At 38.7% G+C, this 288,358-nt stretch overlaps 4 protein-coding genes across 13 annotated transcripts in view; 2 read left to right on the top strand and 2 right to left on the bottom strand.

Moving 5' to 3' along the window:
- CCNL1 (cyclin L1) overlaps window positions 1–12,551 on the bottom strand; it is a 15,959-nt gene extending 3,408 nt beyond the window's left edge. Inside the window, exons 1-8 of the mRNA XM_081956344.1 lie at window positions 12,172–12,551; window positions 11,670–11,744; window positions 11,416–11,525; window positions 5,762–5,882; window positions 5,399–5,463; window positions 3,825–3,924; window positions 2,879–2,983; window positions 1,759–1,900 (exon numbers count right to left, since the gene is read on the bottom strand). Of these exons, the coding sequence (XP_081812470.1) occupies window positions 1,759–1,900; window positions 2,879–2,983; window positions 3,825–3,924; window positions 5,399–5,463; window positions 5,762–5,882; window positions 11,416–11,525; window positions 11,670–11,744; window positions 12,172–12,468 (1,015 nt within the window). The 5' untranslated portion in view covers window positions 12,469–12,551. The remainder of the gene's footprint in view (window positions 1–1,758; window positions 1,901–2,878; window positions 2,984–3,824; window positions 3,925–5,398; window positions 5,464–5,761; window positions 5,883–11,415; window positions 11,526–11,669; window positions 11,745–12,171) is intronic.
- A 44,047-nt stretch (window positions 12,552–56,598) lies between these two features.
- On the bottom strand, window positions 56,599–210,400 carry VEPH1 (ventricular zone expressed PH domain containing 1). 6 transcript variants are annotated; one of them, XM_081956335.1, is made up of 13 exons: window positions 210,161–210,394; window positions 197,822–198,098; window positions 187,050–187,265; window positions 182,754–182,928; window positions 163,862–164,028; window positions 156,804–157,013; window positions 139,343–139,563; window positions 127,777–128,171; window positions 89,167–89,306; window positions 84,818–84,952; window positions 73,851–73,968; window positions 62,218–62,354; window positions 56,599–58,043 (listed from the first exon to the last, which is right to left on the bottom strand). In XM_081956335.1, the coding sequence occupies exons 2-13, from the start codon at window positions 197,957–197,959 to the stop codon at window positions 57,807–57,809; spliced, it is 2,289 nt and encodes a 762-aa protein (XP_081812461.1). In that variant the 5' UTR covers window positions 197,960–198,098; window positions 210,161–210,394; the 3' UTR covers window positions 56,599–57,806. The 6 variants fall into 6 exon arrangements, with proteins under 6 accessions (XP_081812461.1, XP_081812463.1, XP_081812462.1 ...); XM_081956337.1 differs by lacking the exon at window positions 210,161–210,394 and adding an exon at window positions 207,596–207,636; XM_081956336.1 differs by lacking the exon at window positions 210,161–210,394 and adding an exon at window positions 202,949–203,084.
- On the top strand, window positions 171,185–180,636 carry PTX3 (pentraxin 3). Its single transcript, XM_081956345.1, has 3 exons — window positions 171,185–171,753; window positions 172,058–172,597; window positions 177,342–180,636. Exons 1-3 carry the CDS (start codon window positions 171,621–171,623, stop codon window positions 177,959–177,961), a joined length of 1,293 nt encoding a protein of 430 aa, XP_081812471.1. The 5' UTR covers window positions 171,185–171,620; the 3' UTR covers window positions 177,962–180,636.
- Window positions 210,401–217,641: 7,241 nt separating the features above from the next.
- Window positions 217,642–232,833, top strand: LOC309392381 (lysosomal amino acid transporter 1 homolog). 5 transcript variants are annotated; one of them, XM_081953559.1, is made up of 9 exons: window positions 217,642–217,892; window positions 219,393–219,492; window positions 223,778–224,103; window positions 225,069–225,198; window positions 225,403–225,493; window positions 227,948–228,072; window positions 228,549–228,644; window positions 229,523–229,708; window positions 232,098–232,833. In XM_081953559.1, exons 3-9 carry the CDS (start codon window positions 223,922–223,924, stop codon window positions 232,191–232,193), a joined length of 906 nt encoding a protein of 301 aa, XP_081809685.1. In that variant the 5' UTR covers window positions 217,642–217,892; window positions 219,393–219,492; window positions 223,778–223,921; the 3' UTR covers window positions 232,194–232,833. The 5 variants fall into 5 exon arrangements, with proteins under 5 accessions (XP_081809685.1, XP_081809683.1, XP_081809682.1 ...); XM_081953557.1 differs by having other exon boundaries at window positions 217,642–217,917; XM_081953556.1 differs by having other exon boundaries at window positions 217,642–217,952.
- Window positions 232,834–288,358: the final 55,525 nt, after the last annotated feature.

Here is a 288,358-nt window from a genome sequence, read left to right as displayed (position 1 = left end):
TGTGAGGCAGATTGTCTTCAAATTCAAAACCATTGTTAACTTCCCAAGGAATGGTTGACTAACCAAGAGTACCACAAAAGCAAGGCATGTAATAGCCCAGATCTCAAAAGAATTCTAGACTAACAGTCAGCATATTGCTCCCAACAATTTGGGTCCTCATTTTACCCACCTTGGAAGGATGGAAGGTTGAGTCAACCTTGAGCCTAGTGAGATTTGAACTGCCAAATTGCAGGTAGCTGGCAGTCAGCAGAAGTAGTCTGCAATACTGCACTCTAACCACTGTGCTACCGTGGCTCATAAGAACCTTATCACATTTGGGAAACATGGTCAAAGCACATCAGTCGTACGACTAAAGAATGGTTAGACTAAAGAATGGTTAAAGTACAAGAAAGTTAATGTTTTAGAATAGGCAAATCAATTTCCCTGATTTCAATTCTATAGAAATGTGTGAAGGATTAGAAGTTGGCAGCTCATGTGATGAAGCCCACCAATGTCGAGTTGACACTGCTCTGTAAGGAGGATTGAGATAAAATTCCTGCAAGCCAATTTGCAGGACTGAGCAACAGTAATATATTTAGTTGCTGTTACTCTGATCAAGGGCAGCAGAACACAGCAATTACTGATAGCAAAGATTCACATACTTTTGCCAAACAAATATGGGTCATTTTCAAGTTTGATTTTGGCCGATTTATTTAACTGAGTTCTCTTCATCTTGCTTTAGCACTTGTGCAGAGCAGAGATCATATTTCAGGTTTCATTTACACAGAAATATTGAAAGTTCAAAAAGATTCACAAATTTTTAAGCATTACCATATGCTAACTTGCATATTGTAAGGACCATTTGGCAGATTCTTTTTTCACATCCATGCTTTCCAAAATGCTTAACCTGTTTCCCTGAAAATAAGACCTCCCTGGATAATAAATCCAATCGGGATTTTGAATGCATGCGCTAAAATAAGCTCTCTCCCGAAAATAAGCCCTCCCTGAAAATATTGCAACACAGCAGCAGCCATGATGCCTCCCACACCTCAAAAATAATAAGCGCTTATTTCAGGGGGCAAAGGAAAATAAGACCTTGTCGTATTTTTGGGGAAACACGGTACATATTAAGATAACTTGCATTCCCCAAGCTGGCCATTCATAAAGGAGTTGCTAAATATTAGGAATATGACAAATAATTCATGCACGAACAATTTCAAAACATGCATGCTTGCTCCAAATACAGAATAAGATAGAATAGGAAAAAGGAGTCAAGGATATAATGAAGCAGCTAAGAAGGAGCAGGGAAGGAGGACAACTTGAGTAAACCACTAGGGAACATGGTGAATTATGTTATGCTGCAAAACTGAACAAGAAAATTGGAGGGCCTGGCAGGCTGGTAAGGTATGCTATGCTGAGCTATTGGAGGAGGATTGACTAATTAATTATAAAATGGATGGTAGAGCTTCCAGGACACAACGCACCTGTTGAGTTTGAAGCAAAACAGGGTTTTAGCAGTTTTTTTAAAAAAAACCTGTGCATACCTTTGTCAAGTATACAATGGCTACAACATTTGGACAGCAAGGATTCAGAGGCTTAATGAGTTCTATTATCATATTCAATAGGTTTCAGAACATAGATACTTAACTACCAAATCAGATCCTGTGACAAAATCATTACAGTAGCTTTTGAAGCAATATATAATTAAAAAGCATAAAATCTAGAGCTGATTGTGGCTGCACATAGTCAAAATGGCAACGATTAGTAAATAAAACTTACATGGCTTGGAAGCTGGCGAAAAGCCTCCCAATGTTGAAAGCGCTGGCGTTCCATCTGGATTTAATCCTTTGGCTTTTAATTTAGCTTCCTGTAGAGCCATTTTTCTTTTTTCTACTTCCTTATCAAGCAATTCATAATTAGGCTGTAAAAACATGAGTCCAAAAGTCAGTTCATACCAAAATGGATACATAGATCAGCTTGTTGTACTTTCTAACAGTGAAATTTAGGTGGTTGAACTTTTTTTTAAAAAATGGCTTCTACATTGTCAGAAGGTGCTCTCAGGTACATATGTGCAGAAACACATTTGTGAATTAAAATGATCCATAAATCAGGAAACTATATAAAAAGTTAGCTTAAGTTAGATGAGATAGAAAGAAGCTGACCACAAGAGGCCCCTGACATTAAAAATGTTGACTCGCTCTTTCTGTGTTGGAGATGGAATAAATGTGAAGGTTGTCATCCAGATGTCATATGGACGTCCACTTATAACTCATTATTAGTTAGACATTATTATGGTGACCTAGTTCTTCGATGGCAGCTAAGAGTTCCGATTGTTAAGATTTTATTATATTATATTCCCCAAATCTAAAATATTTTAATCTATAAAGACCTTTTATATCTAGTTTGTTCTGTTGAGAAAGAAAAGACCATATACTCATGGAAGAATGCATGTGTTCCAGATTCCAATTGTTGGCTTAACATCTGTCAACTCCCAGCCTTTGAATCATGTGTGCATTAGACAGGTAAGGCTAGACATTATGATTCCGTATGGACTAGGTATAATTTATATTATTTTCTGTTAATTTTGTTGCTGTTTCTTAAATAATTATTTTTTTCTTTTTTGTTTTTTCTTCTTCTCCAGGTGATTTAGTACATTTTTACTTTGTTTCAGTATAAAGCTTTTCAACATAGTAAATTAGGTTTTTTTTTTAAACTATGTCTTTTCTACAATAGTAGATTCACTATTACTATTTTACTTTTCTTGAAATTATCCCCAAGTATCCATACACGCTGACTGGAGCTACCAAAACTACCAAATAAACAACTGGAATGCATACAGTAAGGGAAATAGCTACACTGTAATATTTGTAATGCCATTTATATAGATACAGAACATTACCTTTTTCCTAGTGTAAAGCTTAAGTGTTGCTAAACATATCTCCTGAATGTCTTCTTCAGTAGCTCCAAAAAGCAAAAACCAATGAGGACGGTTAGGTAAAGGAATCTAGAAGACAAAATGTTAACAAAAAAGTTACAAATCTATTTTTTCCAAGATTCCATAGATCTGAAGAGTCTGAAAGGACCCAACAGACTTCTCAAAATGTAGGCCCTTTTAAAAAGGTATCTCTTGTTGACATTAACTCCCAGGCAAGTTCATACTGAAAATCTATACATGTAATATTTTCATTATTTATTTTTAATTTATTAAATAAATTTATACGGCTGCCCAACTTAAGTCCTGGTGACTCTGAGCAGTTTATAAGATTAAAACCTCAAATACAAAATCCAATCCACCCTACATTCAACGACATTTAAACAAGCCACTCCATATCAACTGGCAAAATTACATCTTCAGGGCCTTTCGGAGGAGTATCAAAATGGAGGGGTGTCTTATCTCCGCTGGGGAAAAAGACCTTCTACTTGATCTCACTAGGAGGATTTCCTTGATAGATGAGATCCATAAAATACCCATTGTTGCTAATCTCATAGGTCGAGTAATATAACTGGGAAAAAGCAGTCCTTCAAATAACCTGGTCTCAAACCATGTAGGACTTTAAAGGCAGTAATTAGTGCCTTAAATTGAACTAGGGAGCAAATCAGCAACCAATGCAGCTTCCGCAAGAGAAGTGACACATGCAAATCTAGATTTACACATAATCATGCAGACTGCAGTATTTTGAACTGACGTTTCTAGATACGTTTCACAGGCAATCTCATTTGTATGGGATTCCAACTCCTTTGGGATTGGATTTCTGTCGGTTAGTCCCCATTATGATTCATAGAATCAATATAAAAAATTGAAAATATACAAAAGCTATGAGCAAAGAAGAAAGAAAAATACTTACTTGAAGAGCTCTAGCAGCAAGATAGATGCAAGCACAAGCTATAGTTTCTGCTTGAAATCGAACAAATACATTGGTTCGAAGAGTGTCATTCATGTAATTCCTGAAAAATATAAACCTCAATGTGTTTCCAGTTTAAGGGATACCATAAAATCAAGCAAAGAAAGTTGGAGACTCAATCTACTTTATTATTTTTTCTTTTATTTCAGTAATATAGGTTCCCATTTGTCAAAGAATCTGCCATAAAGACAAAATGCCTCAAATGCCCCTGGACCACTGTAACACACAGGCTCTTTTTATCTCTCTAGAACCCCATGAAAGTACAAGCTGAGTTTTGAGTTCAGTCTTTACTATTACAATGCAGTGCACCTCAACACAAAAGACTTAACAAAAGTTAATGCATTTTTAAAGTATTTTTGGAAGTGTCCATCAACTAAACTTTACCTCCAAAATTATTAATTCACGTGACCAATTTCTTTTAAAAATCACTGAATTGTTATTGATCTGTTAAATTCATACAGATTAACATAATCTACAGCAAATTTGTAGCCATCAAAAATTAAACATATTACACTAAAAAAATATTTTACATCCCATTATATTGAAGGGATTGATATAAGCATATGCTTTAGTCTCTTAGGGATATCAACCAGATTTGATTTAGCATTCTGTATTTTAAAAAATAATTAAAATATTTACAATTACTTTTAGATCATCTGTGAGACCAGAGAGAGATGTGAATGACAACTGTACACATATTTCTATAGGTACAATATAAAATTGCAGGGTAACAATTTAAACATTTCTTACAATGCAATAGTCATTGCTAATCTAAAACTAAGTAATGAAGTATTTCTCTAAACCTAGCAGGTAACTTCCAAACATACCTACAGCCCTATTGTGAATTTTCTGTGTGGAAACCTTCACTCATCAATATGCCTATAAATGAGACATGTGCTAGCTTTTGGCATGCACAGAGGAAAATAATCCCCCAGTTAGGCAACCCTCCCAAATAAATAGATGCTTGGAGGATAGAATTAAATCTTATATGATTTACCTTAATAGGTAATGTCATAACCCCTTTAACTAGGACAACAAGTATACATTTCATGATTATGTATATTGAATAGGTAGTTCTAGAATCAAATATACAAATCCTTTTGACACCCCGACAGAACTAGAAGATGCTGCCCGCTGGATATGGACCACTTCAGTAAATCTTGGCTGAGAGCTTGCACTGGATTGACTGGAGAGAGAGGCAGCCAATCAGGCCATCCTCAGATCATGAGCTGTGGTGCAGAGGGCAGAGTTCTATGACTTACCATCAGGGACTACCCTTTAATTAAAGAGTAGAAAAAAGAAAAAAGTTAAATTGAGTTCTCCAAGGAAATGCATTATTGAAAGCCATGAAAATAGTAAGCAGAAAACAAGCAGCAGCACACTCCACAAGAATTTGCTTTGTTTTTTTGGTTTTTTAACTTACAGTTCATTACTTGGTATTTGGACATCGAGCTTGTTTTTTTTTCTGCTACTATTTTTCTGGCTAAGAAATGTTAAAAAAGAAGGAAATAACTTACCAGGCTGTCTGGACGAGAGTTTGACTACGTTCACATTCTAAGACTTGCAAGTACATAACAATGATCTGAGGGATGAAATAAAAAGCAACATGTATTAAATCAGTTATTGAAAAAATTAACACATTTTATTCCAATCTCACTTTGAGCATAAATCAATCATAATTAGATTTAAAGTTTTCTAGCAGCTTCTGAAAAATCAAAACCACTCTTTCTACTGGTTCCAAGTGTTATCTTTTCTGAAGAAGGCACTTATACTTATGCTATAGTAGTGCAAATGCAAAAAAAACCCTCTTTACCTTCTCCATCATTATGGAAATACATATATAGTTTAATACTGGAAAGCAAACACTTTAGAAGACTCACCTTATGTGGATGCTTGACATGAACACAAAAACCCAATTCCTTCAGCACCCTCCTTTCTGCTTTGATTACTTGATTTTTGGTGTTTATGTAGTTCTGATCAAGTATCAATGGGCTTGGAGTCCTACAGTTTGTAAGAGATAGAGTCAAAACGCTTTTCTATATCGAAGACAGCAGCTTCTCTGTTTTCCCTTTCCAACCAACTAATGGCAACAGAAACCAGATTTTGAACTCCTGCAAACAAGTTTAAGCTTTAATCTTGTGCTGTCCAAGTTAACTAAAAAGTCATTACCTAAAATTTTATTTACCTGTAAATATTTGCAATGAGACATTTGAAAGATACTTCATTAAAAAGACAATTGAGCTACAAGACAAGAGTGTCCCGGCAGTTTCTCAGGGAAAGTTTTCATTAGCTGAAAAGGAACTTACTGGTATATACAACATTTCAATTTCCGCTTGACAGTTTCAACTCTGTAAAATAAATCTGTTATGCATGGGTAAGTAAATGAAAGCCTTTAATATTTTTTCCCTGCTATTCAGTGAGAAAATAGGTGCATGTGTCTATGTGTATGTAAAGAAAGTCAGAGAGACAGGCACACAATTTCTTCCATTATAAAATCATAAAAAAGTGAAAGAATATCTTGGACATGTGATGTGACACCCAGAAAAATATGGCATATTTCACTTAATCCTCCAAGGAAAGATTGAAGGCAAACAAGGTCCAGGCAGGAGAAGAACATCATGGCTTCAAAATCTAAGGGACTGTTTTGGACAAAACTCAGCAACACTTTTTTGTGCGGCTATATAGGATCGCCAACATGATTGTCAAGGTCCGATGTTGGATATGGCACAAAAAGTTTAAAAAGCAATGACAAACAAGAAATCATATTAATTTCTGTATTTCTACATTTTGTGGATAGTCTATGATTTTGGGTAATTCTCACTTTTTAACAAATATAAAAAATAAATTAAAAAAATTATTTAATTTATTTAATGCCCAAAACAAAATGTTAAAAATGTTATGCAGTCTTGCATATTACTACAATTTTTCCCACTGTTTCCCTATTTGACATTTAGATGGACAGAGAAATGTACTTTCATACCTTAGAACGCTAGGCATTCTACTTTACTCTGAATTCTAGAACATTTCATATTTAACAAAAAGCTTGGGGAAAATATATTTTTCCAAAAATATATTTTTCCAAATATATATCCCCCCAAAATAAGCACTATGGACTCAGAAAATGTGTCAATCTCTTACCTTTGTTATCTGTTAGTAGTGTAATATTCTGAATGTTACCCATTTTTAACTGGACAGAGAAAAGCAAATCACATTCCTACTTTAATTAGTTATGCAGAGCGCCAAATGACATCATATCTATCAGATTACATTCCTATAACTACTGTTTGATTCAAATGCCATTCAAGTTAGTTTAGAGCTACAGGACATCTGAGAAATAAAAAAATATAGAGAAGTATACATCTCTATGATGTTCCAATTATCTGTTGGTCTGCAACTTAAACAGGTAAATGTTACTTATGTAGTCATTTGTCCTAGGAAATTTTTTAGCAAAATCTTTCTCCAAATTCACACTATTGTTTTGAGGTATGAACAAGCAAATCTCATCTTCAATTCTATACTAATTTAACTCCTGAAAATGCATGTGTTTTCCCAATTTTATTGAACTGCTTCTTACACAAACATGCATTTTTATAACCTCAATTAAATTTCAAACTCTATTTTGACCTAAAATTATGCCGTTTGTCTTTAAGGCAAACAATAAAGCTTTCCCAAAACCATAGAAATATCAACAAACTTATCTGTATTAAGATTTAAAATATTTATCTGGGTAGCTCTTGGCAATTGACCATATTACTTAAGCAAAATCCATAAGTGAATTCCACTTATAAAATAAGCAGTTTGCAATTATTATGAGAAAGTTTTGATAAGGAGCACAAACTAATGTGCAACAACTGAACAACTCCAGAATGTTCCACTCATCCTTTGAAATATGCCAAACTGAATAACCTTAGCATGGTATGGAGGGAGATAGAATATTCTACAGGTTTTTGGATAAATGTAAACATTGGAAGGTGTTTGCTATTTGGATCTGGAATGTATTTCAAGATTAAAAGGCTCAATATTTTATTTAATACTGTACTACCTAGAAATTTTAACAGAAATATGTTTTATATTTGCTTTCTCTGAAATAGATTAATTCACCAGAGTATAAAAGGCAAGATAATTTTTACATATTTATATCTGAAAAATATGTTAATTGAACAATGACAGTTAAAGCCCTCCTTGTAGAGGCATATATGAGATGAAACAATTGCTCAACTGCTTCCAATATTATTCCGCCATTGGAATAAAAGTGATGTACCCAAGTGTAATATATTTAGCCATATTAGAAGATAAATTAAATACATTTCACTGGAAGCAAATTGTAAAGCTGGACTATCTTGTAAGTAAATACAAATGACAGTCTGCAAGTCTGTTAAGTATCTAATTATCTGTGTAAAACTCTAAACCATTACAATTTGAAATATTGTCCTGAACCCACAACCAGGGGTCAAATCATTAACTCAGTATCTTTCTCAATCTAAATTTATGTGCCATATTTAATTTTAAATTTGCATGTGTCTGTATACATACACGCACATACATGTCCAAAGGCACACTTTTCCTTGCCTGCATTTGTCGCAACTGATCCTTAAGAAAAACACTTTTTAATTAAATTTTTATACCATCCATCTCCCCCATAAGACTTTGCTGCAATTTTAACTCAGCACTTGAGTGCTCTGGCAAGAACTGTGTAACTGCTTACAGCCAGAATATGTAGCAATAGAATTTAGGTTTATATACCACCCATAGTGCTTTACATCACTCTCTGGGCAGCTTGCAATCTAGAAGCATTATTTGCATATTGCCCCAACAATCCAGGTCATTTTACCAACCTCGGAAGGATGGAAGGCTGAGTCAACCGTAAGCCCTGTCAGGATTGAACTCCAGGCTGTTGGCAGAGTTTACCCACAAAATTCCACTTTAACCACTGCACCACCTGGGTTTTGTTTATATTTATAGAAATAAACCCTAAGGTCTGTGAGGGGCATTTAGGACCAAAATATATGAAGACAAGTACTTAGCTTTGCTATCTATTTGTCTGTTAACAAGTAACATTGTCTTCCATTCTTGATATAAGTCTGAATATCTATTTTATATTTCTCCCTGCTAAGTACCACCTATATACATGTGTACACGGATTTAGCATCTCTAGGATTTTGGCTTCTCACATCTTAACCTTCTTTATGTCCCATTTTGTGTATTGTTGATAAAGCACAGAAAAGAAAGTGGAATAATCAATATACTATAAATTTCAGGAAAGTCACATTCTTAAATCAGAAATGTCTTATTTGGAATAGTTCTGGTTTGATTAAAAAACGTGGAACTTCTAATACATACATTTTCTGTGAATTCCTCACTAAATTTGTTAGAATGAATGCAAATATTGAAATTATCTAACAGACCCATATTTTATTCTATTCAGGCAATACCTCAAAGTGATGTGACTGGACCTTCACAAGCAAAACATTGATTTTTTTGTCAATTGCTAAGCATGCGTATTTACTTTTACTTTACAAATCCACCTGCTTTTATTCTTCCAAAATCAACAAGAATCTTATTCCAAATGAAACAAAGTACACATTTCCTACTATCACTGAAAACGTATGCTAATTATATTCTTAAAGATTAATTTGCATATTCAATTGATTTGGGTTTTATAAAGGAAAATACTTGAGTTTTAAAACAATCTGTAGAAAAATATCATTCAATAAAATGTTACACATTGAGAGTAGTCATTTGTACATAGATAGGAACACTGTTGTAAAGGTGAAATATTCACCTTGGACCCTCAAATTCAGCAGAATAAATTATTATGAAATAAAGTTATTCAGCAAAACACAGATAAGATTTGTATTTAAAATTCACACATATACACACACATTTTACTAGTTTCCAAAAACCTGGACAGCAAAGATAAAAGCTTAACCCAAGATACAGGAGTTCCTCCAAATTGTTCACCAATGCCCAACCTGTCAGTCCCCGGTTCCAGTGACCTATTCTGAGAGCACTGGCTTCTCCTTGGGGATTTTCCATACGTCACTCACTGTTGCCATGACGACAGCTTCATCTCTATGAACCACTCCACATCACCCAGGCTTTGGTAAATGTAGCTGGTCGCTGTATAGTCGGTTGCAAGGGAAAAAAGAGCTAAAGTTAATAACGTGTACAACTGATTTGTTTGTAAAATTGTAACACGCACAGAAATATACTTACATCCTGTTAAAAAAAAAAGAACCTGCATGCCAAATTTTAAGTTTCCATAACCAGATTTGTTGCAGAATTTTCAGAGAATATTTAAATTAGATTAATTAGAAACATAAATGAAACATAGTTCCCCAATACAACACTGACACCTAAAGCAGAATGCCAATGTTTGGAATGTTAGTTTATAAGCTTTAAAAAATAATTAAAATATATACAAGTAGTTAAATCAGAACCTAGATAATGATGTCTTAGACTCACTGGCCATGATATATTTGCTTCACTTGGAATCAAAGTATAGCTAAAAGTGCCCTTTCTGCATTTACATTCAAAATAAAATGCATATTTTAAGAAAATGCTTGAAAAGCAAATAAGCAACATTAAGCCATATGTATTTTGCCAAAATAGGCAATGAATATTTTTTATTCAGCATAAATACCTAAATATATCCAAAACACTTATCGTGTTAGAATGGCCCACTATCCTATAAGACACAACTTCTTGGGAACTTCACTAAATTTCCAGGAATCACCGAAATCATCTTTATCACTACTAAATTCACTCAGATAAAATGAATGGATTAAAACAAGGAAACAATCTAGAAACTATAGTGTTTCTTTAAAGATTTCCTAACTTTCAATTTATTTTTAAAAAGTTCCCTAGTTTTATATTAAAAGCTTAGCACAATTCCACAACAAAACAGTTCTAAGTCACTAAAGCACGCAAAAGCATGATGAACAACAAGTTTGGTTCATGTTCTTAGGTTCAGGTGGCTTTCAGGCTTCATTTGCTTATGTCACTGAGGATACTATTAAAAACAGGTATCTGCTGTAAATCAAATTGCTGTCAACTGTCCAAACCAATAATACTACCGTCAACTTGAAAATTAAATGTAGATATTCCAAAGTACTATCTTAGATAAAATCTACTTGCTTCTACACCAATGACTGTATCAATACATTAACTGTAGTTCAGATTTAATAAGTCACCATAGCAAAGTCTGATGCAACATAAAATAAACAACAAGTACCAACTTAACGCCTTAGACTTCCATCAATTTTTGATCAATTAGTTATTAAACACATTAGACCTCTAACCTTACTTACAGGAGTAAACCAGCTACGTAAATAAATGACTATAATCTGCAGACCATTTTCAAAAACCTACATTAACAGACCTGCACAGAAACAATTCAAAGACCCCTCAACCTACTGAAGTAACCCTGTGCAACTGAAACCTCCACAAGTTTGAGACTACATTGTGTGAGTATACGATTAAACAAAATACACAGGTATGTTTCAGGTAATTAAAAAAATGGAGTTGGCCTTACCTTTTTATTCTTAGTTGGCGTAAGTGATGGAAAACATTGATCACATCTCTTATCCGACGGGGAGCTTCTTCAATTTTGGAAGCAAGATTAATGCAGGCCATAGCCACAATCTGGGAGGGGAAAAAAGCCAATTTTTCTGTGAAAACGGCCTTTGAACCCGACCCTCATTTATTATTATAATACACAAAAACATTCCAACACCCCCCCCCCCAAGTCCACCCAGCTTCCCTTTCCCTGATGGCCCTAGAACTCACCTCGAAACTGTGCTTGACGAAGGACTTGGAGTAAAAGAAACGATGGAACAGCACCTGCCCGGTCGCCATCGCCACCTGCGAATCCAATCCCCAGACGGGGAGGAGACAAAGATCAGCCATCTCAGGCACCCGTAGAAAGGCGCATGCGCAGGAGCGGCAGCGCTTCAACCCCCCCCCCCTCGCTTCTTCCCGGAAGCGGCGACAGAGCTGGGCCTGTCAAGCAGGCCGAGGTCGCGAAGCCGCCGCCATTTTGCATCAAGCGCCCGTTTCCTTTCCCCACTCCCTCTTTTTCCTTCTCCTGCGTCTCCACCACAGTGGGCCTTTCTAACGCCCCGACTTTTCTAACCCTCCGTTCTCTCCCGTTGGAAAATTGGAAGGGCCGGGATTTCGGTTAGGTCCAGACCAGGCCTTCCCGTCCGTTAGTTTCCACCCCCCCCGCCGCCCCCAACCCACCACCGCTTTTCTTCTTTTCCCTCATATGTTCGGCTCCGGTTGCGCTGACCTGTGGCAGACGGAGGAGAATGCCCGCGGCCTGGATGAGCTCGCAGCCCAAGATCCGGAGGTCGGTTTCACTCTGCAAGTCCAGTCCGTCCTGCAAGGAAGGCGTCGGAGAGAGCCGCTCCTCGGGGATGAGCGAGTGGTCGATAGTCAGCGACACCTCCGAGTACAACCGGTCGCCGATCAGAATCCCGGCAGGGAGAGCAGGAGGAGGAGGAGGAGGAGGAGGAGGAGGCGGCGGCGCTGAGGAGAGCGGGGCGCCCGCGACGGCGGGAGAAACGTGACTCCCAGCAGAGGCCATGACGAAGAATCGCGGAACTGAACGCACGTCGACCGCACCCGGAGCCGGCCACGCAGTGACTAGCCCTTTTGCGCCCGGGCGTCGATGACGCAGCACAGAGCGGTGCACGCCGGGAAAAGAACCCTCGCCTCGCGACCGTGTCTGAAAAGCCAGCGCCGCCCTCCCTCCCCTTGACGTCATTGGTGGTTAAGCGAAGAGGGGTGGGGGAGCGTCTCCGTGCTATTAATAGCTCAGTTCTAAGCAGGGAGGCAGCGGCGGCATGAGGGTCTTGTTGCCTCGGTGGGAAAGTCATAAAATGATACAATAATACAATAATACAATAGTAGAGTTGGAAGGGACCTTGGAAGTCTTCTAGTCCAACCCCCTGCCTAGGCAGGAAACCCTATATGATGGGAGTTGAAGTTCATACGTCTTAAGTTAACGAAGCTAGAGAACCAGGTTTGAAGTCCTAAAGCCGTTGGTGAATAGAAGAGAAGAGAATAAGAATAGAATAGAATAGAATAGAATACTTTATTGGCCAGGTGTGATTGGCCACACGAGGAATTTGTCTTTGGTGCATATGCTCTCAGTGTACATAAAAAGACAAGGTACATTCGTCAAGAATCATAAGGTACAGCACTTAATGATAGTCATAGGGTACAAATAAGCAATCAGGAAACCATCAATATCAATATAAATTGTAAGGATACAAGCCACAAAGTTACAGTCATAAAGTGATAAGGGGGAGGAGATGGGTGATAGGAAGGATGAGAAGATTAATAGTAATAGTAATGTAGCCTTAGTGAATAGTTTGGCAGTGGTGAGGGAATTATTTGCTTAGCAGAGTGATCATCGCATTCAGGGGAAAAAACTGTCCTTGTGTCTAGTTGTCTTGGTGTGCAGTGCTCTATAGCAGTGATGACAAATCTTTTCGGCAAAAGTTTTCGGCAAAGCCCAAACGAACGTGTGTGCGTGCATGTGCATGCGCCAGAGCACTGGAAACCCGAAGACCAGCTGGCTGGCACACGCATGCCTAGTTTTTGGCTGTTTTCAGGCTATTTCCCAGGCCTTTTTACAGCTGCTTTTTGGCCCAAAAGTGGCCTGAAAATGGCCCGGAAAAACAGCCTGAAAACGCCCCAAAAATGGCCAGGGTTTTGGACGTTTTTCAGTGCCTCTTAAAGGAATGATTGGAATTGTCCCTGAAGGATTTCCTGGCCTGACATCTCAGGTTATTTCTGCCTGACCTATTCAAAAAGGAAGGTCCCTGTCTGAGTGGAGCCTGACGTTGCGGATGGGAGTTAGAGGAACCCCTGTCCTGTCCTCGAAAGGGCTGCCTACGATAGAAGGATTGAAGCCTTCCTGCTTTTTAGTGGCCGGTTGCAGAACCTGAATGTCGAGAGCAACCTATTAGAGCAGGGGTGTCCAAACTTGAGAACTTTAAGACTTGTGGACTTCAACTCTCAGAATTCCCCAGCCGGCTGGCTGGGGAATTCTGAGAGTTGAAGTCCACAAGTCTTAAAGTTCTCAAGTTTGGACACCCCCGTATTAGAGCACAGCAGTCTACTTATCTCCTTCGTCAAAGAAGCGGGAGGACTCTCCTCAGAGGCTATGATGTCAAATCAGTAGTCTCAGTCCTATTGGTTACCGGCTGAGTTAACCCATGCATGACTGCTGTCTCCACCTGCCCAGAAAAGGGGTGTATCAGGTAAGAACCAACGGCCCATTTTCTGGCACCCTGGCGCCTGCGAAGACTAGCTGGCCAGCATGCATGTGTGTGCTGGAAACCAGAAGAGCAGCTGGCAACGGTGCGGGGGCCCACAGGGCTCTGTGTGCCACCTCTGGCACACATGCCATAGGTTTGCCGACATGGCTTTATAGCGTCGTTTTGAGGGTGTTGAAACAATTTATGTCCAGAATGCGAGGGGTCTGTAAATATTTTCACAGCCCTCTTTTTGACTCGTGCAGTGTATGTTGTGTATCTAATTAGATAATGGAAGTGGGACTTCCATTCCCCTTAGCCTCCTCCCTTCTCCTCAGTCTATTGGTGACAGGAAAGGTCTGGGGCATCTGGGTTTCCTCGGTTTTTGTATACAACCTGCAAGGAGTTCCAAAGGTGCTTTTTCAAGAGGCAACTGGAACTTTCTTGTTTTTTTCTTTAAAGACATTTTGCATCTCATCCAAGAAGCTTCTTCAGTTCTGACAGGATGATGAAGAATTGAAGGATTTATATTCCTTGCAGGCAGCTGGTCATTTACATCCTTTCAGAGGGTTATTGAAGCACTTGGAGGTGTCCTCAGGGTCACCCGAGTAGTGCTAATGGTTCCAGTAGTCTGCTTTTTTCTTCTTCCTGGAAATCCGTTCGTACCTGCAAGGAGTTTCCATGATGGACAAAAGTCTACAATCACATAAAAGTGAGATGGACACTTATAAAAACCAATCAGCCAATCAAATAAAAAATCTGTCCCCATTTCAGTTAGTCCTTGACTTACGGCCACAGTTCAGCCCCAAATTTATGTTGCCAAATGAGAAATTTGATAAGAGTTTTGTCCCATTTTGCAACTTTTCTTGCCGTATTTGTTAAGTAAATGACTGCAGTTGTTAAATTAGTAATACAGTTGTTAAGTGACTCTGCCTTTTCCATTGACTTTGCTTGTCAGAAGGTTGCAAAAGACGATAAATGACTCTGGGGCACTGCAACTGTCATTAATATGAACCAGTTGTCAAGCATCTCCGAATGTAAATCGCGTGGTCATGGGGATGCTGTAATGGTCATAAATGTGAAAAATGGTCATAAGTCACTTTTCAGTGCCATTGTAACTTTGAATAGTCACTAAATGAACTATCGTAAGCGAGGACTATCTCTACTTGCTGTCCCTGTTTTCTACTTGCAAGGACTGGTTGTGCTATAAATGCTAAAAACTGTTCTAGTTTCTAACACAATAAATTATTTCACTACCTTTATCTCAAAAAGTTTGTCAGCTGAGTATAAATAAACCACTGACAAATATCACCTTTCTTTTCCGGTTCTCTGGTTTTTAATTTAAACTCTCTTTTAGAAAATGTCAGTAAGTCAGCATAAGTTATCTTAGTGTGTAACTATCATTTCTCTTCTAAAGAAATGAATTTTAGTCTTTATAAGATGTTCTACAGATGGCATCTCCCCCCAGCACGGCTTTCCAAAATGTTCAAAAATCTGGCCCCAAACTGATGGAAGTGTAAAAAAACACCAGGCACTTTTGTATCATATGTGGTGGACGTGCAATGAGGCAAAAAAAATATTGGAAAATGATTCAATCATGGTTAGAACAAATGGTGGGAGAACAAATTATGTTTAAACCAGAAACTTTTCTCCTAGGCATAATACCGGAGGGGTTTAAGAAAGATATACTTTATCTAATTATACATATACTAACTGCAGCGTGCATAACCTATGCACAGTATTGGAAAAAAGAAAATGCACCATCAGAGCTAGATATAATCAGAAAAGTGTTGGCCTGTGCAGAAGCAGATAGGCTCACTCTTGAACTTAAAAATAAAGGGGAATCAGAATATTTTGAAGTATGGAACAGATTTTATGATTGGTATAAGACAAGATGACAAGACTGGAACAAATGTATATATTGTGATTGGACAGAAGGATAGACAATGTATTAAGTAGATTAATTGTTAATGGTTGAAACTAGCTGTATATAATGTGAATGTATGGTCACTTCGACTCCGCAGTATTGCATTGTTTTAAATGTAAAAATAATAATAATTTAAAAAAAAAGAAATGAATTTTAGGAGTTAAAACTTGCATATTTACAGTATATCTGTTGCAAACCCTCATCATGTCTAAGAAAATATTTTTGAAAAACTGTATTAAGCTTAACTTTGCCATACCATAAATAGCTATGCCACCCAACTCTCAAAGCATATCTTTCCTGCTCCAGTAACCTCCTCTACCTTAGTGTTACCCAATCTTTTATCCAGGCTAGACTATACAAGCAGGAATTTTAAATCAGGTAATCTTGCCCACCTCTTTCTTTGGCATCTTGCCATTTCTTGATGACAGAAATATCTTTTTGCTATTGTTTAAATGGCACATCAGCTGTCAATATTGGTATTGTTTGAAATAGAAATAATATCCCCAAGCATTCATCTTACTCAGTGAAATTCTACCCAACAATGACAGTTGTAGTTTGTCCCATATTAATAAGTTTGTTTTTAATATCATTCCATACCTTACCTTAACATAAATATTTAACCTTTTCAATTTTAAAACCTGCCTTTTTTTCGCAGCCTCTTGGTCTGGTGTACTCATATTTTTAACCAACATCTTCATTTTTTAAATTTATTTTATATCATGATAATGTACTAAAATCCTTCAAGCCAACAACTAAGTTCAGAGAGTCCAAGAATTCCACAATACAATACTGAGGTACAGAATTTATTCATTTTTGAAGCTATCAGCTACTTGGAGCAATGCATCAGTATTTATTTATCATGTTTATATGGCTGCCCATATCCTTGTAAAGACATTCTAGGTGGCTTAAAATAAGTACGATGTAAAAAGTAGGATGATGAATGATAAATGACTACTGTTCAACTCTTTGACTACTGTTATCATATGCCAAGTTGCTCGTGAGCCTGTCTGCCTAAAAAAAAACTTGATCCTGGCTGGGGACGGGGGGGGGGGAGAATCTCATTTTAATGTGTTTAGAATCTCTAGCCATTCAGACTACTGAAAGTGCACCCATAATTGAATTTTTAAAATTACACATTTTAAGCAGATGTTAGCATTTAACCTTTTGAAGTTTAGATGTATCAGAATTATCTAGCCACTGTGTTTAGGGGTCAAACAGGCAGATTCTGCATGTGGGGAAAACTGATTTTTATATCTCAGTGAAGCTGAGATATAAAATATCTCAATTTCCCAATAAAATATAATCGTTCTGTGTGGCCGTTCATGGGAGCAGCTTCCAAAACTGACATTTGGGCCTAAAAAAAGCCATGACTGTTTGACTTGGAAAAAATGTGCTGTACACAAACCCATGTATATAACAAGTGACTTCTTTCAAAGGATTTATACAGCCCTGTCATTAGTCAGGACTAGCTAAATTTACCTCCCATCTTTCATGGGGTTTTCTCTTCATTTTATGCTGAAAACAGTACCCCTCTGAAGTGGCTTTAGCCGAGAAAAACTGGCTCAAAAGTCACCCAGTGAGTTTTCTTAGTTTGAGGGTGGACAATTTGACAATCCTACACCATAACCCCTAAAACATACTAGTTGGCTGACCTAATGGGTAACAAGACCACAATTTAGCCTGACTGTTTATCTAGTGCTTTCTGGTTTTTCAGAGTATTAATACTACCATGCTTCATTGTTCCCATTCTTGTACAGCCAAGAATCTCTGGTAAGAAACAGACTGGGGACTAATAGCCTTTGCATTTTTAAAGACAGAGACGGAGGCTATTTGATGTATCCTTGAACGCCAGGTTGCCATTAATTGCAGATGCTTCCAACAACTGTGTTCTGTCTCCAACTGCCATCTCGTACCGCCTTTGGGCATCTGATTTCACAACTGTAACATTTGGCTTAGTTTTTAAACTTGTTTCCTTCTTCCCCATCTCCTGTTTTTAATTATCGTACGCGGAGGCTTTGGGGAACTGGAAAGATTGCCTTCCATTTTGTTGGTTCCCCCAATAAACTAAATTAGGGTGGTGGTGTTCCCCTCATGCATTGACGTACTTGCTTTTCTATGTAACACCTTTTTTTAAAAAAGGAGATGAAACAGTAATCAATGTTACAGAATCCCATATACAGATGGAATATTATACTTAAAAGAAACATCAGAGAGAGGTTCTATCATTAAAGAGGTGACTTTGACCAGATAAAGAAATGTAATTCAGTCTTTTGGGACATGGAAAAGGTTTTCTGTCCCATTTGAGAATATCACATTCTCTTTTACATCTGCCCTGTGGGTGTGGGAAGTATCTCAGAAATGGAAGGGAGATGGGATGGGGAGTCGGGGGGGCGAACATCACTTCAGAACCTGCTTCAGCCTCCTTCCTTGTAAATAACCATCTGTCGCCATCTGCTCTGTAAGAAGGATCCCGGCAAGTCATTGTCTTTGTGTGTTTTGTATTGTAGTTTTAGGGTCACGGTGGCTAAGATGCTGAACTTGTCGATCAGTAAGGTTGGCAGTTTGTCGGTTCGAATCCCTAGTGCCGCGTAATGGAGTGAGCTCCCGTTATTCGTCCCAGCTTCTGCCAACCTAGCAGTTCAAAGCATGTGAAAATGCAAGTAGAAAAATAGGAACCACCTTTGGTGGGAAGGTAACAGTATTCTGTGAGCCTTCGGCATTTAGTCATGCCAGCCACATGACCACAGATATGTTTTTGGACAAGTAACATTCGGCTTTGAAACGGAGATGAGCACTGTCCCCTAGAGTCAGGAACGACTAGAACATATGTGCAAGGGGAACCTTTATTGTGGTTTTATTCATTGCCGATGTTACTTGGAAACCACCTTGGAAAAGCATACATCCTATAAAAAAGCTCATTTAAAGAACAACAATATATAAAAATATTTACAGAGACACCACTATAAGTCTCTCTCTAGTTTACTTAGGAGAAGCACTTTCCAATGTTATAGAATAAAAGATGTGACACTTCTGCTTTGCAAGCTGCATTGGCTAACAGTATGCTCTTAGGTACAATTGAAGGTATTGGCGGCTTGGGTTCAGGTAATTTATGGGCCCATCTCCCTCCACTGGTATGTATCCATCTTGTTAAATCTGGGAGAGGACCACGCTCCAGGTCCCATCAACAAGAGAGTTCCATCTGGCAGGAAGACCACCTTTTCTGTTGTGTCATCCAGAAATATGCCTAACTGTTTGCAGATCTTCATAACATAATTAAGAAGAAAAACTTTGAATAGACACTTGTGGATTGTGTAATCATTGGACATCACTGCTATATGTTGTTGCTTGGCTGCTATTTTAATGTTATTTATAGTTTTGCTTATGGTTTTTGTTTCCAAAATAATTTATTTTGTTTTCAATTATTAGCTTATAATGTCAAGCTTTTGAGATCGGTGGCCATACAAATTTAATAAATAATAAAAACTGAGCAAACATCCCTGTCTTCTGGCTGTTCCCAGGTGGAGGCATCCTTCCGGGTTCCCAGTTGAAGAACTGCATTCAGAGAAAAATATGAAGGGATGTTTTGAAATGGAAAGGGCAGGTCAGGTTTACACAAGGACACTTGATAGGCACACCTCTGCCTCCCTTACAGAAACTGGAATTTCCTGTTGAGTTGTAGAACCTGAATTGGAACAAATCATTTTTTAATTTGTTTAAAATTAAATTTATATTCTATCCATTGTCTTGTATAAGGTGACTCTGGTTGGCTTACAGATGATAAATTAATCACAATTTTGGAGAATGAAATTTCTGTTAAGATTAAAAAAATATGTTTGTCATACAACCAAAATTAGATTGTATATAAAATCAATTTTGATATACAATAGTTTCCCTCTCTCCTTCCTTCCTTCCTTCCTTCCTTCCTTCCTTCCTTCCTTCCTTCCTTCCTTCCTTCCTTCCTTCCTTCCTTCCTTCCCTCCCTCCCTCCCTCCCTCCCTCCCTCCCTCCCTCCCTCCCTCTCTCTTTGATAGAAGAGAAATAGTCTGCAAGGTGGGGGGCAGAAAGAGGGAACAGTTTGAAGCTTTGTTTTATAATATTTTTCCACAACATATAGGCAATACTATCTCAGCAATGGTCCCTGTGTTTTGGAGATACCTCCGGAGATATGGCTAACTATCTACAAATTGGTCTTCCATAAAACAGTCACAACGATATATTTTGAACAGTCATTTATGGATTGATTGATCAATGAGTGAGGTCTTGGTGCGTTAGAATTATATCTATTTCATTCATTATTATCTGCTTGAACAGGGGTTTGGACTAGATTAGAAGGCACCAAAGATATTCTATTCTATTCCTTTATTCCTATTCCTACCCTACTCTGATCTATTCCTACTATATGTTGTTATGTGTTATGTACAATTATGTCTTTAATTTTCCTAAATTGCCAGCTGGGCAATAAACAAACAAGCAAATAATTTTTCTAATCTCCTGTACTCTTGTCTCTGCAGGGTCTGAGAAGTTAATAGATAAAATGTTGTTTTCCTTTTATGCCAGGGATTTTGATCAACACAGAAGTTAGAACAGCCTTCTATAAATTAATATGCTCCAGATATATTTTCAGTTCCCATAATTTGCCAGAGATTATGGGAGATGTCAGATGCAACTGTAGGGCTCCAAATTTAAACAGGAAAAAGACCTGCAATACATATGAAATGTTATATGAGGCAGCCTGTATTTGGTGTGTAATCAGTGCTTATGTCTTGTTTTCAAACAAGACGAGAAGGTTCAGGCTATTGCTAATATGGAATCAGATCCCTTGTTACAAGCTTATTTACACAATTTTTAAGATGGGCCTATATAGGAGTTTGTGAGTATTCTTTGTTCCATAGGATCTCTGGCTTCCCCAGAAAATAATCCTAGCATTCATGAGTGAAATGGAGTCTTAAAATTCTCCTTCGATTGACAGTGAAATAGGCATAGAATATTTGTTTTGTGCTTGTCAAATAGAAAAATAGCAGGGATTGTAATCTAGTTTTGGCATCACTTATGTATGTATGATTTTATGTTTTCATTCTTCCAGGTTTGTGTTTTTCCTTTTCCTTAATTTTGCATCAAACATTTTCAGCCAACTCTAATAATGTAATCTTTAATTAATATTTTTCCTAGTTATTTAATTGGTCCTGTTTTTTCAGTATTTAAATATAATGATTGCTATAGTGAAAAAATATCCAATTTTTCATCTTTTAATTGAAATAGAAGCCTTTCAGCATTTTCGTTTATATCCAGAAGGTGTCAGCATTCCATCATAGGAAGGGTCTTCAGTACCCATAAAAATACTGCAAATAATTTAGGTCACTTCTGAGTAAATGATAATTATGATGTATAATACGTGTACCATTTAACATCTTCATCCTATATACAAGTATTATACAATATATGGATTTGAAAGCACTGACCAGCCTACCTGCAATTTAATTTGTAGTTTCCCTACAGTTAAGGTTCATTAGACACAATTGGACTTGCTTCCTAATCAATATAATAGATTTGGATTGTGATGACAGAGAAATGTATCTGAGCCTGACATCAGATTTGACTTTCAGGTTTCTTAAAATGGTGCCTCAAAGTATAGAAACATTTTCAAGAATCCTGTAGAATAGGGAAGGACACTTTAAAGCTAGGATTACACTTTAGTGTCACTGCATGTGGAGGAATATATACGTATCGGAGATGATTGCATAGCTGTTGTATTTATATATCTGTGAATGTTAACCTGGCTAGGCAGTGCTCAAAGAACAAAGCATGGAATTGGATCAACAAATCAGCATGCAGGGTGCGCATTTCCACACAACACATAGTTCAAATTGGGGAGGTGTGCATGTTGGCCTGTGTTCTGACCTAGGATTCCCCAGCAGCATGAAGCGGAGTCCTCGTACATTTATCTTCAGCAAAATCGTGGGCCACAGTCTTTCAAGATAGTTCATAATTACCGACCTTTATCAGGCTTGGAGAGAGGCCAGGCTGATATCTTTCAGGCTCCGCAATACTCGGCAAGAATGCAGGAATGAACTAATTGTCTCCTGCAAACACCCCTCCCCTTTTGCTCCTCTTTTATACTCTATGGAAGGGGCCATTCACCGTCCACCTGTGGCCTTACTCCCAAGTTGACCCTTCTTCCTTAGCTGTTCCCTTCCTCTGGCAACTCTGCACATGTGCAACAGGCTCCACCTTGTCTGCCTCACTGATCTCTGACTCCAAAGGCAGCTGATATCTGTCAGACGGCCCTGGGCCTATCTCTGCCTCTGATGCAGTGCACTCATCAGAGCCTTCCCCAGACTTCAGGACTGGCCCATGTTCCTCCCCAACCTCCTCACGGTCCAAATCTGCTGCCAGCTCCACAGGCCGGTGGCAGACCACAACATGTAGGAGGTGGGGCTTGAAACTCTTTTCATCACAACAGCCTGTTTGCAACCACCTGCAACCTACACATACCCATCAATTCTTTCTCAGCATAAGTATGCATCGATGCCTATGTGCAGTTGCAGACAAGTCTAAATCAAGCTTAAAGCCATATGAGGAGTGTCAGATTATCTATCCCTATTCTATGGGGTTCTTGAAGGTCCCTTCCAACTCAGTTATTCTGTACGGCCATATAGAGAAATATGGCCTCTCAATCCTTTTTGGGTGCATGCTGCTGTTTCTTTTTTAATTAAAATGTTTTTTAAAAAGAAAGAATCTTGGTTGTAAATGTATCATTTAAAAAAAAAGATTATGTGCCATCAAGTTGTTGTTAACTCTTAGCAACCGCAGAGATAGATTTTCGCCATTAACCTCATCTTTCAGGTCTTCCCACTTGACTATTTTGGATTATTCCTCCATCTTTGCCTCCTCCATAAGAATGATAAGTGCAGTTCTTGCCCACCAAAACTTTCCTAATTTACTAAGTATGTTTCCTGGTACTCCCCCCCCCCCCTATAATATAGGTTACAAATGCGAAGAAAGTTAAGCAGTTAATGTGTCCTCCTTTAACCTTGTTCCTATTCCAATTGCCCATGTCCTCCTTTGCCTCACTCAGGTATTTGGGGAGTGTTCAGGTTATTTTATTCATCTCTGATGTATTATTTTTGGACACATGACAGGAGTAAACTACAGCATATGCTACTATGGTCACTGGCTACTGTCCCACAACTGTGCTGCTGGTCCCAGACTACTCCATGCTATCCTGATCCTACATTAGATTAATGTTTAAGAAAGCATTCCTTCGTTCTTAACTAGAAGAGTGGGAGCAGGAAGTTTACACATAGTTTTATTCACACTGCAAGTACCGGTAATTATTATGTGGCATAAATATTTAAATCAAGGTTTTCAAGTACTGTAATACATAGCTCACAAGGACATGGTTTAGCAAGGCCAAGAATTCATATTACAGGCTGTAATGTATGCAAATGATTGAAGATGTCATAAAATAAAAGTATACAGTATGCAGACAACCCTCTCCTCTTGCTGTGTATTTGATTTCTTTTCCTAAATAAAGAAGTTGCATTCTTCCTGTTAATTGTCTGTTTCTTATTTTTAGTTGGTTTCACTAAAGTTTTGAAATTAATTTTACTCTGAGATATTAACCCTCTCCCTGTTGTGCAAACTGTAGATTTGATAAACATCCCTTCTATATTTTCATCCTTGCCATAAATAAAAATGAAAATATCAAAGCCAGCACCATCCCATCGGCACCTAATTTAATTTATAAGGGATAATTGAATTGATATTTTTGTACAGCACATTCAAATCCAGCCAGACCATTTGATACATGAAGCAGAAAATCTACAACTTCTTTTCACATTCTGGCAATAAAAATAAATAGTTAAAATACTAAATAATTGCTAATTTGTTAGCATTTCATGGTAATCAAAATCTGTTGCTTAAAGAAATGACCTCATTGGCTAATGGTTGACTTGAATCTGTATCTGTACAGTGTATTTTCCCAAAAAAAAATAAAAAATGAGAATTTTTTATTTTTGAATAAACACAGACAAACAAAACACAAAAAACACCACAAAACCATCTTCCATTACAGATTGTAGAAAGTGTGTCAATTGGTTTCAAAAAACTTTTGTGCATCTTTTCCACAGTCATCACCTATAATTCATATCAAGTTATATATTTTAAATCAAATATATTTATATATATTACTATCATCATACCTCAAACTTCATTTGACTATAATTGTTTTAACATCCTTTTATATAAAATATCCCAAAATTTAAAGAAAAACCACATAATGGCATTCCGTTAACTGTTTCCATTATCATCCGGTAACTTTACATCTTTATGACATGTTCTAAATAAAAAATTGATTATATTTAATAACAAAGTTTCTAGACCTCATTTCTTAATCACTGTTTACAATTTATATCCAATTTCCTTTTATCAAACCAGTACATATATATACATTATTTTAACTAAATTTGGCTTTTTTATTATAAGCTTTCATACTTAACAGAATTTCTAAACTTTCTTTAGTAGTCACCATTTGCAATTTATATCAAATTGGCTCTTATCAAACCAATACATATGTATACATTGTTATCATTATCAATTATTTATCTAACTTTGTCCATTATCACTTCATTTTTTACATAATGCTCTAAATTTAACTAAATTTGACTAATTTTTTATTATAAGCTTTCATATATCAACCTGTGTCTTTCCAGTATTAGTGCAGTCTTATGTCTTTTGCCATTTGTGGGAATAGTCTTCTGGATGTTTCCTTAATAAGATTTGTATGGACTTCTCTTCACAACTTGTTGCTTCATGCATATCTTATATAATCTCGAAACCCTCTATTTGCTTCTTTAATCAGCTTATCTTTAGTTATCAATAGTGCTTCTGACAAAATTTCTCTCTTTCCATTTCCAACCACGCTCAGTTCACTGTTGGTATCAACAATTATCTTGTCTCTGTTCATTTTTTCCTTCAATTTTTAGGACTCTAGCCTCCACTTTTTCCATTTGATGAACATCTTCAATTTTTCCATCAGACGTTAGTGTTTTACAATCTATGTTTTCCAATCTTTTCTCAATTTTCTCTGTTACTTCTAATAATTTTTGAATTTCAAACATAATCTTTTGCAATGTTAAGGTTTCTTTTTGATGTTGTGCCATTCTTCCAACTGGTAAACACTGCCACTCTAGCTTTCAAAACTTTTATTAGATTTGACACAAGTTCATTTATAATCTTTCAAAACAAGGCTTTGTTTTCACTTCTCTCCAGCTGCCAATGAAGCTCCCAAAGTGCACCTGTATAAACAACCCATGCTCTTCTCCTTATCACTCTCTATAAACAAGCTGAAGAACCTTGAAGTGCAAAGTCAAAATGATCAAAGCGAGAAAAAAAAGGGCAATGTTTCCAGGACTCAAGCCTCCAGCCTCCAAGTAGCAATGCTACTTCCTTTCCCTCTGATATTACAACCCTCTTTGTATTCCTTTTATATCTTCTTTATATTCCAGGCTGAAAAGAAACAAATTCTTAAGTGAAGCAAAATAGGAAAAAAAAACCCATCCAAACCAGTATTATAAAAATAAAGAAAAAGATTTTAATCCATAGGTAAAAAAAAAGTAGAAGAAAAACTAATCCATTCACTTTAAAAAGCAGGAAATATTTGCAAAAAATCCATCCATAAAAGAAAATTAAAAAAGGATAACACACTGTCCAATGTAGCTTAATTTCAATGCTTATTTTCTTCTGTTTCCAAATTTAATTTAGCTTTATTTTTGAGGGGGGCAGTCTCTTTTATAACAATAAGATTTCCTCACCAGATGACACACTTTCTCTTTCCGCTTTCCTCCCATTCCGGAGCTGTCCCAGCTTCAGAAGCTTTTGGCTGCGCTTGTGTCGCCAGCAAGAAGAGATTCTCTTGGATCAATCTCGGATCTCTTGGATCGATCTAGGAGCTCCCAGATCGCACATCGTGTCATTGCGACGTCAGCTCCCAGCCTAAATTTTGTACCTACAATATTTGCAGTGAGTGGAAGCCATGGGCAACAGCTAGAACGCAGATGAGGAAAAACTCGTACTGAATCTGATCAAATTTAAATAAGCATTTATTTATTAATCAATTTGCTTTATAGCAATGATGAAGGGGGGGGGGGGGAAGCAGGCAGATCCTTATTGGATCCAGAAGGTTGAAATCCTTTTCTAGGACAAGGTTCTTGCATTTGTGATCTAGAAACTCATGGATGAAAATTGATCCATTTATTTCAGGGTTCAGGGTTATTTGAGTCCTGGATTTTGGCTATGCCTTGCTCACCCAGCTGGGAGAGAGACAATGGGACTGCAGTGTTTTTGATTCTCTTGGGTCTCTCACTATCATTCCTTCTGGTGAAGTTGTCTAAGTTGAAATGATTTAAGCAGTTCCATTTAGACCTGGATCACTGTCTCCAGAAGATAGTGCTAGGGGATTTCTGCTCGACTTCAGGTCACTTATGTGGAATTAACAACAAATTATTGTTTTTAAGGGACATGCTGAGCACTTGCCCAGGTCACCCATTAGGAGAAGTCCCAGTTCCCATGACAACATCCAGCCAGCAGCATCAGATGAGCAATATGTGGAATAGCAGAAGGTTCACATGAGCACCAGTACAGGAAACAATGTCCTTGTTTGCTGTTCATTACAGGTGGGGCTCCCATAACTGGGCTGCTAACATTCAATCACAGCATAGAGTTGAACTAGTTCCTTTCTTTCAGTACTAGCTCCATTCTACTGGGCTGTGATTTCAGTGATTCAGGAGGATTTAAGTTTGCAAGGGAAATAGATAATATCTGGACATTTTTTCTCTGCATTTACCATTGCTTTGATGGTGAGGGAGGTGAGAACCCTGTCTTCAGCAGTAGTGTTAATTCATTGCACTTAAAGTGTATATAATGCCCTCCATCTCCATATGCACAATAGAACCCCTTTCTCAAACTCCAGCTCTTTAACAATATATTTCCAGCTATGAATTTGGGCTACATAAATCAGGCAATTACTATATGGCAACCTGTAGATACAAAAAAAAAAAAAGGCAGATAGGTTGATTAACAGACACTCTAAGACAGGATTTATTGTAGATGTATTGGAGCAAAACTTAACATATTTTTCTCATACACCAAACCCTAAGAACAAAATCAATGCTTGATACTATTATAGTCAAAGGAGACAATCTCTTCTGCCCTCTAATGCTCATTAGGTCAATAACTCACGGGGGGGGGGGGAAGTGTGTGTGTGTGTAGTGTGTGTGTGTGTAGAGAGGGAGAGAGATTAAGAAAGAAGGAAAACTCTGAACTTTTTGTGTAGTGATTGATGGCAGCTTGTCTATAGTTGGCTATCATTCCAATTTCAGCCAGGGGAAATAATCAAGCATTGCCCTACACTGTTGGATGAACCAGGAAGAAAGAATAACAACGGTGAGTGTGTGGTCTTCTGCCTTCTCTCTCCCTGGATGGCTATATGTGAGACATCCAGATAGTCAGTTAATATGTGAGCCATTCAGATAGTCAGTGTAATATGACTACACTACATTCAGTTCTGGTCGCCACGATGTAAAAAAGATGTGGAGACTCTAGAAAGAGTGCAGAGAAGAGCAACAAAGATGATTAGGGGACTGGAGACTAAAACATATGAAGAACGGTTGCAGGAACTGGGTATGTTTAACTTAAGAGAAAGAAGGACTAGGGGAGACATGATAGCAGTGTTCCAATATCTCAGGAGTTGCCACAAAGAAGAGGGAGTCAAACTATTCTCCAAGGCACCTGAGGGTAGAACAAGAAGCAATGAGTGGAAACTAATCAAGGAGAGAAGCAACCTAGAACTGAGGAGAAATTTCATGACAGCTAGAACAATTAATCAGTGGAACAGCTTGCCTCCAGAAGTTGGGAATGCCCCAACACTGGAAGTCTTTAAGAAGATGTTGGATAGCCATTTGTCTGAAACGGTATAGGGTTTCCTGCCTAGGCAGGGGGTTGGACTAGAAGGCCTCCAAGGTCCCTTCCAACTCTACTATTGTATTGTATTGTATTGTATTGTATTGTATTGTATTGTATTGTATTGTATTGTAGGTAGTCCTTGACTTACAACCATAATTGGGACCACAATTTCTGCTGCCAAGCAAGGCAATTGTTAAGTAAGTCAAGTTTTACAATCTCTTTTTTCCTGCCACGGTTGTTAAGTAAATCATGGAAGTTGTTAAGTGACTCATATGGCTTCTCCCATTGACTTTGCTTGCTGGAAGCTGGCTAGAAAGGTCTTAAATGGTGATCATGTGATAATGAGACGGCGCAACCGTCATAAATATTTATAGTTGCCAAGCACCTGAATTTTGATCGCGTCACTTTTTTGTGTGAAAACTCTTGTAACTTTGATGGTCTGTAAACAAATTGCAAAGTGAGGATTGTTTTATTGTTTCAGTTCCTATCAATTCAATTGCCGAGCACAGATATTTTAGATAAAATTATAAAAAAGGAGATCCCAAACGTAAATCAGGAGTGGGGTCTTCCTGATTAATGGGCAGAAAAAAATGGAATCCTCAGTTTCACACTTGCAAAGGAATTCTTGGCAATTTACACAACTCAAAGCCTATATGTAAATATCTACCCTAAGAGGAATACGCAAATTTTAAATACACTTGTGAGAAAAATACACATATAATTGTGTCTTTGAGAACAACCTTCGATTACTCTAATTCAGACAAAAGAACGATACAAAAATGATACAAGCCAGTGACAGATTCACCTTCTTTATAAACACCTACAATATTGTGCAATATGATAGCTAAAAGAGACAACTCTGCCTTAAATGGGTATTTGAATACAGTAGTTGCCCTTATACAGTAGATAAAGAATTGTTAATTTACTTAAATGCTGTTTTTCATTATTGGCAGTAATTACTACATTTATGAGCAAATAATTAAAAGACAGGATTTTGTAGAAAATAGATAAAGCATCTTATCGTCTTTTAGAATGTTGACTATATAGTCTTTAATAATACTCTAGTCTTTCCGAATAAGACCTGCAAAAATTGCTCTGTTGGGAGCCATCTTAAGATGTTACTGAAGGGGTGGAAACATTATCTCAGCACATTACTATGCTGCAAGGGACAAGATATAAAAACACTAACACTAGAATTATGGGGCTTGTACCAATGAAAGCCAAAAGAAAATCCAGCTCATTCCAACTTTAAAAACAGGCAAACAAAACAAATTCAGTTAGAAGAAAATTTATGGACCTATGAACCTTTTCCTTGAATTGCCCAACGTTTTGCTCTTCTTGAACAAAAGACTATTGTGGAAAAATATTTGATTACATAATGTTTTTAGTGATCAGAACACATGAATCCTAAGAAATCTAAGTAGGTGGTGTAGAATAAGACCAGTAAGATTCAAAGCTATGCCTTCACCCACTTGATTCCTTCAGTAAACAAATAACTGATATTTGTTCACTGAAATACCAGTAAAAATTAAGAAAAAATGTATCTTAAATTAGCTATTTGGTGAAGGTTGTCAATCTGCTTTGCTAATTTTTCAATCCCCTTCATTTTGTATCAGTATTATTTTATTTTCCCCCTGTTTTCCCATCCTTTCTTAGTGATATTTGCCTGTTGTTCTGTGATATAAAAAGGGGTCTATGTTCCTTTTAAAGTTACCAGATTAATTAGTCTTTTTGTGACATTACTGGGGAAATGCTTGTTCCAGAATTCCAAGATCTTTAAACAGTGTGGCTTTAAATTTATCTCATGAAACAAGAGCTGAGCAGTTCTGAGAACTTTCTGCCAGAAACGAATCAACTACTAGGGATACAAGCTACAGTGCACAAGGTGTTGATAAAATTAAGAACTAGAATAACCCAGGAAACAAGTGGAGAGGAAGTATAACTAAAGAATTTGCTGGGGAGGAAATGGATGAATGAATAATGATTTCAATTAAGGATTTCAGTAAATATATATTTATAAATTAATTTATATATTATAAATTAAATGTATACGTTTATAAATAAACTTATGAAGAACGGTTGCAGGATTTGGGTATGTCTAATCTAGTGAAAGAAGGACTAGGGGAGACATGAGAGCAATGTTCCAATATTTAAGGGGCTCCCACAAAGAAGGGAGAGGGTCAACCTATTCTGCAAAGTATCTGAAGGCAGGACAAGAAACAATGGATGGAAACTAATCAAGGAGAGAAGCAACCTAGAACTAAGGAGAAATTTCCCGACAGAGAACAATTAACCAGTGGAATGCCTTGCCCTCAGAAGTTGTGGGTGCCCCATCGCTGGAGGCTTTTAAGGGGAGACGGGACAGCCACCTGTTTGAAATGGTATAACATCTCCTTCTCAAGCAGGGGTTTGGACTAGATTATCTCCAAGGTCCCTTCCAACTGTTTTATTCTATGTTAAATCCAAGGAAAGAATTATTTGCCTTGATGAACTGAATTTACCGGGTGCGCTTCAAGGTGTTAATCACCATCTTTAAAGCGCTCCATGGCACAGGATCTAGTTATTTGCGGGATCGTATCCTGCCCCATACATCCCTGCGACCAATCCGCTCTCACAGAGAGGGACTCCTCTGGGTGCTGTCCACTAGGCAGTGCCAGAGGGCGGCGCCCAGGAGTAAGGCCTTCTCTGTGATGGGCCCAGCCCTCTGGAACGACCTCCCCCCAAATATTAGGACAACAGCTGATCTCCCCTCCTTCCGCACGAAACTCAAGACCCACCTGTTCCAACTAGCCAGCCTGGCTTAATTAGAACTCTCTAACCTCCCTGGCAATTTTCAACTGTAAATTTAAATTTTTTGGGTATTTTAACTGTTTTAATTGTTGTAATTTTACTGTTATTTATCTTAACTTTGTGGCTTTTATTTCTATTTGAATTGTTAAATGTTGATGTATTTACCTCCTCCATGCCACACGCCTATATATTTGATTGTACGTCGCCCCGTGTCCCTTCACGGAGAGGGCGCGACTGATAAATCGAATAAAATAAATAAATAAATAAATAATTTATGTTCCTGATTTCTTTATTTGGTCACAGCGATGAAATTACAGCTGGTCTGGAAGTGAGGGCAAATGACTGCTTGGGGTTGTCCAAATGACAATGCAAGGGTTGCAGATGATGGGAACAGGCCAGGTCAATTCCTGAGCTGAAATTCGCATTTGAGGAGAGAGTGGAATGGATGCTGCTTGTCAGTACAACTTTTTCTTACTTTTCAATTCTTTTTTTAAATAGCTGTTAATTAATTTTAAAAACATAAGATATTATCTTGTCCTCCCTCCTTCTTTCATAAAATAATGTTTATTAAAGCCTGTGACCCAAAGTGAGCTCATTGAGAAGTCCATTATGTTTAGGTTCTAAAAATAACTTGGACAGAGGACTTTTCATTCTACTTCATTTTCAAACCATATACAGGTAGTCCTTGATTTGGGACCACAGTTGAGCTCTATGTTTCTATTGCTAAGCGAGACAGTTGTTAAGGCTTTCTTATCACAGTTGTTATGTGAATCACACAGTTGTTATGTGAATCACACAGTTGTTAAGTGAATCAGGCTTCCCCATTGACTTTATGTGTCAGAAGGTTGCAAAAGCTGATCACATGACCTCAGGACACCACAACTGTCATAAATGTGAACCAGTTGCCAAGCATCTGAATATTTTTTAAATTTTCAAAACAACTCATCCTTCTTTACATACTGTAGAAAGTGTATCAGTTGGTTACAAAAAGGCTTTCGTGCATCTCTTCCACAGTCAACATACATAATTCATATTAACTCAAGTATTTTAACTCAGATATTTATACAAGTTACTATCATCATACCTCCATTTTCATTTGACTATAATTGTTTAAACGTCCTTCATCATAAAATATTCCAAGATTGAATACATAACCACATACTGGCATTTCATGTACTATTTCTAAAATCCTCCAATAACACTGAATCCTTATGTCCTAGCTAAACGTCCATAATATTTAATAACAAATGTTTTCTAATCCTCCTTTCCAAATCACTGTTAAAATTTACATCCAATTTCCTTATGTTGTACCCATACATATATATACATTGTCATCATTATCCCCCCTTTACTTGACTATATCCTGTATCATAACATTTCCCCCCTAATAATCAAGACTTAACTGCATCTAACTTAGTTCTTTTTTATTAACCTTTATATATAATCCAAAAGGATTTATAATCTTCCTTTCATGGGTACCATTCAATATTCATATCCAATTATTACTTATCATAACAATACACATTGTATACATTATTATCATTATCAATTATTTATTTAACTATATCTATTGCCACTAAGTTTAACTAGTTTTAAATTATACTCTTCCATCTATCAACCTGTATCTTTCCATTAGCAAAACAGTCTCATGTCTTCTGCCATTTGTGGTGTCAGTCTTCTAATCATCTCCTTAATCAACTTTGTATGGACTCCTCTTAGCAATTCCTTGCTTATAAAATCTTTCATGTAATTTCGATGCCCTTCTTCTGTTTCCTTAATCAGTTTATCTGTGATTGTCGGTAGTGTTATCAATGATATTGCTAATAAAATTTATCTCTTTAAATCCATAAATTCTTTTGTTTTTTTTCTTCTGTATCTTGCCATCTGGGGTAGATTTCCACTCCATTTAATTCCTCTTTCAGTATTCCACTCTTTCCATTTTCAGGGACAAACCAATCACCATAAATATCAGCAATTTTAATTTCTTTATATTCCTTTTCCTTTTCGATTTTTAGGATTTTAACCACCACTTTTTCCACTTGAACAACATCTCCAAATTCTTCATCATATTTTGCTGTTAGATGCTCTAAGTCTTCCAACTTCTCTATCCTCTCATATGTGTTTGATAATTCCTGTATTTCTGAGAATATCTTTTGCAGACTTAAAATTTCTTTCTGCTGTTGAAATTGTGCCATTATCTCCAGCTAACAAACACTGCTGCTCTAGCTTGGAAGGTTTTAACAAGGTTAAGCATAGATTTACAATAACGTTTTATTTTCACCTTTCTCTGGTTAAAGATATATTTCAAAGGGACATCTGTATGCTTTTCTTCTTATCACTCTCTATAAACAAGCAGTGAGACTTTGGAGTGCCAAGCCAGGATAATCAGTGAGAAAAGTAAGAGTGTTTCATTTCCAATACACAAACCTCTAGCCTCCGAGTAGCAATGTTATTGTTGCAATTTTCTTTGTTTCTTTTTGTTTCTTTTTTGTATTTCAAGTTTAAAAAATAGTCCGATTCTTGAATGAGTTAGAAAAACACCCACAGTAATGAAAGAGGAGAATTTTAGTCCATAGGTTACAAAGAATAATAAAAGAAAAAAAATAGAAGAAGAAAACTTAATCCATTCATTTTAAAAGGCTTGCATAAATTCCATCCATGAACATAGCATTTAAAAAGTAAAATAACCCACTGTCCAAAACCATTCCAAATTTAATTCCGCCACTTATTTCTTCTGTTCTCCAATTTAAATTAATTTTAAGTTTTTTATAGGCAGTCTCTTTTAAAACGGTAAAAAATCCTTACCAGCTGGAAACACTTTCTCTTTCTGTATCCTTCCATTTTGGAGCCGCCCCGACTTCATCAGCCTAATGGCTGGATTTTTTGTCACCGGCTTGAAGAACTTCTCTTGGATCAATCAGGGACTTTGCGATGTCCCTGAGATCAGCAAGACATATTCTTCCTGTTCACCATCTCTGTGGGACGGTTTAGGTCCATTTGGACCACCCAGCGGCAAAAGTATCGACGGCAATCTCAGAGCATTGAGATCACACGTCGTCTCGTCACGACATTGGCTCCTCCTCTCCCCAAGCATCTGAATTTTGATCATGTGACCATGGGGATATTGCAATGGTCATAAGTGTGAAGAATGGTCATAGGTCACTGTTTTCAGTGGCCATTGTAACTTTGAACAGTCACTAAATGAACTATTGTAAGTCGAGGCTACTTGTATTGACAGAAGAGGAGGAATAGGTGTAAACAAGCATAGACAAATTTAGGGTTTGGACTTGTTTTGTTTACCTTTTTGATACAACATTATTCCAATTCAGCGTAAGTGGTGTACAAGGAGTCAGGCGCAACACTGTTTAAGAAACACTTCTTTTTCTACTATAATTAGTTCAACTTCATGGCAGAAATCCAACCCCACAAATTAGGTTTGGAAGTACAGGGATATTCCCCAAGCTGACTGGCTCTATCTTTTCCCTTCCTTGCTCCTATTTCTCAGTCTTCTGTCATCACAATTGGCAACGGCATTCAGGTGAAAAAAATGTGGATATATTGTCATGTTGATAGCTATGAACTGAAGGCATGCTCCGAGGTTTGCAAAGCACAGTTTGGAAGCACAGCTAACCTTGGCAAAGTTTCATTAGAACATGTCAGGAAGCCCACATGTGAAGGCATTTGGGAAGTTAGGATAGAAATTATATCTTCTAAACTGGGTGAGCCCTGCACTTTCGGTCCAGGGAGAATTCCTGTCTATCAAGAATGTTTACTTTCACCTGTACAAAAGACCCATATGCACTGTAAATAACTCTTGTGTGTGGATGAATTAATGTCTTTGCTGATTTACAACATCCAACCTAGGAGGCTCAGCATATTTTGCCAAACTGGCTACAACGAGACTGCTTGAACACATTCGCCAGGAGAGAACTCTCAACAACTCAAGATGAACTCACCAGAACACATTTTTTTCATCTCTCTCCCCCCTCCCCTCCCTTACATCTCATTGATAATCTAATGGAGATGGGTTAGCAAAACCGAAAATGGCCTCTTAGCTGGAAAATGGAAACTATCTTTTGCCTGCTTTTCACCAATTATTGCCAATTCACTGGTAGATTGGTTTATTTATTAAGCAAATTTATATGGCCGCCCAGAAGACTTGGGGAGGCATGGTAGATCAGCAGTTAAAATGCTGGGCTTGGAAAAACCACAGCCGAGGTTCGAGACCCAAGCACCACATGATGGGATGAGCTCCTGTACACCCCTCAACTCCTGCCAACCAGCAATTTGAAAGCATGCATATGTGAGTAAATAAATAGGTATCACTTTGGTGGGAAAGCAATAGTGCTCTGTGATGTCATGCTGGCCACATGACTGCGGAAATGTCTTCTGACAACGCTGACTCAATGGCCTTGAAATGGAGAGGAGCACTGCCCTCTCGAGATGGCAACGACCAGCAGACTAAAATCTACAGAGACTTCTTTTGTTTATCAGGAAGCTCAAATAAATAAAACGACACCCAATAAACCCCCATTCTTCAGGCAACAACATTCTAAAAAACCTGTGGTGGGTTCCGGATCCCGTTGCAACCAGTACGCTGCAATGGGACCGGGCGTCCACCATGTGCACGAGCACAGCACACGCATGCATATTTACCACCCGCAATGCTCCAGCTGCTCGGCAGAGCGTCGCACAGGCGCTGTATGCTCTGTGCCCATGCATGAAAGCCCCAATTGGCTCAAATACAGGTAAGGAGGGAGGATGGGGGGGCTTCCGGAGCACCGTACCGGAATGGTACCTGATTCTCCCAGCAGACACCGGTACACCCGTACCGGGGCATACTGGTGGTATCCCACCACTGTAACAAACCCCCTTGATCGTCTCTGTATCATTCTAGAGGCCCAGGCCCACGGTCAAACCAAGTCTTTAGAGCCCATTGACAGAGTATTAAGGTGAGGGATATTTAGTATCAAAACTGAAAATAGGCTGTTTTAAGGTAATTCACGCCTTCATGGATTACTGCCTTGTCATGGCGAAGGGGCTTGCATAGCTCAATGAAGCTATGAGCTATGCCGTGCAGGGCCACCCAAGATGGACAGGTCATACCAAAGAGCTCTGACAAAACATGATCCTCTGGAGAAGGAAATGGCAACCCACTCCAGTATCTTTGCCGTGGACAGTACCAAAAGGCAAAAAGGCCTGGAGGAACTTTGTCCATGGGGTCACAATAGGTCGGACACAACTTTGCAACTAACAGCAACAACAACAGCAATAACAAGGGTAATTCAACAATCAAACAATTGTACATTCTGCAGGATAAGTGATTGGATTTATTCAGCCTGGTTTGAACTTTCCTGAGCCATGACTAAGTAAGGGAATGCATAATTTAACTTTCATTATGCTCCAATATGTTCCACCAAACTAGGGCATTGTGAGAAATTTAAATGTTAGCTTTCTGTTCTGATCCAGAAAGTCCAGTTTTTACGGGAAGAGAGGAACCCAGAATAGGAAAACCTCACAAACCATCATTTTCATAAGAATGGATTTGTCTCTATTTCCCAGTCATGTGTATAAATCTACATGCTTTGTTTAGTAACCCATATTATAAGCATGATTGCTATGTTAACTATGCATTTAATTTAATTCAATACTTCAGTTAATCTGTACTGCAACCTTTGGGTTTTAAGACAAATTTTGACAACAGAAGTGATACTAGAGTTACAACAGGGGAAGGGTGATGATGCAAAAATAATCAAATGAATATTTGCAACATGGGCAAAGTACACAGTTTCTCTTGCTTGCTGTCTTGCCCTTTCCCTATAAACAGGTAGAAATGTATATTTGCATATCCCTTAGTAGAACAAATGCACAAGTTCTGGTTCTTGTCAGGACAAATGCACTTGGATAAATCTTTAATCCTCCTTAGGTCTCTTTCTTTTTTCAGAAAATTTATCTCCACCCTCTTCTCCCCTTTACATTTTAATCCATTAGTGCCCCTGAGGTCTTAAAGAATAAATCCAAGCATGTTCAGAGAATTAATTTCCTTCTGCATAATAGAGCTGGAAGGGAGAACTAAATTCCCTACCTTTCATATGGTGTTCTTAATTTGAACCATCCTATGCTTACTGTAATGTGAGGTTAGATAACCAATGGCCCCAGGATGGTACGTGAACCTAAACAATGTTTAGAAAATTGCAGAAAACGTATCATTCAATTTCCCACAATAAGGAAACTTTGACATTGTTATAATCCATAAAAATAAGTTTAGAATAGAATAGAATAAAGAGGTGGAAGGGACCTTGGAGGTCTTCTAGTCCAACCCCTTGCTTATTCAGGAAACTCTATACCACTTCAGGCAAATGGTTATCCAACATCATCTTAAAAAACTTCCAGTGTTGGAGTATTCACAACTTCTGGAGGCAAATTGTTCCACTGATTAATTGTTCTAACTGTTGGGAAATTTCTCCTCAGTTCTAAGTTGCTTCATTAGTTTCCGCCCATTGCTTCTTGTCCTACGCTCAAGTTATTTGGAGAATAGTTTGACTCTCTTTTTTTTTTTGTGGCAACCCCTGAGATATCGGAACACTGCTATCGCAGTTTAAAAAGCAAAGAAACCTCGCACTCCTTAAAATGAAAAGCAACTTCCCCCAAATCCCAGCAGCGTTGAGATGCCTGACAATGTGATGCCTATTTTGAACTATTTTCCCATCCCCAACTTATTGGTTCTATTCTCCCTATTCTCTCCAGGTCCATAAACAAAACCAAGTTTTAAAAGAAGGCCAATAATGTTGGGGCGCATCTTATCCTGGGAGGAATGATGTTTCAAAGGGTGGGGGCCACAGCACAAAAGGGTCTCCTCCTGCTGTTAATTCCTCTAACCCCCATACCTTTTACCTTAAGCCAAGGATGTCCAAACTTTTTGCAAGGAGGACCAGATTTGGTGAGGTGAAAATGTGTGGGGCCGACCATTCTTTGAACCATTAACATTAAATGCAAATGAACTATTTTATGAAAGACTAAACAAATAACTAGCGGGGAGAAGAGGCTGCAGGATGCTCAATATTTGAAAACGGGCCACAATTGGCCCCCCGGGCCGGACTTTGGACATTCCTGCCTTAAGCTTTCTACTGTGGATCTTACGCATTTCTTAAGAGGTCCCAAAGGGGGCGTGCATAAGCGCACCAGCGTGCCTATCGTCCCTCTCCTACCGTCCCATTTATATGTACTCTTTTTATGTGTTTATCGCTATGCTTTGCTTATTTATATCCATTTATTTGTGCCATTTTTTCATGGGTTTTCATACTTGTTTCCTTGTTGACAAATAAAAATAAATAAAATAACTAACTAAATAAACAAACAAACAAACAAACAAAGCTCTTTAGCCAATGGAGATTGCAACATGCCCCTTCTGCCAGATCTGATGGAACATGTAAATGAAGATGGAACTTTCTAGTTTAGTATTTGCCATGCTGGATGTTCCCACATTGGAGCAATAGTTTGCCATCACTGATGCAATTGTTCACCTGTTTTCTTGCTGCCTTTTTTGTTTACTTCAGTATTCTGTTGAATCGACCTATAAATGTTTTACGGAGGGAGGTTATTTCAGCCATACTTTTGCTTAGATTTTCCTAAATAACTATCCTGGCCTTCAAATCAACTCACCTTCTCCCAAAACTATTTTTTTTAAGATTCTGTTAAGAAAAGTGTTTTTGGTTTTTGCTTTATGTGATGAATTGGCAAATTGAAATATGCCTATGGTAGTAGTCCTCATTTAACACCCACCATTGCACTCAGCTGTAAAGCGAAATGGTCACTAAATGAAACCATGACTGTGCTTATGATCTTAATTCATATTTCCTTTGCTTTATAGACCTGCAAAGTTGTAAATGTAAGGACTGGTCATCAAGTTACTTTTTCAACACTGTTCTAACTATGAACAATGGCTAAGCAAGATGATCAGTAGAACCAATCTGAGTTGGACACCAGGTTCAGAAGTTTATTTTTCCAAGCTTTTGGACTCCTGCTGGAGCCCATCTCTCTCTCTCCAGAAGATGTGCACCAAGGGGCCCTACGCATAGTATTTATGTGACGCCTGGTTGTGTGTGGCTTTTAATTGTTAATTGCGGTGTTGATGGTCAGCTATTGAGTTACTGATTGTTGTTTCCCTTTACTGCCATGCTGTCAGCTCCTAAGTACTTGATAAACTGGTGGTAAATCAGCACTTCTGTTGACTGGCAAGGGGCCTGTTTCTCAGGCCTTAAATATTTCTCTGACTATTTTTTCTGACTAATTATTTTTCTGGCTATTTTAAATAGCCAGAGAAATTATTGAATATTATTTATTATTATATTGAATATATTTATTGAATATTATATTATATCCATATTATATCCATTTGAAGGCTTGGTAATCCAATTTGGGGACCCCAAAGGAAAGTGGAATTATCAAGTGGTTGGTTTGATTGTGTTTTGCTGCTGCCACAGGGGTGGAGATTATAGATTTTATGTCATGGATTTTAACATCGTAAACTGCCCAGAATCACCTGCATGTGAGTTGGGCATCCATATAAAGTTATTTAATAATTTAAAAAAGAAACCCCTAAACTATAGATGCTAAACTATAAGTTTTGATTTAGTTTACTGTCTTGTGAGAGCTAGAAATTAAGAGGAAGAGGGAAAATCCATTTACTTTGCATTTGAATATGAACATTCGCCATGTTTAATCCAACACACAACCATAAATGTTCACAATACATTAAATTCAACACTACAGTTTGCAGACAATAAAGAAGCACACTAGGGGAAAAAAACCCTGTAAATAGGCACATACCTATGAAAATAATATACATCATTATGTTAGAGAAATTATTTGCACATTGCACAAAATTGCAAACCGCATAGAATACGTTTGCAAAAATGTACATTGATATAAATGTGAACGTGTGTGTGGAGTGTGTATTTTATGCACTAAACTGAAGTTTGAATAGTTAAGCTGAAAATGTGTAAAAATGAGAAACTGAAAGAAACGGAAATCGACAGATTTGTTCAACTTTAATGTAGTTATTCTAATTCGTAAAGTTTGAATTGTGGTTTGTGGTTCAATCTCATATGTAATACACTGTAAGTTAACTCTAGCTTTTTCAACAAGCAATCACAGCATTAGTATTCATCATGTTATTCTAACCTGAAATATTTAACACACATCACAGGGCAGTTTCCTTCTAATTATAAATAATGTACACTGTTTTGCTTTTTGCAAGAGAATTAATAGGTAAAGAAAGAGATCACAAATATGGAAGATTTAGCAAAGTCCATCGTCAGCCATACATATGGGGTATATGAATGCAAACATAATGCAAGGCTGTTATATGTAAATGTCATCCAAGATGAGAAAATGAGAGACAGCTTGGAAGATATCAATATAAAGGCAGAACATCCAAATGAAACTTGTGTACTTATTTTTTTATGCTCCATGCAAGACTTTGACAGCAAAGCTGCAAAAACATTTATTATTTGATGAATAATTCAGAGTATTTCAGGGAGCTGTAAGGAACACTCTGCTGGCATCCCAAGAGCTTGTAGAGATTAATCGTATCAGTAGTGACCAGCCAGACAGTCTGTGAACTCTGACCTCTAAAGAGTTTTTTAAAACCAGTTCATTAAGGTGAAACAGGAGGTGACAATCCAGAGGAATTCCAAAGATGAATTACTCTTATAACTCTCAGCAACTGCTGCTTGGGGGAAAAAAAGTTGGGAAGAGCATGCCAGGGATATGAAACAACTTCAGCAGAGTGATGGCAAAACATGGAGAGGTTTTGTATATGGGCAACTTTTAGAGCAGAAATTCAGCAGAGTTGCCTGCCCAACCAAGGACCAGATGGAGACGATGCTTTAAAAAAAAAGATAGATCCTTGAAAGGGGCCCAAAGTAGCAATAATGTGTGAGTTTAATTACCCCCAGCATCTGTTGGAATATGGATTTTTTTTTATCTACAGTGGTTCCAAAAAGATGTTTCTGACTAGCCTCACTAAACTTCTTCTCATTGAGAAAATGGAGGGTAGTACAGGAAGATCTTTGAAAGTGCTAGTTAATAAGAAAATGTTTGCTGAACAGGAGAAGTAACAGGAATTTTGGAAGGGAGGGAAATTTTGTAATGTTGTTGACTTTAGGTAAAGGTAAAGTGTCCCCACAGATGCGTGCTAGTCATTTCTGGTTCTAGGGGGCAGTGCTCATCTCCGTTTCTAAGCCAAAGAGCCAGCGCTGTCTGAAGACATCTCCATGGTCATGTGGCGAGCATGACTAAACACCAAAGGTGCACGGAACGCTGTTACCATCCCACCAAAGGTGGCCCCTATTTTTCTACTTGCATTTTTATGTGCTTTCGAACTGCTAGGTTGGCAGAAGCTGGGACAAATAACGGGAGCTCAATCCATTACGCGGCGCTAGGGAGTCAAACCGCTGAACTGCTAACCTTTCTGATCAACAAGCTCAGTTTCTTAGCCACTGTACCACCGTGTCCCTTTTTGATTTTACAAGAAACTAAAATTGAGTGTTGTTGAATAGATCTAATAGACTTCAAGAAGGAAATGTTTAAATATACTCAGAACAATGATAAGTAGATTTCCACATTGAGAAATGCAATGGAAATAGAAGCTATTGGAGGTTCCAATAAGGGAGATACTAAAAACACAATTGTAAACAATCCCCCCCCCCAAACAAGATTTCATAACAAGGAAATGTATTTTCACCGAGCATTTCATGAAGACATGAACATAAAAAAAGTATAGAAATAGAAGCTGGAATGATACAGAAGAAAAAGAAAGCTACAGTAGAGGATTTATTTATAGTCTCAGATCAAAAAAACACTATAATACAAAATCAAAAATACGAAACAGCAATAAAACACAAATAAAAAATTTAAACTACAGAGAAAAGGAATTTACAAATTTACAATAGAGCACATGGTAAAGATACTACAGAAACTATAAAATTACAGAGATAGTAACCAAGAGGCTAAAAGTAAAATGAGTTAAGGTTGGCAAAACAAAGCTAAGAATAGCCAAAAGGGAACCTTCAGTACTGTTCTAAATAAAAAGGAGGGGAAAATAATTGGATTATCAGTTGCTAAATGCAGATGGAAAAAAAAAATCTAGCAGGCATTTATTTAGTTGTATTCTTCTTGTTTATGGAACATTCCAGATGGCTTCCAGCAGAACAATTTGGCTGAGTGTCCTTGAATAAGAAGGTAGGAGTTCCACCAGGCAATCGGAAAGAACAAAATGAGGAAGCCGGATTGAAATGTAAGATGAATGGAAACACGGGCAGAGAATACATTTAAATTGATCTTGAGTGAGTTTAATTTCTTAGACCACCATATGACTAGTATTGTGCTAAATGACTTTGTTGTTGGGTGCTGCCAAACATTTACTATCTGAGAAATTCTAGAAACCAGGAAGCATCAGACAACTGGTACAGTTTGTATGTCCCCCCCCCCCTCTGCAGTAGATCTATAGCTACATATATATATCTGCATCTGCAGCTATATCTATCATCTATTGTAGCTATATCTGTAATGATAGCTATACCTGTATTTATGTATCTGTACCTGTACCATATTTTATATTTTTATAAATAACTCAAGATGGCAAACATACCTAATAGTCCTTCCTCCTCCTATTTTCTCCGCTACAACAATCCTCTAAAGCAGGAGTAGAACTCTCAGTTTCCTGGTTTCTACTCCTTTTTTTAATAATAAAAAAGATGGAAAGGAGGATCTTTTGAAATGATCTTAAAGTCCAGCATAAACTGAAAGGAAACATTTATTAGGAAGCACTTTAATTCATATCATCATAAAATAAGGTCAAGAAGACATATTAGTTTTTAAAAAATCATGCTAACTTTTGACAAGTTGTATATTGTTCAACTTGTCAAAAGTTAGCATGATTTTTAAAAAAATAATATGTCTTGTTGACTTTATTTTATGATGACGTGAATTAGTAGATTGTGGGCATGCTAATGACCCTGACTTTAGCAAAACATTTGACTACCTCATGAAATTCTGAGTAGTGAGCTAGTTAAATATGGATTAGATAACTCAAAAATTAATGCAGCTGGCTCAGTTACTATGTTAAAAAAACTACTGTGAGAAGTTTGATATCAAAATATATTTGATTCTTTATACTGTTTCCATCTTCCCTACACATTAACAGAATCCACAATGGTCTGAGAATCAGCATCTCAACTAGATACTATAATTGACAGTCAAGTTGAAAGTAAATTATTCAAGTAAAAATAGCAAACGGGAAAATATTTTACCCAAACTTCCTCAAACTCACAAATAAGTTACCCTGACCTAATCCACATATGAAAGGATAAGTTCTTCAAACATAAATAGAGTTAATTAAATTAGGTTTCCCAGCAGAAATGCAATTCACAAGAATAAACACCATAGAGATACCTACACGCACGCACGCACACACACACAGACATTTCCACATCAGGACAAGCTTTCTTATAAAAGTCTGTTGGTGTACCCCATTTTTCTACAGCTGCCCCTAAAGGCAAACCGTTTGCTTTTTAGAATACATGTTTCTTCTCTCCTCGCAGCTGTCTGAATCTCATTTTTATTTATTCTTGTGCAACCCCGGCTCGAGATGGAAACCTAAATTATTATTCTGATGCTACTTATCAATGATATTTTTTTTTACCAAAGATGGAGAACCAGAAGTTTTGGTCTTTGGCTTATAAGTCAACATTTTTACTAATTATTTGGATGAAAAGATGATGCTTATCAAATTTTCAGATGACATAAAGAACAGTATCTGTAGTGATAATCACTGGTTTCATAATGATAGGTTGACCATCAAAGCACTCTCATATCTAATATATATTATGGATATAAAATGGGTGGGGATTTATTAATCTAATCATGCCTGCCATTTTGAAGCCAGATGCCCCTGTTAAATACCCTAAAAGACTGATATAAAATTAAAACGTGCTCAAGATCACCAAATTATCTTTATTACAGATGCATGCAAAGGTGGTTTTTTAAAATGTAAGATGACTTCTATTCAAATTCAATTCCTTGTGTCTTCATTGCCATCTGATTTTGGCAACAACATAGAAGTAGCTATTATCTTTGACTTGTTTCTTGACTCTCCAATGTGATCTTGAAATTGTCTGGTGAACTCCCATCCGATACCAGCCAGATGCACTCTTATCTTGCTTTATGAGATCAGCCAAGATTTTCTAGATGCCACATATAGCACTGGGTATTCTTCACTTAGAACACAAAAAAACAAAATGTGTAGAAATGAATGGAGAAATCCCTGCCTTGTAACAGCATTTGCTGAATAGACCTTGAAACAGTAGTTTATTACAAACTAGAGATGGACCATTGCTGTGATTGTCTGCAAAAGAAAGAAAAAGAAAGAAACAGTTAACACCATTTTAGACTGTGTCAGTGAAAGTCTAATTTTCAAATCTTGGAACATAATACTTTTATATTCTGCATTGCTTCAGACAGATCCCCCCTCTTCCGAGTTGTGTATCTACATATATCACATTTTAGAGAAATTAGGATGTCAAAAAACGAATTGAGATAAGAAATTAAGTCATTTGAAGAAATTTTGAAGAATATGGGAACAGACTGGACAAGAAAGGACTGAGGCAGGATATGATCTCTTCAAATACCTGTGATGATGTCATCCAGAAGAAAACTTAGGTATTGTTCCGAAGTATAAGCAGCGGTGGGATTCAGCCAGTTCGCACAGGTTTGGTAGAACCAATAGCTATCTTTTTATGTAGTTCGGCGGACTGGTTGAATAGCGTGCTTCCCTATGCCCAGCCCCACCTTGCCCTTCCTCTCCCAGCCACTCCTCACCTCACTGCCCAGCTGCTCACATGGCCATTCAGCCACTCATCCGGCTGGGCAGCAGGGCCAGTAGCTGGGCGTGATAGGGAGTGGCTGGGAGGGGAGGGATGAGGCATGGCTGGGCATAGTGAGGAGAGGCAGGGCAAGGCGAGGTGTCCCTTGATGTGAGTGATGTCAAGTTGGTCACACTCACCCAGTCACATGGCTACCCAGACACACCTACCCAGCTGGTCATTAGGGCAGAGAACCGGTTGTTTAATTATTTGAATCCCACCACTGAGTATAAGCCATGGTATAATAGATTCACATTACCGAAAGGAAGATTTCTAACTTCCTAACAGGAAAAACAGTCTGACAGTGGAACCCAGAGAGGTAAACTCCCATTCACTGAATGTCTTCAAGCAGAGACTGGGCAACCATTGGTTAGGAACGTGTTAATTTAGATTCCTGCCCTAAGAAGTGATACAGATACGATGGATAAAAGTGGTTTCCTATAGCTCTATAATTCTATGATTCTATGTCTTGCTTGTGGGCTTCCCAAAAGCGTCTAGTTGGCGCTTGTGGGAAACAAGTTGTTGGATTAAGAAAAGACTTTTGGTCTAACTCAGCAGGGTTTTTCTTGTGCTTTCATCGGCTGTAATTGAAACCAAGGCACTTGTGCTACTCTAAGTTAAGGCGATGCTGAAGAATTAAGTACATGAGTGGACAGACCTTTGGCTCTGCAGGTTTGAAATGGTCTTTTGGAGAGGCAGATATCAGAATTCCATGTAAAACCTGAAAGTATTACCATCTACACAGATTAGAAGTCTGACAAAGATGGAGAAGTCTGACATTAATAATTGTCATGGAACATTTCAAAACATTCTCTGAGCTCTGTGATCTGAGCAGAACATCCTTCCCTAACTAGGCAACTGGGAGATGTATGATGTAATAGAGTCCATTAAACATTTTCTCTAATTTGACATCCAATTCATCAAAGCCTGGTGCCTCCATAGGTGTAATTTAAATGCATTTTTTAAACTGATGTACAGCTTTTTCGTATTAGCAGTACATTTAGTAATATATCCATCACAACCTACCCTTTTTAAGTTATACAGTAAAATAGGTTTGAGATAAATTCTAATAATGTTCCAATAGATTAAGAGTGATTTGGATTATTTTTTATGCATTTGTTTTTCCTGGATAGCACTCACCCAGCTTCACATAATAGTTGTTTAAAGTACAGGACAATTGCTTAGCCAAACTTATTTAAGCTAAGATTAGACAGTGCTTTGGTGGTTGATGTCCAAACCAAAATTTTGAGTGGGATGCCAAGAGCTACAATGGGTGATTTAATTCTGGTACAAAAAGAACAGAGGTGATTATGTGTTACATATGGTGGGAACAAAGATTTTCAGGATAAGTGTTCCTATATTTTTTTGAAGGAATGGGAAATTTTCCTTGTTCGTTTTAAAGGAAGTTAAGCCTTTTGTGGACTTATAATACTGTTTTCATATATAGCTCGTCCTTGACTTACAACTATTTGTTTAGCAGCTATTTGAATCCACTCACTGAATTCCACACCTTTTGCTTCATTCCCTTAACTTACATATGGAATGGGGAAAATAACATGCCTTTTCAGCAACTAACACATTTAATTCCCTTTCCATTGAAACCAGTGGGAGGGAAAATCTAGAAATAACACAGAAAGGAAAAGGAAACATGAAGTCTTGTTTCAATTCTGGCTGTGTAGGAGGCTTTGGATGTGTCAGGATATATTGTATACATTCTCCCCCATCCTTATTTGATCCTTGAGAACAATGCATCATACAATATCTATACATATGGTTTTTAGGAGTACATTTCAATTTAGCAAGAAGGCAACTCATTACTAGATTACATGATGCTGATGTCATGCTGTCTGCATATCTTCCATGTCTTCATATGCTCATCTCCATCTGTGGAGTTTGTTTGTTTAAATTTCTAGGCTGCCCAACTCCAGATGATTCTGGATGGCTTCACAAAGTCAAAAGAAGCACAATCCCACAAAATCAACAAACATCCATACAATGACTGTTCAAGGGAACAAGCTATCCTTTCACACACCCCTGCAGTTCAGACAGGCCTGCACGTTCATTTAACTACAAATCTGAGAGAAAAGCCAGATTTTTAAGGAAGACGGGCCAAATGTAGCCTGTATGTAACCTTCTGGAGAAAGGAGGGAGTCACTCCAAAAAGCAGATACAGTAACAGAGAAGGTCCACCAGAGAACATTGGTTAATTGATGGGACTCAACGTTAACCAACTCTATACACAAGATGGAGCACACAAGATGGAGAGACAATATAGGAGAGAGGTGGTCCCTCAGATTGCTAGGCCCTACACCATGCATGGCTATTTTTATATGTATTTCTTTTAAAAACCTACTTTTTATTAGTTTTACAAATAATTCAAGGTGGTAACGTTGGAAGAAATATCCTTCTGGGTTCCGTTCCAAGTGGGGAAAAAGACACTGGATTCATGGAAGTTGCTTGGGAAGAAGGTTTATTGATGAACAGGATCACATGGCTTGAGATGCTGGACAAAAAAAGGGGGGGAAGAGATGCTGAGAGTGCCTGGGTTTTATGCCCTCTCTGGGCTTTTGAATTTGAGCTTGTATTCTGATTGGTTGTCAGACTCCCATGGGACCATGCAGGGGCAACTCTGTAGGTTGTCCTGAGTCCCAAGTTTGGTTGAGCCTTGCTGGGTGATGCTGTGATAAAAGGGCTTTGGGGTTCCTATTATGGCTCTGCCTGAAGGCGGTAGATCTTTATTATGTAGAATAGACTGGCCCAGGCCTTAATGACCCATTGACAAAGGGGGGGGGGGAGTTTTTGCCTTCCTTTTAGGGAAAATATTCTGCCCTTTTAATATTTCCTAAAAATATTTCATTTTTCTAGGAGAGGGGTGGGTGCTAACTTCCTACAGCAAATATATCCAACACAACATCTTCCTCCTATTTTCCCCACAATAACCACCCTGTGAGTGTGGGGGTTGGGCTGAGAGAGAATGATTGGCCCAAAGTCATCCAGCTGGCTGTCATGGCTGAAGCAAGACTTGAGCTTACAGTCTCCAACATTCTGGCATGGTGCCTTAACCACTACACCTTGAATTGTGCCTGGAATCCAACAGATAATCAGTGCATTTCAGGCTATATAGCATGTGGGCTAGATGAGCATAGCAAGGCTTGATACATGTGCTGCCACATTATGGAGCAGCTATAGCTTCTGAGTAATCTTGAAAGGCAGCTCCATATAGAGTTCATTGTAATAATCAACCTTGAAGGTGACCCAAGGCATAAGTGACCATCAATCTGGGAATGGGTCATACAAGCTGCACATGTTCAAAGACATTCTTGATCAGAACAGCCACTTGCTCCTAATTTTCAACATGTTTTAGAAATGTTTATTATATGAAGTATTTACCTCTCCAAATGGAGGAATACTTGGAATACAAAGAAAATAGTTTAGGGTGATTAGGGTTGATTAACTTGGAGTCAGCCGTATCTGTTCCAAATAAGTTATTTTTTTCATATGGATTTCCATAAACTTGGTTCTTGGACATTGGTTACAGGGCTTCTAAAAAGATTGGATAAACCAATTAAGTCAACTATAGGAATAAACTAAATTTGACTGCAATACTTAAATGCAACCTTTTAGCTTCGAAGCAATATGGATGAATATAGATGCTAATACTCCTGATATTTGGAGTTATAAGTCTCATCACTTTTAGCCACCATTACTAATGGTCAGAAATGAAGAAAATTTTACTTTAGCAATATCTGCAAAGCCTCAAATCAGAGATATATCAGATAATTGGGTCCATAAAGTGTGAGTTTCCATAGTGGTGTTATTTCTGAACTACTTGGAACAAAATGCCTCGCTGGAGAGACCATGACTTAATCCACAAATTCTTATTTTGATGTGTTTGATGCAAAAGCAAAGATGGCTGACTACCAGGGCTACCTTGACTTTGTAAATCTAAAATCCCAAGTGAAAAAGAAGACATTTCCACCCATTCCTTCTCCGAGCACACAGTGTTGGATTACATGACTCTTCAAGCACTTTTAAAATACATTTCAGATGCATCAAAACTGACTGGGATGGTATGATTTCCTTCCCACCTCCCGGCTACTTTATTTTCTCCTCCTGTGTTGGGAAATAAGCCTAAAACTTTGTTAATTTGCTGGCTCAATTCTGTTGGCTAATTGACACACATGTGTCTTTCTTCCCTCTCCGTGTCTGAATTAAGTATCTCATGTGAAAAGGGTTACTGAATGTTCCCCAAAGGAGTGACACAGTAGACAGCAAAACATACCTGAGTCACAAGGTCCTGGATGAGCCTTATGTTTAAATGTTTCCTGGAATTTCGGCCTGCCAATGAGTCTGTTGCAATATTTTGACTCTTGCTGTGGGATTTCTTCTCTCTCTTTTCAAACTAGCCTATTTCTGCCATAGTTATGGGGGGTTTGTGACCTAGAGGCATCTCATGGGATTATGTTCCATCCATGCTGTAGTCCATTTGCCAGGGTAAGGGAGGAATCTAAAGAGCTGAGTGAGCCAGTGCAAGTCCTGCCAGACCTCTCATATGTTTCCGTTTTGTTCTCACTGCAACAAGTTAGCTTGGCCAGATGGGATTGTCACTCCCATTTATCACTTGAGAGAGAAAGAAGGATCAGAAAAACATGTGCTTTAGTAGAAGAAAGAAAAATGCTGATGGCACCTTAGTGGGATTTGATTTGCACATTCTCCACAGACATGAACATGAGTTGCTTAAAGCATTTGAGTGCAAACAACACTCAGGAATTTCTGGATGATCTATTTTCTGGGGGGAAAAGAGGGATGAAATGGGATAAGCCTATTGTAATTGGATGGGCTTTTAATTGCCTAGTCTATGACCCACAACTCCTCCTCTTAGCACAGTTGAAATATTCAGTTTTGAATGCAAATCTAAGAAGCCAATTCTTCAGACAATGCTATTTTGTGTTCTAGGTTTCCCGTAAGCTGTGTTTTTGGAAGGTTGACCAAACAGATGAGAAAAGGAACTAGCTAACAGGGCATTGAGTTTGAACTGAAAAACCTAGATGTGCTTTGGATGGTTGTGGATCAGTTTGACATCCCAGTATACATTACAGAAACATTATTGTGGGAATTCACTTAGGAAGAAATAAGCTGGCCTGCCTTGAGTTCCTTATTTGTTTGTTTATTATGCAAATTTATATGGCCTCCCATCTTAATCAAATAACTTTGGGTAGCTATCAAGCATAAAATCGGGAACATATTTATGAAAACAATAGAAAAACTCAGCAAAAATGCTGGGTAAAAAATGTCTTTATCAACCAAAGTAAAAAAAAAACCAGCCACATTACAGGTTCCATTAACATTCTGGCCTTCTGAAAGGCCACCGGGGTTTAGGATATCCAAAATCAAGGGGAGGGGAAGACATGCCATCATGACAAAGAAAGCATGCCTGCTAAATTGCATGAGATGAGAGTTTTATCCAAGGGACCTTGAGCATGCTCATCCTGCGGGATCTGATAGGATGGGTGGAAATCCTCAGAGGCAGGTAGTCTCATATATCCTAGGCTGTATGCTGTGTGAGGCTTTATAGATGATAACTAGCACCTTGAATTGCATCCACAACTGCTGCCCAAAATGGATTTGTGCAAAGATACTCTTGATCATAGCTCCAACCTCCAACCTGCTCCTTGAGCAGGAGACAGGAGTCCAGAAGGACTTCCAGATTGCACACCAACTCTCCAGATCCAGGAAGCTCTGAAACCCACTTGTCTTGCTAAGATTGAGTCAGAGTTTATTCCTTGACATCCAAATCTTCCCAGTCTCTAGACATTTGTGAGCATCGACAGCATCATTTGGCAGCCCAAGTTAAGGTGTATAACTGAGTATTGTCAGCATGACAACTGGTGACTTTGCCTGTTAAATAGGAATGAGAAAAGGGTTGTACCTTGAAGCACGCCAACAATCACATCCAACCCTACTAATGCTGACTTGAAGAAAGAAGGAGACAGAGAGCCACTAAAAATGTGGTCTCCAAGTTCCAACCTCTGGAGCTGGTACAAAGGGCTACCATTGTTGATGATATTGAAAGCCACTGAGAAATCAAGAGGAGGGTGGTATCTTTTTGACAGTTTTTGTATACAGTATGGCATCTTGAATTGATAGCGTTAAGGCCCAGTGAGTTCCTGATGCATATTGATGGAGTCAGTCATTTCTTTTTCTTAGAGGAAATGTCATGAAAAGTAAGATTTTGTTCAGCATAAGAAAACCAAATGTCATGCTTGAGCTACATATATTCTTTTGAAGATCGAATGCTTCAGAAGTCTGACAGAAAAGCTGATAGCCTTGATTTCTTGACTTCCCAGTGATTTTGTTCTGGGAAAACTGTAGGCATTTTATAGATGTCTGCAAATTCATTTTGTGTTGTTGAGGGAGGAGTGGGGAGTAGGTAGAGGGGCTGATACCACAAACTGATCCTTATTCTTTTAAAAAGAGAGAAATGTTTTAAATGAAAATAATAATCCTCCATTTCATTTTGCATTAAAATAATTGCATATGTAATTTTGTTGAAAAGTTAAATTGCATTGTTCCTTTTCAATTCTAAGTTGTGCAATCTAGCTGAGGAATGCTTTCCTGGAATAGAAGAACATTGCTTTTGTATAGCCAAAAAAACCCAGGGGGTCCGATCCCAGACTACGAAATGGTTGCTAGCATCAGTGTGAGCTAGGCGGGGACCAATAATGGAGGAGGAAAAAAAGAAAAGAAAAGTCAACATATAACATAAGTCTTCATAAAAACTGTTCCAGTCCAGTGAACTTGGAGGCTGTACTTTCTCACAGCTTTGTCCATTACATATCCCGGAACTGGTCTTCTGCTTGGGAGGCAGACACAATAAATTTAAAATGTGGAACATTAAATGTGCATTCCTCCTCCTCCTCCTCCTCCTCACAATTTGCCAGTGTGACCTTTATTTTAATTATTTTTTTTCTCCAAATAATTCTTACTAAAAGATATTGCACGTCCAGCACGGCTAATCAAGGGATTAATGGCCACCCCTTCTCTGGCATAGAAGAAAAGCCATTCTTCTTACTTCCTTACTTACAAAAGGTCTGGTTCTATGACCCTGATAGTGGGAGGTCAAACCTGGAATGTTTATGGCAGTGCCTTCGCCTAGGTTGACACCATGAATCTGAAAATGATTACAGAGTGGCAGATGTTAGGACCACATGAATGAAGAACGTGAATTCCTAGACTGAACTGGCCATGCCAGAATCCTGTTCAATTATCTTTTCTTACTTAAAAGTATACACATAATTACACTTATTTTATTTTATGTTGAAATGCATCACTCTTTTGTATGATAAATTATCTTTATTCCTATATGGTATATTACACAATTTAAATAGATTAGCCCACCATTGTCCAAAAGAATAATTAAGTCCAAGTCTCTAAAATTACAAAGCTGTCAATACAGGAGAATATTTGTAGCTCAGGGTTGAAATGAGGGGTCCTTGGTACTCTGAGCTTGGTTGTTTTCTTGAAGACATTTCATTACCCAAACCATCAGTGCTAGTAAGGAGTGAGGTTTGTTCTCAGTTTATATTCCAATGGCTTGCCCTGTCAGTGTTGGTGGGGGTAATCCTAGAGCAGGGGTGTTCAAACTTGGCAACTTTAAGACTTGTGGACTTCAACTCCCAGAATTCCCCAGCAGAGCTGGCTGGGGAATTCTGGGAGTTGAAGTCCACAAGTCTTAAAGTTGCCAAGTTTGAACACCCCTGTCCTAGAGGTTCTAAGAGGTTGGGCTGTTTACTGTTGGCTTTTTTTGGGCAGTTCCTTGATTGGGGTATTGTTTACTGCACTGTTGGTCTGATGTTAATCTTGGCATTAATCTATGCTCATCTGGATGCCTGCGGGGAGGTGTTTTGGTCTTTTTGTTCCCTTTTTGACTTGTTGATTGTCTCTTTTGCACAGTATGTAGATGCTGTTTATGTCTATATGTCTATTGATGGCTAATTTGTCAGAGTGCCAGGCTTCTAGTAATTCCCCAGCATTTTTAGCCTTGGCTTGGTTTAGGTTGGTTATACTGTAGTTTCTCAGTTGAAACTATGGTTACATCAGTCCACCAGTGACGTGCTGTGAGCTTTACGGCTGGTGAGGCTGGTGATGTCATCAGCGTGAGCCACGGTCCCCTTCATGTTGACTCAGGAGTCAGGAAGGAGGGGAATTCCCCTCCTTCCTGACTCCTGAGTCAACATGAAGGGGACGCTCCACGGGACCGCGGCTCACGCTCCGCGATCCCTCCAGCCTCCCTCCTGCACACGTCCCATTCCCCACCTTCCTAAGTCAACATGAAGGGAGCGTGCTCCGCGGGACCGTGGCTCACGCTGCGTGATCCCTTCTCCACGATCCCTCCAGCCTCCCTCCTGCGCACTTCCCATTCCCCGCCTTCCTAAGTCAACATGAAGGGGACCACGGAGCGTGCGCGGCTCACGCGGTCCCCTTCATGTTGACTTAGGAAGGTGAGGAATGGGGCGGGCGCAGGAGGGAGGCTGAGGCTAGAGGAGCCTCCTGCACACGTGGTCCCATTCCCCTCCTTCCTGACTCCTGAGTCAATATGAAGGGGACCACGGAGCGCTCCCATTCCCTACCACGTGTGCAGAAGGCTCCTCAGCGCCTTTTCCCTTTTTTTTATTTTCATGATGAGAGCGGTGCAACTCTGCCTCCCCTGCCTCCCCTGACCGCACGTCCCTGCTGTCCACATGTTGTGAAATTAAAGAGCTTTCATTATGTCTTCCGATTATTAGTTGGTGTTCATGGATGTGTTCTGCCAGTCTTCTGCCTGTTTGTTCCACGTAGTGGCTGTTGCAGTCATTACACATGTTGTAAATGACTCCTGGGTCCCCCCCCCCCCCCGACTGCTGAGTCTAATGGTTTGGTTGAAGTGCTTTTTAGATGGCTTGTGTGCTATGATGATTCCAGGTGGTAGTAATAGTCTGTTAGTGGTTTCTGAGATGTTCTTAATGTATGGCGGTATTGTTCTTTTTAGGACTTGTGTGTGTTGTGCTGTATTGGGTTGAGTGGTCAGGCACTTTTTGATAAAGTTGTGCAGATATTCATTTTGTTGGAAGATGTTGTATACAGATGTTCTGTTTCCTTTTTCTGCTATTCATGTTCGCTACAGTGCATTTGTGGTCACCTAAATGAAGTTCTTAGGCAGCTTTTCTTGTGACACGGTTGTTGCTACACCAAGGGAAAATCCATTGCATCATTCATACTACATCACTATATCCAAACCACCAAAGCAGGAAGAAAGGAGTACTCAATAATATACAAAAATATGCAGAAGTGAAATCAGGAAGGCTAAGGCTTAGATGAATTAAGGCTTTCTAGAAATGCAAAAAAAAGAAGGTTATTTTGATATGTCTGGAACTAGAGGAAAGTCAAGGAAATGGTTGGTTCATTAGTTGGAAAATACGGAAAGATGGTAAAGATTAACAGGAAGAAAGTTGAAATGCTTAATTTCTATCTTGCACCTGCTACTTCTCAAAAGGAAAAAGTATTTGGACAGATCAGAAGCAAAAATGAGAAACAAAAAATGCAGATCAAAATAGTAAGGAATTGGTAAGAGGAACCTTGGTTGTCTGAAACAATTTAATCTTCTGGGCCAGATGGATTACATTCCAGTATTAAAAAGAAATGGTGAATGTCTTCTTAGAGCCAGTGATTGAAAAGTTTAAGAAATCCTGGAGTACAGTAGAAACACCAAAAGAGAGTAAACATTTTAATATTTTAAAAAGCGGAGAACTGCACCCAATTACAAATCTATCAGATAGGCATTAATACCTGGGAAAAACCCTAGAAAAATAATCAAGAAATGGGTTTGCAAGCATTTAGAGACAAATAGGGTGATTACCAGAAGCTAGCATGGTTTGTTGAATACAGATCATGCCAGACAAATCTTCCCGCTTTCTTTGACAATGTAGCTAGATTGATGGACAAAGGATATGTAGATGTAGCAAACTGATTTTAGAAAGGCCTTTGATAAAAATTGTCCACAGCATCCTTCTTGATAAACTAGGACATATGTGATGAATGGTCCCATCCCAGAGAGTTTCCCAGTTAGCTAAACAATATTAGCCAAGACAGGTGTCCCTTCCAGTGATTCTGATTCAAGAAGTAGTAGAATTAATTCCTTTTCTTTGGAAGCAATATCAAGAGGCAGGGGGGAAAAAACCACAGCAAGCCCTTCGTTGATGTAAGCCACCAGTTTTCAGGAAATGCCATTAGCTCCATTACGGACTTGTATAGTTTATCAGTAATATCTCTAGATCTCTCTATGTAATTATAGGGCAATGTATTTTCAGGTTTTAATATTGTTTAATATGCCTTATACCAGATCAGATCTGATCCATTTTATTTCTGCTAAGTGGCAATAATTCTTAGTCAAAAGTCTCCCCATTATCTGCTTTACATTCCAGTGATTGAAGAAGTTGAGGACTGAACCTCGATGCATGTATGCAAACAATACATGCTGCCAAGGAATTAAAATGCTATGTAAATTCAGGTTAATCCCACCTATCATCCTTTTGGGCAAATCTTCAGAAGTGAACTGGGCCCTCTAATGTTCTCCTGCTGAATAAAATAAGCGATTGGCAACATGTAAATCTTTTTGACTGAATAGCGCAATGGACATAAAATTTTACCACAATTGCGCTCATTAGAGCCAAAAAAAAAAAAAAAAGGAATGGAGTGGGTTGGCAATATCATCCAGATCTTTAGTTTAAAAAAAACAATGAACATTTTATTCCAGACTAAACACTTATGGAAGCAACGAAAGTAAGCGAATACATCCTGCATTACAACAACCATATGAGCTCCACAGCTTTTAGCTAAATGCAGACATTACTCTGAGTGTCACAGTGAAAAACAAAACCTATAAAGTTTATTTGGCAGCTGAAGAAAAAGAAAACCTGCAGCGATGGGATATAGATATTTTTGACTCCTTCCCCTGTATTCTGATTGATGGCTTTTGCTTTGCTTAAGTTTTTTTTTTCTAGAAGGGCAACTGGAAAGCTTGATGGCAGTGAGGTTCCTTTTATAGTATTCCAAAGTATAATCATCTACAGGGGGACCAAACCTAGGCTGATTTTATGCAATTAGGTTTGGCTCCAACCCCAGAGGTGTCTTCAGTTTCACAGTGTTATATTCCACATTGTTTCAATAGTTCTTAAAGTGAAAAGGAGGATCTAAGATGGCTGGTGATAACTTAAGTAAAATAATGTCTTAAGCTATATGATTTCAGACACATTCTAGTGAAGCAAAAGAAAATAATGATTGTATTACACAGGTCAAAACATTGCCATGTAGGAAATAAAATGTAAGCACTAATATCCCTCGCTTACATTACTGTTGTGGTAATCCTCAATCCTTAGACTTATGACAAAGGATCCTTTTCTTTATGTGGAAGAATTCATGCTTGCCTCAACTCCATACGCAAATGAACTGGGATTCAAAGTGGCTCAATTTATGTGATAATTCTGTTTTTCATTTAGAGAAAAGAATTAATTTGAATTGGAAACCCACAATATCAGACAAGGCCAGTGGTGTGTAGCTTCAGATCAGAAGGCATTCATTGACATTCAACAATAACTTCTGAATAATTTATTCATTTTCATTTACATGCACGATCACTCATCTGATTTTGAATTTTTTTTTAAAGTGAAGTATAACAGGATTTTTTTAAAAAAAATATTGAGTCACAAATTAATGATTAATGATTTGTTTTATATTCCTCCAGATAAATGATGGTAGGGAAGCTATAGAGATGGGAGAAAGAAGGACATCTCAAAAGTACAAAAAACCCCAAATTTGTTAGATCATTCATTTTAATATATATATCTTAAGGGGATTGATAATGAACATTTATATAACATAATATGATCAGAACATTTGTTTGATTAAAATAAATGTTTCTCTGGACTGTGAAGAGTTTCTCCAGATAAGGCCATCTGTGTATGAGCCTATATTATCAATGCTTTTTCTTTTACTGATTTCCTTATCTAAATGCCACAGGAACTAACTCCAGACATAACATTTCTGAGATCATGCAGACTAACAAAGACTTGGATTCATAATTCATAAAGTCAAAGCTGATAAGATTTGTAAGTATGTTCAATGAACATGAGGCTGTGCAGTCATTACTGATGGCAGCAATTTTTTCAACTCATGCCTCCCTCCAGAAATGGTTAATTTGCAACTAGACAACTAGATTATAGCACATGGGAACAGATTCAAGAAACCATATACTTCAGTTGTCACGTATGAATTACACTGATTTGAATGGATTCATATATCTGCTAAGTGGCAGGTGGAATAGCAAAAAGTATAAACTAGTCAAGTTTGATTTCTTTCATAATCTCAAACAAATATCTTTACCTCTGATGAAAATGTACTCATGACTAGCACTAAATCACTGAACCTTTAACCTACAAACGATGGCCTATTATCTCAGAGGGAAGGGAAGTTTCTTTTAAACTTTGTCCCATCCAATGGTGGCCAGCCAACTGCCTTGATCTGGGGTTCAGTGAAAGTACTATACAACGGCAGATTTGGATACTCAAAAAATGGGAGTCAGTCAGGACAAAATAGAGCAGCTGTCATATCTGGAATTCATGTATGTGACTCCAAAGAAATGTGATATAAGCATGCACTAAAAGTACAGCCAAGATGAACTGAAAGCAACTTGCTAATCAGTCCTAAGTTGCTTCTCAATAACTGCAATTATTTACATATTTATGTACGCATCTTCCTTCTCTTCAGCAGGGCACCAGCCCCTGGACAGGGATTTCTGGTTGTGATGGTCCCAGGTCTATGAACACACAGAACTAGTCTACGTGATATCCAAAGATCATGACGATGGAATATCGTGGAAAAGATCTCAGTGGTGTCATTTCTCAGTGCAAAACACATTACACAGCCCGTATAATATCTTTTGCAATTCAAAGATCGAGATACTCCACATAGTTATCTATGACTGAAAACGATCTTCAGGAAAACATAAACAAATCCATAGTTGCTACAAATATGTGGTTGCTTCTCTGCTTTCTCGTTCTTTAGCTTGTGCCACTGCCACATTAATGCACTGTAGCCACTCCTCGGCATTTTTTTCATCTTTGGCCTTGAAGACATACGTCTTATTGTCCGTGAAGATTTCAAAGGCCCGAGGAAGACTGCGATCTCGGCGTTTCTTGGCTACCACTTTGACACTCTGGACTTTACTCAGTTCAATGGGACAATCATCTGGATCATCTTTCTGAAAGAGCAATGGAGAAGGAAACAGAGGTTAATATCTCTTCAGAAAAATTGCATTGTTAATAGTTATTAATCCTTTTGTTCAGTCTAACTGCTGTCATCCCAGCTTCATGTAGATAAGAAGCTAGTTCAATACAATACAATACAATAGCAGAGTTGGAAGGGACCTTGGAGGTCTTCTAGTCCAACCCCCTGCCTAGGCAGGAAACCCTATACCGTTTCAGACAGATGACTATCCAACATCTTCTTAAAGACTTCCAGTGTTGGGGCATTCACAACTTCTGGAGGCAAGCTGTTCCACTGATTAATTGTTCTAACTGTCAGGAAGTTTCTCCTCAGTTCTAAGTTGCTTCTCTCCTTGATTAGTTTCCACCCATTTCTTCTTGTTCTACCCTCAGGTACCTTGGAGAATAGTTTGACTCCCTCTTCTTGGTGGCAACCCCTGAGATATTGGAACAATGCTATCATGTCTCCCCTAGTCCTTCTTTCCCTTAAGCTAAACATACCCAGTTCCTGCAACCGTTCTTCATATGTTTTAGTCTCCAGTCCCCTAATCATCTTTGTTGCTCTTCTCTGCACTCTTTCTAGAGTCTCCACATCTTTTTTACATCGTGGTGACCAAAACTGGATGCAGTATTCCAAGTGTGACCTTACCAAGGCATTATAAAGTGGTATTAATGTTACTGTGAAAGACAGAAATTGGTGAATGTCGACATTCACCGGTGAATGTCGACATTCACATAGTCGCTTGGTGTATGTCCGAAATATTTGCTAAATACCCTTATTTATGACTTACACTAAATACCTAACCCTAACCCTAACCCTAACCCTACGTATTTGGTATGTGTTGACATTCACCGGTGAATGTCGACATTCACCAATTTCTGTCTTTCACAGTAACATTAACACTTCACGTGATCTTGATTCTATCCCTCTGTTGATGCAGCCTAGAACTGTGTTGGCTTTTTGGGCAGCTGCTGCACACTGCTGGCTCATATTTAAATGGTTGTCCACTAGGACTCCAAGATCCCTTTCACAGTTACTACTGTTCAACTGCCATTCATGCTCTGAGATATCCACAGCAACAGATTATGCTAAAATAATCACTCATGTTCAGTGTTGCCATGATTGAAATTCCACCAGAGTGCGCTTACTTCCTGATCTCTGATGCAAATATATGTACTTTTCAGTATTTGCGCTATGGTGTCATGGCCTGTTATACGCCAGCCCCTCCAGCAGCCGAATCAGATGAGGAGAAGGCATGGGAGTCAGGGCCACCTCATCAAGGCAACCTGAGAGCTCCAAGGGGGAAGAGGGAATGGAGCTGTCAGAGATAGAGACAGAGGCAGAGCCTGGCTTGTCCATCAGCCCTCAGATGGAGAGTCAACAGCCCCCAGGTCTGGAGGTGGCTGATGAGGAAGAAAAGGAAGAGCTGGGTCCAGTGCCTGACGTGCAGATGTGCAGAAGGCAGAGGAGAGGAAAGCAGTGGAAATCTATGGGCCAATCCTTGGGACGGAAGAGCCACTGCTTCTAGCCAACCCTAGCTCAGGGGATAAAAGGCAGGGGGGGAAGATGAATAGGTATCACAGACAACTATTCATCTTCCTTCTGGACAGACAGTAGCCTACTGTGAGAGGGAGTTTTTGACGGGGTTGCTAGCGCTCCTAATAAAGGAATCATTTATTTAACTATAGAGGGTTTGTCGTGTTTGGGAGCCCGGTCAGCCGGGTCAGAACACACGACATCACAATGCACAATTAATAATTTGTCCCCCGCCTCATCTTGTCCTTACTTGTCCTCACTATCTATGCTCCAAGATGCTTAGGTGAAATATGAAACAGCAATTCCAGTATTCGTATTAAACATTAGCTAATATTAGTTTCTGCAATGCTCTTTATACTTCTACATGAGCAAGAACAAAGAGAAAGCAATGTACTGTGGTACCGGGACTGTTGTGAGTATCAGGTTGAGGTTGACCTTCATCTCTGGAATTTAACTAGGCTGATTTAGGAGTGGTCATTGCCTGTCTCTGAAAGTAAAAATGCTCTCTGTGTAGCTTTGAGTTGCTAGAATAAAAAGTGCAGTTTAGATCTAATGAATACATAAAATAATGGTACTACTGTATAGGCTCAACTTACCATGTATGAAAAAAATCTCTGAAACACTTAATTTCTTTCACTGGAGCTGGGTTTTTTTTTAGGAATTGGTGCTTACTAAGATATCAATATGTATGGTTCCCCCCCTCTTTCAGTATTAGTGCACATGTTACAATACTCCTCTAAATGAAGCCAGAGATGTTGGATTTGGCCAATTTTCTCACTAGGTTTTAAATACTTTTAATGCATGTGAAAGATGCCCATCTGATAATCCTGAACTAAGAAGTGTTCTGTTTGTTCTCATAGTCAGTCTGGCACAGAAACATATTCAGCTGGCTCTAATTCCAGCCACCTGTCATGGGCTCATTCCTCATTGCCATTTAACGCTGTTAAAATAAATAGCAATAACACTAACAATAGCCCTTGGACTTACATACCACTTCATAGTGCTTTACGGCACTCCCTAAGCGGTCAGCGTATTGTCCCCAACAATCTGGGTCCTCATTTTATGACCTCAGAAGGACGGAAAGCTGAATCAACCTTGAGCCAGCCAGGATCGAACTCCAGACTCTGGGCAGAGTGAGCCTGCACAGAGTCAGCCTGCACCATTGCATTCTAACCATTGTGCCACCACAGCTCCATATTTTACCAAATAAATGTTGGTAGAGAGGAAAGCAGGGAGAAGAACTGAGATCCAGTGTTAATTTACCAATGTCTTAATGCTCCACACAATGAATTTTACGTAAGATGGGCATCCTACTTTTTCCTCCTCTATGGATGTTCCTGCTATTTTACCCATAGTTCTTGTTCATACACTCTCCAGAAAACCCTCCTTGTCAGTCATGCTTGCTAGTGCACAAACATTTGGGTCAAAAGCTGCAGTTTCAAGAAAAACAAAGTCATTGTCTTTTAGGTCTGCCTGGAGCCTCATTAGCTTTTTCACTACAGCAACACTGACAAGATTTCATTACACTGGCAACATATTTTCCTTTAACCAGTGGTTGTATAAAAGAAAAAAAGGAGGAGAAAGAGGGAATGAAATTGGCAGTGTTCCAAGTTCCAATTTAGACAGAATGCATAGAGCAGGGGTGTCCAAACTTGGCAACTTTAAGACTTGTGAACTTCAACTCCCAGAATTCCCCAGAAGTCCACAAGTCTTAAAGTTGCCAAGTTTGGACATCCCTGGCGTAGAGCCTCACTTGCTACTCCTCTAGCTGTAGCTTATTTTCCTTAGTCTTTTATGCCAATTCGTTCAGAAGACTCCCAGCAACTTAAAATAGTGAACCCAGCAGTGGTGGGATTCAAATTTTTTTACTAGCGGTTCTGTGGGTGTGGCATGACTTGGTGGCCGTGGCTTGGTGGACGTAGCAGGGGAAGGATACTGTAAAATCTCCATTCTCACCCCACTTCAGGGAAGAGTTACTGCAAAATTCCCATTTCCTCCCAATCAACTTGGACTCGGGAGGCAGAGAATAGATGGGGGCGGGGACAGTCAGAGGTGGTATTTACTGGTTCTCTGAACTCAACATTTCCACTACCAGTTCTCCAGAACTGGTCAGAACCTGTTGAATACCACTTCTGGTACCCACCAATCAGATTAAGTAATATAAGCCAAGGATACGTCAATTGTTCCTATTCCATCACACCAATGTGCCGAGCAACCATATGTTAACTTGCAAGCTAGACTCCCGGTTAGAAATCTACCGTGGCTAGAAAAAAAAAAGAGTACTGTACATTTGGATTAAGATCAGGTTTTGCTTGTAACATTTTGCCCTAAATGTGCCAAAACTGAACAGTTCTGCCCTTATCATACATGATGGAGCTACTGCTAAGATTGGTAACCCAGATTATCTTTACTCTTTTTTAAAAATGGCTTTGGAAAACAAAGCAGTATAATTTTTTAAGGACCAATTGGATCCACAGCTGTGAAACAATACTGATGGATGGATGGATTTCATTTAGGAAATATTATTATGTCTTACATTTGTAGTGCATGCTAAAGAGTCATCACCATTTTTCAGAGTTGGGGAATGTCCAAAGTTTTTAAAAAGTGGTGGTTTTTTTCCCTCTTCAACTTACAGATTTTCCTTTGTGAAAGAGAAGTTGATTGCCAGCAAGTGTAAAATAGCGAGTCTTCCATTTTTTAATGAATTTCCATCGGATCTGCTTTTCTTTCAACCTGCCTTCAATCAGTGGCTGGCCATCTTGGTTCACAACTGTGAATATTTAAAAATATTACCGAACACCCTATTTTAGAAATAAGTTGTCCCCCACGCCACCCCCATGGCATCTTTGTAAGACACAGATTCAATTTCCCCTTAATAAATTGGAATCACAAAAAAAAAAACCTGTTACTCCTTCTAAAAAAAAAAATCAAGTCAGGAGTACGTATTCATCATTTTTTTATAAAGTTTATTGCAACTCTGGAGACAAGTTGTAATAAATTCCACTCGTGTTTACATTTACTGATTGCCATTCATCTCTCAATAGGAGAATAGAGAAGAAATACTGAGAATTGGTTTGGACACGTAGATATGTACATTTACTCTAGTATTTCTTTTTACATTGAAAAGAAATAATTCTAAGAAATGGGTAAAATTCCTACTTTTATTTTCTTTAGTTTGGCAAAAGCTGATTGTTTCCAGCCAATCTTGTGCAAGAACAGATAGAGGAGGAGATTTGCAGCAGGACATACTGTTAAATTTAGTCAGAGCTTTGAAAAGAGGTTCATTGTAATGAAGTCCAAGTGCATTTTCTTGAATAATACTTACTATTCTTCTGCAAACCGTTAGTATATCACAAAGAACTGATGAAGCCCCAGAGTTCTAATTTTTTTTAAAAAACTTTCAGGGTGCATAGTTAGGTAAATACAAGGTTGAGTAGTGATGCTGACTTCAAAAGCTAGATAAGATGCCAGAAAGTATGTGGCACTGATTAAAATGGAAAAGTTTAAAGGTCACAAACACAATACTATGAGTATTCCAAATATTTCTTTCTGAAGGAATTCTTATTTTCTTTGCAATTAAGCTGTCTAAACATGTAGTTTCGTACAGTAACCCTGTAACCTCTCTGTTGTAGAACTTCATTTCTTAAATAGAAGCAGCCTCTTTTTTTTTTACAGGATTTCAGACACCAAGTGAAGACTTTGGTTCAGAGCTATTAGTGTGCTTCCTATCCGAAGATTAAAGTTACTGGCACTACATTTCATTACGCAGATAAAAGCAAAAATGATTTCCAGATATGTTCATTCAGCAAAGTATTGCATTGTCAATAGGGATGCAAAAGCTTCTGACTATGCAAAAAGTTATGTACTTTAAATGCATTATGTAAAAACAAATCAATTTAACAATGTCACTCACTTTGAATTGTTAGGTCCGTTATGACAGCGAGCCTTAATGAGGCATCAAGATATTTTAGCTATGTCAGAATTTATTATTTATTTGATGGCCAGGGCAATTTTTGTCACCTGGAAAATTCCATGCAGTAATGTCAAATAAGTGTATAGTTATTATATCTATATATAAGGTAAAGGTAAAGGTTTCCCTCGCACATATGTGCTAGTCATTCCCGACTCTAGGGGGCGATGCTCATCTCCAATTCAAAGCCGAAGATCCAGTGCTGTCCAAAGACGTCTCCGTGGTTATGTGGCCAGCATGACTAAACACCGAAGGCACACAGAATGCTGTTACCTTCCCACCAAAGGTGGTTCCTATTTTTCTAGGAACATTTTTATGTGCTTTCGAACTGCTAGGTTGGCAGAATCTGGGAGAAGTAATGGGAGCTCACCTCGTTACGCAGTGCTAGGGATTCAAACTGCTGAACTGCCGACCTTCCTGATCAACAAGCTCAGCGTCTTAGCCACTGAGCCACCGCGTCCCTTCAATCTATATAGTATACATATCCTTATCAAACTGCAATAGAAACTGCAATATCAGATCAACAAAAAGAAAAAAAAAATCTTGAATCACACTTTGCTCTGGAACATCATCCTGCAATTTTCTTGGCAAAAGAAAATTGTACTTGGCACAAGTGTAGTGGTGGTTTACTACTTCCAATAGTTTGCCAGGATTTCTTTTTCTTTTTTAAAATTTCCCAGCCTAACAGACAGTTCTGAGATTTCCTAGTAGTGTCTTATCCAAATAATAAACAGACTTAATTCTGTTTAGCTTGTAAGTACAGTGAAGGCTGGCCAGATTACATCCCTGTTGTGTCTTAGCAACAGTACGGAAGTGCTGTCACTGCTTGCTTTGGGATATTTTTCAACTTCCTGATTTAACTTAGAATACAGGGATGTCCTGAAAGTCTCCATCCAGGTCCAGCACTGCTGCTTAGCTGGATCAAGAACAGCCAGGCTTCCCAACCCTTGTTTGCTCAAGCAAGAGGAGTCTTCAGATTGTGTAGGTTCTGGAGCAGCAGTCTTTAAAAGTGCTAATATCGGACCTTGGAGATGACTGGGCCGTGGGACTGTCATAAGATTTAGCCAATTTTACTTTTCTAAATTTTAATTTTGGATTCTGTAATGCCTATAATTACTGTATTGCCAACCCTGGGATAGTTTCTGGTTATGTTTATTTCATACCAGTGGAGGATTTCCACCTCGGTAGGGATGGGAAGGCCTGGAAAAAAACAGAAAAAAAACCTGTTCCCCCCCCCCCCAATTTTTTGGTTTTCTTCCCAGGCCTTCCCATCTTTGCTCCTGGGCCAATTACAATGTGGAGGATATTTTAATTGAGGCTGTACCAAAAACAGGGGTGTCCATAAGCTGTTACGGGCATCAAAAAAGCCAATATGTGATTATAATTGTGCAGTGGACGCCCTATTTCCAAGATGCGCCTAGGAAAGGAGTGGGGCAACTCTTCAATCACAGCTGCCAGGTTGATTTTTTTTAATCCCTTTCTCTTTTGGATACCCATGAGCAGAAAGGAAGAATTAATCACACTCATGAGCTGGAGTTTCCATTGTACTGGCCCTTTTAGCAGCCATTATTTAGGAAAATGTACAGGTAGTCCTTGACTTAGAACAGTTCATTTAGTGACTGTACAAAATGTCAATGGCACTGAAAAAAGTGACATGACCATTTCCACACTTACGACCATTGTGCCGTTGTCATGGTCACACGATCAACATTCAGACACTTGGCAACTGACTCATATTTATGACGGTCATAATGCTCATATTTATTATGACCAGGATGCCCAAATACCAGGGGTTGTAACACAAATACATACCCATTTCCCTGGCTCAGCTGATAAGGAGGAGAGCCTGTGGCTTAGTGGCTAATATAACTGCCTAATATGTAATACAGCCCAGGTTCAAATCCCAGTAAGGGTATGGCTAGCTGTTGAGAGCTAAATAGCTTGAAATAGATCTATACTAGTCTCCCTTTATTTATTTATCAGCACAAATACAACACAAACATAGCAAAGGCAACATTAAAAATAAAAAAAATATGGTTTTCTGCCTGGATGGTCTTCTGTAATGAACCGAAGGACAGAAAGGGGGAGTAGTGAGCTCCCTCCCATATTTGGGCATACCAGGGGTTGTAACACAAATACATATACATATACGTGTGCGCGCGCGCACACACACACACACACACATATATATATATGCTGGTCTTGTTGTATTCGGGTCTTTTCCCATGTAAGATTGAGATTGTCTTGGCAACATTTCCGCGAGGTCTCACTTGCCATCTTCAGGCTGGGTTTTGGGATACACACACACACACACACACACACACACACACACACCCTAAACTCATGTTTATGTGGAAAGGATTAAGGAGAGTAAATGTTTAAGTATTTGTCTAACTGGACAGTAAACATTTCCCCCACATACATTACTTTTGGGGAAATCTTTCTGCAATATCAGAAATGTCAACAAAAATAGAAATAAATATAGTGACTTTTCATGTACCACACCCTTGCCAAAGGTCCTTCATTCATCAGGATTTGGGTATATAAAGCACAGAAAATTAAGACTCTTGTGATGAAAAGCTGACATGGCAGAATGTACTATACCATTTCAGACTGCAAATGAATCCAGATTTGAGAAATTTTTAAATGTTCTTCAACTGAAATCGATACAAACTGAAGCAAGCATATGAGGAAAGAAATTTTCATCTCTTCAACATTTATATGTAAGGATTTTTAAAATTATGAAAAGCTTTTATAAATTATATCTGTAATCTTAAAAGGTGTCTTGATCAGACACATCAACCTAAAGTTTCCACAATAATATAATGGTATCTTTTAAACTCTCAGCAATAATGGAGAAATCTGGCTTAAATGTTGAATCAGGACAACAAAATTGGATTTAAGTATGTATGTATGTATGTATGTATGTATGTATGTATGTATGTATGTATGTATGTATGTATGTATGTATGTATTTAGCCTAAAGTTGAGTTGCTGTCTACAAACACAAATCTGAAACAATAGGCAGAACATAATGCATTGTCTTTTAGTTTTAGAGGTTACTGTAGGCCAGCCTGAAATTATGATATAACAATAAACTTAAGTTTGTATAACAGGACTATTAGTTTCCAAGCTAGTGTTTTAAAAAAAAATATGACACAAATTGTGGGAGATGTTGAAACATTCAAAACTTTTACAAAGTATTTATACTTTTAAATGGATAGAGAAAGAAGTGAGTTCTACTCTACTCTTATAGGACTGATTCCAGATATTATTATGAGCTGCATGAACCATTGTATTCATAGCAGACCTATTAAAACAAAGTCCAGATGATCAGAATCGTTGACAATTTTAATTCTTTTCTTCACTTAGTGGTTATCTGGACTTTTGTAGTTGAGATCTGATAGTCCTCATTTGTACGGGAAGAAAATTATAGAGAACAGGGAATATCTTTTTGACCATCTTAAAATACCTTTTGTATCTTCTCCAAAATGCAGGAGACATTGAGCAAGGAGCCCAGCATTTCAAAAGGTGCCTGAAGAAATGATCAAGGAAACAGAATGTCCTGAAACATTTTTTAATCAGCTCTGTAATCCTTGACACCATTCCCATAAAGCCTCCAGCTTCACAATTTCACTGAACCAATTCTTTCCCTTTAAGCTTTTGCAAATTAGGTAGAATAGCATCAGTGGATTTATTGGAAGGTCGAACTAGCATTAATGAAAGCAATATCAGTTCTTAGCTGCCTGTGCTTTGATCCCATGACAGATATATCCATAAGGCTATTTCAGAAAATAGACTTGCAGAAAACTCTACCATGACTCATGCATTGCTGTCTACACAACAAATGGATGAAAGATGGGGGGAAAAATCCATTACCCCTGCAAATACGTTCTGTGATTATTGACTCTGCTCTCTTGGAGCCATCATTCCTTTCTTTAGGCCTGATTGTAAGATAAAGATAAAATCTCCTTCAAGTTCATCCTGGCTCTTGTACTGTAGCTATGTTCATGTAGTTTTCTTGGCAACAATATAGAAAGAGCTTCCTTTTGCTGCCTTCTGGTGGTTTTTTTAAAAAATTTTTTCCCTCAGAACAGGTTATAGCCGTAACATTTCTGCATGGTCTTCCATCCAATGCTAATTTTGTCCAACTTTCCTTTGCTTCTTGAAATCAATCAATTTTGTCACATCATGACACGTCCTTGATTTGAACTCACTGCAAATTAAAGCATTCTGTACGATGAGATTATGGAGTCCTTAATGTTAAGCTTGGTGATTTGTTTGCAGATGTTTCCTTACCTGACTAACTTAGAAAGCACCAAAGACTCAACAGTTCAACACCTGAGCTACATAAACTCTCTTCGAATGATAAGATTACACAAGAAGAGGTTTAAAGAATAAAAAATTGCTGCTTAAAATATTACAAATCATGTTTGGGCAGTCCACTGTTCAAAGCTACTTCAGTCCCGGAAAGCATGTTTTGTAGTTTAAAAAAACCCAGTAAAGTTGTCTTAGAATGAGTCTTGGCTCATGGTCACTAGCCAGATATCCAGGCAGCATTCCTGGTAAAAATATGGAAGAATTTTGCCATAGTCTTCATCAAGGATGACCCTGTTTCACTTCTCAATCTAGAGCATGATCTTGATGTTTCTGGTGGACTCTCCTCTTGTTCTGAACCTGCTTAGATTATTTTTTTGATGAAACGAAGGACTAGGGGAGACATGCTAGCAGTGTTCCAATATCTCAGGGGCTGCCACAAAGAGGGAGTCAAACTATTCTCCAAGGCACCTGGGGGTAGAACAAGAAGCAATGGGTGGACACTAATCAAGGAGAGAAGCCTGGACTCGCCTGGACTACTGCAACGCTCTCTACATGGGGCTGCCCTTGAAGAGCACCTGGAGGCTTCAGCTGGTCCAGAATGCGGCCGCGTGGGTTGTCATGGGGGTACCTAGGTGCTCCCATGTTACACCTCTTTTAGGCGGCCTGCACTGGTTGCCAGTTGTTTTCCGGGTGCGATTCAAGGTATTAATTATGACCTTTAAAGCGCTCCATGGCTTAGGCCCAGGGTTCCTGCGAGACCACCTACTGCCACCAGTAGCCTCCCACCGTCCAGTACGATCCCACAGAGTTGGCCTCCTCAGGGTGCTGTCAGCCAGACAGTGTCGGCTGGTGACCCCCAGGGAAGAGCCTTCTCTGTGGGAGTGCCTTCCCTCTGAAATGAGCTGCCCCCGGAGCTTCGCATAATCCCTGACCTCCGGTCCTTCCGACGCACCCTAAAAAGTTGGCTTTTCCAGCAAGCCGGCCTGGCCTGTTAATTTTAACTTATTTTAAATGTATTGTCTTATAAATTCGGTTTGGTTTTTTTGGATATGTATTTAACTTCTTTTTAACTTTTGGGATGTGTGTTTTTTAATGTTGTACGCCGCCCTGAGTTCTTTGGGAGAAGGGCGGCATATAAATCCAATCAAAACAAAACAAACAAAACAAGAAGCAACCTAGAACTCATGGGAACTTTCCTGACAATTAGGACAATTAATCAGTGGAACAACTTGCCTCCAGAAGTTGTGAATGCTCCAACATTGGAAGTTTTAAAGAAGAGATTAGAGAACCATTTGTCTGAAGTGGTCTGGGTTTCCTGCCCAAGCAGGGGGTTGAACTAGAAGGCCTCCAAGGTCCCTTCCAACTATTCTATTCTATTCTATTCTATTCTATTCTATTCTATTCTATTCTATTCTATTCTATTCTATTCCATTCCATTCCATTCCATTCCATTCTTCTGTTTCCCCCAAGCCCAACTTTGGATCGAACTGTATAATTAATTTAGATCACATAGTTTTTACTTATTTTCACATTTACAATATGTTCACTAAGCCATTATATATTAGCTTGGTGCCCTCTGAGCTTAGTTGTTTTTTTTTTGCAGATGTTTCATTACCCAACAAGGCAACACCACCAATGTTAGTCTAACACTGATGATATTACCTAGTTTGAGTAATGAAACGTCTGCAAGAAAACAATCAAGCTCAGAGAGCACCAAGGACCCCTCATTTCAACCCTGAGCTACAAATATTAGCCTTCATTGGTACCACTATATCAGGAGTGTCCAAACTTGGGAACTTTAAGACTTGTGGACTTCAACTCCCAGAATTCCCCAGCCAGGCTGGCTGGGGAATTCTGGGAGTTGAAGTCCACAAGTCTTAAAGTTCCCAAGTTTGGACACTCCTGCACTATATAGTATAGGTTTAGGTAAAAAAATGCTGAAATGTAAATTGTTGCAAGGTTCAACCCAAACTCACATTAGACAGAAATTACATTGTTGTATTTTCTAAAAGTATTTCCCGGTCAACTATAAAGTCCCCACCCCCCCCAGTATTCATTAGAAAACCCTAATTAATTCTTTCAGTTGTATGAGGGAAAATGTAGGGTTGGGAGGAAAAGCAGAGAAGGCACCGTGATCTTCTTAATCCTTATAAATAATGGGAAATCTGTGTTTCTGATTGAGGAAAAGGAATATGAATGGAATGTGTATTTAATGCATAAATGAGTAAGTATGGTATGAATGAGTCTATATGGTTTGAATGGAACTGTATGTGTAAATGGCATTTGTGCATGTCCAAATTGTCTTTAGGTTATCTCACGATTAAACTGATGAAACAGGATGTAAGATTCTAGTGGTGTGTGTGTGTGTGTGTGTGTTTTATTAAAAAAAACTTCTTTTAAATAGATATTAAAAGAAACTGTCACCAGGAATGGAATCTCATGTTCTCTCCTTCTTATCCTTGCTCTAATATCCATAGCAAAAGATACATAACTAAATAGATAAGCTATTTTTAAACAGATATTACATAGCATTTTTGTACTTATGAGAATGAGATATGTAGTATAAACAAATAAAAGATATGCTGGTGGTGTAAGTTGAAAAGTAAACTATTAGCTGAAGATCAAAGTCCTATCAGGCCCTTCCAGATGTCCTTGCTAGGAATAATGGGAATTGTAGTACAACATATCCAGAAAGACTCATGTTGACGAATATACATGGTCTCTAAAATATATTTTAAGAGCACGGATTCTAGTTGTCTGCAAAAAAAAAAAAAAACACTCTCCATATAGAAGATGACTATTCAGAAAATAAATCTATTTCATTTTTGGCTATGACAGCAGGAAATGAGTAAAGAAAGCCCCTGATATAGTCTGTTTTCTTATATCAAACATTTGATTCAGTATGTTCTACATTAGAGTGTTTTGCGCTCTCTCTATCTCTCATTGGTTACTTTTAAATAACAGAGGGAGACAGGTATTGATAAAACTATATACATTTAGAGCTCTTAAATGGCTTTTTAGCTGAACTTTGTTCCTAAGAACTATTAAAAGCAGCCACCACATGCTCTTTAGGAAATTCATGATGTCGACAACCTACTAAGAAGTTAAGAATCCAGATCTGCAAAAGCAATATTCAGACTTTAATATACAATCAATATATTAAGGTATTTGAACTGCAGTAAAAAGAATATGTTGCTTATCACTGACTATCCTTCTCCATTCATTTGTGCTTGTCTCCATGTGGGGCATTCCTGTATCTTCGTGGTCACCATCAGATTATCTAAGGCTGAATAGTTTTGGGAAAAATAGGGGAGACCACCTTTTTTACCCCAAGAATAATTACCTAAACAGGGATGGTTTTTCTGATCACATTCAAAGAACCACAGTGGCTGAGAAGCAGTTGATCAATTACCAATAGAACAGAATACTTGTAACTCAGGGTTGAATTGTGTGGTCCTTGATGCTCTCTGATTTTGATGGTTTTCTTGCAGATATTTCATTACTTAGGTCAGTGCTAAAAGTGAGTGGGTTTGCTCTTATTTTTATAAACTAGTGGCTGGCCCTGTCAGTGTTTGTGGAAGTACCGTATTCCTTGACTCCAAACCACACTGCTTTCTCCCACTGTTCATGCTACTTAGTTTGGTAATGAAACATCCACAAGAAAACCATCCAGGTCAGAGAGCACCAAAGACATCACAGTTAATATTTCCTATGAGCATGTTCAAAGCATACTATGTCGCTTCCATGGACTGCCAAAAGCGATTAGCTACAGAACATTTCAAAAAAGCCGGTACAGTTGAATGGAAACCCAAATTTGTAATGCATAGAAACAACAGGGGGCATAAATAAAATTGGTGTACCTGTGAATATTGTCGGCAGTTATGTCAACAAACATTTCACTGATCAATGAAGCAGAACTTAATTAAGCATGTAGGACCAATACTGTACAGACCAGTTTTCTACTGCTTTCTACATGTATTTTTAGCTATTACTTCTACTCTGGGTAAAATAACAGCAGAAGAATAAAATATAAAGGAATAAAATAAATCTGTAAGCATACATATATTTAGAATTGGGATGTACCATGTAGAATTGGGGGGCAGAGAGAAAAGAAATAGAAGGAAAAATATTTAAAGTGAATTTGATTGTGCAGACTCTTAAGAACTATTAGTATACATCGTAAAGAAACGGCACTAGGATCAAAATATGCCACAATATTATCAAGTTTGAACTTGTATTATATGTTTCAGAACAAAAGAATGACATCGCTACTTTTACTGTAACTCTTTATATTCTTATTAATCTTATTAATATCAATAATACATTCTTCTGGTTGGTGTGGTTATGATTTCAGTTTTAATTTACTTTGTTTAGGCGTTGCAAAAAACAACACTTTAACCAAATAATAACTCTGTCTAGATCATACTCTTAAACAGATGTGCTACTGAGGGAAATGAATACATTTGCCTTTGGAAATGTCATATAATAAATTCTGAAGCAAAACTGAGCCAGTTGAAATACAATAAAAAGCACTTAACGGATACAAGGCTGTATGACATTAGTGGAATTTTAAAAAAGTTTTCATCTCTGCATGATAGCCAACAGTCAGCATTAAAGAGTTGTCCAAACTCCTTAATTGCCAGCTGTTTCCATCCTGCTGAATCATTTCAATGGCTTCACATCTTCTAATGGCAAGTCATTTTAACTGGCAACTGTTTTACTTCTCATAACTCCATCTGCCCAAAACAGTGAATTGTTTCCAGCACAAACATACTGGCCCCAAAGAATAATTAGTACAATTCCACTTTACTGAGGTCTTACCCAGAAGACACAGAAATTGACAAGGAAACTAATCGCTTAAAAAAAAACAGAACGAAACAAAAATGCTTGATTTGCTTGGCAAAATTTTATTAAGTTTATTAAGTTTATGTAAACAATATGCTAACTATCAATATTAAAAAAGTAAAATAGCAGCATCAAGAGTGTTCAACTAAACATGTATTATATGTTTATAAGACAAGGGCTTTTATTGCATTTCTTCCAGTATGGTGGAATTGCCTCAGGCATCAAATTTATCAAATATGGAATCTCAAATTTTAGATTCGATGTTTGAATGTGGCCATTATATTTTCACACTCTGCAAATCCTGAAATTATATTAGTATTCAATACAGAATTCTATTATATTGTGTATTGAATACTATGACAGAACTTCTCTCTTTACAATAATACCCTCCACCCTAATCTGTTCTTATGGAGGCATTGAAAAGGCTATGGGAGGGAAAGAGAATTGCACTCTTCTGATTCTGCTTGTAGAAACTGTTCTTTTCTGTCATTAAGAGAAGTGAATTGGACAGAATCCCAAAATAACCAACCATCTCTAATTCTGTTCAATTGGCAATAATGAAGCATTCTAATTTATATGTTTCATTTATTCAACCGCATGGCATACCCTTTACTGATCTGTAAAGTAACAAAACTTGTCAATAATTGAAATCTGCCCTATGGAAATGATCAAACTTCACTATTGAAAACACATATAAACGTGCAAGTTTAGAAGTGATCTGGCAGACTGCGAATATTAAGAGACTATCCAAAAAGATTTCATTTTCAATGTCACATTTAATTTGTTCTTTTTTTTTCTGATGATGATGATAATGACCTAACCTTGCTTAGGTCAAGTACAACCATGTTTTCCAAGCAAGACAAAGGAACAGAATAGGATAGGATAGGATAAGATAGGACAGGACAGAATAACAGAGTTGGAAGGGATCTTGGAGCTCTTCTAGTCTAAGCCCTGCTCAGGCAGGAAATATACCATTTCAGACAAAAAGGTAAACCTTAATTGCTATACCAAAGAGGCTCACTGTTAATAACATGATTGCATAATTCATATATTTTATGCAGAACGCCCTTCATTAGATTCTGAATCTGTATTATTTATATCACTCAGTTCTTATGCAGAAAAATCTCTTACCTGTTGCCTTGTCAGGATTGTTACACATGAAACATTGCCAAGCCCCCACTTCTTCATTGTAACTGAATAAATCAAAGAACCTCACTTCTTCCAGGTGTAATTGTACGTGGTCCAGATCCTAAGCAAGTTTTTTTTTTAAAAAAATGGGGGGAAATAAGAATGGAGTTGACTGTCATGCAACTGATGCCTGCATAAGTAAAGCAATAAAGTTAAATTCCTTACAGTGATTGGAATGTGAACTAAACATTTATAAGCACCGGATTCATCCTTTTATCTCTATATAAGATGTATGGTGAAACTCTTCTGATGGTGTTTTGCAAACATCTTTAGTTCTAGCTAAAAATATTAAATATACGATAATATAATATTTGAACTAACTTGAGAATTTTGGTGGGTGTTTTCTACTGTTTCAGGCAAAAGTCTTTTTCTCCCAGACTCTATGCAATTTTTCACCCAGTTGTATGTATGTATCATTTGTATGGAATCAAAATCCACCCCACCTCTAGTGAGGTTTGTATCCAAAAAAGGCATTCTCTGGGCTTTGTGACACCCCCCCCCCAATTCACCCTTTCTGTTGCATTTTCTTAATGGACAAGTGATATTATTATTTGAGAGGAGTGTACATGCATAAGGGGGAGTAAAAGAACTATCATTCAGTATTCCAAAGCACCAAAGGACAGGAGAAGAAATAATGAGTGGAAACTAATCAAGGAGAGAAGCAACCTGGAATTAAGGAGAAACTTCCTAGCAGTGACAACAATTAACCAGTGGAACAGCTTGCCTTCAGACATTGTGGGTGCTCCATCACTGGAGGTTTTAAAGAAAAGACTGGACAGTCATTTGTATAAAATGGTAGGGTCTCCTGCTTGAGCAGTGAGTTGTTAGATAGGGCAATGAGAAGGCAGACTCAGGTTTAACGCAACAACAGCTCTTTATTACAACAGTCAAGTCTGTACAATCCAGCAGCAGTTAGGTCTGACAGCTCTCCTTTTATAGGGAGCTATCAGACCTCTCGACCAATCAGATTGAACCTCTGTTCCCGCCTAAACAGAGGACTGGCGTGGAAACCATAGTAGCCTGTGTTAATATCTAACAGGGTACAAGACCTCCAAGATCTCTTCCAGCTCTGTTCCGTTCTGTTCTGTTCTGCTCTGCTCTGCTCTGCTCTATTCTATGAATCTGTAGGTGAGGTGAGAACTTCTGTAATCAGAGACATCTGCAACATTGGAGGCTTTCATTAAAAGGATAGAAACAGTATTAAGCATCATGCAAGTTCTGCCCTTTTTGTATTTGTGTGCAAGCTGAGTGCAAAAGGGTGGAAATTCATTGTGACAGCATAATGTGGCTTTCCTTCTCTGTTCATCTTACTCTAATTCCACATCCCTTCTCTTACGCTATGACTTCCCATTTGTTTCCCATGTTCTATGCATATTTAGTATAATATGGCATGAACATGTAACCATGCAGTCTTAATAATGGTAGGAAAATGAAAAATATCATGGCTTCCCTCTGCTTCTAAGTAGCAAACAATATCTCCATGGTGTAATCTTATAGTGGGTATCTGCTGGATACTGCTGGGCTTCAAGATTTAGTGACTGTGGTTCAGATAACAGATTTTATGATGATTGGCTGGCAACTGTGGCTGGCATCCTATGCTACCCTGAGGATGCAGACACAGTTGCTGGCAAAATATCAGGAAATCTGTTGTGTAGATCACAGTCACTAAATCCTGAAGCCCAACACTGCCCAAAGTAACAGTAACAGAGTTGAAAGGGTCCAATCCCCTGCTCACATAGGAGATCTGTATTAGACCTGAATTGCCAAACTGCTGACCTTTTTGATCGTATTAAAAAAAATATTACATACTAAAAATATATTCCATACTAAAAAAAAAGCATACCAAAGAGTGATCTCTCTTTAATAACCAATGTGATACTTCAACCATCATGAGAGATAGGCAAAATGATGGCAAAATGTGTTAGTAAGTTAAGGCTTTGTATCCCTGTTTAGATTCTTCACACATCCAAAGTCATATGAAATCACAGCACTTATTTTCAAGTGATTATGGCACAAGGTACTCAGTTTAGCCAAAGAAAATAATAATAATAATAATAATAATAATAATAATAATAATAATAATAATAATAATAATAATAATAATAATAATAATAATAAAAAAGCAGCCTTCCCACAGCAAATCTTTCTTAGAGAGATTCTTCTTATGCATCAGTCTAAAATATTAATTGTGGAGAAACTGTCATAAAAGCCTAGAGAAATTTGTTTCATTAATAGATTAAGAAGCTGAAGAATACTATGACATCACAATGGTATGAATATCTGTACATGTTATCAGCTTTCCAAGTCATTTCTAATTAAAATGATAAAACATAAACCACCTGCAAATTATTGAGTGCAATTGTAGACGCGGTAAAAAATGGAGAAGAAAAATCATGTTCTCGTCAACATGTTGGAATCTGGATTTATATGGGTTTTAATGGTAATACCCCACTGGAGCGATCACAGCTCAGGGAGTCCATTGTGGCAGTCAAAGCTAAAATAAGGCCATCCATTTTTTCTTTATGGTCCATCCATTATTTTGTTGAAGAAAAGACTGCTGTTCCAGTCTTGATAACAGCAATAGGAACTGTAAACAAAGGATGACTTCATCCTATCCAGAAATCCTGTTCCCAGATCATTTGTACTTCTTTGTATCCACTATATGGATCTACGGTAGAGTGGAAGCACCATAGTTTTTTTGTCTATTTGTATGAAGAAGGTTCTGTCCTCTTCCAAGCAGAAAAAGACTTGAAACTCTGCATAATTCCAACTGTAATAAGTCATCTCCATGATTCTATGAAGAAAATTTCACCCTTTGACATCACATGTTTGATTGTGCATGTAGATATTGTCCCTCATTTGACAATATCTACAGAACCTGGAGGCAAAGTCAATGTCCAGCTTTGTTCTCTAATAAAGACATCACTATATTTTTGTGGAAATCTCCTATTTTCTTGTTCACAGAAGTTTTCTCTTTCTATTTGTTTTGCATGTCCTTTTAAGATGTCCTATAATGAACTGTGGCACTGTTCTACTGAAAATCCCCCCTCCCTCTGCTGAATGATAAATGTGAATGATAAAAGTAGCTGCCCTACTTAGCTTTTGTGGATCTCCCAAAGTACAGGAATGAGTAATTTCTCCCTGACAAGTGACATTATAAGCCAATACAAATGATTTTGCAATGGATTGAGAAAATGTTGCAATGTTTGTTCTAAAAGCAACATAGCTGCCGTCCTTTGAAAATATCCATGAAGCAATTGACCGGAAATCTGTAAGGATATAAATACATCTGGAAACAATTTATGCACCAACAAATTTGAATTACACTATAAAAATATTTTCTGTGACATGTACATAACTGAAAATTAAAACACAATCCTTTGTGCAAGTTTATTTTAAAAAAGACATACAGACCGTTTTGATTGACATACATGGATTTGGTCATATGCAGCAGTCAATAATAATTACATACTTAAATCATTGAAATAATTTACACAAATTTGCTTATGGGATAAATTTAAAATTATACCAGTGGAAGGTAAACACACCATGTTTTAGCAACAATTTTAACAATTAGTATTAATAGTTTAGTATTAAAATATTAATAACTCACACAATTATATGCACAATGCTCAACTTTGCGCAAGTGCATTTAGAAAGAAATTCCATTAAATTCAGTGGAAGTTAAGGAAGCATTCACAGGATTGCACAGAAGGAACACATTTTTTTTATGATGATAACAGATTCTACTTCTGAGTGACTCAGACATAACAGATAACAGAATAACAGAGTTGGAAGGGACCTTGGGTGTCTTCTAGTCCAACCCCCTGCTAAAGGGGTTGAACCTGGATGGTTCTGTCAATTTGATTTGCATTTAATATCTCATCTTATAAGAGAATGTTGAATTCTGATATTTGGCAGATAAGTGGATTGATACTTATTCACATATTTATGTGACTTTCCTATAAGTATATCTATTTTTCTAGGCAATTTTCCCAGTATCCATAACTTTTGCAAGCCATTTTTCTACCATCATCTGTTAGGTTCAAGACAGCTTGCCACAGCTGACTTGCCACTTATTCTGCTGTAAGATAAGTTGACCCACCGCAGTCAACTCCCCATGGGACAATTCAATGTGGGATATCTCAAGAGAGAGAGACAAATGAATTGCACAGGCCTTGTCTTGCTTTAAGTTTGTACAAGGGGTGAAATCCAGCAGGTTCTGACAGGTTCTGGAGAACCAGTAGCGGAAATTTTGAGTAGTTCGGAGGACCAGTAATGGAAGTTTTGAATAGTTCGGAGAACCAGTAAATGCCACCTCTGGTTGGCCCCACCCCCATCTATTCTCTGCCTTCTGAGTCCCAGCTTATCGGGAGGGAATGGGGATTTTACAGTATCCTTCTCCTGCCACGCCCACCAAGTCACGCCCACCAAGCCACACCATAACCACCAAGCCATGCTCACAGAACTGGTAGTAAAAAAAAATTGAATTTCACCACTGGTTTGAATCTTCTCACGTTAGAAGTCCTTGAAGCTGGAGACAGAGCAGAGCGTGAAGTCCCAGTTGCCTATCAGCCAAGGTGTGTGCTCCATCAGCCATGGAGCAAGTGCAGCACACCCAGGTAGTCCTTGTGCTGATCCAGGCCGAGGCTGTGGTGCACGTGTGAGAGTAAGCCTGTTGCCACTGTTGTGTGTTCCTTGCATGCCCACTGTGAGGGCCAGCTGCTCTGCTGACATCTAGGGACTGGCCTCTGGACTCACCAAATGTGCAGGGCTGGAAGAGGAAGTGAAGGGTTTGGAGTTCTTCAGCAGCTTCATTTTAAAAGAGGTCCCAGATTTCTCAGGGGCTATTTCCTCAGCCAGAAATAATTCTTTCAGTTCAATTGGTCCAGGGGCATTTCCCCAGCTGATCAATGAAGGATTCCTTGGGGATTCACGGGATCAGGCCATTTGTTCCCATTCCACCACAGGGAGCTAAACGTGGAAATATGGGTTGTCAGCAGCAGCCTTCAGGTTGAATGCCTGCCATATGTGCCACCCCTTAAAAGCGTCCTTTTTGTCTTAAAAACACAGAGAGAAAGCACGCCAGAGCTGGAATAAACCTCTGTCAGCCCCTAAACTCATTTTTGTGCGCAAATTGACCACTCAACTGCGATACCTTGACCAATCTAAGGTTTTTCCAATCAAGCAACATATCCAACTTCAATCTGCTTAGTTCCACCATATAAACAAAATTAAGAAACAGTAAAATGGTGGCGAATCAGCTGGTGAGATTTTGAGGCTAATTTTGTATGCCTACTTCCGGGGTGAGCAATAACTTTACTTAAAAGTTGACTCCCCAGTAGAAATGGTTAGGAGCATGGTTGAGCTTGTTCCTTTTCTCATCTTCCTCAGCACGTCTGCTTTTTCTTTCCCCAATGCCTCCCTTCTCCCCTCTCTCGGTCTCAGCTCCAAATCTGTCCTTTTCCTTTCCATGCAAGCAAACCTTAAGTCAGGGGTGTCCAAACTTGGGAACTTTAAGACTTGTGGACTGCAACTCCCAGAATTCTGCCAGCATAGAATTCTGGGAGTTGAAGTTCACAAGTCTTAAAGCATAGCTGGCTGGGGAATTCTGGGAGTTGAAGTCCACAAGTCTTAAAGTTCTCAAGTTTGGACACCCCTGCCTTAAGTGAACTTAACCCCAAGCCAACCACTTCCCCTTCCATCCCTTTGCATTTGGGGAAGCCGGAGGTGGAGAACCAGTATCTGAATCAGCAGAGCAGCTGGCCCTTGCAGCTGGCATGCCAGGAAGAAGTGGTGGTGGTGGGCAACCTCTCGCAAATGCACCCATGCCCTCGACCTGGCTCTATGCAGGGAGTATCTGGGCATGCTACGCTTGCTCCATTGCTTGGACTCCATGCTCTGGTTCACTGCAGCCTCGAGGATCTTTAACTTCAGAAGGTTCAAACCCAAAGCAAGGCGATTCACTGCTGCGATTCACTTGTCCCTCTCTTGAATTATCCCACATTGAATTTTCCTGCGGCGAGTTGACCCATGTTGAGTTGATCACAGTGAGTTAGTTAGGGTGAGTCAGCTGTGGTTAGTTGTCCCATTCCACATCTATTGCTAGATATTGAACTATGGTGCAAAATCCTGGAAAGTATCTGTTTGGTTAAACATCTGCATGTTGGGTATTTTTTGTATATCTGTCAGAATCAAAACTGGTAGGTTTAAAAATTGTGAAGGGGTCATTTTTTTTCTGTCACTGCACCGAAGATATGCAAGTGGACACTCTAGCACAGTAATTCACCATCTTGGCATCTTGAAGATATGTGGCCTTCAACCCCCAGAATTCCCTAGCCAGCATGCTTACTGTGGGATTTTGGGAGTTGAAATCCACGTATCTTCAACATGCCAAGGTTGATAGACACTGCTGTAGGATATAATGGTAACTACATGAAAATGCCTGACAGCAATTTCTACAAAGCACAATACAATATAATCAAATATATTCATGGTCTCCAGCAAAGACTGACATTTATCCAGGTTGAGGAAATCATGCCAGATAGTGAAGGATAAGGTTTTCCTATCCCCCACTTCCTGAGTAATTATGACAAATGTTTAAAAGAGCTATTTCAATCAACTAGGGAAAAAAAGGAAATATTTAAAACATTTTTTAAAAGAATCCCCAGTGAAGAGTTTTTAGCGATGTTCAGAATGCCAGGCATTTCAAAATTATTTGACTGATATAAAACATCTGGCTCTTTCTGATTAAGTGATATAGTTGCCGTGCTTTATTATGTTAAAATTGACCAGCTGTAAATTAAAACAACACCCCATCCCACCCCAATCAGATTTATTTAGCTTTTCCTTGCTGTTCATCAATTTACCTCTTCACGGTCACTTTTCTGTTAGAAGTATTTTCTCAGGGAAAATTGTTTAAGCTAGATCTTTGACTGTAAAGGGAGATTCTTGTCTTGAAACCAGTGGAGTCTGACAGATTTATGTCGCAGGGCAGTTTAAGTGGCCTGCTGCCAAAGGAAGCTATATGGCCTGTTAAAATGTGTTTACATCAGCAATTGAGGCTAATAGGTTTCCAGCTTTACAAAGGAAGCAAAAATAATGTGGTATGGAATAACTTCATACTCACAGCAATAATAGTTACATGTGGATTGAAAATGTCAAACTAGTTCTATGCTTGCCCTCATGCTTGCAATGCATGCAGTCAAGCATGCTGATGGAATTCATATCTGAAGGGAATGGATACAGATCTTGTTGGATACAATCCAGATGTGTTGCCATAGAGCTGAAAGTAAAATTGCAATTCTTCTCTTCATCATGCTGGGATTCAGCAGGATAGCTATCATAGTTGTATGTACAAAAAGCCAATGCCAAATAGAGTCCCTTAATTTTAGAATTAAATAAGTTTAAGGCACAATCAGAAACTTACTTTCTTGGAAGTGAGTGCAATGTTTCCAGATTGACTTTGTAGCCTTCCTTCGAGAAACTCATCTAATGCTACCAAGGTAGGGGGGAAAAATCTTGGGCTACTCCACTATTTTCTCATCTATTCCTTTTTTTTTCTTGATAAGAAAATGAAAGAAGTAGCGGAAAATGAAGATTGCATATAGGCAAAGATTATGTATGGGAATCTGGAAAATTCTGTGAACCAGGTGGATATGAGGACAGGGATGATAACAGACCTTTCACATTATAACTGTATGTACTAAGATAGTATCAATAAAGGACAGTATTTGTAGCTCAGGGTTGAAATGAGGTGCTTTGGTGCTCTCTGAGCATGGTTGTTTTCTTGTAGATATTTCATTATCCTAATTAGGTAACATAAGCGCTAGTAAGGAATGGATTTGCTCTACGTTTATATTTTAATGGATTGCCTGTCAGTGTTAGTGGGGGTAATCTTACAGGTTCTTTGATGGGTTGCTTACTGTTGCCTTGATTGGCAGTTCCTTGATAGCACTTAGTACTTAAGACTTATATACGGCATTACAGTGCTTTACAGCCCTCTGTAAGTGCTTTACAGAGTCAGCATATTGCCACCAACAAACTTGGTCCTCATTTTACCCTCCTTGGAAGGATGGAAGGCTGAGTCAACTTTGAGCCTGGTGAGATTTGAACTGCCAAATTGCAGTCAGCTGGCAGTCAGCAGACGTAGCCTGCAGTACTGCACTGTAATCACTGCACCAATAAACCGATTGTAGTATTGTTTACTTAATTGTTGGTCTGATGTTAATCTTGGCGTTAATCTATACTCATCTGGGTGTTGATTGCTGGTGAGAAGGTGTTTTGGTTTTTAGATTCCCTTTTTGGCTTGTTGATGGTCTCTTGCACAATAGGTAGATGTTACTTATGTCTATGTGTCTATTGATGGCCAATTTATCAGAGTGCCAGGCTTCCAGGAATTCTCTAGTGTTTTTGCAAGATGGGTGGCAAACAAATAAAACCGAGGAGCCTTTTAAAAGTATTTGATGATTTGCTGTGGGTTACCTTTGGTAATCAAAGCAGGAAATGATAACATTCCTTGATGAAGTGTGATCATTTGGTTTTTTTTTACATGACCGAAGTAGCATTTTTCTAGTCTAAAAGTTTTCTAGATTTTTTTTTTAAGCGAGGCATCACTGAAGGATTGAGAAAGAATTTCTCATTGCTTGGTTTCAATTATGCAATTTAAAGTTAGGGTTGCAAATATATTTTTTCTTGTTATAAAAAGAAAAATTGTGGGCAGTCAAGACTTACCTCAAATATGTTTTTGTTTTAAACAGATTCCATGCTGGAGATTCAATTGAACCCAATTAAAGATTAATAGATTTGACCAGAAATTCCTTGCTGACTTTGAAACAGTATTATTTACAATCTTTGAAAATGCAATTGCTTTGAAACAGTAATCTTTTCAAAGGGCAAAGGTTGACACGACAGAGCCTGCGCAAATAATTACTCTTCTGGAGTCCTTGCCATAACCCACAACTATGTGACTTTGCAAAAGGGAACTAAACAATTCATTATGATAGTTTCTCTGCTATTTGAAATGAGTTTCCTCCTTTCTCTTTGTAAATAAGAAAAAAAGCTTATTTGCATTTTCCGTTCATATATCAACAGCATGTGGAAGAGATTAGTGAGAAAACTCAGACATTTCTACAAACAGATGGCGTAAATGGAAACATTGCAAAGATCAGAACTTGAATTCCTCTGCATTGCTTTGCCACTGTGCTCTAGTCATGAAAGACAATGAATGTTACCTGTGGCAGGTTGGTAGGATTTTCAGAGACCGTATATTTCTGAATAACAGTTGCTGAAGAGCTACAACGGGAGAAGGGAATTAGCACTTCCTGAAGGTATCTGGCAGATGGTTTCTGAATAAGATGGTTCCAAATGTCATCCAACAGACTATTCTTAAATTTTTTTGAAGAATTATAGGCCAAGGTCAGTCTGCTTCAACTTCAGACCCAGCCTAGAATTAAGGAGAACTTTCCTGGCAGTGAGAATTAAAATGGCTTTCCTCCAGAAGCAGTGGGTGCTTCATTGGTGGAGAAAAGATTGGGCAGCCATTTGTCTGAAATGGTATATAGGGTCTCCTGCTTGAAAAGACCTCCACAGTTCCTTCTGTTATTCTGTGTTCTATGATCATATATTTTAGTGTTGCCATACAGCAATCACATGTAGAAATGCTGCATCATGGGAAAAAAATTAAAGGGTATTGTTCTTTTGTTCCTGATCTTCAGAGACAAAATATGCTTATTTTATTAATACAGTGACATTTCTAACCCATCTCAGTAGGGCTAGGCTGGGCTACTAATACTAATCAGTGTTATTTATGACTAGGAATTGGGTGGGAGACCACAAGAGAATTTCAGGGCCGTAGACCAGACTGGGCAATAGATAAAAAGGCAACAGAAAGCAGTCCAGACTGTAGCCAAGAAACAGTATGATTATTGTCAGGATAACAACAAGAATTGAGCAGAAGATTTCCTTATACTTACTGATTGAACACAGAGTGAGATACAATAAATTAAAACAATGTATATAAAAGAAAGGGATTAAAAAGATATCGGATATTACAACAAGCTTAAAATTTTCGAGGCCACGGCACTCAAAACCTTACTAATCAGAAAGTACAATATTATAAATTATTCATATAATTGGCCAGCTATGTATGATTATCATACATGTCTATGGAGATGTTCAGTCATTCAGGTCATGGTTGTCCCTAAGGTGCTTTTTTCAAGAGGCAACTGAACTTTCTGCTTTTCCTTTGTTTGAAGACGTTTTGCTTCTCATCCAAGAAGCTTCTACACCTCTGACTGGATGGTGGGGAATGGGAGGATTTATACTCCTTGCAGACAGCTGGTCATTTGTATTCTTTTAGCAGGTTGTTAAGGTCACCTAAAGGTTTATCGGTGTCATCAGGGTTACCTGAGTGGAGCCTTCTTGGAACTATTGAAAAGATTGTGTTGTAGATGGGAGATAGATGTTGTCATATCCCTCCCCCTCTGTTGAAAGACGGCTGTTCAATTTTGATATAGATTTTGAAGACGACACAGTTCTTTCAATAGTTCCAACAAGCAAGGAGTATAAATCCTTCCATTCCTCACCATCCAGTCAGAATTGAAGAAGCTTCTTGGATGAGAAGCAAAGAAAACCAGAAAGTCCAGCTGCCTCTTGAAAAAAACACCTTTGGGATTATCATACATATAACAAAGATAATTGAGATGGAGATAACCCTCTGTAACCATTTTCTATCATTTTTCATTTGAAGGCTTCACATATCAAACAATAAACATCACCTTAAAAATTCCAACTATTCAACTGCTTTCATCTCTAGGCAGATTCAGAGATATGGTTGTGATTTTTCTTGCAGTAAATAAGGACAACACATACAAACCCCACTCCTTTGAAGGCTCATAAGAAAAAAATACCTTCTTATGTGGAAATGTAGATTGCACCATTGCAGTTTCAAAACTATGTGTTCCCTTAAGCTGGGTTTTTTCCCACAAGATCTTCAGGACTTGCAAATAATTATTCTGCATGGACAATGGTTCTGGGAACAAGCCCTAATAGACAAAAAGAAAAACAATACTAATTGAAAAGAATATTTGTATCTCAAGTTTGTGAGGTCCTTGGTGCTTTCTGAGCTTGGAGGTTTTCTTGCAGAAAAATTTCATTATCAAACTAGGTAACAAACTGCAAGAAAACCACCAAGCTCAGAAAGCACCAAAGAGCTAATAAAAACATACCGTTTTGGGTATTATTTTTCCATTTGCAAGAATCATATACTGTATCAGGTTAAATGCCTGTGCATCTCTAGATGAAATTGGGCATTACAAGAAAACATGTTTTTGCAATTGATAATTAATTGAGTGTTCTAAAAATATTGGGAAAACTTAAGAAATATGCCACAAATTAGCATTTGGTAGAGTAGCCATGAAGGCCTTGGAAATAATATTAAATTGCTGTGATGATGCACAACCTCAGAATTATGCAATATTTGGAATTTCCTGTGACACTCTATGGAAGTGAAAGCTAGGCTTTGAAAAAGCAGGATAGGAAATGTATTCATGTTTTTTTTTTCAATTTTTATGTTAGAGAAGACACCTGAGAAGAAATCCAAGGTTCCTTCTAATTGTTATTCTGTTATACACCATGGCCAGCCAAGAAAACTATTAAAGGTATCATCAAACAAATCAACTCAGAGCTGTCACTAAAGGCAAAACTTTGGACCTAGCTGTCTGGATAGGTTGGAAAGTTTGTCTAATGTTGGGAAAGTAGGGGAGAAAAAGAGATTGACCAGCAGAAAAGAGGATGGATTCAGTTACTGCACTGATGAGTGCTCCTTTATAAGATGTAAAAGACTAGATTAGAAGTAGATCATCATGGAGAAAATCTATTATGTGGTCATTAAGAGTTAACAACAAGTTGATGGTACATAATCAATAACCAATGGACAAACAATGATTTGGGCATGATATTTTTAAACTATATTTTAACTGTGTGAGATATTGATAGTAACTAAGTTCAGAGTACAATATTTGAAGTGAATGTGAGACAGAATATCCAGAAAGTTGTTCTCAAATGAAGTTGGTACTGTTTTGCTTCAATAGTGACATAGCTTCTTTGGAAGATTATGTAATTATTAACATAAACTTGACTAACATACAGATATTTGGATAAAATGCTTACATTAGAACAAAACTATCAACATACTTTTGGTGTTTAAATAAATTTAAAGATTGTCATGATTTTGACAAATCCATCTTTGAGCATTAGTGCAAGGTAATGCAAATCATGGTGTAATTGTGGTCATGCAATTTTATAGGCTGTGTTTATAAAAGATCTTATCAACACTATAAGCAGCTTTTCAGCAAAACACAACCCAAGCATCTATCATAGCACAACACATTAACTCATCTATAAATTAAAATCTAATTCTCAGAGCCACGATCAAATTGATTCAGCACGATTTTTTTCTTTCCTATTTTTGTCATACTCAAACTTATGTTTAAATGGTATTTACAAATATCTTCATTGAAACTCCATAGACAATATTTACAAAGATTTGAAACTATTAAAACGAGCAAAGAGAAAAAGTTTGGGACTGACTCCCTTCTTTCAAATTACAGCAGTCTCAGAGAAAAAAAATCATTGATATCCAGCTGACATATTATGCTTGACATTATAATTTTTTTTTTAGTTTTCCTGATTTACTTCCAATTATGTATTTTCAAATTAAACTGATCAACAATATAAGCTGACACATGTTTGTTAATAGGTAAAGTTCATTGTATTAAGAGATAACCACTCCTAGATGGGTATGTTCAGCTCAACTATATGGAAATTATCAGCATCTTAATTTAAATGCCAGTCCATAATAAAATGGTGTGTTTGTGTGTAATTACAGTATAATGAAAATAACAAAAACTTAATTTGCCCAGACTCTAGGATTCTCTAGAATGATCATCCAATGAAAGCATAACAGTAATCAGAGCAAAACATTATTTGATGTATGTACAGAGGTTTCCTCATGAACTAAGGAGAAAAGGAGAATTACATTTTTAAAAATGAAAATTATTATAGCATTCCCCAGTTCCCAGAAATTTCCACCTAGCTCCATCAGCAGAAGGGGAAGCTCGTTAAAAGGGAACAGTTGTGGACTAGAGTAACTGCTTGTGGCTGAATGCAAATAAATATTCTCTTTAAATCTAATTAAGTTTAATTTACTACCATACACATTGTTACCAGCAGAGACCAAAAAATAATCAGGCTTACACACCAGTAAATTTGGAACACACTGTGAGTTTACTGAAAATGCAGAGGGGCAGCAGGGCAATAAGATTGATCCAAAATGTGTGATTATAATATCAAACCATATTCATTAATATTGGAACTCATCACAGGAAAGTGACTCTCCCATACTGTGAATGGGACCTGAAGCTATGGCCAAAACCTGAAGCTTCTATTCTCTGCCAGAAGTTCATGTTAAAAGGCTGCTACACAGGATACCCCAAACTTGTTTCCATTTCCTTATTTGCTTGCTAATTGGCAGCACCTTCAATTGAAATGAAACACAATTTTCAATGAGTGTGTATACTACTTTTTTTAAGGAACAAAGAGCAGAGTATTCAAGTTAATTTGGCTTCCCTATGGGAGGTGGCAGGAAAGTTGTATCAGGCAAGGACCATAGCTGTATCATGCAAGGACCATAGCTGACCAATGGATGCAGAGCCACCAATAAGCAGCATTACCACTTAATAGCCAAGGAGGGGCAAGATGGATGAGACCGCAATATTAATTAAAAAGATCTTTCTCCAGAGAATGGTTATGACAATGGGGTCATCATGGTTATAGGAATAGCAGCCTCAGTATATACACCCTTAGGGTAACAGAGCATTCATTTGCCTGGGTACCAGTTTGGACACCAATGGAATGGGAACTGGTTAGTGGTCTTGTGTGACAGCCAGCCAAGTTAATGAGGCTGTCATGGAGCATACTCAGTAGTCATCTCGTTCCTTACATGTTTCAGCAAGGCTTGGAGGATTTGGGAAGCCAGATCCTGAACTGCTTTTCCTACTGTTTTTTTTGTCAGTGGTTCCACAATATGATTTTGCTTTGAATCTACTTTTCGCATCACAAATATATTTTATCCACACCTATATTGTAACAAAGAATGATCGATACTAATAAGATAGGTCATAGAATTATTATCAACATGAATTCATGCTTCACCAATTGATTGAACTCCACATTAATTAGCTCTTCTGGACCTCATTTCTCAAACGACAGTATATGTTGATATAGGTGAGCATATTAGATATGGATCAAATACATTTCATATGGATCAAAATCTATGAACCCATTAGTTCCAATTTACCTTTTATTCAAGGAAGTAGGATCCTAAATTAATCTGATCCCTTTATTTTCTAAGGAATTTTTTTTCAAATACTCAGAAAAAAATTGGGATAACTATCCAGACTTTTAACACCTTTATATTAATTGTAAGAAATATTAAGCTCTGCTATCACCTTAATTAAATGATCTGAGGAATTTGTTGCAGTGTTGCTTGGTAGTTGAACATTTCCCTTTCCTCTATGAAATAAATAAATATATAACACTTAACAATATAAACATCACAATCCTGATGCTTTGTGACTTATGGTTTGATAATAGAGAGATATATTACAGAAAGAAAGGAATTATGATGAAATCTTGGAGAGAGATCTGATCAATATTACCGTATATGTATAACTGCCAAGAGGAAAATTGGAAGATCTATCTATTTATCTATCTCCATCCATCCATCTATCTACCCATCCATCCATCCAATCTCATATTTTCTGTTCTTTTATTTTCTTCCTTTTTCTATCGTTTTCTCTGTTTTTTCTTTTTCCTTTTCTACATTTACCTCACTATATATTTTTCTCTTTTTCTTTGAATGTATTTTTAATTACTTATGTAAAAAAAACTCTTACAACCCTGTAGTCCTTTTTATTGGGTGGATTTGAGCTCACAGAATGGAGCTGAACATTTACTGGATGGGTGCCCTTCCTGATGCCTATGTGGACCTCGTAGTAGATATTTTCTCTTTGCACCCTGATAGAGAAACCTCTTTTGCTGCCTAGGATTGACCTCTCAAACCTTCCGAGTGGGAGGCGAGTATCTTCGAACAACATTGATTTAGATCAATACATGTCAAGGGATTACAGCTAACACTGATTTTAATTGACAGCTACTTTAATGATTATTTTGATATTTATATTCATATTGCACACACCTGGTGAAAGAGAAACATGATATGGATCCAAAGTTGAGGCTGGTGACTGATGAGAGTAAAACCGGATTTACTGTACAGGCAGTAGTGACCTTTCAGAGGACAGCTGAAGGACAACTTTGCTTCACAACTTTTAACTGTATCTAGGAACAAATATACACATTATTAATATCAACAATAAATAAAGATACACTATAAGTCTGACTAAACATTACAATTTTAATAGTTGTATTTTACTGCAACATAACGCATAACAGAAAGGAACCAAAGTAAAATTCATCTAATCATAAACCAGTGGGTGATTTGCAGCATTTCTGGGTTTCTTGTTTTAAACTATAGTCATGGTCTAAAACTCTAAATTATGAAGAACACTTCAGATAACCAGGAAGTGATTGTTGGATGAAACGACAATGAGGGTCATTCAGTTTTAATATTCAAAACAAATTCCTGACCTCAGAGTGGTTTTAATCCTGAGGAAGTAGCGTAACTCAAGGTTCTAATCAAAAGGATAATTTCTTACAAGCTAGTATAAGCCAACAAAAGTAAAAAAAAATTTTTTAAATGTACTTCCACTTTTTAAGCTGCAGCCTCATATTTGGAGATCAATGGTGAAACTCAACTTTTTTTTTACTACCGGTTCTGTGGGCGTGGCTTGGTGGGTGTGGCGTGGCTTGGTGGGCATGGCAGGGGAAGGATACTGCAAAATCTCCATTCCCACCCCACTCCGGGGCCATCCAGAGGTGACATTTCTCCAGAGCCTGACAGAACCTGCTGGATTTCACCCCTGATGGAGATGTAGTGTAAGTGGTACACAGCAGAAGACTATGACATTTTCAAATGTGGGATCCACCTTATTGCTTATAGAATGCCTGGTGTCTCCAGCAATCCGACAGTGATATTGACATGGCCTCTTCACTTCCCTCTTCTTTCTGTTAGGTACTTTGCAAATGGAAAATTTCTCTTGCAATAAAAATGAGCAGCAACTTTTTTTTCCTCCTGTGTTTTTCTCCATTGGGTTATATGGGGCATCTGACTTAACCTGCCTTTCAACGTATTCAGGTAGTCCTCGATTTAAAACAGTCCGTTCAGTAACTGTTCAAAGTTAGACCAGCACTGCTTTTTTTAGATTTTGGACTGTTGCAGCATCCCTGTGATCACTTGTTCAAAATTCAGGCGCTGACTCATATTTATGACGGTTGCAGCATCTGGGGGCATGTGATCATCTCTTGCGACCCACTGACAAGCAAAATCAATTGGGAAGTCAGATTCACTTAACAACCGTGTTACGGTACTAATTTCATAACTGCAGTGATTCACTTAACAACTATGGCAAGGAAGGTGGTAAAATGGGACAAAATTCACTTAACAACATCTTGCTAAGCAATAGAAATTTTGGGCTCAATTGGGGTCGTAAGTTGAAGACTATCTCCAGTTTCTAAACATAATGGCCAGTCAGCAGAATTAAGTAAATGGGCCAAAATACAGAACAATCATGCTAGGACTTTGATACCACAGTGAGAAAATGAGATGTTTTCCATTTCCTTTCTTTTTCTTTTTGGAGTGGGAAGAAGAATTTATTTATTCAGCTATTCTCCCATCGCAGTAGCTGTTCTATGCTGAATGCCAGATAATATGTCTGTGGTTGATGGAACACAGCATGCTTTTTAAATTGCCATTGTGCCAGGGAATGCACATCCAACATCAACTACATTTTAAGATTAGAGTTGTGTGTGAAGATAAGGTCTCATCCCCATATTGCACTAAAGCAGGGGTGTCCAAACTTGGGAACTTTAAGACTTGTGGACTTCAACTCCCAGAATTCCCCAGCCAGCTGGCTGGGGAATTCTGGGAGTTGAAGTCCACAAGTCTTAAAGTTCCCAAGTTTGGACACCCCTGCACTAAAGTATAGATCTTACATTTCAATGATTTTGAGACTCTAGAAAGAGTGCAGAGAAGAGCAACAAAGATGATTAGGGGACTGGAGGCTAAAACATATGAAGAATGGTTGCTGGAACTGGTATGTCTAGTTTAATGAAAATAAGAACTAGGGGTGACATGATAGCAGTAATCCAATATCTCAGGGACTGCCACAAAGAAGAGGGAGTAAAGTTATTCTCCAAAGCACCTGAGGGTAGGACAAGAAGCAATGGGTGGAAACTAATCAAGAAAAACAACAACCTAGAACTAAGGAGAAATTTCCTGACAGTTAGAACAATTAATCAGTGGAACAACTTGCTTTCAGAAGTTGTAAATGCTGCAATACTAGAAGTTTTAAAGAAGAGATTGTATAACCAATTGTCTGAAATGGTATAGGGCAGGGGTCCTCAAACGTTTTAAACAGGGGCCCAATTCACGGTCCCTCATACGGTTGAGGGCATGGACCGGCTGGGTGGGCATGGCTAGGTCATGTGACTAGGTGGGCAAGGCCAATTTAACAGTCTATTGAGCAATGCACACAAATTAAATTTTAATTTGTTTTGCTCCTGAGGGTGTTTTCTTTGCTTTTGTTGCATGTTGCTCTTTTGATTGCCTTTTCTTTTCGCTAGATTATTTTTTCAGTTGCTTAGGAGTCTAGGGGCCACTTCAGTTTTGCAGCAATTTTACTCACCCCAAGGAGCTTAAGAAATCTCTCTCCCTCTGTCGCTCTCTCTTTCTGTCTCTGTCTCGCCCTCTCTTTGTCTTTCTCTCTCTCTCTCTCTTTCTGTCTTTCTCTCTCTCCCTCTGTTTATTTATCTCTCTTTATCTATCTTCTGGAGGTGGGAGAGGTGAAAAATGGGCCATTTTTGCCCATTTTCTGGCCTCCTGGGATTTCTATGTACCCCACTTTTCACACACACACACCTCCAGAATTGTTGGCCTTACCTTTCAGTTTCAGCCCACCGGGCTCATGAAGTTAAGTCCTGCACTCAGCTGAAGAGTGGGTGGGGTGATGTGGGAGGGGCAGCCTTGTGGTCCTGCGCGGGCTGGATTAATGGCTTCGGCAGGCCACATGAGCCCGCCGACCATAGTTTGAGGAACCATGTTATAGGGTTTCCTGCCTAAGCAGGGTGTTGGACTAGAAGATCTCCAGGGTCCCTTCCAATTCTATTATTCTATTCTAATGACCAGTGTTGTCAATAAAAACCATCTTTATCCTTAGAAACTTTTGGGTGACTCATCTCATTTTTGATCAAATAAATTATATCATTGAAAATTTAGTTTTTACTGTAGTCTTATCTAAACTGGTTATTTCCAGATATGTAATTTTAATTCCCAGAATTCTAAGCAGTGGCCATAGTGGCTGGGGGAATTCTGGGCAATGAAATATGTATTTCTGGAAGGCTAGAAGGTGACTCCTTTTAAAGTTTTCCATCTGTTGTTTGTTAAAATATTTTAATATGTTCAGTTTATTTTCACATTTTTATTAAGGCTATATTACCGCTTGTTACTGGTTGTAATTAACTGGTGTATTCTGTAAGTAAAAAGCTTTCTAAATTATGCTAATTGAATGGACTTTTATGGTGTAAAATATATTATTTGATTCAAACATAATATACTGCCATTATTAGGAACTGAAGTTTTATTTGTGCATTTAGTAACGGTGAAATAAACCATTACTCGCTGATAGGAAAAATCTATTTAGAATATATAAACAAAAGTATAATGAGATGCTCATTACATAAAAGTGTACAGACATAAAAGATAGGAATGATCATGTTTTAATGATCAAAGTATTAATTACATTATTAATAAAAGACCCTAATTGATCACATAAGAAGACCCAGGACCTATGAACCAGAATTATTCACATTTCAATTAAACTTTAGAGAGAAATCTCAATATTATTATTTCAATAACAAACACAGCAAAAAAAATTGTCATTTGTGTTTGTAGTGATGTGTCCAGTACCAGCTGGAAGTATTATGAACATTATCACAGAATATTTTAGGATCAATGGAAGCCACATCTATTTGTTTAATAATAAGTGGAACATAAAATAATGGAAGCCATATGGCTAGTGATGAATCCTTATGATAAACCATATATTAAGCAGTAGGAACTATACACATAATAAAAGACCCCATCATGCTCTGAAATATTTTTTTAAATCAACAACATATGGTAGGCTTTTTAAATATCACTTTGAAGTGTTGCAGGTTGCAGGGATATTATTTGGTCATGTGGACACTTGAATATCGAAATAACATTCAATGTTAGAAAGAAAGAACATTATATGGGAAAAAGTGAGAACAGGGATTATGAGGGGAATATAATATACAATGATGACATATTTCTTTTTAATACACTGTCAGTACTTTTATGCTGCTGCTACATATTGCTGACATATTCACTTATTTATTTCTCATGTGTTTAATTGGGCCTGCAATCTTCCTCCATTTTAATTCTTTGGGGCTTGACCAGAATCTCAGTTCTAACTGTGTCCAGATTGCATTTAATATTTACTTTATATGTAATATTCAAAAGCACAATATTTTGTATAAAGAACAGGACTCAGGATTTTAAAAAAAAAATGGGTTGAAGGATATACCATTCACACGAGAAATGCATCATCATGTTTACACATATACACGGATAGATTTGATGTTGCTTGACTCCAAACTCTGGGCAGCTCACAATACATAAAAACAATAATTAAAAAAAACCCAGTAGAACTGAGAAAAACAAACAATAAAACCAAACTAGACAAAGAAAAGCAAAACTGTTGAAGCCAGAAAACCCTCAAACATTCCATCAACAACTGACAACCAGCTACTCCAGCCCAAGTCTTGGGAGAACAGCCAGTTCCCTATGGTTTTTCAGAATGCCAACAAGGAGGGAAAAACCAGGATTTCAGGGGGGATCTCATTCCAGAGAACGAGCACTGGGATAAGAGAAGGGAAACTTCCTGTGTCTTGATAGACAGCATTTTTATTCGAAGGATCCTCAAAGGTGCCTACTTGGTCAATTTGCATTGCCTGGGATAGATACCACAGGAGATAGGCAGTCTCTCAAATTGGATCCTGATACCATGAAGAGCTTTAGAGGTTAGAACCAGCATCTGGAATCATACTGGAAGCAAACTGGCAACCGGTGCAGCTACTGGGGAAAAGATATCACATGGTCACAGCAAAGCATATCCATAGCTTTCCACAGCACTGTATTCTGGATCTGTTGAAGTTTCCAAGTGGTCTATGTAGATCGCTTTGCAGTAGTGGAGCCATGAAGTGACAAGTACATGAGGGACTGAGAGGCTTCCCAATCCAGGAAAGGGTGCTACTGAAGCATCAGATGAAACTATGGCAAAGTCTTCCTGGCCTTACCCTGCCAACTCACTGAGCAGGAGTTGTGAGTTCGGGAAGGTCCCAGATTGCCCACCACCCAGGGGTGAGATTCAGCAGGTTCTGACAGGTTCTGGAGAACTGAAAGCGCAAATTATGAGTAGTTCAGAGAAGCAGCAAATACCATCTCTGGCTGGCCCCAGAGTGGGGTGGGAATGAAGATTTTGCAATATCTTCTCCCAGGAGTGGGAGGGAATGGGAATTTTGTAGTATCTTTTGTTAGATATTAACATATATCGGAGGAAGTCTCCTCTCTGGTCTGCTGCTACAGCGGGAAACAGGTATCGCTCTGATTGGTCGAGAGGCGTACCCGAGTACTATAAAAGGGGAACCCTCCGGCCACAGGGCAAGCTGGATCATTACTACTACTAATAAAGAGCTGTTAAGTCACTTCGTGTCCGCAGTCTGTTCTCTCGTTGCCCAGATCGAACAGTGGCGACGAAGGTGGGATCGAGAGACAGATAGGACGAAGAACGCTACCTCCAGAATCTCCGGATTTGATCCAGCCTAGGAATTCGGCAGAAATTCCGGCAGCCATCTCAGGTCACCACAGCGCGGCAAATTCAAGCGAGAGAAGATGGCGATGCACACTCCCCCCGCTCCATTCGACCCAGAAAACGACGAATGGGAAGCCTTCATGATTCGTTTCGACTGTTTTCTCGAAGCGAATGAATACACGGGGATCACCGACGCCCAGAAGAAAAACATCTTCCTCGGCTACTGCAGAAAAGAAGTCTTCAACACGGCCAGAGACCTCACCGCGCCTACTCCGATACAGGCAGTATCATGGGCGGCGTTGCAACAAGCCCTACAGACTCATTACGCGCCAAAACCTTCCCGCCATGTTTGCCGCCAAGCATTCAACACGAGGAACCAGAAGGCGGGAGAATCTATCAACCAGTACATTGCAGCCCTACGAAAAGCAGCCACACATTGTGGATTCCGAGACCTGGATGAGCAGATTATGGATCGACTCGTTAGCGGGCTGAGAGACATTTCCCTACAAAAACGGCTGTTAGCCAAAACCAATATAAGCCTACAGATTGTACTCGACGAGGCAAGAGCTTCAGAAGCAGCAGACAGATCAGCGGAGACCATTCAACGCGGATTCAACACAGGCCAGCCAGCGCCAAGACACACCAGAGTCCACTACGAGGACACCATTCCAGATTTCAGGGATCCCGAGCTCGAGGAAAGTCACCTGATGCGGAGCAGTCATGTGAGACCTGGGGGGAGACCCGGATCCCGTTTGCCGCCCTGCGCAAGCTGCGGAGGGAATCACCCCCGGTCTACCTGTCAGTTCAGGAACGTTGTTTGTTCGCACTGCGACAAACTGGGGCACATCGCACGAGTGTGCCGGAGCGAAGCCCCTGCCTCAAGGCAACCACCCATGTACCGCCAACAGAAGCCCAACCCAGGGGCTTGGCGAAATCAAAAAGGGCGCCCAGAGAGAAATCCACAAGTGTTTACCCAGAGAGAAAATTCCCAAAGAGCTGAGCGAGCGTATCCCCAGAGAGATTACACACAAAGAGCTGAGAGAGCGTTCTATCAAGATGCTCAACGAGAGTATTTTCAGGATACAGATGGTGAGATAGAGTTGACCCAGAGAGAGGAATTGCGAACGTATCTCACCACAATAAGCCAGGTCCGCACCAAGCGGCCTAAAAAGCTGAAAGTCACAGTCCTCTTGGAGGGCTCACCTTGCGAGCTGGAAGTTGACACAGGATCGTCCCTGACGATCATTTCATGGGCATCCATGAAACAGGCTATCCCTAGCCTCAAAAAGAGCCAACTACGCGTTCCAGACATCCTGCTACGAGACTACCAGGGGAACCGAGTCCCCATCGTAGGCCAAGGCACGTTCCAGATCCGTTTCAAGGACATCGTAGCCCAGCTGCCCATGACCATCGCCAGCGCACCATTACAAAACCTCCTAGGACTGGATTGGTTTGAATCCTTGGGGCTAGAAGTCACCGGAATCAACGCCGTGGAAAACAGCAGCGCTGAGCAGATTTTTAAGGAGTTCGAGGATGTGTTCAGCCCCGGTCTTGGTAAGTATGTGGGTAAACCGATTTCATTCAATTTAGACCCCAAAGTGGCGCCAATCCGACTTAAACCGAGACGAGTGCCTTTTGCACTCCGCCCAAAAATAGATAAGGAAATAGATAAGTTAGTGGAGCAAGGAATCCTTGAGCCGGTGGATCACGCGCGCTGGGAAACGCCCATCGTGACCCCAGTCAAACCAGACGGATCAGTCCGCATCTGCGCGGACTATAAATGCACAATTAATGTCGCGCTACAACAAAGCGCATATCCTGTGCCTGTAGTACAGCACTTATTGCACTCGTTGGGGCCAGGAAAGGTATTTGCAAAATTAGACATGGCACAAGCTTACCAGCAGCTGCCCGTTGATAGCGCCACAGCGGAGGCCCAAACTATAGTGACGCATAGAGGAGCATTCAAATGCAACCGGCTACAATTCGGTGTGAGTATTGCTCCAGGATTGTTCCAGAGCGTCATGGAACGACTTTTGCAAGGGATACCGGGAGTCGTCCCCTATTTTGACGACATCTTGGTGTCCGCTGCAAACGAGGAGCAATTAAATAAAAGAGTCAGAACTGTTTTGGCCAGAATCAGAGAAAAGGGTCTCCGCCTCAAAAAGGAAAAATGCCAAATTAACGTGCCTAGCGTAGAATTCCTGGGTTATAGAATCGATGGTCAGGGAATACACCCCACTTCAAAGAAAATTAAGGCGATCCAGGACGCCCCCACACCACGAAATCAGACCGAGTTGCAGGCCTTCCTCGGACTACTTAACTTCTACAGCGTTTTTCTGAGACAGAAGGCGACCGTTGCTGAGCCACTACACCGTCTACTCCAGAGGAACACACCATGGAAATGGGGATGATCCGAAGCAGCAGCTTTTGCCGGAGTAAAGCGCCTGCTCACCACCGACTCACTGTTAGTCCAATACAGCCAGACACTACCGCTGGTATTGACCTGCGACGCATCACCTTTTGGAGTCGGCGCAGTCCTCAGCCACCGGATGCCCGATGGAAAAGAAGCACCCATCGCCTTCTACTCCAGGACTCTTTCATCGGCCGAGAGGAATTACAGCCAGATGGACAGGGAAGCGCTAGCTGCTGTAGCTGGAGTAAAACGTTTCCACGAATACCTCTACGGCCGCGATTTTGAACTGATCACAGATCACAAACCGCTGTTGGGACTTTTGGCGGGAAACCGCCCCACTCCAGTCTCCCTTTCTCCACGCATGACCAGGTGGACTGTTTTCCTGGCTTCGTACTTATACAAATTAATTCATCGACCGGGTTCCACTCTAGGACACGCAGACGCACTCAGCCATTGCCCACTACCAGACCTTTTGCCAGACCCCAGTCCCGAAGTACCGGTGCTGCTTATTGATTGTTTGGACTCAGGACCGGTTTCTTCCTACGATGTTGCAAGGTTTTCTTCTAAAGACATGTTAATAAAGCAAGTTCAAACTTGGGTTTGGAGGGGGTGGCCGAAGGGAAACGTGGGCCCGGAATTCAAAGTGTTTTGGTCAAAACGGGACGAACTATCAGTGTTACAAGGTTGCTTATTGTGGGGGATCGAGTTGTTATTCCGTTTGCTTTACGTAGGAATGTATTAGATGCTTTACATGTGGGTCATCCGGGGATTGTTAGGATGAAGGCGTTAGCAAGAAGTTACGTTTGGTGGCCAAACATGGACAAAGAAATAGAGGAATGGGTGGCCACTTGCGACCCATGCCAGGAATCGAGACCAGCACCCCCGGAAGCGCCCGCCACAGAATGGGAGAAGCCTAAAGCACCCTGGTCGCGAATACACATCGACTTCGCAGGGCCATTCCAAGGTCAGACTTTCCTTATAGTTGTGGATGCATACTCGAAATGGCTAGAAGTAGTCCTAATGACTTCAACCACGGCAGAGGCAGTCATTAAGGTTCTACGGCGACTTTTCACCACTCATGGCCTGCCCGACCTCCTGGTCTCCGATAACGGGCCCCAGTTCACGGCCATGCAATTTGAAACATATCTAGCAGGTCAGGGAATTCGGCACGCCCTCGTCGCGCCATTCCATCCGGCGTCAAATGGACAGGCGGAGAGGATGGTGCGATTCGCAAAAGAGGCCCTCGCTAGGATGGGTCCAGGTGATTGGCAAACACGCATTGACCATTACCTCCTAATTCAGCATATTACCCCAAGCGCAACGACGGGTAGGAGCCCCGCTAAACTACTCATGGGCCGCCGTCTACGGTCTCACCTGGACCGTCTTCACCCAAATTACTCTGCCACAGCACCCCCAGACTCCACAAGCAAAATTCGGACCTTTAGCATAGGGGATTCAGTATACGCCCACAACTATGCAGGGGGAACATTGTGGATGCCGGCAAAGGTCATTGGCATCACGGGTCCACGATCGTATCTGTTGGAACTGGAAGATGGGCGGAACTGGAAAAGGCACATCGATCAACTTCGCGGTCGCCTAGCACACTCAGACCTTCGAACCGAGGACGAGAGCGACCTACCAACGCAAAGTCAGCCACTCGAGAGCCCCAATACAGAGAACTACGACACCTGCGAGCCCAGGTCTGAACAAGAGATCGAGCACGAAGCAGAGCAACCCCCAAGCAACGTAACCGAGCAGACTCCGGAACGCCCTAGCAACGAAGGCACGAAACCACCCGAACGAGAAACAGAAAAAGCATCCGATCCTGCAACCACTTCTAATCAACCCGAACTGCGACGTTCCTCCCGAGTAAGGCAAACTCCAACATACCTAAAAGACTATGTTACTAACCGCAACGTTCCGTCTAGGAGGGGAGGGGTGTTAGATATTAACATATATCGGAGGAAGTCTCCTCTCTGGTCCGCTGCTACAGCGGGAAACAGGTATCGCTCTGATTGGTCGAGAGGCGTATCCGAGTACTATAAAAGGGGAACCCTCCGGCCACAGGGCAAGCTGGATCACTACTACTACTAATAAAGAGCTGTTAAGTCACTTCCTGTCCGCAGTCTGTTCTCTCGTTGCCCAGATCGAACATCTTTCCCCTAGACTGGGGTGGGAATGGAGGTTTTGCAATACCTTCCCCCAGGAGTGGGAGGGAAAGGGAATTTTGTAGTATCCTTCCCCTGGAGTGGAGTGGGAATGGAGATTTTGCAGTATCTTTCCCCCAGGAGTGGGAGGGAATGGGAATTTTGTAGTATCCTCCCCCTAGAGTGGGGTGGGAATGGAGATTTTGCAGTAGGGAATGCAGATTTTGCAGTGTCCTTCACCCAGGAGTTGGAGGGAATGGGAATTTTGTAGTATCCTCTCCCTAGAGTGAGGTGGGAATGGACATTTTGCAATATCCTTCCCCCAGGAGTGGGAGGGAATGGGAATTTTGTACTATCCTTCCCCTAGAGTGGGGTGGAAATGGAGATTTTGCAGTATCCTTCCCCCAGGAGTGGGAGGGAATGGGAATTTTGCAGTATCCTTCCCCTGGAGTGGGAGGGAATGGGAATTTTGCAGTATCCTTCCCCTGGAGTGGGCTTGGGAAGGAGATTTTGCAGTATCCTTCCCCCAGGAGTGGGAGGGAATGGGAATTTTGCAGTATCCTTCCCCTGGAGTGGGCTTGGGGAGGAGATTTTGCAGTATCCTTCCCCTGCCACGCCCACCAAGTCACACCCACATAACCAGTAGTAAAAAAATTGAATTTCACCACTGCCACCACCCTTAAAAGGGGAAATACAACCCTACTCAAAGTCAAAAGTGAACTAGTCTTGGAACCAGGTGATCCCAAAACCCACAACCATTCGGTCTGCTAATCTTACTGTACATACTTTACAACTAACTGCTCTGAAGTTTACAATAAACAAGTTTCATTTTGGCATAGAATCCAACTAAAAGTCACAGTTTAAAGGTATGTTGGTGCGTGATGGGAAAGAAGAAAAGAAACTGACTTGTAAAATTTAAGACTAAATAGGGCTTAATTCCATCTAATTTGTTCTTTGGATTTGGCATATTGATCCTAATGGTGGTGTCATGGATGCAGGAAGAGTTTATGGCACTTGCATAGCAACAGCCTTCCGAGAACACTCCAAATAGTGATGTCCAAGAAAAAAAATGGGTTTAACACAGTAGTTGTGTTTAACTCCACTCTGAGCCATGAAACCTGACTGGGTGACTCATTCTCTCCCCTTAAATGATCTAACAGGATTGATATGGGAATAGTTGGAAAAGAGGGCACTATGCATGTGATCTTATATTCCTCAAAAAGAGATGGGATTAACATTTAATAAAAATAATATTGTCCAGGGAAATTAGAGTAAAAATAACACATTCAACTTCTAGAGCATGAATCAATTAGTATAACGTCGAATGAAAAGCATGCCAAACAAAGCCCACACAGAGCATATTGATAACCCACAGTGTATATAAAAACATCTGAGTTAAATCAGCTAACTGCTAGATTAAAAATAAGGTCAAAATATAGACTGCTTGCTTTCTCAAAGAATGTTAGTAACAAATTATAAAGGCAAAATTTTCAAGAGAGAAAATGTCCTAATGTTTTCCTGGGATGTAGAAAAGAATCTTTTGTGGTTGCTCATTTACAAGACAGTTTTTACAGAGCATAGTCTGAGTAGCCAATATAAATGAAATGTAATTCTAACTTGCTGCAATCAATAATTCTACTGTAGCACGTTGGGCTAATTGAATTTTTTATATGCAATACTCTAGAATAGGGATGTCAAACTCGCGTCATCATATTGTAATCATGTGATGTATCACAACTTTTCCCATTCGCTAAAATGCGGGTGGGCATGGCCAGCATGTGACGCATCCGACCTGCGGGCCGCGAGTTTGACGCCCCTGCTCTAAAAGGAGAATTTTGATTGATTGGAACTAGCACCTGGTCACATCATGTACAATACAGGGTTTTTTAAAAAAAATTCAGAGGAAGGTCAGAACTGACTTCCCTGCTACCGTGTTTCCCCGAAAATGAGACAGGGTCTTATTTTCTTTTGCCCCACGAAATATGGCCTTGGGCTTATTATAGGGGAGGGCTTATTATTTTCTGGGTCAGGTAAGAAGTGAGGCACGCCTTTTAGCTTTCTAGCTCCATTGCATTCTTTGCCATTGTGCTCAGGGAAGCAGCTGGTAAAAAAAAAACCCTTCTCACGAGTTCAATCAAACATCTTCAAATCGCGAGAAGGTTTTTTTTTTTTAACCAGGGGCTTCCCTGAACACAATGGCGAGGAATGTGATGGAGCTAAAAAGGTAAGAGGTGCGCCTCGCGGCCCAACACCACCCACCTCGCCACAATGGTAAAGGTAGCCTGCCTAGTTCCTTTCCCCACCGAGGGATGGCAGGTGGGGAGGGGAGAAGCGAGGCGCGCCTCTTACCTTTCCAGCTCCGTCGCGTTCCTCGCTCTTTCGCCCATTGAATCCCCTTGTAAAAAAAACCTCTTGAGTTCAACTCTCAAGTTTTTTTTACAAGGGGATTCAATGGGCGAAAAGGTGAGGAATGCGACGTAGCTGGAAAGGTAAGAGGCGCACCTCGCAGCCCAACACTGCCCACCTCGCCCCAATGGTAAAGGCAGCCTGCCTGGTTCCCTTCCCCGCTGTTCCTTTAGCGAGGGATGGCAGGTGGGGAGGGGAGAAAGCGAGGTGCACCTCTTACCTTTCCAGCTCCGCTACGTTCCTCACCCTTTCGCCCATTGAATCCTTGTAAAAAGACCTCATGAATTCAACTCGTGAGGTTTTTTTTTACAAGGGGATTCAATGGGCGAAAGGGTGAGGAATGTAGCAGAGCTGTCAGTCTCTGGTAGTGCTAGGACGCACGTCTCGCTTCTCCCCCAACACCTGCCACCCCTCGCTAAAGGGACGGCGGGGAAGGGAGCCAGGCAGGCTGCCTTTACCATTGGGGTGGGCGGTGTTTTTTTGCACAAGAAGCAACAGGCGGGAGGGGGTGATCGCATTGCTGGCCTGCCGCTGTTTTTGCAGCAGGCTCTTTTTGCATGGGAGGGAAGGGCGGGAGTTGGAAGCACTTTGCTTCGCCTGTTGCTGTTTTTGTGGTGAGCCCTCTTTTTGCCCCGCAAGCTGTACCGTTAGGTGGTACAGTGGTAATGATGGGGACCGGTTGTGCATGTGCTTAAATAGTTGGGGGCGGGCTTATTTTCAGGGGAGGGCTTATTATGGCGCATGCTCTGAAAAGCCCGATTGTGCTTATTAGCAGGGCATTTCTTATTTTCAGGGAAACACAGTAATACGATTCCCATGAAGTCCTATCAACAGTTGCCACTATCCTCACCAAAACATACTTACTTATGTAACTGCTCAAAAACAAATTAGTATTTTGATAAGGATAGGAGTACCTAAACACACACATTTGTGTGAGTACACAATTTTGTTGAAATATTATTGGAGATGTTCTGATATGGAGATAACTGTGTCCATATATTAAGTAACAGATTAGTATGGCTTCCCCCCTAATGTCATTCAGGAAACCTACTGAAGACCTGCTTGTTCTCTTGGGCAGTAGGATAAGGGTAATTGCAGAGCCCCTGTCTTGTTTTGTTATGATCTGATTGACTTTGGGTTTTTTAGGGGTGGTGGTGGCTATTTTGCTCTTTGGTTGATTACATTCTTTCTATGTTGATTTTTTATTTGTAGCCTCCAAGAATTGTTTGGGAGTCAAGGAGCCTATAAAATTGACAAAAAATTATTTTAAGGAAATACACATATTTTTTTTCAGGATGGAAATATCACTAGCTTTGGCCAATATTCCTGTTGCAGCCCTACTTCGGGTGAGAGAAGTTGCTGCAGTGACTCATGTTCTCATCACCAACTGATTTGGATACTGCAAAGTACTTCATATGGGATTGTTTTTAAAGACTATACAAAAGCCACAATTGGTTCCAAGTGGAGCAGCTTGTGTGTTAGCTGTTACACCTGTGCTACAAAGCCTGCACCAGTTACCTCTTGGCTTAGGGCAGGGGAGTCAACATCAAACTTGTGATGACATGTTGTCGTCACATGATGGAGCACAACTTTTTCTCCTTAGCTAAAATGGGAGTGGGAATGGCTAGCATGTGACGCATCTGGCCTACGGGCCGTGAGTTTGACACCCCTGGCTTAGGGGACCGTATGAAAGTGGTGTTTTCAACTTTTAAAGTCTTCTATGACTTAGCACTAAGTTATCTTTAGGACCCGTTTTCCTGCTAACCTTGTCCTGACCAATTTGATATTTTCAGTAGGTGCATCAATCGTCTGGAATGGCCTTCCATAATGAATTAGATGGGGCCCCACTTTGAGTGCTTTCTGAAAAAAAATTGAAAACAATGTTCTTCTGAAAGGCATTTGGATATAATGCTGTGTTATACATGGAGGGTTACTGAACTATTGGCTCTTGTTGGAAATTTTATATTGTTTTACGTTTTTGTGTTAATTACTGATGTTTATCTTATGGATTTGTGAGCTGCTGGGTTCTTTTAGTTTGCAGTGGGATCAGAGGTCGGTTCCTACCTATCCGGTCCAATTCAGCCGAATAGGTAGTAACTCCGGCGGACATGCGACCGTACCGGTACTATGATTGGCGGTGCCATCTTGATTTTCTTTTCTGCACATGCGCAGAACAATCTTCATTAAAAATGTAATTTTTACTCATTTTTAAATATTGTGCGCATGCACAGATTGTTTTAAATGAAAATGCGCATGTGCACAGAGCAAATTTTTTAACTATTGAATTGGTAGTAATGGCGGCCGGAACCCACCCCTGAGTGGGATATAAATATAACAATTAATATAATTTTTTTAGAAAATTTATACGTCCACTGATCTCATCAAAGTGACTCTAGTGGCATGCAAAAATCTTTTTAAAAGCCAAGAAATAGTTATACTATAATACTTTTTAATCTTTTTCAAATGGTTTCCTAATCGTTTTCCATTTTATGCTTTTTTTTAAAAAAAAAATCTTTACCACATTAAAATAAACGGTATTTAGAGTGCTAAACTCCAATGGGAGGTTGTTTGTAGGAGAACAAATTCTCATGGATGCCCTATTGCCCCAACTAAGGAGCTGTGATTCAGGGTTAAATAATTTATTTTCTCTTTATTAAAAATTGTCTCTTTGCTCCTAGTCTCTGAATTTAGCTAGTTGGATAGCAGATCAATCTTCCCCTTGATTATACTGATTTTGGTTCTTAAAATCCTATCGCAAAAGTCAACTTGCAAGTGTGCATCTATGTCAGCCTGTGACTTTCTACAATATGGGAACGAAATTCGGGGTATGGAACTTAACATCAAATATAATAGAAAACCAGGGGTTGGGGTTTTATTTTTGGTTGGTTGATGTTTTGAAATTGGCACAATGAAAATACAACAGCTCTTCAGAAACGCTGCTCTGTGTCTCTGCGAGTTTGTGGTTATATGGAGCTAGTCAAATACCATCTGTCTTCAATCAGGCTTTGGCTCATGCCATGCTTAAATTTATCAAAGGTTCCAGAAGCAAGCATTGCAGGGGAGCGGTGATCTTTTCCATCTATTTCATTCATATGGTAACAATTATCTCACAGTACAGCACAAAACATAACACCAGACAATCTCAGCAGATCCGGGACAGCACTGCCCTGATTTTTAAAGCGATTTAGGTCATACGATCAATATTTTGGTTTGTTTAAAATCATTTTATCTTATAGAATGAAGAAGCTTAAGACAAGCTTTAACGATCAAGGTTCTTTTCTCAATGTAATCTCGACAGTGTGTATAATTATCTGTTAATATCACTTATGAAAAGCCCACTGCTGATACGAAATTTGAATGTCCCCATGTTTGAATGGGCTGTGATCACTCTGAGGCAACTAATGGAAATTTGGTTTATGCTCCTCTGTTTAACTGTTTCCCAATTTTCATTTATATATTCAACTGCCCCTCATCCATATGTGACCTGGCTCAAAGACACATCACAAAATTGCTACTGTACAAGTGAGAAGCCTCTTAGGAAAGAAACTATGACGTGTAAACTACATCTGTAGCAATAACTTTTCACTTGCCCCTTGCTCGTTTTAAAAGATTACTACAGGTAGTCCTCGACTTACAACAGTTCATTAGTGATGATTCAAAGTTACAATATCACTGAAAAAAGTGACATGACCATTTTTCACACTTACAACTGTTGCAGCATCCCCCATTGTCGCGCGATCGAAATTCAGGCACTGGGCAACTGACTCACATTTATGTTGATTAGAATGTCCCAGGATCATGTGAACAGCTTTTTCAACTTTCTGACAAGTAAAGTCAATGGGTAAACCAGATTCGTATAACAACGGTGTGACTAACTTAACAACTATAATAATAATAATAATAATAATAATAATAATAATAATAATAATAATAATAATAATAATAATAATAATAATAATAATAATAATAATAATAATAATTTATTAAATTTCTAGACCGCCCCCTCTCCCCGAAGGGACTCGGGGACAACTACAATGATTCACTTAACAACTGTGTCAAGAAAAATCGTAAAATGAGGCAAAACTCACTTAACAAATATCTTGCTGAACCACATACATTTTGGGCTCAACTGTGGTCATAAGTTGAGGACTACCTGTAAACTGACCGATTCCCTAGATTTCCTGTACATTTAAAGAATCAGAGTTTTTTCAAGATAAATAACCGATTTTTGCAACATTATGTAGTAATAATAGAAAACCAATAATGTTCGATCAGATATATTCAGAAAAAGAACAAGCTAGAAATTTAGCTGACAGTTCAATTAAACACATTTTTAGAAACTGGGAAATCACAAAATCTACCATATAGTGCAATATAAAGTCTTGAAAAAGTATAAGTCACGTAGTAAAAATATTCTTTTTTGAAAGGTGATATTTTTCCAGCAATGTAGTCATAGTTCATTTCCAAGGACAGAATTGAACTTCAAGTTATAGTGCCCAGTTTTAGAATGTACACATTCTACAGAACTTTATTTCCAATTTAACATGCATGGATTTGCCAATATACGTAAATAAATATCAGAGAACCGAATGGTTGTGGAATTTATTTTTCAAAATAAACAACATTTCAGAAGAAACAAACTTTAGCCTTTGCCAATATAAATGAAAACAATTTCATTTTGCTGCAAAATAATTGAAAAAATTGCTTCTTGGCCTTTGGGCTAAGATCAAGTGTAATAAAGCTGAAAAAAAATCTGTTACAGATTTTTAAAGCAAGTTTGTGGTTCCTTTTCCTGACGTCATTCTATTTTTACCATAATTTCTTTTCCTTTCCTTGCTTTTCTTTCATGTCCATTTTTTCCAAGCTGGCACTACTAGATAATAAATATATGCAGGGGGGCAGTGCAATGGCTCAGTGGTTAAGACACTGGGCTTGTTGGCTAGAAAGCCTGCACCCCAGGTTTGAGACCTGAGTAAAGGGGTGAGCTGAGCTCTCATACCTTGCCCCAGCTCCTGCTAACCTAGCAGTTTGAAAGCATGCAAATGCTAGTAGATAAATAGGCGCCACTTCAGTGGGAGGTGTTAGATATTAACATATATCGGGATAAGTCTTCCCTCTGGTCCGCTCCTACAGCGGGAAACAGGTATCCCTGTAATTGGTCGAGGGGCGTGCCCAATCCCTATAAAAGGGGAACCCTCCGACTACAGAACAAGCTGGATCACTATTACTACTAATAAAGAGCTGTTAAGTCACTTCGTGTCCGCAGTCTGTCTCTCGTTGCCCAGATCTAACATTGGCGACGAGGATGGGATCGAGAGACAGATAGGACGAAGAACGCTACCTCCAGAATCTCCGGATTTGATCCAGCCCAGGAATTCGGCAGCAATTCCGACAGCCATCTCAGATCACCGCAGCGCGGCAAATTCAAACAGAGAAGATGGCGATGCATGCTCCCCCCGCTCCTTTCGACCCAGCAAACGACGAATGGGAAGCCTTCATGATTCGTTTCGAGTGTTTCCTCGAAGCGAACGAATACACGGGGATCACCGATGCGAGGAAGAAAAACATCTTCCTCGGCTACTGCGGAAAAGAAGTCTTCAATACGGCCAGAGACCTCACCGCGCCTACTCCAATACAAGCAGTATCGTGGACAACGTTGCAACAGACTCTGCAAACTCACTACGCGCCAAAACCTTCCCGCCATGTCTGCCGCAAAGAATTCAACATGAGGACTCAGAAGGCGGGAGAATCCATTAATCAATATGTTGCAGCCCTACGAAAAGCAGCAGCTCACTGCGAATACAGGGATCTGGAAGAACACATCTTAGAGCAACTCATCTGTGGGTTAAGAGACATTTCGCTGCAAAAGAAGCTGTTGGCAAACCCGAATTTAACCCTACAGACAGCGTTAAACGAAGCAAGAGCGTCAGAATCAGCGGAGAAATCATCTGTAACCATACAACGAGGGGCCAGCATAAACCAGCCAGCAGCAAGGCAAACCAGAGTGCACTACGAGGACGCAAGCCCTGACTACGAGAATCCCGAGTTCGAGGACAGTCACCTGATGCAGAGCAGTCACTTGAGGCCTGGGGGGAGGCCCGGATCCCGGTTGCCGCCCTGCGCAAGTTGCGGAGGGAATCACCCCAGGTCTACGTGTAGGTTCAGGAACGTTGTTTGTTCGCATTGCAACAAACTTGGGCACATCGCACGAGTGTGCCGGAGCGGAGTCCCTGCCTCACGGCAGCCACCCATGTACCGCCAACAGAAGCCCAACCCAGGGGCTTGGCGAAATCAAAAAGGGCGCCCAGAGAGAAATCCACAAGTGTTTACCCAGAGAGAACATTTCCAAAGAGCTGAACGAGCGTATCCCCAGAGAGATTACTCACAAGGAGTTGAGCGAGCGTATCCCCAGAGAGAATACACACAAAGAGCTGAACGAGCGTTCTATCAAGACGCTCAACGAGAGTATTTTCAGGATGTAGACGATGAGATAGAGTTGACCCAGAGAGAGGAGTTGCGAACGTATCTCACCACAATACATCAAGTCCGCCCTAAGCGGCCCAAAAGGCTGAGAGTCACAGTCCTCTTGGAGGGCTCACCCTGCGAGCTAGAAGTCGACACAGGATCGACCCTGACGATCATTTCATGGGCATCCATGAAACAGGCTATCCCTAGCCTCAGAAAGAGCCAACTACACGCTCCAGACGTCCTGCTACGAGACTACCAGGGGAACCAAGTCCCCATCGTGGGCCAAGGCACATTCCACATCCGTTTCAAGGACATCGAAGCCCAGCTGCCCGTGACCATCGCCAGCGCGCCATTGCAGAACCTTCTGGGGCTTGATTGGTTTGAAGCCCTGGGGTTAGAAGTCACCGGGATCAACGCCGTAAGAAACAGCAGCGCTGAACAGATTTTTAAGGAATTCGAGGATGTGTTCAGCCCCGGTCTTGGTAAGTATGTGGGTAAACCAATATCATTCAATTTAGACCCTAAAGTGGCGCCAATCCGACTTAAACCGAGACGAGTGCCTTTTGCACTCCGCCCTAAAATAGACAAAGAGATAGATAAGTTAGTGGAGCAAGGAATCCTTGAGCCGGTAGATCACGCGCGCTGGGAAACGCCCATCGTGACCCCAGTCAAGCCAGACGGATCAGTCCGCATCTGCGCGGACTATAAGTGCACAATTAATGTCGCGCTACAACAGAGCGCATATCCTGTGCCAGTAGTACAGCACTTATTGCACTCGTTGGGGCCAGGAAAGGTATTTGCAAAGTTAGACATGGCACAAGCTTACCAGCAACTGCCAGTTGATAGTGCCACAGCGGAGGCCCAAACGATAGTGACGCATAGAGGAGCATTCAAATGCAACCGGCTACAATTCGGCGTTAGCATTGCCCCAGGATTGTTCCAGAGCGTCATGGAACGACTGTTGCAAGGGATACCAGGAGTCGTCCCCTATTTTGACGACATCTTGGTGTCAGCTGCAAACGAGGAGCAATTAAACAAAAGAGTCAGATCTGTTTTGGCCAGAATCAGAGAAAAGGGTCTCCGCCTTAAAAAAGAAAAATGCCAAATTAACGTGCCTAGCGTAGAATTCCTGGGTTATAGAATCGATGGTCAGGGAATACACCCCACTTCAAAGAAAATTAAGGCGATCCAGGACGCCCCCACACCACGAAATCAGACCGAATTGCAGGCCTTCCTCGGATTACTTAACTTCTACAGCGTTTTTCTGAGGCAGAAGGCGACCGTCGCTGAGCCACTACACCGTCTACTCCAGAGGAACGCACCATGGAAATGGGGACGATCCGAAGCTGCCGCTTTCGCCGGGGTAAAGCGCCTGCTCACCACCGACTCACTGCTTGTTCAATACAACCAGACCCTACCGCTGGTATTGACCTGCGACGCATCACCTTTCGGAGTTGGAGCAGTCCTCAGCCACAGGATGCCCGACGGAAAAGAAGCACCCATTGCGTTCTACTCCAGAACTCTTTCATCGGCCGAGAGGAATTACAGCCAAATGGACAGGGAAGCGCTGGCTGCCGTAGCGGGAGTAAAGCGTTTCCACGAATACCTCTACGGCCGCGATTTTGAACTGATCACAGATCACAAACCGCTGTTGGGACTTTTGGCGGGAAACCGCCCCACTCCGGTCTCCCTTTCTCCTCGCATGACCAGGTGGACTGTTTTCCTGGCTGCGTATTCATACAAATTGATACATCGACCGGGCTCCACTCTTGGACATGCAGACGCACTCAGCCGTTGCCCATTACCTGACATTCTGCCAGACCCCACTCCAGAAGTACCGGTATTGCTCATTGACTGTTTGGATTCGGGACCGGTTTCTTCCTACGATGTTGCAAGGTTCTCCTCTAAAGACAATTTAATAAAACAAGTTCAAACTTGGGTTTGGAGGGGGTGGCCAAAGGGAAATGTGGGCCCGGAATTCAAAATGTTTTGGTCGAAACGGGACGAGCTCTCAGTACTACAAGGATGTTTGTTGTGGGGGGATCGAGTTGTTATTCCGTATGCTTTACGTAAAAATGTATTAGATGCTTTACATATGGGTCATCCGGGGATTGTTAGAATGAAGGCGTTAGCAAGAAGTTACGTATGGTGGCCAAACATGGACAAAGAAATAGAGGAGTGGGTGGCCACTTGTGACCCATGCCAGGAATCGAGACCAGCACCCCCGGAAGCGCCCGCCACAGAATGGGAGAAACCCAAAGCACCCTGGTCGCGAATACACATCGACTTCGCAGGGCCATTCCAAGGTCAGACTTTCCTTATAGTCGTGGATGCATACTCAAAATGGCTAGATGTAGTCCTAATGACTTCAACCACGGCAGAGGCCGTCATAAAGGTTCTACGGCGACTCTTCGCCACCCATGGCCTGCCAGATCTCCGCGTATCCGATAACGGGCCCCAATTCACGGCCACGCACTTGGAAACATTTTTAGCAGGGTTGGGAATTCGACATGCCCTCATCGCGCCGTTCCATCCAGCATCAAACGGACAGGCGGAGAGAATGGTACGATTCGCAAAAGAGGCCCTCGCCAGGATGGGTCCAGGTGATTGGCAAACACGCATTGACCATTACCTCCTCATTCAACACATTACCCCGAGCGCAACGACGGGTAGGAGCCCCGCTGAACTACTCATGGGCCGTCGCCTACGATCTCACCTAGACCGGCTCCACCCGAATTACTCTACCACGGCTCCCCCAGACTCTACAAGTAAGATCCGGTCATTCAGAGTAGGGGATTCAGTATACGCTCACAACTACACAGGGGGGACATTGTGGATGCCGGCAAAGGTCATTGGCATCACGGGTCCACGATCGTATTTGCTAGAGCTAGAAGATGGGCGGAATTGGAAAAGGCACATCGATCAACTTCGGGGTCGCCTAGCACACTCCAACCTTCGAAATGAAGACGAAAGTTTCCTGTCTACGGAAAGTCAGCCACAAGAAAACCCCATTATAGGAAACAACGACGCCGGCGAGCCAAACGGGGAACAAGACTACACGCACGTAGCAGAGCAGCCCCCAGACAACGCAGCCGAACAAACTCCTGAACGCCCGAGCAACGAAGGCACAAGACCTCCAGAACGGGAAATAGAAAAAGCACCCGATCCTGCAACTACTTCGAACCAACCCACACCCAGTCCTGCAACCACTTCAAACCAACCCGAACTACGACGTTCCTCCCGAGCAAGACAAACACCCACCTACCTAAAAGATTATGTTACCTACCGAAACGTCCCATCTAGGAGGGGAGGGGTGTTAGATATTAACATATATCGGGATAAGTCTTCCCTCTGGTCCGCTCCTACAGCGGGAAACAGGTATCCCTGTAATTGGTCGAGGGGCGTGCCCAATCCCTATAAAAGGGGAACCCTCCGACTACAGAACAAGCTGGATCACTATTACTACTAATAAAGAGCTGTTAAGTCACTTCGTGTCCGCAGTCTGTCTCTCGTTGCCCAGATCTAACAGGAAGTAACGGTGCACTGTGATGTCATGCAGGCCACATGACTCTGGAAATGTCTTTGGATAAGGCTGGCTCAATTGCCTTGAAACAGAGATGAGCATCGCCCCCTAGAGTCGTCAATGACTAGTGGAATAAAATCCGCAGGGACTCCTTTTACCATATTCAGAAACTCTTATCTGCTTTCTGTTTGTTTGTTTGTTTTATTGGATTTATATGCTGCCCTTCTCCCAAAGGACTCAGGGCGGCGTACAACATTAAAAAACACACATCCCAAAAGTTAAAAAGAAATTAAATACATATCCAAAAAGCAAACCCAATTTATAGGACAATACATTAAAAAAATGAGATAAAATTAACAGGCCAGGCCGGCTTGCTGGAAAAGCCAACTTTTTAGGGCGCGTCGGAAGGACCGGAGGTCAGGGATTATGCGAAGCTCCGGGGGCAGCTCATTCCAGAGGGAAGGCGCTCCCACAGAGAAGGCTCTCCCCCTGGGGGTCACCAGCCGACACTCTCTGGCCGACGGCAACCTGAGGAGGCCAACTCTGTGGGATCGTACTGGACGGTGGGAGGCTACTGGTGGCAGTAGGTGGTCTCGCAGGTACCCTGGGCCTAAGCCATGGAGCGCTTTAGTTGCATTCAATCTTTTCTTCAGAACCTTATAGAAATAATTTTACTAGGACTGTCTGACAATAACTGCTGGAGTCATTGTAAGCTCACGCTTGAGACATTAGTGAAAAACCTTTAACTTTGCCTAATGTCAGCCTCTCATCCAATTGCCTTTAGTTTTTCCAAATATCAAGCTTTCTTCAGTTACTCTTGCCAATGGATTGTGGGTCTGTTGTTCAGATTATATCTGAGCACTCTTTTGTTAGAATGATGGCTATCCCATTTTTTTCTAGTCTTTTTCTTGTAGTAGAAGATTTTACTTCTGGTCACATGGATGCCTAAACATACAATCACAAAAAACTATGACCATAATTTCAGGCTCAATTCCAGATGTTAGTCAAGGGTTACTGCATAAACTCTATGTTTATACATGTTTGTGTATTGGACATTTGGGATAAGAGGTTGGGAGGGAGCTACCTTCACAACAATAACATATGTGGCATTCCTGCTAAAGATAAAGACAGGCGTGGTTACGTTGGGCACAATTTGACCATTGTGTCACAAATGCACCCGCAGGCCCATTTTAACTCACCTACACTCCTACCACTCTATGCAAACCAGCATTTCTAGGAATTCTAACCCTGCAAGCCAACATAGCATTGCCCACTTCTCACCAGCTTTAAGGTACATGAAAGTATACCGGTACGCACTCATTATCAAAATTCATTTTTTTAGGAGCAAATATATAACATTCCCACAATATTTCAGAGTTATTGCCCCATTGCAACAGCAATTTCAGAACTTGGGTATTACAATGTTATAAGCAATGAAGTACCAAGGGAGGAAGTGGGGGGCGACTGTATGTCTTGAGTACAATCAATAAAAGAAGGGTGATGCAGAAGATGTGAGGAAACTAATGGTGGGTCTGGAGTCAGGTCACTGATGCTTATAGGAAGATCAGTTACTTGGTGATGATGGTGGGAGCAGCAGCAGGAAAGATAGGAAAATGTGTGTCTTCACATCACTTTCGACTCCTAGTGATTGGCCTTCTGCAGCACTTGGCAAAAAGTGCTAAAAACTGTAGTCATGTTTGTTTGTTTATTATTTATTATTTATTTATTATTTATTTATTTATTTATTTATTAATTAATTAATTATTTATTATTATTTATTTGTTTGTTTGTCTGTCTGTCGTCTGTCTGTCTGTCTGTCTATCTATCTATCTATCTATCTATCTATCTATCTATCTATCTATCTATCTATCTATTTATTTATTTGCACTTCTAGACCACCCCCTCTCCCAAAAGGGACTCGGGGCAGTGTACAGTCCACACAGCAAATACATCATCCACAGTAAAATTCATTAAATAGAAAAACAGATGAATAAATGAATAAATATGGAGGAGGTTAAAAGAATTAAAAGAACTGTACAGCAAGAATATAAATATGGCTTTACAACCCCTAAAATCAATTAAATTTAAAACAATACCCTTAAAATACCAGTTAAAAGTATATTTCCAGGAGGTAACAGTTATAACAGTTATAATTATGCCAGGCCAGCTAGTCGGAACAGGTGAGTCTTCAATTTTTGTCGGAAGGAGCGGAAGTCCGTGGTGGTTCTAATATCGGGGGGGAGGTCATTCCAGAGGGTTGGGCCCATCACAGAGAAGGCCCTACTCCTTGGCGCCGCCCGCTGGCATTGCCTAGTGGACGGCACCTGGAGAAGCCCCTCCCTGTGAGAGCGAATTGGCCGCAGGGAAGTATGTGGGAGGATGCGATCCCGCAAGTAACTAGGTCCCGTGCCATGGAGCGCTTTAAAGATGGTGATCAGAACCTTGTGACTGTGGGATGCTGCAAATGGTCATAAATGCAAGCTAGTTGCCAAGTGCTCAGAATGTGTTCAGTTGACCATATGAGGTGTGTGTGTTTGTGTGCATGTGTGTGTGTATTCAGCTGTTGGAACTTCAAAAGCAGGTCATAAATAGCCTGGGGAGGTCCATTGTAACTTCAAATGGTCACTATGCCACCAGTTGTTAAGCGAGGACTCATTCAATTCAGTGTTTTGACCTTCACTGCTTCGCCACAGTGATCCTTACATTATTATTAATGAAATCTCAGCAAATGCTATGAAATCCTTTTTTATTCACTTAAAAAAGTCAAGATGCAACAATGCAATGCTCTGTCTACTTTTTATCTGAGCCTTAGCCATTATCTTGACTTTTTTTTAAAAAAAAAACCCACTATAATCTGAAAATATCCTAGTATGTAACTGTAGAAACCATACGATTTGTAAATTGCAAGAATCTGAACACTCAATAGATGGGAGCAAAGAGATTTGAAAAATCGTAACCCTTTGCCGCTATTTAGCGATTGTTTGATTTTTTTCCTTTATTTATGGTAATATTTTTTGAACAGTTTCTTTAAAAAACACTAGAAACTGACGTTTAATTATCAGAACAGAAATGGAGAAATTATAGCAGATGCTCCTGAATGCCAAATTTGAGACCAAAAGTATTAATGGACTATCTCTGAATATCCTTAAGCAATCAGCATGAGTGTTTATTTGTGAATATATAGTAAATGAATCACATCAAGTGTTCTTTGGAAACATTTTGTCTCAAGAGTCTTACTTAAGGAATTTTCAGGAAATGATGATGGTCAAATAAATTCTGCAACAATGACGCCATTAAAAAGCTATTATACTGGGAACCATCGTTGATTTTGGCAATGAAAAGGAATGAAGGTGCCTTCATAAACTGTTCATTGAATGGAAAGTGTTTCTGTGGGTTTGCTCATGCTTTCCAGGTGACTTTGTAAGATGTACCAGCAGTATACATACCCGCTTGCATCTATAGCGAATGGTCTGATGTCAGCAAAAGGTATTACCTTTGAAATAGTTTACTCCATGATAAATAATACTTCTTAAAAGTGTATTTATAATTAAGTGGCTGCTTTTCCTTAGGAATAGCAACTGGGTTGTTTATTGGTTGGGGAGGTTGAAGGAAGCTGTAGATCAGAGGTATGAGATACAAATTGGTGTATAGGATTAAAGTTAACCAGCTTTTGCTGGTGTATGTAAAGATTAAAATGCACATGATGTCAAATAATAGTAATAGTAATTAGATATATACCGCTTTATAGTGCTTTACAGCACTCTCCGAGTAGTTTACAGAGTCAACATGTTGCCCCCAAGAATCTGGATCCTCATTTTACTGACCTCAGAAGAATGGAAGGCTGAGTGAACCAGTCAAGATCAAACTCCTGGCTATGGACAGAGTCTGCCTGCAATACTGGATTCTAATCACTTCATCACCATGGCTCAGTGATTATAATGGCCATAAAGAGGTGTATTGCAGCAAATGGGCTTTTTTTCAGAATAGCAATAACAATGTGCCCCAATGGTTGACTTTGGATTAATTCATTTTCAAAATATTGGTTTTTCCAGATTGATACACTGAAATAACTGTTTCGGGAAAGCACGATTCAATCTCAAGTGTCTAGTCTGTTTTAGAAGATTTATTTAGTTCTGGACCATTATATTTTCAGTGATCTTGAGAAGTAGGTAGGAAAATGGAAAGAAGCACAATTAGCCTATTGTTCCCCTTTGGGGGAATTTATAATAAGTAAATTAAATTTGGAAATGAGATCATTTATGTTTCATGTTCCAACAGACACATATCGACTGCTCTTTTTGTGAGTGTGAGAGATAAGTAGTGTTTATGAGCCACAGTGGCGCAGTGGTTAAAGTGCAGTACTGCAGGCTACTTCTGCTGCCTGCTGCCTGCCTGCAATTTAATAGTTCAAATCTCACTAGGCTCAAGGTTGACTCAGCCTTCCATCCTTCTGAGGTGGGTAAAATGAGGACCCAAATTGTTGGGGGTAATAGGCTGACTCTGTAAACTGCTTAGAGAGAGCTGTAAAGCACTGTAAAGCAGTATATAAGTCTAAGTACTATTTCTCAATCAATCAATCAATATTTATTTCTAAGCCGCACCCTCTCCCGAAGGACTCGGGGCGGCGTACAATAAAACAAATAAAATACAAAGTACAATACAATACAATACAAATCTGGACAGGACATACATATAACAAGGACGTATACAAGACGTATACAAGGAGGAGGTAGGCTGATAGCTAAAAAACAATTAAACAATTAACAATTAAAACAATTAAAAAGTCACAATATTTAAAAAACCCAATAAATAAATTCAATTGAATTACATTAATAAAAAACCCGTCAGGAGCGATATAGTTAGATCATGGTTGAGCCAGGCCAGCTACTTGGAATAGGTGGGTCTTGAGCTTAACTCTGAAGGAACGGAGGTCAGACGTAGTCCTAATATCCGGAGGGAGGTCATTCCACAGGGCTGGGCCCGCCACAGAGAAGGCTCTACTCCTAGGCGTCGCCCCTCGACACTGTCTGGTGGACGGCACCTGGAGGAGTCCCTCTCTGTGCGAGCGAATTGATCGCAGGGTTGTATGGGGCAGAATACGATCCCGCAAGTAACTAGGTCCTGAGCCATGGAGCGCTTTAAAGATAGTTATCAAAACCTTGAAACGCACCCGATAGACCACAGGAAGCCAGTGCAGCTCGCGCAGGAGAGGTGTCACATGGGAGTACTTCGTACTCCCCATAATCACCCGCGCGGCCGCATTCTGGACCAACTGCAGTCTCTGAGTGCATTTCAAGGGGAGCCCCATGTAGAGAGCGTTACAGTAGTCCAGGCAAGACGTCACCAGCGCATGGGTGACTGTGCGTAGGGCGTCCCGGTCCAATAGGGGGCACAATTGGCGCACCAGGCGAACCTGGTGGAACGCCCCCCTGGCCACGGCTGTCACATGGTCATCCATGGACAGCCTGGCATCCAGGAGGACGCCCAAATTGCGCGCCCACTCCACGGGGGCAAGTTGAATGCCCCCAATGGCCAGAGATGGAATTAACTGGTTGAACCGGGGGGCCGGAACCCACAGCCACTCCGTCTTGGAAGGGTTGAGCCTGAGTCGGTTGTCATCCATCCAGACCCGTACGGCTTCCACACACCGGGACATCACTTCGACGGCCTCGTTGGGGTGGTTCGGGGTGGAAATGTACAGCTGAGTATCATCAGCGTACAGATGATATCCCACCCCGAAACCACGGATGATCTCACCCAGCGGCTTCATATATGTGTTGAACAGGAGTGGCGAGAGGACCGACCCCTGTGGCACCCCACAGGTAAGGGGGCTTAGGGTCGACCTCTGCTCCCCTGCCAACACACGTTGCGTCCGGCCAGAGAGGTAGGAGCCGAACCACCGCAAAACGGTGCCCCGGACCCCTAACCCCTCCAGTCGGTGCAACAGGATACCATGGTCGATGGTATCAAAAGCCGCCGAGAGGTCTAATAGGACCAGGATAGAGGAACAACCCCTATCTCTGGCCCTCCAGAGATCATCTACCAACGCGACCAAGGCCGTCTCTGTGCTGAGCCCGGGCTGAAAGCCGGACTGGCGCGGGTCTAGATAATCATTCTCCTCCAGAAGTCGTGGGAACTGAGAAGCCACCACACTCTCTACAACCTTCGCCAAAAAGGGAAGGTTGGAGACAGGACGATAATTGGCCAGCTCCGTAGGGTCCAGGGAAGGCTTCTTGAGCAAGGGTCTCACCACCGCCTCTTTCAAGGCGGCCGGAAGAGACCCCTCACCCAACGAAGCGTTCACTAGGCCCAGGAGCCAGTCGCGTGTAACCTCCCAGGATTCCAGTACAAGCCAGGAGGGACACGGGTCCAGTAAACATGTGGTAGGTCGCAGTCGTCCACGCAATCTGTCCAAATCCTCGATGACAACCAAGTCAAACTCCTCCCAGAAAGGTTTCTCAAGACTCGCCACTGGCGTCTCGACTGGGCCACTGAAGGGGACCCAATCCTTCCGGATTTGAGCGATTTTATCCTGCAGATATTTCCCAAATTCCTCTGCCCTACCCTGTAAAGGGGCCTCCCGCGGCCTCTGAAACAGAAGGGAGCGGGACACCCGAAACAGGGCGGCAGGGCGGTTCTCTGCGGATGCAATGAGAGCGGCACAATATTGGCGTTTGGCCGTTCTGAATGCCACTAGGTACGTCCTTAAATGGGCTCGTACCTGTGCTCGGTCAAATTCGGATCGGGAGGATCTCCAACGACTCTCTAGGCATCTCTTGCGGCGCTTCATCACCCTTAGCTCCTCGGTAAACCAAGGAGCCAGGGTGGATCGTTGCCGCCGGAGAGGCCGCGAAGGCGCCACCCGGTTCAAGGCCCCGGTAGTCGCATTATTCCACGCGACCACCAGGTCCTCTACTCGGGGGCGGGTCAGGGTTGCAGGAGGTGGCCCAAGCTCCGTCTGGAACCTATCTGGTTCCATCAGGCGCCTGGGGCGGAACCATCTAGTGTTTTCAGGTTCCGCCTCCCCGCAGCGGGGGGTAGCACCAGGGAAGTCGAGTCGGAGGAGTGAGTGATCTGACCATGACAGGGGAGTGATGGTTAAGTCCCCTCCTCCCAGATCACTCAACCACTGGCCAGAGACAAAAACAAGGTCCAGGGTGTGTCCTCCCTCGTGTGTCGGGCCCTGAATCAATTGAGTCAGGTCCATGGCTGTCATGGAAGCCATGAACTCCCGAACCCCCTCGGATGCTTCTCCCACCGATGGCAGGTTAAAATCCCCCATCACTAAGAGTTTGGGGGTCTCAACCGCCACCGATGCGATCAGCTCGAGGAGTTCAGGCAGGGCCGCTGATGTATAGCGAGGAGCCAGGTATACTATCAGCAGGCCCAACTGTCTCCCAGGGCCCCATTTCACAACAAGGGATTCACACCCGGACGTCTGTGGCACAGTGGACTCCCTAGGCTCTAAATCTAAAATATTCTATTCTAACGCGCTGTGTGCCATCCTCCCCATTTTCCAATATGGAAGGATAATGTGGAGACTCCGAGAGCTGGTTTGATCTAGTAGCTAAGGCACCAGGCTAGAAACTGGAAGTCCTGAATTCTAGTCACTTCTTAGGCATGAAAGCTTACTGGGTGACTCTGGGTGAGACCAACTCACAGGGTTGTTGTTATAAGGAAAATAGGAGGAGGAAGGAATATTAGGCATGTTTGCCATCTTTAGTTATTTATAAAATATAATAAAAGGAGGAATATAAATCAATCAATCAATCAATAAGCAAGCAAGCAAGCAGTACGTATATAATCTTATAAGAAACACTGGTGTGAGAAAATGTGGCTGGTTCCAAGGAAAACGATCCAATTTTCTAATTGTGCTCCTGGAAAAACTAATTTTTACAAAGGCAGAACATTGCCACTGTGGGACATGAAGTGGCATGGAACAATTTATGTGAAATATTACTCTGTTTCTGGATGATCACAGTCATTTTATAGTTGCAAAGGAATACAGAAAATCTAACAGCGCTGTTAGTAACTTGGACCAGCTTCACTCTGCTGATTTAAGAGTATTTAAACTTTTGTTGAATTTAAAAAGGAAGGTTGAGTCACCTTAAAGCTTTTCTTGAAAGTTTATTTGGACATTCTGATCCATGTTTGTTAAAGATCTTGGAAAAATGTACTGAGATTCTGAAAGTAGTCTCTTGTTTTTATAAAGCTGAAGGAGTAGATTAAGCCAGTATTAATTATTTATGACTTTTAGAATAACAAGCCCAGATGTTCTGTTCTTTCAATGCACTGACGAAAATTGTCATCACAGCTTTCTTTTAATCTAACAATGTAACAAATACAACCGAAAGTACTGATATATCATCTATCTATCTATCTATCTATCTATCTATCTATCTATCTATCTATCTATCTATCTATCTATCATCTATCTGTCTACTATCTATCATCTATCATCCATCTATCTATCATCTATCTATCTATCATCTATCTATCTATCTATCTATCTATCTATCTATCTATCTATCTATCTATCTATCTATCATCTATCTATCTATCTATCTATCTATCATCTATCTATCTATCTATCTATCTATCTATCTATCTATCTATCAATCATCTATCTATCTATCTATCTATCTATCTATCTATCTATCTATCTACCTACCTACCTACCTACCTACCTACCTACCTACCTACCTACCTATCTATCTATCTATCTATCTATCTATCAAGGGTTTTTAATGACTACTTGTGGCTGGAAATGCAATTAAGGAGCTGGAATATTAATTCATGTGGCTTTGACTTAGTCAATTGTGACATTTGGATCTAAAACACACAGGATTTCCAACAGGACTGTCATTGTTACATGTCAAGCATGTATATCTTCTTAGCCCATATTTCCAATTTTTGGAATTTAACAATGCATCAAAAACGGGATACTTTTGTATTGGGGCATGTCAAAAAAACTTGTTTAATTCTGAAAAGAAATCGAAAACCACCTAGTTCTCTGAACTAGTTGGTTTTCTTGCAGACGTTTCATTACCCAACTAGGTAACATCATCAGTTCTAAACTCAGAGAACACCAAGGACCCCAGAGTTCAACTCTGAGCCACGAATATTCTCTTCAATTGGTAAGATAATATATATTTCATTTGCAGTAGTAGATTGCAGAAAATGTGCATTTTTACAATATTTGGTCTTTTAATTGAGGGACAAGGAAGGTTTTTTTAAAATTAATCTAATTAAATTGTCTGCATTTGTTCATGATGTAATTTATTTTTTTGCATGTTAATATCTTACATTGCATTATGGCTGGCATTATTCCCTTGCTGCTATCAGTATTATGTATACACTTTGTTGTTGCTTAACAAAGCTGTTAAAAATATGGCTGTAAAGGCACAACCGTCCCCAAATTGACACTCTTCAAAAGAGTTAGTGCTAAAATTTTCAACCAATTATGATTTGCAATTAGGTATGATGCTGGAGAATACTTATATGGTTGCAATTTTAGCCCTGGGCTAGACCAGTTTACTATATAAGGCACAGGTTTATCTTGCACTATGTTGCTTTCCTGAATTAGCAGGGACATTTGCTGATAATGAGTTGAATCATAAGAACACTGACAGTGCCCTGTTGTAGTCAACTTTTCTGTCTTCTTGGCCCCATCTAGCCAAGCAATCTTTTCTTACAGTGGCTCACTACTGAATGGCCATTCTAATACTGGGGGGATGGGGGAAAAAAAGAGTATTTGAAATTGCTGCCAGATTAAGGCTAGATCCGGTATATATATATACGTGTGTGTGTGTGTTAATCTCCAGGTTAATCTCCAAAACTGAACACTTCAACAAGAGAATAATTATGGAAGCTATCAAAATAGAGAAACACCCCCACAACATGAATAAACGTGACGATACCTACCAAACATCTGGAAACCAGCCCTGCTAAACAAACAAGCCACACCCACCACCCAGGCCGTTACAACACAAAACAACAACAGACCCACAGCCAGGACCAATCAGCACCAATCTACCAATCATGATACAGTCACATATCCAATCAATCCACTTACTGAAAGAATGGCAGCACTCCACACACACATACCAAGATTTACAGAAAGATGGCAGCTCCGGCCACACTTTAAGCCAAAACCACCAGCCTGAAGATGGCAAGTGAGACCTCCCCGAAATGTTGCCAAGACAATCTCAATCTTACACGGGAAAAGACCCGAATACAACAAAACCAGCATACCTACACCCGTGAAAATCTACGATATATAGCTTGAAATAGATCTATACTAGTCTCCCTTTATTTATTTATCAGCACAAATACAACACAAACATAGCAAAGGCAACATTAAAAATAAAAATATGGTTTTCTGCCTGGATGGTCTCCTGTAGTGAGCCGAAGGATAGAAAGGGGGAGTAGTGAGTTCCCTCCCATATTTGGACGCGCGCACACACACACACACACACACACACACACATATCCCTCCATTAAAATATGCAGTTATCCCATTCAGGGCAAACAATTGAGAAATGGGGTTCATCTTCTGATTCTTTACATCTCAGCAGGTTTCACACCAGCTGCCAGTAATAATGTAAACATCATTTTGGGGTCCAGACATTCTTTTCCTTCCATTATATTTTCATATTAGGCAACTGCAAGGAAAATATGTATGAAACCACTACTGTAATTAATAATCACTTTTTTTCTGCTGACATCTGCCAACAAAAGATCCTTTGAAAAGCCCAAATGTGTACAGTTTTATGTATTTAAAATATTTATATAAAGTTGTTCGGAAGCTGGAGACAGGTTGGAGAGTAATTGGAGAGAGCCTTTCCTTCTCCTAGATCAGTGAGGCTGAACTTTTTCGGCACTGAGTCCCAAACTGGACCGCATGTGAATGTGTGCATGTGTGCATGCCAGAGCATTGGAAACCCAAAGACCAGCTGGCCAGCGCACGCATGGCTGTTTGTGGGGCATTTTTCCAGCTGTTTTTGGGCCAGACTCAGGGCGGTTTTAGCCTGAAATGGCCCAAAACAGCCTGACAAACACCCTGAAAACGGCCCAGAAAACGGCTCGAAAAACAGTCCATTTTTGGCTGGTTTTTCAAGCTGTATTCAGGTGATTTTTCGGCTGTTTTGGGCTGCTTTCAGGCTGTTTTCCAGTGCTCCAGTGTCTGCGAAGACCAGCTGGAAACCAGAAGAGCAACTGGCGATGGCACGGGTGCCCACAGAGAGGGCTCTGATTGCCACCTCTGGCACACGTGCCATAGGTTCGCCATCACGGTCCTAGACTAAGCCAACTCAGGAGATCAAGATGGTGGATGGGACTGGATGCCTGTTGCACTGTTGCAGGGTCCCGAAGGTGCTTTTTCAGGAGGCAACTAGACTTTCTCGTTTTTTCTTTTGAAGAAGTTTTGCTTCTCATCCAAGAAGCGAAATGTCTTCAAAAGAAAAAATGAGGAAGTCCAGTTGCCTCCTGAAAAAGCAACTTTGGGATAACCATGGCTTGGATGACTGAGAATCTCTACAGGCTACAGTTGCAGTGTTTCTTTGAATGGCTGTGGAGTTGAGGAGGGAGGCTTCCCCAGAGTTGCAGTGCTCTTACCTGGGCTTTGTGGTCTCCCAGCCTTGCCTAGCTCTTTTGGACTTGTGGAGCCTTGTGGGTTTGCTGACCAGCTCATGGAATGGCAATGATAGGAAGTGGTCAGAGTGATTGTGCGGCTGTGGCAAGCTGCAGCTTCCTTAAAGGGACAAACAACAGCTGTGTGGCAAGTAAGTGGTGAGTGGACAACAGGAAAACAGGCCGTCACTGGTAAATGGAGCCTTTCAGATAAGTGACCAGCAATTGAACAGCCAGAGTCCCTTTGAGTGGCCAGAACAGAGGTGAAATTCAGCAGGTTCTGACAGGTTCTGGAGAACTGCTAGTGGAAATTTTGAGTAGTTTGGACAACTGGCAAATACCACCTCTGGCTGGCCCCAGAGGGTGGGGTGGGAATGGAATGTAATATCCTTCCCCTGCCACGTCCACCAAGCCACACCCACAGAACCAGTAGTAAAAAAAATGAATTTCACCACTGGGCCAGAGCAACCAAGAAGCATTTGGTGGCCTCCTTGAAGACCCAAAACACAGCCTAATGGTTAGTGAGAAGCAAACAGTTATGGACAGGCAGATACTGGAGCTGGAACCTCCCAGGCAAGCAGCAAGAGACAGAGGGGAGGAGGTGCACAGCATTCAGATGGCAAAGGGTGGACAGTCAAGTAGTCCCAAATTGGTGATTGGAACTGCCCAAAGAAGCAACTAGTCAAGCCACCCAAGCAGATTCTTCCATGCAAGCTGCCTGTTTAAGTGGTTGGAATGAACCTGGAAAGACAGCCAGACAAGTGACAAGTGGCCAGACAAACAGCTGGAGCAGGTAAGTGACCAGAGCCTTAGTGAGCAGTGGATACAGCAAGTGAGCATAAATGACCCAAGTTAAATTTGATCTTGTTGGACCTGAGGAAATGTACAAGATCCTTGGGATTATAAATGCAATCACCTGTGAATTAGATACATGCTCCTCCTGCGTGGCCAAAGCCAACTAGGAGGTTTACATGTGGTGAGTCCTAACTATGGTTAATTTATCTTTGAGACATGGGGCGTTCTTCGCATCCTTTAAAGAGGCCATGGTGTGCCCTCTCCTGGAGAAGCCATTGCTAGGTCCTACCATGCTGGATAATTTTCTTCAGTCTCCCACAACCCTTTTTAAGGAAAACTGTTGAGAGAGTGATGATACTAGAACTCCAGAGAATCCTGGATGAAACAGATGTTCCCCTTTCAGTCAGATTTCAAGCCCAGATGGGATGGAAACAGTATTTTGTATGATCTCTGATAGGAGCAGGAACATGGAGTAGTGCACGCATCCTTGCTCTTCTTGACCTCTCAGTGACTTTTGATATTATTGATCATGGTATCCTTTTGGGTCAGCTCCAAAAGTTGGGGATGGGAGGAACAGTACTGGTTCACTTCCTTCCTCTTGGGCTGATCCCAATCACTGTTGATAGAGAGGGAGAGATCCAGTCTTCAGTCCCTTATTTGTGGGGTACTGGCTCAGTGTCTTTTTTAAACATCTACATGAAGCAGCTGGTTCATCCATCACCATAGGGTAAAGTATAATCAGTATGCAATTATATCTAGTTGTACATCTACATGCTGTGCGAACTTAGTGACTGCTTGGAGACTATGGGGGTCTTGATGGGGAACAAAAGGCTTCAACTGAATCCTGGTAAAATGGAGTTACTGTGGGTAGGAGTCTCCTCTATATCTAGGGATTTACCATCCTTGGTCTTAGATGGGTTTGCACCATCCCAAATGGACCCAGTGCATAATTTGGGGGTTCTTCCTGGAGTCACGATTTATGTTTGAGGAGAAGGTGGCAGTCATGTCTAGGATGCCTTTGATCCACTCCACGTTGTGCCAAGTATGCCCTTTCCTGAATCAGGAGGCTCTTCTCTCAGTCACTCAGTTCCTATTCATCTCCCATATGAAGTACTGCAATGCATTCTATGTGAGACTATTCTTTAAAAGCATCTGGAAGCTGTGCAGATGCTTTTTAAGCAGAATGCAGCTGTGCAAACAATTTTGGTGTCCCAAGTACTGCGTACTGTATGTCACACCTCTACTCTGTGAGCTGTTTGCTTCCAGGCCCAATTCAACATGTTGGTTATAACCTTTAAAGCCCTTCATGGCATGGGATCAGGTTGCCTGAGGAACCATCTTGCCCCAGTTTTATTGATCTACCCCACCAGATCAGGCAGAGAAGGTATGATATGAAGCCTGTAAGTTGAAAACCTTTGACTATCAGGATCCAGAATGAGAGACTCCTCTGCCACATGGAATATTTTACCCCCAGAGGTGAGGCTGGCTCCTATCCTCCCGGCCTTCTAGATGGGTGTGAAGATATGGGAGAGAGTTGGGACTGAAGAGTGGCATGTAACTCTGGGGGTAGTTGAGTGTCCTGAGTGCTGCTTCGATCTTTTAATCAGCATTTTTATCTCTGTTCTTGTTTCTTATTCTTGTATGGTTTTATGTTGTTTTTTTCCTGTAAGCCTCCCAGAATTACTTAGGTAATGAGATGGGCAATGTCTAAATTTGATAAATAAAAATAAAATAAAACTTCTCTAACCTATTGCATACCAGGTATATTAGTCTACAACAGTTGTAGTGGTTTAGATGTGGACTAGTCCTTGGGTTTCCCCATTTCTATCCAATCCTCTGCCATGGAAGCCCTGGCTGATTTGGGGTAGCCACACTGTTCCAGCTCAAATGATCTTCCAGGATTTTAATATTGGGGAAAATGAAAGGAGGAAGTGTTTTGTAGTACGTGATGGAAAAGCGGGAAAATAAATAAAAATAAATTAATAAGTAAAATAATCTCCAGTTGGTATACTCTGTCACCACAATGGCTAGAAACCTTAGAAGTTGTAGATTAATTCACTTGGAGAGCACCAGTCTTAGAAGTTTAATTTAAAGACCACTCATGTTTTCTTGTGTTTCATGTGGAGTCTCATGAAGCCAGTCTTGCAAATTTTTGAATAAAGTAGAAACCTGGCACAGAACTTTGCTGAACAAAGAGACAAAAGTGGGGATGATGCCTTTTTAAAAAATTGCCCAGCCCTAGTTTAACACACAGATGTCCCCAAGGTATTTAGAATACTCTGTTTGGAACATTCTAAGGCCGTGATGGCGAACCTATGGCACGCGTGTCACAAGTGGCACGCGGAGTCATTTATCAGGGCACGCGAGGTGCTGCCCTGTCAGCTTTTCGTGAGTTCACCTTTTTAAAAGCTATTTTTCACCTTCCCCAGGCTCCAGAGGCTTTATAGGAGCCTGGGGAGGGCGAAAAGAGCCTCCCCCACCCGGAGGCTTCAGGAACCGTCCCTGAAGCCTTCGGAACGCTTAAAACCACCCTCCGAGCAAACCGGAAGTGACTTCCGGGTTGTTCGGAGGGTCGTTTTAAGCGTTCCGAAGGCTTCAGGGACCGTCCGAGGCTTCCCTGATGCCTTCGGAGTGCTTAAAACCACCCTCCGAGCAACCCGGTTTGCTCGGAGGGTGGTTTTAAGCGCTCCGAAGGCTTCAGGGACCGTCCGAGGCTTCCCTGATGCCTTCGGAGTGCTTAAAACGACCCTCCGAAGGCTTTAAGCGCTCCGAAGGCTTCAGGGACCGTCCGAGGCTTCCCTGATGCCTTCGGAGCGCTTAAAACGACCCTCCGAGCAACCCGGAAGTCACTTCTGGTTTGCTCGGAGGGTGGTTTTAAGCGCTCCGAAGGCTTCAGGGAAGTCTCCGGACAGTCCCTGAAGCCTCCGGAGGGCCTCCAGGGGGTCGGGGGAGGCTCTTTTTGCCCTCCCCAGGCTCCTATAAAGCCCCTGGAGCCTGGGGAGGGCAAAGAAAATGTAAAAATGGGGGGGGTCGCGCATTGTGTGCGCATGCACACTGGGGGGGGTGTCACGCATTGCATTATGAGTGCGGCACGCCCGCACTCGACCCCCCTGCGCTCCCCCCACTTGTGGCTCGCGTGCCACAAAAAGGTTCGCCATAACTGTTCTAAGGAATTGATGGGAGACCTCATAAATCAGGCAAATGTAACATGTCACTTGGCCCGTACGGCTAAGGACATTGAAGTGTGGAAACTACTTATTATCCTGGGATCAATATGAAAAAACATGTTTCAGCAAGTTTAAAAGATGCTTAGAAGGGGCTGGTTAGTGGCTTGGCTGAATCTCTTAAGATACTTTAAAAAAGAAATACACCAGGTTTGTTTTTCTTTTTCTTTTCAAAAATTGAGATCGCTTACCTGCTATAAGACACTCGTCTGGGAATGGAATTTTCTTCCCCATCTCCGTGACATATGCTTTCACTTTAGAGAGATTTTCTTTTAAGTGAAAGTAAAGCTTATCTTGATGCTCCATGGGATTCTTTATGATCTTTGGGTTCTCTTCGTGGCAGCTTTCTTTAACAGGTTCTGGCAGATTCTCTGGTTCTGAACATTTGATACTTGGGCGTGAAAGTGAGGATTGTTCCAGCTGGGACTCTTCAGAGATTGCACTGGAAGGCAATTTGTCGGTTTCTTGGCTCAAATACAGATCAGTGAAAGAGATGCTGGCTGTAACATCTCCATTCTCCCCTTCTCCTTTGCTGTCTGCATGGATGTCCTTCATATGACCAGCACGCACTACTAAACTTTGGGACCTGCAGTGTAAACAAAGGAACGGACTAAAGGTTTGGTAATGGAGGCAAAATAGCATAGGGACCATAGGCGGTATTCAGCCAGTTCTCTCCGGTTCAGGCAAACCAGTAGGGGCAGCTGCGGGTGGCTCCACCCATCCGCCCTTAATGTTTAAGCACTGTGTATGCGCAGAAGTCAGTGCGTATGCGCAGATGCGATCACATTTGCAAACCAATAGGGAAGGTGAGTGAATCCCACCCCTGCTACGGACCCAATTCAGATCTGTGGCCAAAATGGTTATTTCAGGGGAAAGAGCAGCCGCTTATTGTAAAGCCTTGCTTGTTCTATGCCCAGATATGGGGTTGTATTTTTAATACAAAGTAGAATCATTAAAATCTGACCCCCTTTTCTCTCTCTCTACAGCTTTAAGTGCAGAATCTGCTTGATATGTAAAGAACTATATTTCCACTTATGCTTTATATGCAGAAGGGGCAAATGCCTGCAGTTGCCCTGTTGGTCATGTTATTGCCATTGCATTTGTGAAGCTGCTCTGCCTTTTATTAAAAAAGGACATTTTTTTAACCTGTCTGAGGGTTTGCAATATAACAGGAAAAGTGAAAGCAGAGGTGAAAACAGCTGGAGGGATATGAAAAAGAGGAGGGAGGGATCTCATGTAAAAGCTAGAGATGTCAGAGTAATCAGTGGTAGTTTAGTTCCAACTACAGATTACATGGGAACTGAACTGGGATGTGCTTCACTTATTTTGTTTCTCCAAATGTATAACAAAGTAGGCAAAAACATGTTCTTATATACAATGACTTTAAAAACTTTTATCAAATATTCATTCCTATCAAAACATTCCATACTACTCACTAGCTCCCTACTATCAGAATTTGCACACCCTATTTTTTTTTCAATTTTTCCATCTTAAGTAATCATCTATCCAAAATACATAAATTCATTAATTTGCTCTAGTTTTATACTACTTATTGCAGGTCACAATCAATATAACATTTGCCCTCACTCTATTTCTCATCTAAATACTTGATATGATTGTCAAGTGAATACATAAACATATATATTTATGTTTCCAACCAATATACTGTATCTCTACTATTACTACATGAATTCCCTACACATTTCATCATAAATATACTAAATTGCCCAGTGGGAATTGCAATTACTCACTCCATTTTTCTTATCAAGGATATGGTAGCTGCAGCAGTCCTCGATTTACAATTGGTCATTTAACAAACTTTCAAAATTACCACGGTCTTGGGAATGGCGCTTTACAGTCTGTAAACCATTTTAGATCCTGAAGATGAAACTTAAATACTTTGGCCACCTAACAAGAAAGAAGGACTCACCGGAGAAGAGCCTAATGCTGGGAAATATTAAGGGCAAAAGAAGGGGATGACAGCAAATGAGATGACTGGATGGGGTTACCAAAGCAGTAGGCGTGAGGTGAAATGGACTCCAGAGGATGGTAGTGGACAGAAAGGCCTGGAGGAACATTGTCCATGGGGTTGCGATGGGTTGGACACGAATTCGCAATTAACAACAACAAACTGCTTTTGGATACCATAAAATATTGTGCATGCCCTTCAATGATTACATGACCAGATTTCAGATGCTTGGCAATCAGCACGCCTTTATGTCCGATTGCAACGTTGCATGTTCACATGATTATGATTTGCAATTTTTTTGCCTTTTTTTTTTTTTTGCAGTTCCTGGCACAATACATCCACTTGAGAGAATGAATTTGAATTTGCTTAATGACCATGTGATTAACTTAACAACTCCATGATTTGGACCTATGACTGTGTCATTTGCTTGACAACTACCATAAAAATGGTGGGGAAGATTGGGTCTGCTCACATGGATGCCTCAACTTAGAAATGCAGTGACGTATGACCAAAATTCCAGTCCCAGTTGTAGTCCTACATTGAGGGCTTATGGTACCTGGTCTTTGATACATTAATTTTCAGGTTCAGGCTGCTGTTACATTACACGATCTATAAGACACTTGCCTCAAATCATTCCTTTTCTCAGATAACAATACAATATTATCCACATACCAAAATACATAAACATTCATGTCCCAGAAAACACACCATGGATATTCCTTATATATTTATTTATAACTTAGACCATTCTAGGATCAGGGCTTCGTATTATGATCATTCATGCCTTATGACTTTCAGATTGGACTACCGCAATGCATTCCACATAGGACTCTCTTTGAAGATCACTCAGAAGCTTCAGCTGGTGCAGAATAAGGTGGCATGGGCAGTTAATTGCACTGGTTATTCTGCTTGTGTGACATCATTGAACCATGAGCTGTAATGTCTTCTAGTGTGCTTCCATGTACAATTCAAGGCAGAATTCAAGGCAAACTCAAAGCCAAGAACTATCTTTAAAATCCTTCATGGCTTGGGACCGAATCATTTATTAGACTGTTTCTGTCTAATCGTTTGTAACTGTCCAGTCGAAAGGGTGTGCTAAAGGTGCCATAAGGAGAGTTGCCTGACAAGCTCCAGGAAAAGAGCCTTACAATTAACTGATACGACAGAGAATGAGGTGACTAGATGGAGTCACCGAAGCAGTAGGCGTGAGTTTAAATGGCCTCCAGAGGATGGTAGAGGACAGGAAGGCCTGGAGGAACGTTGTCCATGAGGTCACGATCGATCGGACACGATTTCGCAATAACAGCAAAATCAAGAATATTTTTCTTCCTTCCCTTCTGTTTTTCTATGTTACGCATTCATATAGTTAATACAATTTCCTGGACTCATAAGACAGTATCATGGCTGGTCAGTTCTTATCATCACTGAATGTAATCATGCTATAGGTTTGCACTAATTGGATTTTCTTTGACATGCGTGATTACATACCCAATTTTTAGTCTTTATGTATACATGTGCTTTTTTTTTTTTTTTTTTTTTTTAGGAAAAGAGAAGGAAAAAAGGTAATTTTCTCCTGGGGTTCTTGTTTCTTTAAACCTCTTTGAACACATCACATTGGAAAAACAATTCTTGTTATAATGTTTAAAAGAAGTAATTTTTGTTTCTGAACATTCTCAAATCAACATTTTCTAATTTTTTTTTTGTTTCTTCAAATCCACATAGGGTCTTGTTTCCTCTGTATTTCTCTGGCTCTCCCACTCTCATTCTCTCTCAATACTTTGGAACGTAAAATAGGTTAAACAAATAACTCAAACCGATCTTATCCAGATCTGAGTTACTGACAAGAAGTCTGGATACAATTAAATGCCTGATGCCCACTGGTACCATGTAACTTGGCTGTTCATTGAAATGTTACTTTATATACACACATGTAGACACAAACCCACAAAACCTGATTGGCATGCAACGGCGCTAATAGTTTTCATTAAACCAGGTATATTTATTATACCTGTTAAACCTCAAGTCTTCTTTAGAAACCAAGCAACTATATTTACATACTTGGCAATGTTTATTTTCTCTCCAAAGTTGTAATTTTAACTTAAAGTTTTTTATCCTTTCCACCCCCAATCATAATAGATTTTAATAGATTTCCCCTGTGAAGGAGATTCTGTTTCAAGCAATATCTTCTATTAAAGAGGGAAAAAATCTGGGGGACTAAGAGTTATGTTTTTGTAGGAAATGGAATTTTTCAAAAATAAAAATCTCTAAATCTCACAGACATGCACTTCATTCCAAGTGCATCTTTGGCCAAGTTCTTTCAAAGAATGATTAATAATTTGAAAAGTGAAAAAAAAAGATACTTTTTGCATTCTGCAATTGTTGATTATAATAATGTCCGTTATATCTAACAGTTATTTGCTAAACTTTATTATTTACTTGCAAGTGGTTATCTTTTGCATACTATATAATTTTCAGCAAAGAGTACGCATTAATTAATATAAAAAGATAAATAATTTAATGTAATAGTAGCTTGAAACAACAGCTTGCCCCAGATCTTATCTAGGTATTTCATAGCTGCAGCTCTTTAGTTTAAAACGATCAGAAATTGTGCTCTGAACAGTTAATACTAAATAACATTATATGTGCAATGGTTCAAGTAGGCTGTGGCTTCTACATGCTCCATAAATATTAATTTGTTCCTGCCTCTGGAATGCCTAAAATGTACCCAGAACCTTTGAAAATGGCCTATGTTAATACTCCATCTTGTTGCAGCAAATTCCACAAATTAATTGTGCACTTTGTTTGAAACCTCAAAACTCTTCAGTGGCAAACTATTTTAAAAATCCCAGCATTCCTCAATTCCGCACACTAGAACGTGTGCTTAAATCATCCCTGTTGTCATATGTAGAAAAACAAAATTAAATGGCTGACTGACAGAAATGATTTTGAACCTTGGTAGGTGTGTTTGAAAACAGACACAGAAATGTGTGCATGTATGGAGATATGTATGGAAATGTACAGACGTATGATGGCAGTTGCAACCAGGAAGACCTTTGTGCAATTGTAGCTTACATGAGGTGTTCACTCAAGTTCTATTCTTCTCCTATCTTGACTACTGCAATGTGCTCTACATGTGGCTGCCCTTGAAACATATCCAAAAACTTCAATTGGTTCAAAATACAGTGGTCCACATGGCTTTGTGCAGGCCTAGATGTGCCCATGTCACATTTTTCCCAAGAGCACTGCAATGCCTGCCGATTTGCATCTGGATCCAATTCAAGACATGGGTTGTCATCTTCAAAGATCTAACATGGCTTGGAACCAGGCTATTTGAATGACTTTCTTTTCCCAGTCATATCTACCTGACCTACTAGAGTGGGGAGGCAGGGAATGCTATGGGTCCTTTCTCCTAAGGAGATCCACCTAGCCGGATCAAGAAGAGCCTTCTCCGTGGTGGCTCCCTCCCTGCCGAACATCAGCCACACATAGATAAGATTGCGCCCCCACTCTTTCACGAGGCCCTAAAAATCTGGTTTTGACAATGGGTCTGGGAACCACAGAATGGGATGGAGCCCATCAGGTGGCTTACTTGATTTTTGTCATCGGGGAAAGGTTTTTTTTTAATTGTTTTTATTTTTTTGTTTTATATTTTATATTGGAGATTTATCTTTGTAAGGATGAATTCAACAGCCATATAATTTTTATAAATTTCTAAAATTAAATATAAAAGAATCAGACCCTGAAGAAAAAAACAGCAGATGGTTGGATTGAAATTATGTGCAATAGGCTGAACAAACATTTCACACTTTGTGTACACGGATATACATGCATTTTTACTTAGTTTGCATTTCAGCCTTTAAAGTCTCTTTTAAAAGAAACCTTGGCACAAATGTTGTCCATTACCAGATCCTAGTTCTAGATTTAGTTATTGTAAGAAACAAAAGCCTGAATGAAATCTAATGCAAGTGTGATGCATGAAGTTCCTAAATCACCTCAGATCAGAGGAGGAAATGTTTGTCACACCTGGCTGGTTTAAAGAGAACATTTTGTGTTACATTTGACTATACATTACACTGTTCTCTATGGCTTAACAGTCAATAAAATATGGAACTTGGCTTGCACTCTGCTATTTGGCTAACGTTATACACACAGGATTTACGGCATATATGATTCTTTATTTTCTTGCCAAAAAAAAAAAATCTCATCCCTGGAGATATTCTTCAGGGGGTACAATAATATCTATGACTGTTCTATACCCATGGTGATCTTCTTAGCAACATGGTTTTCTTGGCAAGCTTTCTCCTGAAAGTACGACTGCTCCAACAAGTCTGAAATGCTTTATTTCACTTTTCATACTTGCACAGCTGGGAGATGTGTCTCATCTACTGACTGCTCTCATAAATGAAAAACTAATAAAATTAATTACTGGTAAAAATTAAGACTGAATAGACTCCATTCCAAAGATTTCTGGCAAAGACTATAATGGATGCAGTCTGCTCTGCCAAAACTCGGGCATTGTGGAATCTGGAATAGATTTCACAATCATCCCTGGGTATGCTCAGAGAACTTCACAAACATAAATTCAGAAAGATGGACCTGTATTTAATATTTCTATTTGGATATGCGGGAGAGACAGTCACACAGGATCTGCATAAGTTCACCCACTCCAAGGCTTAATATAATTGGGGTTCATTATATTGCATTTTGTGGGTATCTGTTCTTTAATGTTCTACCTCTCTAGCCATTTACATTAAAGCAAAACACGTTTTTTTAAAAAAATCAATGTGCCGTGATTTTAATACTTCTGGACAAGCTATAGCGATTGAGCCAACATGCATAGTGAATTCAAATAGGAATCTTGCTAAGAACGTAGAGGCACAATGCTGTAGTCCTGCAAAATATCTGGTATGGGATTATTTCCAAAAAAATACAACTTCATCATTGTGCATTTCCAACAGTTCAAATATTTCTTAATTACTATGCTAATTAGGGACAAAGGAAGTAAAAATAAAAGGTGTAAGGACTGTAAGAGCCAAATTAGATATGCCAGATCAACCCTTTCCTTTAAAAAAAATCATTTAACGATTAAGTAACACAAACATGGAACGATAGCAATCAACACTGCATGCCTTGTTATTCTCAAGCATCAAGATATGGACATTTCAGTAGATCAGCATTTTCTGTTTGTTGTTAAGTTGACCATGCTTGATTTCTAAGATGAAATCATTATATATCCATGTTCATTTTCTTTAAAAAGTAAGCTCTGCAAGCTGAATAACCTGCCTCATTGAGATAAATAGAGGCCAGGGCATTTTCGTGCCGAATGGTTTTAATTTATAACATGGTTTTAATTACATCAGATATATAAAATTCCTGCTGTCAAAGAATTCAGATCTACATTACTGTACAAAACTTCACTTCCTGTGGTACAAAAATATTCCTAAAGGAATGAAATTATTCTGGAAATGCATATATTCAAAGCATATTTGTTAACTCAAACTTGGAATCTGATCAAAATCAGTCTACTTCAAGTGTAAAAGGAAGCCCACATGGAAGATACTTCTTTGGGTCTAACAAGCTCTCCATGTCTACTTCTAATATGGTGAACTCTGCCATTTCCAAATTTAGAATAATCGTGACAGAGGATAGTTGAGACGTTGTGGATTAATTCTGATTCATAATAGTGCAATAATATGGGACCAGTTCCTACACCTAATGGTGCAATCACCAATACAGCCAGATGGTAATTTCCATTTTCCATTTCTTCAGAAACCTCACTGCAATAGCTAGAGGAGATCCTGTGGTAAAGGGGCTCTTTTACATGAAGTTAAAGTTGCTTGAGAAATCCTGAACCACATGCAGCAAACTATGACCTGCCAGAGGTTACTGTACTACAATTCCTCTCCATTGGACAGATTACTTGGGTTTCTGGGACTCAAAGTTCATCAACATCTGGAAAACTATGTTGAAGGATCCTTGTTCAGCCCTCTTCACCCACTTCCTAAACTACTTATTTCTATTAAAAGTGTGGGCATTTTCTCAGTCTGTTTTAATTTGAACGGTTCTCTTTTTGACGTGTGTGTGTGTGTGTGTGTGTGTGTGTGCAAACTATTGTGTTCTGTCTTTATACTCCATACAAAATCTTTCATTTTCATTTTTTCAACAACAGTTATATGCATGTTTTCCTCATATGTAGCCTCTTTCACTTCACTATACCACAAATATCATTTTCGCAAACTTTCATTAAGTCAGCTTCTCAGATTTCTGTAGCACTCTGCAACATAATTCTTTTCATTCTGTTTCAAGCAGCTTCCCTATTCTCTTTCTCCACCTTCATTTTTCATCCAATCTATTTGGAGATCAATCTACTTTCTAATGTAGCTCATAGTTGCGTTTTCTATTCCTGCAGTTGTTATACCTTTATTCTTCTGTTTTCAGTTATTTCCTCTTCTTCCAAATCCATTTAACCCCAAGATCCATTCTTGACATTCTGACTGATTATTAGCACTCTACACATATTGGTGAATGATGATTTACAAGACAGCCTCTTGTAGATTATAGAGCCTATTTTGCACAGATTAATGCATGACTTTATTGGCTTTGCTTGCAGTTGTGGACTACAGACTAAATCTGCTCAATGCTAGTTGAAAGTGCTGCATGTTGAGCATATATGACTAAGGCTGGACATAAAGTCTATATCAGTGTTTTTCAAACGTGGCAACTTTAAAATGTATGGATTTCAATTGGGGAATTCTGCATGTTGACTTCTACACATCTTAAAATTGCCAAGCTTGAAAAGCACCAGTATATGTCTTCCCTATATTATTTAAAAAAAACATGTTGCCCAGAGTTCATGTAAATCTTTTTTTCTAATAAATTCAAGGGAATCAAAATTCTAATTTTGACAAGATCACTTTTTACTACTATCTTCTTGTATGAACATCCCACCAGATGTAAGGAAAATGGTTAAAACAGGTATAGACATGCTCTTGAAATTATATGCACTGAGTTTGAAATATACAGTACCGTTTTTAAAAGTTCAATAAGATGTAATAATTTAAAGGGTCAAATTTCTGAAACTGATTTAACGTTGCTTCGGGGAGTAAGTTCACCAAAGTATTTATGAGCTTAAGCTGGATAGAGCTAACAGAACAGCTCTATGCTTAGTAACAGTTTAGTATCCTGCATTAATGATAATAAACCTCAGTGTAAAGTGAAATAAAATATTTTCTGGGAGTTTAAGATATTAAATATTAAACAGGGAGCCTCGGGCTTGTTGCCATACTCATATCAATTTGAATACACTTCTTTTGAGACTTACAATCCAAATACTCTCCCTTACCTAAGTTTAATGGATTTAGAAATATAAATCTGAAAAGTAACTGCTGTTCTGATAGATAATTATGTTAATAGTATTGATAATAAGCCAGTGCTGTTCCATTGATACTCTTAAAACTTATCTTGCAGCCTCAAATGCTTAAAAACTGAAATACTGTAAAAAAATAGTGGTAAATGATTTCAATATGTTTTGATCATATACATGGCCAACAATGGCTAATAGTTCATTCCAATGAATCAATAATTATTAAACAAATCAACATAATGCAAAAACATTATTTTTCTATGTCTCATGATTGAAAAGAAAATTCCTATTAAGTAAACAGGCCCTTAACTTAATTTTAAAACCTAATTTTAATTATCATAATAAAATTGATTTCCTTATGCTGTAGCGTCACATGGCTTTCTTTCCTTATGTTGCTTCCTTTTAGTGGCAATGATTTATATCTGGGGCATTGAATGTTTATGTCAAGATAAAAAATTATTGATGGTGGAGTATATTTATGGGTGAAACCTTGCTTTTGATCTTTCAATTATACAGTGATACCTTGGTACTCAACTGCTTTGAAACTCATCGAATTTGGTAAAGGTATAGGTTTCCCTTGCACATATGTGCTGGTCGTTCCTGACTCTAGGGCGTGGTGCTCATCTGTTTCAAAGCCAAAGAGCCAGCGCTGTCCGAAGATGTATTTATTTATTTTATTTTATTTTATTTCTAGACCGCCCCCTCTCCCCGAAGGGACTCCATAGTCATTGGGCCGACATGACTAAACGCCGAAGGCGCATGGAATGCTGTGACCTTCCCACCAAAGGTGGTTCCTATTTTTCTACTTGCATTTTTACATGCTTTCGAACTGCTAGGTTGGCAGAAGCTGGGACAAGTAACAGGAGCTCACTCTGTTACGTGACATTAGGGATTCAAACCCCTGGACTGCTGACCTTTCTGATCGACAAGCTCAGCGTTTTAGCCACTACATCCCATCAAATTTGGTACTCAACGCATTTTGATGTGAACATTTTGTCCCTTACTCATCATTGGTTTGGTACTCAATACACAAGCTAGAGCCTGTCAGTGTGTCGGCTGCATTTTATTTATTTTATTTATTATTCGTATTTATAGACCGCCCCTTCTCTCGAAAGGGACTTGGGGCGGTGTACAGTCACTAAAATGCGTTATAAAATAAATACATAAAACAGTTAAATAATTAAATACGTAGGTGGAGGAGGTTGCAAGACTGTATATAGAATAATAAATATAGTACATTAAAAGCTTATTAAACCCCAAACCCAATTAAAATGAATAAATCCCCGGGAGGTAAAACTAAGAAAGTGCCAGGCCAGCTGATTGAAATAGGTGAGTCTTTAACTTTTGCCGGAAGGAACGGAGGTCGGTGGTAGTTCGAATGTCTGGGGGGAGGTCATTCCAGAGGGTTGGGCCCATCACAGAGAAGGATCTACTCCTAGGTGTCGCCCGCTGGCATTGCCTAGCAGACGGCACCAGGAGGAGCCCCTCTCTGTGTGAGCGGATAGGTCGCAGGGACGTGTGTGGTAGGATGCGATCCTGCAGATACCTAGGTCCTATGCCATGGAGCGCATAGGACTCATTATGACTCATTACATTATTCCTTATGGGGAAAATTTGTTTGGTACTCATCATTTTTGGTACTCATCGTGCCTCCTGGAATCAATTAACGATGAATACCAAAGTACAATGGAGCTCACTCTGTTACGTGGCACTAGGGATTTGAACCACCAAACTTTCTGATCGACAAACTCTGCATCTTAGCCCCTGAGCCACTGCATCCCTTATACATATAAATATGCATGCCCATATTCTTGTACTGTCTGCTTTTATTAGAATTACGCATGAAGAATCATTTGCTGCTTTCTGTATATGTGAGTAGTGATGGAAATAGATGGTTTTGTAACATGACTATAGTGATAAACACAAATTCAGGCATACGTTGGCCTCATTTTCAAAACTCTCTGTAAGAAATAACTTTAGGTCTTTGCCATGAGATAGCTTGTCCCTTTCTTGCAGTTGGCTACTTGGGAAAGCTTGTTGGAAGATTCTTGTAGGATTGTTCAACTATCCAATATCTTTCACTGAAGAATGGTGTTCTCAACAACTAGGATGCCTGCTTCTACCAACAAAGGTTGATTGGTGCACGTGAAGCCATAAAGGAGGAAGGGGACACTTGCTCATCCAGTCAGACAGGTTGAATTAACTCTAGCAAGCAAAGTGATGACAGATGTGGCAGCTGGATCACGCTCACATTTATACAACAAACACAAATTCTCACCAGACTATGGTTGACAACCAAATATTTTAGGCTGGTTTCTCTGATAGTTGGACCAATATATTAAATATAAACATGGCATCTTTTAGCTTATCACGAATATTAAAATGCTACATCTTTAGGATAAAAAGATCAGAAGTTTGACTTTACCTGCATTCCGAACTCGTGTTGTTTTTCAGCTGTTGGATGAGATGTTTAGCTACAGCAGTGAAACTGTTACTCATACGATAAATATCTCTGCTTTGGATACCCAAGATGTTGGAGAAGAGGTCAGTGATATATTTGATCTCCAACAAAATGATATGGTGGAAAGAATGTTCCATGTTTCCCAGCTGATTAAGCAAATAGAACAGGCAGATCCGAGCTTGTTCCTATTTAGAAAAAAAAGAGGAGTTTAAAATAGGTACATTTGAGTTAGTATTGTTTGAGGAAAGGAATGGGTGTGTGTGTGTGTGGAGAGAATCCAGAGTGAATTGTTTTCAGTTCACTTTTAAAAAGGTACATCATTATAGACTTGTGTAAAAAAAACATGCTCTACAGAGAGGGAAACTGTTATTCAAATAACAAAAAAACATAATACATTTAGAACTTGTTTACAATTTTAAAAATATAGATGGTTTTTACGAGCTTCCCCTAATCTTTTCTTTATTGTACAGGAGCTAAATAGAATTAGAAAAAGATGGAAGAAGATGAACTATGGAAGGTGGATGTCGGGTTTCAGGGATAAATACAAATAATTGGAGAAAAGCTGGTAACCTGCCCTGTGCCAGGAAGGGTGCTGTACTGTAGGTAACAACTAGCACCTTGAATGTTATTCCTAATAGGAATCAGTACAGCTCAAGAAGTAGTGGTGTGCATGGATGTAGCAAGGTCCCCCCCCCCCCACAAGTACAGGTGCCACTGCATTCTTCGGGTATCCAAAGCAGAGATATTTATCATATGAGTAACAGTGTCACTGCTGTAGCTAAACATCTCATCCATCAGCTGAAAAACAACACAAGTTTGGAATGCAGGTAAATTGCATTCTAGACTAACTGCAGCTTTTGAGTAGTTTTCAAGGGTAGTCCCAAATAGGTCACTTTGATGTTTCATCATCTGCTAATAGGTAGGTTTATAAGAAGTACAGCTTCTTCTTTGTCTGTACTTACAGAAGTACAGACAAAATATAAGTATAACAGTTACACAGTTTGCACATTTTCACGTCACAATAGTTGGTAGTTTGACAGTATGACTTTATAAACTAGGCTAGATATTATGAGTGTAGAAGCAGAAACTACATGCTACTTCAAACATTCAGTAGTCAAGGAACATGTTACAATGAAGATCAAGTCCTATAAGAGTCTGGATGTCAAATACAGCTTACAAATACAGATTTCTGCAAATATGAAACAGTGTCCCACATGCACACCCACAGCTGGAAGCTTGTCAATCTAGAAGGAAGGAGAACTTTTCGAACAGTGAGAACAATTAATCAATGAAATAGCTTGGCTCCTGAAATTGTGGGCCCTCCATCATTGGAGGTTTTAAAAAAGAGAACCGAGATGATGTAAGGTTGTGATGGCAAACCTATGGCACGTGTGCCAGAGATGGCACCCAGAGCCCTCTCTGCTGCCACGTATGCCGTCGCCCCAGGTCAGATCTCCATGGTGTTTCTTTCGTGAGCTTCTGTTTCCCAGCAAACGACGAAACAGAAAAAGATCTTACCTCTTGCCACACTGCCAGTGTTGGGATGCCCCACCTCCCACCGGCTGGTTGGTCTTTGGGTCTCTGCTGTGCATGCGTGCATGTCCATGCATGCGTGTGCATGCCTGCACATATTCATGCATGCACACATTTGCACACACTCACACCTTTCAGTTTGGGCATCTGAGCGTGCAGTTTGGGCACTCGGTGTCTAAAAGGTGCACCATCACTGATATAAGGTCTCCTGCCTTAAGTAGAGGTTGGACTAGAATACTGCCGAGGTCTCTTCCTTTCCTATGATCCAATGTTCTATCCCAGGGATCAGCAAACTGTGGCTCTGGAGCCGCATGTGGCTCTTTCCTCCCTCTGCTGCGGCTCCGTCACTGGTTGGCGCCACAATTTTGAGAGGAGCTTCCGGTGGGAGGGGGGAGAGAGAAGTACAGTGCACCAGGAGAAGACTCTATGGCAATGGGACGGTTTTCCATTTGCCTCCACAATTGATAGGACTTTCAGTTATGACAGGTAGAGGAAAAAGTACATCACGCTAGGAGGAGACTCTATGGTGGGGGAACTGAACCTCCGGTCAGCTCGAGAATTGTACAGGGGGCTTCCGGTTAGGACCTTTGTGGCTCCCGGTGTTTTCTTTTCTGTGGGAAACGGGTCCAAATGGTTCTTTGAGTGTTTAAATTTGCCGACCCCTGTTCTATCCCATCCAGTAACAAAAAATACTAATTAAGTGGGGAACATATCTTCAGCATGGAAAACTATTCCTATCATTTTTTTTTTAAAAAAGAGAACGATACAGAATCATTAGAATAGGACAGCAATTAAAAATCTTTGCATTTAAATAATAGTTAACAAATATGAATCAAAAGTAAAGATTTTATGTTCTCTCTCTCAACTGCGAGCAGCAGATGATACCATCAGAGAGATCAGTAAGAAAATAAAAGTGTAATGAGCATTTTAAAAAAAAAAGCTATTTCCCAACAGTATTTGTAATTGACTCAAGTGGGAGGAAAAGGTTCCATCAGTGATCTTCTACTTTGATCCAGCCAGCGGGAATCCATAAACGTTGAAATTCTGCTGATCATTTCCAGGTGTTAAAGAATAATAATTGCACTTTTATAGGATATGTGATTAATAAGAAAACTTAAATTTCCACATTCCTCTCATCAACTTTAGCATAACTACGATTGAAAAAATCCTGGTAAAAGTGGTGTTTGGATTTTTATTTAGCATTGTTATTGTAAGCTGATTTTTTGGGGGCTGGAAGAATATGTTTATATTCTTTATAGGAAGCAGATTTTCCATTTTCACGGTATATACATTTGTTTATTGGCAAATGAGGTTAGCATAAAAACTAATTAAAATGCTCTTTTTGTTGTACTGTATAAAAATATTAGGAAACAACAGAAGGAAAAGAAGAAGGGTAATCCTAAATTCAGTCTTGGGAAATTTACTGTATTGTCATTTCATTTGAGGGGCAAAACAGTTTATTGTAAATATGAGCGAAATAATCAGGGCTGCTGATTTTTACTTTAGAGAAGTTATTAAACAATCGTGACATTGTGTTAAAATTCCGGCACAATGATCCTTCCAACATTAAATAAAACTGTGCTTTTACCAACATAATAGAAATGAAGCCAAAACTGCACAAAGGATCCCTTCTTTATTGTCTCTCTTTATTTGTCTTGTTAAAGGTGAGCCCAGTGTTGGAATGACTGAAGAGGCAACAAATAATGTCAGTTGCCAAGGCCACATACATCTGATGAGAATTTCAAAGGCTTCTGATGTGCATCTTTCCAACATACAACAGCTGCTTGGAACAGCAAAATGTCTTGGGCAAGTTCTAGGTCAGCTTACAAAAAAGATTTAAATTATAGTTCAGCAGATATATTTAACTCCCTGGAGTAAATTTAGATTAAATTAGTATTGTGTTGTTCTGTTGAAGTTAATGGGAATGGAACTGTAGTTGCAGAAATACATCTGTAGGGCACCAGATTTGGGACTGTGATTTTTTGTGTGTGCAGTGATTTAAATGGGATGAAGTACGGCTGATTAAATTTGGATCTAATTTTACTATCAATACAATGTCAACAGTACTAGCATATTAGTATACTCAGAAGTTGATTACTTCAAACTAGAAATGTATTATTGTTTTTTTTTTCAAATTTTTTTATTGGTTTTTTAAAAAAATGTATTATTGTTTTGTGACATATAATAATTATTTTGTAGTATCCGCTATGGTTGTTGTCTGGGTATAATGTGCTACACAATGCTCCTTGATTTATTTTTCTCAAGAATATTTTCTTTCAAAATAAGAGAGAAAGTCAATATGAAGAACAGCATTTACAAATTAGCAAGATGAGGAATTGGGTTCTCACTGCCATTGTCCATTACCAAGAACAAAGTTTCATAACTTTCTAAAACATATGACTGAAAATATCTGTAGTTGATTTTGAGATACCTCCTCAGCCTATTTCCAGAAGTTAATGTGTACATTTTGGCTTGCTGCTAAAAAAAAAGTGAACATTTTTTATATTAATACTCACTGTGAAAAGTTATAATTATGCTACAAGTAGAGAAAAACATTTTAAAAGGAATATTATTTCTTCTGCCTGAAAATCATAAAAGATAACCGTTCATATATCCAAGAAGTTGTGGAGAGGTGGTGATGCAACAGTTTATTTAATTACAAAGCAAAGATATTTTAAGAGCTTCATCATCTTTAAAAAGTAAAATCATTTTTGAGTGGAACTTAAATTCTGAATATTATATCCGAATGTTGACCTAGTTAATCCAAATTAATTTTCTGGATCAGCCAAGGTGAGGCATATGCTGCTATTTTTAAAATTTTAAGAAAAAAGAAAGGAAAGAAAAAAGAAATAGAGAGAGAGAGAGAAAGGGAAAGAAAGAAAGAAAGAAAGAAAGAAAGAAAGAAAGAAAGAAGGAAGGAAGGAAGGAAGGAAGGAAGGAAGGAAGGAAGGAAGGAAGGAGAGAGGGAGGGAGGGTCAGATGTATGTTCCATTGTGTGTCTTGTGTGTCTTAGCTAACATTTTGTATCTTACCATCTAGGGAAAAGTTTCTGAAAAAGCCAGATATCAAATTAGAATTTGTGCACATGTAAACATTTCAAGTGTAACACTACTTCAGAAATTTTAGTAAAAATTTTTAATGACAACTTTGGGAGGATAGAATGATCACTGCTCATAATTTCTTTAAAATGTAGAGAATCATCTCCCCCCCCCCCCCGCTTTGCATTCCAGAGATTAATCCCGAGATTACATTCGTTTTATTATGCAAGATAGTATGTGAAAAAAATCTTAGTGTTAGCCACTAGTATGACTTCTTTGGATAGGATCATGACACCAGATAAGCTATATCACTGGACTGATGAGGAAAAAAAGAAAGGCCACAAAGACATATATATGGGGAGAGAGTACAGGTACTCCTCCATTTACGAGCACAGTTGAGCCCAAAATTTATGTTGCTAAGTGAGAAGTTTGTTAAGTGATGTTTGCCATATTTTATGACTTTTCTTACCACATTTGTTAAGTGAATCATTGCCGTTGTTAAGTTAGTAATGCAATTGTTAAGTGAATCTGGCTTCCCCATTGATTTTTGTCAAAAGCTTGCAAAAGATCACACGACCATGGGATATTGCAACCATCATAAATATGAACCAGTTGCCAAGCATACAAATGTAAATCACGTGACCACGGGAATGCTGCAACAGTCATAAGTGCGAAAAATGGTCATAAGTCACTTTTTACTTATGCACATGCAAAAGAGCTTTTGTGGATGTGGATGTGTAACAGAGGTGGGTTGCTACTGGTTCACACCGGTTTGGGTGAACCGGTAGTGGAATACTGGCCTGGGTCACAGAACTGACAGTAACCCAAACTTGCCACCCCTCCAAACCAGTTCCTCGGTTGTTGTAACATGGTTTTTTGGCATTTTTTCATGTTCTGCACATACGCAAACCTATTTACAATACAATACAATACAATACAATACAATGCAATGCAATGCAATGCAATGCAATGCAATGCAATACAATAATACAATACAATGCAATACAATAGTAGAGTTGGAAGGGACCTTGGAGGTCTTCTAGTCCAACCCCCTGCCTAGGCAGGAAACCGTATACCGTTTCAGACAAATAGCTATCCAACATCTTCTTAAAGACTTCCAGTGTTGGGGCATTCACAACTTCTGGAGGCAAGCTGTTCCACTGATTAATTGTTCTAACTGTCAGGAAGTTTCTCCTCAGTTCTAAGTTGCTTCTCTCCTTGATTAGTTTCCACCCATTGCTTCTTGTTCTACCCTCAGGTGCTATTTACAGGCAACTGCCTATCCGTACGGAGTGCGTACGAAGCACACGTGCACTGAACCAACAGTAATGCTGGCACCAACCCACTTCTGATGTGTATATACACACACGTATGTATGTATGTATGTACAATATGTGTGTGCGTGTAAAAAAAATGGATTAGAAATTTCCATTAAGTCATTTTCAGAAACTATTGGAGAAATTTTAATTTCTTGGTCTTATCCAGTCAAGTTATGAAGATAAATACTTTTAGAGTGGCTACTTATCACTTCCCAATCAAAATGCGTCATTTAATAAGACATGGATTTGCACCAAATGCTCATGAACTAACTTATGCCTTGAAAAGCAAATTTAGAAACATTATTATAGCTAAAAGAAATATTGGTATCTCTTTGAAGCCGGGGAAATTGTGCTTAATGGAATTTGCGTGCTGTTGTTCATTTTGCAATTTCAAAAGTTCTATTCTTTTTTGAGTTCGGAAATTATTACATAGTCCCCCAGTAGGGAGCACTCTAAAATGAGTAATGTCATTCAACAGCCAAGTAGAAAACAGTTATCTATAAAAAAAGATACTCTGTCGCCTTAATTAACATTTCTTTAATATATAGTTCCCTTGTTAGATTGATTAGAAATGAAAGGCTTATAAACATTTGTTTTATTTTCTGAATTAATTGTTATTGGTATTGCGTGGGAGTACTGCAAGCTGTTTTAAAAGAAATTATTTGCAGGATGACATTAGTTTAATTGAAAAATATCCATGGAACAATATTTGCCACAAAAATGAAGACAGTCAGGCGTGGTAGAGTTATTTTACCAACTGTAGACGTGGTTTAGTTTTCAGGAATTAGTGGAATGAAAAAGGATTTTCATGAAAATGGTTATAATTTAAAGAGAACGCAGATCTCACTAATTCTTATAAACAAAACTTGAAAGCATTGTAGAATTGGTGCTTTCTACTAGAATTTTTGGATAAATCTTTGAAAGTGATGGAGGAACATTTAACCTAAATCCCATTTCTTCCTTCTAATTCTGATACCAAGTCCAGTTTCCCAAGGGAATATAGTCCAATCATTCTTGAAGAACATTTCAGCTTGCATTAAAATTTTATCTTATATATCAGTGTGATTAAACTAAAAATATCTTAATATTTTTAAAAAGCAGACTAGTCAGAATAGTTTATTGGTTGATTTGAAGAAAGCTCGAGATCTGGTTTATTGATTGTATCAAGCAGGTATTGACTCTTTGTGACACATAGACCTTCTCCAGAATGATCTATTATTTAAACTCTTGCCCCTATTGTTACAATAATACAATACAATAGTAGAGTTGGAAGGGACCTTGGAGGTCTTCTAGTCCAACCCCCTGCCTAGGCAGGAAACCCTATACCGTTTCAGACAAATAGCTATCCAACATCTTCTTAAAGACTTCCAGTGTTGGGGCATTCACAACTTCTGGAGGCAAGCTGTTCCACTGATTAATTGTTCTCACTGTCAGGAAATTTCTCCTCATTTCTAAGTTGCTTCTCTCCTTGATTAGTTTCCACCCATTGCTTCTTGTTCTACCCTCAGGTGCTTTGGAGAATAGTTTGACTCCCTCTTCTTTGTGGCAACCTCTGAGATATTGGAATAATGCTATCATGTCTCCCCTAGTCCTTCTTTCTCTTAAGCTAAACATACCCAGTTCCTGCAACCGTTCTTCATATGTTTTAGTCTCCAGTCCCCTAATCATTTTTGTTGCTCTTCTCTGCACTCTTTCTAGAGTCTCCACATCTTTTTTACATCGTGGCGACCAGAACTGAATGCAGTATTCCAAGTGTGGCCTTACCAAGGCATTATAAAGTGGTATTAACACTTCACGTGATCTTGATTCTATCCCTCTGTTGATGCAGCCTAGAACTGTGTTGGCTTTTTTGGCAGCTGCTGCACACTGCTGGCTCATATTTAAATGGTTGTCCACTAGGACTCCAAGATCCCTTTCACAGTTACTACTACTGAGTAAGGTATCACCTATACTGTACCTGTGCATTCCGTTTTTGTTGCCTAAATGTAGAACCTTACTCTTTTCACCATTGAATTTCATTTTATTAGATAGTGCCCAATGTTCCTGTAACTGAGTCCATCTACCTTGCTGTTGTCTTTGTTTCCCTTTCCTTGAACATTCCCCAGCATTATGGACTTCTCAAGGAAGTTGGTCTTTACCAAATGTGTCCAGAATATAATAATTTGAGCTTCATTATTTGTGCTCCAGTGAGAATTCTAGATTGATTTGTTTTAACATGCATCTGTTAACTTTCTTGGCTATTTATGGGGTTATTTGTGGATCAGTGGCTAAGACGCTGAGCTTGTCAATCAGAAAGGTCGACAGTTTGGTGGTTCGAATCCCTAGTGCCGCGTATTGGAATGAGCTCCCATTATTTGTCCCAGCTTCTGCCAACCTAGCAGTTCGAAAGCATGTAAAAATACAAGTGGAAAAATAGGGACCACTTTGGTGGGAAGGTAACAGCGTTCATGCACCTTCAGCATTTAGTCAAGCAGACCACATGACCACGGAGACGTCTTCGGATAGCGCTGGCTCTTCGGCTTTGAAACGGAAATGAGCACTGACCCCTAGATTCGGGAATGACTAGCACATATGTGCGAGGGGAACCTTTACCTTTACCTTCCAGCATCAAAATTCAAAAAAGTCAATATTCTTTCTATCCTGCTTCTTCAAAGTCCAGCTTTCACATTCATATAGTGTCACAGAGAAAACAATTGCCTGCATGATTTTTGCATTTGTAGGTAAATGGCGTCTGAATACTTTTTCCAAGGCCTTCCATTCTTTCCCTACTATATGCTAGTGTATGCTTTTGCCTTTGGAAATAACGAGAGATTGAAGCATGTTGGTGCTACTTCAGGTAAATCTTCTACTTTCAGAGAGGAGAAACTCACTCTCTCTCTTCCTTCTTCTCTCTCTCATGATCACAAGCAAATGGAACTCTGAAGAACACCTGGATCAGATCTCCTTTCCTCCCATTTTCCTCTTCTTTTTGGGAGGAAAACAAGCAAGACGAACAGGGATGCTGGAAATCAGCCAACTGACTGTCAACTATTCCAAATAAAACTGCTGCCTAAGATTTGGGGGAAGCCAGACAGAATCCTTGGCTTGGGATCATACTGGCAAGTTATCATGATGGGAATGTAACCAAATGAAATACTGAATGTACTGGATTAGAAATAGTATCCTGCATGACGCAAACAGTTCATTATATCCAGAGCGATAGATTCTAGGCTTTAGAGACAAAATTTGCTATAGGGAAATTGGAGGAACATACTGTACAGATGGACACAAATAAATAATTAATGCATTGGTTGATTATTTCCATTTCCTACAATGAACAGGAGCCAATCTGGAATGTTGGAAAATAATAATTGTGACTTTTTAGGGATAAATTAATCAACTGAACAGGGAACGTACTCTCCCAATTTATGGGCTTTGATCCAGAATGTCCTTTGCACGAATGGACATTCTTTCTTTCTATGCATATGGTGTCTCAAATTTCTACAAGTATTTTATCTAGTACTATTCCTGGAAGGAATTAAGGGGATGCAGCAGGAGGGAGATGGAAGACACTCCACTGGGTCAATAGAAGTCTGTTGCACTTTTCCAAGTCATAGTTGCCAGAATCAGTACAATTAGAATTAATAAGGGATATTTCACACCATGTCTAAAATACATGGATGGATGTATTACCATTACTTGGTAATGGAGCTTCTGAGAATCAGGAACTTACGCACTAGAAATACATACTAATATTTGTGAATGACTGTTTCAACTGTCATTTGAATGTTAATTCAAATAGACCTGATAATCATTTTAAAGATAGACAGTGGTGGGGCTTAAGGCACCACACTAAAAATCAGGAAACCATAAGCTCTGGTTTTGCCTTTGACTCAAAGCCTGCGGAGTACCCCATAAGCCAGTCACTCTCTCGGGACTAGGAAGCAGGCAATCACCAAGAATCCACACTGATTCAAGATCAAGGCACCAAAACAAACAAACACCCAAAGCAGAATACTTTAGAGAAGGTAAGGAAGCCCCAAAAGTAGTAAGGAATAAATCTGTCAGTTTTGATTTCTTCTATATTCAAAAGTTCAAACTTTAATCTTCTTTTCCCTCTATACATGAAGGTACTGGGCATTTTCATCAGCATCATCAAAGAAACAAGATGAACAATCTCAGCCAACTCTACCAGAAGGAACAGAAGCAGAAGAAAGAATAGATAGAAACACAGAAATGGTAGAGCTATAAAGAACTTGGGAAGGACACATTCTCCATGAAATTATTTTGTCTTGTTGGTTTATTTGTCAAATTTATATGACCACCCATTTTAACCAAACAACTTGGGGCAGCTAACAGAAACATAAATGCTATATAATATAACTAAAAAAAAATTACAAAAGCAACCCCATAGTTTCTTTTATAAACGGCATAAATGAGACATTATTAAAAGGTTTCTAACAGTGTAATGCTCTACAACACTTGACTCTAACACTTAAGGAAGAAAGCCCTTCCAAAAGCCAACAGGATAGGACTCATCTTAGGAAGAATGGTGTTCCAGAGAGTGGACACCCTCACAGAGAAGGCATATCTTCTTTGTCCCATCAGTTGACATTGCTTCACAGAAGGAACCCATAGCATAGCCACTCTGCTGCACCAGGTAGGATGACCAAAAACCAGTAGAGTTAGGTGGTCTCTCAAATAACCATCCCCACATCATGTAGGCTGTTAAAGATAAAAACCAGCACCATCAGTTCTGACATCTGACAAGGAGAACGTTTGGAAGAGAAGATGATGAAATGAACATGGATGGATAAAAGGGAAGAAGGGAGGAAGATTTCTTTTGGTTCTGATCTATCCCTTCTTGGCAGATTTGAAGAAGAAAGGGAAGATAGCAAGGGTGAAGCTGTCTCCTCTTCTTGGTGATTAAGCACAATGGAATTGATTTTTTCGTAATGGAGAAATTACTTTGATGTCAGAATATTAATTAACCAGGACAAATTCTAAAGCATTTGTAAATGACAGCAGTTTAAACAGGATAACTATTACGAAAAAGCTTAAACAGAAGACCACACAGGATATTCCTGGAAACAGTACAGCAGATAAAATGTGAACATTGAAATGCAATAGAGTTTTAGTTTATTTAAACTTGCAATCAGTTTGAACAATATTAATGGCATTAAAGGCAAAGTTTTTCTACAGCTTCTTATATAGTATATGCACACAGTCCAGTCTATAAACTACAGAAATACCATTCCACTAACCTCATCATTAAACAACAGATAAAACAAATAGGAGAAACAATCTTTCTTCCAGCCCTTTAAGTAAATTTAAAAATCTCTGAAAACAAATCCAATCCAAATTAAGTACACCTAAACCCAGAGATTGGCATGCAAAATGCAGTTACTGTGTGCTCATTAAAATACCAATAGCACTTAGCAATAGCAGTTAGACTTATATACCACTTCACAGTGCTTTACAGCCCTCTCTAAGCGATTTAAAGAGTCAGCATATTGCTGACTCTGGGGGCACCTCGGAAGGATGGAAGGCTGAGTCAACCTTGAGCCTGGTGAGATTCGATCTGCCAAACTGCTGGCAGGTGGTGATCAGCAGAAGTAGCCTGCAGTACTGCAATCTAACCACTGTGCCACCACCACTCAAAATGTGGCCTTTTCACAGAGTGGGGTTGCCCCTAAAGAAACAGATCCATGACTGTTCATACAGGCCTTACAGAAGCTGTAACCAGGGAAACTTTGCCCAGCTATGGCCAGATGCAACCTTACTCGGAGCGCTAAGACCTTGGATTGATAAACCATGCCTTCATCATCACCCATCTAGACTTCCACATTGCATTTTGAAGACTACTCAGAAGCTTCAGTTGGTCCAAAGTACAGCAGCCCTGTTGGTAGAGGATACTTACTGGCATAACTGAATTATCTCTGTGCTTTGGACCCTACACTGGCTTCTTGTCAATCCCCAAGAACATTTCAAAAGGCTGATTTTGACTTTAATAACCCTATACGCCAATGGTTCTTAAACTGCTTGGCCCAAAAATCCATTTCCCAGTCTCAAATAGTTCCACAAAAAAACCTTTTGGGATACTCAACTAAAAAAAAAGAAAAGCAATTACACATTGGTCTATTATATCTCCTTAGGGACAACAGCCCCCAGTGAAGAACCACAAGAGATACTTTGGTATTGGGAGTACTTGCAGGATCATCTTCTCTGACCAATTTCAATCTGCCCAATTCAAGATGTCCTAAGAGAACCTACTTTTGGTTTCCATTAGGTGATGAAGAGTGTAAGATTCTGCTGCTGCTGCTGCTGTACAATTTGGAATAATTCCATGCAGAAGTTTGATCACACACACCCCACCCCCAATTATAATCTAATTCGATAAGTAATTTAAAAAAATGAAACTAGTTTGTAACTATTTCAGGGAACTGAAATGACATCATTAGTTATAATATGATTGATTAGTTTTGCATAATTAAGCTTAACTAATGAATGTTTCTTCGTAATAAGGACATTTTTAATAATTTTAATTAATGAATGTAAACTGCCAAGAGTCTCCTTTAATTACAGAGGATACAAGTAAAATGAATGAATGAATGAATGAATATTTAACTATGCACACTCATTTTAAGCTTCATACGCATGGAAAGGCACTTTTATTAAAATATCCTTCATTTTTCTGATCTCTTAGATACTGGTTACTTCTTGCCATATTATGGACCATATCTAATACAAAGCATAATAACATTTTACTAAATTACTTTTGTTTAGTCCTATGAAGTGGGCCTTCAAATTTGGAAGCAGGCCATTTATCAGAAAGCCGATCACCTGCCTTCTACCAATGACTACATTTTCATACAGTAAAGATTTATTACTTCATTATTTACTTACTCATCTAGAAAGATTTATTATCACATGACAATCTGCAGATTAAACCATTGCAGTTCATTCTACAGAATAATAAAAAAACTATTATTACTCAAAGCTATATTCATGCAAACAAAAAACAATATTCCCAAATATTTCTAGAGACATAGTCTTAATAACAAATGCATATATTAATCTAGAATTAAGAGGACAACAGCAAACAGCAAATGCTGCTTCTGCAAAGAAACTGAAGAAACATCTAATTAACCGCTGCAGATAGATTACAGAGACTAACTACAAACAACAGCATGAAAAAGTAGTAACAATGGTGCACTGGAATATCTGAGGGGAAAAATCCTTTAGCCTGCAAGCAAAAACTGGTGAGACCACATAATAGACAAACTAGTAGAAAGTGAAAAGGCAACAACACTTCAGAATTCAAACATACAAGAACCTGCTACACAACACCCCCAAATGTAACAATTTTCGACATGAAAGAGAGGGGGAAAGTCTGGCTAATGGATATTGCAGTATTTGGAGACAGCAAAATAGAAGAGAAAGAACTGGAGAAAATCACAAAATACAAGGATCTGCAAATAGAAGTAGAAGGATTGAGGCAAAAGAAAGCAAAGATAGTATCAATAGTAATGAGTGCCTTGGGTATAATTCCAAAACACCTGGAGCACCACTTGAATGCTATCAGCATTAACAAAATCACCGTCAGTCAACTGCAAAAGGGAAATTTACTTGGAACAGCTTATGTCCTGCAACAATACTTTTAACACCATCAAACAACAACATCTGCCTATTTCAGGTCCTTGAGAAGGTTCAATAGCTGGACAAAAATCCCAAATCCAATCTAATAGCAGAAGCAATAGCACTTAGACTTATATACCACTTTACAGTGCTTTACAGCCCTCTCTAAGCAGTTTACAGAGTCATCCTATTGCCCCCAACAATCTGGGTCTTCATTTTACCCACCTCGGAAGGATGGAAGGCTGAGTCAACCTTGAGCCTGGTGAGATTTAAACTGCCAAATCGCAGGCAGCCTGCAGTCAACAGAAGTAGCCTGCAATACTGCACTCTAACCACTGCGCCACCATGGCTCTTAAACTCTGGCTGACTGTGTGACCAACAACAACAACAACAATAATAATAATAGTGGAAAAAGTTATCGAAAATGAGAAGGTGAAGATTTTGTGGGACTTTCAAATACAAATGGATCATCATTTGGAGCGCAACACGCCAGATATCACTGTTGTAGAGGGCTAAAGTGTACAGTTTACCAGGTTCGCCTGGTGCACCAATTGCGCCCCCTACTGGACCGGGATGCCCTACGCACGGTCACTCATGCACTGGTGACGTCTCGGCTGGACTACTGCAATGCCCTCTACATGGGGCTTCCCTTGGGACGCGCTCGAAGACTGCAGCTAGTCCAGAACGCAGCCGCGCGGGCTATTTTGGGGAGTACTAGGTACTCCCACGTAACACCGCTCCTGCGCGAGCTGCACTGGCTGCCTGTGGTCTTTCGGGTGCGTTTCAAGGTGTTAATCACCATCTTTAAAGCGCTCCATGGCTCAGGACCTAGGTACTTGCGGGATCGCATCCTACCACACACTTCCCTGCGACCGATTCGCTCTCACAGGGAGGGGCTCCTCCGGGTGCCGTCCACTAGGCAGTGCCAGTGGGCGGCACCTAGGAGTAGAGCCTTCTCTGTGATGGGCCCAACCCTCTGGAATGACCTCCCCCCCGATATCAGAACCACCACCGACTTTCTCTCCTTTCGATGAAAACTGAAGACTCACCTGTTCCGTTTAGCCGGCCTGGACCATTCATAACCTTATTATACCTCCTGGCAGATATATTTTAACTGGGTAATTTTAATCGGGTATTTTTAGGATTGTTGATATACTGTTTTTATCTGCTTTACCTGTACAGTGTTGTATTGCCTCCTCTTCTATGTTTTTATGTTTGTATGTTTGTAATCCATTTTATCTATTTCATTTGACTGTACACCGCCCCGAGTCCCTTTGGGGAGAGGGGGCGGTATAAAAATTGAAATAAAGGTAAAGGTAAAGGTAAAGATATAGCTGTTCCTGGAGATGCCAGAGTCGAAGAAAAATAACTAGAAAAAATAATGAAATATTGCGACCTGGCCATCAAAACTACACGGCTCTGGATGAAGCATGTAACAATGATACCCATTGTCATCGGGGCACTTGGCACCATGCCCAAGAATTTTACAAACTACATCAACAAATTGCAGCTTCCTGCAATAAGACCAGCAGAACTGCAAAAAACTGCGCTACTCGGAACATCTTATATTTTAAGAAGGTACTTGGTTGATACCTAGGACGCTGGCAGCAAACCGTATCAACCATTAGCACCAGTCATTGCTTTTATAAGTTCAGTTGGCTGAGTTTCATTTTTAATGAATAAAGTATATAATAATAATAATAATAATAATAATAATAATAATAATAATAATAATAATAATAATAATTCATGTTTCAGTGAAATGGAGTAACATATTATATATTATAATAAGAAACTAACAAGAAACCGAAGCTGTGGGGGCTTTGACAGAGTTCCATTCACCCACTTTTGCAAGGCAGCTATGTGAGACCCTAGAACAGCATATATTACATCTCTTCTCCACAAGCTGTGTTGGTTGCCGGTTTATCTCTGGGTCCAATTCAAGGTGCTGGTTTTGACCTTTAAAGCCCTTCATCACACAAGGATGGGTTATTTGAGAGAGATCACTTTCTCCCAAATGTATCTGCCATCCTGTGAAGTCCAGCAGAAGAGATATGCCACCAGTCCTGTCTGTGAAACAATTTCATCTGGTGGGACATTGTCCCCAACTCAACCCCCCCTTCCATGTGAGCTTGGCTCCATCCTTGATATCCTTCCAGAAATCCTTTAAAACATAGCTGTGTCATCAGGCCTCAGGATTTCAAGGAAATGGCTACATTTCCTTCAGGAGATGGCTACATTACTTTTAGCATCAATTCTCTCCATTATCCTGTTATTAATAATATTGTTAAAGTCTTTTAATTGTAGGTTTTTTTTAACATTTGGATTTTATGACTGTTTTTATTTTAAGTCATATAAAGTCACTTTATTGTGAGATGGGAGTCTACGTAAGTAAGATAGGTAGATAATAGATAGATAGATAGATAGATAGATAGATAGATAGATAGATAGATAGATAGATAGATGATAGATAGATAGAGAAAGAGAGAGAGAGAGAGAAAGAGAGAGAGAGAGAGAGAAAGAGAGAGAGAGAGAGATATGATAGATTTATAAATCAGAGATTCACCCAATCTTTTGTGGTCTTTGATATATTTAGATTTTTTGAAAAAATAGTTACCACTTGTGATGGACTTTGCCTATACAAATAGTGAATGTTGCAATGAAGACAAGAACTCTGCATTTTGAAAAGGATTAGCAAGAACTGCAGCAGATCTCATACAAGCACAGTACTTTTCTCCTTTTAATTAAAGTATGCACATCAATTTTCAGTGTTCTAAAAAAGGTATTGCTGATGCAAGGGTGGCTTTAATGAGTTAATTCCTTAAAGCAGCCACATTTTTCCCAGGCTTATGCTCATAGAGGTGCTTGGATTGTATGAGATCTAAAGGATTTCTTTCTAATTATTTTCAGAGTATGGACAGCTATAACAGCCTCCATCACGACATGCTTTTCCAGTAAGCAAACTGGTGAGGCTAAAAAACCAAATTGCATATCAAATTATATACAAGACACAGTTTATACACACACAGACACAAATACTCAAACCTTATCATATAAACACATCCTAGAATAAATTATTTTGAAGCTGAAACATAGACTTTAGTTATATCCATTGAACGACTAGAACATTTCTCATGAACATTAAAATTTAAGGCGTGGCAACCATCATCAATAAAATTTAAGGAAAAAATGTTTCATGATGTGATAGATGAATCCACTTTCTTGTTTGAATTTGCAGTATGGGGAAAAACTCTAGTAAATTGAGACACATTTTGGGAAATGCTTGCATTTAATATGTTCCACTTGTTTTCTGGCTATAATCAAGTGTGGTTCCTTCCAGTTATTTAAGGAAGGACATTGTAATTCAGCTGCATGTAATTCTTAAGAGTGAAATGTCTACACAAATGCAGTTCACAGCAACTAATATATCCAGAGGAATTAATATAAGCTTTGATAAACTTAACAGACTTAATATCTTCATGGCAAACAAAATTCACTTAAACTAAGGATGATCTATTAACAATAAAAAGTGCTTGGCATGCTAGTGTATATAAAACAGGAACTCCTAAGGAAAATTCAAGAAATGAACTGATTGCATTCTGTTTTGAGTGAAAGTGATCAGGTTGCACATAACAAGATTTTGTTACGTGGAGATGATATTAATTCCTTGAGAATGTAAACATGAAATAATCAGACATGTAATATATAAAACATTTTTCAAGTGCAATAATTTATTATTTTTGTTTTTGATTTGTCATAGCATATTTTGTGGAAATATGATAATGCTATCATATTTAGATCTTAATGTGACTTACTTTTGATTGGAGATTTCCAAGAACACAGTAAGAACACAGAACACAGTAGAATAAGAACACAGTAGAATATCAATTCCTTTTAAAAATAGAAAATAGTGCATACCTCATCAACTTGTCCAACAGCTCCAAAAATCTTTGCCATTTGCCCTATCAAATTAGGAAAAGTCTCCCCAGTTTCTTTCAGAACAGGCAGTAAATTGGCCAATAGTTCTGGTTCATAATCTGATATTTCTATGAATATGTCTAAGATGATGTCGTTATAAAGAGGATCTCTTAGATGATCAGTTAGAGAAGAAATACATTCTTTGAGAACCTAAAAGAAAGGTGAAACATAAATTCCAGACTGATTTTTGTAAAGAAAAATCCATCTGCTTGTAATTCTTAAATAAGTCAATTCAAGTTCAATTATTCTCAACATATACTGACAGGATACTACTAGAAGTTATACATTATTTGATTTAATAATTAATAATTAATAATTAATTAAATTTCTAGACTGCCCCCTCTCCCCGGAGGGACTCGGGGCGGTGTACAGGAATAAATTTAAAAACATACAAACAATCATATACATAGCTAAAAATCAAATTAGACAACCCCTGTACGAATTTATAAAAATTAAAAACATTAAAAACAGACCCTAAACCAATCCTAAGAATTTAGAAATAAAACTGAGGTGGGAAGATGGAATTAGGCCATCTAATTTAGCATTTAGCATTTCATTATTAAGAAAATTATTTTTAAAAAATCCTACAGTATTTACAAGATTCTCCTCTTAGACTAATATGTTTTATTGATCTTTTTAAAAATTCAGTTAAAGTCTCTGATGATAGATTATTGTGAAAAGCAACAGAAATTCCTGTTTTGTTAGAAATGCTTAAAATGTCACATTTTATGCCTAAAGTGAGGAATGACTTTAATAGGCAGATTTTTAGATGATTTAAATTAGTATTTAAGTTAGCATAGCCTCTATATACAGGTAGTAGCCTCGACTTACAACAGTTTATTTATTGACTATTCAAAGTTACAACAGCACTGCAAAAAAAAATCACATGACCATTTTTCACACTTACAACTGTTGCAGCATCCCCGTGATCACATGATCAAAATTCAGATGATTGGCAACCGGTTCATATTTATGACAGTTGAAAGATCGTGTGATCACCTTTTGTGAACTGCTGGCAAGCAAAGTCAATTAGGAAGCCAGCTTCACTTAACAATCATGTTATTAACTTAAGAACTTTAGAAATTACTTAACAACTGTGCCAAGAAAAATTGTAAAGTGGGGCAAAACTCACTTAACAAACTTAGCAAAAGAATTTTTGCGCTCAATTATAGTCATAAGTCGAGGACTACCTGTATTGTACTGGAAAGTTACATATTTACAGCAGCTAAGATTCAGGTCATTGAGAGTCTGACAAATTATAAATACATCCCTGTACATTAATTGAAACAAATAAAATCTAGCCGAATTTTTGCAATCACAGGAAAAAGGTGGTCATGAAGTCATATATGCATGGGTGTGATTTATGGAACTATGCTGAAAATCTATTTTACGAATTCCCCATGTACTGTTTTTGCAATATCATGATTAAAAACTGAGATTATAATCTGCATGACTCTGCAAGAATCCATCAGAACATGGTAAATCTAAATGTACAGGCTTAAATTTTCCAGAAGACACATATAACTTAATAAGAAAATCTTCAATATCACAATAATAGTCCTGCTTGTAATTAGGACCAATTATATATGCATCATTAGATAGTGATAGTCATTTAATCCATGTATAGTGTGATATGCCTAAATCAAGAAATCCATATGCATCACCCAGAAAGAAAAATAAGATGTTTAAGACAGAATTACATTCATTTATACAAAACAGAGAAAGTAGCTCATTTAACTCTAACCCATTATCTGAATCTGAAACTTATGTTTATCTTAATTTATATTATATATCTACCTAAACAAGTATGGAGGATTTAAATTTATATCTTTCCCTTACAAGAAAGTCTAAATTTTCTCTTTTTGGTTTTTTGAGCTCAGCTTATAGATCATAAGGAATACAAATGTGCTTAAACTAAATTTATAGCAAGGCACTCTTTGGAAATGCTGCTCTTGCTCTATGCTTATGATGGTTTCTAAGACGATTTTTAAAAAATCCTGTCTATTTTTAGACACCTATCAGTAGCATGCAAGATATTTATTCCAGCTGAGTACCTCAGATATTCAAAAGTGAAGCCTACTTTGAGTCTTCATTACTTCCTGTATACATCCATGCAGTTGTCTTAATTAGAACTAGAACTGTTTTGCTGGTGATTTGTTCTGCGCGATTTTTCAACATCCCACTCTGATCTGGAAATTTCCTGTTCAAAAAGCAGTGAATGCCAACCTTGCTTAGCTGCTGGTTGGCCAGATATATAGGAAATTATTTCTTCTAGAAATAAGTTGCATTCTTTCTTTTGAGCAAGTAGCATTGAACATCATATTCCACAGGCCTCTAGCTTGACCTGGATAATTTGTCCTTCTATATTCTCATTAGCAGAAGGAAGAGCAGCTGGCCTTATTTCTTTTAATGGCTTTCCTATCATTAACTAGAAATCAAATAGATTTCCTAGATCAAACTGGTATTCAGGATATCAAACTACTTCTGTTCATAATATGATAACTTCATCGACATCCAAATAACATTTTGGCTAGACTAAATCTATATGTCACACTTTGAATCCAGATCCCACCCCCACCCCCCAAGTTATTGAAAGCAGTATATAGTGATATTATTTATTAATTACATTTGTATGCTGCTCCCCTGTAAGGCAACACTGGGCTATTTACAGATTATATTATTTGATTTCATGCTGTTAGCTGCTGGGTAATGTAAATTCTGCTGAAAGGCAATAAGTTATATTAAGTCTTCTCAATTAGGTTTATGGATGACCAGATCTGACTCTCTTTCTCTCTTTTAAGGTCTTGAAATGCCAGGTCACAATATACAAAGGAAGTCTCCAAGATCCCCCAATATCTTTAACAGAAGAATGGGACTTATGCTGAAAGCTGAAGTATATGACCTATAGTTTAAACAAAGGCTAAAATGGGTCCTGTCAGAATGGAATTATGGAAGAAATTATAGTCCCTCTGTTGCTATATATTTTGTAAAAGTTCCTTCAACTGTAATTTATAAATTCCCGGCGCTCTTTTTTATTTTTCCCAAAGACTACTGAAATATATGTATCTTATAATTTTGTACTATTGTATTTCATATGGTCTAATGTGAGGTAGCACACACTTTCTGCCTACACAACAGACCTGGCTGTACATGAAACATGAAATGTTTGTACTTTTCTGCTTTCTTGTAAAATTACTTGCTTTTCTTTAATCATAAAACATCTTTATCTTTGTAGAGGTACATATTGGGGGTTGTAGACAATGATGTCATTTCATTAGCACAGACTTATCTGAACCAGTCTAACTTTGAGATTCAAGGAAATATCCCTTTACAGGACATGATTCAACATAAAGGATGTGCTAACATTGGAAGAACAATGTGCTCTATGATGCTTGTGAGATCACTTGCATTATTAGACTGGGAAATTCAGGGGTTAGAATAACCTTTAGCGAGACTTCCGGTTCTGGCGGCTACGGCGACAGGCAAACCTTTGCTTGCTCCCGCTCTCCCGGTGGGCTTCCCCCGCTTCTGGGGGGGGCACAGGACGCCGGGGAGGCGTCCTGCTGAGGGAGCGGCTCGCGGAGGGTCCTGGCGTCGGCGGCAGCTGGCGGGGGCTTCTCCGCCTCGTTCTAGGCATCGGGGAGCAGTTTTGGAGGGTGCGCAAGCGTCTAGCTCCATGCCGATCGGAGAACGCACTTTTGAACGAAGCAGCGGCGGTATGGTGAGAGGCTTCCTTTCTTCATTCCCTTTCTTTTGAACTGATGGACTTTTCAGCTTTTTTTAAAAGTTTAACTTTCGGATTCTTGCTGGAGGTGCGGCTAGAGGGAGGGGGATTTCTCCCCCCCTTGGACAAGCGGCTTGAAAAGATTCTGCTTTCGCCCCCAGGGGAAGGAGGAGGGGGGAGAGCCAACTAATGATGCCTCACCCCTGTAAAAGTGACTTTCATTGGACTTAGTTCCAGAATTTATGGGTGAACTGAGAATTTTCTGAACTTTTAAAAGTTTGCTATGCCTCTGAGCCCAAAGCTGGCAGGGCAAGATGGCACACTTCCGTTGTCTTCATGAACTCTGAAACCTGACTCCACCTTTAAAACTCAGGCTTCCGGTCTTTGTCTCCGTGCCACCCAGAAGAATCTCTTGTGGATTGCTATTTTCTGAACCCTCTGGAGAGAAAATTTTTCTCTATTGCTAGACTGACTAAAGAAACTCCCAGCTGCTTGGATCTTCTGCCTCCTGAACTCATCTGCCTGCTCTACTTCTTCAGCTGTCCAGTCTCTACACTGACTGATCTCTCTGTTTTATAAACTATGTCTCCAAAAAGACCACCACCTGGAAAACCTGGTTTTGCTACCTCTGCACCGACATCTGCAACATCCAGTCCTGCCACACAGTCAAAGATTACAGAACTGATGCAACCCAAGAGTACAGAGATGGATTTGCAACAAATGCTTCAGCAACTCATACAAGGCCAGGAAGAAATTAAGAAACAATTAAAGGAAATGAAGGAGGAAATCAAAGAGAATCAAGTCCAAATTTATAAGAACTCACAGAGACTGGACCTCGTGGAGGGTGGGGTGGCGGAGGCGAGGGGGGGGGTAGAAGTTTTGCAGAAGGGTAACAAAGAACTTGATATCCAACAAATGAAAACAGAGTTTGAGAGAATGTCCTTTTATCTTAGATTTCAAAATGTTATAGAAGCAGATGGGGAAAATATAAGGGACATCATGACTAATATCTTAGCTGAATACATACACAAAGATAAACAACAGATGGAATGGGAGATAGACCTGGTCTATAGAGTGAACTCAGCATATGCCAGAACACACAATGTGCCCAGGGAGGTCCATATCAAATTTCTTAGGAAAAGCACAAGAGACACAATTCTGGGGGTACAAAGGGGGCAAGCATTGACATATCACGACAGGGAGATAACCATCTTGAAACAGATCCCAAAAAAAATTAGGGAGAAAAGGAAAAATTATTCGCAATTGGCGAATAAATTATACCAGAAAGGGGTGTGGTTTAGATGGTTGATGCCTGAAGGGATGCTGATATTCTGGGAGGAGACAAGAATTAGAATCAATACACCCATAGAGGCTCAGGCCTTTATGGAAAAAAATAAAGCGATCCTAGAAAAAACAGAAGATTTTTCAACGGTCACACAGGACACGGGAGGGGCCGGAGCTCTGCCAGCGGGGGGAGAAGGGGCAACATTAAGAAAGCTCAGATCACAAAAATGAGTAAGAAAATCACATTGTTATAAACAGACCGAAAGTAATAATGAAATTATACCTAGACTATATATTATAATATATAAGCTGATTGAAATATCTTTATAGAAGTGATATGCTGATTTTATACGATTTTGTATTAATGTTTTATACATAGATGTACCTTATGAGTTTGGAGGGAGGGGGCGTCTGCCATACTTGCAACTGCCAAAATTTGTATACCATTCCACTTACCCTTTTCCTTATAAATGTTTTAAAAAACCAATAAAACTTTTTGGGGAAAAAAAAGAATAACCTTTAGCCTCATTTTGCAAGCTTTGGAGCCCTTCCCTGCTTACTGGTCATCGAAATTCAGTGGCAAAATGTCAATTATCATCGCAGCAATTTGCATGTATTGCATTTATTTATGCAAGAGTTACAATAAGGTTTATTAAGCCAAATGTATTGGGAAACCTCTTATCTTTGTGCAGTGCAATTTATTGTACACAATATTATGAATGGAGAAACTGAGGTTTTTTTAATATATTTGCCAGAAAATTTGTATTAGTTTAGACTCAATAATGTTAAACTCATAGACCATATTCCTTTGAAATAGATTGAAAAAAAGAATCATTTTGCTTTCTGATTGGAAGGTTTCTGATTTTTTAGCCTTGCAAGGCTATCCGCAGGTGGTGTTTTCATCACTTGATTATTCTCAGATGAATGAAACATTTTGTGCTTGAGATGGCATTCGTCTTTCTCATTCAACATGCTCTTACTATATGAACATGGAGAGGGCAGTTAAAACTGAACTACCTATGTCCAATCCGTAATCCAATAAAAAATGGGAATTTGTGAATGTACAAGCATTGGCTCTTTTTTCCACAGCAGTCTCCAAAAAGCTAATTATTATATGCAGAGTTCAATGTAGCAGATACTAATGGACAAATGAAGTTTGAAACAAAGGATAGATCTTGATCTCCCATAAATTTATAGCGTGTCATTGTGGTTAGGAATGATTCTCCTTTTACTGGACATGGCATAATAAGTATTTTTCTAATGAACAATGAGTCAGAGTGAAATTTAAGATGGCTAATCTAAAACAAACTATATAAAAACTAGGGAGGATTTTATCTGATTAGTAACTGGATGTAGCCCCACACACACACACACAAAAATCCAAGCTCTAAATATTAGATTGGGAAATGAAAATATTTTGTTGAAATCACTAAAACAAGAAATTCAGTGGCTTTTAGAGTTTGCAACTCTGGAAATTGAAGCTTTGTCTTTCCCCATTTTGGCTTCATTTCAAAAAAGTACCAATGTTAAATTAAGACACCTGATTAGAGATTAATAAGTGCATCAATGAATAAATTCACTAAATAATAAATGTGTAGTGAATAATTATTCACTAGGCTAAAGTGAAGCCCAAAGAGAGGACACTCTACAGTGTCCTGAGCATGGCTGGCTTAGGAACTCTGGGAGTTGAAGTCCACAAGTCATAAAGTGGGAATAGTTTTCCACCCCTCCTCTATATTCAGCCAACTGATTCAGCCTGTGCTGAACTTTCCTCTTTGCGGAGCTGATGTCTAATTGGTTTTCAAACTCAGCAAATCTTAATACAAAGTTCATGATTGGAGAGGGAAGTCTTGAAAAGTTATGGGTAAGAATTTTAGATCCTGGCTTAGTGAGAAGTTTAATTGTTCTGGGATGTATCAAAACTACAGGCTCCTTTGACTCAAGAGCCACATGTTTTGAGTTGACTAAATGTGAAATGAACAAAAATTACCTTGGGCTGCTTTTTCTTTGCAACAGTTAGCAAAAGCTGTAGAAGATGTTGCTGTTCAGATGGTTCCAGATGAGGCATCAGTCCTACCAATTCTCTCAGGTGGTTGCTTAAAGGTTCTTGCTGCTTTTCATACAAAGAAGGCAATACACGGAGCAACGTGGAATTCCCTGTGAAGAATATTGGAACAGAATCATAACAAAGAGCCTATTCTATTTTCTCTGTCAACAAGGCTTTAATTCTGAATGGTCTCAAGCTGAAGAGATAAAGCAAAACAGAATCAGGATTTTATTACCCATGGTTTCTGGGAACGATGTCTGTGGGAACCGAATGTTTGCACCAAAACATATGGCAGGACAAGAGAAAAACAGAAATCAAATATTATTTAATATGGAATGTGACTAAGTAAGGCAATATGGCTTTGTCTATAAACCAACATTATTTTTTAAAATATTATTTAAATTGAATATTAAACAACATGGTTATGCTAACTGTTAAACAATTATTTTAAAAATCTATTGTAACCTACCTATTCTCTATCCCACCTCAGCTTCAATTTAAGTAGCCTATATTACACTTAAGCAAGCTATGCTAAAGAGAAATCTGGAAGCAATATTTTATAACTATGCATTTAACACAAAGATACACTGATAACAGCATAGGATACAATTGCTCAGATGCTGATAAAGTATGCGGGGAGTGGAGGTGGAGAGAATAAACAAGACAAAATAGTTTTACAATTTTGGAAGAATGTTTGGTGAAGTGTATGCACAAGCTGAACTGAAGCCAAATTCACAGAGAAATCTGTAACATGAAACATCATACAAGCTAGCTCTGGAATGACTGAAGTTCCATGCTGACAACATATGGAAAACATCTGCCTATCATGATATTACATGGTTTCATTCTCTAAATCTTCAAAACATACTGAAATCTTCTGTGGACTTACTTTCTAGCAAAAAAAATATTCATTGGACTTCTGTGCTTTCTATTATTTTAAACCAGGTTACTCATCGGCTATAGGATAGCAAAATTTCAGCCTTTTTAATAGAAACATCAGTTGTTACTGAACTTTCCACCCAAATTCCTGGAATGCCTCCTCCCTCCCCCATACACATATGCCCACATATGCGCACGTACACACATACACACACATGCATATATATTTACATCCACAAATACATATTTATGCATACATACTATATCAGCATTTTGTAATAAATTTAAAACCGTTACTTCTAGATGATGTCACTTTCGAATTAGCACTCCTGTCTGAGAATCATGTAGATGCAGCAGTTTCTCATCAAACAGATATGAACTAACAATCATTATTCACCATGTCTTTGACATAAAATACTGCTTACTTTAATCTTGGTCTTAAAAAATGACAGTAGACATTAGTAATGTTAGTAGATTTACTCACATTTTTTCAGTTTATTTACTAGTGGGATCCCAACATCCATTTCAAGTGAGAGATTTGTTCCTCACTGTCTTATCTTTACCTTAAGCTGCTTTTGCAATTGTAAACTGTGGAATAAGTTTGGAGGAGGTGACCAGCATTCAGAAACATAATCTTTCCTTCTGGTATGAAAAGAGTTAGTAATGTTTCTTTTTAAGTTTATGTTGGTTCACAAATATTGACAATGCAGATTCATCAAACTATGTCAGTTAAATATCACATAACTGGGAGGGCAGCAGAATGATATGCACACATACAAGAACTTTTTGAAATTTTTAAAGAAGATGTTGGATAACCATTTGTCTGAAGTGATGTAGGGTTTCCTGCCTAAGCAGGGGGTTGGACTAGAAGACCTCCAAGGTCCCTTCCAACTCTGCTATTCTGTTTAATATGTCTCTGAATACTGATTGCTGGCAGAGTTGTAGAATGAATAGTGGATAAGGGCATTATTCTCATGGCCTCTTCATAATTTTCTTGGAAACGTAGGGACAGATTAGAGTGGAAAACAAATGTTGGAGTAAACGAGTCTTTGGTCTGATTCAGCAGGCTTTCTTTTATGATTATCATTCCTTATGATTGGGATTGAGATGGCTGTAATTTACATTATATTGCCATTGTTTTAACACACTCTGGAGTTAAGGATAATATTTTCTGTTTTGCAGCCCTTTAAAAATACGATAATACAATAATACAATACAATAGTAGAGTTGGAAGGGACCTTGGAGGTCTTCTAGTCCAACCCCTGCCTAGGCAGGAAACCCTATACCGTTTCAGACAAATGGCTATCCAACATCTTCTTAAAGACTTCCAGTGTTGGGGCATTCACAACTTCTGGAGGCAAGCTGTTCCACTGATTAATTGTTCTAACTGTCAGGAAATTTCTCCTCAGTTCTAAGTTGCTTCTCTCCTTAGTTTCCACCCATTGCTTCTTGTTCTACCCTCGGGTGCTTTGGAGAATAGTTTGACTCCCTCTTCTTTGTGGCAACCTCTGAGATATTGGAACACTGCTATCATGTCTCCCCTAGTCCTTCTTTCTCTTAAGCTAAATATACCCAGTTCCTGCAACCGTTCTTTATATGTTTTAGTCTCCAGTCCCCTAATCATCTATATAATATAATCAATAAATCATCTATAAAATATAATCAATAAATATTTACATATTTATTTGCAGATGCTTCAGATGGCCTTCTGATGCAAAAGAGCCCTCTCAAGGCTATGTATAAAATATCAATAATAATATATTCAGTGCGACAAACACATAACTAATAAAAGCCAGAAATAGCCAAAGTAAAACCAAATCCAAGCATTAAAGTAACCCGCACAAACTAAAACAATTTTCTTTAAACAATTCTATGAAAATATACATTGTAAACCCACATCCTTTTCTTCCACATTGTTTCTCTGCAATGGCCTGGCATGATATCATCAAAGTATTTAGTCTAAGAATGTTTTGAGTCAGCAGAAGACGGGGCTGGATTGCCTCATATGCCTAATCAAGTATTTTCTGCATCAGAACAAGTCAGCTACACTGACCTTAGGCCAGATACAGGATTCTTCTGATGAAGTTAAGATGAAGCTTCCAGACACATGGCAGAACTAAACATGCCTGTATGTTAAGCTCTGAATAGAAGAATTTGGCTGCCAGGCCTCTAATAGATACATTCCTGCTTTAAATCTCCAGATAAGGAACCTTTTAAGTCCGACTAGAAAGGAACATACCAGAGATTAAGCTTTGATATTAGCATTATTCAGCCATGTTACCAAAACCTCCAGATTGCTTTTAAATTAATGATGCTTTTCATTCCCACTGCTAATAGAAAAGCAAATCCTGGGGTTTCCAATCTTATTATTTCTACAGCATTTAAGCAGATGTTCACTCCTAAAACAAGAGATGTCTTTTTGTATGAAACTTGGGAAACAGTTGGGCCTTATGAATTAAAAGGTATGAAGTAAAAGTTGGCTAATAGATTATTCCAGAGGGAAATTTTTGGTGAAATGAGTTATGAATGAGGCACCCTCAGTCTGCTGCTTAAAGCTGGATGGTTTCTATTGATGTTAGCACATAAAAGGTACTTTCATACCACCAAATTTTGCCATGTTGTTTACCCAGCACACCATCAGGATTGGTTTCAAGTTCATACTTTGTATATTTTGGCACAATGATGATCAATTACTGGCTGGCAGGTCAACTTAGATATATTTTTGTAAAGTTGTCACCCGTACAGTATTATTGATTTGTGAAAACATAAGACTAAAACTGGAAGGAACTTTATTTTGTAAAATAAAATATGGGCCAAACCTTTTCAGGGAAGTGTTTAAACTTTTGAAATCATATTTCATCCTTTGGAATATGGTCAACTACTGGTCATGCACTGTGTGATGCTAGCTTAAGAATACAAATGAGCAGCATTTTGAATGATGAATCAAAACCAAAACAGACATTGCATCAATCATGCCAATGCGTTTAACATGTGCAAATTCTCTTAGGTAACTAGCAGACATGGGCAGTCCTGAGTTACCTGGGAATAACTGGGCTAAGGAAAAGAAATTAATGCTAAGTAATTTTCCTCTCATCTACCCTAACAAAATTTGCTCCTCTGAAGCTCTTACTGTATCTTCATTTCTACTCTTTAATCCAGGATTTACATAAATAAAAGTGTGACAAAACATGCTATGAGTTCAAAGGAGTTATGAGGTGAACCCATCTTTGGAATGCTGAGTTGAATGCACTCAGGTAGGAAGTTATTTCATTCACACATTTTTCATCCACACATCAAAAATAAGTCTGGAAAAGTGTCTCTGGAAATTCTGCAAAGTAATCAAATGGCATTATTTCACAGTGGCTATTTGTACCAGCAAGAAAGATGTTATTTAATGACATATCAGCATTCTCAGTTGTGAACCACACACAGAGTTGTTTGCTGATTGGGTGGCTATAGAAATTAAATGAATGAATGAATGGATGGATGGATGGATGAATGAATGAATTCCCAGTGGACCATTCTGTTATCAAAAGAAGACCATTTGACTCTTGCTTTTATTAAAACCCAGTCATATTTATTTATCAAATTCATAGAGCTGCCCATTCTCCAGGGGGCTGTAGGCTAAAACATATGAAGAATGGTTGCAGGAATTGGGTATGTCTAGCCTAGCGGGGAGGAAAAGGATTAAGGGGACATGATAGCACTGTTCCAATATTTGAGGGGGTGTCACAAAGAAGAGGGGGGTGAACCTATTTTCCAAAGCACCTGAAAGCAAGACAAGAGGCAATGTTTGGAAACTAATCAAGGAGAGAACCAAGCAGGAATTAAGGAGAAATTTCCTGAGAGTGAGAAGAATAAACCAGTGGAATGGGATGTCTTCAGAAGTTGTAAGTGCTCCATCACTGGAGGCTTTTAAGAGACTGGGCAGTCACTTGTCTCAAATAGTATAGGGCCATGATGGCGAACCTATGGCACGTGTGCCACGGGTGGCATGCAGAGCCCTCTCTTTGGGCATGCGAGCTGTCATCGCAGCTCAGCTCCATCGCGCATGCACACTTGCCTCCCACAGACCAGCTGATTTTGGGGTCTCTGTGTGCATGTGCGGGGGGGGATATGGAAGACATGCGTTGTGAAGAGCAGAGGGGTCGCATGCATATGTGTGGAGTGCATGCAGGGGTCATGTGGGTATGCACGGGGTCCAGGGTGCATGCACGGGGGTAGGGCACACGCAGGGGTGTCATGTGTGCATGCATGGGGGGTATGCAGGAGGTATCATGCATTCACTGCATTATGGGTGTGTGCTCATGCAACAGTGCATGCATGCGCAAAACAGCACACAGAGACACACAACAGCACGCACACATGCACACTTTCAGCACGCAGTATAGGGCAGCGATGGCGAACCATTTTTGGCTCGCGTGCCACAAGTGGGGGGAGTGCAGGGGGTCATGTGTGGGCGTGCTGCACCCATAACGCAACGCGCGACCACCCAGTGCGCATGTGCACACAACGTACGAGCCCCCTTTTTTACATGCTTTTTTCGCCCTACCCAGGCTCCAGAGGCTTTATAGGAGCCTGGGGAGGGCAAAAAGAGCTTCCCTCCCCCGGAGGCCCTCTGGAGGCTTCAGGGACCGTCCGGAGGCTTCCCTGAAGCCTTCAGAATGCTTAAAACCATCCTCCGAGCAAACCGGAAGTGACTTCCGGGTTGCTCGGCGGGTCGTTTTAAGCATTCCGAAGGCTTCAGGGACCGTCCGGAGGCTTCCCTGACGCCTTTGGAATGCTTAAAACCACCCTCCGAGCAAACCGGAAGTGACTTCCGGGTTGCTCGGCGGGTCGTTTTAAGCGTTCCGAAGGCTTCAGGGACCGTCCGGAGGCTTCCCTGAAGCCTTCGGAATGCTTAAAACCACCCTCCGAGCGAACCGGAAATCACTTCCGGGTTGCTCGGCGGGTTGTTTTAAGCGTTCCGAAGGCTTCAGGAACCGTCCGGAGGCTTCTCTGACGCCTTCGGAGCGCTTAAAACCACCCTCCGAGCAAACCGGAAGTGATTTCCGGTTTGCTCGGAGGGTGGTTTTAAGCGTTCCGAAGGCTTCAGGGAAGCTTCTGGACGGTCCCTGAAGCCTCTGGGGGGGCGGGGGGCGGGGGGCTCTTTTCACCCGCCCCAGGCTCCTATAAAGCCTCTGGAGCCTGGGGAAGGCGAAAAATAGCTTTTAAAAAAGTGAACTCAGCTGGCCAAGGCGCGCATGCGCCCTGGCCAGCTGACAGGGCAGCGCCTCGTGTGCCCTGACAAATGGCTCAGCGTGCCACTTGTGGCACGCGTGCCATAGGTTCGCCATCACTAGTATACGGTTTCCTGCTTGAACAGGGGGTTGGGATAGCAGACCTCTAATGTCCCTTCTAACTAATTTTGTTCTGTTCTGTTCTGTTCATCTCATCACTTGGGGAGATTAAAAGCCCTGCAATTGGAAAGGGTATTAGTGCAGTGCACCCACCATTAATTTTGACACATTAACTCAATCACTGTATAAGCATTCATGATGGGCCAAAGCTGTAACTCCTTTGGCTACTGTTAAAAAGCAGTAATAGGATTATCTTATTGCAAGTACTCCTTTCCACACATATTTAATAAGTGGTTAACAGGATTCTTCCCCTTTATTTCATTGACTGTTTACAGCCCCAGTATCATCTACTTTATTTTATCAAATATTGATAGGGAGAGAAAGAAGGATGAAACATGGAATTGCAGTTTTGAAAGACAACCACAAAGCATTTATCATATTCAACTCTAAAGTCAGAAATGTAGATAGTAAAAGAAGAGGTAGTTAATTCCAGTTGATTAAGTGACGTCATATTTCACATAATATTCTGATTCTTACATAATTTACAGAAGAAAGTTCTGGTGGGTGAGCATGTCATATCTTTAGAAATTCTGTTTCTTAAGCTCCACTTTGACCAGGCATAGTACCAGTAAATACAATTTTGGGGCTAATGATATCCAGGATATGAATTAAAAATTATTACTCAAACAGAAGGGCATCTTTATTTGCATAGGATACTTTCTAGAGGTATTCAAGATCAATGTATAAAAAAGACTATTCTGGGAGAATGGGAGATTGATCCAGTCAAATTTTGTAAAGGGTGTGTGTTTGTGTGTCTCTGTGTGTGTGCATGTGTGTGTGTGTGTGTGTGTGTGTGTGGCTTACCAAAGCTAAAAATGTAACATATATATTTTTTTCTTTTCAAAATGGGTCTCCTATCCTAATATTGTACATGCTTTAATAATACAAATGATTCCCAAAACCAAGTTCTGCAGCAGTATATCCAATAACAATGAATAAATTTTACAAATGAATGCAAACAATAATTGGAGTTTATGTACTTTTCAGTTATAACAATAGAATCTCTTATATTCACCTTTCTTTAAAATGGACATTTTATTTTTGTTTTTCATTAAAATTCATGACATTAAAAAAAAAACAACTAGCCTCCAAAGAGCTCTGCAATTTGCAAGAACAGACTTTCCATCATTTTTCCCCCTTTCACTCCTTACTAATCCACTCCCATTTCAGACTTAACAAGGTTCAGGATTGTGCAATCTCCATACCTCCCCCTTCCTTACAGTTCCCATCCCAAAAAATTAATAATAACCAGAAGCACTCCTCTTACAGCTCCAGGACTAGAATTACTCATTCATTCAAGCTCAGGCATTCCCCCCTCAGTATTATTTAAGGGCTTTCTCTCTAGGAATCATCTCTGCTCCAGTCTTGCAAGAGATTAAGACACTGAGAATTTGACTGAAGCAGTTGGGAAATTCTATCCAAAAATGTTTCCCTTTATGATTCTGTTTTTTGCTCTCTGTTATTCTTCATTTACTCAGAACACAGATGAGTATGATGATCTCTTCTTCCTGAATTTTGATAATGAAATTGAAAGCGTAATTCCTGCAACAGAAGAAAGTAAGTATTTTGCCTTTCTTCCTTAGTCTTTAACTGCAAACAAATTGCTTTTGCGTTAACAGCAGAATTAGTATTCTTATTGTTGCAAAATGTGCAGTTAGCAAACTTAAAAATAGCAATGTTTCAGCATGTTTAGCCACGAAAGGAGGCAGGGAAAATTTCTCTGTTCTTATTTCTAACTTATGCTCTTGCCTTCTTTCCCAGAGAAAGCATGTAAATAGCCTTAGAATACATCTTTCTTTAAACAGCTTCTTTTGCAAGAATAAAGTTCGTAGAGTAATGTTTACTATGTGCTCTGTTTCAGCCATTTCATGTGATTGCCAGCGAGAACACACAGAATGGGACAAGCTCTTCATTATGCTTGAGAATTCCCAGATGAAGGAAAACATGCTGCTTGAGTCTCTGGATGAAATCCTTAAGGTGGAGCTGCAGACGCTGAGAGCAGAAATGCTGCAGTTTGTGGAAAACTTTGCTGGCACGTGCACCACATATCTCGAGAAAACAACCACTCAGATCTTCAGCCAAATGGACCAGATGATAACAAAGAGCAGAGCTTCTGGAGGTAGGTCTGGGATGCTTCATGAGATCAAGCAAGAAAAGATTCTCCAAGAGATTTTGCAATTAAACCAAAATCTTTCCAACCGACTCAGCCAGCTTGAGCATGCCTGGCAGTGGAGAACAGAAGAGGGTGATCAGCGGAGCCATTCATCAGATGAAGGTAGAGTCGGATACATAATGCATGGAAGCAATTTCATGGTGAAGTCACTGTGGCAAGAGCTGCAGGAAACAAAAGCTGAACTAAAAGAATCGCAGAAGAAGACCACGAAGCCTTCCTTGCCAGCTGGTGAGTCAGATTCTTTTTCTAGTGTTACCATTGCCTTACACATTCATTCCCAACCAACCACGTTGACCATAAGTTTGTTTAACCACCTTACCTGATGCTTTGCTTATAGAGAAGGGGGGATTATTACGGTGGTATAAATTTGGAGACAACTGGGAGGGAGCATGTTCGACTTGTATTGTATAGCAGCCAAACAATATAAACTCACAATATAATGTGGAAGTCACTGTAGGTATTCACTGCTTCAGCTATGTTGCTACATATCTGAAGCAGTGAATATGTTAAAATATGTTCATTGAATAATTACCCTTGGCCAATAGAAACGCCAAAAACATCTATCTGATTAGTTAAGCAACTTTAGTAAAGTTTTGCTAAGTCACTTGCAGTTATTCTCTTCCATTCTTGTTTTTATTTTGTGGAGCCGGTAACAATAATTCATTGACAGTCCCAATCTATTCAGTTTTCTGGCTGTTCCTCTGCTCTGCCTTCTTCTAACATACCTGCTGATTCCTTCACTGCATTCCTCAGGGGCTACTTCTGAACACAATTTGACCTTGTGAGCTCACTCATTATGTCAACAGACTATTCATCAATTTAATTCTCACGCTTCAGGGCATAAACAGATCCTCCGCAGGGGTTCAGGAAAGTGGAATAGCTTAGACTCTGTGAAGCACAACTGCACAACCATATATCACAAAGATTCCCCTGAACCATTCCAGTTGCCTTTTAATACCCAATCTGGACATGCCGTGATTTATGCTAAGATAAATAATGAAACTATTTATGTTAGATAACTTTGAAATGTATTCTCCCGCCCCATTTAAAGTCTAACTTGTTATTTTTAAGGCAGCTCTTTTCTTCATACCTATATATTCTCTGAGGCTGATTTTAAATAACTATTGGTATAATATAGAAAGAATGACAAAGGCCTCATGTACTTAACCACACAAAAGAAGAGTTTGCCACACTTACAATTCCTGCTATTCTGTGACATTCCATACACTGATTAGTGATCTCTAAAGCAACAGCTGCCAATGATTTCTAATCACTGCTTTTATTTTATAAAAATATAGTGGTATTGAGAAATAAGCAGATGGTTAAATATCTCATGATATGTATTGTCTGTTCATTAGTCCAAAAGGTTTGTAAGAATCACAGTCACTATCTAGAGGCCCTTTCAAATGTATGTGAAAAGAGGAAAGTCCTATATTGACAAGCATCCTAATTTGGGGTAGTAATTTTAAGTTCCATTAATTAACAACTGTTCCAGAAAAATGTTACAAAATGAACAAGATAAGAATATATACGTTTGAAGAAGCACGTGGGCAAAAGCATGACATAGATAAATCCACTAGTGCTCACACTGATTAATTTTCCAAATGTAAAGTCACATCAAAAAGCTGTGCTTAAAAATACTGTTACTGTTTTTTCTGAAAGGCCACCTCTGTCTCTAAGGAGTTATAGAAACTCATGATGGATCCTGAGTGATTTTAATGGGGAGGATAGGAAATTGCTAACAATATACTTCTTGATCAACCATTTGTTTTGCTGAGATATCTAGAATTGATACATCAAATAATCTTAATAACTATACATTATTACTTATGATAAATAATATATAAAACTATATACTATAACTATATATTAAAACTAATCAAGGAGAAAACAAATCCAGAACGAAGGATAAATTTCCTGACAATTAGAACAATTAATTAGTGGAACAACTTGCCTACAGAAGTTGTGAGTGCTCCCACACTGGAGGTTTTTAAGAAGAGATTGGACAACCATTAATCCGAAATGGTATAGGGTCTTTGCCTGAGTAGTGGGGGGGGGGGGGTTGGACTAGAAGACCTCCAAGTTCCCTTCCAACTCTGTTATTGTGTCATTGTGTTATATTCATGTCAAAGTAATTCATTGAGTATTTCTTTTGCAAATATTTTACTAAAGTACCCACTTTTACTCTTGGGTGCTTCCCACAATGTTTTGCATTATGCTCTCAAAATTTGACAATGGTGTTAATGGGAAGTTCAGAGAATGTCATCTTTGAATGTCTATTTCTTCCCCATCCTAATTTTCTAATATTTGCTTTTACCAAAAAAAAAAAAAAAGTCCACCAGAGAGTTAAGAATGGAATAGTTAAATTTCTTTTGTTTGAGAGTGCTAGCAGCCGCCAGGCTAAAAATTATCTTGGTTTTCTATGAGAAAGCTGTGGCATAAGTAACCATCTGCTCTTCCCTTCCCTTTAGAACATTTCATAATAAAAAAAAAATGTGTGGTGTGCTTTGTCATATTGTTGTAAGCTTCCCAATCCCACTTCACTTTGGCTACTGCCTGAGAGAGGGAATCACAATGGAGTGATGTCACACGTGTTTCCCATTACTAGCAGCTACAGAAGAGAGGGAGGAGCAGGACAAAAAGATTGCTCTTTTCTAAAATCTGGAGGAAAATCCATGGTGCAATTGAACTAATCTATGAAGTGCTAAGTCCAACATAACTCCACCAAATTTGCAGGACCTGTTCTTAATTTACCACGTTCTGGCCAATGATATCACTCAGTTCTATTTGTTTTGACAAGGGGGAGGACATTCATAATTTGATTAAGAACAAAAAGACTGACTTTATAAAAACGATTCCACAGATCCCTCTGGAAATCTTTCCTTTTTTTTTTCCAAAAGAGTTCTCAGCAACTGGTTTTGATTTCTCACATATTTTGGATTTCTGCCAGGTTGATTCTTAAGGGTTTTTGTGATCACACTATTGTTGGTGACTTATAAAGCTGGTTTTCATTTTGTCTACCCTTGATAATAAAGTTAGAAATTTTGATAATTAAAAAGCCATGTCACTACACACAGCTCTTTGCCCTTTGAAGAAGTATTCCTGCAGATTTTCATGACCCGTTGCCCCTATTCTCAGTGGTCAAAGCATTTTAACATTCTTAGAACTCAAAGCATATGACACCAGCACAGCATGAGAAAATAGGAAAAAGTATACTAATTATTGCAGCTGTGATTTCAATATTCGTTTCACTTCAAGTTCAAAGAATCTAAAATGTGGTGTTTGTTGATTATTCATCATACTGTATCTCAATTTCCTGTAATTGCTCTCTCATACATTTATTAAAATATTTGAAATTGTCAGCTGAGTTCAAGTCCCGCCATGACCGTGAAAGCCACCTGGGCGACTTTGGGCCATTCACCCTATTGCAGCCTAACCTACCTCACAGGATTGTTGTAGGGAAAATAGGAGGAGGAAGGTATGTTGGATATATTTGCTGCCTTGAGTTATTTGTAAAAATAACAAAGGTGGGAAATAAGTAAGCAAGCACAGAAAGTCTAACTATAATTCAATAAAATTTATGTTTTGTATCGCTTCAAATGGTTTATCCTATAGGTCCTTACTTATTATTTTTGTACAATTGTGTCTTTTTAACAAAAAGGTAGATTACAACATGGAAAATTCATTCTAGACCATGAGTTTTCAATCCATGAAAATGTGTAACCTCTCACTTTAGAGTAGCATAAGATAATGATATAAAAGTATTTTTTCTGTTAAAATAGCCAAGGATTTACTGTAACACTCTGATAAACATCAATATATGTTGAGATACTTTATAAACATACTCTATAAATTATTCCACTGATAAAGTTCTCCTTCCTTATTTCTACATGCTGAATTTAAACAGATATATAGGTGCATGTAGCCCACAGATAAAACAATTAGATTACTTTCATTTGTAACCATAGATATATTTAACTCTAATACTTTGCTAACAAATTTCTGTTTATTTTGCATTTAATTTGTAATAATAATCATAAACTGGATTTTATAAATTTAAAAATATAGACTTAGAAACTGTTTTCCTTGATGTAATAAAAAGTGTCAGAAATCTAATGGGTGAAAAGGCTAATCAGAAAAAAACATTCTAATCCTCATGATAGTATATAATCAGAAAACAAATATACAAGTTTTGGAAAACTTCAATTCTTTAACATGCTGTTTCCCAAATAGTAAGTCTAAAAATGTTTATGTAATTTTTGAATTGGCCAAAATCTTTGCACATCATGTGTAAAAATGTTTCTGAGTGAAAATGAGAGACAAAAGGTTTCTCTACCACTCCACCCCCACATGGAGATGGATCTCCCAAAAAATTATGAAAAGTAAATGAGGAAAACCTATGGGAAGCACCTGGGGGTTTGCTGAAAGAGATATCAGCAAGAGATTACATGTAACATTATTTGAAATTATTTTTCAATTACTGCATCACAATATAAATTCTTGATGAACAGAGGATTATCTAATTCATTATGAGATGATCTCAGATTCTTAGTGCTCCCTTCCCTTTTTGAAGGTTATGGAGTATGTGGGCATTTTTTTTGTGGGGGGGGGTCCCTTCAAATCAGTGCTGACTCATGGCAACTGCATAGACTTGTCCCTGCAGTTTATTTGGCAAACTTTCAGAAGTGGTTTGCCATTGCCTTCTTCCTAGGGCTGAGAAAAAGTGACTTGCTTAAGATCATCCAACTGGCTTTATGCCCAAGGCAGAACTAGAACTCACAATTGTCTTAACCACTATACCAAAAGAATATATTTGCTTAAAATCCAAATGAGTATTGCTACTCATAATACAGTTGCCTGATTAAATAACCTAATTTAACTGATACTTAGAATTATATTACATTACGATTATCCCAAATATGCATGAGCCTTCAATATAATTGATAACAATTACGTTCTGTTGTTCTTACAGGTTGTGAAACAGTTATTTTATTTCCAATGCGTTCTAAAAAGATCTTCGTGAGCGTTCATCCAACTGATGAGATGGCACTCTTCTCCTTCACTGCCTGCACATGGGTTAAGGTAACTGAAGCACTGGACAAAACTATTGTATTCTCATATGGAACAAAGAACAATCCCTATGAAATTCAGCTTTATCTGAACTATGACTCTGTGGTTCTTGCCATAAAAAATAATTTCAACAAGATATCTGCCCCAAAGGCCATTTCTTCCGGAGAGTGGACTCACATCTGCAGTACTTGGGGTTCAGCCAATGGAACCATATCTTTATTGATAAATGGAAAGGTTGTGGTCACCTCTTCTGAAATATCTGAAGACCACATCATCCCAGATGGTGGAATTTTGCAGATTGGCCAGGAAAAGAATGGCTGCTGTGTTGGAGGCGGGTTCAATGAATCTTTAGCTTTTTCTGGAAAAATAACTGGCTTTAATATTTGGGACCGAATCCTCAGTGACAAAGAGATAAAAAGACAATCTGAAGAAGATGCCTGTAACAACCGTGGCAACATAGTGGGCTGGGGAGTAACAGAGATTTTGCCTCATGGAGGGGCTCAGTATGTTTTTAGCCCCTGAATTGATGTTCTTCAAAACTCTATATAAAAATCAAACCAATAAACAGAACTTATAAAATCTGAATATATATACACATATATTTAGAATTGGTCCGTGATACAGTTTCCATAGGAAGAACAGAGGTATAAAGAACAGTCAGAAGCCAGTTATCTCTGCTTCACATAAGAAACTCTGAATGAGGCTTCACATGGCAAGAAGCCCTTGGATGACTGCCATGGCTGCTACTATAAGCCAACATCTCTGCTCTCCAGATTCCGTAAAAAAGAACAGTGCTATCATAAGTGGGAGATAGCTCTCCACTAATGGGTATAGCTGCTTTCAGAACAAGTACTTGCTAAGCCAGTAAGATGAATTTTATCCACATGAAATCTCATTCATAGAGAAATCATGTTGTAGGGCATAATTTAAAATTGCTACCATATGAAAGCTAAAATATAGGCTCTTAAATATATCTTCTTAAGAGTCAGCATGTAAGCATGCTGATCTAGACTGCTATATGGATCCAACATTCTCTAAGCACGTATCTTAATCATACCCCAAAAATATTTTTGAATATACTCTGAATTATACACGATTAGCACCTATCATGATGAGAAGGTTCAATAGCTGTAATGATTTTGAAAATGTTGCTAGCAGGAGCTCCTGGTAGGATTATCCTTGTTGATAAAATTTAAGGAGAGGTGTGACGCTATAAGTAATCTATAATGGAGTTGAAGCATTCTGCAGATCTGAGGAAAGTTAGAAAATGTCAAAATGAAATCTAGAAGAAAGCAGTAATAAATCATTTCTGGATTGTTGCCAAGGAAATTATATGAAGATGGGTCAAATCCTTTAGGCAATTTTGGTTGCTAGACAATAGGGTTTTTTTGTGGGGGGGAAACCTAGCTACTGCAAAGAAAGATGAATTTTCACTAGTAGCTCTATAGATGAGGATATGGCAAAACCAAATTGACCAAAAAGTCTGGTCATTGTTGAAGTCAAAACTGAAAAACAAGTTTATCTTTGACAAAGACAAATAAGACATTGTAATAAGTTCGAATCAAACAAATCTTGAAACTATTAAAATGAAATTGAAGCATGCCAAGTTAGATATTTTCTGAATCAGTGAACATTGGTAGACTGCAATAGATCACCTCAGTTCAGATGATAATGTGATATATTATTCAGAGCATAAATTCATGCAAAGAGATGGAATGACAATGACACCCCAAAAGAATATCACTAAGTTTGTACAGGCTGTGAACCAATAAACAATAGGTTCATATTTATTAGAATTAGCATATATTCATTGGGAGAACATCATCGTTGTACAAATGTATGCTGCTATTTCAAACACAAATGAAGATATTAAGGAAATCTATAGTAATTTGCAAGAGGTGCTAAATGTAACAGCAGAAAATACTGCAGTATGTCTGGTACATAGTTTGTTAAACACAATGATACAATAAGTAGTTTAATATAGTTTTTGCAAAGACAATTCTTTGTTCATTGCCAATGCATGCTTCAAATAATGCATGGACATCATTAGATAGACAACATCAGAATAAAATTTGTTATAATATAAGAAAAATAATTGCAATCCAATCAGCTAGATCCCTTCCAAGTGTATATTATAGAACACATTATACTATGTCAAATTCATATGGTCAAATACATGGCATAAATATTTTTTTTAAAAAAATGGGTAAGATTGGATTTGGAGACATATAGTCAGTATATAAAATCAAAACAGAGAACAAATCAATATAATTAATTTTTGCAAGAGAGTATCTGAGGAATTGTGGAACTAGATAAGAGGCACTATGGAAACTGAAGTGGAAGAAACTTTTCCCCTAATTTCAGGTCAGAAAAGTTTGAGTGGCTTTCCAAACAAGCTACCATGATAAGCTAGGGACAGATAAATGATGAAAGCATTGGTCAAAAAGAAGGATGCACTATAGTTAAAACCCAAACTTTCAGGAAGAAAAGATAAGGAAAGATATCAGAGTCAGTAATACATGAAATTAACAAGGAAAAAGGAAAGCCTTTTAAAAGATGATCAGAAAAATAACTAATAAATCTCAGTTAAAGTAGAACTTTTCAAGAGATCTAAAAGAAACAAATGAGACTACAGGGAAATGGAAAGATAGAAACTAATAATAGCATTACAGAGTGGTAGTATAGAATGGCATAACTATGAGAATGGCATAAATATGAGTAGAATATATTTCAAAATTGACTGTTCTAGAAATTAGTGATGATAGCCAATCAACCAGGTATCAAATGAAAAAGCAGTTGTATTAAAACTGCAGAAAAAGACATTTAAAGTGCTAAGAGCTCTAGATCAACAATTAGCAAGAAACTACTGTAAGAATTGAGTACAATTTAAGCTTATGTTAAATATTAAGACAAAGATACAATGAAGAAGTGAAGATGAAGGAAGCTGTGCTGTCTTATGGAACCCTCTTGTTTGTAGGTTTTTTTAATGTGAATTTTGCAACTGAACTATTTAAATATTATGAAACAATAACTTTTTTCTGTTTTTATAACTAGTATATACATCTTCATAAAGTTAGCAATTTGTCCAAGGAACTTTTAATACCGGAAGACTACCTTGCATTTAGGATGACTGCAGTTTTCTGATTTGAAATTAACATAGCTGTATTATATTGTAAAATAAACTGATTTTGTATTGACTTTATTGAAACTATTTTTTTATAAAATTGAGCTGTAAATAAAAAAAATACTTTATCAGATTGATATTACATATCATTTTCTTTAGGGTGTTCAGAATACAATGCAAGCACTAAGTCAGAACGTAAGAGGGCTCTTTTCTGTTTAATTTCTACGAAAATCATGTCTCTAAAAGCAGAACAATCTCAAAACAAATAGGTGCCACAGCCAGGAACACTAAAGATTGTGAAGGAGTTACAGTAGCATTTTAGCATTTGTTATACCAAAAGTTATTCTTGAAAAACAATACAATAGTCTTCCCTTAAGCATGAAAGTTGGCTGTGTGTCTTTAGATCAGTCACCCTCTCTATGCCCAATCAACCACATAGGATTCTTATTGTGGAGAAAATAGAAGTGGCAACGCTAGGTATTGCCTTGAGTTGAACCAAAAATAAATACCAGTTTTTTTAAAAAATCAATCAAAGATATAGAAAGATAAATACCACAGATTATTGCAAAATTACCAAGATCTCCAAACTGAATGGATAAAGCATTTTACTGAAATAGATTAGTAGTTAAATGATACAGGCATCTCCAAAACACTGGTGCCTTCAGATATATTCAATTTTAGTTTTCGTAATCTCTCAACCAGAATGACTATGGATAACAGACTCTCCACAGTAATTCTTTTTTGTTGAAAAAAGGATGAAAGTTTCAAAGTGAAATGCTGTGAGAGTCCTTTGGGTTGACTACATCAGGAAAGAGATTCCCCAGAAAGACTAGAATTATACTTTATTGAGATGGGCCATAATAACAGAACCTCTCAGGTACTTTACTTGCCCACCCAAGGAATCAGGTAGAATCCCAAGTCTCTTCTGAATATTATTGTCGACCCTGAAGCTGACATATGCGTAGCCATGTTTTATTGTAGTCGTTTCTTATTCTTTTCCTAAGTTTTTTCTAGGTATTCTAGGTATAAGAGCCGAGGTGGCGCGATGGTTAGAGTGTGGTACTGCAGCCTACTTCAGCTGACTGCTAGCTGCAGTTCGGCAGTTCAAATCTCACCAGGCTTAAGGTTGACTCAGCCTTCCATTCTTCCGAGGTGGGTAAAATGAGGACCCAGATTGTTGGGGGCAATATGCTGACTCTGCAAACCGCTTAGATAGGACTGTAAAAAACACTATGAAGCAGTATATAAGTCTAAGTGCTAGTGCTATTCTATAAGGGGATCTAACGCAGCTTCAGGCTCACCGCATTCTAGCAGTAGGAAGGGGGGTTGCAGAGATAAGCGGGGATGTTATGGCTAGGTTGCATTCTTTCCCCTGGGAATAGAGAATGTGCCGGCAGATGGCTGAAGGTGGAGTTTGGAGTCACCGGACAGTGGACTGTGAGCTGATTGGAGAACGTGACTCTGGAGGAAAGTTTCAAAGTTTTACTTTTTACTTGGTGTAATTCCGGGGTTTGATGAGAATTGGAATTACACCAAGACCTTGCAAATTTGATATGTTCCTAATAAATGGACCTTGCTTGAATATGACTGCCTGGGATTTTTCATTCGGGGAACATATTACAAGTAGTGGTAGGGTTCTTACTACATGTATGAGCACCATAATTTATAGTGGTACAATTAAAGATGTAATGAATTAGTGTACATATTAACAATTAAGTTTAAATGGTTTAAAGTCAGAAAAATTAAGAAAAATGATTGGGATGGACGGTTTTCCAGATTTATAAGTTTTCATATGGAATAAGATGATGATGATGATCTATGAGGTACTAGATTGAAATAATAAGTGAGATGGACATTGTTACTAGTGAAAATTGAGTTTTACTTCAATCATCATTGGGGTATAAATAAATTTTGATTGACTGTTTAAATCAATTTAATGAACAAGTATTGCTCACTTGTCCTTTAAGGAACATTCTAATTATATAGAAAGTCACTATAACTGGACCACCTGACCCCATACTGATGTCAAGAGCATTGATTGGCCCCTATTGTGAAAAGACAAATGTAGCATACAGTGTTTGAAGTCACCCTCAACTTAATTAAACATTTTTTTTAAAAAACGTATGGAAATTCTTATGAAGTAGAAGCATATAAATCAAACACAAAATGTACTGTATAGGTATTTCTTACCTTGCAGGATACTTTTTACAATACTTTCTGTGTGTTCAGCAAGCAGCTCTGCTTTACTGATTGCGGCAAGTGAGAGATAACTGGATAAATTCCTGCACAATTCTTTGTTACCTCTCTGGAGAAACTTCACTGCCACTGGGACAGCCAACGCTATGATGGGAGGGCGATTATAATTCTTTTAGGGGGTGGAAAAGAACAAAAATAGAGTTACAAATTATTGTACACACATTCACTTTGGTGTTCTTATTGTTGCATCTGAAAATATCCTAAGTTTTCATCAAGTGTGTAGAAACAAACTATTTTGAATTACCTTTACTACAATGAAATATAAAGGTAAAGGTGTACTGTTGAATGTCATGTCGTTCTATTTCTTGAATAATGAAATATTAATTTTATATTTACACAGAGTCACTTTGGATAGTGAGATGGGCGGCATATAAATGTAATAAATAAATAAAATAGTCTGTCTTTAACTGCAATAGTGAACAAGTCAGTTGGATCAAGGTTTTTCATTTGACGAGGAGCCTAACAAAGGAGTTGACCACAACATACTTTAAGGAATGTGGTTATGGAAAGGAAGCGCTAAAAGAGAAAGATTCTTGAAGCAGCTCTCATCAGCATGTCAGAAAAGGAAATTGGGTTGTTTCTTCTTTCCTCATTCCTTAATTCCCAAATCAAAAGAAATTCTTTGGGAAGATTTTTTAAACAGCCCAATGAAAGACTGCTTATTTAAAAAATAAAAAACAACCAACTAGACCATCAATATTAATACTGATATTGTTAATATTATAAGAATATTGATAATGTTTGTCTGGATTCACACAATACCCAAATCATAAATCATGATTAACAAGCTCAACATTGGCTGAGTTTGTACAACATGCTAAGATTAGATTACAAACAAACTGAACTGTAGCCGAGCCTGATATGTGAAACCATCTTAAAGCTACTGGTTTATTTTGCTCTTTCCTGGATTTTTGAGTTTCCTCTGACTTATTATTTTAGTACACTTCAAACTGGTCATGAGTTTTCTATGTTCTATTTTAATATACCAGCAATAACATTATAAATATAGACAACCTAAAAAACTGAGATAAATTTTTGATCACATATATTTTCATCAAGTATAATTGATTTGATGGTAGGTAATATATATTCATCAATAGAGTCTTTAGAGTAAAATGAAGACAATGGAGTCTTGTTCTACTTATTAAAGAACTACTGTTTTGAAAATCAACATCTGTTTGGGACCTAGATTTTAACATTTGTTTAAAATGCATACTTGGACCTGATCCTAGAGTTCTGAAGCTGAAATAAAAATAATTGAGCCTTGAGGAGTTTTAGATGGCATTCCATTGATATGAACCAGGTTCTAATTATATGGTGTTTGCTTATGAATAAAAATAGATTAATATGATTTTAATATTAATTAAATTCATAGTAGTTTAAGATAAATAAACCTTTAGTATGACTTCTGAACTAACCAGCAGAGCTCTTCCTCCCCAAGAAACCCCATTACTAATACAAACTTTAGTAATGACAGTTTTAACGTTAGCTATAGTCTAGCCTCAATTTAGATGGACAACTAAATAGTACTATGAATATAATGCCTGAAAAAAGACTTTCTAGTTAATACATGTTCAAATTTAACACATAAACATACATTTTTTATTCAGTTTCATGTCTTGGTCAAAAGAACAAAAAATATTTGGGGTCTAATTGTATTAACTTATTGCTAATCTTTAGTGATATGTAGTGGAATTTGGTCTTTCTTCAAATTATATTAAATGTATCCATTGGTGTAAAAATCTACATGACATGGTGTATGGATTTTGCTTCCTTTCTTATGTACTAGAATTTAATTAGAGGCTGTGATTGAATAATTTGACTCCACAAACTTATCTTAATTGAAATACCATCAAAACAGAGCCTCTGTGTTGAATATTCCAACTTAAACCTTCAACATGTGCAGTAAAAATTACTCCAAAGCTAGTTATCAAGCTACGTATTTATGTTTATGAAACGCAGAGGGAACCATGCACAACTTAATGATATAAAGTCATAGGTAAAAATTATTATACATCATCGTTTGGAAGAATTGAGCTTTAGGATGACATTTTCATTGGCACATATATAGTTCTGCTTGCCAGTTTCTGAATGTCCTAACACATAGCAGAAAATTATTAATCTGAAATCTATTTGACCACTTAAAATAGATATTATTTTGAACACATTTTTACAAAATAGTACAGGTAATCCTTGACTTATGACCACAATTGAGCACCAAATTTCTGTTGTTAGGTGAGACATTTGTTAAGGGAATTTTGTCCCATTTTAAACATTTCCCGCCACAGTTGTTAAGTGACTCACTGGAGTTGATAAGTTAGTAACCCGGTTGTTCAGTGAATCTGGCTTCCCCATTGACTTTGCTTGTCAGAAGGTCACAAAAGGGGATTGATCACAACACCCCAGGACCAGCGGTGGGATTCACTTACTTTCCCTACTGGTTAGCAAATGCGAGCATGCATGTGCACGGACTCACTTTACAATACAATACAATAGTAGAGTTGGAAGGGACCTTGGAGGTCTTCTAGTCCAACCCCCTGCCTAGGCAGGAAACCCTATACCATTTCAGACAAATGGCTATCCAACATCTTCTTAAAGACTTCCAGTGTTGGGGCATTCACAACTTCTGGAGGCAAGCTGTTCCACTGATTAATTGTTCTAACTGTCAGGAAGTTTCTCCTCAGTTCTAAGTTGCTTCTCTCCTTGATTAGTTTCCACCCATTGCTTCTTGTTCTACCCTCAGATGCCTTGGAAAATAGTTTGACTCCCTCTTCTTTGTGGCAACCCCTCAGATATTGGAACACTGCTATCATGTCTCCCCTAGACATTCTTTCTGTTAAGCTAGACATACCTAGTTCCTGCAACTGTTCTTCATATGTTTTAGTCTCCAGTCCCCTAATCATTTTTGTTGCTCTTCTCTGCACTCTTTCTAGAGTCTCCACATCTTTTTTACATCGTGGGGACCAGAACTGAATGCAGTATTCCAAGTGTGGCCTTACCAAGGCATTATAAAGTGGTATTAACACTTCACGTGATCTTGATTCTATCCCTCTGTTGATGCAGCCTAGAACTGTGTTGGCTTTTTTGGCAGCTGCTGCACACTGCTGGCTCATATTTAAACTTTGTTCGCCCGTGCCGTGTCTGTGTATGTACACCGCCTTCTGTGCATGCGCAGTGCTCGCACATTACATTGGGTGAGCAGAGCCTCCCACAGCCGCACATTACATTGGGGTGGGCAGAGCCTCCCACAGCCGCCACAACCAGTTTGCCCGAACCAGAGAGAACTGGCTGAATACCACCTCTGCCCAGGACACTGCAAAAGTCATAAGTATGAACCAGTTGCCTATCATCTGAATTTTGATAACCTGATCAAAGGTTGTAACTGTGAAAATAGTCATAAGTCACTTTTTTCAGCGCCATTGTAACTTTGAATAGTTACTAAATGAATTGTTGTAAGTCGAGGACTACCTGTATTCAGAATGTTTTCTAAAGAACAGGAATATCCAGGGTTTGGGCTCTGAAGTTCACAAGGTATTTAGAAGCAGGCATGGATAGGAATTGAATCAGCTGCATTTTCACCCCAAGATTTCACAGTAGCCACACAATTTCAGAAAAATACACATTTCAGTTGAGGTAGTACCAATATTTGTTCCTTAACTCAACCTACATTTTTTTCAGAAATCACATGGCTAGTCTATGAGCCCAGAAAAATATCTTTAAAGGGAAATCAAGAGGTATAACGTGTATTTTCACATCTAAAACCCTTTTTACAGCTTCAGACTATAGTTCAGAACACATTCCAAGAAAATACTTTTCATGGAATCTGATTAAAGAGAGGCTATTTTAGACATCCTTCCAAAGGAGAAGAACATTTCAGAGGATTTCTCATGGATGGAGTAACCTTGAATTTATTTTGCTCTATGGTGGCCAGATGGTTGAGGTGCAGTCTTGCCTTTTGTGTGATTTTCCCATGCTTCCTTTCTGTTTCAAGGAAATATATCAAGATCCCCCATCCTCCTTTTTCAACGTATTTACTACTGTAAGCACAAAGGAATCTTGTCCATGATAAGTTGTTACATAATTTCTCTGTCCCTTGGGAAAAAAATTGAAAAATTGAATAAATCATCCCCCCAACTTTTCTACTATAAATTTGGGGGAGACTGTTATGTATAGTTCTATTACAAAAAACATACCCTCAAAAAGGTACATCGTCAGGCAAAACATTCCTACCTGCAAAATGCAGCTCATAATATCAGAGGCAATCTTTGCGTGCGGTGTGTCGTCATCTTTACAAAAGGGTTTCAGATTGTGCTCTAAGCATGACTCCCAGAGATCAATAAGAGCTTTTCCATGTTTCTCAATGGATTCTGTCTCCCTGATGGCTGAAGTAATTCGAGTGACACAAATCTCCACAACTGCTTGGTCATTGTCATTCGTCTGGTAGTCCTGATTGAGATAAAATATGATAACAGTTGGAGACTCTCCTAGATATCTGCCCCAAAGTCCATACCTAGAGGAAGATGTTTATTCATACTTAGACATTGACTAGCACGGTGATGGCTAACCTTTTTGTTGCATCTTGGAACCAAAAACGGGCTGCAGCGGGCACGTCAACCCCCACGCATGCACATGCGACCCTTCGCCCCCCGCGCATGTGACCCAAAAATCAGCTGGCTGGCAGGAGGCACGCACGCATGCGTGGTGGAACTGAGCTGGGGCAATGGCTCGCGTGCTTGCAGAGAGGGCTCTGTATGCCACCTGTGGCACGCCTGCCATAGGTTCGCCATTAAGGGCCTAGCCTTTAGATTAGCAGGGAGGCTGGTTCATTGTGACTGAAAGCATTTGACTAGACTACACTAAAACCAGGATCTTAATTTGCACACTTTAAAACGTATTAAAAACTTCAACCATTTGGCCATGATATTTCATAGCTCTGCCAAACCCAGCTCACAATGAAACTAGGTAATCCAAAAGGCACAAACATCATTGATACAACCAGAATATATCTACTTTATCAAAATAGCATTACATACCTTGTCTTGGGTGTTCAGTTTGGACCTTGGAATTTCTTTATCTGTCTGGACAGGGCTACCTCCAAATTTTTAATGACAATATTTCAAGTGGCCTTTTGTATACTTAATATGGTTTTAAAGAGAAAGAAAGCCATAAGCATGTATTATTGCCCACTAGTTTAAGGTGTAGGCCAGTGTTTCTCAAACTTGGCGACTTTAAGTCCTGTGGACTTCAACTCCCAGAATTCCCCAGCCAGCTATGCTGGCTGGGGGACTCTGGGAGTTGAAGTCCACAGGACTTAAAGTCGCCAAGTTTGAGAAACACTGGTGTAGGCTTTATTGCATCATTATGGACTTTTAAGAATTGACCATTCTTATGTTTGAGCAATTACTGCATTGAAGTAACTTGATCAATTGGATCAATTTGTTCTAACAGGGTTATGTTCCTAAGTAGCCATGTCCCTTTGTTTACATTGGCCAAACACTTAAATAACTCTTCCTGAACTCTGATGAGCACTAATGTTAGCATGTTTTAGTGTCATCTCAGGTGCTGTTGTTGAAGGTGAATATCTGTTTGTTTGTTATAACATTTATTGACTGCCCATCTTACCAAAGGGTAACTCTGGGTGGCTTACAATAATAAAAAATAAAAACTTTGCAGAGATAAAAACATAAATAGGATACAATACAGTCAAATATAGTGACCCACTGAAAGACAGGGAGGTGGGAACAGATTAGGAAGGAAGATGGGATCTGTGGTTAATTAATCAACCACCCCCATTGTGATGCTGCCCCATTGGAACCCCAAGCCAGAGTCACGTTTTTAGGCCCTTATGGAAGGTTGGGAGGGTTTATTTATCCTTTCACTGTCTTAACATTAAACACTATGCTTCAAGAGTGAAATCCAGCAGGTTCTAACAGGTTCTGGAGAACCGGTAGCGGAAATTTTGAGTAGTTCAGAAAACCGGCAAATGTCACCTCTGGTTGGCCCCAGAGTAGGGTGGGAATCAGTGGTGGGTTTCGGATCCAGGTCCAACCGGTACGGTTGGAATGGGCCCAGCGTCGCCCACATGTACATACGTGGCGCATGTGCGGCGTACTTGCCAACGACGCCTCCGCAAGCCTCCATGATGCTCCAGCTGCTCGGTGGAGTGTCGTGCAGGCGCTATATGTGTCATGCGCGTGCACGGAAGCGCCGAAGGCTTTAAAAAACAGGTAAGGAGCTCGGGCGGGCGGGTGGGCCCTCTAGAGCACAGTACCAGAATGGTACTCGATGCTCCGGCAGGCTCCGGTACGCCTGTACCGGGGAGTATTGCCTGCAACCCATCACTGGTGGGAATGGAGATTTTGCAGTATCCTTCCCTTGCCACGTCCACCAAGCCATGCCCACCAATTCACACCATACCCACCAAGCCATGCCCACAGAACCTGTAGTTAAAAGAATTTCACCACTGCTATGCTTCCTGTTTCAGACTCTTTATCTTTTTAAAAAGATCTTTCGTCTTTCATTTGTCTTCATCTTCATTATTGCTCAAGTTTTTTTCTTATATTTTAACTTTTTTCAAATTGTATTCTAATTGAACCACCATGAGAATTTTCCTAAAAGTTTAACAGTTAAATAAGCAAATTAATAATGTATAAAGTTCATATAATTCTGTCTTTAGAAAAAGACAAGCAAGGAACTTCAATAACGAAGTGAGTATCTTCATGTAATAAGCGCCTCTAGGAGTTCACATTTCAGGGATCCCTATTAGAACAGAGCACCCTTGTAAGTAACGGTAACGCAATTCCTTCTCCCACTAAGAAAGCAAGGAGAGACATTCGCCTAAATTCCTAATTGTTGCCCTCTCCCACATTGGTAAATATATAGGAAGGAGTTTGCTGGAAGATTTTTTTTTATTATTTGAATCTTCCTGGGAGCAGAACAGACTGGATGGCAGAAAAGAAACCCGAAGCTCAAAGATTACGAACTGTAATTCTTTCTGAAAGCCATATAAACATCTAAGGGCAATAAGTAATTAGTGCTTTAGAGATCTGATTTTATTTTGGATATGTTCAGTCTTGCTTGATTTCTGATGAAGCCATTTCCCTTAAGGCTAAATTCCATTTTGGATGGTACTATATGCACAATTCCTTTGCTTATATTTTACCCTGTGGATGCTGGTTGTTTTTCTCTAATCCTAACACATAACCATTTCTGCTATTGTCAGTCTGTACCTCAATAGAGAAGGCTATAATGTAATAATACATCTCAGAAGGCTGAAGTGCCTGCAGACTGATCATCACTTATTGTGGTTAATTAAGAGGAAAAAAAAGGCATTTTTATTCTTTGGCTTTGATCCTAGATATCTGGTTGAAAGTGACCAAGACTGTACCATAATTCCAAATTTTGGAAATCACTAATTGCTGCACCACTCTGACTTATTTTGATTGTTGTGATTCTTACAATATGTAGAATGACGCTAATCCTTGGTCCCATGATAACATAGTTAGGCAGGACAAGAAATTTGCACTGGTTTGTAACCAAGAATAAGACTCAATAGTCAGCATTTCAGTAAAAACCCAGGAGTTAGGCAACTTTCCAAATACAGACCTATTCTGATTGTACTTCCTCTACTGAGAATTACAATGGTGGCATTTAGTCCAATGTTTAACAACACATCTTTTCCGAAACTCATTCTAACTCTACTAATGCCCGTTCCTTGCTGAAATATGAGACATTTAATAACGAATATGTAGGTTCTTGATGGAACCAAGCTTGGGGTTACCTAACTTTAGAAGTTAAAGATTGATGGTCATGGACTCCATAGTATGACCTGCTGGATCTTGTACTCTAATTTGGTTCATTTGAGCACTGCACGTTTCTTATACAGCCGTGATGGCGAACCTATGGCATGCTTGCCACAGGTGGCACATGGAGCCCTCTCTGCGGGCACGAAAGCCATTGTCTAGCTCAGCTCCACTCTCCATGTGTGTGTGCGCCTCCCGCCGACCAGCTGATTTTTGGGTCTGTGCTGCGAATGCGGGAGACCTGCGCCCAAGCCGGGGGTGGGGAGGGTCACAAGGGCATGTGGGGTGTGTGTGTGCATGGGGGGAGGCATGCCCTCCCCGCAGCCCATTTTTGGTCCCAGGCAGCTTCAGGGAGGCCTGCTAGGCCCAAAACGGGCCATGGGGGGAGGAAGCACAGGGGGGTAGGTGTGCATGCACAGGAGGAGGGGTGCATTGCATTATGGGTGTGGGCCCACAGACACGCACTGTCACGCGCGCACACACAATTTCGGTACACGAGGAGAAAAGGTGATCCATCACTGTTATACAGACATTTATGAGATTATGTATATTTGTTTTCTAAAGAACCAAAGGAACAAATCATAGAAATTGTACTCTTCATTATCAATTACTACTAAATGGTCTAATTTAGTAGTAATTAGATGTTCTGTGGACATTACAAAAGCTATGTTGCTGCAGGACAAAATTGCTTTATTGAAGAGACTTAATCCAGATCCTTGGCCATTGCTGACAGTAATCATGTACCATCTCCGCTCCAGAAATCTTTCCCTCCATTATGTTACAAGAAACAGGCTCTGAAACATATCTAGTTTAAAGGTTTTAACAGGCGGTCTGACACAGAATTTTTCATGGTGTTTTGGGGGAGAAAAGTGAATGCTGTTAAACAGTGAGAGACCATGCCATTCTGAAGGTAAAAGCAGTCCAGCTGGTCCTGATAGAACTGAAGCCCCACTTGTAAATATTATATAAACCACCCTGGTCTCCACACCCTGAAGTATTAAGTGTGGAGAACATTTTCCAACTGGACAGAAAATACTAGCAGCAAAATCGGTACTTGGCAACTGTTCGGCTGCCAATAGCAGAGGAGTTTCCAATTTTATTGTGGCCTGACCTCACTAGCAATTTGGATCTAAAAGTAATTAGAAAGACTTTCTATGACAGGAAGAAAAAGTATGTGTCATGGCATCTTGTGTTCTCCATCATGACTTCTTGTGTTCTCCTTCACTAGAGCCCTTTAGACAGGGTTGGATATCAGAGATTCAAGTGGAACTTGCACGGATGAAAGCTGTGGATTGGATTTAACTCTGACTCTGAGGACCCTTCCAACTCTAAATTCTGTGTTGGAGAACTGAAATCGAAAACAATGAACCAATAATAATTTGACTCCCTTGTCCTTCCTTTCTGTGCTTGTACTTTTATAATTACTTTTTTTAAATACAAAAATGAATTCAGTTCAAAGACTGTACAGCAATTAAAGATTTCTATTGCTGTACTAAAACATAATTTATCGCTTGTCATTTATGATGCGTTTGTGTAAATCAAATTGCTAAATCAGAATAAAAGGGGCAGTCTAATCCAATGTTCAGTTTCCAAAATAGACATATTCTTACCAAAGGGACATTATGATTATTTGTGAAAAAATGTATTTATTAACCTAATTTGAGCTTAAATGGCTTTTTAAAATTAAAATATCTGGATATCTTAAAAAACTGAACAACAGTAGAATTAGCTGTAATCAGTGGTGGGATTCAAATAATTTAACAACCGGTTCTCTTCCCAAATGATTTCTTCCAACAACCAGTTCACCAAACTGCTCAGAAATTTAACAATTGGTTATCACAAAGTGGTGCAAACTGGCTGAATCCCAGCACTGGCTGTACCCCTCTGTCTGTTTCATTTTAAAGATTTCTACCCTGGACTGTCAGACAAAGCAGTCCTTTTGTTTCATTTGAAGACGAATGAAATAAGATAGCTGAAGGAAGAAGTGAGGGATAACTGAACCCCCAAAGCTGTCTGAGGAGTATCCAAGCAATGGAGAATGGTGTCACAACACAAGGCACACCTCAAGGAAATGAGGAAACACGACATACTAATAGAAGTCCAGAACAATGACAGTCTCCCCAGAAATGAAATCTGGAGTGTTGCTAATCCAGAAAAATTGGCCAGTGATAGCAGCCTCAAGGTCTTTAGAAATAACATATAGTCCAGAGTGGATTAACAGTGGGAAGGGATCTACTACATTCTCCAACATCCCATCCAACAGCAGGCCCAAGCACCAGATCATACATTCCATCTTCTGCATGGTTGCAAGTGACTTTGGGGAAGGTTGGCTGTGAAAAGCAGCATAAATTTCATACTGTGAGATAGGAACCTTAGTCTAAGGCAGCTGTTCTCAACCTGTGGGTCGGGACCCCTTTGGGGGTCGAACGACCCTTTCACAGGGGTCACTTAAGACCATTGGAAAACCCATATTTTTGAAAAAATACCAAAAAAATAATAATTTTATAGTTGGGGGTCACCACAACATGAGGAACTATATTAAAGGGTCGCGGCATTAGGAAGGTTGAGACCCACTGGTCTAAGGTATGGGGGATTGCTGAAGAAATACAATAAGATCTTCAAATGGAAAAAATGAAATTGTAGAAGAGTAATTAGATTACTGGTATGATTTTAAAGACTTTAAAGCTTAGGAAAAATATATATATAACTACAAACAAAACTGGATATTCAGTTGTTGGACAAATGCTGTATTTTGTAAAATGTCTAGTAATAAAAAAAAGAAATTTGCTTATTGGATTTGCTTTGCCTCTACCTGAGTCTGACCCTATTCCCAAATCTCAATCACAGTGCATCAATTCCAGAAACGTGTGTCACACCTGGAAGTGTTACCTAATCTAATCGTTTTCAGAACCACCTAAGTCAGCATCCATCATAATATCCTGAAGTAATGAATTATATAATTTTGCTGTAGAAAAAAAGTATTTCTTTCCGTTGCTCTATAAGAGGGAGTGAGAGAGGAATCCCCCTGTCCTTGGCTGAACATCATATTTGATATTTATCTGCAGCATATCTGATTCATCATTGATCATAACTGATCATGCCATTGAGGCAACTAGATTTGTTAAGTTGGAAATGGTATAATTCTATTCCAATTTGCTATAGGGCTACGTAAATTTAAGTTAACATCTCGCTGCTGATTTTATCTTCTCTCTTAATAAGGTCTTAGCATAGTATTTTGGAATTTAAAGGGACACATATGGTTTCTGTTTTAAATTCATTGATTATAAATAATTAAAATTTAACAGACAGTTCTCACTTAGCGACTGGCCATTTTATGACTGTTCATATGAAAGCACCCATTACATGAAAGCCATGTAATGGGTGCTTTATGGCCATAAAGCACCCCTAGCTGTCGTAAGTGATCATGTCGCACCCTCTGTGGCAGAGGTGGGTTGCTCCTGGTTTAGCCCGGATTGGGCGAACTGGTAGTAGCAGCGGCAGGAAGCACCGCCTACTCGCCCAGACACTTCTGCACATGCACAGAAGTGTCGCACACGCCTGAACCGGTAGTAGAAAAATTGGCAACCCACCACTGCTCTATAGTCACATGACCACATGTTGGGTGGGTCAGCTTTACAAACTGTCATGGCATTCCATAGTCATGTCCTTGCAATTTGTGGGTTGTTGGGTTTTTTTTTTTTTTGCTAGTTTCCAGCATTTTTTCAGTTTCCAGTAAAAAAAAACAACCATTCACATGAATGGTTCACTTGATGATCATGTCATTTCCTTAATGACCTCCACATTTTCTTAATGGGACAGTAGCATTTGCTTAACAACTGTCATGAAAACAGCCAGAAAACTATTCCCACTGAGTGGGGGACTTATAACTGCAACAATTTATGACCATAATTCCAGGCTCAATTATTATAGTAAGTGAAGGAGTACCTCTGTCTAACCCAATATAGTAAGATTAATTAGTACAAATTATTTTTGTTAGAGGAATATCAACAACTCTTGCTTATTATAGAATAATAGTTTTACTTTTTCACAAATCCCTCTTCTCTTTCCCTTTCTTTTCCCCCTTACTACTGACATTGCTCCTGTTGCCAAAGCTCACTCTCCACATTTTCCTAGTTTTTCCCCACTTGCCTTAAAAGAACGGCCCAGTTACACTCACTCCTTCCACCCAAACCATACATTCTTACTCGAAACAGTAAGCCTTAATACTCATTGCTGTATTTGTTCTATTCTACGTCGGCAATATGAATGCTATTCCTTTTAAAAATGTTTCTTAGTTGTGAAATATTGAAGAATGCAGAGATTTGCTATTAAGTTTGCATTCTATTCTCAGTTGTGAAAAATGACCTATCTCCTTCACATTCTGAACATTTAAATCATTCTTAAAGTTCTTTTAGGTCAGTTATGCGTTATTACTGCCCTCAAGTGGAAATTAATGGCAAATGTTTTCTCCACATTGTCCGATGTTCTATAATAGTACTGAATTCAACAGTGGTATCAATGAGCTAAGGCAACGACTTAGGTGGATTCATTATTCCACACATATATTTCAAAGCTAGCATAGGTTTCCTTCTGAAATTTGAAAGGGTGTATTTGCGTGTGTATATGGGTACCAGTGGTGGGTTTCAAAAAGTTTTAGAACTTCTTCTGTAGGTGTGGCCTGCTTTGTGGGAATGGCTTGCCGACCATGTGACCGGGTGGGAGTGGCTTGCCAGCCATGTGATTGGGTGGGAGTGGCTTGCCAGGCATCCGACTGCGTGGGCGTGGCCAACTTGTAAAATGTGGTGAAACTCACTTAACAACGCTCTTGCTTAGCAACCAAAATGTTGGCTCAGAAACTCTGGCATTTGAAGCACGCACGTCTTAAAGCTGTCAAGTTACAAGACCCTTGCACCCCTAAGCCTTTAGGGAAGAAAAATCCAGGGGTGTTCAAACTTGACAGCTTTAAGACTTCTGGACTTCAAGTCCCAGAATTCCTCCTCCAGTCATGTTGGCTCAAGACCTCTGGCATTGAAGTGTGCAAGTCTTAAAGCTGTCAAGTTACAAGACCCTTGCACCCCTAACCCTTTAGAAAAAAACCCCCAGGGTTGTTCAAACTTGACAGTTTTAAGACTTGTGGACTTCAACTCCCAGAATCCCTCTTCTCGCTCTTCATCTTGATGACGTGCGGACGGGCGGGTGAAGGGAGCTGGAACTGGTTCTAAACGGCACTGTAGATTTGTGGACCCTCTTCTATAGAAGAGGTTAGAACTGGCAGAAATCCACCCCTGATGGGTACCCACCCCCACGTATGTACCTGAGTGGGGCATACTTTTGAAAGAAAAAATTCAAAACAAATATAAAACAAGGATGCTTGGTAAGTAACTATTTTTGGAACATATATTCTCCTGTAAGACTCTCAAGAAAATCAATAAATGCTCATCATGGGCATCATTTTAATATTCTTTAACACTGGCCAAGGAATGCAGAATTTATTGTTTTCTTCTACTTCAAGATATATTGTTTTCAAGTCAGGTTGTAAGCCATCCAATCAAAAATACAAATCCTGGGTGTAAATGATTTATATTAGATAATAAGCCAATGATCCTTTTTGCCAGTCTGTCAAATTTCTCAATAATAGTAAATTCAAAGATGCATAAATCTGATGACTAGTATAATTCATGTGTCATCTAGCAGATGCATATACTTGGGCCATTTGCCTTTATCACAAGAAACATTAAGATGTGCTTAATGTTTGAGTTTAAAGGCCAGATACCAAGGGTACTTGTATGAAAAATATTCCTAAACAATGACATGTTTTGTATGATTTCTGATTTCTAAATTTTATTGACACATTCTGCTATCCTTACAATCATTCAATATTGTTTTCTTTTCACTTCTTGGCTAAAAACAGGGAATTATTATTATTATTATTACATTCATGACTTTAATAAAAAGTTTCTAAAGAATAATTATAGAATGATTTATGTATTCATTATTTATCAAATTTACTTGCTGCTTTTGTCTATGGAGATTCTTAATCATCCAGGTCATGGTTGTCCCAAAAATGGTTCTTCAAGAGGCAACTGGGTTTTCTGGTTTGCAGCTCTGACTGGATTACCACTTCATGAACACATGGAACAGTGTAGGAGAACAAACCCACCAGGGTTAGATTCAGCAACCCATCTGCATTTAAAAAAACAAAGGCTACTCTTTTGAAGACAGCAAAGTCCACATTTTGGAGAAAGAGGACTCTGGTTTGAAAGGGGGGGTCAAAGATGCCATTTATGTCAACATTGAACTGCCCTCTCTCAACAGAGGGGGAGGGATATAACATCATCTATCTCCCATCTACAACACAATCCTTTCAACAGTTCCAAGAAGGCTCCACACCAATTTGCACCACTCAGGTGACCTTGAAAACCCTTATAAATCTCCAGGTGACTTTAATGACTCTGTACAAGAATGCCAATGACCAGCTGTCTGCATATAAAATCCTTCCTTTCCCCACCATCCAGTCAGAGCTGAAGAAGCTTCTTGGATGAGAAGCGAAACATCTTCAAGGAAAACCCAGAAAGTCCAGTTTCCTCTTGAAAAAGCACCTTTAGGGATTTGCTGCTTTTCTTACGGTTCAAGGCGACTTTGATTTAAACAAACAGAAAACATTTTGAAATAATTTTGCTTCCTGCTGAACTTTAGTTTCAGGCACTGACACACTGACATGCTACCTTCCCAGTCTTTCTGAAAAGTAATCATAACTGCTCCCACTTTATTGAGGGTGAAATTAATAATTTATTTTCTTGCGCTTCTGCAGCTACCGCGTTTCCCCGAAAATAAGACAGGGTCTTATTTTCTTTTGGCCCCCAAAATAAGCGCTTGGCCTTATTTTCAGGGAGGTCTTATTATTTTTGAGGTGCAGGAGGTGGCGAGTGTGGTCACCTCATGGCTGCTGCTGTTTTGTAATATTTTCTGGGAAGGCTTATTTTCGGGGGAGGGCTTATTTTAGCGCATGCACTCAAAAGCCCGATTGGGCTTATTATCCAGGGAGGTCTTATTTTCAGGGAAACAGGGTAAATCTCGTTTTATTTATTTATTTTAGAAAATTTATATTGCCACCTACTCGTACATGGTGACTCAAGACAGCTTACATGGATTTTCTAACCCATATTTTGCTTTGCAAAGAGTACGAAGTGTTCTACTTACAGGAGATGAACTAATTAGTTTGATTTGCTCAAGGGCTTCCGATAGGCATCCTTCTATTTCAGAATCGTCCAAAGAAAAGAGTTCCCCAGCACGTGAAAGATCTTTCTGTTCCAAAACAAGTTTGAGAAGGTGGTGCATAGTCGATTCTGCCAAGGAGAATGAATCTGGTATGTGGGACTTCTTTCAGTTAAGGCTAGTGACATATAAATCCATAATGCGTCAGGTATTCCTTTTTTATAAATGTTTCTTCAAATCTTGAGACCTTTTTGGCCATGAGCTGAGGAAAACAAAGGACCTCATTAATGATACATATTGATATACTGGCTTGTAAACTATAGGAAGCCCTCAACGTACAATCATACATTTAGCAATTATTCCAAATTACAGTAGCACTGAAAAAAGTGACTTTTGAATGCTCCTCACACTTATGACTGTTACAGCATCCCCATGGTCATTTGATCAAAATATGGCGTTTGGCAACCTACTTGTATTTATGGCAGAGGGAACATCCTGAGGTCATCTCATCACTATTTGTGACCTTTCTAGCTGGATTCCAATAAACCAGGGGTGTCCAAACTTGGGAACTTTAAGACTTGTGGACTTCAACTCCCAGAATTCCCCAGCTGGCTGGGGAATTCTGGGAGTTGAAGTCCACAAGTCTTAAAGTTCCCAAGTTTGGACACCCCTGCAATAAACAAAGGGAATCGGAGATGCTAGCTTCACTTAAGAGCCATGTGATTCACTGAACTGCAGTGATTCACTTAGCAACTGTAGCACAAAAGATCATAAACTTTGGTGCGGCTCATTAACAACCACCTTACTTAGCAACTTGCTTAGTTAGAAATTCTGATCTCAATTGTGGTTGAAAGTTGAGAACTACCTGTGCTGCATTTTTATTTTAAAAAAAATGAGTTACACCCTACAATATTTTAATATTCCATTGCCAAACTCATTTGAAGACCTGCTTAGCTATACAATCTATAACTTTTGAAAGGGGATTTATGGTAAAGTTTTGGATCAAAACTGTAAATAGTAAACTGTAAATTCACCTTACTTCCTACCTGAAATATTCACACCAGAATAATAGAGGATAACTTAGTGGCAGCACTGATTTGCACAAAAGTGAGCATAGCACAGTAGTAGTCCAAGAGACGTTCCCCATGCTTTGAGAGTAAATGAAGGTATGTAAAAGCCATTGGATTATATCTGTTATGTGTAGCAAAGAAACCTCCACTAATAACAACAGTCCAATGCAGGGTGTCAAACTGGATGTGTCTCATACTGGCCATGCCCATCCCCGGTTTAATGAAGGGGGAAAAAGTTGTGATACATCATGTGACGACAATGTGTCGTTGCGTGTTTGACACCCGTGGTCTAATGCATTCAGGTTTCATAGGAACTGTGGGTTAACACAGAGATGGCTTTAGAGAAGTTACATGAAGGCCTTTGACAAAACATGGGCTTAGTCCAGGAAAATAAGAAAGCATAAGAAATAAACTTAAGTTTGCCCTCCCTTGATTCTCTCTGGTATAAAGACAGAAAGAAGGGGAAACACTGCAGGTTGCAAGTTTCTGTTATTCTACCCCAGCGATGGTGAACCTTTTTTGGCTCACGTGCCATAAGTGGGGGGCACGCAGGGGGGTCTTGTGCGGGTGTGCCGCACCCATAATACAATGCGCAACCCCCCAGTGTGCATGCATGCAATACAGGCGCTTCCCCCCCCATTTTTACATCCTTTTTTCGTCCTCCCCAGGCTCCAGAGGCTTTATAGGAGCCTGGGGAGGGCGAAAACAGCCTCCCCCGCCCCCCGGACGCCCTCCGGAGGCGTCAGAGAAGCCTTTTGTTAGGAGCCTTTTGTTAGGAGCGCTCAAAATAAACCTCCGAGCAAACCGGAAGTGACTTCTGGTTTGCTCGGAGAATCGTTTTGAGCGCTCCGAAGGCTTCAGGGACCGTCTGGAGGCTTCCCTGATGCCTTCGGAGCGCTCAAAACGACCCTCCAAGCAAACCGGAAGTGACTTCCAGTTTGCTCAGAGGGTCGTTTTAAGCGTTCCGAAGGCTTCAGGGACCGTCAGGAGGCTTCTTTGAAGCCTTCGGAGCACTCAAAACTATCTTCCGAGCAAACAGGAAGTGACTTCCGGTTTGCTCGGAGGGTCGTTTTGAGTACTCCGAAAGCGTCAGGGAAGCTCATGAAGCCTCAGGAGAGCCTTAAAAAGGGTGAACTCAGCTGGCCAGCGCGCGCATGCGTGCTGGCCAGCTGACAGGGCATCACCTCGCGTGCCCTGACAAATGGCTCCGCGTGCCACCTGTGGCACACGTGCCATAGGTTCGCCATCACTGTTCTACCCTATATTCGCAAAGTAGCCTATACTTTAGTCTAAAATAACAACAACCCTCAAAGGGCTGACATGTATTTAGTCATGGGTGAGATAAGAGTGCAGGAAAATAAATAGGAGGATGCAATAAGTTAAGGAAAATAAATAGGAGGATGCAATGGAGTGTTGGAATAGCCAACACTCCAGAAGATAGGCTTAAGATACAGAAGGATCTTGACAAACTTGAACATTGGGCACTATCTAATAAAATGAAATTCAATGGTGAAAAGAGTAAGGTTGTACATTTAGGCAACAAAAATGGAATGCACAGGTACAGTATAGGTGGTACCTTGTTCAGTAGTAGCAACTGTGAAAGGGATCTTGGAGTCCTAGTGGACAACCATTTAAATATGAGCCAGCAGTGTGCAGCAGCTGCCAAAAAAGCCAACACAGTCCTAGGCTGCATCAACAGAGGGATAGAATCAAGAAGTGTTAATACCACTTTATAATGCCTTGGTAAGGCCACACTTGGAATACTGCATTCAGTTCTGGTTGCCACGATGTAAAAAAGATGTGGAGACTCTAGAAAGAGTGCAGAGAAGAGCAACAAAAATGATTAGGGGACTGGAGACTAAAACATATGAAGAACGGTTGCAGGAACTGGGTATGTTTAGCTTAAGAGAAAGAAGGACTAGGGGAGACATGATAGCAGTGTTCCAATATCTCAGGGGTTGCCACAAAGAAGAGGGAGTCAAACTATTCTCCAAGGCACCTGAGGGTAGAACAAGAAGCAATGGGTGGAAACTAATCAAGGAGAGAAGCAACTTAGAACTGAGGAGAAATTTCCTGACAGTTAGAACAATTAATCAGTGGAACAGCTTGCCTCCAGAAGTTGTGAATGCTCCAACACTGGAAGTCTTTAAGAAGATCTTGGATAGCTATTTCTCTGAAACGGTATAGAGTTTCCTGCCTAGGCAGGGGGTTGGACTAGAAGACCTCCAAGGTCCCTTCCAATTCTACTATTGTATTATTGTATTAATGTAACATAAAACAGTAGGGGTATTCTGTGGACTGGATTGAATTCCTGCAAAACTATTTCTTGCCATGTGGCATATGTGCCATAGGGCTCAGTATTATAAAGTGATCAGCCCTCCAATTGTACCCATGTCCTGATGTATGTATAATGTACACTAGAACTGTGTTATCTCTTATTTTACATTTGGCTTGTGCCCACTTAGGAAGCGATAGATGCAATAAATTGTATTGTGTTGTGTATTTCATTATTAATTAACATGTTTGCCTACTCTCAAGTGGGTAAAAGCTTTGTAAAGATTTCTGAAACACACACAACAGTGGTAATCCAGGACAAGAATAACTGTAATAACTTAGCTTCTATACTTCTGTAGGAAGTTATCATCCAGCCCTCTCCCAGAAAAATGAAATATCCTAGGAAATATTGGAAAGGCAGAATATTTCTCTGGATATGAAAAGAAACATGTTTCAAAAAGACAAGGTAACTCTCCCTGCAGCTTCCTGCCCCCACCGTTTGTCCATGAGCCATTAAAACCTGAGCCAGTCCCTTTACATAATAAAAGAGTTCTCCCCTTCAGCTCCAGGGGGATGGGAATGAAGGCATGATAATATAAGCCTTTACTCAACTGACCACATGGCATCTGAACTCAACCAAACCTGGATTCAAAAGTCAGCCTAGAGGGTTGCCCTTGCATGGGCCCATGTGAGTCTGACAACCAATCAGAATACATTTCTTACACAGGAACAGGAAACAGATAGGTGGGGCCGAACAGATTATAAAAAGCCCTGCAAGCCCTTCTTCGGCCCTTCTTCATTTCATTTCATTTTCATTTTATTTGATTTCTAGACTGCCCCCTCTCCCCGAAGGGACTCTTCCCTTTTCTTCCCTTTTCTTCTTCTTCATCCAACACCTGGAAGCATGTGATCACCTTTTTCCCCAGGACCTCCAGCCATGCGGTCCTGTCCTCCATTAAAACATTAAACCATCTTTGTAAGCAGCCTCCATGCCTCCAGTGTATTTTTCCCCACTTGGGGGCGAACCTAGAAGGACATTTCTTCCAACACTTCTTTTTCAAGCTCAAGACAGTTTAATTAAGAATAAAACTAATTTTTTAAAATTCTATCCGCTCTTTGCACCTTCCTTTTTGTGCACAAGATAGATAGCGTTCATAATTTACCATCATTTAAAAAAGGAAAAAATGGCTTTTTGGTAGACATGCTGTATAAAAAGATTCTGCCACATATTCCCCATCAATGCCATAAAGTTACAGTAAGTAATTCTTGGGTTCCAGATGGCACATCCAGAGTCTTTTTCTGTTGATCGCATTACAAATCTCCAAATAGTATTTCACCGGAGATATCAGTTTGATTGCAAAAGTGTAAAAATAAGTTTATACGGTTTCTTTCATTAGTTTCATTTGCTGTTTGTACAAAAATATTTTAAATGCTCAGTAGTAATGCTCATAGTGGCTAGAAATGCCATTACCAACAAGTTATCATTTACTATGTTATAATTGGGCATCTGCCATCCTTATCCCCACTTTTATACCAAATTGTCATCCACAAATGATGATACAACTTGCTTGGAACAAGCACAATTTTATAATAAATACAATACATATTAATAGATTAGTTTAACGGTCACCAAAATCAGAAACCATACAATTTATGTGGTATGAAAAAAAAATCACATTCAAAATAGAAGTGCTTTGTTTATACTGCCAAGCATCCTTTAGAAAATAATCTTGTGCAAATATACACAAATGGCAAGCCTCCATTTTACCTGATTATGACTCCACAGCGTTCACATGAAGACTTTTTTTGTTTTTCGTAGCTGCAAGAGGTTGGTTTTGAGACTCAGAGTTGAGTGCAGCTTTGACTGTTGCATTAGTCTTGCGTTTGAGGGCACAAGAAGTGGAAAGCTATAGAATCAACGTTTTAGGCAGTGACCCTGAAGCTCTTAATTACAGGGCCAAGTATAAAGAATTTGAGGAATGCAGACTAAAGTAGCCTAAAAATTACCAAGAGCTTGATCAGGTGACCAGAAAGAACTAAAAGCAGTTATATCTGAATGAACGCCTTTGTTCCTGCAACAAAATTTTACAAAAGGTCTTCAACTTGAGCATTTTGTTTTTATGTGGATGAAAGAGTGCTCTCTGTTGGTGAAAAACTATCCTCTCCTAGGGAGACACCCCAGTGAGTTTTTATTGTTCTTTTAAAGAAACCAAATGAATGAAACTACTGTGGAGAAGACCATTTTCTCCAAAGAATAATTTTGCTAGGAATACAAAGTGTGACTGAAGTTACTCATACCCTTTCCTTATGAACATTTATAAATAAGATCCTGAAATTAATGACATTAATAATAAATGTTTTGTACACTGTGAAATCATTCTATATGTTTAGATAAATATACATTTGTGTATGTGTATGCTTTTTTGTGTCTATCAAATAACTCATTGGATAAGAAGAAGCAGGAACATTCAAAAGCAAAACCTAGATTTTGTTTCTTTTTATGGCTAGGGATGCTAGATGTGATCTATTGTGTTTTATTTTTTCCAGCTAAATTCCCCTGTAGCTATATGACATTCACTTAGAACTAGAAAAAGGAAACTGATAAAGTAAAAATGATTTGTTACGGCCATTATGACAGGTTTCAGGCTGTGAAAAGGATAGGGCCGTTTGCATGAAAATCTACATTCCAAATTTTAATTATTTGCTTTTATTTTATTTTGTTTTGTTTTGTTTATCTGTCTGTTATAACTTCAGAGCAGAGAGAACATTATTTCATATACCAGCTTCATTCTTCCAGAAAGGTTTTGCCCAAGGTAATAGGGCAGGGGGGAAATATTTTTTTTGCAGTTATAGCAACAAAAATGTTTCTGCACTAGGCTGTTTCATAAGAAGTCAAAGGTGAACATTCCAGAATTATAATGCATTGCCAAATGTGGTTTGTTCAAACTTCCCCCTAATACTTAACTTGTACCAATTTTTTTCAACAAAAATAACTCCCCTTATTAACTGAACAAGAATTTTATCTGCCTTTATGACATCATGATAGTTTTTTTTAATGCATTCTTTAACTTGCTGGTCTGTTGATTGTTTTTTCCTCTTAAGGAGAACACATTCACTTTATTTGTCTTAAAGGAACCTTTTGTTCTATATCTGCATGGGGCAACTTCATGTAAAGTTGTATCAGAGAATGGAATGGTTTCCTCACCAGTGTGGCAGTCAGAATTAAGGTTCCAAATCATAGTAAGGAATGATGAATTCTCCCTCATTCTTGTTGTGTTATTCCTTCTTCCAGCATTCAATACAATACAATACAATAGTAGAGTTGGAAGGGACCTTGGAGGTCTTCTAGTCCAACCCCCTGCCTAGGCAGGAAACCCTATACCGTTTCAGACAAATGGCTATCCAACATCTTCTTAAAGACTTCCAATGTTGGGGCATTCACAACTTCTGGAGGCAAGCTGTTCCACTGATTAATTGTTCTAACTGTCAGGAAATTTCTCCTCAGTTCTAAGTTGCTTCTCTCCTTGATTAGTTTCCACCCATTGCTTCTTGTTCTACCCTCAGTTGCCTTGGAGAATAGTTTGACTCCCTCTTCTTTGTGGCAACCCCTGAGATATTGGAACACTGCTATCATGTCTCCCCTATTCAGTATATTGCCTGGTGTTTATTATATAGCTCTGTGCTCCTAAGTACCCAATTTTACTTAGGCTTTCCAAATTAATTCTTAGTTGAGTTCTCTATGATAAAAATTATATGTCATGGATTGGGGAATCCTACTTTGTGTATGTTATGTTACTCAAGACACAGATGTGAAACATACAGTTTTATATATTTTCTGAGAGCAGAGTGTCATCAGAATTTATGTTTTGCCTAACTCATCGAACGAAAGACTGCCAGTCTGTTGTAAGAAGGCATTTCCTGATTGATTTCCTTTTGTCTATTATTAGTGCCTTTTAGAAGATAATACACTTGCCATCATGTGAAGACTAAAGTAGTAACCAACAAGTCCCATGCTGGAGATTACCATTATGTAAACATACAACTTCTTGGCTCCAAGGACACAAAGCACAATATCTGGATATTGTAACAGTAATCAAGAAGCCCCAAGTAAAGGCAATAAAGCTCATGCAATCTTCTCACTGATAGCAGGTAATCAACTATCATGTAAGGCTTCATTCTTGTCTACAATAAAGATTCTCATCTAGGACAGATATGTCTGTGAGTCTTCTACAGATGTAGATGAAAAGCAAAGTTAACCTGTAAACTCTTGCAAATCTTTGATTCATTATTGAATCCTAGTCATGCAAAAAACAAAACCCTTAGTTATATCTTGGCCTAAACACGCTTAAAAATTCTGTAAAAGAATAACAAACTACTGACGAAAGATACTTCATTGTAGATTAAAGAGAAGAGTAAAACAACAATTTAAAGAATTTAAGCACAATGGCAAAAAACTGGATTAGAATTTAACTTCAGAAAGTTTTTGAATTGATTAAGGGGAGAAACGTTTTTGTTAAAGTGCTTTAGAAATAAATAAATAAGGCATATCTTTGTGGAATACAGATTGCTTAGTATTTTAGTGATTCTTAAAATGTACAACCTTTTACAGAAATTAGAAATAAAAGAAGAACAAGTTAAACAGTGTGTAATAAAATGGTCCAAGAATTTTGGTTAAAATATATAGATATATAAATATATCAACGGGAGAAGGAGTGGTGGCTGTCTAACCCACACTTTTCTGTTTTATAAGTAGTAGGTTGTGGTCTACTTTATCAAATGCCTTACTGAAGTCAAAATAAATTATATCTACAGCATTTTTCTAGCCTACTAAGAACACAAATAATGCAATAAGACTTAATGCTATTGTTGAAACAAAAGTATGTCCTAAAATACAAAAATGTTACAACTTCTAGTTTGAACTGACTAAATCCTGACCCCAACTGACTTGGGGTCACTGAACTTGGTTCTTGCATCTTTGTTAGCTAGATAAATCAGATCATTGCAGCAGTTATAGCTCACCAATTAAAAGTGTCATACTCACGGGTTTTTTTCATGCAGTTACTCTACTTAAAATATTAAAATTAAAATGTGAACCAGCTTAATATCAAGTGTTAAATAAAAATGAAGACACTAGTGATACTTTAGACTTAGTTATATTACTGTAGCTCCTTAAAAGTAGTCAGACCACTAAATAACAAGTGTACATATGAGGGTAGATCTGGAGAAATGGTAGAAGAATCACAAATGTTAAATTTTGCACTACTGTTGCATATCACTCAATATTCATTTTTCTGTTTAAAAAATGGGATGTTGAAGCACATGTTGCAGTCATAACAGTATACCACCATGCAGATCACAGATCTTTGGGATAACATCTAGCAAACCTCATATATGTTAGTGATGAAATTCTTGAATCTTGTGACCAGAATAACAGAATGCATATGATGATACTACCTCTTACAGTTTACATTTGCTCATTAGGAACGGTGAGCAGGTTCCAGATCTGTAGATAGCCTTGCATTCCAGAAAAGCTTTCATACTGAAGATTTTGAGAGTGACTCAAAAGAGTACAACAGTTGATTCTGCCCATCAGAGTTTACTTTGAGTTCAGTTTCATAGCAATCTCTCGGTTCTGTTGTCCGTAGCCAGCTGGGCTTCTACTGCAGAAACTTCATTATAAGACAATACAATTTTTGTTCTCCTAAACAAAAGCTGTCCCTGTATTAAAAATCTCATATTTCAGTACTTTGGACAGGAAATGGTGTAAGATAAATATAGCACCCTGAAGCCTTGAAGGAAAATTCGGCACAATTTATCTCTACTTACAATGAAATATCAGAACCTGCTTCACCTTCTAATAGTGTTTCGAAAATTTACTGCTTACAGACACTACCTATAAAAACATAATAGCATCAATACAGCAAGTTCACATTTAAGTATCCATAGCACATCCCATCCTATGAAAACTCTCAAGTCTCCATTACTATAGTTAGATTTTCTGCTGCCTCAGAGATCAGCTTATGGGTTTTGACATGCAGCCATTTGAAGCCAAACATCTCCTATGTCAGGCCCACAATTAATTATTCATTCTTGAAAAAGCTAATACAAATGCATGTTGGTTTACATTTGTTCATTACCTCACAGAAAGAGGGGGGAGGGAAGGTTTAATAATTCAACATACAATGGTCAGCCTTTGGAGAAATTCTGATAAAATTCATTATAACTGTCAGAGACTCTGAGCCTACTTCCTTCCTCTGGTATGCGAGGCTACTGATTTCATATTCTGCCTTGTCAAACTAACCATACAGTCTATTCAATTATTCTGGCGTTGTCATGTAGAATCAAGCAAGTAAATACCCTCTCCCACATTTCTCCCTAATTCCTCTATTTAAAAACCAGATTGCAAAACGTGTACCTGAAATGAATCAAGCATTGAAGTTGATTTGCAAGTATGAATTAACGTGGTTGCCATACTGTAGGGATACTGTTAGGAGTTTTATTTTCTCCCTTCTAAAAGGAGATGAGAGGTTCTCAATTCAGTTAATGAATAAACCTTTAACCATAACAAAGATCATTTAGAGGTTAATATAAGTCACAGAGCTTGTTTTTAGGAATAGCAAAACAAGTTAAAAATAGGTAATACAAATACGCGAGGCTAAAAGAAAAGGAAGGTACAGACCCCACAAAACTACTGTTTGAAATTGTGCCAAATCTGCATTTCAAAATAAAAACAGGTCTAGAAACCTTACATTCTTTAATATGATAAAGTCTATTGTTACAATGGCCCTGACTTCAAAAGGTAATAATCTTGAGAGACTCAGTAGGTCAAAGACATCATGAGAAAATTCACATAGAACATTAGAAGCATAATAAGTAGGGACTATTTCTTTGAAGAGGTATACATCAGATGCAGAAGGACACAGTGGCTCAGTGGCTAAGACACTGAGCTTGTCGATCAGAAATGTCAGCAGTTGGGCGGTTTGAATCCCTAATGCCACGTAACTGAGTGAGCTTCCGTTACTTGTCCCAGCTTCTGCCAACCTAGCAGTTCGAAAGCACATAAAAAATGCAAGTAGAAAAATAGGGACTACTTTGAAGGTAACAGCGTTCCGTGCGCCTTCAGCACTTAGTCATGCCAGCCACATGGCCATGGAGATGTCTTTGGACAGCGCTGGCTTTTTGGCTTTGAAATGGAGATGAGCACCGCCTCCTAGAGTCAGGAACAACTAGCACATATGTATGAGGGGAACCTTTACATTTACCTTTACATCATATGTGCTGACACACTCTCAAATCTTTGTATGGGCTTTCTAAAATCCTGTTTCACTGCTTCATATTATCTTGGCCCACACAGTAAGTTTATATACTTACTAATTGATATACGGTACTTATTGTGTGATCAAAGAATGCATTTCATCATAAAATATAGCTAAATTAACCTAAACCTTATAAAATTATTAGACCAAGCTATCATTATCAACTTAAATCTAAGTGATTTCAGTGGGACTAAAGCATGACTACCCAGTTTGAGTAGTGGTTAAAGCATCAGGCTAGAAATCGGGAGATTGTGAGTTCTAATCCTGCGTTAGGCACAAAGTCACCTTGGGCCAATCACTTTCTCTCAGCCCCAGGAAGGTAAGGTAAAGGCAAAGCACTTCTGAAAAAACTTGCCAAGAAAACTTGTTCTGCAAATTGAACTCGATTGAACGGACAGGGTGAGGTGGGGGCAGCATGACTTATTCTCATTCCACCCTATTGGATATGTCAACACGCTGTACTAGAACATAACATTTAAACTTCGTATGATTGGTGAACTTACCCACTGTTTTTTTCTAAATGCTTAGTATTGGGTAAAAACAATGCATTCTTATGTATTGTTTTGGTTGGAAAGGAAAGCTAGTGACTCCACAGACAGTGGGAAAAGGTTTCTTCCCAAAATTGAAATTAATTGGTTGACATAAAATACTTAAAAAATACTTGAGAGAAGATATAATTTTTGTAAGGTGGACATATTAAAATTGTTAATTTCCCTAGTGTGATTGGTACCCACTTATCCTATATATAGAAAATAATCTCTTAGCCCCATTTCTTGATTATTTGCTTCTATCTTTTAGATAATAAAATACACCTTAGCAGGCAAATTACCAAGATTCCTATGGGGTGAGCTATATGTTCAACTATATATTAGTTCCTAACCAGGCTATTCAAATTGGTTGAATACATTAGTAGGACAGGAAGGGCTAAAGCAGAGTATTAAAATTCACATTCTATGGATGGAAGGTTCCAGATTCTATGACTCACATCTTTGAAAGAAGCTTCTAGAATATTCTGAGGAATATTTGCCAATTTTCTGAACTAGATAGACCAATGAGTTTATCATAAAGAATCTTTACAATTTATCAATGAGAGTACATGTACATTCACACCAGAATTTGTTCAAAATAGGGAAAAAAGTATTTTAGTATAATCCAGATTTACTCAGAAGAATATTTCAGACAATTCAAAGTAACTACTGTAAGTACATTAAAATGCAAACAGAAGTAAAGATTATAAATAAGACCTTGCTGGCAAATCATGCCCAAGTTAATTTTATTTATGTTAAGCAATAATCTTTTGGCATTTTAAAATTTAAACCTCAAGTTTTGAGTAGAAAGTTCACAGGTAAAAGTGACAAATCCAGTAAGAGGATCAATATTTTCACTGAGCAGTTTTGGTTTATACTATTTCAGAAGGTGGTTACAATTTAAAAATAAATAAATAAACAAATAAATAAAAATGCTCCCTGGACACAGTTATCTAAGATTAACATCATTGTTTTTCAGATTTTTAAAAAAGTGTTTAGTGATTGGTTATTCTTAGTTTCTCTCTTTACCTAACAGTACTTAAAACAGGAAATAACATATGCATTTATAATAAATCATAAGTAAAAAACACATTAAAAACATAACATGCCCCTATAATTTTAAAATATTGTTCCCACCTGCAATCTGAAATCAGAAGTCTATCAGATGACTCCATATAAATTGTAGATCCAATTCTGAATTAGCCAGGAATATGGGGTTGAACAGCATTAATTTTCAGTGTGCATGTAACATCAAATTATATCAAACAATTAAAACTATAAGCATAGAATTACAAATGTTGCTAACAGACTGGAAAGCATGGCTAGTCAGCTGTCTTCTGGTTGCAAGATCAAGTTACATACTGAAATTATCTACCTGCACGGAGAGCTAATTGAGCTGAATGTTCTATTGGCCAAGAGAAACACCCTTTATCTTGCTTGTGTTACCAATCCAGAGAGCGTTGTTAATTGAACTGCATACTTGATCTTTTGAGCACTCTTGGGCTAACTGAGCCAAACTGCATTTTTGATTGCTGAATTCTTAGGCTGCTAAGAAGGAACTGGGTGTGAGGAGAGGCTGAACTTTTCTGTCACTTGAAATATATGCTTTAGTACAGAATGTTTGACTAGTTCTGCTGCATTCTTCACAAATGAAAATGTTGCTTACTTTTCTTAATAGATGTAAAAAAAACCTTCAGGAATTGCATTATGGCTACATGCTTTGAACAAACATTTACAAGTACTCTTAAAGTTAGTAGTAAAATTTAAGTATTAAGAGAATGCTATTTCTGCTGTACAACTGATTTATTGATTTGTGGGATAGGTGATCTAGATCAGTGGTTCTGAACCTTTTCTTCACCATTGACAAATACCTTTTGTGGCCATGCACCAAGACTTAACTCGACTTAAATTATAACATTTCTTCAAAACTTTGTGGACCCTCTGTGATGACATTGCAGCTCCCTAGGGGTCCATGGACCACAGGTTGAGAACCACTGATCTAGATAGCTTCAAGCTCTTTATAATGGGTTCAGTCTCCAGTGTCCCCAGTTTAAAGGAGCAAGCAAAAACTCTTGGAAAAATTAACACTAGGCTAGACAAATAAACAGCTTGATCTGACAGACTTATTTCTTATATTTTTGTGGTTAAAAAATGAAGTTGAGGAATTCAGTGTAAAAAAAAAAGCAGATCGTGAAAAGTAATGCTTAAGACAAAAACTCAAGGGTGACATTGAAAAAAACCAAAGCATATACATTGTTAAAATGCCTAAATTGAATAACATTAACAACTTTTGGATGATATGAGTTAAAATTCTAGAAGCTGATAGTGTCATTAAGAGTTTGAGGTTTTTTTTAATTCAAGAAGATTGAGAATAGAAAACATTTTTTTAAGGAAAACTGATGAATTTTACTAAATGGAAAGGAAAAAATGGCTAGAAGAAATATGAATATTTTGAAATAAAAGCACACACAATGTGTATGTATTAAGTATTGTAGTAAAATAAAAAGGACAAAGATGAAGAAGTAAATATTTTCTATGGGTATACCATATCTTCATATGGATTGACTCAGATTTATGAGTCACAAGTTCATTTTTTGCAAAATCAATGGGGAAACCAGATTCACTTTACAGCTCTGTGACTAACTTAACAATTGCAGTAATTCACTTAATAACTGTGGCAAGGTGGGTCGTAAAATGGGGCAAAACTCACTTAACAACTGTCTCAGATAGCAATGGAAATTTTGGACTCAATTGTAGTCCAACTGTTGTAAATTGAGACTCCCTGTAATCTTAGTTCAAACCTTAACATCATGGTTAAAAGATTCAAATAGAAAATGGAATGTGTCATTTGGAGAACATATGTGTTAAACTAGATTGACAGACAACCTGACATTCTCAAAACTATCTCAGAATAATGGGTAGAGCAACAAACATCTGCTCAAAAATATTTACTCTTGTAGAACAAAATCTACCTAAGAAACAAGGTGCCCAATAAAAAATGGCTACTGCAGATATATAGATCTTAGCCACATTTGTCCCTTGCTGTCTTAAAATTGTCCCTTGCCATCTTAACCCTATCTCATTATACTCATTTTTGATAAAAACATTGTTAGTTCACTATTATTCTCTGAAATTGCCATTATTTTAAAATGATACAAAACTTCTTGTACAGAAATAAAGCAGACTAAATTTCCACTATATTGTAGAGAATCAATTTTTCTCATAAAGTTAAAAAAATAAACCAATAATCTCTATTACATAAACCAAAGAAATGGTTCCTCATATTCACAATATAGCTTTCTAGCATTGTCCCTGAGGTCTGAATTTATCAAGTGCCCAAGTTTACACATTGCATAAAAACTGAGAAACAGAAAATTGAGCATTGGCCTTTCAGGCCCAGCTCAGTAGTAAAAGCGATTGAATTTTGCTGTCAAGTACATTAGGGAGAAAGATCACAAAACAGAGATAAATCAGATTAACACTCTAAAAGATAAATGGTATTTCAGCCAAATTTAATTTTATTTTTGAAATGTGCAAACTCATCAAAAGCCTTTACTGTACATCAAATACATGATACTGCACTCTGAAATTCATTATGGAATCTTCATAAACTTTCTTCAATCGGGTTAATAATGTCTCCACCCAATTCCATAGCAAACTGTATAGACATTAATTCTCTTTATCTAAGAAATGATGTGAAAATCCAGTCAAACTGGAAGTTTATGGAGATTCTCAGTCATCCAGGTCACGGTTGTCCTAAAGGTGCTTTTTTCAAGAGGCAACTGGACTTTCTGGTTTTTCTTTGAAGATGTTTCGCTCAAAAAGGCCATCTATGTCAAAACTGAACTATCATAAACTCTCTCAACAGAGAGAATACACCATCTATCTCCACTCTATAACACATTGCGTTCAACAGTTCCAAGAAGGCTCCACACCCATTTGCACTACTCAGGTGACCCCAACGACAAAGATAAACCTCCAGGCGGCCTCAACAACTTGCTAAAAGAATGAAAATGACCAGCTATCTGCAAGGACTATAAATCCTTCCATTCCCCACCATCCAGTCAGAGTGAAGAAGCTTTTTGTATGAGAAGGGAAACATTTTCAAAGAAAAACCAGAAAGTCTAGTTGCCTCTTGAAAAAAAGCACTTTTGGTCCAATTCAGTGGTGAAATTCAATTTTTTTACTACCAATTCTGTGGGCGTGGCTTGATGGGCATGGCAGGGGAAGGACACTGCAAAATCTCCATTCCCACCCCATTCCAGGGGAAAGATATCCCCATTCCCCTCCCTACTCCTGGGGGAAAGATATTGAAAAATCTTCATTCCCACCCCACTCTGGGGCCAGCCAGAGGTGGTATTTGCCAGTTCACTGAACTACTCAAAATTTCCGCTACCGGTTCTCCAGCATCTCTCAGAACCTGGTCCAATTGGGAAGGCAAAGTATATTGCCTTCTTACACCTTTTGTTTTTTGTTAGCTGGTTTCCCCCTCCCTTCTCTTCTCTTCACTTTTGAGATCCCTTCTACTGATCATCACTTAGGCTGAGGTAGGCTAGATGATAGGGAAATGTTTATCAATTGCACTTGCTATTATGACTCTATTATAAACCACATTCCAGATTCAAATAGAATGTGCTTTGAAGTATTTTTTGGTAGGGCTATTTCGTTTCTGCTTTATTCATGTGCTTTACAAAGAAATCTGGTTAGCAACTGTGGGATGCTAAATGCTGAATGACTTAGACTGAGCAATGGCTGAACTGCTCTTCTGTGCACAAGATTAAAAACAACAACAACCAGATGCATTTTAAAAATAATGGTACCTAAACCCAAGAGAACTTTGAACTTATTTTTTTTAAAGAATACATGAACATTTCATATTTATGTGCTAAGAAGGAATTATTTAGAGATCTAATACAGTGAATTGAATTTGCCTGGCCTTTTCTTCGGCATAAAAATGATCATAAAGGTAATATTATGTATCCTTACTTATTTAATATTCTAATCACAACTGCAGATAGTTTTATAGTTAAAATATTTACAATATTTTTAAGAGAGAAAATAATTGTCTGTATTAGTTATGTATGTACAATGCATTTGTTTCTTTCTAGACTCGTGATTGTTTTATCTAACTTGGTCACTGAATTTTATTTGCATTTAACACTTACAGTAATAGTAAAGCTAATGTTCTGACCTAACATATCAACCTTCCTCTTGATACAACTATGTATCTGTCCATGAGAAGGCAAAACCAACTCCTTATTCTATTGAAAGGCTATTTTTTCTATTTCAGAGAATTTTTTTTAAAAAGGTGAAGAAAGGTTTCTTCTTATGGAGGTAATTTTTCTAGTAATTCTATTTTCTAGAATTAATGTTAGCAATAATCTTGTCAATACTGAGTGCGTTATTTTGATTAACATTAATGTAAAAAGTAGCTTGGCTGTACACACATTGTGCCTCCAGATGTTTAGACTAGAAACATACCACACAATTCAGAGCAGATATAAGCCTTTTTGCATATCCTCTTTCTGTTACACACACCTTTTCGCTCACAAGGTGGCACTCACAATCTAGTTCTCTGCATGTATTGTACTTGTTAACAATACATATTGAAGCTTCAGAATATGAATTTTGACCATACACATTAAAATAGGGGTCCAGATCATTCTGAAAGAATCATCTTATTCTAATAAAAAGTGCCATACTAAGCAAGAATCTTATTTTTGTTTTTGAAAATACCAGGTCGTTTTATGGTTTGTATTGGCTATAGCAATATCAAATATCACTCCACAGCACTCTCTGAGCAATTTACAAATGTCAGCAATTTGCTCTCAACCATCTTGATCCTCATTTTACTGACCTTAGAAGGATGGAAAGCTGAAACAACCTTGAGCCGGTCAGGATCAAACTCTGGGCTGTGGGAAGAGTTAGTCTACAATACTACATTCTAACCACTGCACCACCAACAGTCCTTTTCCATTCTGTACCTTTCCCATTTCTTCACTCCTCACTTTAGTTTGGTGCAGCTATCACTCTAATTCTAAAGATTGGTATTACATCTAAAATCTGCTGGTGGGAAAAGAAGTGAATGTTAAAGGGTTCTAATTTGAGGTGGGTGAACAGTTACTTTAGAGTTGTTCAAAGTTTATACAAAAATCATATTGAAAATAGATTTTAAAAGAAAACATAGATGCTGTTATAAATATAACAAGTTGTTATTATCACAGTCATGCATTTCTCTAGATTGTTAGATTTTTTTCAGCAGAACATTTTTGAAAATGATGTATTGATTGAAAATCATGCATTGATCAAATTTAGACTGTTAAAAGATTAGGAGCAGATAAACACATACTTCATTTATAAGCAATATGTTGTATTATTTTCATTCAATCAAACTTCCTTAGTAAGAACTAGGAGCAAGTTTACCAATATACATAACATGGTCGTGTTTATTTTAAAAAATGAAGATACAATACACTATTTCAAGAAAAGATGCGGCTTTTTAAAAGAAGAAATGAGTATGAGAGAAAATTCTTTAGTATTTCAGAAAGAAAAATTCTTTAATGAAGAAAGGTACAGCATGTGTGCCTACTCTGAAGCATCTTTCTGCTTTTGGACTGAAACATCCAAAGGTTGGCTGTTTCAAGATTTTGAGCATTTATTCATGCATTTATGATAAACAAAACCTGATTCAATTATATGTAATTATCTTGACTCTTTTTTTCAAGTTCATGTGGAAGCTTGGAAAAATAAAGTTTTAATGAACAAGATTTTATAGCTCATTCAGGATGTGAAGCATTTTCCAAATTATTTTGAAGCATATATAGTAATAATTGCTTTGTTACAGCACAAAAAATACTGTTGCTACTATAAGCAGCCAAAGTCTATGAAAATTTTACCAACCCTTATTTTTTTACCAGCATCTGGTATATGGAAGTGTATCTCAACATGAATGTCTCTCTTGATATCTTAACTGATCATCACAGCTAGAGCCATTGTACCATGAATTTTAAGGTCATTTTAATTATCAATCTAAGCAAGTGGTCAATGTCACTGGTAGACTAATAATGGAGAACATACTACAGATGCACACGTAACATTTGCTGCCATTAGTCTTATGAAGTTACAAAAATTAAAATTAAACTGGTTTAAAGTTTAAAGTTTAAACTGTCTACTGTGGACCTTACCCCATTCCTAAAAGGTACGTAAAGGGGGCGTGCATAAGTGCACCAGAGTGTCTAATGTCCTTGTCCTACTGTCCCCATCCATTTGTATTCATTCATTTCATTTATATCCATGTTTATATTTATACCTGCTATCTTGTACATGTTTGACAAACTAATAAATACAAATAGAAATACAAGTTCAGTTAATCAGGGAAACAAAAATAGTAATTAAAAAGTAATAGTTTAATTTACCAATGTAACAGTAACAAATATTTATTGTATGCTATTCATAGTCACCTTTGGTGAGATGGTCATCTAGATAAATTTGAGAAATAAATAAAGTAATACATAAATAAAGTAATAAACAAACAAACAAACAAACAAATAAAGTAATGGTATATGGCAGGGGTGTCCAAACTTGGGAACTTTAAGACTTGTGGACTTCAACTCCCAGAATTCCCCAGCCAGCCATGCTGGCTGGGGAATTCTGGGAGTTGAAGTCCACAAGTCTTAAAGTTCCCAAGTTTGGACACCCCTGCCATATGGTAATAATGGTATATGGTAATAATGGTGGCTACCTCCATGCAATTGAAGTCCTGTCCCTTTTTGGTTGCATCATGAGGCAGGTTTTGATCCCATGCTTGCAGCTGCCATCTTGATCACTCCCTGCAGGCCTCTTTATTTTTTTCTACAATTTTCTACAATTCTACAATGTTTATTTGGTACTCTTAAAAACACAGACATATGTTTGTTTGGTCTTATTGGTGGAAGATAATTTCCGAGAAGAGTCCCAACATTTAGAAGCAATGCCTTTTAAAAAATTTCATTATTTTGTTTGTGCTGAATCTAATACAGTACTCGCTGCATTGCATATTATCCTGTTAAAGGGGATGGGGTGGGTGGGAATGGCACTTTTACACGCCTAGGGTACCACACAAGGTAACTGATAGGGATGCCTTATGTTCTAAAAAAACCTCAAAGGCAAAGCAGTATCTCATTTCCTTGGTCATGAGCAGCTGTTTTATCATGAGAAAAAGAATAAAGACAGGATGGAAATATGCATTGAAACCATAATGAATTGTCAGGAAGTTTGATTTATACCCCATTTTTTAGTTTCACAGAATACTCAAGGGATGTGTGTGTGTGAGAGAGAGAGAGAGCCACATTTTAAAACAAATTCAGGTTTAAATTGAGATCTGGGGTGCGGGGGGGGGAGATAAAATAATAACATGGAGATTCCCCCCCCCCCGGATGTCCGCACTTAACAGAGCAGCGACGGGACAATGCAAACGTTGACTAGGATATCTGGAACAACACACACACACACACACACACACGCATACACACACAAACACACCCACCCACCCAAGCATACACACACACAAACACACACAGAAACACACTCACCAAGCACACACGCACACACGCACACACGCACACACAAAACACGAAACTATTCTCCTCTCCTGGAGGATCGCCTGCGAAAAGGCGGCTGGCGGGCAGCAGAGGGAGCTGCAAACCTCAGCCTCCATTCTCTCTTCCTCCGCTGCGGCCGAAGGAAGGAAACGGCCGCTCGACGCTCGGTGCCACGGGGATGCGCTTCGCTGTCCTGCTGCTTTTGTTGGGCGACTCGAAGGAGAGAGAGGGGGTTTCGGCCGCAGCTGGAAGCAGGCAAGCGGTAGAAGAAAGCAGCCAGCGGGACTGAAGTGAAGACCGATTTGGGAAACCAGGGTACCCTCTTCCCACTCGAGACAGCCCCTTGGGAGGTTTCTCCCGGGTTAGATAAGAACCATCCCTGACCTCTCCAAACACTGACCCAAAAGCCTTCAGCCAACCATCTGCCTGGTTCTTCCCAGCGTTTCATCAGCCTCGCTTGGTTTAAGGATGGTTTTTAAGCCACCATTCTTCAACCTTGGTAGCTTTCGGATAATTTTGGACTCCAGTTCCCGCAGTTCCCACCCGTTAAGGATGATGAAGGGTAGGCTAGGGTGAGATGAGAATTGAAGGCCAACATACCCGGAAGGCACCCGGTGGACATGGTGGGAGAGGAGAGAGTGTGTGAAATAGAAGTATGAAATTTGGCATCTTTTTATTATTGCTCTCCATGGGAACCCAACACTTCTGAGGGCACCCAGCTGATATAACTCTTCCTTTGACATATTCGGAATAATTTTTCAGCACCGAGGGCTGGTGAATATGCAGAATGTCATCCCTCCGTGCATTAGTTCTGTTCCTACACTCATAGGCACCATTTCAAAAATCAAATCTTTATGTGAAGCTCCAGGTTTGAGATAGCAGGCATTTTCTCCTTCCACAGTTCTTTCTTGCTTTTCATGGGTGTTTGAAAAAAGGCTGAACTGGAATTGATGGGACTTACCTTTATTTGGCAACTGTAGCATTACCTAAGATTAATTATCTCTTTACAATAACAAGAAAATGAAGCGGTGGAAAGATGCCAGTGGGCCAGTTTCTCTAATAATCTGTGATTATTGTATAATATTAGCTCCTGTGAAGGCTCCCTGTTTGCAAAGTGGGATTGTGAGATATGTTCACACATGACATTACATCATAATGTGGCTGATGTGGGTTTGGCATAATGTTTTATATACATTATTCACTGTGGTTTGTAAAACCCAAAATTATGGTGTAAAACAACGCCTGAACCAGATCATTCTCTTTGCATGTGTATATCTGGTGAGAAATGGCTAGTTCTTTTCTGTTAATTATATTGTAGGAAATTGTTTACTTTGGAGATTATTTTTGAATCTTCTTGCCTGAAATATGAACCATTATTTTTAATGGTTAATCTCCAAAGGTGAAGGTGTAGACGTGGGTTAAAAGTATCTGCCAACCTTGGTTATGAGCACACCTGACAGGTTTTCTATGAAACTTTTGTGATAGTAAGATCATTTTTAGACAATTGCTGCTATGGCCTAAACTTCAATTAGCAACATACAGCAGAATAATAGGAATCTAAGGAGAATATTGTAAAGGCAGAAGGCCAAAGGCCAGACTTTCATAAGAATTGTACGCTTACCTTATAAATAGTATTGCTTGCTTTCTCTAATACTGCTTATAGCTAAGCTTTATAGATAAGTATCGCTGAATAAATGTGGGCATCTTCCTAGAAGAAAAAGAGGAAAGATATGATATCATAATCAAAATATTTGTTTGACTGAAGCAAATTGTTTTGTTTTTCTTAAAAGATACAAGATGTTAATTTCTACCAATATTCCCTGCCAGTTTGATGTTCACTGTGTTGTTAGAGTTGTCTCAGAGGCTTCTCAGGAACATGCAGGCCCTGAGGTAATGAAGTGTATTTTACTTTAATAATGCATTGCATTGATTTTTCCCCCCTCACTGTATTACTGGTTTAGTTTTACAGCTGTTTACTTTGATTTTCCCCCCAATCTCACATTCTTTGTCTCATTTCAAACTGTAAAAAAGTGATAAAATATAGTCTTTTTTTTAAAGGTGCTTGTCAGAGTTAAGACATTGGAACTAAGACAATGAACTTAAGAAAAAGTACTAATTTTGTAACACAAGGTCCCCACCAAACCCAAAAGGCTTTAATTCTGAATTCGTATGTGAAGATTGCGGTGCAAGACAGACTAATTAAATTAACAATACGACTTTGAATAATGAAAGGAGCTCAGATAAATTTAGTTAAATAACCAGCAATAAAATGTATACTATGTTAGTATGGCTTTCAAATTCCTTTTTTTTCCAATCTAGGGGAAAATGCAATCTCTTTCTATTAGTATAATAAATCATCAATAATCTGTGACATCATTGAGCCATATACTATGATGTATATACAGATGTGAAATTCCCTGAGCTTCTATAGATTTTTAAAAGAAAAAATAATAATTGTAAAGAAAAAAAGTTTTCTATTGTTTTAATTTCCAAAAGTAAAATAAAATTTAATTTGATATCTGTAGAAACAGTATTTTCCAATATTTATTCCGATATAGGATACAAGCCGAACCAATTTAAAGGTGATTAATTGATTCACATCTGATAATCTCTGCATTCTAGTAAAAACAGATATATTCCAAAAACAAAATCTCATCTTCAGTAAATCAAATTATATTGAGGTATTGAAGAAAGACTGGGGAGATCTGTGTCAAGTTTGGCTTCTGCTGTATAAAGTCACTCACTCAGTGATTCTAGACCAGACATTCTTTTTCAAGCCAAATTATCTCACAGAGGTGGTATTGTGAGGATAAAATGAAGCAACATCCTAGGTCCGTGATGGCAAACCTATGGCATACATGCCCAAAGTGGCACACGGAGCCATGTCACCTGGCATGCGTAGCATCACCAGCTCCTCTTCTGGGTTTCTGGCACGAATGCGCACACAACGATCTTCATGTGTGCGGCAGTGCCAGAAACTGGAAGAGCTGGTCTTCTGTTTTCAAGCATGAGCATGCACGCTGCCCAGCTGATTGTCGTGCGCACGTGCACACCAGTAACTGGAAGACTAGCTGCCCAGCGCCCATGCCTGCACTGGAAACCGGAAGTTCATTTTTTGGCGTGCGCACGCCCCCTGGGCAGCTCCTCTTTCAGGTTGCGGCCCAGACGAGCGTGCACTCCCTTTTTGGCACTCAATGCCAAAAAGGTTTGCCATCACTGTCCTAGGTCTACTATTTAATACTTGTACAGCCTATCTTTTACATATACAGGTACTATCTAAAATTGCAGGTGCAAAAGATCCCAGTTTTTCTGAAATCAGTCCATCTCACTGTTTCTCAAATATCCCATATTTCTCTCTGTCTTTCACAATTATTAACTGGGACAAAGTAGTCTAGCATAGTTAGTGCTATTTTAGCATAGGAATCAAACTTTTGCTGATGCAGTTTCATTCTCAGGTTCAGATAATGTTTTACTAAATATTGAATATTGGATAATAGATTTAGTGACTCATACAGTAACATATATAAATATTTGGGATACGTACTTTGCTAATTAGCACTAGGCAAGTATTCAGAAGAAAGCAGATGTATGAAAGGGTACTTTCTAAAATTGTTAGAATAATGGAATATTTTACAAAGCTTATGTGGGTGCTTCAGAAGCTATCTGTACATGTTCATCCACCTTACTGAGAACAAATCCACTCCCTCAGTGGGACCCTGGAGAGGGAAAAGCACTTGCCTCTGATCATCCTTCTGTTTGGATGAGTGCCTGGGGAGAAAAGCAGATAGGCCAGGAGATCTGCTGAGTGCTGTAGGCAAAAGGTATTCTGAGTAGGTACCCCTTGATGGGGCAGGTGAGTAAGCTTCTGGATGATACCTAGCCTGGAGATGTGTATGGAAAATTAGGGATGTACCTTCTTTGCCCATGTTATATCTTTGCTCCGCAAGCTGCATTAACTTCCAGCAAGGAGTTGGTTATTACCTAAAAAGCCCTACATGACATGTAGTCATGGTATTTGAGGAATCATCATACTCATATCATTTCTACACATCCCCCTAGATTGGGCAGGAGGGTCAGGTCAGACTTAGGTCATTATTGTATCTTTGCTCTGGTTTGATAACACTGAACATGCAAATGAATTTTGGAAAGTTTCAGTGCAAAATATATTGCGTTCATATTTCATTAGTTTAATGTTTCAATTTTAGGAAGTTTCATTCAATCCTTTAATTTTCAATAAAATTAGTTACATAGGATGTATATTCATATAATATGGAGAATTGCTTTTAAAATCCCTTAGCTACTCTTATTTATATTTTAGGTAAAATATATGACAACAACAACAGGATACACGAACTAGAATTTTAAGCCATAATAATCATTGTAACTATATAACCTAGTGAAACCTAATGATTCCATATTTTTAAAACACAGAATATAAACGTATCTTAAATATGAACTAAACAAAATTATTTTAGAGTTATTTATTTATTTTAAAGTATTTTTTCCAGAGTAACAACCTATCTGGAAATTATTCCAAAACAACTTTTAAATTCCAGTTCACAAATGATAATAATAATAATAATAATAATAATAATAATAATAATAATAATAATAATAATAATAATAAAATAAGATACTTCATCTGAATACAATTTTTACAAAGGATACAACTCCTTGAAAAGGTTTTGCATGAAATAAACCAGGCTTGTACAAGAAACAACATTGTATTTACGCTGAAAACTACTTTGCTGTGCTGTTTTATATTGGAAGATCTTAGTTGGAAAGAAGAATTGAAGGAAGTAAGAAATTACAAACCCTTTCCGTCAGGAAAATAGCAATTTTCTCCCTCTGCTCTTTCCCCTTCCAAATGCCATTAACATTTGGATAATGGTCAAAAGGATACAACATGATACGTATACACAACAAATGTAGTAAATTAAACTCAGGAGAACTGTGGCAAATCTGTTTAAAAAGCTCAGTCATTTGATTCCATACATTTAAACGTATTAGTAACAGGCATCCATTCTTATAATGTGAAAATGGCAAATTATTGTAAAAAATAATAATAAAAAATGTGATAATTTTTTGCTCATTTCTTAGGTTATGTCTATTTGGTAATATTCCTGTTTATCAAAAAATTCTCTTCCCACCCATATGGGTGGTATATGTCTTCCTCAATCTCGAATTTCTCCCTGAGGCCGGAGAGTTGAGGGTTCTACACAATTATTTTAGCTGTTCCTAGCACTGCACTCTTCTGGACAGAGAGCTCTGATGTTGTTCCTGGTATCTGTTAGAACCACTTTTGGTGCCACAGCCCAAATGATCCTACCACCACTGGGACAGAGGTGGGTTGCTGCCGGTTCAGCGAACCGGTAGTGGAATTCAGACCTGGGTTGCAGAACCGGCAGCGGCCCAGGCCTGACACGCCCCTGAACCGGTTCCCTCTCTGCCACTTGACTGCCAGCATTTTGGATTTTAGTGACTGCGCATGCACAGTTCACTATAAATTGTTCTGCGCATGTGCGAAGCAACCCACCCCTGCACTGGGACCTCCTTGGCCTTTACTTTTCACATCCTCTCTAGTTTGTCCTTCAGGCCCTGGTACTTCTCCAACTTTTCACCATTGCTGTCTTCTGGTTCTTGTCTACCACCACAATATCTGTTTGATTGGTTTCCCTTCACACACACACACACACACACACACACAATGAAACAACACGGGGTTTTTTTTGGCCAGAGAGAATGCTTTAAGACAGTGGCCACCAACCTTTTGGGCACCAGGGACAGGTTCTGTGGAGAGAGGTTTTTCTGTGGGCCACAGGGGATGTGGTTTTGTGTGCTGCCTGTATTCAGTTTATAGGGCTTCGCTTGTTTCTGCAGTCCAGTTTCTGTCATGCCACAGCCCAGTGCCGGTCCATGGACCAGAGGTTGGGGACCTCTGCTTTATGAGCTTTAAACTCCTTTTAAACCTTTGTGTTGTACTTAAAAATGAACAATAACTGTACAGAAATGTCCAACTTCAATCTGTAAACATGTTTCAGCACTGTTGTTTAATGTCTACAAATTTTCCCTTGCTTTGAGTTTGCCTTTCATATGTGTCCAAATAGAATAATTTGGATCTGTCTTTTTAAATTGATGTGTTCATGCTGGGTGTGTTATTTTGTTTGAATTGCAGGCCCATCTGTGAGGTTGGAAGCAAATTATCCATCTCTGTGTGAGAGCTTGGACAAGGGAAGGAACGCATTCAAAATTGATAAAAGGATTTGTATGGGGTTCGAAGCGGAGCCAAATTTGAAGTAATATCCCTGACCCTGAATAGATGGCTCTTCAGCTTCATCCCCCTGCTTTAAATATTTCTCCAGTAGAAGCTAAAAAACTGTGTCTGAATGGAACACCCTGGATTTGGCATCTTCTTGAAGAATGTGTCAGGAATGCATGGGAATACTGGAGCATTCTGCTGGGACTGATCTCCATTGCCTGCTTTCTGTTTGCTGCACTGCCGTGAGTTTAAACCTTTAAGTATTTTTCAGCTTCATACATGAGCAATCTTGCCTGAGGCTTTACTCAGACATTGCCAGTTTGGTTTATTCTTTGATGGATTTCTGTTCCTTTCTACATATTATAAATAGATAAGCCAGAGCAGCATGTTTCTTCTGTTTAAAGTATTCTGTGATGGTTGATAAATTAGTTGGCTATATTCTATTGCGACGGTGTCTTGCAAACACCAGTCTATATCATCTGAAGTTCTTTCCTACAAGGGTAGTGGGTGCGATGTTTCCTCCTGATTTATCTTGGAGGAAAAATGGATACACAACTGTTTCTTTGAAAAATCAAGAAATAACCATTCTTAGCATATGTGGGGATGCATTGCTCTGTGTTCCCTGAAGCTCTTTATGGACACAAAGCAAGTGGACTTAGCCACGAAACAAGACAGACTCCACGAGGAACAAATCCATTTCTTGCTTGTACAATCGGAATACAGGTAGTCCTCAATATACGGCCACAGTTGGAATTGAAACTTCTGTCGCTAAGCAATTAAATGAGCAGTAGCTGATTTCTACATCCTTTTTGGCACAGTTATTAAGCAAATCATCAGCTGTCAAGTGCTCAAATTTTTGATTATGTGTCATTGTGATGGTCATAAGTGGGAAGACCAGTCATAAGTCACTTTATTTCCAGTGCCATAAGTTTCAATGGTTCTTAAATGAATGGTCATAAGTCAAGGACTTACCTGTACTACTAATTGTCTTCACAGATTAGTTAATAAGCTGCCAGAGAAGGTTTTTCTTGTGCTCTGAAAATAATTACAGTCAATATTATTATGGTTCTGTTCATTCTGTTTAAGAGAACTCGTTCCTTTTCTTCTGTATAGTGCCCTTATCTTTGCTTTTATCTAAGTTGACTGACATGCATTTTATGAACTCTGAGTTGCTGCACAGTTCCATTGTTTCCCCACCCTCCTTTAGTCAACTCTATGTAGCCTACCAGAGTGGAAAAGTAGAGCAAGCACTCTCCTTGGGATTTCTGCTGTGCTGGCTTGCAGGAGACCTCACCAATTTTATTGGGTGCTATTTGACAAATCAACTTCCAATACAGGTAAGTTGTACTAGAGTTTTAGTTTTATACACTTTACAGTGACTAATATATATATAAATATGTACTTTGGAATGTTCTTTCTATTGAATCTTCTCTAAAAGAAAAGAACAAAATTGAGTGAGAAAAACTTTTGACATGTACATTATTATATATTCTATAAATTGATATAGAAAATTAGGCTTGATTCTTTTTACTCTTTTCCAGACTGTAACTGCAATTTTTTATATTAACACGGACATAATTGTGATATCTCAGTTTCTCTACTATAAGTTAAAAAATCAGAAGATAACAAAATGTAAGTATTTTCAATTGAGATCTTCGTAGTAAGGTGTAATTTCTTGGAATATTTATATGTGACATTTAAAACTGCCCAAACTATGCAAATTTAAATTGCACGATGGAGTTACAGAGTAAGATTAAGATTGTTGCATTTAGAATTCTGTAATTTTAGAATAGCGTACATGAAACATCAGCAGAAAAAAGATGAAGCTAAAAGCTTGAATAACAGATCAGTAACCTGGTTGCATAGGAACACGGTGGCTCAGTGGCTAAGATGCTGAGCTTATTGATCGGAAAGGTTGCAGTTTGGCGGTTTGAATCCCTAGCGCCACATAGTGGAGTGAATTCCTGTTACTTGTCCCAGCTTCTGCAAACCTAGCAGTTCAAAAGCATGTAAAAATGCAAGTAGAAAAATAGAAACCACCTTCGGTGGGAAGGTAACAGTGTTCTGTGTGCCTTCGGAGTTTAGTCATGCCGACCACATGACCACGGAGACGTCTTTGGACAGCGCTGGCTCTTCGGCTTTGAAACGGAGATGAGCACCGCCCCCTAGAGTCGGGAATGTCTAGCACATATGTGTGAGGGGAATCTTTACCTTTACTTTTAACCTGGTTGCTGAAGGATATTTTGTGTAGTTGGCAAGTTACAGAATCAGTTTGTTCACATTGTTCACAGTAACAGCTGTACTAGCCAACAAAAAGAAAATATAAAATACATCACATTCCATTAGTGCAATACATTCAACATCATTTGTGATCTTCATTTTGATGACATAAGGGCAGATCCTGTCTCCCACAAGGATATAAGAGTGAGGTGTAATCCCCAACGGTCCTTCTGTGACACATTGATTGTTCTGAAAGGTGTGCATCAGGGATATTTTTTAATCCCCTCTTTTTTCAACATATACATCAATTCAGATCTTTTTCATAACCTGGACTTCTAAACTATCAGGGTGCAAAATCCCTAGAGACCTCCATGCTGAGGACACTGCCATAATTTCCCAAACCCCATATAGGGTTGAAAAGAGCAACGATAGCAATATTATGGTACTGCAGACAAAATCAACTGGTTGTAAATTTTGAGAAATTTAAAATTCTGGTCTTTGCTAGAGCCATTCAACTATCATGGACATTGTAGAGCATATTTCATTTAAATACTTTTCCATTCTAAAGGCACCTGGAATAAGCACCAGAATTAAGCAATGTGTAGCCTTAGATCTTCAATTACTAGAAAGTGCCTTTTGTAGGTAAGGAGAGACCAATTAGTCCTGCAGTATTCAAACTTTTTGAGGCCAGTTCATTGCCCAAATTTTTTACAGTGCACAAGTGGGAATTTAGGCAAAGAAGGAGACACTGGAATCGGTGCAAACAAAATTCTTGAAATCAATCCTTGCTTCCCTCAATGGAACAGCAAACACCCAGTCAAGGCTTAAGATAGGAATGCCCATAATCTAGATTAAGGGCATAAAAGAAGTGGATGAATTATTGCTGAAAATGTGATTCTTTCCAGTTGGGCTCATCAACCTACTTTTAATGAATAATTTTCCTTCATCCTGGAAATAGATTGCCCAGCAGAGGTTGGCATTGTGCAAGTTTTCCAGAGTATTCTTAATTTCTTTAGTATGTGACCAAGTAAAGGATAAAGGGTATGAAGAAACTAAAGTTCATAGGTTGCCTCAATATGACATAAATTGGGTGCAACAAAGAGGTGTGGGAAGAAGCAAACTACTTACAAAATCTTAACTTTCCCCATGTTGAGAATAGCATTTTTCCAAGCCAGGCATAATATTTTACCATCCACATTGGTGCTAGACAGATACTTCAAACCCTGTTAACCAAGCATAATCTGCCCATTTGATTGACAAGGATTCAAACCTATTTTTCATGTATTATTACACTATAAATAATGTAGGGAGTTCAGGCCTCCTTATATTCCTCCCCTAATATTTAAATTCCAAGGAAGGGCAAGTAATTTGTATCTGAATCATCTGGATGATTCAAAATCCTTGATTACTTTGATTTAATTTTGAGTTCCACAGTGAAAATAAAGCAAAACTGGTCCCTGGGATAGCTGCTTTTATTTTATTTATCACTTTTAGGTGACGTGTTTTTATTTCATATATTGCAGTATTTTAGATTTACATCTGCACAGTTAATTAACATATAATTATAGTAGCTTTTCTTATATCTGTTCAACCTCCTTGTTATGTTGGTATTTTATTTCATCCATGCAATTTTACTTTTGTGTTATATATTTTAAAATGTTACTAGACATTGACAAAATAAACATTACTGGTACTACATAGGGTTGTTGCAAAATTTATCCTGCAAGATCATTGATGATAAAACAATTGAGTCAATATAAAAACCCCATGCTGCTCATGTGTATTAGAAGAGTACCATTTATATTGCAAACAGTTTTTTAAAGCAATCAAATACTTCTTTGCCCTATTTTTCATTTGTCTTTCAAGGCGGAATGAATATGAAGTATTCTTGTGTAGCGTGGATCATGATATGCTTACTACTCTGTTTAATCTTACCTACTCAGATGTTGATGAGAAATAAAGTCCAGAGTACTATTTTGGGATCCAATGAGGTAAATCCTTGTTTTAAATTACTGGCAAATTTCCATGTAGATACATTAGGCAAGCTGACCTTGACTGATCTCCCCAAATGAAAGCAGAAACAAAACCCTACACAGAAATGGAGCTAGTTAGTACTCAGATGGGATATCCCATAACTGTAACCTACAATGGAAGTTGAAAAAAACATTCTGGAAACCCTTTTTATATTTTGCCAAGAAAACCATGCAGATATATCAATATAGTCCTCAGAAGATGAGCTCTACCTAAGGGAGTCCTTATCTTAATATTTATAAACTATAAAATATTTCTAAAGATTGCAACAAACTCAAATTATATAGAAAATATCTACTATCCCCAATATTTAGAATACTCAGTTTTCAATTTTGACAAGGACTTCCATGTTTTAGTACATAGAATGCTATTCACAAGTTATTTTAGAATTGCCTTCTGCAAATGTTAATAGTTTTCTATTTTTTTAACTTTTCAGAAGTCTCATGGCATGGTTAAAATATCAGGCTTTGTTTGTGGCTATTTATCGTGTGTGTTTTACTTGGGATCAAGAATTCCTCAGCTCTATAAAAATGTAAGTTATTGGTTCTGAAGATAATGTGGCTACCTATAACATTCATAGATAAAGTGAATGATCAATTACAATCTCACTTCTAAAATCAAAACAGAGTATGTCACACATATTATCAGCTAGAAAATACATATCCAAAATTATGACTTCATCCATTTGTAGTTGATATATGATACTCTTAAAAGTTGTGAAAATGATCAGGAAACAAAGCAATTGGCATGGAAATATTGGTTGAATTATGTTTAAAATAAGCTACATTTTTTAATTGCTTTTGGTTTTAATGGGACTTCTATTGCAGGTAGATTCAGTTTATTGAGAACAAGCCTAGATTTCACTGATTAAGAAGAAACAGGATTGGAACAAAGTAATTTCTTCAGTATCCAAAAACCCTGATAGTTTTAATACAACTCATTATTTGTGCTGAGTCATTAAAAAAATTCCTGAGATTAAAGATGGCAAGACTCTAGATCTGCATTTGAGATTAATCTTAAATATTTTTTTACAAAATGGAGTCTTTAAAAAAAACATTGCAATGTTGAGTGCTTTTATTCAGGATTCGAGTTTCTCAGTCATCTTTTCAATACTACCCCAATTTTCCATTCTTTTAATGAACACCAATTTATTGCCACTAAATATTGAATAATAAAGATAATTCCAATTGGTGGTTCCTTTTTAATTTTGTATGTTTTAAGGGAGGATACACTAGACTCCAACTTCATCTATGTCCAATTTCACCATATTTGATTAATGTAGCTTCCTGTGTTCTTATTTTTGTGGAACTGAAGACAACATGAACTCAGACGCTTGCAATGGTCATGAAACAGTTATTTCAGATATATGATGAATTACTTATAACACTGTTTTGCTATATTATCCTTTAGTTCCAAAGACGATCGACAGATGGGACGTCTTATCTTTTGTTTGCATTAGCCATGATAGGCAATGGCACATATGGTCTGAGTCTTGTCTTAAAGATGCCTGCAACACAATATCTTATAAGTCTTTACTTCTGGCATCATCTTCCTTGGTTTATTGGGAGCTTTGGAGTATTGTTACTAGATATTTTTGTATCCTTTTCTAATGAAAATTGATAGTCTTGCTAATTCTTAATTAAATTAATAAGACTTTGTTGCCATTATGATAAAGTAATAGTTACTTATCTGAAATATTTTCAGGGTTTTATATGTAATAGTAATTGATAAGGAGGGCTGCTGGTTTTCTTTATCAGATTTCTGACCAGTTGGCATAAGTTTTATTGTTGTTGCAGAACAGAATATGTATGTAGACATTTTAGTTAAGACGAGAACTTGTTTTTATATATAGTTTGCATCTGCTAATCTTTGAGTTAAAAAAAATGTTTGTATCCTATAACTATAAAATCAAAAAGAACATCTCTTGGGAAGTAAGCCTACGTTCTTATTAAATTATAAAATCTGGGTGAATTCATTTTCATGTTCACATATTTTCATTGTCTCTTTAATTTAGCAAGGACCTAAAAAAATTCTTATAGTAAATGTTTATTTGACTTTGGTGATTATTTCCACATCTCCTTAGGAACTCTTAATAACATTTCATTATTTAGGGTTTATCCACAAATAGTCCTGCATTTACTTGGAAGACCTTACCTGAACAATTTCTGAATGAACATTTAATAATGTAGTGTGGTTCTGCAAATTAGCTTTATTCTAACATTTGTATCCTCAGATTTAAACTCCCTTACTACATAAATCTAGCATAATGCAAAAAACTAATGTCTTGAGTGCTGAATCCCTAGCTTGTAATTTATAAGTAAAATGTTTCAAACATAATTTAATATTCAAACTATTTTTCCCCTTTCCCATTGTCTTAACACTTCATAAAATAACTATCAATGCTTATTGATAAGTTATATTTAATGCGTTGTATAACTCAATGCATTTTTCTTGTAGTCCACACTGTAATTGCTATATTCTAGCAGCTGGTAGCAGGTAATTTTGTTCGGTTCAGCCTTCTTGTTGCAATAATTTCTTTCTCATAGCAAGGCAATAAAAAGAGGTTGTTCTTTCATTTTGCAAAAAAACCCCAAAACATCCCACTTAATGGAAAGAAGTTTACTGAAGTATCATACCCTTCCCTCCCCTAGGCTATTTTGGAAATTGTTAATATAGAAATTAAGTGGCTATGTTTAAGCAAGAATCAAAAAGACATGAAGCTATATAGGTAGTTCTCGACTTACAACAGTTCGTTTAGTGACCGTTCAAAGTCACAATGGCACTGAAAACAATGACTTAGGATCATTTTTCACACTTATGACTGTTGCAGCATCCCCATGGTCACATAATCAAAATTCAGATGGTTGGCAACTGATTCATATTTATGACCATTGCAGTGTCCCAGGGTCATGTGATTTCCTTTTGCTACCTTCAGCCAAGCCAAGTTAATGGGCAAGCCAGGTTCACTTAACAATTGTGTTACTAACTTAACAACTGCAGCAATTCACTTAATAGCTGTGGCAAGAAAGGTCATAAAATGGGGCAGAACTCACAGTCTCACTTAGCAACAGAAATTTTGGGCTCAATTGTGGTTGGAGCTGGGGAAGGCAAAACGGCCTCCCCCGCCCCCCGGAGGCCCTCCGGAGTCCGGAAATGGCCCATTTCCCGACTTACAGTGGGCCCGGTAGGACCGTTTTTTGCCCTCCCTAGGCTCCAAAGCCTTTTCTGGAAAGCCGCCTGAAGCCTCGGGAGGACGAAACATGGGCCTACCGGAAGTTCGTTTCCAGCTTTCGGTGGGCCCATTGGCAGTGGTAGATTCCTAACCGGTTTACTACTGGTTCACTGAGAGGGTGTTTTGCGTGCTCTCTTCACTTTCTTTGCTCTTGCACGTGCCTGCCACATGTTGCTGCACATGCGCTGTTACTGAAAATGTTTTGCGCATGCGCAGAAACATTCCGGCGACTGCAGAAGAGACCGGGGAACCGGTTCGGGGACCACCATAGCACCACTGGTTCAGCCAAACCAGTAGGAATCCACTACTGCCCATTGGGCCCGTTTTTCACCATCCACAGACTTCAGGAGGCTTTCCTGAAGCCTGGGGAGGGTGAAAATGCCTTCCCACGCCCTCTGGAAGGCCGAAAATCAGCTCCCCCCCCCCAATACAGGCTGGAGCTGACATAGGGCAACGCCACGTGTGCCCTCAGATACGGTTCCGTGTGCCACCAGTGGCACGCGTGCCATAGGTTTGCCATCACGGACCTCTATACCTATTGCATTTATACACACATGAAATTGAATTTCTTTTTTAAAATATTAAAACTCATGTATATCTTATGTGTTCATATTGTTTCTACAGTGTTTTGCAACAAACTCTGATTTCATCAATAAATAAAGTGGTAAAGAGTAATTGTTTGATTTCTCTTAAATTATGCCATGTTCATTTTCAGGTTGTTTTTAATAATATTTCTCTTAACTCTACATCCAGATAACTGCACAATTTATTATGTACAGACCACAAAACAAGAGACTTGATTCAGTGGCCTTGGAGGTGGAACCCTTGCTCATAAATGAAGATTCTTAATGCGCACATTTCTTTGTCCTCGCATTCTTTTAGAGTAACTTGCATCTGTAGTTAACTATCTTGTTGACTTGCATAGAATAGATCAATTCTGGATCCCTGCCAATATATTCATTCTAAAGCCTTAAAATATATATATATATATTTATAAGCAGAGAATGGTGCTAATTAGGTTCTTAAACTATTGCCAGATTCTTAACATTAGTCTTAAACCTGATTTATGATTACTCTTAAATTATTGCAACAAGTAACGAAGCCAAAACTAAAAGTTTCAAGCTGAATATATTGCTTGGATTGTAAGAATTGTAATTCTTAGATATTATCCAATTTTTGGAATATTGGATACCAGTTATTGTTACTTCCTTTTTTTCTTGTTAATTGTTAAACAAATTTACAGTTGTATATATATCTTGTACAAATTTACAGTTGTATATATATATACATATACATATATGTATATGTATTTGTATTTGTATTTGTGTTACAACCCCTGGTATGCCTAACTGAATAAGCTCAACTGATAAGGAGGCGAGCCTGTGGCTTAGTGGCTAAGACTCCTGCCTAAGATATAATACAGCCCATGTTCAAATCCCAGTAAGGGTATGGCTAGCTGATGAGAGCTAATTAGCTCGAAATAGATCTATACTAGTCTCCCTTTATTTATTTATCAGTACAAATACAACATATACATACATACATACATACATACATACATACATACATACATACATATATATATTTCTTGACAATTTAAACAATGTAATGCATACTAAACATGGTCAATGTAATATCGTTTGCTAAAATGCTTCCAATACTGTATTCCCTCCCCCCCCTTTGTTTCGCTGAACAACCAAACATAGGAAGAAGGGGAAGAAACCATCATGGTAACTCCTTTTGGAGTTAGCATTTCATAATGATTTTTAGATGGATAACCACATTTCACAGTAATAGTGCACTGAAAGTCCAAATCTCCCATGAAAATAAGAACAGCTTACCGCAGGAATCGAAAACCTTTCTGTTGAGGCTCACGGCAACATCCATCCATGGAGAATGTTTTGGAAGCCACATGCTGGCAGGCAGCAAGGCTGAAGAACTCCATGCGCTCCATCTCTTGTCAGTACTTATTCCTAACACTTAAGGATCCTCCTGCCAATATCTGAACAATGGGAATAAAGATGCTGTGCTCAGTATTTTGAAATGAGACTTGCAGCTTGAATCCATATTTTCGAGTGCAAATATCAATTTTAGTCCCACATATGCTCATTTTAAAGCCCACTAAAAGAATTACAATGTGCTTTGGAGCACATCCCAGCATCGCGTTGAAAAGTGTATACTCTTTCTCTTGAGTTTTAATTTCAAAATTTGCTAACTGTTATCAGTTACTGTAAAAGCTTAGCAAGTTTTGAACTGTGGTTTGCTGCAGCTGGTCCCTCTGGATGGTTGCCATGCTTCTAATCTAATGAGACTTGGGTTTTTATTATGTATTGCTGATGAGGGTGGAATTAAGTACAGAGCGATGTTTGAGTCAACTTTTAAAAAGAATTAATTAATTGAGCAGCATAGAATTTGGTCATACTGCCAAATTTTATGTTTCTATGTGCATGTGTGAAAAAAAACTGTTTCTTTTAATTAATATAGCATCTTAATTTAATACATTAAATAAGCACATCTACATACTTGAAGAGCAGAATCTAGGATGGCAGGGTAGAGGGGGAAAAGGAGAGTTTGATTATCTTGCCTTAGGACACCTCTGCTCTAATGGAAAAAGATCTTTTTAATAAGTTAAACTTATTCAGGTGCATATTAGACTTTTTATTTTCACTTGAGATTGGGGTTTTCAACTGAATTGTTCCTCATTTGTTGGACTTTATATTTAGATTTGTTATAAAACCCTTTTGGACAAAATAATAGCAGAAGTCTTTACCTTGCAGAGTTTATCTTTGCTTACCTTGGCTTTCTAATCAAAACAGTAGAAGTGTGGTACCATTTTCTTGGTAAATTAATATCCAAAAATATTTAAAAATTGTTCTGTCCATGTTCATTTAAGTTAAATATCATTTGAATTTAACGTACATAAATCCTGTTTTTATAAGGTCAGTATTTTGTCGTCATATTACGCAAGGTTTTGTGACAAACACAATCTTGTCTCTTACCAGTCTCTGTCTTCAGTCAAAGAACATGCTTGCAGGTTTCCAACCCAGTTATACCAGACTAAAAAAAAAAAAAGAGAGAGAGATCATTATTACATGTTGAAAACTTGATTTCTTCCTTATTTCCCAAACCTCAACTTTATGTTAAATGTAAATAGAAATCACCTGAAGGAACATCAACATCACCATGACATCCCAAGTATTGATTAGGTAGGCCCTTTCAGTCTTTTTCTGGAAGTTAATATTACCCATCCCTGCAGAAACTATGAGGTCTTCCTTTATCCTTGAGCTGTTGGCAAAGTCAAGAACATACCCACTGTGGATTCCCAGGGCAACTCTGAAACCTGTTTTAGTCAGGTTCCAAATTCCTAGTAAGTTTGATTATTTTACCTACTTCTATGTTTTAGTTTAATCTTAAGGCATCTGACTTCTTCCTTGGTTCTTTAATAAATATAGTCAATTGGAAATGGGAGATGATTTAACATTTGCCAAATGTATGTGACATATTGTCAAAATGGCTGAGTACATGATTGTAAGGACAAGGAAGTTCCAGAAAAGGAATTACTTCAAAACAGCTCGCAAAAATAGTTCCCCAAACTGTACTAAACTCTTCCCTCAGTGGACAGAAAAATCTGTTCTGTCCCATCCCATAGCTTCAGATTCTGAATGGTTTCTTGGTTTACTGAGGGATCTAGGAGATGTAATAGTACAAGTGATGTCTGGACCATCACTGGAAAAAGTAAAAAATAAATCTGATTTCAGCATAGTTTCAGATGCAGATTCAGACCTACTCCATAAAACACATTTTCTTATATGTCAGCGGTTGCTGCTCAGCAGATGTATTTATAATGACTAACTTCTCGTTCCTACTTGGCCACTGATTAGTTTTTTTTTTTTTACTGATAATCACTCAGATTCACTTGAGTTGTGACTTTACATGGGCAAAACCTAGGGCAGGGGTCTCCAATCTTGGCATAGCTGGCTGAGGAATGCTGAGAGTTGAAGTCCCCAAGTCTTAAAGTTGCCAAAGTTGGAGACCCCAGGCAATGCCTTGTTTGGTGATGTCATCTGGGATGCATTTTGGCCTATTCTGACGGTGGAGAGAGTGCTTTCTCATCAGTGGGCTGGATCTTTGCCCTTCCTGGGAAGATGATTGGTTCCTGGATCTGGGAGATTGCTAATGCCTTGCTGCAAAAGGGAACATTGCCCACGTCCTTAAAGGAGATCATGGTGCATCTTAACACAGACTTGCTAGAACCAAAAACATTAAGTATCCACTGCCTGGTCTCCAATCTTCTCAGTTTCTGAGAGTAAGCATAACACTGATAGTGAGCAAAGAATGAGCATCTGACTAAGCTGTGTTGCTCAAATTGGACCCATGTGGCAGCATTAGACTCCAGAAAAGTCTATTTCTGCACATGTCATTTTCTCACTGGCTTAGCTAGCAACTGTTCTTGCCTTCTTTCCTAAATGCACAAGGGAAGGCAGGCAGTGGAAAGGGAAGGAGGAATTTCAGAGAAAGACAATTTGCTTCAATCTGTCTCAGGGAGGAGGTATGTTCTCCTGTGTCTACTGCAGTCCAGTGGGAGTTTTCTGAAAACCTATGTAGAAGCTAGAACTATCATACATCTCCATTCCGGGGGACCAGTAGAGGGCAGCCAAGAAATGTAAAACCTGATCCAGATTCTTGTAGTTCAGAACTGCTAGCAGTCATACAGAACTAATGTGGATTTATAAATAAAGGGAGAGATTTAGAAAAGGGAGGAGAGAAAATATTTTGAAAGTTTTGTGTGTCAGAGAAACATTTACTGGTTATTTGAATGTAAATGGAGGATTGTACCCCCTACCTCCACTAACACAGAGTTTTAGTTTCTGATAAACTAATATGTAGATCCAGTCTCTTTGTTGCGTTATTCATCCAGTACTTGCTGCAGATCATTTGGGTTGACAGGAAACAAATGTGAAGATTTTTGGGGATGCATTCACATTCAACCAATTTATCTTTTCTGACACCACAAGGGGGCACTACATGTCCTCCCTGAATATATTGAACCATCCACTAAGCATTTCAATACAATACAATACAATAGCAGAGTTGGAAGGGACCTTGGAGGTCTTCTAGTCCAACCCCCTGCCTAGGCAGGAAACCCTATACTGTTCCAGACAAAACTCATTTCATTCAACTCATGTAAACTTTACTAATATCACTTGCAACCAACCTTCATATATATTTGAAATATTCGTGTGCCCCCCTCCCCCAAACACATGTATGGCATTTACTCAATAAAGCTTAACATTAAATCTAGTCCACATAGTAACGTAATGCATTCTTGTCTCATTTTCTTATGAACATGCAAATAGTAAATATACTTGTAGGTTTGCAGTTGTCACATTGTAAGAACAGTTGTGATCTCCTTGTTTACTTAGGAATTCACTGAAAGTTTTAGTTTGTCAGGAGTGCCTAAATAGTTCCTTATATCTGTTTGTCATGGAACTATTTGTTTTTTTGGGGGGGAAGGGAGGGGGAGGATATGGACATTAAATCCAGAAGACAAGATGCTAATTGAATGTTTTGATGGCAAGAAAGCAGATGGGATTAAGATTAGGATTATTTTGGGGGGTGGAACAGACCAAGCAGCAAACGAAAGGTAGTATAGATCCACTTTCAAAAAGTATATTGTTATTTTTTGTTGTGTGTTTGTGTGCAGACAATCTAGTGCCAAAAGAAGGTCAATTTAATGCAAGCACAATTGTTAATGAATATAAATTGCAACACTTGCAAAAATGTCAATTTCATAAAATATTGCAATACGGACATACAATAGGGAGGTAAAAAACCATACAATAGCCCCATCTATAAATTCCTTAAAGAAAAGGTCATTGGTAGTAAATATTGAGAAAGGTATAATAAAATAGAACTTCAGGGCAGGAGAAGATTAGCAGGGAAAAAGTAACCAAGAGGAATACAACCATCAATACTTCCGAATATAAGAAGCATTTTGTAGAATAACAATCCAAAGTATGTTTATTTAGGAATAAGTCCCTATTGTGTTCAGTTACACTTATCCTCAGGTAATAGTGCAACAACAGTAACCTAAAAACTGAATGTCTATGGAGATTCTCAGTCATTCAGGTCGTGGTTGCCCCAAAGGTGCTTTTTCAACAGGCAACTGGACTTTCTGTTTTTTCTTAGAAAATGTTTCGCTTATTACAGATTAACAGAGTTGGAAGGGACCTTATAGGTCATCTAGTCCAACCCCCTGCTCAAACAGGAGACCCTACACCAGTTCTGAAAAATTGAAAGTCTCAAGTGATGAAGCCCCCACAACTTCCAAAGGCAAGGTATTCCACTGGTTGATTGCTCTCATTGACAGAAAGTTCCTCCTTATTTCTAGGTTGAATCTCTCCTTGGTCAGTTTCCATCCATTATTCCTTGTCTGGCCTTCAGGTGCTTTGGAAAATAGCTTGACTCCCTTCTCTCTGTGGCATCCCTTCAAATATTGGAGCACTGCTATCATGTCTCCCCTGGTCCTCTTCACTAGACTAGCCATGGCCAGTTCCTGTAACCATTCTTCATATGTTTTAGTCGCCAGTCCCCCAATCATCCTGGTTGCTCTTCTCTGCACTTTTTCGAGAGTCTCACCATCATTTTTTTATAGTGTGATGATCAAAACTGGATGCAGTACCCTAAGTGTGGTCTTACTAGGGCTTTATAGAGTTCCTCACTTGATCTTGATTGTATCCCTCTGTTAATGCAATCCTAAATTGCATTGGCTTTTGGGGCTGCTGCTGCACACTGCTAGTTCATGTTTAGCTGGCTGTCCAGGAAGACACCTTTGGGACTTAAAATTGAATGATTTTGTAGGTTCTCAGTGAAATTGTGCTTAGGTAGCATTTCTATCCAATGATACAAAATGTTCTTATAACTGGAAACTTCCCTTTTTAAAAAAAGGATTCTGAAGGCTGTTAAGACGTGCTGTCAGCAACATTATGACATCATTGGAGTGACTGACTCCAAATTTGGGGACTAGTTATGGGGGTGGGATATTTTTAAAGGAAAGAATGGGTGCCTTACGAATGGATACCTCTGGGCAGCTATTATTGCTCTTTAGGGTGCTTTGGGGAAAAAAGAAACATGGACTGAAAGTTTGGCACTCCGTGTTTCATGATTGGGGAAGAGGTCCCGTAGGCTACAGACTGGTCATGGGTAAGTTCTTGGGATTTGTGTAGCTCCACTGGGGGGTTACAGTCAGAATACAGAAGTGAGAAGAAAGCATTTGCAAGGCAGAATCAGATGGTAGAAGGCAGCGGTGGGATTCAATTTTTTTTTACTACTGGTTCTGTGGGCTTTGCTTGGTGGGTGTGGCATGGATTGGTGGGGCGTGGCAGGGGATGTTGTAAAATCTCTATTCGCTCCCCATTCCTGGGGTAAGGATCCTGCAAATCTCCATTTCCACCCACTCCAGGGGAAGGATACTGTAAAATCCCTATTCCCTCCCCACCCCACTAACTTGCTTTCCAGCTATGTTCTCCTGTGCAGGACAACAAAAGAAGACCCAGTCGATCAACTGGGATTCGGGAAGCAGCAAATAGATGGGGGCTGAGCCAGCCAGAGGTGGTATTTGCCGGTTCTCCGAACTACTCAAAATTTCCGCTACCAGTTCTCCAGAACCAGTCAGAACCTGCTGAATACCACCTCTGATAGAAGGGCCAGGATTATTTTCCATCTTATCTGAAAACATCAGTTTATGTTTCCATAACACTTCAAGTTGGACAGAAACATTTCATGAGGAAACTCAGACTTTGGACCTCCGCACTGTACTAACAGGAAATAAAACAACAAATGCATATTCAAATGCTTGAAGATTGTTGTCTGAATTCATGAAAGACAAATAAAAATGGTGCATCCAATAGTAATGGAAATAAACAAAGCTTTTACCAGCCTTGCGACTTGGTTCAACAACTGTCAGTAAATCAATATTTTTCAAATTCTCTACATTCCATTTGATTTCTAAAAGGCAAAAATCATCATTTAAAGTAGAAAAAAAATGTAAGGGTTCTTTTTTTTTTTGTCTCGTCAGCAGATCTTGTCACCTGACATATTGAAAAGATTTCTGTGCATTGCTAAGGCAGACTTTTTGAAATTTGGAGAAGATGAACTTTTCAGAAATGGAAATGTCTGTTTTGATAATGTCTTTAAAACAGCTTGCATTACTTGACTCTTTCAAGTGAGCCCAGGGAAGATCTCTAGGGTAATTCTCAGACACCTTAGATGGCTCTAATCCTACTGAACTTAATTGGACTAAATCAGGGTAAGCTGTCTCCTGCTCAAAATTTCATTGTTCATTCACTTAAGAAGCTTATCAGTGTAACTGGTGAAGCTTTCCCTCCCTTCAGTTCCACTCCTGGGACCGCGTTTGATAAGGTAGTTACAATAACTGCACGTTCCATTATTTACCAGACTTCTTAACATGAATTGCACATTGGCAGACCTTCTCTACCAAAACCAATTAGTACTTGTTTACTTAGGGTTTTGTGTCATCCAAATGTATTGTGCAACGTTGTGGCAGGCCACAATTTAGGTCATCAAATCATCCCCTTTCAAAAACAAATTCTCCAGTCTTATGTGAATGTTGAATGAGATATTCTGAATTGCAACAGCATAAGGCTATTGTATTATTATATATTTGTCGCAGTTATATTAAGTGCTGGTAAATCAGCAGGATTATCACACGATTTTACTTATGTGACATGTACATTAAAATATAGCACTGAGCATTACAAAAAAATTACAGATAATAATTACAGATAAGAAGAAATTAATATTTTTATATATTTAAAGAAATTACATAAATGCCTTGTTACAATAATGTCAACAGCTATTAATTCTCTGTTTGTAATATAACTACTGCAACTGCTGAAGCTTCTGTTATATAGATAGGCATTTCTTTCATTTTACATGAAAAAAATGTGTTGAATATAAGGTACATAAGCTATAGAGTAGAATTTGTATCAGAGAATATTTCTGGAGAATATTCACAGTTCTTTTCTTAATACTGCTAAACTTTGGCAACTGAAAAGTAAAATACCTATATACATTTGTAGGAAGGAAAAACTTGTTTGAAATAGCATTGTATAAATGGCAGGTTAAGATAACTTCTCAAAGAAAAAAAAATCTAGAAAAGTTAAATTTCTTGTTCTCTCAATTCCCATAATATTCTATTTTAGCCTTACTCAGTCTGGAGGTAAGTCTTTCCTATTTTAGCCTTACCTAGCCAGAAGGGATTGGTGTAATCTGAAATATTCAGTAGTAGACCATGTTTTTCTAAGATGCATTCATCAGGATATTTTGTAGTCTATTCATCTGCCAGTGCTTTCTGTGGGAATAGAGGGCTAAGATAAAACATCTTCCTAACTATTTCTAACCATAGGAAGAAGCAATCCAGCTTTTGATAAACTTGAGGAATTGAGTGACACCATCTAAGCAGCTGAGATCATGAGGTCACTCCTTTGATCTCAGTTGACTTCATTTGTCCTCCCTTGACATCGTGACACAGACAAATCTGACCAAAAGTCAAATGCCACAAAAAGTCTTTTTATTCACTGCTGGTTGGCTGAGATTACTTGGCAAAGGAGAAATAAACCCTAATGGAGACTGAGAAAAAAATGAATTACAATTTTAAACGAAGATGTAGAGATAAATCATGATGGGTCTAAACCACCCAGAGTTGGTGAAAATAGGCAGCATCTAAATAAATAAAATTTAGTTTCTTCTCCCTGCAATTTTTGTTTTTGCCCTGACAATTAAAATAGGTGAATATGTGATGCAGTCTTAAAATACCTCTTTCTTGGTAAAAACTGACTGCTGCTTAAAAATGCCTTCTTTTTGAGGTGTAGGGGAATATCTTCCAACCCTTTTATGTTTTATGGAGAACCTAGCCTTTAGCTAAATTCTAGGGAAACAAGTTGATTACAATCAATACAAGGTGAAGTTTTCCATCATTTGAGCAAGGAGATGAGTGTACTGAACAATCCTATAAAAAGGGCCATAATCTTTTTAATCATTTTTTTTTCTTCCAGTACTATTTCAAATATAACAGAAAAATTACTGGATCAAATTTTGGACTGATGTTTTAAGCATATTGTCCTTTATGTATTTCAAAACTTTCTTCAGCTAATAAAAACAGCTCATCTTGTGTATGTTCCATTTACACTAATCTTATTTTACCTAGAAAGTTAATCTCACTTTTGAAGTAGCAAGTCAAAAGTTCTCAGTTCTGCACTTTGGAATGAAAACTCTGCCTTCTGACACTTCCTTCTGGACAGTTATTTTTAATGTCTGCCATCATTATTAAATTATGTAATAATTTGTACATTCTTAGAATTGATAGATGTTTATAGCATTTTTTTTCCCCTTTGCAAACTATAAATGAAAACTATCCCAAATCCTTGGTGGATGCACCCTGGTACTGGATCCTTAGCGAATAGGGCAGTGTTCTTACTACAAACATTAGGGATTTAAAAGGATTGGAGCATAGTTTCCCATCCAGGATCTGTATCTGTTGAGTGCAGGGGAAAAAGTATTTTGATTAAGAGTGAACAGAAGAGGCAAACTAAAATTAGAATCCAGTTTTATAAAAATAGACAAATCTATAGGGAGGAAGATAGACTGAAGTATGGTAAGGCTAAATAACAGTGGTGGGAAGGGAGGGAGGGAGGGTTGGAGAGGGAGAGAGAGAGGGAGAGGGAGAGGGAGAGGGAGAGGGAGAGAGAGAGGGAGATGAGTTGACACCAGACCTATATGGCAGACAGTCTATATAGGACTACATGCCAAAATGACTGTTTTACTGACAAGCCAGAGAAAGAGAATGCAAGCAAGAGGGAAGAAATCAGAAATGGCCACATACTCACTAGCTAGAACAATACTCTTATGCCCAATTGTTGATTTCCCCAAGGACAGAATAACTGGTGGTCCTAGTATATGTGACACTTTAGAATACCCATGTAATGTTGTTCTCCATAAAAATTGCTGGGAAGAAGAAACAACAGATTCTTTTTACTCAGAAATTGTTTTGTGCAAATACTACTGCTTGGATTTAATTACTTTACTAACTACCATTGGCTGATTCAACCAACACTCCATTATGACTGAATCGGATGTGTGTCTCTGGACAGCCAACTCTCTTCTTTTATACTTATTATGGAGTATACATTTATACTTCTTATGCATACAGAAACCCACAGACTGTTTTTCTATATTTTATACTACACACGGCTAGTTTTATTTCCTGCCATTCTGATCCATGCAGCAGCATGTGTTTCTCTTTGTACTTGTGTGTGTGTGTGTGTGTGTGTGTGTGTGTGTGTGTGTGTGTGAGAGAGAGAGAGAGAGAGAGAGAGAGAGAGAGAGAGAGAGAGAGAGAGAGAGAGAGAGGAGAGAGAGATTTTTACTATGTTTTAGATTAAGTGGAAATTAGGCAACAAGCTGTTTGCTCCTTAGAGGGACATAATGGTTTGCTTATTTGAATAGTTTGAATGCTAATTGTTGTAATCTATCCTATTGGTGAATATTAAACTTTTCATAATTGTGTAGGTAATGTTTTGGATGTTTTGTAAGGTGATAAATATAATTCCTATTGGTCAAATAAAGCAAGTGAAGTAGTAAACTCAAGACGTTTTAATGATAATATGAAAGATAAAGGGATAAACTATATTTTTCCTGAAGCTCTTTACAAATGTAAAATCAAGGTTGCTTTTTATTAAACAAGCAAACAACGCCTTCAGTGATTTAATGGAGAAGCATTGTAAAACATTACTAAGAAACAGCAGGCTGAAAGGTCGCTAAAGAAAATGGTGGAACCACTAGATGGCGCACTTGTGATTCTGAAATGGTAGATTTGCTTATGAAGGATTTCAAGCTATTTAGTCCTGGGAAAAGCAATTCTGCCTATAAATCCTCCACTACATTAATAAAAGAGATATATTTCTCTTGTTCTGTTGAGAAAAGTCAGTCAGCTACGCCGTGCCACACACATGGAAAGATGCTGACTGTCTGTCAGTTGGCCATATTTTTGCCCACGATGTTCAGCGAATTTTTGTTAACTAAATCTTCCAGATTAGTGCTTAGTGCTTAAATGAGACCGATCACATCATCATAATGAATTGAGCTAGTATGCAGTGAACAGGTTATGGAAAAGATGAACAACACCCTTGACATAACCTCCACCAAAAGCTATTGCATTGGTCTCTGTTGCATGTCCTCCATCCCTTCTCTGAAATATAATCTTCGTTGCAATTGTGGAGCTTCGGAAAAAAAATCCATTTACATCTTGGGCAGTATCCCCAGTGGTGAGATTCAGCCAGTTCTCACCTATTTGGGAGAACTGGTTATTAACTTTCTAAGCAATTCAGAGAACCGGTTGTTGGAAGAAATCTCATTTTGATTTTTTTTTTAAAACCACTTTACAAGGCTAATCCTGTAAGGAAGGCAGGAAGGAAACATTCCGATGTAGTTTCTAGTTAACCCTTATTACATTGTAACAGCTAAGGCGAAGCGCCTATCGACGTGAATGACGTTGAGTTGGCCGTGCTCACCCAGTCACATGGCCACCGAGCCACACCTATCCAGCTGGTCATTAGGGCAAAGAACCAGTTGTTAAATTATTTGAATCCCACCACTGAGTATCCCCCCAAAGAGACAACCACTTCTATTCAACTACTAGAGAACATTTCATTCTCATTAGGAATTTACTTAGAAAAGGTGGGAGGAGGGCGATAAATCCAGTTTGCTTCTTGTTCTACCCCCAGGTGCCTTGGAGAATAGTTTGACTCCCTCTTCTTTGTGGCAGCCCCTGAGATATTGGAACACTGCTATCATGTCTCCCCTAGTCCTTCTTTTCATTAAACTAGACATACCCAGTTCCTGCAACCATTCTTCATATGTTTTAGTCTCCAGTCCCCTAATCATCTTTGTTGCTCTTCTCTGCACTCTTTCTAGAGTCTCCACATCTTTTCTACATCGTGTCGACCAAATCCAGTTTGCATTCAAGCCTAAAGTTATTTTTGAATTCTGACCCAAGCAGAAACCTAGTTATCCTGAGAGCACAATTTTCTGAATTTTACAATAACAAATACATTATTTTTAAATGAAGAAAATAATTTAGGCAAAAGGGTTGTCCTCCAGGATCCTCCTTAGATCCTTGAAAATAATGTACAAGTGTTTTTCGTGTTTTAAAATTATCAAAAAGATAAATACATTAGGTAAGAATAAGTGTTTAAGAGGAACAGCCATAGAAATATTTTAAATAAATATGATCAAATTTGTGTATATTTGAATAAACTTGTGCAGAGAAAGAAGCTGAAATTTACTTATTTTAAAAGGCTTTCCTTTTATGACATGGATATTGTTACAGTTTGCTTTAAAGATTTCAATGATTTTTTTTTCAAAAAATCTTCTTTTACACACCAAATGATATTGTTTTAGTTTGTGATCCCCCCCCCCAGTGCAAAAAATGATCTGAGTCATCAACATTTAGAAAACTTGAGATCAAGTACTGTAATCCTATGGAAGGCAGCAGGTTATCAGTTACGGAAGTTACAACTAGCTATGCCTATATACTTTGTGATGTCATTGTACCAAATCTTCACACTCAGCTTTTCTCATTGACTGGGGAAAGGGAAGAAACAATTATATCCAAGAACAGGCACTGGAAATTTCTAACCTTTGGGCTAAGTCTGTAGAGATTGCCTAAACCTTAACAAAATATTGAGAAGTAGAGGTATACGCATGGACAAATACTTATGAAGGATTTCCTTTTAGCTTGTTAGAGCAGCTGTAGTTTTTGTAGCACTTCCGTTGGCTGCTTCAGAAGCCAGCCTTGTGTTGAAGATGACTGTGCTGAACCCAAGGGAGGGGCCAAGCATGCAATCAGTTTGGAGTCCCTTCATGCCCACAAGAGATCAATACAATACAATAGCAGAGTTGGAAGGGACCTTGGAGGTCTTCTAGTCCACTCCCCTGCCTAGGCAGGAAACCCTATACCATTTCAGACAAATGGCTATCTAATATCTTCTTAAAGACTTCCAGTGCTGGAGCATTCACAACTTCTGGAGGCAAGCTGTTCCACTGATTAATTGTTCTAACTGTCAGGAAATATCTCCTCAGTTCTAAGTTGCTTTTCTCCTTGATTAGTTTCCACCCATTGCTTCTTGTTCTACCCTCAGGTGCCTTGGAGAATAGTTTGACTCCCTCTTCTTTGTGGCAACCCTTGAGATATTGGAACACTGCTATCATGTCTCCCCTAGTCCTTCTTTTCATTAAACTAGACATACCCAGTTCCTGCAACCGTTCTTCATATGTTTTAGTCTCCAGTCCCCTAATCATCTTTGTTGCTCTTCTCTGCACTCTTTCTAGAGTCTCCACATCTTTTCTACATTGTGTCGACCAAAACTGAATGCAGTATTCCAAGTGTGGCCTTATCAAGGCATTATAAAGTGGTATTAACACTTCATGTGATCTTGATTCTATCCCTCTGTTTATGTAGCCTAGAACTGTGTTGGCTTTTTTGACAGCTGCTGCACACAGCTGGCTCATATTTAAATGGTTGTCCACTAAGACTCCAAGATCCTTCTCACAGTTACTACTGTTGAGCAAGGTACTACCTACACTGTACCTGTGCATTTCGTTTTTCTTGCCTAAATGTAGGACTTTACTCTTTTCACCCTTGAATTTCATTTTATTAGATAGTGCCCAATGTTCAAGTTTGTCAAGATCTTTCTGTATCTTAAGCCTATCTTCTGGAGTGTTGGCTATTCTTGCCAGCTTGGTGTCATCTGCAAATTTGATGAGTTCCCTATTTATTCCCTCATCCAAATCATTAATGAAGATGTTGAAGAGTACTGGGCCTAAAACAGAGCCTTGGGGTACTCCACTGCATACTTCCCTCCATGTAGATGCAGTTCTATTGAGGACCACATGTTGAGTGCGGTTGGTCAGCCAGTTACGAATCCATCTGGTGGTGATACTGTCCAACCCACATTCTTCCACTTTATCTAGTAGTAGGTTATGGTCTACCTTATCAAATGCCTTACTGAAGTCCAAGTAAACTATATCAACGGCATTCCTCTGGTACACTAATTTTGTCACTTTGTCAAATAATGCAATAAGATTAGTCTGACATGATCTGTTTTTGACAAACCCATATTGGCTTTTGGCTATTACTTTGTTTACTTCTAGGTGTTCACTAATTTGTTGCTGGATTATCTTTTCCAGAATCTTTCCTGGTATTGAGGTCAGGCTGATACGTCTGTAGTTTCCTGGATCTATTTTTTTTTCCTTTTTTGAAGATGGGAACCACATCAGCTCTTTTCCAGTCCTCTGGTAGTTCCCCGGTGTTCCAGGATCTCTGAAAGATATAATTCAGTGGTTCTGAGATCTCGTCTGCCACTTCCTTCAGAACCTTGGGGTGTAATCCATCTGGTCCTGATGATTTGAACTCGTCTAAGGTAGACAGTTGCTCACTTACCATTTTCTTCCCTATTTCAACTTGTGTTTCTAATCTGATTTTTGTGGTGCTGTTTTTGATAGGTTGGACTGTTTTATCCCTTTGTGTAAAGACAGATGCAAAACATGAGTTAAATAGTTCTGCTTTCTCACGTTGCTTGTCACCTTCTTGCCACTTTCTCCCAGCAATGGACCAATTGTTTCCTTAACCTTTTTCTTGTTTTTAACATGTTGGAAGAAGCTTTTTTTTTTTATTCAGCCCTCCTTGAATTCCTTTGACTCTTATCTACCGCCAATTTGCTTTGACCATTAGTAGTTCAGGTTCTTGTTTAGACGTAGCATGAAATAAACTTGTACTCACTTTGTCCTGTCCTTGACTCTGTATTTCTTGCGTCTGACACCTTATCTGTTTGCACACATGTCTCTATACACCCACTTCACTTTGATGGGAAAAAGCCCAGCAAAGAGGCAGAGTGGGCACATACAGAAGGAGAACTCTAGGAGTACATTGTTGACGCTGGAAATATCTGCTTTCACAGTACCTCCTTGTTCCTGTATATTGGGAAATGCCAGCTGCCAAAGAATGCAATAATTAATTTCTATAGCAACCTTACCAACGCAACAGATGATTTGTCATAGGATGTGTTATGTAGCTGAGACATTTGGATTTGCCTAGAAAACCTTTGTCAAATGATTTAAACCTTAATCTTATTTTCACTCACACCTAAGTGACAGTATGTTGTTCCTAACATTTGAGCATATTGTTGTGTTTTTTTAAAAAAAATAAAGATAACATATTCAAACAAGAAACACCTTCATTTGGGTCATATTGGGGATTAGGTTTAAGTGGTTTAAAAATGGATACTATTACTGTTCTTGTTGTTTCTTGATTACTAGAAGGAAGGAAGTGGTAATTAAAATAGAAATCTCTAGTATCCACAGAAACAATGGACCGTCAGACTTTCTATATTATTTTGAATATGTGAAAAAGAGCCACAATTTCAGAAGTTACCTTACCAAACAATTCAAGCACATCTCAGACCTGCATGTGTAGCATTTCATTTACAATAGTAGTAATTAACCCTTGCCAATTGCAGTGTAATTATTCAGTGACTGAGGGTCTAACTGACACTGATGGCTTAGCTTTCAAACTATTAGTTAAAATGAGATTGAGTTTCAGTGTGTCAATGAATAAGTCATTTGAATGGAAAGATGGCCTTATAATATGCTGTTTGTGTTTGTAATAACTGGGATCAAATACCAGAAAGAGTTATGACATGCAATTAATGTTTGAATAATATAATTTACGGGAGTACTGGTGCCACGATTAGATTTATTTTACTGGTACTTGTATACCTGATAAGGTAGACAGATTTGCACTGTAAATATTATTTATAACAGCTTACCATGGTCATCCTCAGCCTGGAATGCTTCATGGGTTTTGGAAATTTCCAAAATTCTGTGTTTGGTGTCTTGGCTAGGAATTCTGGGAGCTGCAGTCACAATATGTCTATACATGCCAGTTCATTAATCTTTACAGTGGCCTTCAATACCCTATGCAAAGTTTCTATAAGAAGGCATTATATAGAAGCACTCTTAAAAACACAGAGAAAATAAAGAGAACAACGAACCTTGCACAGTATTCAGAAGGTATAGCTAGTGCAGAATGCAGCGAACACATAATTATGTGAGCCCCTAGGATGGTACAAATAACACTGCTGTTGTGTGAGCTGGCTTGGTTGCCAGTTTGCTTCCAGATCCAATTCAAGGTGTTGGTTGTTACCTTTTCTTAAGGGACACGGTGGTTCAGTGGATAAGACGCTGAGCTTGTCAATCAGAAAGGTTGGCAGTTCAGCAGTTCGAATCCCTAGCACCGCGTAACAGAGTGAGCTCCCATTACTTGTCCCAGCTTCTGCCAACCCAGCAATTCGAAAGCATGTAAAAATGCAAGTAGAAAAATAGGAACCACTTTTGGTGGGAAGGTAACAGTGTTCCATGAGCCTTCGGCATTTAGTCATGCGCGCCGCATGACCACGGAGACGTTTCCAGACAGTGCTGGCTCTTCGGCTTTGAAACAGAGATGAGCACTGTCCCCTAGAGTCGGGAGCGACCAGCACATATGGGGAACCTTTACCCTTACCCTTTGCTTACCTTTAAAGCCTTATATCACATGGATCCAGGCTATCTGAGAAGCCATCTCTCCCCAATGGGAGAGCCTATTACATTTGCACTAGTGGAAGAGGCCTGTTATGGAATTTGCTAAGAAATTCTGGCAGGTGGGGTCAAGGAGAAGAACCTTTTCTTCTATGGCTTTGGAACATTTTATCACCAGGGGTAAGAACAGCTCCATCCTTTTGGCCTTCCAGAAGAGTATTAAAACTTGGTATTTCAGATTGGCTTATGGCCCCAAGGAAGTACTCACCACTGGAGGTGGTTGATATGGTAAGAAGATCTCATTCCCATGCCATCTGTCTCTTGGTTTTTTATATATTATATACTGTAGTTTTAACATTTAAATTACATAGTTTTAATATTTTATTTATTTTTCTATTTGTCTTTTTATAATATGTAATCCACCCAGAGGCACCTTATAGGGCAGATGAGTGGCATAAACATTTAATAAATAATAATAGCAATAGCACTTAAACTTATATACCGCTTTACAGTGCTTTACCGTCCTCCCTAAGTGTTTTACAGAGTCAGCATATTGCCCCCAACAATTTGGGTCCTCATTTTACCCACCTCGAAAAGATGGAAGGCTGAGTCAACCTTGAGCCTGGTGGGATTTTAACTGCCAAATTGCAGGCAGCTGGCAGGCAGCAGAAGTAGCCTGCAGTACTGCACTCTAAGCACTGCGCTACTGAGGCTCTCGGTTCTATAATAATCTATAATAATAACAAGTTTTCTGCCTAGCCAGGAGGCTGGACTAGAAGACCTCTAAGGTCCCTTCCAACTCTGTTATTCTCTTCCTATATTCTGCAATATCTTGAAAAAGAATTTTTACATAAGATTACAAGCAAGTTAAAAAAATTGAACAAGAGATTTCTGAGTCTAATTTATCTCACATAACATTCTAGTGCAAGATGTAAATTGCCTTTCCATGAATGTAAAGCTATTAAAGGAAAGATATATATGAATTAGGGCAGTGCTTTTCAAATGTCAACCTTAAGTTGTGTAGACTTCAGGCATGCTGGCTGGAAAATTCTGGGAGTTGAGGTCCACTTGTCTTAACAGTTGTGAAGTTTGACAATCACTCACCTACGGCAATTTGCAATTGCACGAATTGGAGATTTTTAGTGAATCAAAGAGAAAAAGGATACTTCTCATAAAAAGGGGGTGAATTATTTTTAGGGATCAGAAATAATTATATTAACTCAGTTTGGTGAAAGAAAAGCTATATATTATACACCATCAGGGATCGTTGTGTCCTAATTGGTGGAAGACTAGGTGAAGATTATAGGTGGATGTAATGACTAGTGGTACAGTTTCTTTGTCCCCAGAAAAGGGTTTCAGAAATTTTCTGGACTGCTGATGGCTACATCAATTGACCGTAATGCAGTAGAATAGATTTTCTTAAAACAATCTCTCCTTTTTTCAAGATTTATTCACTGCAAATCAAGAACCTTTAATGCAGGGGGGAAATTCTGGAGAATTTTCTGGTTCTGGAGAATCGGTAGTGGAAATTTGAGTAGTTTGCAGAACCAGCAAATGCCACCTCTGGCTGGCCCCAGAGTAGGGTGGGAATGGAGATTTTGCAATATCCTTCCCCTGCCACACCCACCAAGCCACGCCCACAGAACTCGTAATAAAAAAAAGTTGAATATCACCACTGCTTTAATGATTATTGCACATTCAAATAGATGTTGCACATGGGTGTCTTTTACCTAATTAAATAAAAAAGGTTTGGGTATAAGAATTGATGAGACAGTATTTTGGCTCTTGTACAATTGTCTCCAGATCTAAAATATGCCAACAATTTGGATGTAGGAGCTATAGATATTTTTGTATTCGTCTTTAGATGTGTGCATTCATTTTGTTACAAGTGCTTTTCTCAATGCAGGAGTTTGGTGGTGCAACTGCTCTAATGTTGATACTTGCTTTTTTTTTAAATAGAACTGTAGCTATACAGCAGCTATAGAGAGAGCGCACATATTTCAAGTAAATTGGTGCAAAGTATTTATACAGCAGGGAAAATAGCATGGGAGCGATAACCCAAATAATAAGAGAATTCTATTATCAATATTAATATACAGAAGGGAATAATGATCTTTCCAACCTCGCTCAATTGCACAGTTTCCAATAATCTGAATCTCACTGGTGATCCAATCAAGAATGAATTGCAACACCACTTCATTAGTGCCACATTAGAAAAGAGAAGGACTGAGATTGTCTTTCAGCAGATGCTTTTATTCAGAAGAACAAGAAGTTTTAGGTAAACTCTAAGTACCTATCCACACCATAGATATTAAATTAAATTTTGTTTAATTCCATTTATTTGAAATATATATTGTGTTTCTTCTAGCAACTCAAGGTAATGAATATAGAATGGTCTTCTCCAATTTGATCAATCATGTGAAGAAGGTGGCACTGAAAGATGACTCAGTGAATTGGTACTTTTTATATATAAGGAATTTCAAATCCCATGAATCTTAGATGTTGACTCTGCTGACATGACTTTATTGGAGATGAAGTCCCATATACTTTGTTAGCGCTAGTTTGAGAAAGGTCCCTTTAAATTGTGTGGTTCCAAGTGACTTAAGAATTGTCTGTTCACAATCAACTTACCTTGGGTTGAAGTTCTCCCTTAGAAATTCTTTTTCATATCCTTTCACAATATAAAATATTAGGTGGGGACTAGCTAAGATGGGGTTTTATTGAAGAGCAATACCAAGACTTTGGAAATCAATCATCTCTGTCTTTCTCTCTCTCCAAGGAATTTTAGTCTGTTCCTCCCCTGTTGGTCCTTAACATTCCTCCAAAAATATTTAAATCCTCTCCAGAGTTCCCCATCATATCAAAATTAAAGTGATTTTACTTTAGGTATCTCTCTCAAAGGTTACAGTTCTTGATAATTCTGGTGAATTTGACTATTCACTCATTGGTGAATCTAGGTATATTTTACTTATTGACAACATATCTTTATATTACTTGCATTTCCAGCAGCAAGAGATTAATTTGATCACTCCTCAGAAATTTCCTTACTCAGATAATGGCCATTTTGTTCTGTTACCAGGGGAAAGAGCCTGAATATATCAGGTAATTCTGATCCTTTAATGAGGACAAAGAACCAGTATTTGGGGGCAAAAAGATACACTTTCCCATTTTGATGTTGCTAAGATTGACATTACCTCCTTCCTGCTGTCCTGTGAGTATCAATATTTTCCTATTTTAAGAAATCAGATTTAAGGGGGGGGGGAGTTGCTTTTCAAAGAGGGGAATAAATGCTTTAGCTTTCTCTCTGTGTACTGTTGGCTCCCTTCCCCCAGGCCTGAAAAGGATAACCCGAAGATATAGAAACATAGAAAAACTGAGATGACCTGCCACTTTTCTGAAGTGCTGTAATGGTTATACTGTACAGAAAGTCTTGACAATGATGAATACCCTCTGAAACTTCAGAATAGCAGGCATTGTTTATTTTGCCATCTTGCTGAATTTATGTCAGGTTTTTCACTTGGGGCTACACTTATTCTTTGAAAGCCAAACTGATTCTCTTGTAACTTAACATTTCCCTCCCCACTTTCCCCACCCTGAGTAATTTTGTCTGAGGCATAACATGAAAAAAAATGCTGGCTTAAGAGGCTACTATTTCCAATTTGGACTGTTAACATTGATTATCTGCTACTTCAGAACTTGGAGAAGAATGGACAGCCTTGCCTCACTTTGGGACTGTTCTAGAGATAGTTTCTACGAGAAAAAGCTATTCAACTGTTTATTAGAAACTTAGAGCACACATCTTCTTGTGATGTAGATAAATATGTTCCTGTTTAATTATTATTAGCATACATTTTGAAGGGAGTGGAGAGTTGGAATATACATATATGTCCAAGACATCCTAAAAACTATCCACATATTCCTGGTTGGTACATACCCAAATAAAGAATAGAAAGACCCCAGAAATTCAAAGAGGTTCATTACTGCCTCATTTGTTACAAAGGATCTCCAGTTAATACTTTACTAGAAAGCTCATGGATGCTCATGAAATCTGTATATAGAATTACAATACCATTACGTTCCTGCCGAGAGTGCTGTCCAGGTGCTGAAGATTACTTCTGGGCAACATTTTTTCTCAAGGGTTTCTGTCTTTAAACTGGCCTTGAGTGATTGTCCTGTGTTAAGCAAGCCATCTGATTGCCCATGGCATTAAGAAAGGAAGGATGGAAGAAGATTTAAGAAATGAATGGATCTGTCTGCCACTCCAAGTCTCATATCTTCTATTATTCCTACTGCACTGAGCCTATGAATTGTTTCTCAGTCACCCATTTGAAATGAAGCAGCTTCTCCAGAGACAACAATGAGCCCTTTGATGACTAGCTGTACGCTTATAGATTTTCTTTTATATTATTGCTGAGTACACAATCATTAGAGATGTGACTTTTTAAATAGAATCTATAGATGTGGCTTAGTGGCTAAGACACTGAATTTGTCAATCAGAAAGTCAGCAGTTTGGCGGTTCAAAACCCTCGCGCAGTATAACGGAGTGGGCTACCATTACTTGTCCCAGCTTCTGCCAACCTAGCAGTTCGAAAGCATTTAAAAAATGCAAGCGGAAAAATAGGAACCACCTTTAGTGGGAAGGTAACAGTGTTCCGTGCGCCCTCGGCATTTAGTCATGCTGACTACATGACCACAGAGACGACTCACAGTGCTGGCTCTTTGGCTTTGAAACGGAGATGAGCACCCCCCCCTAGAGTTGTGAAAAACTAGCATGTACGTGCAAGGGGAACCTTTACCTTTACCAATAGATGTGATCCAGCTCTTGACAATATCTACAGTATTGCTGTTTTGTGGTGTGATTTCTCAGGAGTCTTCCATGAATGGCATCACCCAAAAGCTTTTTGAAAGTGTAAACAAGCATTACAGTTGAACTTCTGAAACTTTTTTTTTAAATGAAAGATGTTATCTTCACAGAAGATGACTTCACTTTTCCAATAAACCTTAGTTTTGTACTGTTGCATAATTTTACTCGTAACATTTTCTATCAGTTTAGCCAGGAACAGATGCTAGGGCATTAGTTGACAAATTTCTGGACCATCTTGAATTCCTCTTTTTAAAAACACAAACAAGCAAATGAAACAAAATTTGAATGCCATTGCCTTTTCAATCCTCTGCTACATATCTAATTAGATAGTATCTATTATGTAATAGCTGCCTCACAAATCCATTGGTATCAACTTCCTGCCATGTTGATCAAACAGACACAAGTTCTAATTTTAATTGTGTGCTATACTGGTCCACAGAAATCACAATACATAGGTAAGATAAAACCATAGCTTTTAACACCTAATTTAGTATCATGTATTTCTAGTTCCTGTTGCAGCCATTATGATTTCCTCTGAGCCTTCTGTTTGTATCTTCTGTATTTCTCCTTTGAATCTTTCTAAGAATTCTCTTGCCTTCTGAACAGAATTCAATCTAAAGTTCTGCTGTTTAAAAATAATAAAAACCACACTTTCCAATTTATCCCATTGCAATAAAATCTTTTTGTTTTATTCTTTCAGCTACAAAATAATATTCTTTTACATAAAATTCTGATAATCTCTTTCAAAACAATTATATTTCTATTATCCGTTTTTAATCGTCTATTAAAATACTGCTGCAGAGCTTGACCCCTTGTATTTTTGCAAAAAAAAAACAAAAAACAATGCAGCAAAATATCCCTTGGGACATTTTTTGTTCTTGCAAATCTAGAGTTTATCCTATAGAATTTATCAATTTCTGTCTCCATAATTTTGTTGTTTGAAACTTCTGGAATAGCTCTAAATTTAAAAATTCTCTCAGTTCCTATAAGGCCACTTCATCTAATTCTTTTTCCAATTTTCTATTCATAACTTCTATCTTATTCTCTAAAATTTCCACTTTCTCATTGATGTGTTTTACATCTCCAGATGTTTGCTTTATAGAACTTTCCATCTTTTTAATATCTGCTTTCACTCTCTCAACTTTACAAGTCTTTCATTCATTTTTTCCCCATTTACAGTATTTCCCATTTGTTCAAATAATTTCTGAAGCATATCTGTTGTAACTATTTTTCTCCCTGTTGCTCTAGTGACATCTAGCCTCTGTTGCCATTTTTCCTCATAGTTGCCATTGTATATTATAATCCAAAAGTGAAAGTATCTCAAGCTGGCAAAAGGAACAGACAAGTCTTTTTTTAATCCTTTTTATCTTTCTGTACTTTAATACTTTCAGTGTAATGGCTCTTCTTAACTTCAAACCAAAAAACATGCCATGTCTCTATGGCAACAAAACATCACAGTCTAGTTCATTACTATATCTTTTGTTATGTAGCGTCTGCTAGTTAGATGCAATCTTTAACAATAAACAAAAAGCATTCCAATGAAGATATGTTCAGTACAAATTTATACCAAAGCACTTTCATTAAAAGTAAAAATAATAGAAATAAAGGGTAAAAAAATGTTTACAACTTTCATAAACCTCTTCATTAAGCTTTTTGCTCTGCAATTCCAAAAGAAGATTTGACTGACTGTAAGGAATTTTATCTTTACTACAGAAGAAATCTCTCTGAGCTCCTAGATAAGTTACTTCCAAAAGTGATTAAGAAATGAAGAAGGCAGATTTTAATGTCTTTATAGGCTACACTACAGTTCTAAGCATGGATGGAATCCTGGGATTCTGAGCTGCTCAACTCCCAAGCCACCTTTCCATTTTTGCAGCTTACTAGCAAGGAACATCCAGATTGCATGTGGTTTATCTCATGATCTCCTTTTGATCCAGGGAGATTCTGCCATTCAAAAGTTCTTTTCCAGCTGGTGCTCCTAGCTGCAGTGCCTCTCCACTCCTTTGAAGAGCATCACCAACCTGCCATAATTCTGCACCAGAAGTGCATTAAATTTATTATCACCCAACCTTACCATTCCCTCCTTATTAGGGCTGTGCAGACAAGAGGAGGAGAGCCTGTGGCTTAGTGGCTAAGACTCCTGCCTAATATGTAATACAGCCCAGGTTCGAATCCCAGTAAGGGTATGGCTAGCTGATGAGAGCTAAATAGCTTGAAATGGATCTATACTAGTCTCCCTTTATTTATTTATCAGCACAAATACAACACAAATATAAAAAGGCAACATTAAAAATAAAAATATGGTTTTCTGCCTGGATGGTTTTCTGTGATGAGCCGAAGGACAAAAAGAGGGAGTAGTGAGCTTCCTCCCATATTTGGGCATACCAGGGGTTGTAACACAAATACATACCTATTTCCCTGGCTCAGCTGATAAAAGGAGGAGAGCTGTGGCTTAGTGGCTAAGACTCCTGCCTAATATGTAATGCAGCCCAGGTTCGAATCCCAGTAAGGGTATGGCTAGCTGATGAGAGCTAAATAGCTTGAAATGGATCTATACTAGTCTCCCTTTATTTATTTATCAGCATATATATATATATATATATATATATATATATATATATATATATATATATATATATATATATATATATATATATATATATATATATATATATATATATATATATATATATATATATATATATATGCCTGCTTGCAATTATTTTGTAAAACGTGTATTCCATTTTATTTTTTTTATTGGTAAGCTTTCCATTCCCCAAAAAATGAAGGTTTTTTTTTAAAGTTAATCATACTGGTGATTTAGTAGTATCTGCTTCGTTATTTATTTATATTTATTGAACATTGTTCATTAAGTAAAAGACAAATCTAAAGAAAAAGATAGAAAAGAAAGAAAAAAAGAGAAGAAAACGTTATGGGGGGAAAAAACTAAAGCTAAAAAAAATTGCTTTTGACCTTCTCATCAACAGATATTGACAAAACCATTGTTACCCTCCCTATTATATCTTCCAGAAATCCTTTCAATCCCTTATTAAATTCTCATGTTTTTCAATCCATAAATCCTCATTTCATTTTTAATAGTATTTGCTTCTTTATTCTTGCATAATAACTCTGTGGCAGAAGAAAGCCTCGTCTCTGAGGCAAGAGGAAATGGCTTCAGGGATGAGGTGATGATCCCCAATTTCTTCTCTTGTTCTCATATCCTGTTGAATGTGTTCAGGATTCAAAGATTTGCTTGACATTAGGAATGGGCTGTACATCATTTTTCAACTATTCAGGAGCATTAATATGATTCTGAGTTAGTTTCCATCTGTTTCTCTACAGACTATGCTTTGGAACTGCCTTTGCTGGTTTAAAACACCTCATTCCAAAAATGTTGAATTGGAACACATTGGAGCCAATAGAAGTAATGGAATTACAATTGCAATGGAATAATGGAAACCAAGGAATACATTATAATGATATAGAATAATTTCTCCTTTTCAAAAGTCACTCTGTATATTGATGAAAATGTATAAAAAGTCAAAGAAGATTTACAATGTACAGTTGTTAGAGGCCTAAACCCACCGCCCCGCAAGTTGGCCTACCATGTACAGTTGTCTTTCTCCACGCAGTAGGAACTAATATATCAGCTGAACGTAATTCTGATTTTTGCTGGTTTAGTTTAATTTTTTAACTAATGAAAATCTTCTGATAAGTATCTCTTGTCTAGTCAATAAAAGTACACATGCTTTATGTTAGTACATATGGGAAAAATTCTGTAAGTCAAAAGGTTATCTTGTAGCCTTGAGGAAAATGGTGGTTTTGAATATTCTGTGGGTTCACTATTAATGTTTCCAAAGCTTATAATAAAGATATATGAGGTAGCATCTTAAAAGTGAAATCTACCCACCTTTATTCTGCTTTATATTATATTTTGTTATATGTACTATTATGCCCACGTACACACACACACACACACACACACATTCACACACACACTGTTATAGGACTACATTAATATACTATTTTTATTCTAAGTTCTGCTTGCATAGGAGCTTCACTCATAAACATTTGCTTTTCTTCTTCAGGAAGGTAATGCATACTTAGGGAACTGATTAACCTCCTCAGTGCTTTCAGTAAATTAAAGATGGAAAAATCTTTCAATATACCATTCATTTATTTGTAATATTTAAATGGAACCACACTGCTTTCATTTGGTATAATAAAATATCATCGTCTGTATTAACTGGTTTCGATATAAGTAGTTTGTCTCTCAAATGTATTATAGGTTATTTCATAGTTAGTGATGTAGTAATAGCTTATATTATACGTTGAGGTCAAGTACGGATATTGATCCTTTAAAATATAAATATTACTATTAATTACACATAGTCTATGGCAATTAACCTGACCCATATCAGAACATGCATGTGCTGTTAGAACATAACATAGAGATTGAAATCAACAATAAGAAGCACTTTCAAATATAAATAAATAAAACAAACATAATATTCCATTTTTAAAATCTAGAATTAATTTAAGTTTAAAGGATGTGGTGGCTCAGTGGCTAAGATGCTGAGCTTGTCAATCAGAAAGGTTTCGGCTTTGAAACGGAGAAGAGCGCCACCCCTTAGAGTTGGGAATGACTAGCACATATGTGTGAGGGGAACCTTTACCTTTACCTTTAATTTAAGTTTACTTTTTACAATAGACTATCAGATTAAGGGAAGATAAATAAATCTAAGAATTAAAAGAATGATAAAGCATAGAATGGGAATGTAATATGTTGTCCAAGGTTTATTGGTGTATTTTTAGTTAGACTATGATGCCAGCCATACATACATACATACATACATACATGCATGCATGCATGCATGCATGTATGTATGTATGTCTATGTATGTATGTATATGCAACACAAATGCAACCTAAATGTAACAAAGGCAACATTAAAAAAATGGCTTTCTGCCTGCGTGGCTCCCTCCCATATTTGGGCATACCAGGGGTTGTGACACAATATATATATACAGTGCTGCCATGTGTACATTGTTGTTTCATGTTGTAATGGTGTGGGTGGTGGGTGGGGCTGGTTTGTTGACTAGGGCTGGTTTCCAGATTTTTGGTAGGCAGGAGGTATAAACGAGCCCCACCCACCACCCAGGCCATTACAACATGAAACAACAATCTACCAATCATGATACAACCACACAACTAATTACTCCACTTACTGAAACAAAGCCAGCACTCCTTACACCTCCACCAAGAGTTATAGAAAGTCGGCAGCTCCGATCACACTTTAAGCCAAAAACCCAGCCTGAAGATGGCGAGTGAGACCTTGCTGAAACGTTGCCAAGACAATCTCAATCTTATAAAGGAAAAGACCCGAATGCAACAAGACCAGCATACCTACACCCATGAAAATCTACAAACACACACACCCACACACATACACACACCTTGTCTCCCCCCATTATTTTGTTCATTATTGACACTTAATTATGCAAAGGAAGGCAATGTTTGGCCATATTATGACCTTTATGGCCACAGTTGTTAAGTGAATCACTGCAGTTGTTAAGTAAATACAAATACAATAGCAGAGTTGGAAGGGACCTTGGAGGTCTTCTAGTCCAACCCCCTGCCTAGGTAGGAAACCCTATACCATTTCAGACAGATGGCTATCCAACATCTTCTTAAAGACTTCCAGTGTTGGGGCATTCACAACTTCTGGAGGCAAGCTGTTCCACTGATTAATTGTTCTAACTGTCAGGAAGTTTCTCCTCAGTTCTAAGTTGCTTCTCTCCTTGATTAGTTTCCACCCATTACTTCTTGTTCTACCCTCAGGTGCCTTGGAAAATAGTTTGACTCCCTTTTCTTCGTGGCAACCCCTGAGATATTGGAACAATGCTATCATGTCTCCCCTAATCCTTCTTTCTCTTAAGCTAAACATACCCAGTTCTTGCAACCGTTCTTCATATGTTTTAGTCTCCAGTCTCCTAATCATCTTTGTTGCTCTTCTCTGCACTCTTCTAGAGTCTCCACATCTTTTCTACATCGTGGCGACCAGAACTGAATGCAGTATTCCAAGTGTGGCCTTACCAAGGCATTATAAAGTGGTATTAACACTTCACGTGATCTTGATTCTATCCCTCTGTTTATGCAGCCTAGAACTGTGTTGGCTTTTTTGGCAGCTGCTGCACACTGCTGGCTCACATTTAAATGGTTGTCCACTAGGACTCCAAGATCCCTTTCACAGTTACTACTACTGAGCAAGGTATCACCTATACTGTACCTGTGCATTCCGTTTTTGTTGCCTAAATGTAGAACCTTACTCTTTTCACCATTGAATTTCATTTTATTAGATAGTGCCCAATGTTAGTAACATAGTTAAGTGAATCTGGGTTTTCATTGGTTTGTTTATTAGAAGTTCTCAAAAGGTGATCATTAGATCCTGAGATTCTACAACCATCATAAATATGAGTCAGTTGCCAAGTGTCTGAATTTTAATCACATGATCACAGGGATGCTGCAATGGACGTAAGTATGAAAAATGGTCATAAGTCACTTTTTTCAGTGCCATTGTAACTTTGAACAGTCAATAAATGAACTGTTGTAAATCAAAGACTATCAGTATGCAAAATATTGTATTGGTCTGTTGGGAAGAAGACATTGTTAGTAGTAGATGCCAATAGATACCTCTTAAAAATAAATTTGAGTTGTGTTATTATGCATTTTAATACATTGGTTGTATTCATTTTATTTTTCTTTGCATGTATTTATTTAGCTGTATACCCCACCTGTATAAGCTCACTCTATTCATTGAATTATTGTTTTAAATTGCATACCCTTCTAGAGTTTGATACTGAAAGGCATGTCATAAATTCTTAAAGTTTACTTGGTATACATACCAATCTCTGGTTTGCATCATTTATGAAGCTTGCAGTACTGAAGTAATGATAGAGTAAGAATGCTGAAAATAATTGCCTTAATTTGAGGTATGTCCTTCGTTAAAGTGAATATATTATATGTGTTTTTTTTACTTGTGGTTGGTAAAATGAGAAATTCTGAATATGGGATAACCAGGTTTTAGTAGTTACACATTTTGGCCTTTAGAAAAAAGCACATGTGTAAAGGAAAAATAGTAAAAGAAATTCGAACAGTTGGATTAAAATGAGACGATACAGAAAAGAATGATTGGGCAGTTTTGGAGATACAAAAATGAATGAGAATGGCAAATGTTTGATGAATATCAGCTGAGGAAAAAGGAATGCTTTCTGAGACACCCTTTTGTTCTTTCTTAGATTTATATCCTGCCTTTCATTCAGGAGCTCAAAGTAGCATCCATAGTGAGCCTGAGAAAGAGTGACACTGAATGACTCAGTGAGTCTCTTTCCATACACATGACCAAGTTTTTTTTAAAAAAGCAAAGCTATTTGACTTTATTATAAGAAACGGAAAGAATTAGTGAACGATACTAGATTTGTGACTGTGCAGAGGCTTAATCATGCTGGATGTGCTGAGCAATTGCCTGCACTGGTGGTTTGAGTCCAGCTCTGCGGGATGGGGTGAGCTTCCATCTCTTGTTCCTAGTTCCTGCCCAAATAGCAGTTCAAAAGAATCGTTTGCGAGTAGATAGATAGGTACCACCATTTTGGTGATGGGAAACTGCTGGCTGCATTCTGCATGAGGAGCTGGAACCGGTGCTGAATCTACCCAGACACGATCGATGGAGGAGCAGCGGAGCAAAATCCTGGATGAGGTCACTTCCTCTGAGAGTGCTGAAAACCAATTGGTGTGAAGCTAGTTCTCCCTCTTGTGGTGCACCTGTGCAACACCAGTGGACTAACGACTGTCAGCCGCCAGGATATGTGCATAACATTGTAACTCCCCAACCTTGGATGCCATTATGAATGAATATTGTTGGGGACAATATTCCGACTGTAAACCACTTAGGGCGGCTGTAAAGCTTTGTGAAGAGGTATATAAGTCCAAGTGCTATTGCTATTTCTGTTATATGAAAGACAAAAGACTTATCCTCACATTCCACTTACTGTGACCTAAGGCTGCCTGGATAAAAACTTCTAAAGAATATATCCTTATGGTGTCATTACTATCTCACTCTCAACCTGCTATTGAGACAATCCTGAGAGTTACATTGTTGTTCCATTCTTAAAGTGAGGTCTGGCACAGGTTCTGACAGGTTTAGTCTAAAGAAGAGAAGGCTAAGGAGAGAGGAGATACAAAAACAGTCTTCCAATACTTGAAAGCCTTACAGCAGGGGTGTCCAAACTTGAGAACTTTAAGACTTGTGGACTTCAACTTCCAGAATTCCCCAGCCAGCCATGCTGGCTGGGGAATTCTGGGAATTGAAGTCCACAAGTCTTAAAGTTCCCAAGTTTGGACACCCCTGCCTTACAGAATCATTGCATCCATTATTGCTCCCAACACCCGATGGGTTCTTTTTGAACATATACCCAGTTGGACTGACCCAGACTCAAAACACTACACAAAAGCATTGGGCCTCGGACCAGGTAGTTTCTTTTATATCTCTCTATAAAGGATTGGGAAATTTTTAATTTTCTAAAACAAACATACATGCACACATATAACATGAATATACATATTTACCTAATATGAGCGATTCCTACTACTCCGTACTAGATTTTATTACTATTTTTTATTCTGTTCTCCCCCTCTCTCTGAGATTTCTTCCACTTTTTCTTCTCTGTTGTCACTTTTTACAGCCAGTGGGTAGAGCAAGTTTTGTTTTTTCTTGCTTGGCCTTTACACTTTTGTTTTCTATGTAAAGTCCACTTCATCTGAAAGAGAAAACCCACACACCTTTTGTCATTTTACTGCTGCACTACTTTGTTTTCTGGTGCCTGCAGAGCTTCAAATACCTATGTCTTCTCTTCCCTCTTCCCTTCTCCTCCCACACCTATGTCAAGGTTGCTATTTTATTAGCAACTCTGACACTGAGGGAAAGTCTCAAATGAAAAGGTATGGAAGAAGCATAGGTACCTTCAACCTGGCTCTAACACACACACACACACACACACACACACGGAGGGAGGGAGGGAGGGAGGGAGGGAGGGGGAGAGAATCTTGCAAATAAATGTTTTCAGTTAAGTTCAGAAGAACTATCTAGAGCTAAATAGATCCCTGGAGATATTTTAAGTAAAAAATAATAAAGTTTGCATTCTAGCTCAATGTTGTATCCACATTTCTTTACAGAATTTAAATCCCAATCCAGTGTTTCTTGAATTTCATTGCTCCTTCTGTGATTCCCATTTTTTCATTAAAGTTCTACTGTTACTTACAGCATACTCGTTGAGGTATGAAAAGTCTATGAGTTTTGGAACAGCAATCATCTGTTAATAATATACTAAACCATATCAAATAATTAAAATAAGATATTATTAATATGAAATAAGATGCTATTATCAAATAGTAGTTTCCCAAATAGTGATGAGAAGATGGGTGGCCAATACATTTAATGAATAAATAAATAAATTCAGTTCTATGAACATTCTTAGACTAGCCTGAATTCATAATTCACATGGCAGATTTAATAAGATAAAAAATGAGGAAAAATCATTCTAAGAATACTGTCTTCCATTTAATCTGTGAAAGGCCATGCAAAGAAGCTTTAGAAAGCTCATATTTTGGGTTCAAGAAGAAAATATATCATTCATATATAATATCATCTATAATGCAAGGTTGCCTACAGAAATAGTTGGCCTGACTTTAACTTTTGTGGTAGACAAAAACATTGCAAATGAGATTGTGGTATTAATGTGGAACCAAAACATCTTTTGATGAGAAAGATCAAAATAAGAATTGACAAAGTGTATATTCATCTTTCTGAGCCTCTCTAATGCACCAAAGGTATATCTTCAATAACATACTCCTAATTAATTGTAAATGTGAAAGTTTTTTTCTTACCACATGGGTAAGCAATCTCATGGAATAATATAATGGTTGTCAATTATTCTTTTATGTTCACAATCCCCTATATTGCTCCGTAGGTCAGTGAAAAGCCACAAAAGGTGAAAGTTGTTCAATACTCATAGCCTAAGGTCTGCAGAAATTTCCATAATATAAAAATGGATTCTACTGGGACGAGTAAGCCAAGGCTACAGATTCCTCCAGGCTGCTGGGTATTAGGTTGCCATGTGTGCCGTAAACATTTCTAAGGATTGTCTTTTTTCAAAAGAGGATTTTCTTAGAGGGAAAATAAACACAATCTTTATTACAACAGCCTTTACATAAAACCTCAGCTATAAAACTGGACATTTTTATCGGAGAATAGAGCTGCACGCTGGAAGACAGCTATGAAGTTTACATATAATACACTCGTTAGAAATACAGTACAATAGACATTAAAACATTATTTCAAGATTTAGTGTGAGAAAAGTCTCAGATTTTATATAGACAGAATTAAATTCCTAATGCCTACTTTGTCTTGTGAATTTCTAGACAATATATATTACTATTCTCAGGCCTGAGAAATGGGGCCAAATTCTGAATGGTTAACAATCTATTTAAAACCATTCATTTTAACAAGGATGTATGTTAAAATCTCATAAAGCCAGCACGAATGAAATAAAAAACACATCTTGTACTGGCAGTAAGTAAAAGGCTGAGAGTATGAAAAGGATAGCAAAGTTAGCAATGCAAGACTTTTGTGGAAAGATTTATATTGGTCATAACCCATCTTAACTCCAAGGGAATCATCAGAAGACACCTGAATTCAAGAAGATGCACATGGGAAAACTGGATTTCTAATAAAAGACATCAATTGTCACTATTCCTCAGGGTGGACTTTCTACAATGTAAGGTTCAGGGCAAGTATACTTCTCCCTTCCCTTTGTTGTCACTGTTACGCTAACACTGTTTAACCTACAAAAATTGTTTCTTTCAATGTTTTGCCTGTTCTAATTTATTAGAATGCTCTATTAGGAGTAACATACTAAATTATTTGATATCTTTCATTATCAAGGATGAATAATTCCTGATGATGAAAAATGAATAATATGAATAACAGCATTTATGCTTTGGTAATGTTACTGGAGGCCTAAATAGGAGAAATTTAATGGATATAGGAAGATACCCTAATGGTCTTGGCAGACTTACCAAGTATCGCATTTGCCGATAGGACTCACAAAAACTAAGAAATATATAGAAAATCCTTTTGAAAGGGTGGCAGCCATCTTGGAAAGAAGGTCAAAACTTTGCTTCTTTCTCCTCGCTAAGGGAAATAAAATCAAGTGGATAAAATGAATATATTGCTGTTATGCTAATAAATCTATATAAAATGAAGAGGAGGTACCTGTGTGTCAAACCTTTTGAGAATGCCAGATAGCTTTCATCAAAACTTGGATGTTGTTGGAGCAAACAAAGCCAGAATGGCATGTTTATCTTACAGAAGAAAGAAATCTTAAAGAAACAGCCAAGAATCACCATTTTTTTTGAAAAAGAACCAAATAAAGGTAACAAAGGTGATTCCTTGACTTACAATTGTAATGGAACCTGGAATTTCCATTATAAGTCATGTAAGTTATAAATTGAAGCCACCTACATGACCAGAACTAATCTTACACTAAGCAAACACAGTAAACACTGTGGTTGTTAAGCAAGTCAGTGTATTTCTATGGGTGTTCTTTTCTCGGAAAATGGCTGAAAAGGGCAGAAAATGACAAAGAGATTGTAAATTATGGTCGTATGACCACAAAATGCTGCAGCTGACTGTAAAGGTGAGTCAATTGCTAAGTCCCAAATTATGGTCATCTAACTGCAGGGGTATGCAGCTGGTGGAACTTCAGAACCAGGTTGTAACAATAGCAGTAGCGCTTAGACTTATATACCATTTACAGTGCGTTACAGCCCTCTCTAAGCGGTTTACAGAGTCAGCATATTGCCCTTAACAATCTGGGTCCTCATTTTACCGACCTCGGATGGAAGGCTGAGTTAATCTTGAGCCGGATACGATATAAGTACTTAATTGGGGGGGGACGGGGGACTGTCATAATTTTCAATAGTTGCTAAGTGAAGCTTACCTGCATTTAAGGGATTTGGAGCCAAAATTATGGTTTCAAGGCTGAGTCAACTTGGAGTCCTGTCAGGATTGAACTGTGGGAAGAGTTTGTCTGCAATACTCCATTCTAACCAATGTGCCACCAGGACCAATGAAACTGCTGAATTCAATTTTAATGCAGCCACTTTTTAGTGGTTCATGAAAACGTTGCACAGCTTCAGCAGTTCATCAATCCCCAGCAAAGATTTTTAGCAATAGGCATTTGTAAGTTTATAGTTTGTAAGTTCTGACTTAAGATACAAATTCAAATTAAAGACAGACTTTGGAACAGAACTTAACCTGGAAACTGTCTGTCCTTCCATATATGCTGTTTTTACATAATACTGAAACTTAAAGCAAGATTCATAAAATGTACAACTACTAGAGCAAAGATACGATTTAGTAGCATTGTATTAGTTTGAATAAAAATTGAAATGTTAAAAAATGGCTGGAATCTTGTACAAAGGGTACAAGTTAGAATGCTAAGTTGGAATAAAAATTGGGCCCTGGCTAAAGGTTATCTAAAGAAATTGGAATCCAGATTCTCTAATCAATTTTCCCCAAAGCCAAAGTGGCATAGTAATTAGAGTGTTGAACTAAGATTACAAGAAAGCAATGTGATCATGGCTAAAAATTCTGAAAGTTGAAGTTTATAAATCTGGATATACTACTGTCTAGATTTGTGGACTTCAGCTTCCAGAATTCTTAGCCATGACTACATTGCTTTCTTGTAATTTTAGTTCAACACTCTAATTACTATGCCACTTTGGCTTTGAACCTCCTCTTCTTTCATATCTTTAAATACTGTGACACATGAGCAACTTATGCAAACTGAAATATTTTTCTCCCCAGGCAAGTGATATCTTACTAAGTCTTTTTCTTTCTCTGCTTGTCAAATAAAACAAGGATTTTTCATGCCCATCCCCAAAGGAAAGGTGGTTAGTGAATGCTGATCATTCCTCTTTAGTTTAAATTAATTAAATGACACAGTTATCTATTGTATGAAATAAATGGGAATCATTTTACATTGTACATTGTTTAGAGCTATTAGGAAGTGCAATCTTTTCAAAGGAATATTGGAGAACAATGTGCTTGATATTGCTGGAACATGCTCTTTGAAACCCTCGGGAATCTCTTTAACTCCTTGATAACAGTAAAGTAATGTAATTCCTTCTGTCTTAATAAGCAGCATGACAAACTCACAATATGTATTAATGCACAACATTATAAACACTACTTGCATCTGATTAGTAGTTCATCCAGCCACATGCCAGAGATCAAAATTCACACATTACATTACAAAAAGCTGACAGCCCTGAAACACAGCCAAGGATAACATTTATAAATGGCAATGCTAACTGTATGACTGTTAATATATGCAACATGGACAAATAGATGACAAATTATGGCTTTTAGGTCGTTAGGTGGGCTGAGCCAAATCTATTGACACATTGTATCACTTAAGCTATACAAATAAATAAATACAATTACTGGCAGTAACAATAAATACTTCTCTTTTCTATTATAATATATTATGTTAATATATTTAAAGAAATTCTCCTTATTTGTTTTCAGGGATATATTCTCCATATCGGAAAAAGAGCACAGAATGAGACCAAAGTAATAGTAAAAGCCATGGCTTAATTCTTTATGCAGAAGGGAATCTGCATACAATTCTAGCTCTTTCTGCCTATAGTAATGGCTAATGGTACATGCCATTTGGCAACAGAGGAAATATTTTTCAGCAAATGGTTTAAAATAACTTTAAAATATATGATCTAAATATATAAAGGTAAAGGTTCCTCTCGCACATAAGTGCTAGTCGTTCCTGACTCTAGGGGGTAGTGCTCATCTCCATTTCTAAGCTGAAGAGCCAGCACTGACTGATGACAATTCTGTGGTCATGTGGTCAGCATGACTAAATGCCGAAGGCGCATGGAACGCTGTTACCTTCCCACCAAGCTGGTCCCTATTTTTCTACTTGCATTTTTATGTGCTTTCGAACTGATAGGTTGGCAGAAGGTGGGACAAGTAACAGGAGCTCACTCAGTTACGCGGCACTAGGGATTCGAACCGCTGAATTGCCGACCGCTGACTTTTCTGATCAACAAGTTTTAGCCACTGAGCCGCTATGTCCCCCTCTAAATATAGCCAAAAGATGCAAGGTCCATGCAAGAGTTCCAATTATGGAACTCTTTCCCTAGTTATTTATAAGATTACATCCCAGAATATTGTTTCAGATGACTGAAGACCTACATGGTTAAATGTAGGCTCTTGTGCAGTTCAATATCTTGAAATGTTGGTCTTTGTGCTACTTGAATGCTTTAATAATTTTGTTATGGGTTTGCTTTATATATGTGTTGGAGCTGGATAAGGGATTAATTTTAACTTAAATTATGGCTTAAACATGCTTTAAATCTATAGGGTAATAAAAATCTTGTTTTTGCTACCTTTAATTGGACACTACAACGCATTGTAGGGCAACATTTTTTGAATCAAGGTGTGGACTAACTTACAGAATTTGTCCCAAAACCAGAATCCATGACTCACAAGGGAATGAAACTTGGCAAAGTTGTAGCTGCTTCACTGCTGGGTTGCTGCTGAGGTCACATCAGTAATGAGTTCCTACTGGTTTGGACCGTTCGGCCAAACCAGTAGTGGTTTGGGGGCCTGGATCGCTGGAACCGGCAGCAACCCGGGCCTGCCACTCCCCCAAACCAGTCCTCCAATGGTGCCACCATCTTGGTTTTTGCTTCTGTGCATGCGCAGAGCAATTTTTATTGCATTGCGCATGCCCACACAGCATGCACACAACCAAGCCAGCAGTAATGCCTGCCGGAACCCATCCCTGGGTCACATGACCTTTATTTTCAACATTCTATGACAGTTTCAAAGCCAATTTTGCTCCCTCCCAGCTCAACCCAACCCAGCAACAGCCATTTACTTGCCTGCTTGAAAGGGAGGAAAGAAGGGAGGAAGGAAGGTTTCTGACATTTCCTGCCAGCTTCCCACAAGGAAACTCAATGGAGAAGCCAATAGGAAGTTAGAGGTCACTCCTGTTCCCACGACTTTGTACTCAGATGTATCAGAAACTCTAACGCTACCTTCCTATTCAGCTTTAATTATTTACATAGCTTATCCAGTTAAATTCAAATGATATCACTCATTCAAGCAGTGGAGATATATTGGAGTAATATGCCCATTTGGATGAAAACACACTTTGGAAATCACTTTGTAGTGCAGAAATTCAGATTTTCCAATTACACATACTTCTGGTATTTGGACTTTTAATGGCTCAGATGTTGCTAGAAAACATAGATTGCCTACTTAGTACCAGATAGTAATTCATTTTTTATTACTGATGTAAACTTCTTTAAGCTTCATCTCATATGAGACTGATTCACAAGTCAGTTGGAGTTTAAATTTATCTGTGATGATTTTTCGCAACGTATTACCCTGCTATGGTGCATCTATATGGATGCTACAGTATGTTTAATAATAAATTATAAGCATCCATTTATTTTTCTTCATAATAACCTAGTCCAATTAGCTGTGTGTAAGAATAACTCCCAGCTAAGAATACCTGCTATGCAAGGTAAACGAGGATACAAATTTACCAATTATCAATATTTCTGTGCTTTCCTCTCAATTTATGATGAGAGCTTGAGAATTTATGCCTTTTCTTTGTCTCAGTAAGTATGGCTTTCTTTGCATCAGTTACAGTAGAGTCCTAATTCCTGTATCTTGTTTTATTTATACCAGCCAGCTGATTGGACAACCTTTTGCATATATTTTTGAGAGGACAGATCTGTTTTAGAGGCTCATTATTATTGGCTGCCAGGTAATTTTGGCCTATCCCCAAGTCTGAGTAACCCAGTCTTGGACAGAAGACATTACTGTGCATTGCAGCAATCCTCCATACTTCCCTTCTGTGAAGTTTGCTATTAACATATTTATCTTGTGTGTATATTATAATATGTAGGGATGCAGTGGCTCAGTGGCTAAGATGCTGAGCTTGTCGATCAAGAAGGTTGGCAGTTTGGCGATTCGAATCCCTAGCACTTGCTAATGGAGTGAGCGCCTGTTACTTGTCCCAGCTTCTGCCAACCTAGCAGTTCGAAAGCATGTAAAAATGCAAGTAGAAAAATAGGAACCACCTTGGTGGGAAGGTAACAGCTTTGTGTGCGCCTCTGGCGTTTAGTCGTGCTAGCGCTGGCTCTTCAGCTTTGAAAAGGAGATGAGCACCTCCCCCTAGAGTCAGGAACGACTAGCACATATGTGTGAGGGGAATCTTTACCATTACCTCTTTATATTATAATATAAATACAGTATATGTAATTAATATTTAAATATTAATTTCCATATCTTTGAGGAATGAGGGTATGGTCATCAATTCAAGATATGAATCTCAGTCTTTATTTCTTTTATTTAAATAAAGTAAACTGAGACTTGAATCCGGTCTTTTTAAAAAAACAAACCATAATTTATAATACCGCAGAAATAATATTTGTCCCAACATTTTAAAGAGAGACTGTTGACTGGCTAGAATGGAAAATAAAATTGGAAACTCCTCCCCAATGTCTGAGTAAGATTTCAGCCAGAAAAAATCTGTCTATACTTAAAATTAAGAAAGTTTGTTTAAGAAACATGTGAATGAGAAAGGCAGCACTGCCCATCAAAACAATGAAATTCTGTCATGATTTCCCCTATGATGGATCTTGATTAAAAGAAGACTGAAGTAGTAAAACATTTGTGAATTGAAATGGAGGACAGAAAAGATCATATCCTCTTGTCCTTAAAATTTCAAGAAAGAATAATATTTGCATAACAGATCTTTCATTTAGAAATATCTAGAAAAACATGGGGTTTTTATTTTTTTTAAAAAAAGCAATTTTAAATAAGCATTTCAGAGGCTAGTTCAAAATCATCCCCCCCCCAAAAAAAAATTAATCCCAGGACAGTTCTCTTGATGAGAAATATAAAAAGAATAATATATTAATGAGTAGTAATTCAATGACAATCTTGAACTTTATGAAGAGTTTGTATCCTTCCACTATATAGGGACAGAAAGCATTGCATATCCTATGAATCACAACCAATATCTGCATGCATTTGATCATCAAATTAAACCTACAAATTCTTGTATACCCCTGAAAAACAGAGCGGTTTCCCCCTGCTATTTCCCCCATTATTTATTCATTTGAATCCCACTCTGGGTTCAAATGAGGAAATCTGTGTCCTCCAGATATTTTCTGAACCACAATTCCTAGAAGTTTCACCAATAGTAAGTTGATGAATTGGGAATATTGCTGAATTAGGAAAACTGCATGTTCCTAACTTAGACCTAATTTAGCATAGTACCTTAGTTTAAAGAATAATCTGTATTACTAGAAATGCCTAGAAGTGTTAACAATACAATTTGAATAAATATTAGAGCACTGTGAGTCAGCTTGAGTGCATTTTTTGACATTGTTCCATTTATGCTGTTCTGGACATACACATATTTACATACATATATGTAACATTTCCATACATGCATTTTTATATACATAGATGTGTGTGTGTGCCCACATGCACATCTCTTCACATCTCTCTTGTGTTGATTCTTGGCAACTGCCAGGACAAATCCCTGCAATTTTCTTGGCAAGGTTTTTCAGAAGTAGTTTCTCCTTCCTTCCTTCCTTCCTTCCTTCCTTCCTTCCTTCCTTCCTTCCTTCCTTCCTTCCTTCCTTCCTTCCTTCCTTCCTTCCTTCCTAGTCTTAGACAAAATAACTGGCCTAAAGTCATGCAGCTGGCTTTCTGTCTAAGACAAGACTTGAATTCACAGTCTCCCGGTTTCTATAACCAATACACCAAAGTGCCTACCCGCCTCCTGCTCTCAAAAAAAATAATATTTAATAATATCCTGACCATTTTCTAAACATCCTTCCTGAAACTCACTCAGTGGAAGAATAGCAGGGCTCTTAAGCACAACGGGACTGATGTATGACTTTGTATAACAAATAAAATAGTCCAGTTTTAAGTTTTTGAAATTGCCAAACTGTACTACTGGTACTGAATCTAGGTAATAAATTTCACAAAATGGTCATAGCAGATCATATCTGATGCCTTCTTCTCCCAAAGAAACAAAACCCAGGTTGCTTTGCCCTTATTCTCACAATTTGGGGAACTCACCATTTTCCTGTGTGTATTACTGCGTGTGTCCAAATTATAGGGAAAAATCGGTAGAGTATATAAATGTAAACACCACATACAGCCACCCGTGCTTATTTATTCAGTGGTATGCCCCTAGAAAGAAAACTGTATATGGTCTGCAAGTTAAATGTGTTTTCAAAAGATATGTTTGAAATAACAATAATACAAAGGATAAAAGGGATAAAATATACTTTGCATTTGGTTTCCTGCCCAGGCATAACATTGCATTTAAAATGAGCTGAAGTCCCTGCTAAAGGATTAATGCTGAACCTTGTAAGCAAATGCGGTGGATTCAGTTAACGTAAATAGGGCTCCGGCGACACATTTCAAATGAATATGAGTTGATGAATCCTTTCATGATGATGACCTGCTCGGAAGGGCTATGGTTGCAAATGAATGGGTGCTTCTCCAGCAGAGGTAGACAGTAGCTGCAGCCTCAGGAAAGGGGAGCCACATGAAAGGAGATCTAGATTTGCCTGGCCATGACAGCTGCATATTAATCGAAAGACTTTCTCAAAAATCAAAAAGACATTTTTTTCCCAGCAAAATATACCCCTAGAGCCTCCATCATAAAGCAGGGGAATAAACTTGAAACAGGATTGATTTCATCTTAAAGGGGGTATCTCTTTGAAATGTTACCAGCTGCAGTTGTCTTATTTGGTTTTCAATATTTTAACAAAATTGTGCCATATTGTGTCAAATAAGGAGGTAGTATAACAACTTTAAACAAATTTTCGTAATTACAAGATCAATCAGAAAAGTACTAAATAGGTTAATGTGTTTGATAAGTAATGTCGTTGGATAATGAACAGATCCAAATAGCAAGTTTTGCTCTCTGTATCCCACCCCTACTTTTGAAAGCATGTCATTCCAAGTAAAAATATTTTAAAATAAAAACATAGACTGACCTTAAGGGGAAATGAGGCACAAGGAAAATTTAACTACACGAGAACTCAGTGCAATCTTTTAGCAAAAGATCATAACAAATCACTTTTTATTAACACAAAGAAAGGGAATTACCAAACATGAGTTGTACCTCCCAAAAAATCTAAACATTCTTCCGTATTATTATTTACTAAAGAACCCGGGATCAGTTGGGTCATTTTCTTTTCTACATATAATGTAGACTTGCACTATTTGCCTTCCACTCATGATCCTCAGGTGAGCTACAATGAAACTTCCTCCTCCTTTGCTGCCTTGTGGAACTGCCTGCCACTTTACTAGGGGGGCAGAAACAAAGGGACTCCCAAACTGCAAGGCAAATTGCACCCTCACTCCCCATTCCAGCATGTCCCCAAAGGCCTCCTGTCTCCAAGAAGAAGAAGAAAGAAGGCTCACTTCTGATGCCCCTCAGTCTGCCCTATCTCACCAATAGGCATTCAAGTCACTCCCTTGTCCTTCCCTTACAAGCCACCACTGTGAAGAGATTTCAAATTTCACCCTTGGTTCCAAAGCATCCAATAGCCACTCAACCATTAGACCTTAGTACTAACCAATTGGATGCAGTGGTCAGAGGGAGATGGGTAAAGAAGGAGGGGGAAAGAGATAGGTGGAGATACACCTCCTTCCCATAGTCCTTTGCGCCATGCAAACAATGGTTTTCTGGGAAGTGCAATTGGAAAGCCTGGTGATACTAAAACAGCCACAGCTTCCTCAAATTGCATTGCCATAAGAGTCAAGGGACCTGGCATACTACAAACTAGCCCATTTGAATTACTTTGGTTCAATGATTGCTCCCCAATATGTTCCAATTTTGTCCAACTGAAGGTACAAAGAAATAAAACAAGAGTTTTAGTAGTCTATAGATTTTAACTTTGGAGGGAATATCACCACTAAGTTGATATGGTTGTTGATACAGTAGTCTTCTTAGCTCCATATTTATTCTGTTCTAGGTAGCATCTTCATGGCGTTAAAGGCACCAAAGTGTGAAATGTTCTGTTCAGATATATTTATTGTTCCTCTTCATGCCTCAAATACAATGTTAGCATCAGAGATTAGGTCAGGTGAAAAGATCATGTCTTTCTAAGACACAGGAGATGCAGACTTTCTGTTTCAGGTGCATTAGAAGTCCTTAGATCAGGGGTGTCCAAACTTGGGAGCTTTAAGGCTGTTTGGGGAATTCTGGGAGTTGAAGTCCACAAGTCTTAAAGCTCCCAGGTTTGGACACCCCTGCCTTAGATCATTTTAGTTCTGCTAGTATGTAGAAGGCTAACATCTGGGATGTTGTTTCATAAGATTCCCCCATTGCCCAGGGAAGAATTGCTTGATTTCAAGCAATAATTGTGCTTGGCCAGGTTGCTGAACTAGAATAGTCAGGTAAGAATGTCCTTGGAAGAGATACAGAGGTAGCTCAAGTTGACAAACATTTGTTGGTCTTTACCAACCAGTGGCTGTTCTTAACTCAAGGGTTTGTAATTCATTAACTAGATAACTGACATATTAGGACAAACGGTATTGATGTTGTTCTTTTAACCTATTCTGCATACTGTATTGCACAGTCCTGAAGTAGCATACGTTGCATTCAATTTAGGTTAAGCTCTGTATAGTATGGAAATGCAAGTTAACTATAGGTAGTTCTCGACTTAGGAACATAATTGAGTCCAAACTTTCTGTTGCTAAGTGAGACATTTGTTAACTGAGATTGGCCCATTTTATGACCTTTCTTGCCACAACAACTTGCAGTGAATCACTGCAGTTGTTAAGTTAGTAACAGGGTTGTTAAGTGAATCTGACTTCCCCATTGACCTTGCTTGTCAGAAGATTGCAAATGACTCTGGGACACTGCAACTGTCATAAATAGAAACCAGTTGGCAAACTTCTGAATTTTGATCATATGGCCATGAAGATGCTGCAACGCTTGTCAGTTTAAAAAAATGGTTAGGAGTCCCTTTTTTTCAATTGTAACATTGTAACTTTGAACGGTCACTAAATGAACTCATTATAGTCCTCATTTTGTGCGTAACCGAAACAATGAGTGGAAAATCCGAAATAAGCTGAAACAAGGCCGGCGTAAGGCTGACAAGAGTCTGAAACAGAAAGGTCAGGGGAGAATAATTGGCAGAGACAAGAAAATAATAGGAACAAGTACATAATCCCCACAGAAACAAACGCCAAACTCCTGGAAATGACTGATCAGTTCATAGACAAATCAAAATTAATCCATCAAAAGCAATAAAGCCTGTACAGATACCATAACTCCCTTGGCAATGACAGACCAACCTATCGGTAAGATACTATGACTAAAAAGAAATGCAATCAAAGGATTGTCTCAGAATGTTGTGAGAAAAGGCAATATAATAAAACAAAAAAAAAATATTCACACTAACCATAAATTGATCTGGATAAACCATGTAAAGATCTATCATGACATCCTCTGAGGAATGCAACCAAGAAGGACAGAAGAAGATTTCTTGCTGAGTGTGACAATCCTCAAGAAGAAAATCTACCCAGGAACATTTGGGAGCAAATGAGAAGGCAAAACTTTCAGCAAATGAATAATAGCAAGGTTCCCTGCGCATCCCAAAGGTGCTTTTTCCAAAAGGTAACTGGAATGGAGTTAGAAGAGTTAGGTGGCCAGAGATGGGGATCCTAGATAAAGAATATGGAGATATGGGGGAGTGACACAGATGGGCACTGGGGAGTGTGGTGGGTGCTTTGTAAATTGCACACTATGTTAAGGACATCTTGGTTTAGACGGGGAGAAAATGGGTACAATGGATTGTGTAGGGATCTCATTGGCCATAGCTACCACAGAAGGAGCTGGGCTTCTAGGAAGACCTCCCAATTGCATATCAGTCCTAAGTGGGAAATGCAACCCCACCAAAGATTAAACCAAACCCAGTTGTCCAAAAACTCCACACCACTTATCAGGAATGAACTTGAGCTTGCTCCTCCCCATATAGATCATTCCAGACTCCAGATGCTGGGACAAGACCTCAGCTACAGGGATCGGAATGGGATGAAGACGTACAACTAGATATCATCACTATATTAAATGACATCTAATCCAAAACTGAAGGATTACTTTCCCTGACAGAAAACGTGAGACTTTAAGCCCTGGCACCACAGAGGTAAGGCCGTCTCTATGTATGAAGAATTTTTTGCCATTGAATGCTACACTGACTAGAGCATTTCTTTTCCCAAGCTTGATACAGTCACATTAACATCTTGAAACATGTATTGCTCTCTTCTTTAATTATCTTTAACATTTTAAGGAGATAATTGAAAAGTTCAACTATGTTCCATACAGCCCAAAGTTTCTGCTCAACTTTTGATACAATGAGAAGTTCACAGATATCAACAGTTCTAAGCATCTGGGGCATCTTTTATTCTGGTTCATCACTAATTTGTAGCCCAAGAGATTTTTTCTTTTTTAGCCTGACTCGACCTGACATTTACTTAAATTTTATACTAAGTCAGTATTCACACATGCCACGTGCCACTTCCATTTACCAGCACTTCAGTGACATAAAGAATGAAAGAGAATAACTTTGTTAATGTTTCCTAGCTTGGAGACAAGTGTAATGATAGGAATCGGCTATAACCAATTTCGTTGTATTTAAGTATAATGATTATATTTATAAGGCCCAGAAAGGTATTTTCAGCAAAGAATCTCTCATAAGACTGCTATTTCTTACAAAGAGCTTTTAAATATCATATAAAACAAAACATTGGAGCCTGTTCCTATTATAAGAAATAAGGTCTGCTCTAGGGAAGGAAAAAGAAAGAGAGAGAGAGATCATATGATATTAACAAAGTAAAGCTGGAAGATTTAGGGAATGGTTTTTTTAACCATGGTTCCTTCTTTCTTTATGTACCTTGCAGAGTTTTCTATTTGGGATGTAACCCAAGGTGTGAGAGAAATTTAACATACACCAGAGGTGTATTCAGCAGGTTCTGACGAGTTCTGGAGAACCAGTAGCGGAAATTTTGAGCAGTTCAGAGAACAAGTAAATACTATCTCTGACTGGCCTCACCCCATCTATTCTCTGCCTCCCGAGTCCCAGCTGATTGGGAGGGAATGGGGATTTTGCAGTAATCTTCCCCTGGAATGGGGTGTCCTTCTCCTGCCACACCCACCAAGCCATGCCCACAGAACCGGTAGTAAAAAAAAAATGAATCCAACCATTGTATCACACTGAACTATTGATCATCATTAGAATATATGAATAAATTTATGGGGCATCATCTTATTAGGAAAACAAATCTCTCATTCATTTTTCTTATCCCCTGCTCTCCAGGTGAAGTGTCATCAAATCTCAGACTGAATAAGAGGTTCTCCAATGTAACAACGGTAATAACAGTTCAGATAATGAGAGGGGGGCAAAAACGAGCAAAAAAATGGCCCATTTTTGTCAAAAAAAGGGCATTAGGAAGCTTATAGACTGCTCTTGGGGGCTGACGGGGGGAAATTGAGCAAAAAATGGCCCATTTTTTGCTCATTTCTGCCCCCTCCCAGCCCCAAGGAGCTCTCTGAAAGCCTCCTACAAGCTATGCACAGCCATTTTGGTGAAGGGGCGGGGTTTTCGGAGGCAAAAAAAAATGCTGTATTCAGTGTATAAGACACACTCATATTTTCAGCCTCTTTTTTGAGGGAAAAAGGTGCGTCTTATACTCTGAAAAATATGGTAAATCAGTTTGGCATGTATAGTGTAAAAAGATAAAAATCTTTTCAGTTTTGTTTTTTACATATGACATAGTCTGTAAGATCTTCCTTAGAAAGCCTCAGGTAACTCCAGAAGAGGGAGGAGGGAAGGAGAGGAAGAGGAAGAGGGAAGGGGAAAGGGAGAGGGAATGGAAGGGAGGGAGGGAGGAGGGGGAGAGAGTGAGTAGTATTTTAAAAATACTTTAATGAACTTCCAAAATGTTTTTATTCTGTTCATAAGTACATTTAATGTGTGAGCACTGATTATATTACCTAGCTGGGTAATGAAATGTCTGCAAGAAAACTATCAAGCTCAGAGTGAACCAAGGATTCCACAGTTCAACCCTGAGCTATAAATATTATCATCTTTTGGTGACATTTAATGTGCTTCCATGTTAATAGCAATGTCATAGTTAAATTTAGGTGACTTCTAATTGGTACAAATTCTTAAAGAAAGAGAGAAACTCTTCAAAAACATTCCTAGTGCATACCATATAAATGGCTATGATGTTACATACACCTTTCAACAGAACTGTTTGCTGTGAAAATTCTCCTTCTGTAATTCTTGCATGCAGAAACTAATATGAAGACCTTCGCAAAGTGACCCAGGAAACTTAAGCAATGGGAAGAAAGGAAGAAACCTGGATAAGTACAATGGATTTGCAGTCAGATTCCAAAGACCAACTTTATAGGAACCTCATTTGCTCAACATTAGGGATTGCAGCCTGAAGCCTTAACCTAAATTCATTCAGCTCTTGGCCTACTTTCAAAGTCTTTTGCAAGAAGTCATTTAGACCCTTAGGAAGAGTAATTGCTTCTTTCCCCTTTTTGTGAGGGAAGTTTGAAAAAGAAAGATAAAAATATGGCATAAGAATATGAACTATAGAAATATCAAGGCGTACGTATAACTTAAGCCACAATTTTAGCTTACTCACATCGCCAATAGGAGAGTTAACTTTTAAACGATTGGCTAAATACACATAAATCAAGTATGTCCATTCCTTACCTTACAGCAGGGGTGTCAAACTCACGTCATCATGGTGGTGTCACGTGACGTATTGGGACTCCCCCCCCCTTTGCTAAACTGGGCATGTGACACATCCAGCCTGTGGGTCAGGAGTTTGACAGCCATGCCCTACAGCTTTTCTTTTTTAAAAAAAAGTTGTGGAAATGGGATTTTAGTAGCTTTCTCCATGTCTGGAAATGAAATTCTTCTGTGCTAATAAAGGAAAAACAAAATTCACAAGATAACATCCTAAAAATTGGATAATGCCCTTGGAACCAACTAAGTCTCTCTGGTAATGCAGACCTTCACTTCATTGAGTATAGAAAGCGCCCAAACTTTATAGAATTCATTTCCTAAAATCTTGCTTTCAAGATTTGGCTTGAATATAATCTATCGAATATAACTTTGTATTGACGTTGACATGTATCTATAACAGTTGGTATACAGTCCTAGTGTTGCTGGAGTACATGGAAGAAATTCTCTTTAAGTACAAGTAGACCTTGACTGACAACCATTGGCAATTGGTATGCATTTATGATGGTTGCAGCAACTTGGGATCATGTGATTATCATATGTGGTCTTTCCAGTCATCTTCCAATAAGTGAAATCAGTCGGGGAAGCCGGATTCTTTTAACAACAATTTACTTAATAACCATGGCCAAAAGGTTGCAAAATTGAGCATCTTGCTTAGCAACAGGAATTCTGGCCACAATTGTGGTTGTAAATTGAGATTACCTGTACTAATTTACCTGCTAGAGTTACATAAACCTGAAAGAGCTAAATTTCATCTCATATCATGTGGGCAAACGTTCATTAGGTAGGTGTACAGTTGATACACATTACTCATATGTCCTCACTTTTATAGCAACAAAAATTGAGTTGGGAATTGCTGTTTGACTGAGGTTGAGTCGGTATGTCTGTTTTAGCAAAAATTACATTGTGAACAGAATCCCCAAAGCACTTGTATATTTTGAAGATTGAACATTTCTGTTAATGGGAATATAAATTAGGAATTTGCACTTAAATATCTCTCTTGAGTTAAATCTACACACACATTGCATACAGAGAAAGAGAGAACATTATTTGAGAGAAAATTTAAATTATCAACCAGTGAAAGGCTACTATAAAGCACCTTATGAATGGAATGTATTTTCCCCCATAATCTTGTCAAATATTAACTGGAAAAAGAACATGAGCATTTGGGGAAATGCTGTCATAGGTGAGTGAACTTCTGAGCTTATTACTGCTGCTGGGACTTACATGTACCAAACATACTACTTCTGGAAAATAAAGCCCTGTTGCTGGCAATGCATTAGCTCCAGCTTGTTAACCAATTAGTGTTTTGTGAATATGCCAAGAATAGCATTTGTTTTCCAAACGCTTCCATCCATTTTGCCCTGGCTGTCACTCTTCATCATGAATGCACCTGCTTGAAGCTAGCTGAACCAAATCAACATTAATAGGCATTTATAGAGGGCAGAGATCATATTTATTAAATCACTATTATTCACTTGTCTATCACTTGATTGCTTTGTTGATTGATTTTACACTTCATGAAATTAGTGTCTGGCTGCTATTGGATTATCGTTGTTACTATTATTGGTAATCTACAATTCATAGTCTGGTAGAAGCCTAATAATTCAGGTCCTGTAATCAAGGACCTAAGGTAACATCTGATCTTGAGGTAACATCTGAGTTATGGTTGATTGCATAGTCGGCCAGATGTTCAAACTCAATTTGGCTTTTTATCCACCTATCAGGTCCTTCCCCAAGGACCTAGGATAGGGAGATGTTGATGTTTGATGGTGTTAAAGGTATTGTCACAGGATGTAAAGTATACCAAGTAAAACTGCCTTTTACAATTGATTGATGGTGATTTTGTCAACGCTGATAGTATTCAAATGTTGCTCTGTTGTTTGTGGATTGTACCCAAGGAGACTACTATTATTGGTACTACCCTTGCTTTCTTTTGCCACAATTGTTCTATTTCTATTTGCTAATCTTTGTAATTTGCTATTTTCTCCAGTTCTTCCTCTTCTATTTTGCTATCTCTTATTATTGTTGTTGTTGTTGTTGTTGTTTTATTTTTATTATTATTGTGTTAATCTTTGGTGAGATTCACAGCAATTGGGGCTGGTTGGTAGCCTAACAGCCCGAGTCCTAACCAAGGACCTAGGAACTGTTAAGGTAATGATAGGACCCAAGATTTTCTTAGGGACAGTTTTTAATGATGGTAAACATTGCCTTTCCTCACTAGCCAGAAAATGCTCCATGATCTTGTCCTTCAGTTCTTTTTGTTTTTGAGTTGGTTCATCAGTTGGTTCAATGGTAACTGGTTCTGGTGGTAGTATTGTTATTTCCTCTTCCACAGCTTCCTCTGGGAGTTCTACTACTATTTCTTTAGTTGTGTCTTGAGTATCAGTTAATTCCTCTTGTGATGTTGTTGTTGTTGTTGTTTTGCAATTTCCCTGAATTTCCTCAAGTTCAACTTCACTAAACACTTTATTCCGTATAATAAATTGCCTTTGATCTGCTAGTCGTTGTTCACTAACATTTAAATCTGGATATTGCTGTTTCCATAAATCATACATTCGCTTTAAGTAGCCTCTTTTTTTTGGCTCTGAGTTGTAATAACAGGCCATTAGGGCACGATTTTCATCTGCACTATATTTCTGTCGTTTTGTTGGCTGGTCCACTTGTAGCCCACTTGTCAATGGATGCCCAGGGACCTCAACATCCGCCACGGCCCTTGTTAACCCACGCGACGATCAATGCGGTATAGAATTTTTAGTCGTATCTTTCACCATATTATATGGGTTGGCGTGTTTTTATAGGGCCAGGTTGCCAACCTGACCCCAACCCTCCTCCTTTCTCATCTGGGCTTGGGACCGGCAACGGCGGAGTTGTTGTTGTTGTTGTTATTATTATTATTATTATTTGCACAGTCATCCAGATGTTTAGACTGAAGTTAGCCTTTTTATTCCCCTCTTCAATCCTTATATATATTCTCTCTCTCTCTCTCTCCCTCTCTCCCTCCCTCCCTCCCTATTTATCTACCTACCTACCTACCTACCTACCTACCTACCTACCTACCTACCTACCTACCTACCTTTCTATCATAGAACTGAGGATTTGACATTCTGTACAGTTTGTTATCCACACAGTGTAAAAGTGACACCAATGGCTGAAAGTATAATGGATTTTATTAATGAAAACCATAAATGATCTGCAGTGAGCAATAACATACAAAATGAGTGGAGACAAGTGGGGAATACCTAATTCATCCACTCTACTGAATCCTTGCATTGGGTAAAGACTGCCATTGTCTAAGGCAAATCAGCAATGAGGTATACATACGCATAGCTATCCTGTTCCTCTGGGGCTCGAAGAACATCTTATTTTCTTTGGAAAAATCTGTACTATAAAATTTTAAATAAATTTAAGATAGTTTTTCACACTGAGAATTTACATTAACCAATCCTATTGTGCATTAAACTAGACTTCTGCTCATCCAAGTTTATGTTGTAATTTTATGGTGAATTTGACTCTTCTATACCTGTGAACATGGCTTGTTTGGTTTGCTTTCTATTGCCAATAAACTGTTAAGAAAAAAAAAAACCCTTAAAAGTCAACAAATCATTTTGGGTGATAATGAACAATCCCTACCATTTTCTAATTCCTCCCTCACCTCCCCCCAATAGAGAAAGTATCTGTCAATGATAGAAATTGAGAACCTCAGACACCATGATATTTCCTTCTGAAACAGCCAAGTATATATTTTTCTGCATGTGCTTAGCGCCCTGTTCCCAAAACTATGACATTTTCAAGCTATTCAGATTATTCAGATTAACAGATTAATTAAATTCTAGTCTTATTGGTAGTAATAAACCAGGAGCTAATGGGGTTTCAGATTTGGCTGTCTGTTGGTTTATAAGTGACATTTTTTTTTCCATATTAATGTTATTCCATTGATAAGAAAAATGGGAATTGTGATTATTACAGCAATGTAATGCTATTGAAAAAAAGAACTTTGGTAACACAATCATTGCATTGTGGTCTTCTGGTAGCTTCTTTCTACCATCGTTTATTTGTTTGTCAGATTTATGCCCCGCCTTTCTGTCAGCCGTGAAAATGATGGACTGAGCACTCCCAGTTTAATATGCACTTTCTCAGGAAAACAGTGTTCAGTCGGCCACCGTCTGTAATTAGAACACGCTCGTTTGTTGTTTGAAATGACTACACTGTCCTATGCTCTGAGAAAATGATGCTGCAATGTACGGTAATATATATTTTTTGCAGGGGATGGGATGGGGCTGTCTTCCAACCCAGAGCTAGTCAAATGAATAGTTCTGCAACTTGTTGTATAAATAGAATGTTTGTTCTACATAATGGATTTCAGTGTGATATGGTAAATATCAACTCCCAGATGGGCTGAAATGCATAATTCATTGCATAGCCGCATTCTGACCACTCTGCCTTCTGCATGATTAACATGGGAAGAATACATTTCTCTTTTGCTGGGAATGTCGGAACTAGCACAGAAACCTATGGAGATGAATGCCAAATGCTCAGATGTGTTGTAGGAAATTACACAGCTTTTTTGAAGGCTATCTTCCAACACCCAGCCACCTCTGCCACTTCCAAACTTTTATCATTAAGGCAATATTGTGATTGTGAAATTGAATGAGCCTGGGTCAGGCCTCCACAGTATACTTATCTCAGCCACATTGCACATATTGCTGTCTTTGGTACACATGAACAAGAGAATACAACGCTTTATAGCTTGCATTTAGCAAATAAAAATTAGGGAAACTGTTACATAATGGATTGTGCAAACTTCCAGTAAAAGTAGATATTTTCAAATGCACTTTGTTAGTTCCTTTGTTGGAGGAAAAGAGTTTCCTCAGAGAGAGATAGACAGCATACCAGTATGATGAATAAAATAATAAATAAAAATAAAACAATAAAAAAGTTAGAGGGATCCACCAAACTAGTAACATTCTATATTGACAAGACATTGTCCAAAACATTGAATATATATTTCCCTAATTGAGTATAAGAGCACAATTATATTGCGAAGTTTTATTGGGCTAATGTTGATTTAGCTACTTTGGCTTCACCAGTACACATTTCAGAGAAAAAAAACTTTGCAGTTTTGTGAAGGTTTTCTCACTGAACGTTAAGCTCAATCTCCTTCAACATTCTCTGGGGGGAAAGATTTAGCTTGCAACTGAACCAAACATTGATGTGCACTTGGAGCAATTTTTTAAAAAAATCAATAATAATACTTAATACCCTAGGTTGCATGCAACTGTGGATTACACTAGACTAGAGTGTGGGATATAAAGTCCTGCCTTTGAAAATGTCCCAGAAACTTCAAGTAGTTTGAAACTGGATGACAGATTATTAATTGGGACCTTAATACTATCCCTTTATACTACTATACTTAATACTATTCCTTTATACTACTATAATAATATGACAATACATCTGTTTCCAAATTCGGTTTAAAGTACCCATCATAAAATCCAGAGGTGGGTTGCTCCTGGTTCAGTGTGCTTCCGCTGAACCGGAGTGGTAATCTGGCCTGGGTCGCAGAACCGGCAGCAACCCAGGCTGGCCACCCCCACCCCCGAACCGGTTCCATGGGCTCCGATGCCATTGCTGGCATCTTGTTTATTAGCTTTTAATGGTCTTCATGCATGGGCACAACCATTAACAGCGAACTGTGCAAAACATGCATGTGCGCGAACCGGTACCGGTTTGCGTAGAAACCTGCCCCTGATGAAATCCCCTTTTTGGAGAAGCTATGTTATATAGAAAAGTATAGAAAAGGAATAGGAAATAGTAAGGCAATGAAATTAAAGGCACAAGGTAAGAAAAAGTAAAGGAAACATGGATACATCTACCAAAACCATTGACTATTCCTCTCTATACCTTTGTGCCCTGGACTTAACTCTTTCTTATCCTGTGTGAGAAGAATGGCTGGTGGTGAAGGGCTGTGATGGCAAGAATAGGAGAAACAGCAGTGCCCGAGGACCACCACTTTTAAACTTGTAGAGCCTCCCCTCATCCCGAAACTTGATTCTCACCTTAATGTCTAAAAAAATCCATTTATTTATTTATTTTTATATCCAATAGATGGGTTCAAGTGTAAAATTTGAAAACAGAAGTGATCTTCATTCGCACCATCTTTTAATAATGTTATTACAAAAACAGTTTTGCCAAGTGGATTTTGAAATTTGATTTGCCAGCTAAAATATCTCTTGGGTAAGAGAGTGGAGAGCAGCATTTTGAGCTCCCCTTCTGCTTCATATCTGCTATTGCAATACTGAAGGCGATATGCAATATTGCAAATAATGAAGTTAAAGTCATGAATTCCAGTCAAGAGTCGGGAAATTTGTTTTTCTCGAACAGTTATTTTAAAATGTATTTGACTGAAAATATGGAATTGAGAAGAGATTCAAAATTCATTTCAACAGAACATGGGGAGGAGGTAGATTTCAAAACTAAAGACGGAAAAAACAGTAACCTGAGAAGTTACTCCTTCTGTGGTTATAAGGCAGAGGTGGGTTGCTCCCGCATCAGCCTGGATTGGGCGAACCGGTAGTGGCGGCAGTGGGAGACTCTGCCCACCTGCCCAGATGTTTCTGCACATGCACGAGTGAACCGGTAGTAAAACAAATAGAAACCCACCACTGCTATAAGGCGCTGTATACTGGTTGGTTTGGCTACTGACCTATTTTTAGTTTAATCCAAAACTAGATTTAAACTGTGATGCCTTCTCACATTTTTAAGTATTTGCTTCTCCTATTCTGCTTTCTCTTTTTGCTCTGCAGCTAAAATAAAAGAAGCATTAAAAAGAAGGCATCTTGATAAGTGAAAGAAGCCACATTCGCAATGCAGTCTAAGGCCTCGATAAATCAGTTGTTAAACACCTAGGGGGGATGGTCTCCTTTTAATGTAAGCCCTGTTCCTATTAACATTAATGTGGGAGCTTCAAAAGGAAAATGTGCACCTAAAATTGCAAATGATCACTTACACACTCTATTGATAAATTATGAATCCGTATCATTAAAGCCTAGCCCCACCTCCACATCTCCATCACACACACACACCATGACAAAAGCTGCATGGGTACATATGCCTCATTCTGTCTGCAGCAAAGCTATATTTAAGCATCAAAATCCCAGTCCACCTCAATATTGAGTCATCAGGTCAATCTAATAGTTATAACATCACCGATTATAAATTTGAAAAGAAGGAAACCATTAAAAAATTATTCCTTTGGAGGACACTAGTTTTGATTATGGCATGAAACATCTAGCATTCTCTGTGTTGTTTCATCAGATCTGTGATGATTTACGCACCAATCATCCATTTATTTGTTACTGAAGTCTTTCCTTATGATCTGTTGCAATTATTTTTGTGTGGGTTTGCTTTCGTTGGATTCTTACTATAATAAATTTTGCAGTAGACTTATTAGCATGACTATAATTCAGAAGATTATTGCTGGAAGACAAGCTTGGACAACATCAAAGCCCTTTCCTACCCTCACAACAGTACATTTTTTTTTTACACTCACTAACTTTGGTAAAGATTCTTTTTATCTGGCAAGATTTTGACCAATCCTTGATGTGAATATTTTAACATTTTTCTGGATATCTTTATCATATGTGGTTTGCTTGCCTTGTTTTTATGTTTTTCTAAAGTCCCCCAGTTGTACCGAAGTTTCAAAACCCAGAATTCATAAAGATCTAAATGAAATGGACAACCATTTAAATATGAGCCAGCAGTGTGCAGCAGCTGCCAAAAAAGCCAACACAGTCCTAGGCTGCATCAACAGAGGGATAGAATCAAGATCACGTGAAGTGTTAATACCACTTTATAATGCCTTGATAAGGCCACACTTGGAATACTGCATTCAGTTCTGGTTGCCACGATGTAAAAAAGATGTGGAGACTCTAGAAAGAGTGCAGAGAAGAGCAACAAAGATGATTAGGGGACTGGAGACTAAAAAATATGAAGAACGTTGCAGGAACTGGGTATGTCTAGCTTAAGAGAAAGAAGGACTAGGGGAGACATGATAGCAGTGTTCCAATATCTCAGGGGTTGCCACAAAGAAGAGGGAGTCAAACTATTCTCCAAGGCACATGAGGACAGAACAAGAAGCAATGGGTGGAAACTAATCAAGGAGAGAAGCAACTTAGAACTGAGGAGAAACTTCCTGACAGTTAGAACAATTAATCAGTGGAACAGCTTGCCTCCAGAAGTTGTGAATGCCCCAACACTGGAAGTCTTTCAGAAGATGTTGGATAGCCATTTGTCTGGAACGGTATAGGGTTTCCTGCCTAGGCAGGGGGTTGGACTAGAAGACCTCCAAGGTCCCTTCCAACTCTACTATTGTATTGTATTGTATTGTATTGTATTGTATTGAAACTCTCCCCCCCCCCCATCTAAAGTATTCAGACAGCCTGATGGGGCATTTTCTGAACATAATGGTAGAATAGAATAGAATAACACAGAAGGCACTTTGGAGGTCTTCTAGTCCAACCCCCTACTTAGGCAGGAAACCTTACACCACTTCAGACAAATGAATGGGGGGGGGTATGTGGGGATGTCCTTGGGAGATGGGGCAAAAAGGGAATACACAGGAAAATGGCAGTTTAGTTTGCAGCAAGAATGTGAAAGAGGCTCAGAACAGACCCTCCTTACTTTCTTGGGCTGAAAAGAGGGGGTGACTGGTGGGGTGGGGGAGAGTAGAAATATACTTTCAGGCTTGCAAGATTCTTCTTAACCCTAACCCTAACTTTACAATCAAGTAAAATTCGCTTGTCTGGTCATGTTTTCTGCACGATATACTTCATAGGGCAGATAATCACATTCAACAATCTCTAATTTTCATGAAAAATAATAACACCAAATAAGATCCAGGAGATCTTATTAATCAAATGTTGATTAAAAGATCAAACTAATCAAGGAGAGAAGCAACTTAGAACTGAGGAGAAATTTCCTGACAGTTAATCAGTGGAACAGAAGTTGCCTCCAGAAGTTGTGAATGCCCCAACACTGGAAGTTTTTAAGGAGATGTTGGATAGCCATTTGTCTGGAACGGTATAGGGTTTCCTGCCTAGGCAGGGGGTTGGACTAGAAGACCTCCAAGGTCCCTTCCAACTCTACTATTGTATTGTATTGTATTGTATTGTATTGTATTGAAACTCTCCCCCCCCCCCATCTAAAGTATTCAGACAGCCTGATGGGGCATTTTCTGAACATAATGGTAGAATAGAATAGAATAACACAGAAGGCACCTTGGAGGTCTTCTAGTCCAACCCCCTACTTAGGCAGGAAACCTTACACCACTTCAGACAAATGAATGGGGGGGGGGGGTATGTGGGGATGTCCTTGGGAGATGGGGCAAAAAGGGAATACACAGGAAAATGGCAGTTTAGTTTGCAGCAAGAATGTGAAAGAGGCTCAGAACAGACCCTCCTTACTTTCTTGGGCTGAAAAGAGGGGGTGACTGGTGGGGTGGGGGAGAGTAGAAATATACTTTCAGGCTTGCAAGATTCTTCTTAAC

The sequence above is a fragment of the Natrix helvetica genome, assembly GCF_964273705.1.
Source record: "Natrix helvetica genome assembly, chromosome: 5".
Taxonomy (NCBI): domain Eukaryota; kingdom Metazoa; phylum Chordata; class Lepidosauria; order Squamata; family Natricidae; genus Natrix; species Natrix helvetica.
This window is presented reverse-complemented; position numbering and strand designations above follow the sequence as displayed.

What these genes read in the sequence shown, in the direction of transcription:
- PTX3 (XM_081956345.1), top strand. Translation starts at nt 171,621, where the DNA reads ATGTTTCCCTTTATGATTCTGTTTTTTGCTCTCTGTTATTCTTCATTT. An exon ending in AATTCCTGCAACAGAAGAAA is followed by an intron (nt 171,754 to 172,057) that starts GTAAGTATTTTG and finishes GCTCTGTTTCAG; the next exon opens with CCATTTCATGTGATTGCCAG. An exon ending in GAAGCCTTCCTTGCCAGCTG is followed by an intron (nt 172,598 to 177,341) that starts GTGAGTCAGATT and finishes TTGTTCTTACAG; the next exon opens with GTTGTGAAACAGTTATTTTA.
- VEPH1 (XM_081956335.1), bottom strand. Translation starts at nt 197,959, where the DNA reads ATGCACCACCTTCTCAAACTTGTTTTGGAACAGAAAGATCTTTCACGT. An exon ending in CTGTTGGACAAGTTGATGAG is followed by an intron (nt 139,564 to 156,803) that starts GTATGCACTATT and finishes TTTTCTAAATAG; the next exon opens with GAACAAGCTCGGATCTGCCT. An exon ending in CAATCCTGACAAGGCAACAG is followed by an intron (nt 62,355 to 73,850) that starts GTAAGAGATTTT and finishes AAATATTCACAG; the next exon opens with TTGTGAACCAAGATGGCCAG.
- LOC309392381 (XM_081953559.1), top strand. Translation starts at nt 223,922, where the DNA reads ATGGCTCTTCAGCTTCATCCCCCTGCTTTAAATATTTCTCCAGTAGAA. An exon ending in TTTCTGTTTGCTGCACTGCC is followed by an intron (nt 224,104 to 225,068) that starts GTGAGTTTAAAC and finishes ACCCTCCTTTAG; the next exon opens with TCAACTCTATGTAGCCTACC. An exon ending in TTCCTCAGCTCTATAAAAAT is followed by an intron (nt 228,645 to 229,522) that starts GTAAGTTATTGG and finishes ATTATCCTTTAG; the next exon opens with TTCCAAAGACGATCGACAGA.